The 275,020-nt window shown below is 43.9% G+C and overlaps 7 protein-coding genes across 11 annotated transcripts; 3 read left to right on the forward strand and 4 right to left on the reverse strand.

Annotated features, from left to right (window-relative positions):
• The first annotated feature begins 20,768 nt into the window (after positions 1 to 20,768).
• LOC149304219 (thiamine-triphosphatase-like) lies at positions 20,769 to 23,966 on the forward strand. The gene is made up of 3 exons (XM_089481269.1): positions 20,769 to 20,878; positions 22,460 to 23,116; positions 23,801 to 23,966. The coding sequence occupies exons 1-3, from the start codon at positions 20,821 to 20,823 to the stop codon at positions 23,941 to 23,943; spliced, it is 858 nt and encodes a 285-aa protein (XP_089337395.1). The 5' UTR covers positions 20,769 to 20,820; the 3' UTR covers positions 23,944 to 23,966.
• A 347-nt stretch (positions 23,967 to 24,313) lies between these two features.
• LOC149304220 (AP-1 complex subunit gamma-like 2) lies at positions 24,314 to 52,474 on the reverse strand. Of its 2 annotated transcripts, XM_089481267.1 has the most exons (22): positions 51,905 to 52,474; positions 51,098 to 51,302; positions 49,488 to 49,612; positions 47,844 to 47,985; positions 46,810 to 46,906; positions 45,187 to 45,263; positions 44,209 to 44,304; positions 42,056 to 42,136; positions 41,659 to 41,757; positions 40,225 to 40,280; positions 38,973 to 39,086; positions 37,911 to 38,051; positions 37,745 to 37,799; positions 36,636 to 36,758; positions 33,695 to 33,784; positions 33,450 to 33,580; positions 31,134 to 31,238; positions 29,868 to 30,021; positions 29,256 to 29,373; positions 28,170 to 28,336; positions 27,368 to 27,466; positions 24,314 to 25,728 (listed from the first exon to the last, which is right to left on the reverse strand). In XM_089481267.1, the coding sequence occupies exons 1-22, from the start codon at positions 51,940 to 51,942 to the stop codon at positions 25,624 to 25,626; spliced, it is 2,418 nt and encodes an 805-aa protein (XP_089337393.1). In that variant the 5' UTR covers positions 51,943 to 52,474; the 3' UTR covers positions 24,314 to 25,623. The 2 variants fall into 2 exon arrangements, with proteins under 2 accessions (XP_089337393.1, XP_089337394.1); XM_089481268.1 differs by lacking the exon at positions 27,368 to 27,466.
• Positions 52,475 to 69,932: 17,458 nt separating this feature from the next.
• Positions 69,933 to 93,961, reverse strand: JPH4 (junctophilin 4). The gene is made up of 6 exons (XM_089481015.1): positions 93,225 to 93,961; positions 90,472 to 92,279; positions 88,443 to 89,232; positions 80,813 to 80,931; positions 78,936 to 79,558; positions 69,933 to 72,795 (listed from the first exon to the last, which is right to left on the reverse strand). The coding sequence occupies exons 2-6, from the start codon at positions 90,848 to 90,850 to the stop codon at positions 72,715 to 72,717; spliced, it is 1,992 nt and encodes a 663-aa protein (XP_089337141.1). The 5' UTR covers positions 90,851 to 92,279; positions 93,225 to 93,961; the 3' UTR covers positions 69,933 to 72,714.
• A 576-nt stretch (positions 93,962 to 94,537) lies between these two features.
• Positions 94,538 to 108,748, reverse strand: LOC149304222 (dehydrogenase/reductase SDR family member 4-like). Of its 2 annotated transcripts, XM_089481017.1 has the most exons (9): positions 108,671 to 108,748; positions 107,129 to 107,310; positions 105,360 to 105,537; positions 103,625 to 103,726; positions 103,188 to 103,258; positions 102,529 to 102,580; positions 100,194 to 100,328; positions 99,463 to 99,518; positions 94,538 to 95,735 (listed from the first exon to the last, which is right to left on the reverse strand). In XM_089481017.1, exons 2-9 carry the CDS (start codon positions 107,263 to 107,265, stop codon positions 95,621 to 95,623), a joined length of 846 nt encoding a protein of 281 aa, XP_089337143.1. In that variant the 5' UTR covers positions 107,266 to 107,310; positions 108,671 to 108,748; the 3' UTR covers positions 94,538 to 95,620. The 2 variants fall into 2 exon arrangements, with proteins under 2 accessions (XP_089337143.1, XP_089337142.1); XM_089481016.1 differs by lacking the exon at positions 103,625 to 103,726 and having other exon boundaries at positions 108,671 to 108,724.
• An 11,508-nt stretch (positions 108,749 to 120,256) lies between these two features.
• On the forward strand, positions 120,257 to 188,560 carry CARMIL3 (capping protein regulator and myosin 1 linker 3). 3 transcript variants are annotated; one of them, XM_089479903.1, is made up of 41 exons: positions 120,257 to 120,315; positions 144,217 to 144,311; positions 149,728 to 149,778; positions 150,789 to 150,848; positions 151,170 to 151,291; positions 153,340 to 153,437; positions 154,294 to 154,364; positions 155,610 to 155,683; positions 156,746 to 156,821; positions 158,298 to 158,386; positions 159,610 to 159,704; positions 159,821 to 159,907; positions 160,321 to 160,430; positions 162,059 to 162,136; positions 162,309 to 162,385; positions 163,195 to 163,299; positions 165,421 to 165,490; positions 167,047 to 167,128; positions 167,835 to 167,931; positions 168,374 to 168,428; positions 169,599 to 169,771; positions 170,774 to 170,842; positions 171,135 to 171,228; positions 172,171 to 172,269; positions 172,513 to 172,641; positions 173,884 to 173,997; positions 174,585 to 174,760; positions 175,315 to 175,402; positions 175,843 to 175,971; positions 176,065 to 176,128; positions 177,082 to 177,296; positions 177,584 to 177,696; positions 178,156 to 178,483; positions 179,435 to 179,569; positions 179,682 to 179,748; positions 180,303 to 180,392; positions 182,102 to 182,247; positions 183,644 to 183,842; positions 186,453 to 186,563; positions 187,656 to 187,772; positions 187,892 to 188,007. In XM_089479903.1, the coding sequence occupies exons 1-41, from the start codon at positions 120,276 to 120,278 to the stop codon at positions 187,915 to 187,917; spliced, it is 4,314 nt and encodes a 1,437-aa protein (XP_089336029.1). In that variant the 5' UTR covers positions 120,257 to 120,275; the 3' UTR covers positions 187,918 to 188,007. The 3 variants fall into 3 exon arrangements, with proteins under 3 accessions (XP_089336029.1, XP_089336031.1, XP_089336030.1); XM_089479905.1 differs by having other exon boundaries at positions 183,644 to 183,785; XM_089479904.1 differs by lacking the exon at positions 187,656 to 187,772 and having other exon boundaries at positions 187,876 to 188,560.
• A 9,804-nt stretch (positions 188,561 to 198,364) lies between these two features.
• Positions 198,365 to 228,335, forward strand: CPNE6 (copine 6). The gene is made up of 17 exons (XM_089479870.1): positions 198,365 to 198,557; positions 207,499 to 207,659; positions 209,066 to 209,254; positions 213,702 to 213,776; positions 217,640 to 217,714; positions 219,432 to 219,515; positions 221,425 to 221,514; positions 222,236 to 222,334; positions 222,956 to 223,042; positions 223,840 to 223,899; positions 224,228 to 224,361; positions 224,511 to 224,565; positions 224,678 to 224,729; positions 225,269 to 225,402; positions 225,515 to 225,748; positions 227,408 to 227,579; positions 228,045 to 228,335. The coding sequence occupies exons 2-16, from the start codon at positions 207,507 to 207,509 to the stop codon at positions 227,528 to 227,530; spliced, it is 1,644 nt and encodes a 547-aa protein (XP_089335996.1). The 5' UTR covers positions 198,365 to 198,557; positions 207,499 to 207,506; the 3' UTR covers positions 227,531 to 227,579; positions 228,045 to 228,335.
• A 23,981-nt stretch (positions 228,336 to 252,316) lies between these two features.
• LOC149304225 (transcription factor MafA-like) lies at positions 252,317 to 257,357 on the reverse strand. Its single transcript, XM_089481039.1, has 3 exons — positions 257,338 to 257,357; positions 254,543 to 254,936; positions 252,317 to 252,700 (listed from the first exon to the last, which is right to left on the reverse strand). Exons 1-3 carry the CDS (start codon positions 257,355 to 257,357, stop codon positions 252,317 to 252,319), a joined length of 798 nt encoding a protein of 265 aa, XP_089337165.1.
• Positions 257,358 to 275,020: the final 17,663 nt, after the last annotated feature.

Raw genomic sequence — 275,020 nt, forward strand, 5'->3', positions numbered from 1 at the left:
CCTCAGCCTTTTCATTTAAAAATAACAATAAAAATAGAAAAATGGCACGCCATCAAGTCAGGAGAGACTCAATGCTACACCAATTTTGGGGGAGTGACATTTTGCCCACTCAAGTATACCTGTTCCTTAGTAATGCTGGCTTTCCTTGGCCTATCTCTCTGTCAATAAACACCTGCTCCTTCTCCTCTTCAGAAAAAATGCAACCTATCTATCAAGTCTGACAAAAATCCTTTCTGTTTCCTTGTAATGTGTCTCCCAACCATCCCATCCCTAGTAATACAGAAATGCATCTGTGCAATAGTTCTTCCTGCACAAAAGAAGGAAGAGGAATAGGAAAAGAAACAATTTACATTTTATTTATATGCCAAGGGGCCATCCAGGGGAGAGGCTAGCTTTACAGATCCTGATCCAACATTCTCCAAGAACGTCAAGAGAAGAATGTTCCTGAGGTGAGCAAAACTCAAGTTTAGCATCATCACCCTTTCCTGACCCTGACTGACCCACTGGGCAACCCTGGGCAAGTCCCATGCTCTCAGCCGGAGGGGAAGCCCATGGCAAACTTCCTCTGAACAAACCTTGGCAAGAAAACCCCATGATAGGTTTACCTTTGGGGGCTCGGTAAGTCAGAAATGACCTGAAGGCACACAATAACAACAAACTCTGACTGAATCCTTTCCGGTGAACCTTTAAGATATCCACCTGAATGATGCAGAGGAAGTGGGTTGTCACAGGGGTCCACCATCATGGCTCCTTCCCCCAGAGAATGCTGGGAACCGAAGATAGCGAGAGGCACCCCAACCTTCTTCGAACAACCAATGCTCATGGCGTAAATCAGCTTACAAAGCATATGTTTTTGTTGGTATTTCAGGCTATGTTGCCATGTTCTGGAAGAGTTTATTCTTGAAGTTTTGCCAGCATCTGTGTCTGGCATCTTCAGAGAATGCTGGCATGGAAGTGAGCGGGGCGAGCGATCACTCCTTCTTGCCCAAGGGGCGCACCGTATATATACACCCCACTCACTTCCATGCCGGCATTCTCTGAAGATGCCAGCCATAGATGCTGGCAAAATGTCAGGAACAAACTCTTCCAGAATACGGCCACATGACCCGAAAAACCTGCAAAAAACGACGGACGCTGGCTGGGCTCACAACAAACTCCAACTGCCAGAATTCCATAGCCTTGAGCCAGAATGCTGAAAAGTGATGCCGAACTTGGTTATTTCTCCAGTGTGGATGCAGCCCCAGAATCTCCAACCCTTTCTCCCCGCCATCCCCCCCTGCCCTTTTCAGCCCTTGAACATGATTATCTTTGTGTCCCAAGAGTCAAGACACCCTGTTAACATTTAATATTTTGTGTTCATTCCTCCACTCGGCCGAGGGAGAAGAAATGGCATGTATGCGTGTGTGTGTTGGGGGGGTTGCGCTGTGCTTCCTTTTGCCTTTGCTGCCCCCTCCCCCTTTCGGAGGGTGGTTAGTCAATGCAAATTGTCTCATTAAGGAGAAAAGGAGGCGGGAGACATAATTAGGCGGCTGCTGCATATTTATTATGAGGAAGCTGGAGACACAAAGGCATGGGGGGGAATGGGGGCAGAGAGAGAGAAAGAGAGAATGGATGGAAGGAAAGAAAGAAAGAAAGCAAGCAAGCAAGGAAGGAAGGAAGGAAGGAATAAATAAAGGGGAAAAAGGAAACATGAAAGCAAACAAGGAGGGAGACATGATGTAGGAAGTTTTCAAAAAGGGCTACAGGAGAGGGAGAAGGGATGGATGAAGGGAAAATGGAGCAGACACAATTGAAAGAGCAAAAGAGAAAGGGATGCATCTCAACCCTAGATATCTCTATGGGGAGGGGGCAAGGCATGGCTGCATCAGGCCCCATTTTCTCACCTGGAGAGATGGCAGGAAAAGCAGTAGCAGGGAGGGATAGAGAGAAAGAAAGAGAGAAGGGGGCAAAAACTAGACATGATGGAATAAAGGGAATGCAAAGGACAAAAGCATGACAGATGAGGGGGAGAAAGAGAGAGAGAGAGAAAGAAAGAAAGAAAGAAAGAAAGAAAGAAAGAAAGAGATGGTGGAGGAGATGAAAAGGGCCAACAGGGACCCTGAAAGAGAGAGAGAAGAGGGTGATAGAAAACGAGGGAAGGAAAGAGAGAAAGGAACAGGGGAAAGGAAGTAGAGACCCAAGAGGAGGGAAGGAAGCAAAGGCCCAGGAAGAGGAAGGGTACGCATGGAAAGAAGGATGGATGGAAGGAAGGAAGGAAGGAAGGAAGGAAGGAAGGAAGGAAGGAAGAAAGAAAGAAGGAAGGAAGGAAGAGGGGAGGGAGGGAGGGAGGCAGGGAGGCAGGGAGGTATGAATGGAAAGACTGAAGGAAAGAAGTGTGAAAGGAGGAATGGAAGAATGGAGGGAGGGAAGGAAGGATGAATGGAAGGAAGGAAGGAAGGAAGGAAGGAAGGAAGGAAGGAAGGAAGGACCAATGGAAGGATTGAAGAGAGGAAGGGAAGGAAGTTAGGAACAATGGACGGATTGAAGGAAAGAAGGAAGGAGAGAGAGGGAGGAGGGAGGGATGAATGGAAGGATTGAAGGAAGGAAGAAGAGAAGAAAGGAAGGAGAGACGGAAGGAGAAAACAAAAGAGGGAAACTAAGAAGGAGCATAATGAAAAGGGAAAGGGGGGAGGAACTGCAGAGAGAGGCAGAAGGTAGGGGAGATGGATGGAGAAAAATGGAAGGCAGGCAGGCAGGCAAGGTGGGGGGAAAGGCAAGCCATGGCCTGAAAAAGAAAGGAAGGCAAGAGAAAGGCAGGCAGGGAGGGAGGGAGGGAGGGAGGGAGGGGGTGCTGGAGGCGCCGGGGGAGGGTCTCTTGCCGGGCGATTAACGGGGAGATTAATGTCGCGGGGTGACAGCGAGGCAGCGAGAGTCAATAAAAGGAGAAGCACAGTGACAGTCGGCGCTTTAAATTACCCTGCGCAGAGGGGGGGGGGAGGGGGGCTGGCTCGGATCTCTCCCCCTCCCCCCCAGGCAGCCCCACACTTTCCCTGATGCCCTTCAATGCCTCCCCTTTGCAACCACCGCCCCCATAGAGCCGTGCCCCAGTTTCTTGCCATCTTAGCGGTGGGCGTCTCACACACCAATGAGGATGGCAGAGCCCCCCTTCTCTGCTCTGCTCTGCTCTGCTCTTCCCTCCCCACGAGGGCCAACATCAGCCAATATTTGCTTAAAATGCTTGATCAGAGAAATATTAACAATATTTAATTTAATGGAGGGGGCTGGATAAAAGTTGTTTCTAAAAACAAGCCCCCCCCCCCAAAAAAAAATGTGCATCTGGGGAAGAAATGGGCTGGAAGGAGAGTGAAAGAGAGAATTTGCATATATCTATAGATATTCTGAATCCAAATATGAATCTGAATATATATATATATATATATTCTGAATCCCAATTATGCAATTATACATCTATATATCTATATCTATCTTTGCTATATCAACAGATTTTAGAGGGTCTAGGAAAGGCCCTGACATGGACTCTGCCCCCCTCTCAGGGCCATTTTTTTTGGGGGGGCACCTTGCAAAGAGAAGCCCCAGCAGGATTTGGCTGCTCAGAAGACCCAGCCCCCCCCTACCTCCTCGCTTTTGTTTAATCCTGCAATGCATTTAGGATTTCATTTGTATGTGATTTGCATACAATATCTGGTCCAGGCGCTCTGGGCCTCTGCAGTCTGGAGGGAAAGGCACCGGCTGGGGGCACATAATACAGAGGCCTCCCCAACAGGGACCATGCAAATACACTTTCTGACATCCAGAGCCTGGTGTGGAGGGGCCTGGAAGTGACTTTCAGAGAGCCAGGGTCAAAGAGGTTGGCTGGCATGCCATTCCTGAAGCATCTATGGCTGCATCCACACTGGAGAAATAACCTGGTTTGGCACAGCTTTAACTGCCCTGGCTCAAGGCTATGGAATTCTGGGAATAGACTCCCAGAATTCCATAGCCTTGAGCCAGGGCAGTTAAAGCCGCACCAAACCGGGTTATTTCTCCAGTGTGGATGCAGTCCAACTGACCTAAAGGGGGTTCAAATTGGCACCATTCTGGGAGAACCACGTCTGCCAACAAGCTCCACGCATGCCCTTGTTTTCCCAAGACACAGAATTAAACGGATTCTGCTTTGAAATAGGGTTCCCATCCCACTCCAGGCTTTTTACCAGTTACCGATATATTAGGCAGAAGTGGAGGACAGGAGGACTTAAAGGTGCCCAAATTCATTTCATGAGCTCAGCTTTAAGGACGGCTGTCTTCAGACTTCACCCGAGTTGCTTTTTTGAAACACCGCAGGTGAATTTCAAAACCGAAAATCCAAACTGTTTGTTCATTTCGTCTCTGAATCTGGACTGTGCAATTTCCACCAAGTCCAGAATTTCCATACATTTTTATTTCCCATTCATGCACATGAAGGGGTGTGAAACGACAGAGAAATGTGTTACAGTCTCAAGCATGTGTGCAGCCTTCTAATATGACACCCGCGTCCTCTCCAAGGGCATTTGCGAATTAAATGACAATTGCACAACACCCCGAGGCAGCTCTCTCCGATTCTGGTGCCCTCCAGATGTGTTGGAATCTCAAAGCCCATCATCCCAAGTCACATCAATCACTGGCTAGGGATGGTGGGAACATCATCATCATCATCATCATCATCATCATCATCATCATCTCCTCCTATCCCACCGTTTTCCCAGATTGGGACTCAAAGCATTTTACAGCAATTAAAACCATTGCTAAAATTCACAAAATACAAAAGTTCAAACCCAATTAAACCATGAAAGAAATGTAAGCTCCTTGTAGGCCTTAATTTTTATTGGGAAATCTAACCTGAGTAAGTAGAAGAGTAGCTGCCAATCCCGGCCAGGGAAATCACATTGAATCAATTCTCCATTTACAGCACTTATGCAAATCCCATGGATTCGTGGGCTTGACATATTAAGGAGTAACAGGCCTATGTCTAGCACATCTGAGAAGCACCACATTGGACAGCGATACTACAAGAAAATGGAAATGCCAAGCTAGGATGCTATCATAGGCTGGAATGTTAATCCCAGTTTTACAAGGCAGGATATAAATCCTGCAAACAGACGAATAAATACAGCAGTGGAAAAGACATGGAGAGAATATGGAAGAGGGAGCTAACCTGACTTCCTTGCTACCCCTTTGGAAAAATCCAAGGCAAAGCATGTTAAGACATTTACACCATCATGCCAAGAAAAGCCCATGATAGGTTCTCCTTAGGGTTGCCATAAGACAGAAACAACTGGAAGGCATACAACAGCAGACAACAACATTTTAGATTGTAGGTCCCTTGGTGCAAGGAACTCTCTATTTCCTTTGCTTCTTTTGCCACCTGGGCACAGAAAGAGCTCTACCAACAATGAACTGCAGAAATAGAACAGTTATGTGAAGGCAGTTAAATAAAGAACACAAGAAGTCATAACTCTGCTGGATTAGACCAAGAACTATGCAGCATTGTTAGTTTTTTGTGGATTTTTTAGGCTATATGGCCATCTTCTAGAAGCGGCATGTTCTCTGAAAATACCAGCCATGCCACAGATGCAGGCGAAACATCAGGAATAAACTCTTCTAGAATATGGCCACATAGCCCGAAAACCCCATAAAAAACTATGGGTGCCGGCCATGAAAGCCTTCGACTTCACATGCAGCATTGTGTTAGCACAGTGGTCAACCAGGTGGCCCAAGGGAAAGGCTGCAAGCAGGGCACCATCCCAGCTGTGCTCTCCAACAATTGGCATGGGCACTGGTGGCACAGTGGCTCCAATTTAGAAAGGAGCTCATCCAGTCACAGACCCAGAAGAGACCACTTGATTGATGCAGGACTCCACAGCTCAGGCATCCCTGAGAGGTGGCCATGTTATTGCCATTCAAGTTGACTTTTGACTTATGGCGACCCTATGAATGAGAGACCTCCAAGTTATCACCAGCCATGCTCAGGCTTTGCAAACTCAAAGCCATGGCCTCCTTGACTGAGTCTATCCACCGGTCTATCAGCCTCTTTTCCTACTGCCTTCTACCTTACCAAACATTATTGTCTTTTTTAATGAGTCCTTGTCTTCTCATGATGTATTTGAAGTATGTCAGTCTCACTTTAGTCATCTTGACTTCTAGGGAGAATTCAGGCTTGATTTGCTCCAAGACCCATTTCTTTGTCCTTTTTGCAGTCCACAGATCTCTTCTCCAACACCACATTTCAAATGAGGAGTTAATTCCCTCCCTGTCCATTTTCCTCACTGGCCAGCTTTTACAACCATCCATAGAAATTGGAAATACGATGGTATGGACAATCCTGATTTTGGTATTCAGTTATATAGCTTTACATTTGAGGATCTTGCCTAGGTCCTTCATAGCTACTCTTCCAAGTCCTAGCCTTCTTCATATAAACTTAATAACAGTTGTTGTTGTTGTTGTTGCTGTGTGTCTTCAAGTTGTTATGGGGTTTTCTTGACAAGATTTGTTCAGAGAAGGTTTGCCGTTGCCTTCCCCTGAAGCTGAGAACATGTGCCTTGCCCAAGGTCACCCAGTGGGTTTAATGGCTGAGCTGGGAATTGAACCCTGATCTCCAGAGTCGTAGCCCAACACCCAAACCACTACTTCATGTTGGCTCTCTGGCTTAATAATCATAGAACCTCAAAAATATTGTGGTGGGCCTTCAAGTTGTTTCTGACTTACAGCAGCCCTAAGTGAACCTATCAAAGGGTTTCCTTGGCAAGATTTGTTCAGAGTGGCTTTGCCTTCCTCTGAGGCTGAGAGAGTGTCACTTGCCCAAGTGGGTTTCCATGGCCAAGCAGGGATTCAAACCTAGGTCTCCAAAGTCCTAGTCCAACGATCAAACCACTGCACCATGCTGGTTCATACAACTTTTGAAAATCACATACTGAATTTGACAATTGATTTCCATAGCCTGGTATTGTCAATACTGACAAGAAAGATACTTTCCAGGGTTTTTATTTCTTCTCCTCCCTCCCTTGAGAAGATGGGAATTGAACCTGGGACCTTCACCTGCCAAACAGGTACTAGCCATTTTAACTAGCAGTTGTTGATTTAGCTTATCGGTCCATACATTTTGGTCCGAATGGGCCACCCACCCCTCTTCTAGACTCTTTGAACTCCATAAAAGTGGCTTTAGATTTTGCATATGGCACAGACGACAGGTGTAAAGGTCCATGGTTCCACACCTGTCCGGGAAGAACGGGTGTAAACAGAACCAATTTGACCACACAGGTGCAATTTGAGAAATCCCTGTGCCTAAGAGAAACACCTGAGATTCTAGACTTCCAGCTGCTTCCGCAATTAATGGTCAAGGTCCCTGCAAATATATATATATATCTGCCACAATCCTTTTGTTATGCTACAGGCAGCTTCTACAGCACACTTCTTGCTTGTGCTGAGACACCATTCACTTACATTCCTGCAGAGCTTGGAAAAGGGATTCTGGGAGTTGCAACCTCCCAAAGTCCCTTTCCCAGCTTTCGCAACTGTCCAAAACAGGAAAATTAACCAATCCAAAGGAAAAAACTTTGAACCAGGGCCAGTATCAGGCAGCTTATGTTTTTCTATCCATTTTCCACCCAGCAGCCCAGAAAGATGAAGGGACTCCTTTTAATCACTTTAAAAGGGGCAAAGCAGAGTCAAGCAGCAGGCAGCCGGAGCCTGAGAACAACAGACCTAAATTCTGCCCCAAAAGGAGACAATTCGAAGTCGTGTATAAATCATAACGTCACTGAATATTTTCACAGAACCTAGCTCTTTATGTGCCAATGAGGAAGGCAGCCAAGGAGTGAAACTAGCCAAAAACTAGGAAGCCTTTTCAGGCATTCCCTTCTAACATCTGCAGCATTTTATTTAGCAGCGCCCACACTATTGCAAATTTTCCTTTGCATTCATAGGAACTTGGGTTTTTATCGGTAGTGTGTTTGGGAAGTGGACCACACTGCACCAAAACCTTTATGTGCATTGAACTTGTTAGAAGATTGTTTTGGCCCAAGAAGTGGAAGTTATCTTAGGATGCCAGTCGAGGATTTAAATACCGTACTGGGGTTTTCTGTCTAGAAGTAGCAAGTGTTGTGTTGTAACAGATCACACAATCCTTCTGTGCACGGTCTATTTAGGGGCACCTTTCAGATTGCATGATAAATATGGGTTAAGAAGAGGAATCATCTCACAAGTGAAACTCTGCCACAATCTAAGGCATTATTGGCAGTGTGAATCAATTCTCTGAAATTGTGTAATTGTGTGTGTTCATGGACATGGTGTGTGGAGTCATAATGGTGGTTCCTAGCTTTCCAAGGGAAAGTTGGACATACAACTCTCTCTCTCTCTCTCTCTCTGTTGCTGTAGTGGTGCTGTGTGGCCTTCCCTAACATACTACAACTTCCACCACACAGAGTTGGCTGTGAATGGTGAGATGGTGAGATATGTAGTCTGGTGCCTCTGGAGGGTACCCACTTAGAAAAGGCTAGTACCACAAAAGTTTGGTGTTGTTGTACAAAAGAGTCAGGGTATATGTTATTTGTTCTCTCTTTGCGTATGTGTGAACTTTGGTTTGTGTCTATCTGCTCAGAAAATGTCCCTCTCACCTAACAATGCTGAAGCACAACACAGAGAAATAAGACCAAAACTGAGCTCCAGGAAGATCTTTTTCTTTTGACTACAACTCCCAGAATCCCCCCAAGGCCATGTAGTCCACAAAAGGGACTTTTCTGAAGCTCTGGATCAGTGTTCCATCTAGGTGAGGGATCGAGACTTCAACTCCCATCACTCCTCAGCCACAATCTGGGGATAGGAGAAGTTGTAGTCCAAAAAAATCCAGAGGGATCTGGATACTTGGCTGGTATCACTTACAGTACCAGTCAGCCAAATAACACCTGGGCATCGCAAGCAGTGACATCCTTCGCCAATATCTGGAATCCAAGTATAGAATGCCCCTGCATAGGAAGGTTCGATTCAGCTGCCATGGCTCTTAGCTATCGATGAACCTCTCCTCCTTCCTGACTTTTGTCTAATCCCCTTTTTAAAGCCATTCAAAAGTCCGTGACTCAGGGATCTTGAGCTATTGGATTCCATAAGTTAATCATGTGCTGTGTGTGGGGAAAAAGTCCAACCATGGTGCTAGTACAGCGTCTGTTTGTAGATTGTGCCTCATTGATTTATTGACTAGCGTGGGATTTTTCTACACTTCCTTGGGCTTTGTTTATAAAGTCTGCCTCAGAACAAATGCTCTCTTCCAGGGGAGAACTCTGGAGTATGTCTTAAGACAAAAGAGGGCCCCTGACCATATACAGAGTGCCCTGTCTAGTGTGTTTAGAAGATTTCTAGGCCATGCCACAGTTAAGTCGGCAGGGGGACAGATGAGAAAATAAGAAAATCAATATTAATGTTCTACAGATAGCCACAGCTAAATTTTCATAGGATGCAGGTTGTTCATGAAAGCCAGTGCGGTGTAGTGGTTTGAGTGTTGGTCTATGACCCTGGAGACCAAGGTTCAAAGTCCCCGCTCAGTCATGGAAGCCCACTGGGTGGCTTTGGGCAAGTCACACTCTCTTAGTCACAGAGGATGGCAATGGCAAACCCACTCTGAAGAAACATGCCAAGAAAACCCCATGAAAGGGGATGAGAAACATCTCAAAGATACACAACAACAAGGTTGTTGGGAGGCAGGAGTAATGATCCTGCAGTCAAAGTGGGAGAAGGACTGAGGCCAAAAACTTGTCAGTTTGTTTGTTTGTTTTGGACATTTCAAGATCTTAGCAAAATTACTCAGCTTCCAGTCCCCTGTATATAAAATAGGATCAAAAAATCAGCCGCACAGGCTTGTTATAAAAAAAACAACCTCATTTAAAATAGACAAAGGTCAGCTGTAAGGCACCTTACAAAGGAAAAGTGTGTTATTATTGATAAATAGCAGCATGTTGGTGCCAACCAACCATTTCTGACTTGGGACACATGTCAGTCCCACTGGGGACAAATGAGGTGCCATTTCCAATGTGCCCATGTCCTCCCTGCAAAGTTGGTGCCCGATCAGCCTTTGTACTGAAGCAACGGTCCATGTTGTCGTTGTGCAATTGTGGGAGAGGACGACACTGTCTCCTTGGTTACACCTTTGTTTGGGCTGGGTAGGAAGTGTTGGTGTCTCCCAATTTATCCATTCATTCCCCCCCCCCCGTGCCAATTTTCGCAAGTGAGCTCCTCTCTGGCCTTTCTACCAGCTTCTCACTCCTTCCTACAGTTATATCTGCGAACTAAAGCAAATCCAGGCTATTGCCCCTTTTAAAGAAAATTCAGAAGGGTCATATCTTTACACAACACCAAAAGACGCTGTCATGGGTTGTCACATTTCAAACACAACCTGCAACTCAAGAGTCAAGAGCGACCTTGAAGCTAAAATGAGGCAGACTACTATGGCAGGTTTAAGGGCCAATTGTCTGTCCTGGAGTCCTCTGGGGAACACAAAGACTGTCCCAAACACAAAATTGGAAATGCCAGGTGGAAATGATTTTGAAACACAGGTATTTCTTTGATATTAAACAGAGTGAATGAGTGTAAATGTGGCTTCGAGTTTCCTGTCGACTTATGGTGACTCCATGAATTTCACAAGGTTTCCTGAGACAAGGACTTCTCAGAGGTGGTTTTGCCAGTTCCGTCACATAGTGTCGTGGTTGGAGTGCTGGAGACCAGGGTTCAAAATCCAACTCAGTCATGCAAACCCACCGGGTGACCCTGGGCAAGTCACACTCTCTCAACCTCAGAGGATGGCAATGGGAAACCTCCTCTGAACATAAAACCCCATGATAGCTTTGCCTTAGGGTCACCATAAGTCGGAAACAACTTGAAGGCACACAATGTAACATCTTCTGAAATATAGCCTTCAGCACCTGGTATTCATTGGCGGTTTCCAGTAAGTACTAACCAGGGCTGGCCCTGCTTAGCTTCCAAGATCAGATGGGATCTGGTGCCTTTAGGGTATTTAGGCAAAGCTGATGTTAAATAATACTACCTATTCAAAAGGCGAGGTGTCGCCAGAAGTATGGGATACAGTTCTCATCATCCTTAGCCAAGATGGCCTCACTGGCTGGGGACAGTGGGAGTTGTAGTCCTACTTAATTTAAGGACAGGCATAGGAGGAGAGTGTTGAGTTATACAGTCACCAATCCTGCTTCTTCTCCCAACACATTTTCATGCCTACCTTTGGCAAAATGCAGTTAAAATTCCTTAAACCATTTCCAGAAATAGCAAAACATTCAGACTCAAAGCCCAGAGATGGGAGAGAGGCATGGATCAAGAATGGAAATGAAATTTCTCACCCATTTGAGCAAAGCTGGCTCAAGTCTTAGACACTTTTTGAAACCCACATATGTTTGGATATGGACATTCTGAAAAATACTTGTTGACGGATTTATCTTCTGCCTCAGCTTGACAAACCCAGCACTTTTTCTTTAGCCTCCCGCCTCTCCCACGAGCTACAAAATTTTACTAACAAATCCAGCCTGAGAGAATCTCTCTCTCACACACAAACATTTGTTTCGGACGAACTTTGACTTCAGAGAGTAAATACAAGCCCTATCTCTGCGTCATCCCGTTGCCCTGAGCAAATGCCCTCACAGTGTCTCCCGTCCAGCCTCAGTCTTCCCAACGACAAGATGAGAATAACTAGAACCCATCTCACAGAAAGTCACCAAACCAAACTCCATCTCAGAATCAATAGTAGCACTTCTACCTGTTATCTTTTCCCCAAATAAAACAAAACAGGTCACAAAAACAGAGATGGAAATCCAACTGAAAACATTGATCCCAGGACCAGGACACATGTACAAAGAAGACTAAAAGAAAAGACCACAGAGCTCCTGAGCATGTAAGAAGGACATTTTGCTCACCAACAATGCACCCATAATTTCTTGGAGGGAGAGGAGAGGCCATACAGACCACAGGATTCTGCTTTCACCCTGGTATGAAATCTTGAGCCAAAATATACTGTATATACTCATGTATAAGTCTAGAAATTTTAATCAACAAATTGACCCCAAAACCCTAACTTCTAATGTAGTATTGTACTTTAACCCTTATAAAAGGAACCATCCTCAGGTAAAAGCCAAGAGTGCAATCCATCTTGGAAGCACTGACCCCCTTCTATTCTCTCATCCATCAAGCCTTTAAAATGAGCATAAACAGGTTTGCCAACTGGAATTGTGTATGTTCTTTGGCATCGTTTTCCTTTGTTTCATCCTTTAGATCCTTTGTTATATGCCCCTATGTTTACCCTCGATTTATCCAAGGGTCATATCAAAATTCATAATTTGGGCCCCAAAACCTGCCCTCAGTTTATACATGAAATCGACTTATAGTAGAGTATATATCGTATACAAAATAAAAGCATACATGACAATATTCCTGGACTCTTTCCTTTTCCTTTTGTCCATCAGAACATCTGGAGAACCTAAGAGACCACCTTTCCTACAATTTTTGCTAAGTCTCCCCCTTGTGCCCCCAAACCCACTTCTGGATCCCCCAGGTTTACACCAGCTTGATTCAATATTTTACTTTTTAGCTAATATTCTGTTCCAGCCTTCTTTTTCCACCATCAAGCTGACTCTAAAGCCAGCAGATGAAGGTAGAGAGGTAAGCAAGCCAGACAGAGTGAGGAAAGGCGGGTGAGCAAAGGCAGGAGGGAGGGAGGGAGGGAAGAAAGATTGTAAAATCAATTAAATGAGTTGCTAACGGAGCGTCGTGTCGACAATCTGTCGCTGAGTGGAAAATATGAGCTGCCCAAATACACTCCTGCCTTCCACACCTCCGAGAGGCGGCCTTCCCAGGGCCCTTCCATCATGCGTCTGCCGCCTGTCACAGGTCTGAAGGAAGGCAAGAGGGGAGATCCAGGCCAAGGGGGTCAGGAGGAGGAAGGGATGGAGATGAGGGGGAGGAAAAGAAGGAAGGAAGGAAGGAAGGAGAGAGAGAGAGAGAGAAGACAGAGAGGTGTCTTGAGGTGGCCTAGACTGAGATGGAGAGGGATGAGGGAGTCAGGGGACTGAAGGATGGAGAGAAAGGATGGCTGGAGAGAGAGGAATAATATGACAATAGAGAAGTGTGAAAGGAAAAGGGAAAAAAGAATGAGCAAAAAGGAAAAAAGAAAGACAAGGCAGCAATGAGGGATGGATACAAGGCTGGGAGGAAAGGGATGGAAGGGGAGGCTGAGAAAAGCCAGGGGGGTCTTGAAGGAAGGAGAACCAGCCCCAGAAATGGACGGAAACAGTGTGGGAGACCCCTCCATCCTTTACTCCATCCTTCCTATTCTTTACACCCCTTTCCTTCCCTCTATGATGCCCCCAAAGAAGGGAGGAAAAGAAAGAAAGGAGTGTAAAGAATAGGAAGGACGGAGTAAGGATTGCCTGCCCCCCAACACCTTCCCCTTGACTTCTCTCTCTTGTAAGTCCCCCTTCTCTTCAAAAATGCACTTTTAGGGTGCCCCTGTCCCCCCTTTTTTGGATTTAGCATGACAGGGATGAAGCAGGGAGAGTTAGTTAGATTTGACCCTGGACAAGAGGGGGACAGTTTTTTGGGGGGCAAGAGGGATTTAGAAGGGTAGGGGCACCCCTCATCCCTTTCTCCCCCCCATGCTGCCCCCACTTCCGCCTTACTCTGCCGTCACCCCTCCACACACACTATGACCCCAGCCAGCTGCCCCCTCACCAAAGGCCCTGGCACTTCCTTCTTCTGGCCTGTCATCTACCCCTCCATCACTCCCTCCATCACTTTCCCTATGGACCCCCCTCAGAAACTCTTCCTCTGCCTTTCTGACCCCTGGCCTTCCCTCCCCCCCCGCCCCCCATCCTCTTCTGATACTAGATGAGGGACATCCCTCCACTACGTACCCTGGCTCCCCCCTTCAATGCCAACCTGACATTGTTCCTCCTTCCTTCTTTCCTTCCCTCCTTCCCCAGTTCCTTCCATCAGCCCCCCCCCCCACTCTCTGCCTGCCTTCCTCTTTCTTTCTCTCTTTCTTTCCCCTGCATCCATTCATCCCTTCCTTGATGCTTGCTTTTCCTCCATCCCTCTCTGCCTCTCCTCTGCCAGGCTAGAAATGCCCCTCGGTTGCCCCTTGTTCTCCCTTCCTCTCCTCCTTCTCCATCCAGCTCCTTCCATCTCTCTTTTATTTGCTTTCTTTTTCTCGTCTCCCCACATCCCTTCACCCCTTCCTCCCCTCTTACCTGCCTTTCCCCCATTCCTCTGCCCCTTCCTGAAATGCCCCTGGGCCACCCCCTTTCCCTTCTTCCCTCCATCTCGCTTTCTTCCGCGTTCCCTCTCTCCGCCAGCCGGCTTAGGGAGGGAGGGAAGGAGGGAGGAAGATAAGAGAAGAGCAAGGGGCTGGCTGGTGGGATGGAGGGAGCGGAGAAGGGAGGAGAAGGAGGAGAAAGGGAAGAAGGAAGAGGGGAGTCCAGGGATGGAGGGATAGGAGAAAGAAGGAAGGAAGAGAAGCGCAGTGGGCTGGCTGGTGGGATGGAGGGAATAAGAAAAGGGAGGAAAAGAAAGGGACGAAGGAAAAGAGGAGCCCAGGGATGGAGAGATCGGAGAAGAGAGGAAGAAAGAGAGGCGGCTTGGGCTGGCTGCTGGGATGGAGGGAGCGGTGAAGGGAGGAGAAAGAATGCAGGAAGAGAGAAGCGCTGGGATGGAGGGATGGGAGAAGGGAGGAGAAAGAAGGGGGCAAGAGAAGCTGGGTGGAGGGATGGAGGGAGTGGGGAAAGGAGGAGAAGAAAGGCGAGAAGAGAGGAGCGCTGGGATGGAGAGAGCGAGGAAAATAGGACAAGGAAGGAGGCAAGGAAAGAAGACAGGAAAGCTGGGATAGTGGGATCGGAGAAGAGGGGAAGGGAGAAGGAGAAGGGAGGGAGGAAGGCAGGTGGAGAGAAGCCGAATGGCCAGCCAGCCCAGCCCTACTCTCCTGCTGCCTTCCTCCCTTCTCCTTCTTCTCCTTCTCCTCCCTTTCTCCGATCCCTCCATCCCAGCGCTCCTGCCTTCCTTTCTTCCTTGCCTGCCTGCCTGCCTTCCCTCCCCCCCGGGCTCCTTCCTTCCTTCCTTCCTTCTCTCCTTCTGCTGGGGCTGCCTGCCTTGGTGCCTCTCTTCCTCGTTCCTCTGCCCTCCTGCGGGGCCTTTCCTCTGCTGCGCTGGGAGCCCAGCCGAAGAGGAAGAGGAGGAGGAGGAGGAGGAGGAGGAGGAGGAGGAGGAGGAAATCGATGCCACTTACGCCTCCTCCTCCTCCTCCTCCTCCTCGGCGGGAAGAGGGCCCCAGCGAGGGACCTGCGGGGCCGAGGCCAGGAGGGAGGGCAGGCAGGCAGGCAGGCAGGGAGGGAGGCTCAGTGGTCAGCGCTCCTCCTCCTGCTGCTGCTGCTGCTGCTGCTGCTGCTTCCCTGCTTCCTTGGCTGGGGAAAATCGATGGGGCTTGCCTCTGCTGCCGCCGCTGCTGCTGCTGCTGCCTGTGCCGCTGCCGCTGCCTCCTCCTCCTCCTCCTGCTCCTCCGCGCCGGGGCTTCCCCATTGATTGCCTGCCTGCCTGCCGCCTCCTGCCTGCCTTCCTTCGCTGGCGCCGCGGAGCTGGCGGCTGCCTTCCAACACAATGGAATAATCAATGCAGCCCTCCTCCGCCTCCTCCCTCCCCTCCCCTCCCTCCCCCTCCCACACCCACCAGGGGGAGGAGCCAGGAGGCAGGGGCAGCAGCAAGGCACCCTGGGAAATGGAGTCCTCCAAGGCAGAGGCCAGGCGCAAGGGGAGGGCCGCCAAAGGGGGGGGGAGACCCCTGCTCCCCAGACATTGGCAATTCATACAATCCTAGAGTTGGAAGAGAGCCCCCCCCACAAGGGATATCCAGTCCAAGCCCCTTCGGCCATGCAGGAACTCACAGTCAAAGCACCCCCTGTGACCAATGGCCATCCAGCCTCTGTTTAAAGGTCCATATCACTGGTTCAAGGGAATGGTGCTGGAAGCTTTAGAGCCCATGATCATCACCAAGAAGAAGAAGAAAGCTAAGTTGTTATCACTGCATAGCTATCAAGGTGTTCTAAGCCTAAGAGCACCATGATCTTCCAGCAATCATATGGATAAAATCATCATTATCTAAAGCTTAGGTGGGACTCCAGCCAAAGAAAGGAGCCCTGGCTCCCATTTCAGGGATCCCCTCCAGGTAGGATTAAGATGGGTTTCTTGTGGGTTTTTCAGGCTATGTGGCCATGTTCTAGAAGAGTTTATTTCTGAGGTTTCTCCAGCATCTGTGGCTGGCATCTTCAGAGATTGCACAAAAAACTATGGATGTCAGCCATGAAAGCCTTTGACTTGACATTATTAGTCTAGTCTACATTTCCCCCCATTCTAGGAAACAGCACACGAAACGTTAAAACGAATGCAGATGAAAAGCATACAAAAATGTCAGTAAAAACTAGACAGAGAGAGAGAGAGAGAGAGAGAGAGAGAGGTTATTTTAAACTGCAATTCAATAATCCACGGAATTAAAAGCATTTTAAAAGTCATTAAAAGCTGGCATATAAATATCAACAAAACAGCACACCATTAAAAAACACCACTTCAGTCAGTTCTTAAAATCCCAAGGGAGCAGAAAAGTCCCACTCATGGTTAGCTGAGGTGGTTTCAGGAGCTGTCCAAGGTCCTAGGCCTACTTTGGGGTTAGGATTTGACCCCTCAGGTAGCACCTTCAGCGTTTGGAATAGAACCCAGAGCAGGGTCAATGAGAGCCAGGCACATGGTGTTTTGGCTTGATAGTTGCACAAAGGAGTCCAGGAGTCCAGGGTTCGAATCCCCCGCTCAGACATGGAAAGATGCTGGGTGACCTTGTCTGATCCTGCTGGACTGACTCTCTTCCTAGGCCAGGGATGGGCATTTTCCAGGCTGTCCAGATGCAGTTGGACTGCAACTCCCAACATTCTTCACTCTTGCTTACGCCAGCTAAAGCTGCTGAGATTGCAATCCCTAGTAAACTCTGGAGGGCCATGCAATTCATTCATACCCAACTCTCTTCTATGCTTTTAATGGCAGTCTTTGATCCATAAAATCTGTACAGGGTTAACATGATGTAATGTAGTGGTTTGAGCTTTGGACTCTGGAAATCAAGGTTCGAATTCTTGCTCAGCCATGGGAACCACAGTCTCTCAGCTTCAGATTAAGGCAAAGGCCAACTCCCTGAGGACAAATCTTGCAAGAACACCCAGTGACAGGGCCGCCGTGCGTCGGAAATAACTCAAAGGCACACAACAGCAATAACATCAAAAGTCATGCCAAGGGCCCTGAATCAGAAGAGTTGCTCCGAATTCTGAAAAGCTTGGCAGCAGCATTAATACATTTGGAAATTCAAATCTGGTTGATGGCAGAGGAAGGAGGAAAAGCAGAGAGCCTGGGAAAACCCATATAGATTATGACCTGCCAGGCAGCAGCCCAAATGTTACCGTGGGTCAGAATCAGAACTCAAAACTGTTAGTTCTTTTGGACTATGATTCTGGGGAAAGAACCCCAACGCTTCCAAAGCCTGGGCCAAAATTTACAAGGCTGTATTAGGGATGTATTAGGCCAGATGTCCTAACCAAAAAGGAGGACAAGGCACTGCAAAATGTTGGACATTCAAGAAAAATGAAGGACATTACAAAAAGAAAGCTAAAAACACCCATTCATATGAATACACATTCATGCTTCTTAGTCATGCTCAAAGTGGAGGAACATTTTGGAATTCCTCCTGGACAGAAGGTTAACATGTAGGATGTGTCCTGGGAAGAAAGGATGTCTGATCACTGCTCACAAGGCACCGCACTGTCTGTCTGTCTGTCTGTCTGTGGCATTTGGAAGAAGCTGCATTGCATAGGTGCAGCCACACTGCAGAAATAATCCAGGTTGACATCATTTTAACTGCCAGGGCTCAGTGCCACAGAATGTCTGGGAATTGTAGTTTGGTGAGACATTTAGCCTTCTTTGTCAGAGAGCTCTTGTGCCACAAAAAACTATGGAGTTTATCACACAGGAGGAATTTCTCTTAATTTCGAATGAAAAGAAAGTGGGGCAAGAATGCATTCATGTGAATTTGCTAGTTCAGCGAATTTACATGAATTCGAATTGCATTCGAACTGACTTCCCATTGCCCGAAAATAGCTTGCCATTGCCTGAAATTGTGTGTGATCACCTCTCACGCCATAACGTGAAAACCCATGATTGCGTTCAGACTGTCAATGGATTATGCTTCCAATTTCTCTTGTCTAATAACGTCTTACAATTCCTGGAATTCCATAGCACTGAACCCTGGCAATTAAAATGGTGTCAAACTGGATTATTTCTGCAGTGTGCAGATGCAATCTTGGGTTGGATAGAGCACACGCCAAGCCATAAAACCCTGAGATACCCTGCATCAGTGATTCCCAAACTTTGATCCTCCAAATGTTGGGGACTTCAGCTCCTGGAAGCCCAGCTAGCTTGGTCAATAGTCAGGAATTCTGGGAGCTGAAGACCAACTGTATAAGATCCTGCTGTTGTTAGTTTTATCTTCCTCCAAACATCAACATAATTAGTATCATCACCACCATTAGTTTAGGGCTGCAACCCAATTAAAAGCCACTTTTTAATGGATTAACCAGAGGAGTTTTAGTCAATGTGTGAAATAATGTATTGATTAGATTAGCATGAGTTTGCTCAGAGGTAAAGCACTGGGTTGGATCCAGGCCGGGTCAAAGATACAGTTAGCTATGTTGCGATCAATGGGATTAAGTCAAGCCCCACGGCTGGATTTCAGTGGGTCTCCCTTGAGTATGTCTAATTCTGGATCCGGCCCAGCTGCTCATTATTTTCAGATGATCCATGGGCCCGTGTGTCGTAGCGGCATCTTCATAGGCGAAGCGTTCCTTCCAAGCTGGAAGAAAACAAGGGTCGGGAAGGCCGGGCCTCTCTTCAAGCAAACCGTACTAACTGCAGGGGTTTTGGAAGCACACATATTAAAAAACGATGTGTATGTATGTATGTGTGTTTTAAAAACCAATAGCCTCTTTAACTAGGGTTCCTATTAAAAGTATTAGATTTTAATCAATTGATCTCACCGATTAATGGTCTAAATATCAGAGCCACACTACTACTGCCACCTCTTATTTGAAAGAGACTTTGAATATTTTATTTTGGCGGGGGGACTAGCACACCCACCACTAATGAATTATTCAACGAGACTTATCAAATCTGAAACCGGAACCACAATAAAACCTAATGCTATCTATTGTGCATCTATCTTTCTATCTATAATGCTACATATATGTCTGTGTGTATAACTGCATATGATAATATTGCATTGCAATTATATTAATACAGTGGGCCCTTAGTATCCGCTGGGGTTTGGTTTCAGGGCCCCCGTGGATACCAAAATCCGTCAATACTCAAGTTGCGTTATATGCAATGGCATAGTAAAATGGTAAAATCTTATGTAAAATGGCAAAATCAAGGTTCCCTTTTGGGCGTTTTTAAAAAATATTTTCAACCATGGATGCTTCCTGGATAAAAACATCCAGGAATATGGAGGGTGGGCTGTATATATACTCTGTGTGTGTGTACATAGGTTCACACACACACACACACACACACATACACATTATATATCTATAATGCCATATATGTATGTGTAGATAGACAGATATTTGCATGTTATTGCAGCTACAAAGGCACACATGTATCTTCACTGCATTATGATATAATGCAATAATACATATACTAAAAGAGTGTGCAACAGTGAAAGGAAACAGAAATCATCCTGTTCCTCAGAGGGACCTGATTTCAATGTTGGTATTTCAAGCTGCAGATGCTTGAATGCATGGATAAAGAATCTACAGATATGGAGGGCTGGCTGTATATTTTCTGTGTGTGTGTGTGTGTGTGTGTGTGTGTGTATACACACACACAAATTATATATCTATAATGCCGTGTGTGTGTACACACGCAATTATATATCTATGCCACATATAGGTATGTGTATATATACACATACACACATTATATATCTATAATGCCATATGTGTGTGTGTGTATATACACACACACAATATACACACATACACACGTTATCTATCTATAATGCCATATGTATGTGTGTAGATAGCTAGATATGATTGCATACACAAAGGCACGCCTCTGTCTTCGCTGCCTTATGATATAAGGCCACAATATCCTAGTATGAAGCAACAATGAAAGGAAAGAGACACCTCTGTAGTCCTCAGAGGGACCTCATTTGCCAGCCCTTTAAAACAATGCCGAAAGAGAGAGAGAGCAGAGACCCCCCCCCTCTCTCTCTCTCCCCTTCAGTTGGGGGGGTCCCATCTTGGAAGGGGTTAACCCCCCCTCAGCCTCTCCCCTGCTGTTCTTAATTGCAGCTTTCCCGTTGCCTTAGCAACCGTGACCGAGGGAGCGAGACAGAGGCTGAGGGAGAGGAATAAAAAAGAGAACGGGGAGGGAAGAGGGGGAGGAGCTGCCAAGGCACCTGCGGGGAGGAAAGGGGAGGGGCCTAGACTACAACTCCCAGGAGTCTTTGCGCGCCCTATTTCCCCTCATGGCTGTGTGGGAAGGGGGACATTATACGAACAAAAAGCGGGAGAGGGTTAAAGGAGAAGGTTAATCAGACATTAGTCATCCTTGTTACTCATTATTATTATTAATCGTTAGTATTAATAAGTTGATCAGGAGCATCTCCCCCCTCTTTCTCTTTCTCTTTCTGGTTCCGCCCTGCTGCCGCAAAGGCTCCTGGGAGTCGTAGTTCTTCTAGGCAATGGACGGCCTCAACATGGAACCTGACTCCACTTCCGGATCCCCGGCGGCAGGGAAGGGTTAGTCCACTCGTCCCTCCGCATCGGCGAGGGTTAGGGGCGCAGGGACCGCCCCCTGAATGTGGGAGAACCGCAGATGACAAAAACCATTGTGTTTTGACCTGAGGGAGCGCCTCTCTAGGAATTTCGAGGTCCTCCAAGGAAACTGTGGTCAACACTTGCTAGACATTGACCATAGAGTTGCGCTGGAGGAGTTACCAATGCCTAGTGGAGTGTCTCTCTAGGCCCTTAAGTGCAACTCTGTGGTCAATATCGGCTAGACACTGACCATAGAGTTGCACTGGAGGAGCTATAAAGGCCTAGTGGAATCTTCTCTCTAGGAACCTCTAGGTCCTCCAGGCCAACTCTATGGTCAACACCCAGACATTTACCATAGAGTTGCACTGGAGGAACTACAAAGGCCTAGCGGAGTGTTCTCTCTAGGAACCTCTAGGTCCTTCAGTGCCACTTTTGGTTAAAGTTGACTATAGAGTTGCGCTGGAGGACCTTGATATTCCTAGAGAGAATGTATTAATAAAACTAGTGAATAATCAAATCTGCAAAAGTCAAAGTTGCCAAGGGACGAATGTAGTGCACAGTGGCAGTGGGCGACCCATTGCAATTCTGTGGCGTGTCTCCGTGTCTAGCCTCAGAGGATGGCACTGCAAAACTCCTCTGAAGAAACTTGCCAAGAAAACCCCATGATACGTTTGCCTTAGGGTTGCCATAAACTGGAAACTACTTGAAGGCATATAACAACAATCTATAGCTATAGCTATATATAATCAACATGGCCTGATAGTAAGTTCCAAGTACATTTTCCTGAAACACCAGACATCTGGAATGAGGGATGAATTGTGAATTCAGATAATGAATTTTAAATACAGATTGTTTCAAAATGTGTATGTCTTGTCTTTTTAAACTGTTGCATGTTTTGATTAACGTGTTTTAATTGATGTGCCTTGTTGATATGTTTTTGTTCCCCACCTCGATCCATGAGGGGAGGCAGGTAAGAAATAAATAATAATAGTAATAACAGGGTGCAGAAATAACTCTGAGACTTGAACAGAACTGGGAAGAATGCTGTCTTTGGAGTGTACCTCCCAGAATCCCCCAGCCAGCATGGTCCCTGGGAGTTGGAGTCCAAACATGGAGATTTTTTCCCAAGCTCTGGCCTTGAGTCTGGCCTTTTATTCCAGGAATAAAAATACTGTTGAAAACCAGAAAGAAATGGGATATTGGGCAGGGAACTACCTATGACATGGATGGAAATATACACCTCTGTGTTGTATCATGGTAATTCCCAGTGCTAGTAAAAAAAATTCATTTTTTTATTCCCAGTAGATTGTGAGAGAATTCAAAGATATAGCCGTGTTAGTCTGTAGAATCAGTATGTAGAGAGATCTTGTAGCACCTTTGAGACTAGCTAAAAAAAAATTGGCAGCGTGAGCTTTTGTAGACTTCAAATCTACTTCCTCACTGAAGTCTATGAAAGCTCATGCTGCCAGCTTCTTTCTTTCAGTTAGTTTCAGAAGTGCTACAGGATCTCTCTACAGTACATTGTGGTGTGTCACAATTTATTTCTCCTGTTCCCTCTCATAGGTTCAGGACTCATAGAGGTGGAACAGAAGTTCCTTTTCAGTGCAGGTACCGCAGAGAAATTGGCAACACTGGGTGGAACTCTGCAAAGTGACTACTCCTTCCGCGACCAGTATTATGATGTGATGGACCTACGGCTCACCCTAGCTGACCACTGGCTCCGGCATCGCCAGGGGGCTGGCTGGGAGCTGAAATGCCCCCCACAGCCACTAAAGGGTGCCAGAGATCCAGGCTGTGCCATAGAGAGTCCAGCCATAGAGAGCCTCAGGCCCCAGGGCAGACATCAAGCACCAACTGGAGGCCATGCAGACACTGGGGACCAGTTGCAGCCACTGGAAAGTCTGGGCCAGACCCATGCTGCAGTGCAATACCTTGAGGTGACCTGCCCACGAGATATTGTGAATCGCATCTGTGGACTGCTGGGCGTGGAGCCAGCTACAGTTTGGCATGAAAATGTGGCCAGAGCAGTAGAGGACCTTGGCCTGCAGGAGTTTGCCAGCTTTGTCACCCGGCGGTGCCAATATCGTTTGGGTGACCTGAATGTGGATCTGGATGAGGCAGATTTTGGTTACGCTGTGGGAGAGGTAGAAGCCATGGTCAAGCGGCAGGAAGAAATACCAGCGGCTCTGGAGAGCATCCGGAAGCTGGGTATTCAGCTGGGTGAGGAGATGCACAATAATCTTGTTTCCCTCTCCCAACAGTAATGGAATTCATGTGTTTAAAATGTTTAAGATTATTCTAAATGACTCCCCCAATCCTTAAAAGTGTCCCTAGAAAAAACCAAAATAAAAAATAAACAGTCAAAAAAGGAGATAATGAATAGAATTTGGATTATAAAGAAATTTGGTTGCAAGGAAAAGGACAAGAGTAGAATTTTTGTAAAGGCTGAATGTCAGAATTTGTGTACTGTAATATCTCTTTGTAAGATAATATGTTTTAGTATGTTGTGTTTATAGATGTTTATGTTTGTATTGTGTATGTATTTTTTGTGTTTTTGTTATGTGCTTTTGTACAAAACTTAATTTTTTTAAAAAGGAATATTGATGATTCAGAATTTTGGATTAGCACAACTTGGAAATGTATTAATTTGTTCCAAGTTCTAGCAATGTTATAGCACCTTTGAGACTAACTGCGAAAAAGAAATTTCTAGCACAAGTTATAGTGGATTTCACAAACGCATCTGATAAAGCGGACTGGAGTCCATCTAAGATCGTGCTAGAAATCTCATTCTCAAAAGCGCTACTGGATTTCTTTTTATGCTGAAACAGAGTGACATAGCTATGTCTTTGCATATCACATGATTACAACATTAAAATTCCCCCTCTTTTTCTGTTTCCCTGGCAGGCTTTGATGAGAGAACCCGGAATCCTGGCAAGATGTCTGCCTATCTGTATAAATTCAGACCGGCACATTATGAAGCTCTGGTACGAGTTGGAAGACTCAGGAAAATGGGAGATGGAACACATGGGCAAGAAGGAAAGGACTGATTTGGTGGTGGTGGGGGGGGGGGGGGGTTTGCTGAGGAAAGGACCCTTCCCTCTAGGCTAGCTGCATCCTATACAGTGCAATTCTCAGATGGAGAGAGGAGAAATTAATGTGAACAAAACAGCACAGAAAAAAAATATTGTGAGGATTCACACACACCCCTTTCTCAAATTTGCCCAACTGAATTTCTAAATCCATCCAGTCAGCTGTGAAGATTTAGCATGCTATAGCTGACTCCTTTCCATAGTGAGAACCCTTGTACACATTTTGTAACATCACAGCAAGTCATCCAAAAGCTGCAAGTGGGGAAGAGTTCCCTGTCAACAGACTGGGTTTTGCCCTATGACATAAGAAGAGAAGATGAACCTGGAAAGTGTTTATTCACACTTATATATCAAACCAATCCAATAGAAATGACTGTAAAAAATGTAAAGAGTCAGGAAATAGAGGAGTGGGGAACGGCCCAAAGGAAGCACAACTACTTCATGTAAAACTGGTTTGGATCCATGGAACCTCTTGCCACAGTATGCTGCAATTGTAACTATTACTCCCTTTTAAAACTAGATTGTAGGGAAAGAAAGAAATGGCCACTAGTAGAGTCCAAAAGTAACCTTCCCAATTCTAGTGATAACCAAGAGCACAGCAGTGGTTAGTGATTATGAAAAGGCAGCTATTGGGCCTGAACAGACAAGCCAAAATAAAGCTGCTTCAGGTCACTTTGGAGGTATGCTGTTTAAATGCTGCATGCATCCTAAGAGGCTGGGAGCCATGCCAAAGCCACGCTCCAGTCCTAAGGACTGGATTGCAGCTTTGGCACAGCTTCTGGCCTCTTTTAAGATGTGTATGTCATTTAAACAATATACCTCCAAAGTGACCTGAAGCAACTTTATTTTGATCTGTCTGTTTGGGCCCATTATCTCCAGGCCTTCTGTGGTCCTGTCCAGAGAGAAAGAAACAAGACCCTCTCTCTGGCTCCATATAGTGAGTCTTAACACTTTTACTGGAGATGGAGTGCAAGCAAGGACACTGGCAGCCCTGTTTTATGCAGCAGGAACTGAGGCTTGGGCATCTCTGCATTGGCATGAGATTCTCAGGGCACTGAAACCGAATCCACCAATGAAGAGGGACTGGTAATGTTGTGATGGCTTTTATTGGCGGGTTCTCCTTCCCTCCCCCCTACTCTTTATCTTCATTGATTTCCATTTAGTCTCGCTCAGTTGTTGTGGATTTCCCTGTCTAGCTGATCAATTGAATTGATTTCCCAGCAGCTGGGAGTGAAGAGGGAGAGAAAAAAGAGAGTTGGCGAAGATGGGGATTTCCTACTTCTCTCTTCCCTTTTCCCTCCCACCCCAATGTCTCGTCCTGCCTTGGCTGTCATGCCTGATTTTACTGTTATCTGTCTGTTGAAGGACCTTTGCATCCCTGTCTCTCCCAGAACTTTACTAACTCAGAGATCCAGCCCCCCTTTTCCATAACCCACCCACTGGGACACCTAGCCTTCCCTAATTTGAAAGTGTGTGTATATTAATGGGGCACCCAGGTGGAGCAGCAATGATGCCCTCTGAATGGAGGGTGTGTGTGAATATAACTGCAATACTTTTTTTTCTCTTGAATTTGGAGAGCCTCTTGTGGGGGAGCCCATCTTAGAGGCAGAGAGCACAGTACCATAGGTTAGCTGCTGTTCATTTCCAAGCAGTTTCTGGGAATGAGTTGATTTCCTCAATCTGTTGTACCACAGCCCCAGAGGGAAGGGTGTAGGCAAGCCGTAGCCTCATCCGGAGTGGTAGCTGCAGCAAAGGGGTAAAAGGATAAAAACATGTAAGTCCGCATGTTCTTTGGACATGGAAATTGGAGCAGTTGCATTGGACAAAACAGCAAGATTTACTTTTGGGTACAATATTTGTTGTTAAAAAAATCCCAACTTTCATTTTGATGTAAGCCAAGTTCTTAGTTCTCAACCTTCTTAGAATGAAAGTGACACATGTCTATTTGGATCATCAAAAATTGGGATAGGTTTGAGTTTGCCAGCAGCCACTACTAAGTCTGCTGAAGGAACAGCATTGAAGTAGATAGCTGCTAAAGAAACAGGAAATTGTGTTATGGTGCTTATTCCATCAGGAACATAGGTGGGGAAATGTGACCACCCAGATGATTTTGGCCTCCCATTCCCATTATTAGGGTTGCCATTTGTCCTGGAAAATCCCAGATTGAAGGGGACTAAAAAATGTCCCAGCTGACTGGACCAGTTGAAGCAGTAAATCGCAGACTTATCCTCTGACACAGGCTGATGAGTAGGTTAAAATGTGGCAGTGGGGATGAAGCAGGAAACTGCAAGAAGACTGGCATTGGCAGGAGCCTCATCCTGCACTGCAGGCTCTGGTTGCTACTGCACAGGAGTAGAGTTGCCAACTTATTTTTCCACTCCCTCTCCACTTTCCCCAACAGCCCCAGAAGGTGGAAAAGGAAAGGAGTCAAGCAGAGATGGCCTTGTGTTGTGTGGTGATTGTATTGGGGCCTTGAGCCTAGGGCTAGGCAGCACGGTGGAACTTCACTTCCAAACAGCCTCAAGAGAGTAAAAAATGTCATTTTACTCTCTGGGGCTGCTTGGAAGCCTCCCTTTCTTCAACCCAGCTATGAAGAAAAAGAAGGAAAGGCTCTTAGCTTGGTACTGGTACTGAGTTGAAACATAATGGTAGAAAAAAGTGCAATGATTAATGTGTTGAATTTGGTAATCAGAATGAAAATTAATAATATGAATAAATAAAATGTACAAATTAGATGCCTGGATATGTCAGACTGGAATATGGGAACTCTACCCATCATGCCTTATACTTGGCCATGCTGGAGAACCACACATTCCTCACTCATGGTAAAGATGAAATCAGTCTGCAAGATCAGTGGCCCAATTTCTATCTCCATGAGGCTTTGGGGAGGCATCCCTGGGAGACTGCCAGTAAAACAAAACGTCAAAGTGATGGTGTCTCCATTACATCTCCGAGACTGTTCTATAGGAATGCACAGAGGAAGTGATGTCACTAGTGCCTTGTTGCTTAAACATTATGAATGAAATGGTGACTGTCCTTAGAGAGCCTTCCCTAACTGGGTGCCCCTCTAAATGTGTAGGACAGCAAGCTCACCATCTCAACCAGGGTATCAATTTGAGAAAGGCTGCATTAGAAATAGATTACAGGAAGCTGCTTTGCACTGGGTCAGACCATTGGTGCATCCAGCCAGTATTACCAACTCTGTTCGGCAGCTGTGACTTTCCAAGTTTTGGGGTTGGATGATTCTCTAGGCCTACCCTGGTGCCTGGTGGTTTCTCATCCAAGTATTAACTGACCCTATTTTCACACCCGAGATCTGAATGACCCCAGTGTTGATTTCACAGATTCATACCACACACTGTTTTTATGCTGTAGTTCTTACCTTCTTTGGGTTCAACACTCGAATGACCTGCGTGAGAGGGGGTCTGCCCTGGCCAGGGACTGTAGAACCACTGGGGGGCAAGAGCTCCACCTGGAAGGACTGTGGCACAAAGACAAGGCAACAGAAGTCTTCAGGCAACATGCATTTTGTTGTTGTGTGCCTTCAAGTCAACTTCAGCCTATAGACATCCAATCCTAGGTTTTACTTAGCAAAAATGTCTCCCCAGACAAATGTTTGCCTTGGCCTTCCTCTAGGGCTGAGAGAGTGGGACTTTCCCAAGGTCACCCGCTGGGTTGCTGAAGCAGAATGGCAAGTCAAACCCTAATCTCCCAGAGTCCTAGTCCAAAACTCAGACCATGACACCGCACTGGCTCTCTAATAAATGTTTGTTTGGAATAAGCTTTTAAAAAGGGCTGCAATTCACAAAAGTTTATGCCAAATAAAACTGTCTAATCTTTAAGGTACCACCAGACTGTTTGTTGCTTTTGCTGCAGTTAGTAGCCACTCATTGGCCCTGTTTGCGCAGATTTGCTCCTTTAAAACTGGTTGACTGCTGTCACTACATAGTGTAGTAAATCCCTCACATTTTTCACTGCATGGGAGGTGAATAAATTCTTCACCTTTCATCTGTCCTATGTCACCCCATCCAGCCACTCTAGATGAACCTGTAGATGAACTCCAGGGGAGGAGAAAGGGGCAACTGGGTGGCTACTTGATGGGGGAAAGGGAAGCATTGCTGATTGTCTGATGGTCCATCTTGGGGAAATGTTTGAAGCACTGCCAGGGACAAACCAAGTCTCACCTTGGGGACAGCAACTTGAAGAGTGAAGCTGGAGATGTCATCTAGTGTTTGGTTGGATACCGTGGCCGTGATGAGCAACAAGGTGGGTTCCAGCATGGGACGCTCCATCAAGAATTCAATCAGCAGTCCGTCTTGTTCATACACCGTCATGCGGGGGAGTGTGGGAACTGTGGAAGAGGAGGCAAATGAACCAGTGAGTGAGTGGGTGTCCATCAACTATTAGAAGAGGCATACATGTTTTCAAGATCCAAATATAGATACAATCTGAGTTCAGCCCAGGACAATTATCAAGTTTCTTGAATGACAGTTCCCATAAATTGTTATCCAATAATCCTAACTTTTACAAGTTCTGCCCAGGAATTTCTTTCAAACACCAGGACATGACTATGGGCAATTGATGCCATCCTAGGATGACCAAAGAACCCTGCCCTACCTGGTGTGTAATCCTAAATAGACCTTATACAGATGGGACTGTGTGGACTTCAAGGTCAGAAGCTGTGACTTGGATCAATGTTTAAGGAAAGTTTAAAAGAGAGAAACTTAGTAGCAGGATGTTTGATTCTATATCATCATTTGTGGGCTGCACAGCTAAGAAGGACCAGCACTGGGCAAAACAGTTGACTTCCCAGTTCAGAAACAGGGTACATAATGAGCATAAAGGATAGTGGATTATTCATCTATTTGGGAAATAACATTAATAAAATTAGTAAAGGTTTAATAAAATGGGGCAGTTTCCATGTGGTTGTATGTGTACCTTTCTAGTCCTCATGGTAAAAATAAAGCTAAAAAGCACCCCAAAATGGTGGAAATGGCAGCCATTTTGCCAAGATAGGGCCCAGGAATGAAGGTGGGCAAACCATGACTCTCTAGATGTTGCTGAACTCCCATGTCTCTCATCCCTGCCAGGTTGGCTGATGGGAATTAGAGTCCAGTGACTGGCAGCTTGAAGGTTGCCCTCTCCTTTGCCAGAAAAGATAAAATTATAATACGACAATTGTGAGGTTGAAGAAGTCCAAAGAAAATACCCTCCTGGCCTTTTCTTATTTGGTCATTCCTGTCCACATCCCTTGTGCCAACATACAGTACCTGTGGGGTTTAGATCCCCAAGGAAGTCAAGGAAGGAGCTTGCTGATGGTGCGATTGTACTAGTTTGGTTTAGAGAGGCATCTACAGGTCCTCCAAGGAGATCCAGTAGATCAGAGACCTAGAGGAAAACAAAACAAAACAGCACTGAAGAGGACAAGGTGTGGGATCCCACTGCCAAAATGTGGAAAACATAAAGAGAAGACTGGCATAGCTTATAGCAAGGCCAACCCAAGATGTTTTGCTGCCAGAGGTGAAGAAAAGATGTTGTGTAAGGACTTTGAACTCAATCTGTAGAAGTTGAGGTAAATTGAAAACAAAGGGGGAAAGTGGAGGAGGATAGAGAAATTAAGACATTTTAAAAGCAGCTGAACAAGTGGGATATTCAGAGGATTAATTGAGATAGTCCCTGCCAAATCAGGACAGTTGGAGGTTATGAGAATGTGGAATACATTCTTCCAACATTGCTATTTTCCTATTCTTCCCACTGTTGCTTTCTGTTCAGCAAAGAATTTCTATGTTATAAGCTTCAATTTTGCTTTGCAATAAGTGTCAGTTTTGCCTTGGTTCTGTGTTGTTCCCCTAACGCTAACCACAGAGAGATGCATCTCCTACCTGGTCAGATTTGTCTTGCTGGCTGGCACTGGTGGATGGTGCCACCTCCAGGATGCCAGGCGTAACATCCCCACTTCCATTCTGTCCTTTTTTACTTTCTCCCTCATTGTAGCCAGATTTGTCTGCTATGGGCATCTTTTCTAGTACAGATGCTCTAAGAGAGTAAGGAAGAATGAAGGCATATTAGCATTGGGGTGATTTCCTTTTTACAGACATACAGGTTGAGTTTCTCTTATCCAGAATGTTTGTGCTCAGAAGTGTTTTGGATTTTGGAACACCTGTATTTGCATATATGTCTATATGCATATGTATATGAGATATCTTGGAGATGGGCCCAAATCTAAACACAAAATTGCAACTAAGAAAGTAGGCTCAAGTCTATGAAAGCTCGCGCTACCATTTTCTTTCAGTTAGTGTTAGGGGCTCATTAGACAGCCCCTAAGAGGGCTCCGTGCCACCCCCTTTTCTCATTGGATCAGGGCCGTGGCAACTACATGCCACGGCCCCAATCTGGCCTTTCCACATTGCAAAAAGAAGCTGCAAAAAGCGGCTCCTTTTTGTGCTGTGGAAGGGGTTCCCTAGCCACCACCGCTGCCACAGCTTCTTGACACTTCTTCAGCGCAGTACATGTAAGTGCCGCCTGCACTGAAGATGTGGCGTGACGTGGGAGTGGAGTTGGGATGGTTGGTGTGCACATGCCATGCCCCCACTCTGCCCCGAGGCCAGCATATAACCCCGGTCTGTATAGCCTGTTAGTCTCAAAGGTGCTACAAGATCCCTTAGCTTACAAAATTCATATACACCTTATACACATAACCTGAAAGTAATTTTATACAGTATCTTTAATTATTTTGTGCATTAAACTAAGTTTGTATACACTGAAGCATCAGAAAGCAAAGGTGTCACTATCTCAGTTACACATTTAAAAAGTTTTGGGTTTTGGAATATTTAAGATTTCAAAATTCCAGATGGCCCCAAAAAGGTATCACTGTTTTGCAGATTTTAGATGTTATTGTATTTACCAAACTAAAGTTAGACTATCTAGCAAAATTCAAAGATACAGCCATGTAGAATCAGTTATGTAGCGAGATCTTGTAGCTGTAGCACCTTTGAGACTGACTGAAAGAAAGAAGGTGGCGGAACGAACTTTAAGTCTACTTCCTCAGATGCTTTTGGCATCTAGCAAAGTTCACTTTGCACAAATTAATCTTTTCTATGCTACTCAACAACTGTTATCATTCAGCCATGATGCTAACAAGGAAGTACCTGAGGTGGTCATACTTTCGGAAGAGAGCATTATATTCCACCGCTCGCTGCTGTAGTTCAATGTCATGGCAGCTACAATAAATGGAAACCAAACTCCGGATCCGGCTTTTTGATAGGAGGGGGAGATGAGGAGGGGAAACAAAGAATAGTAGGAGCGTAATTATCATCAATTCATCATAAACTATCTATTGTGGATAGTTGACAAATTAAAAAAAATAAGATTAAGGGAAATAAAGACACCATCATAAAACCTGAACACAAGAAAAATGGGAGAGAAAGCTGAGAAAAATTATTTTTGACCACAACTCCCAGAATGCTCCACCATCATGGCCATAAAACTACAAATGCCAGAATTCCATAGGCTGGAGCTACAGTACTTAAAGTGGTGTCAAACTGCATTATTTCTACAGTGTAGATGCATCCTTAGTCCAGCATCCAAACCACTACACCATTCTTTACTATGTTTTCAGCCTGGTTAAATCACTCACATTCTTTTACATTATTCTAAACTCTTTCAGTTGATTTTATTCTATGCTACCCCAGGATCCTACATAAAAGATGGGATTTAAACATTTTAATTAAACTTTAATTCAGAAACATTGCTTTTAAATGCCACTCAGCACTAATGGAACCGTCTCCTCTGGTCATCCATCTCTCTACAGCGCCATCTTCTGGCAACGACCAGCAGGGACACAGTCCTCAATTAGCAGGAGGAATATTGCAGAAGATTTTTGTGGGTTTTTCAGGGGGCTCTGTGGCCATGTTCTAGAAGCGTGTCTTCCTGACGTTTTGCCAGCATCTGGGGCTGGCATCTTCAGAGAATGATTGCCTGGAAAGGAGCTGGGTATATATATTGTGTGACCTGGAAAGGCAGGAGTGATTTGCATGTGGATTGTTCTGTTGCTACACATGCAAATCACTCCTGCCTTCCCAGGGTCACACAGTATATATATACCCGAAACACAGTATATATATACCCAAAGGAGTCATAGACAGAATAGGCAAAGTGGTGAGGAAACACAACCTTCAAATGGTTTACAAACCAATGAAGAAAATCCAGCAAATGCTTCGCCCAGCCAAGGACCAGAGAGACCCTCTCACAGCCGCAGGAAGAGTTTAGCGCATGCCATGCAGCTGCGGACAAGTTTACATAGGGACCACCAAACGCAGTGTGCAAACAAGAATCAAGGAACATGAGAGACACTGTAGACTGGGCCATCCAGAAAAATCAGCAGTAGCAGAACATGCCACAAACCATCCTGGGCATAAAATACTGTTTGAAAACACTGTTCTGGACCATGCCAACCACTACCATGTCAGGATGCACAGGGAAGCCATTGAAATCCACAAACACCTGGACAATTTCAACAGGAATGAGGAAACCCTTAAAGTAAACAAGGTTTGGCTACCAGTCCTGAAAGACAGCAAGAGGAAGACTCAACAAATGCAAATGGAAATCTCCAAGCAGACAATGAGCACGAATCAAGCAGACATTAATCCTCTTTTGCAGACCCTCCCACCCTGAGGCCTGCCATTAGCAACAGAACAAGACACATGCAAATCTCTCCTGCCTTCCCAGGTCACACAGTATATACATACCCAACTCCTTTCCAGGGAAGCATTCTTTGAAGATGCCAGCCACAGATGCTGGCGAAATGTCAGGAAGAAACTCTGCTAGAACATGGCCACAGAGCCCCCAAAAAACCCACAAAAAACTATAGATGTCAGCCATGAAAGCCTTCAACTCCACATTTCAGACAGCCAGTGTGGCATAGTGGTTTGAGTGTTTAACTATAATTCTGGAGACCTACATTCAGTTCCCCAGTCAGCCATGAAATCAACTGGGTGACACTGGGCAAGTCACACTCTCTCAGCCTCAGGGGAAGGCAATGGCAAACCTCCTCTGAACAAATCTTATCAAGAAAACTCCATGAGAGTGCCATAAATCAGAAACAGGCTATATAAATAAAGCTTAATAATAATAATAATAATAATAATAATAGAAATGACACAAAGAAACACAACAACAACAACAAATCTGGGGCTTGGGCTTTGTAAGTCCTACAGTGAGGTCTCTGAGGGCACTTTTAAACTGGTTTCAAAAACCAGTTTCAATCAGCAGAATTCCTGAAGTAAGAATTCTGATAATGACACACCATGAAAACAGCCTGGGCTCACACAAAAGTCAGTTCCCAAGGGTTTGTGTGGGGAGAGAGAGAAGGGACCATTGCAGCTAAACCCAATTTAAATTTCTGGTGCAGACAGTCTTGTTGTTTAATCATCCGTAAACTGTCAGGTTGAGAGACTTGAGCTCACTTGACATCATTGCCTTGGAGATGGGTCCCAAGCTTCATGAGGGCAGTGAGGGCATAGGCTCTGGTGGCCGGCAGGGACAGGTGTGACTGGAGCACCCGTTCCAAAAGGGACAGCATCTCCTCCGGATTAACCTGTGGGGGGGGGGGCAGTGGAGAGGAAGAACAAGTTTTATATGAGGGGGTAAGTGAGCAAACCTCCCCTCCTCCATGTATACCTCCACCTGCACAACCTGAACGTCTCCTCACTTGCTTGGGCTCCACCTCTTCACAGCTGCCTTCCAGAAGGAAGTTGCCATATTCACCAATGCACCAGGTGGCCACTTGGACTAAGGGTTGCTGAGAGAGAGACAAAAGAAGATCATAGACTCAAAGAAGATTATCATATGGGGGGAAATCGAGGAAGAAAAAGGCAGAGACACAGCAAAGTCGCGCAATTGTGATGAAGATTTTCAAATGACATGGTGCTTATCCAGGACTTAACCCATGAAAATCCAGAAATGCTCGAGCAACATGGAAATTCCCCGTGAATGGTTTGTTGCTGGAGCATTCCTGGATCTTCATGAGTTAAGTCTTGGATAAGTGCGATGTGTCTGAAAATCTTCAGCATCATCGTGCGACTTTGCCAGGAGTATACCTTTTACTTCCGGCTCCCCCCCCACATCTGATAATCTCCATAGAGCTGGAAAAGACCTCATTTCTTAAAATTGTTTTTATTACAATTACCAAAAAAAAAAAAAAAAAAAAAAAAAAAACCCACATTAAAACTCAAACAATATATATAAATCTTTTCAACACCAGTACAAAGTGCACTCTACCCCCAAGATGATATATATATATACCATTTAATTGATCAGTTTTCCAAAATTGCAATGATTCTCGTGGAGGCATACACCCCTTTTTTCTTATAAAAACATACTCTATAAACTTATTCCATACCTCTCCAAAATCATTCCTCTTCCATAATCCTTTTTTAACTTTAAGCCTACCTGATAATTTACCATTAATAGCAATCTCCCAAACTTCTTTATACCATTCCTCTATTTGGTAACTACCTTGAATTTTCCATTTTCTTGGTATTATTAATCTAGCTGCTGTCAATAAATTTGTAAACAAATCTTTAATCGCTTGAGTACATTTAACCTTATCAAAAATTGATAATAAAGTGATATCTGGGGTTATTTCAAGATTTTTTTCTGATTATCTTTCTTATCTCTTCAAATACCATTTGCCAGAATTTCTGTACATATTTACAACTCCACATGTGGATATAGGTGCCAGTTTCCTGGCAACCCCTCCAACATAACACTGCGCATTTCGTATCTATTTGACTTCATCATACTGGAGTCAGGTACCATCTCCAAACCAATTTATAATAATTCTCTTTTAGTCTTACAGACATATTTTTCAATATATGCAAATCCCATATTTTTCTCCAACTCTGTTCACTTATTCATTGGAAGAGACCTCAAGGGCCAACCCTATTAGTCCATGCAGGAAGACACAATCAAAGCACTCCCAACAGATGACCATCCAGCCTCTGTTTTTTTGGAGAAGGGAGACTCCATCACCATCCAAAGGAGTGTGTTCTATTGTCAAAGAGCTCTTGCCATCAACAAATTCTTCCTAATGTTTAGGTGGAATCTCTTTTCCTATTGTGTGAATCCATTGCTCCATGTCCTAATCTCTGGAGCAACAGGAACAAGCTTATGCCATCCTCAATATGACAATATCCCTTCAAATATTTCAACAGGGCTATCATATCACCTCTTAATCTTCTCTTCTCCAGGAAACATACCTAGCTCCCTAAGTCTCTCCTCATAGGGCATGTTTCCAGACCTTTCACCATTTTGGTTGCCCTCTTCTGGACATGCTCCAGCTTGTCTACATCTTTCTAGAATTGTTGTGCCCAGAATTGGACGTAGTATTCAAGGTGAGGTCTGAATAAAGTGGCACTATTACTTCCCTCGATCTAGGCGCTTTACTTCTTTGGATGCAGCCTAGAATCACATTGGCTTTTCTTGCTGCCACATCACACTGCTGACTCATGTTCAGCTTGTGGTCCATAAAGACTCCTAGATCCTTTTTACATGCACTGCTATCAAGCCAGGTGCCATCAATATTATATCTGGGCACTTTGTAGGTAGAGAAGAGCTCAAATGACACCTTACAATATCATTATTTTAAATCAAAATCCTGTAGTCTTATTTCATTTTATTTCCAAGGAGTCCATGGTGGTATATACCCTGTCTTCTCCTCTCAACAATCTTCTGGGGTAGTTTATAGACTGAAAGTAGGATTGCCAGCCTGAAAACTGGAAAAGCTCCTGAACCATTAATGATTATATATAAGAGGGAATTTCAGCAGGTGTGGCTTGTTACCTGGTTGCGTGACAAGCAACACCTGCTGAAATTCTCTCTTCTACACAACCATTCAAGTTCAGGAGCCCTCTGATGTGGTATGTTTGTTTTGCAACTCACACAAGCTAAAAAGAGCATGGAGTTGGAAGAAGGCAAGTAGATGCAGCTCAGGTAAGATTAGAAATATACTACAAGTGCAGGTAGTAACTTCTGCAACTTCTAATTGCACATTCGTCCCATGACACAGTATGGCCTATAGTTTCCCAACAGGCCCAAATAAAGCTTTCAGTTCTGACCTTGAACATCATCTTGTGGTTTATCTACATAGTGCTATCACAACAGCAAGATACCTCTTCATCTCCCATGGGTCCATTCTATAGAATATGGTATCTGTGGTTTGATGAGGTACTTAGAATACTTATAACTCTCTAGCATTTCTCTAAACTGGAGAACTGGAACTCTCCAGCATACAATTCTAAACATTTCATGCATACAACTATAAGTCCCAGGATTTTCTAGATGGAGCCTTTACAACAGAAGTGGTATCAAAGCGCTATAGTGTAAGAAGTGGTGTCAAAGCACTGTAATTTTGCAGTGTGGGTACAACCTTAGAGTGAATACCAAGCTGTTTTGGAGAAAGGTGTCGGCTCTTTTCTGCTTCCAGATGACCATTGGTACAGCCTGATCGTAGCTATGTCTTTTCACTGTGTTTAGTGGGTCTTGTTCCCAAGGAAATGTGTGCAAGTTTGCATCCCCACTCTTCCCTTTCTGACTCTCCAAAAGTCAGCACCTTTGCTCTCAGAATCTCCCCAAATCAACAAGAAGCACACCTGAGAGATATCCTGGGCCAGTGCGCTGTATAACTGCTGCACAGCGTAACTGTGAAGTTCCTTGGCGCCTCCAATTAGACAGATGAGGTTGGGCACTGAGTCGTCACGCACATAGGAGCCAGCCTAGAAAGGGAAAGAGAAGATGGAGTTTTCAGCCTTTTCAGAGAGGTTTCTCTGCTTGGCCCTTCCTTTTCTTTAGGAATTTTAAAAGACCGCCCCTCTTCTTCCACTGATCCCAAAGTGTCAAGGATTTGACCCTTCTTTTGTGGAGCCAGGGTGGGGTACCAACACATGCCCTCTAGGTTTCCTCAGATCCTTCCCCATTATACCACTTGTAGGTGGTTTTCTATTTTTTGTATATGTTTTCTAACAGTTCTAAATGCATAAAGGACCTTTCCTAATGCTTACCAATTGGCATTAAGAGCTTTCAAACTAAAATAATATTATCTTTTGAGTCCCACTCTTTTGCCTTTGACAGTAGGAGCTGAGGCTATCCAGCTATCCAGGTTGTTATTGATGCCCACCACCAATACGTTCAGAACCTTGGATAGTTCCCTTTAAGCCATCCCAAATCTCTAGGCTACACTCCAAGCCCTGTATTGGCAGGATCAATAATCGTGGTTTGCCAGCATCTGAGGAAAAAGAGTCTCTCTAAGCAACTGGAGGCCCTCCAGCGTGATTCTATGGTTGACCATAGAGTCGCACTGGAAGACCATTCCGAAGGTGACCTTAGAACAGAGAAGGAGAAAGAAATGCTAATGCACCAATGAAAAATAAGTGAAGAGAGACTTTAATATCAGGCTGCACTGTGAAAAGTCAATTCCTCCAGGAAAAAAGTATACTTTTTGGGAAATATGGGGGGGGGGGGAGTAAAAGAACCCACTAAGACACTGGTTCTCAGCCTTTGGTCCTGCAGATGCTTTGGACTTCAGTTGCCTGAATTCCTGAGCATTGGCCATACTGGCTGTTTCTCCTGGAAGCTGAAGTGCAAAACGTCTGGAGGTTCAAAGGTTGAGAACCACTGCACTAAGAAAAGGGTCTTTGAGGAGCTGCAGTACTCTGTTCCTTATGCATCCTACCACCACAACAGCTGCCTGTGTCCACCTTACCATGGTCAGAACCTGGAGGATGGTGTCTATGTGCCAACGCTTGTTGGGTGCAAACCTGAAGCAAGAGAGAAAGGAGAAGAGGCAGGGAATATCTCAGACCCATTTCATAAAAGCAGAAGGTTCTCTTCAGCTGGACCCATGCAGCTAAGACTCAGAGCAGACTCACTTCTCAGCAGCCAAGAATATTCCAGAAGCGCAGTCTGATTTCAGGTCTGGGGCACAGGTGTCGAGGAAGGATAGAAGTTCTTTCACACTGGTCCTCACATTGCTGTTGTTCACCAAGGCCAGGCTAAGTTGCAGGGCTCGCCTGAGGAGGACAGAAGAGTTTTTCTTCTTTCTATCATTCTTCTCTAGCCTGATACAAAATGCCTTCATCTACAACAGTCATCATATGCTGCCAGAATTGTTGTTGGTCACACTAACTGCAGATGACAGGGATAGGGGTCAAACACATCTGGAAGATGCTAGAAGCTTTTTTTTTTTTTTTTTTTTACTGTGGATTTATCCAGCATCTTCCTTTCTGGAACCTCTTCTTGGTTTCCCATCCATTCCTCTCACTTTGGTAGAGTTAGCAACCTTTGCATGGCTATATTCACAAATTGCTAGTGTGTATGTTAATCTAGTGAGGTTTAGACACAGCAAATATTTATGATGGCTTCCTGTTTGTTAGTTTCTACCATGGTTCTTCTTTTCCTGCATTACTGTAGCCTACAGCCATTTCTCCCTGCCCTCTACTTAGGACTTTATCACACCAGCTTGCTGACCTGCCACAATCACATTAGTTTAAGAATGGAAGCATACTGGCTTGACATAATTTCTTATCAAAGCTAGATTTAGCCATTTCAGCTAGCCCTCCATATCCATGGATTCTTTATCCATGGATTCAAGCATTTGTGGCTTGAAAATATTGAAAAAAAGTATAAATTCCTAACAGTAAACTTTGATTTTGCCATTTTATATACGGGGGACCACTTTATTATACCATTGTATTCAACAGGACTTGAGTATCCACAGATTTTGGTATCCATGGGGGGTCCTGGAAGCAAACCTCAGTGGATAACCAGGACCCATTGTATACAAAGAAGTATACTAAGCTTTTCTCCTACTCTGCTAAACCCTGCGTGTGTCAGTGGATGGGCACGGGACTGGTGCTTGTTCAGGTTCTGCCTTGCCAATTGATTATTCTGTTTCAGAGAGTCAATATTATCTCTCACATTTCCCAACATACCTCTTCACAGTTGGGTCAGGATCGGTCAGGCATGCCAGGACTGTGTCTCGGTGCCTCTGGACGGCACTGTTCTCAGCTTGCAGCAATTTCTGAAGAGATGTTAGAGCCACGTATCTATAGAGAATGGGAGTAATAATAATAATAAATAAAATATTTATTTGTATCCTGCTTCTCCCTGTTGTAGGATCGAGGCGGGTAACAGCAGACCAAAAAACAACAATTAGATACAATAACAAACATACAAAAGGCATTCCCTTATTCACTATCACCCTCCAAACAATCCTCCCTCCCTAAAAGGACAATAAAATCATAAAATTCCCATAAAATTCCCAACAGCAATGCAGTACATTACAACAAGGTTAAGCCGGAGTGTGGGGGAGAGAAAACAACTCTCTATCTCTAGATAAATAAACATACATAGAGTATGGGTAGAGAAACAAGGAGAAGGGTAGACAAACTGAGACTGAATACAAGACCACCCACAGTGTATCCTTCAGGAGTTTCTAAGCATTTTTCCTATGTTCCTTTTCCCACCAGGAGGAGAGAAAATGCAACAGGTAATGGTGGGGGGAGATGAGCTAGTAGGAATAGGGCTGAAAGATGCTCCATGTGGAGCTCAGATTAATTCCATGTTGTCCTTGATGTCATTTAGCTTTCTGCATGTTTCAGGTCCACTGTTGCTAATTAAAATGCCCCTCCGGGAATCACTTCTTCCACCTCATACATACCTTCTAATGCTGAACTGCTGAAAACTGGGATGCATATGGCCAAGCAACACCAGCGTATGGTCAAGATGACAAAGGTTATTAATGCACACACATTAGGAGAATCTGCAGCAGTTTGCTTTTGCCTGGGAAGCGTGAGATTCCCTTCTCTTCTCCTCTCCCTCCTGATGAGCTAACTGAATGCAAGCTATTTTTGCACTTTGAACTCTGTTTGCAGAAATTAAGCAAGCAGGGGGAAAGGGAGAGAAAAACTAGGACATTTGAAAACCTAGAAAAGTGGGATGGTGGAGGATTAATCAGGACTGTCCCTGTCAAACTGGGACAATTGGAGGGTATGCTAGATAATGGATGAAGGAAAACAATGTTTGAAGTAAACCAGGCTACAGTGTTTATCAGCCAATGTCACCCATTTATGCCCCCTCTTCAAATATTTGCAAAGTAGCAGGAAATTTTAGGGAATTAGAAAGTTGGGATGTATCCAGCCCAACTTGGGTCAAATTCCTGCTCATTTTTGTTTGGCTTTTTACCTGATATTTCGATCCTTGTTGAGGAGAAACCGCCCAAGGATATTTACAGCAAGAACCTGTATACAGAAAAAAGAAGTATCCTGACTTCACAAAATGTACCAGGTAGAAGAGAGGAAAAGCAACGGATAACTACGGAAGGAACAGACCAAGCAATGCTGGATTTAGGCACAAGCTGAGAAAGCTGCACTTTATCATAGGGGTGGTCCTTGGCCACATGTGGCCCACAATGGCTTGTGGCCCTGAACCCATCTATACTGCCCAGATTGTCCTTTTTCTAGGCACAAAAAAGGATGAATTGCTTCTCCTGAAAGCCTCTAGGGCTGATGATTCCCCTTTTGAACAGGCACTTGCCACAACTCTTTTAGCATTAAAAATCCATTTTAAAAATAGAAGTGAATTTACAGCCACTTCTAGGGTTTTTTTGATTAAAAAAAACATTTTTGGTGTTTTTTTCTGCCATCCAGTGAATCTCAAGGGAAGAAACTTGAATCCCAGACCCACCAAAGTTGTCTACTACTGGTTTTGATTATGAAACACCTTTAAATAAAGGCGGGGGGGGGGGGGGGGGGAGAATACAGTTTTACATAATTGTTTGAATTACACATATTTTTGCTAAGGCTATAGACCTTCTTAACTTTACGTGGATTTAAGGCCAAATTGTGTCTTAATCCATAAGACTAAGGGTGCATCTACACTGTAGAAATAATGCAGTTTGACACCACTGTAACTGCTATGGCTCCATTCTACATAATCCTGGGATTTGTAGTTTGGTGACACACCAGCACTCTTTGAGAGAGAAAACTAAAGATCTTGTAAAACTATAAATCCTAGGATTCCATAGGATGGAGCTGTAGCACTTAAAGTAGTATCAAACTGCTTTTTTTCTACAGTGCAGAGATACACAAAGTTAAGAGTAGCAGATGGAACCCGCAAATTTGACTGTAGTTTGACACAAAATTGGGTTTCAGTAACCAGTGTTAGACCGGATACCAGACAGAGTTGTGAAGTCAATCTGTTAACTAGGGGAGAAGCACTAAAACTGGGCACCCCCTTAACCCTGTGTTGAGTTACTATGCCTGGGGGGACCAGAGGTGAAGGGATACCACTTCTGATTTTGATTTTGGCCTATTTTAATTTGTGGAAGAAAAATTTCCCTATTTGTTGGTGATTTTGTGTGGTTTGGTCTATATGGGGACAGAAAATGCATCACACTTGTACCCAATTTTAAGGCCTGAGGGCCTCAAAAATGAGTTTCAAGGGCACATGTGGCCCATTGACCACACTTTCTTCTCTCCTGCTGCAACTGTTTCCCAAAATTTTGAATTGAACCTAACAAAACAAGTTGCCCCAAAACAAGGCTTTATAAGGTGATGCTAAGTGTCAATTTAGCCAAGGCCAAGCTCAGTATGCTTGCGCCCAGACATTTTTCCATACCCGCAGTCCACTGGTTGACTGCACACCCATGATTGTAAGAACTGTCTCATACAAGATGGCATTGCCCACATTTCGTGTTGTCTCTGTGTTGGTGGCCACCTGGGGAAAAATCAGACAAATTGCAGATGAGCTGCAAGTCGTTCCCTTCTGCTCCCACCCGATACCCATTTTGCCCTCATCCTATCCTCCTTTGATTCCAAGAATAAACCAGAAAATAGTACATCCCCCTCATCCCACATTAAAGAGCATTCAAGTTATGAAGTCTAGACTAGGCCTACCAAGGTTTAATCAGAAAATGGAGAACAATTTGCCCTCTGTTTTGTTCAGATGGAAGTGAATGCTGTTCTCAAAAGCTTGCTAAATGTTCTCATGGCAGTCTTTCCAACACTGTCTTCACCTGAGCCAAGGTATCATTCATAGCCTCGCTGGTGTCTTCATTGTCTTGCCCCAGGATCCTTAGTAGTCTCAGGATCTGTACCTGTGAAGGAGGGGATTGTGAGGAGATGTGGGGAGCAGGGATGGCTCAGGGAGGTGGCAATGGCACAGCAGGAAGAATGAGGAGAAAGAGGAGAGGAAACCATGACTCCAGGAGGTGTAAAAAAGAGAAAAACCTTAGCACACTTGTTTAATCGAACAGACAACTCATCCCTCCTCAGACATCTATTGCAGCTGATTGCATGAATCCTGGCCATTTTATGAACCTGAACTCAACTGTTGGTCTGTCCTGTCCAGTATCATCTACGGCAGTTTGCTGGGTCTCTCCAAAGTCCTAGGCAAACTGGACTTTTCTAGTTCCGTTAACTTGAGCAATTTCTAACTGGAGGCTGTTCCTGCACCTTTATGCACACAGAGCATGCTTGTTACCACACATCTGTAACATATTCCACACCATATGCCTTTGTTCACTAACGACCCTCGTTAAAACTGGACTTCCATACCCAAAGAATTTTGAATTTGATTATATGTCTATCTTTGGTTTCCACTAAATGCATCTGAGTAGGTAGACTACGAAATGCATCTGAGGAAGTCTACGAAAGCTCATGCTGCCAACTTCTTTCTTATAGTTAGTCTCAAAGGTGCTACACAATTTCTCTACATACTGATTCTACAGACTAACATGGCTATATCTTTGAATATTCCACCATGTACTGCAAGGGTGGGGAACGTTTTGTCTGTGAGCTGCCTTGGGTCCCTCTGGGGAGAAAGGAGGCATATAAATACAACACAATACAATACCTAAGGCTTAGTTATTAGAAGCAAGACCTTTAAGTTAAAAGATGTGGGCATTATGGGGCCCACACATTTGCCATGACCATTGCTGATATGTGGTCCCCGGTAACTGCCCCAAAAGTGATTTTAGCCTTTGAGGTGAAAGAGGTACCCTTCAGTTTGTTGTATTTCATGTGGCATTATACCACTCACATACCTTCCAACATTTCACAGGTGAAAACCAGGATACAAGTGGCCAAGCAACATCAGAATATGGCCAAGATGGCAAGAGTTTTTAATGAGGAAGAACAGACAAGCCAGGAGAGGCTGCAGCAGTTTGCTTTGGCCAGACCCTGCTGCGAAGGGCAAGTCTCCACCCCTTCTTCTCCTTTCCTCCCTGTCGAGTTAAGTGAGTGAGAAGTACTTTTGCTCTTTGAACTCAAGTTTGCAGCAAGTGAGAGAAGCAGAGGACAAAGAGGGAAAGTGGAAGGAGGAGAGAAAACCTAGGACATTTTAAAAGCAGCTGGAAAAGTGGGATGACAGTGGATTAACTGTGACTGTCCCAGCCAAATCAGGACAACTGGGGGATAGGTACTCAGTATGGTGATATAGAGAAGCAGCATGGTGTAGTGTTGGATTAGGACTCTGGGTTTAAGTGAGGATTTGAGACCAAGTTTCGAATCCTCACTTGACCACGGAAATCCATTGGATTGCCTTGGGAAGTCTCTCAGAGCAAGGAAAGGGCAAATCTGCTCTGAACAAATTCTGCCAACAAAACCCCATGGCATTTCATGTTAGGGTTGTCATAAGTCGGAAATTACTTAAAGACACAACAACATGATGATATATTATTTCCAGTATCCGAACTGTGGCCCTTCGATCACTCCCCTGGGGAACATGGCCAAGAGGCTGTAAATAATCCCATATCTTCATGTGTTTTGGTTTTTAAAAAAACCTTCCCAGAAGGTATTAGGTTTGCCACCATTCCGGAGCCACAGAATGCTGGAGCAAATAGGCTTTGGGTCTGATTGCAACATGACACTTTTTATTCTCTTTCCAGACTCCCCTGCCACGGTTGCCATGGGGAAGACGAGACAGAGATGTCAGGTTATTTTTAATTCTTTGGGATTTTTCCTTAAAAGTTCATTTACTGAATCATTATTTATTTGGTTTTGTAATCCAGGGTTTCACCTTAAGAGGATTTTACCTTTGAAGGAGGTCTTAAAACAATATTAAAATAGATAGCTAATTTTAATTTAATCTCCCTCGAATTGTGGAAGGAGAAAGAGAGAGAATACAAGAATTTGTGGGGCAGATGACATGGAGAAGAGGATGTTTTACCTGTAGAAAAGGATTGCTGATTCCTGAAATACTGTGATCTGGAGAGTATCCAGCCACCACCAGGTTACGCAGGACCCCCACCACCTGCGGCACATGCTGGAGGAAAGAAAGGGGGGGGGAATATTATCACAGTGTTTTATTTATTTATTTATTTATTTGTATTGCACCCTTTCCCCAAAACGGGGACTCAGAGTGGCTTACAATATTAAAAGGCAGTACAATTAAAACACACAGAAGTGATACATTAAAAAAATAATGAAATACACTGGACCCTTGTTATACGCTGGGGTTTGGTTCCAAGATCCCCTGTGGATAACAAAAACCATGGATGCTTAAGTCCCATTAAATATAATGACATAGCAAAATGATGTGCCTTATAAAAAATGGAAAATCAAGGTTTTATACTTGAAATTTATACTGTTTTGGAACATTTTCAAACCATGGATGCTTGAATCTGTGTATAAAAAACCCATGTATAAGAAGGGCCGACTATAAAATAGCATGGCAGAGCCTAGAAATTTTATTTTTGGATACAGCTCCCAGAATCCCCCGGCCTTTTGCAGCATTCCCCAAGAATGTCATAAAGCCATACTAGTTCTTGAAATATGTATGGTAGTTTTACAAGGTCTTCAGCCTTCCCTACTAAAGAGTCCTGGACTCTCTGGAAGTCCCATAGCACCATCTCTGGCATTTTCTGTATTTAGAATCTAAGCACTTAGAAGTCCATATAATTCTTAGGATTCATCTACACTGATAGAAATAATGCAGTCTGACATTACTATAAGTGCTGTAGCTCCATCTTATAGAATCCTGGGATTTGTAGTTTTACCAGGTTTTCAGCCTTCCCTACCAAAGAGTGCTGTTGCCTCACAAAACTACAAAGCCCGGGACTGTGTACGGTTCAGCCATGGCTACTAGGCATAAAGGTACTGGATGAACAGCAGAGGAAGCTGGTAAGTCATATTCATGGCTGCTCACCTTGCAGAAGTGTTCAAGGGCTTGTGGGCTTTGTTCACACATCTCTGCAACTAACATGATGGTCCCATGCAAAATGCCTGAGAAGAGACAAACATCTATTCATCATCCTCAAGTTCCCGAGTGTGGAAAATTTTACTTTTAAAAAGCATTTAGTTCCAGTAACAGTTCCAAGACCCAATATTTTAATTAAAGTTACCATGTTTTTGAAAGCAGCTCTTGACTTTTCCATTTGTCAGAAACTGCTAAAAGAGAGATTTTTAAACGTCCATACACCTCTGAATGTTATAACTCACTGGGTTATGATACAAAATACACTCACATCCTCACATACACCTTATGATTGACTCAGTACCTACAATAGAGCAATAGAGGCAAAAGCATAAGTCAGCACTTGAACTGAATAGTATTCCTCCTCTGCTACTGAATGATGCCAACACCTCCATAATTAAAATTTACAGTTAAACACCAGGAAAGAAGTAAAGTTATCCCTCACTGAGATACAACTCATGATGTGTTGAATGAGGGAAGGACCTTTCCCACAATGGTTTTCCTCTGACCTTCCTTCCTTCATTACATTTTTGGTTACCAGACTGAATGTTTATTTCCCCCCCCCCTTTTAAAATATATATACGTGTGTGTGTGTGTGTGTGTGTGTGTGTGTGTGTATGCGCTAAATCGGTACAATGAGTATAGTTATAAAGCTAAATTGAATTCATGGAAGAGACGATGGGGAAGGAAGGAAACCCCAACTACATCACCGTTAACCACATATCAAGCTGGAAAAAAGAAGGGATGAAACTCCAATATATTTAGGGCAGGAATGGATGGAGCTAGAACAACCATTAAAAGCCATGAAATCCAGACACAGAATAGCCTGATCTTCACCAGAACCATTGGCCCATCTGGAGAAACATGAAAAAGAATTACAAACAGCTACTGTATATACTTGACTATAAGTCAACCTCACATATAAGTCGAGGGCAGGTTTTGGGGCCAAAATTATGCATTTTGATATGACCCGTGGATAAGTCGAGGGTAAAACTTAGGGGCATGCAATGAAAGGACGGATGTAAAGGACGGAGCAAAGGAAAACAATGCCAAAGAACTTACAAAATTACAGCAGGCATAACTATTTGTACTCATACTAAAGGCTGGATGGAGGGGAGAGTAGAAGGGGGTAAATGCTTCCAGGGCAGATTAAACTCTTGCCTTTCACCAGTGGATGATGGATAGATGGAGATATATATATATGAGAGTTAAAGTATAGTACTTACATTGACCCGTGGATAAGTCGATTTAGGTTTTTTGGGTCAATTTTTTAACCTAAATTTCTACACTTATACATGAATATATACAGCAATCATTTGTAACTAGTTTCTCCTGAAGTTTGTCAAGTTCCTTCATGCTGCCTTGGCCTGACATTAGTGTGACTCACTGGATCCTCTCCCATGCCTCTCCTTCACTTCTATATATCTAGAATAGTCCCGCCTGGAACTATTCTGGATCCATGTTCTCTTTAAAGATGTTCCCTAACTTTTCTTCTGCTTCCCTTTTTGTTAAACTAAACATCTCAAACAGCCAGTCTCAGCATTCACGAGAAACTGAAAGGAAGAAGGCATTTACCATATGTCTGTTCGGTCAAGAGCTGCTCGCCAAGTGAGATGAACACATCTGTGAGATCGGGGACCTTCCTGATAATGTGTACAGCGCAAACCACAGCCTGGTTGATGGAGAAAACAGAGAGGTTTGGAAAGAGGAGAGGATTTGGAGGCTGTGTGTACCATAGGGTTGCCTTCCAGGCATGCAGTTTGATAGAATATTCAGATTTAGAAACTGCTTCTAAGCATGAGCAGAGTATTGCTCTTTCCAGGTGAGTGGTTACAGCCGATTTATTGACCCCTCTAGAATAGGACACCTTCCTGACAATGTACAGCCAGCCTTCAAATGATTAAATTAAGGAGCACTTCTGTGAATGGGTAAAATACTTCTTCTCCGACACTCTCCCATCTGGGAGGTTGAGGAATATAGCTATTAAATAGCTCCTTCCTGTTCATTAACAAAATAATAATAACCTACAGATGTCTCTTCTACCACCCATGGCTTAAAAATATCCCCCACCACCACCACCGCCAAACAAAATCCCAAAAGCAAACCTTGGTTTTGCCATTTTTTAAAATGAGAGACACCATTGTATATAATGGAACTGGAGCATCCATGGATTTTGGTATTCCAAAGGGGTCCTGGAAGCAAACGCCAGAAGATACCAAGAGCCTACTGTAGTTACACTTAAAAAACAAACAAACGGCTCAGCCATGAAACCTACTCTCTCTGTCTCTCTGCATGTGTGTGTTTGAACCACAGTCTGTGAACAACTGTGGTTGGTACTTAATGCAGAACATTTAAGGGCATCACTAGGGGCTGTCCCTTGGTCTCAGGTTTGGGGCCAGAAACCTCAGGCCCTGGGACAACCCTGAACTCGCAACCCAGCTGCTGCATCTTCAATTGTTGTGTAGTTAGAAGAGGGCATTTCAGCAGGTGCTGCTTCTTACCTGGTTCCATGACACACAACACCTGCTGTAACCGAAGCCGTTAAAGGGACAGCTCTGCCTCTAATTCCACCTGGCAACCTTGTTTTGGGTGCATTTGTAGCGTCTCACCTTCCTCCGCACGGAGAGTTGCCCCATTTTGGCCAGCTGTTCCACTTCCCCAGCCAAGTCCCGGAGCATGGCTGCTGAGCCCAGGGAGCCAAGGGTGCTGAGAGCCAAGCCTTGAACCCAGGTGCTGGAGTGGAGAAGGTCGCTAGTAGGACATGGGGAGAGAAAGGGGAATTTGGGATGAGAAGGGAGGCTGAAAGGACCCTCTCAAAAGCTCAATACCCTGCCCAGGGTTTGGAAAAATTACTTTTTAGAAATACACTTGTACCTTCACAATTGGGCACAGGACCCTCGTGAATGTGGAAAAACCACAAATAACAAAAACACTACATTTTTACTGGCAAGGACACCTCTCTAGGAATCTCTAGGTCCTCCAGTGCAACTCTGTGGTCAACATCTGCCAGAAATTGACCATAAAACTGCACTGGAGGAGCTACAAGTGCCTAGTGGAGTGTTCTCTAGGTGTTTATCACACTATACTCTTATAGTGCTACTATTCCACTTTAACTGCTCTAGCTGCCTCCTGTTGCATTCTGGGATTTGCAGTTTTAAGGAGGGGTATTTAGAATTCTCAGGCAGAGAATTCTGCCTGAGAATTCTAAATACCCCTCCTTAAAACTGCAAATCCCAGAATGCAACAGGAGGCAGCTAGAGCAGTTAAAGTGGAATAGTAGCACTATAAGAGTATAGTGTGATAAACACCTAGGAATCTCTTCTAGGTCCTTCAGTGCAACATTTCGTTAAAGTTGACCATAGAGTTGTGCTGGAGGACCTAGATATTCCTAGAGAGAACCTATTAATCAAATCCGTGAATAATCAAATCCGCAAATGTGGAGGGACGAGTGTACTTCATTCCCATTAACCATTACCGTGTTTGGAAAGTGAGCTATTGGAAAAGTAACTTGCAACATTGCTTGTTACAATCCTTCTCTATTACCTTATTTTTAGAGGAAAGTCACTTAGGATTATTATTATTATTATTATTATTATTATTAATTTCATTTTTATGCTGCCGTTCTCACAGAAAGGGACCCAAAGTGGTTCACAAATAAAACACTGTAAAAACCCATTACAATAAACACAATTTAAAACATCACATAAAATCAATATAAAATTACAATACATGAATAAAATAACAAGTCAAATTATATATATATATATATATAGACAGAGAGAGAGAGAGAGAGAGAGGTATGTATGTACAAAGGTGGTATTTTATATATATATATATATATATATATATATATATATATATGCTTGTGTGTGTATATAATTTTTCCCCAAACATTATTTCTTTATTTCTATATATGCACCCTGAGATACGAAACTCACTGGATGAGTTTAAACCAGTGACGTTCTCTCAAACTGGCCTTCCTCACAGGGTTGTTGTGAGGGAAAAGGAATGAGTAGGAGAGCCATATGCCACCATTTTGAACTTGTTGGAGGAAAGGTAGGACATAAGTCCAACTACTAAATAAATGTCCTACACACATAGGCATATACAGCAAGTGCTGTGGCAACACATCTGCCCACTCTTCACTCTCAAATTCTTTATCATTGTCTTTGGTCCATCCCTAACTCTAAATATCTGTTTTTCTAAATGGAGTCCCATCCATGTGCCCGCCCTCCGAATTTCTCCTCCCTCACTTCTTGATGCTATTGGTCAGGAGCAGGTGAGTGTCTTGCTTCTCGTCCAATAGGAGGGCGGCGCCAAGGTAGCCGATTCGTTTTTCGTGGAAGCGGTGGGAGGCAATGAGCTTGAGGCACTCCATCTGTGTGGCGGAAGGGATGGAAGGAAACCATGTTTTAAAAACCTCCACAAAACGTAAATTATGGCAGGAACACAACCGTTCATTGATTAAACTGACTAGAGACACATTCCCTCATTCATCAGCCTGTGTTAATAAGTTAATATTTTGAGGAAGTAGACTGAAGTCTAGGAAAGATCATGCTGCCAACTTGTTTATTTCAGTTAGTCCCAAAGGTGCCACAAGATCTCTCTACATATTAAATATAGGTAGTTATGTAAGGAGCGCCAACATGGACTCTGACTATGACTCTGGAGACCAGGATTCGAGTCCAAGCTCGGCCATGAAACCCACTGGGAGACCTTGGGCAAGTCACACTCTCTCAGCCTCAGGGAAAAAAACTGCAGATAGAAGGCACCATCTTGCTTTTCCCCTTTCAAGCCTGGATTCAAGAGTTTTTGGGAGCCTGAAATTCAGCCTCCAACTGGGACACCAGTTTGGCCGAGACAGTCCCGACTTATCCTCTTGTCGTTTTCCAGCTGCTTTTAAAATGTCCTGGTTTCTTTCTTCTCCTCCTAATTTCCCCCTTTATCCTCTGCATACATCAACCGCTGCAAACTAAGCTCAAAGTGCAAAGGTAGTTTCACAGATGGCTGAGATAGTGACCTCTTTGGTTTCTGATGGTTCAGTCTACACATGAACTTGGATTCATGCACAAAACTATTTAGAATATTGTATAAAATTACCTTCAAGCTATGTGTATAAGATGTATATGAAACATATTATGGCCCTATACAGACAGGCCAAAATAAAGCTGCTTCAGGTCACTTGGGACATATGGTGTTTCAATGATGCATGTGTCCTAAGAGTCTGGAAGCTGCGTGGCTTTGGTGCGGCTACTGGACTCTTAGGATGCATGTATCATTTAAACAGCACACCTCCAAAGTGACTCAAAGCAGCTTTATTTTGGCCTGTCTGTATCAGGCCATAATTAATTTTGCATTCAGGCTCGGGTCCCATGCCCAGGATAGCTCATTATATACATATATGCAAATACAAGTGTATGCAAAATCCCCCTAAAATCTAAAATTCATACCACTTCTGGTCCCAAGCATTTGAGATAGGGGAGACCTAACCAATATTAGGACTCAGCTAACATTATAGTCCCTATACCTGTTTTTCAAGGCCAGAACTCTGTGAGACATGCCTGGCATATCAAATCTGCAGAATCTTTTCATTGAAAAATTAGACATTTTGGAAGCTAAAAAGTGTTGCTGATCATTGATGGCTTTTGCAGGGCAGGTGAAATAGCTCCATAGAGGGCCTGTGTGGTTAGATCTGGGTTCAAATTCAGCCCTGAAGCTCCATTGGGTCAGTCTTCATCTCGCTGTCTAAACCTACCCCACAGGATTGTTGTGATGGAAACATGAGGGTAAAGGAGACCTTTTTATACCAACTGGGGAGAGGAAGGAGATGCTAAATGTAGTAGAAATATATCTCTACGTATACCTGTCCAAAATGGGCAGGATAGCCCAGCATATGGATATAGAGCAACTTGGCTAAATTGGTGGCCCGGGTGTCGGATTCATCCCCTCGAAAGGCTCCCCGGATCTTGGCGCTTTCTCGGTGGACCAGATCCCGCTCCTCCGCTTGGGTCCGTGCGCTCCGTATCGTCCGGATCAGGACCGGTAAGGTGAGTGGTGCTTCCGGCATGCTGGAAAGGGAAAATGCAATGAAACAGGGGATTGGATCCTGTGGACGTTTTCCAGTTTCATTCCCTTCCCTAAATTGTATGTTTGGGAGAAGTGGCTCTCATTTGAGTTTTGTTGTTGTTGTTGTTGTGTGCCTTCAAGCCGTTTCAGACTTATGGAAACTCGAAGGTGACCTTAGGGTGAAACGACTCACAAAAACTACACATTCCAGAATTCCACAGCAGTGAGTGATGGCTGTTAAAGCAGTTTTAATCTGCATTAATTTTGCAGTGCAGATGCAGTTCCACATTCCATGGAAGTCTGAGATTCACAGTTTTTGGAGAAACAATTACAATTTTCAGCCAGAGAGCTCTAGTGCCTCATCCAACTACAAAGTCCAGCATTCCACTGCATGAAGCCAGGCTGATTTATTAAAACCCTTTGAGCCTGTGCTCATGGTCAGGATGACCAGAAATCCTCCTTTTCCATGACATGTTTATATTTCAACCATCTGTCCAAGAGGAATTTCAAAATGCCTGCCATTTTAAGCCTGGCTAAGAAGCATGAATTTACATTTCTGGAAATGTTGTTTGGTCATGTCCAACATTTTTCTCGAATGTCTTACATTTTGCCATGACTTGTCCTCCTTTGCAGTGAGGACATCTGGTCGCCTGCTCATGGTCAAACCGATTCAACAGTGGAAGGGCAGTTTTTCTTTGCATTTATGGATAATGTGGGCATCAGGATGGGCTCTGTGACAGTCAGACTGAGGCAGCCGCCTCAGGCGGCGGATTTTAGATCCCAAAAGGCGATCCAATGGAATAAGGAGGAGGAAATAACAAGAAATGCTTGTGAGTTTTTCTTTCAATTGCCCAAATAATTCAGTCCTATGGGTGTGGGCCTGGATGGGTTTGTTGTGCCTTCGGCTGTGAAATTGGTTGAGCCAAAGGCAAGGACCCTGACAAACCCAAGGAGAACAACCGATTTAAAACTCTTGCAGACCTGGCACGAGAAATTTAAAACTTTGTGAAGGCAAAGACATATGCACAAACACCTCCCAACTCCAGGGCTCTAACTACAGCCCTGCAAAATAAAAGTGTTTCCCTTAAATAAGAATTTTGCCCACTCAAGTGATGTTTGCCTTTGGACCCCAAATTTCCACCATTTTAGTCATTTAAAACTTCCTATGGAGCATTTAGAAATACAATTTAGGTAGATAAAGAAAAGCAAAATCAGCAAAGAGACCAAGGCAATGCAAAACAATTAAATTTTTGGTGCAAATTATATTTTCAGCATTGCGCTCTCTGCAATACTAAAAATAGAAGGATTAAAAGAAAAATTCATTTTCGAGGGCATCATTCTTATTTGGGAGGCAATGCCTTCATTCCAACCAACTTCCCTTGTATTATTATTATTATTATCATTATCATTATCATTATCATTATCATATTTATTTATATCCCACCCTTTTCCTATAACTGGGACTCAGGGTGGCTCACAACATTTAAAAAACAACAACAGTATGGTTAAAAGCATACAAAAATGGTATATTAATACTGTATACAATTAAATTATTAAAATATTAAAACAGATTGCATGTTAAATGAATAAAATACAGTACAGTTAAAAAAGATAAAAATGTTAAAAATACAGTCAGGCCTCCGTATCCACAGATTCCTTAACCACAGATTCTAGCATCCAAGACTTGAAAATATTCATATATATATATATATATATATATATTCTGAAAAGCAAACTGTGATTTTGCAATTTTATACAAGGGACACACCATTTTACTATCCATTATATTTAAGGGGTCCTGAATATCCATGGATTTTGAGATCCACGGGGGGTCCTCTAACCAAACCCCAGCGGATACCAGGGCCCACTATACTTTAAAATATACCTTGTAGCTACAATCCCTGTCCAACCCCCTTCTTTCTGCACCCTAAAGTTTCAAGCAAAGACATCTTAGCACCCCTCAGACCCAAATTACAGTCTCTTAAACCAGCACCCCTTTTGGGGAGGACACTTCTTCCCTATGGCCTGCAAACAGAGGCATATATGCACACCTGATCCAGGTATCTTAACCTAGCTCTCTGTCCCCACTTCCTTCTTCTTTGGGACTCACTCTTGCCCTCACCTGTCCGGAAGTCCACTTCGTACTCTTTCTTTTGTCACACCTTCCCAGATTTTTATTATTATTATTATTATTATTATTATTATTATTATCAAACTGAGGTGGAGACAGTGGCAGCCCCCATCTTCTGCTCAGTCAACCTCTTGCATTTCCGGCCATGCTCTCCTCCAGCCAGGTAAACTCACCTGAGCTTCTGCAAGTTCTTGGGCTCAAGGCAGCCCTCTTGTGGACAGAATTTGAAAACACAATCTCATATCCCAGTAACAACAACAACAACGAACAGTGATACCTGTATTGTACTAACTAAAATGCACAATATACATGCTGCGAGCTTTCAAAGCTACACTGGCTTCTTCATCCTAATCCAGTAAGAGAAGTGCAGGTGGCTCTCTATATTTGCGGCTTTGAGTTCTGCGGATTTGATTACTGTATATATTCATGTATAAGTCTAGAAATTTAGGTTTAAAAAATGACCCAAAAAAACTGAGTCGACTTATCCACGGGTCAGTGTAAGTACTGTATTTTAATGCATATATATGTGTGTGTGTGTGTGTGTGTGTGTATATGTATGTGTGTGTGTGTGTGTGTGTGTGTATATATATATATATATATGGTGAAAAGCAAGAGTTTAATCTGCCCTGGAAGCACTGACCCCCTTCTACTCTCTCAGCCATCCAGCCTTTAGTATGTACACAAATAGTTACGCCTGCTGGAATTTTGTAAGTTCTTTTCCTTTACTTCGTCCTTTACACCTTTCATTACAAGTCAAGTTTTACACTCGACTTATCAATGGGTCATATCAAAATCCATCATTTTGGCCCCAAAACTTGCCCTCGGTTTATATATGAAGTCGACAAGTATACTATACAGTATAGTCAAATATACGTATTCATGGATTTGATCAATATGTTATCTCTAGGAATCTCTAGGTCCTCCAGCCTGACTCTATTGTCAACTTCTGCCAAAATTCACACTGGAAGACCTAGAGATTCCTAGAGAGAACATTTCTCTAGGCATTTGTAGGTCCTCCATGGCAATTTCATGCTCAGCCTCTGGCAGATCTTGACCACAGAATTGCCCTTGGAGGACCTAGATTCCTATTCTTTTAATAGCTATCTATTTTAACATTGTAATAATTCAATCCCTTTTTAATACACCTCTTTTCTATGTTTTAAATTGTATTGTTCTTTTAATATTGTGAAGGCGCTCTGAATCTCAGTTCTGGGAAAGGAGGGTGATACAAATATAATAATAATAATAATAATAATAATAATACAGTTGGCCCTTCTTATCCACAGATTTTTTTTATCCATGGATTCAAGTATCCATGGCTTGAAAATATTCAAAAGAAGTATAAATTCCAAATAGCAAACCTTGAGTTTCCGTTCTGTAGAAGTGACACCAATTTACTATGCCATTATATTTAATGGGACTTGAGCATCCGTGGATTTTGTTATCCACGGGGGTTCCTGGAACCAAACTCCAGCAGATAACAAGGTCCCACTGTAGCAATAATAATAATAATAATAATAATAATAATAATAATAATAATAATAAAAAATAGAGATGTGTTCTCTCATCAGATTTTTAAAAAGTAGTGTTTTTTAAATTTGATTTCCCCCTACTTTTACAGGGGTCCTGTGCCCCTAACGCCAGTGAATGTGGAGGGTCCACTGTACTGGGATACCAACACTTCTTATCCATCCTAAGGTTCCCCTCCAAAAACTAAATGAAATTAACTAGTAATTGAACTGGCTACTTTTTAGAAACTAGTAGTTACAACAAGTTACTTTCAAAAAATTAATAGCTTCATTAAATCCTCTATCAGAGCTCTATATCAAGTCATAGAAAACTTACAAAAGAATCCAGTGTTATATACACTGGGACTTTGGCATTTGCTGGGGTTTGGTTCCAGGAGCCCTGTGGACACCAGAATCCGTGGATGTTCAGATCCTATTAAATACAGTAAAATGGTGTCCTTGATAGAAAATGGCAAAAATCTAGGTTTGGTTTTTTGGAATTTACATTTATTCTGAATATTTTCAACCTGTAGATGGTTGAATAAGGAACCCATGGCTATGGAAGGCCAATTGTATTTACAAGAGGAATTATCTGGGATGGCACCCTTTTCCCTTGGTATCTAAAAATATTTGCAGTGCAGTCCTGAATATATCTATGCATAAATGGGACACATATGGAAGACGTTCCTTGGAACACACTTTTGCCCAGATGATGCACATAAGGTGCTATAGTCTTAGAGAGCAGAATCGACAGAAAATATAGGGGTGCAGCTGGAAGGGGCAAAATGGGGGGGAATTCCCCCAAGGAGACAATATATTTTCTTGAAGGCACAAGCCCCCATCTAATCTTGGAAGCTAAGGAGGCTCAGTCATGGTTAGTACTTGGATAGGAGACCCTAAGTCGGCAGGTGACTTGAAGGCACACACACGATATAGGATTGCAGTACACATGTCTCTCCACATCTGCTAGGGTTAGGGGCACAGGAAAATCTGCAAATAATATAGAACGCATTCACGTGAATTCACTAGTTCAGAGAATTTACATGAATTCGAATTGCGTTCGAACTGACTTCCCATTGCCCAAAAATAGCTTGCAATTGCCCGAATTTGTGTGTGGCGGTCTATCACGCAATAACATTGAGCCCCATGATTGCGTTCGGATTGTCATTGGATTATACTTCCAATTTCCCTTGTCTGATAAACTCTGAAGACAAAGGGAAAAAGTAAGAGGAGAGAGAAACTGGGGTATTTTAAAAGCAGCTGGGTGGAATGGGACAACAGAGGATTATTTGGGACTCCCCTGCTAAACCAGGACAGTTGTAGGCCATAGTGTGCTGTGAAAGGCTCCATGGTTTTGGAGAAGAGTTGGTATATCTGAGCAATGACACCACTTTAACTGCCATGGCTCAATCCTACAGCATCCTGAGATCGGCCATTTTGCAAGGCACCAGCATTTTTTGGCAAAGAAAGCTAAAGACCTTGTAAAACTACAAATCCCAGGATTCAATAGGATGGAGCTACAGCACTTAAAGGTTATATATTTGCCTTATTTCTAAGTGTGACATTCAGAGGTAGCTGTGTTGGCCATTTAACAAATGCGAACAAACATCCATCAGTGATACCCTTTATTGGCCAACAGAAATGCATGATATACTTGTTGCAAGCTTTACGCAGCTCCATGGGCTTCTTCTTCATCAGGCAAGATGTTACAAACCAAACAGGAGGGGACAAAACAATTGGAGATGCCTGCATGTTGTTTCAGCCTTTAGTAAAGATAGTATACTGGCCGGCACAAAATATATCCTCCTCAGTAAACCATCTTTACTAAGGGCTGAAGCAGCACGCAGGCATCTGACTAACATCTCCAGTTGTGTTTTTCTTCTTCTCCTGTTTGTTTGTAACATCTTGCCTGATGAAGAAGAAGCCCATGGAGTTTCGAAAGCTTGCAACAAGTATATTATGCATTTCAGTTGGCCAATAAAGGCATCACTGATGGATTAGTGAGGAAAGATAACATCTATAAATGAAAGCGCCTTTTCATACCGCACAATTATTGTGCTATAATTGTGCTTTAACTTCTATGGCAACATCCTATGGAATCCTGGGATTTGCAGTTTAGGAAGGGGTACTTAGAATTCTCAACCAGACAGTGAAAACTACCAACCCCAGAATTCCAGAGGCTGCAGCCATGGCTGTTAAAAATGGAAGCATGATGCTATAAATTGCGCAGAAGGGTCCGATAATAATAACCACAGCAACAATACTCCTAGCCATTCACCAGACGATCACTTTTAGGATAAACAATGTGTGGGATCAGTATCTCCTACTGCTTTGATTCAGGGCTGGCCATCAGGCCTCCTTACTTTCCTTTTGTGATGCCTAGGGTTTGGGTTTGGAAAAGGTAGCTATTCTAATGGTAAAACTGAGGAGGAGAGGATTTGCAGACTTCCAGGGAATGCAGGCAGGGAGACTCATAGAGGCAAAAACAGGAATAGCCACAAGGGGGCGCTGAAGCCTTAGGAGAGCAGCTATGAGCAAAGGGCTAGAGCGTCCCAATAGGAGCCATATTCTGAGACTAGGCCACGCCCCTTTCCACAGGCTCATAGATCTAGAAATGCTTAGACTGCTCCAAAGCGCTCTACCAAAAAGGCCTTAAACCACCCAAAGAGAAATCAGACATAGTTTTCTTTTGAAAATGTACAATATGTACATATCCTTTTCTGGGTCAAAAGAGCCCAGCTTGGGTTCAGAGAGCAAGTGAAAACAAACCTAGCCAGCCAATTTTAAGCCATGACTTTTCAATTTGTATGTGTTCATTCCTCCCTCCATGTTTGCTGGGGCCAGGGGCACAGGACCCCCATGAATGTGGAAAAAAGGAAATAACAAAAACACTATATTTTTACCTGAGGGGACACCTCTCTAGGAATCTCTAGGTCCTCCTGTGGAACTCTGTGGTCATCATCTGCCAGACATCGACCATAGAAATTGCGCCGGAAGGGAGAAGTGTTCTTTCTAGAAACCTCTAGGTCTTTCCGTATGACTTTTGGTTAAAGTTGACCATAGAGTTGCGCTGGAAAACCCGGATATTCCTAGAGAGAACATATTAATCAAATATGTGAATAATCAAAGCCGCAAAAGTCAAAGCCACAAATGTGGAGGCCTGAGTCTACTCTTATGAGTTTTAACGCAGGAGATTATCTGACAGGAGACAGGACATTCTTTCCCCATCCTTATAGGGCGACCGCGAAAAGATTTTCATATGACGTCACGCTTATCCTGTCAGTGTCCCAACTTTAAACTGCAATTGGCTGTGACTGCGTGAAAGACTTTCACACGACATTACGCTTATCCTATCATTGTCCCATCATTGAAGTGGAATTGTCCGGTCCTTGCCCTTCATTTTGTATTAACAGAAGAACGTGTTACTGCAACTCCACTTCACTGGCAGTTTAGTGACAGGATCAGTGCAAATGTGTGCATGTTTTTCGTGTGATCGCATTCATGGACGGGTTAAGGACGAGATTCGCTCCCTTCCTCTGTCTGATAATACCCAAAGAGTCTGCATGGCTGTCTGTCGGGGTGCTTTGATCATGTATTCCTGCATGGCAGAAGGGGGTTGGAATTGATGGCCTTTGGGGTCTCTTCCAATTCTATGGATTTATCACACAGACAAAAAAAAGATGAGAGCATAGTGGGATGCTCCTGTCAATATTGTGCAATAGAGCAAAAATTTTCACACAATATTGTGTGATATCATGAATAAAGAGGAATTCACAGCAAAGTCTGTGAATAAAAAGTGGCACTAGAATTCCTCTTTATTCATGCAATAATCGCAATATCACACAATGTTGTATGAAAACTTTCACGCTATTGAGCGAAATTGGCGAGAGCATCCAGCTATGCTCCCATCTTTTTTGTCCAAGTGATAAAGTCCTCTGATCCTGAGATCCTGGGTCACCTGGTGTAGTCCATATTCCCCACATTCCCCGATTGATGTCCCTGGGAGGAGTATGATATAATGTTGTCACTATTTGCTGTCAAGTGGACTCCAGTTTTGCTCAGGTGCCATAACCATCTACAGTTCCCAGAATTCCATACCACAGAGTCATGGCAGTTAAAGTGGTGCCAAACTAGACTATTTCGGTGGTGCGGTGGCACCCTAAGAGGCTCAATTGTAGTTTTCTTTCTCTTGTTTCTGACAGTCTAAACCAGTTATTCCCAACCTTTGGCCCTCCAGATGTTTTGGACTTCAGCTTCCAGCATTCCTGACTGTTGGCCAAGCTGGCTAAAGCTTCTGGGAGTTGAAGTCCAAAGCATTTGGAGGACCAAACTTTGTGACTCACTGGTATAAACCATAAATAAATTAACCTGTAGACTAGCCCCATCTCTGAGTAATCATAGAGAACATATTTAACTTGGTGTATCACCTTAGTCTCAATAATAATAATAATAATAATAATAATAATAATAATTTGTTTTATTTATATACCGCTATTCCAAAGATCATAGCGGTGAACAGCAAGTAAGCTAATTAGCAAGTAAGCTAATAAAGGCTAGAAGGGCACCATAATGTATTTTGGTCTTCTTCTCCTTGTCTAAACCAGAGGGGATAGGTTGGAAAATTTTCTCCCCCCCCCCCCCAACATTACTCCTAGAATCCTGGGATGTAGTAGCTTCCACTGACTTGGAACCTGGTGCAAATCAGCAGAGGGTTTTTGTGTCATTGGGTATGCCTGCATACCAATTCATCATTTTAAAATATGTTTGTAGCATGAAAGGTTTGACTGTACTGTATATGCCCTTCCAAAATAGCAGAATCAGCAGCCTGTGCTTTAGAAAACCTCAGCACTCAGGAGTTACTCCACTAAAAACTGGTTGTGTCGCATTGTGGTTTGCAAACTTTGCTGGGCTGTGTTGTGTTTAGAATTTTTCAGAGTAACAATGCAGCCTCCTTGGATCCTTAAAAGTTGCCAGCTTTCCAGCGCCAAACCTGTTCCAGCCTTCCCAGATCCATAATTGAAAATCTGGAAAACCAGGGACTTCCGGTGGCATGGCCGATCGCGGTGGCCGTTGTTGAGAGAGGCTCTCCCTCGGAACGGCAGTCGCTGGCCCTTAGACCCTGTTAGTGACATCAAAGGCAGGGTTGAAGTACCCCCTCGATAAGGGGGACCAGAGGCGCCCACTTTGGCATCCCCGAGAGCACTCTGCACCGAGCCCAGAAACCAAAAGAAGCAAGCAAGAAGGAGGAGGTAAGAAGGGACTTCGGGACGCAGAGAAGCCCGGGGAAAGCGCGGGCGCTCGGAGCCAGCTATCAGCTTCGGCGGCAAGAGCAAGCCTGCCATTCAAACTTTCAAGCAGCAAGAATAAAAAAAAAGGGAGAGAAAGCACACTCCTCTTGGATTAAAATCTCTGTGCTAATCTCCATTGCGGCTTGTATATTTGCAGTTAATCAAGAGTGTGCAATAAAGCTGGGACAAACAAGCACAACGAAAGAGGAAAGGACATTGTTGTTTTTGTGCATGGTAGCTCCGGAAAAGATATCTAGGAGTGAGTGAAGTAGCTATTTAAAAGAGTAACAAGATCGGGAAAGACACCCCTTTCTAAACATTCCAATTTAAAAAGAAACAAACAAACTTTATAGCTCAACTGGACTCTGTTTCTCTTCTTCCTGTTTCCTGCTCTTTAATTTGGAATTACAAATCAGAGCGCTGGAGTTTTGACATTGGAATCATTTTGTTTTGGGACACCAGTAGCAAAAATTATTGTTTTGGAAATAATATTTGGGAAAATATATTTAGAAGGTGGGTTAATAAATTAATAAATTCCCCTTGGAGTTTATAAGTGAAGACTGGAATTATAAAAACACAATCAAGGAGATAAACCAACTTTTGAACATTGAACATTGAATATTGAATATTGAACTTTGAATATTGGAAATTGTTAGGAGTACTGCAAGGAAACAGCAATTGAAACTTGTGGAAGGAATTATTGGAACATTTGGTAAAACTTAACTGTCTAAGAGAGTTTATATTCATTGTATTTACTGTATTCATTGTATCCACTGTATCCATTGCAACATACTGAAACAATAGGCACTTGAGTCTGATTTATATAACAACAGCAATAGTATAACAGTATTAATTTGTAAAAGCAGTTCAGAGGAAATAGTATATTGAAGAGGGGTAGTATATATATATATATATATATATATATATATATATATACTTTCTCTCACTGTGACACTGTTGTACATTATTGTGAGAATTTTTAGTCTTTGCTAGTTGATTATCTCATTGTTTGGCTAGAGCCTTGCAACTGACCTTGAAAGCACCTGCAAAATAAGGGATTGCTCAGTATAAAGTTTGACTCCCTAAGGAAAAAAAAAAGAGAGAGAGAGAGACCACAAGAAGTCTTGATAATTATTAAAGAGGCTGGTTTGCAAGATGTGTAACTAGAGAAGGGTAACACCTGTGTTATCAAAGATAAAGGTGAGGGAAAGTAAAACAAAAGGAAAGCTGAAAAATTGGTGAATTGTAATAATTGGTATTGGCAATTAAACAGGTGCTTTCAAACATATTTGTGGGCTCTTAGATACATATAAAAGAAAAGGACTTTTTGAAAGCAGAAGAGATCAAAAGACTGGGCTTGACAATTGGGATAATAAGGGATTGGAGCTAAGATTGTGAGTAGTTGTATGTTTGGTTGTGTACCAATAGAAATACTATTTGACTGGTTGAATTATATAGAAGGAATGTCTGCAAACAGGAAAACAACAGCTCAATTTACATCCCAACCACCAAAAAGACCATCCCTAGAGACAGTGCTCAAACCTACAGAATATAATGAGTTGTCAATGCTGGATGAAATAAGAAGGATGAAGGAGGAGCTGAAAGAGGACAATGCAAAATTGAGATCAGATTTGAAACTGGAAATTAGGACTGAGATACAAAAAGAAATGGGAGAAATAAAAGGCTCCTTGGAAAAAATAAACAAAGATTTGGAGAAAATAACTATCAAAGTGGAAAATCTTGAAAGTAATTTAACGCTACTGGAGAATAGTGTCACACAAACGGAAATAAAAGTTACTAAAATTGAAGAGAAGAATGAGGATAGACGTACAATAATAAGGCTTGAGACGAAATTGAGACAAAACTGTATTAAGCTACGTGGTGTACCAGAACAAGATCAAGAAAATCTTTATAAATTTTTGATTCCTATTTTGGCTGATTTTGTGGAGGAACCAGCAGAGCAATTCCCCTGGGAGATTGACACCTTATACCGCATAAGCTCTAAAGTCGCAAGACAAAAGAAGGTACCCAGGGATATTGTGGTGAATTGTGTACGAAAGCAAACGAGAGATTTGATAATACAACAAAGTTATAAAAAAGAATTAATCATTGATGGACGTACAATTCAAATTTTTAAGGACATTCCCAAAATTGTATTAAAATCGAGAAAAGATTATAATTTTCTTTCAGACCAATTAAAAGTACATGGGATTCCATTTAGATGGGATGAAGTTGAAGGGTTATCTTTAACCTGGAAACAAAAAAAATACAGAATCGACACAGTAGAGAAAGCAGCGGACTTTTGGAAAAGAAACAGAAAAGATATTGAAAGATCAAAAGAGCAAGATCAAACGGGATCCAAAGAAGGTGTGAAGACGAGACAAATGATAGCGAGAGAAACAGAACAAAGCAAAAAGGAAGAAGGAAAAAGATCAGAAGAAAGGGATAGGTCAGAAGGAGAAGAAGAGGAAGGGAAGAGCTAGTGAAGTTGTGAGATTAATGTGATTGGGTTGTAGACATAGATATATTTGTATATTTGTGATTTTTCTTTTTTTCTTTCTCTTTTTTATTTTTTTATTGTCCTTTGTATTCTGAATATATATTTTTTGGTTTTGGGTGGTATATTGATAAGAGAAATGATTCCTCATGTGTTTGAAAATCTAACCAAATAAAGTTTGTTTTGTGATAAAAAATATTTACATAAATACATATATATATATATATATAGAGAGAGAGTGATATAATAATTGAACCTAAACAATGAAAATATTAAGCTGGAATGTGAACGGAATGAACTCACCACATAAGAGAAGGACAATATTCCATTTTTTACAAAAACAAAAGTGTGAAATAATCTGCTTACAAGAATCGCACATTAAACAAGGGGAAGAAAAATTTATTGAGAACGGGAAATTAGGGAAAAATTATATATCAACAAATAAGAAAAGGAAAAAAGGAATTGTAATATACGTAAAGGAACAAATAGAATCAAAGGAAATTTACAATGATAAAAAAGGCTATGTACTAGGAATTGAAATCAAAATAAATAACAAAAAGATTCTCCTAATAGGAATTTATACACCACAGGAAAAAAAAGCTAAGTTCTTTGAAGAATTACAAAATATTATACTAGAACAAAAATATGAAGATATAATTGTGCTAGGAGATTATAATGGGGTAATTAATCCAGAATGGGATAGGAACTCTAAAAACCCTATAAAAGATAAACAGGGCAAACTGCCAAAATCCTTCTTTAGACTAATGGAAAATGTGTGTTTGGTGGATACGTGGAGATACCTATACAGTGGTGCCTCGGGTTACGAAATTAATTCGTTCCGCTGTCAATTTCGTAACCCGAAAGGCTTTCGCAAGCCGAATCCCCATAGGCGCTAATGGGGAAAAGCCGCGATTTGGTGTAAAATCGCGCCGAAAAGCACCAAAAGTTTTTTCGTAACCCGAAAAAACTTTCTTAACCCGAAACAGTTTTTTTAAATTAATTTTTTTCGTATCCTGAAAATTTCGTAACGTGGGTAATTCGTATCCCGAGGTACCACTGTATGGGAAATTGAAAGAATATACACATAGGTCAGAAAGACATAAATCGATGGCTAGAATTGATTTAATATTAGTTACTCAAACCCTATCAAAAATATTGAAAGAAATGGTAATATTACCAAGATCAATATCAGATCATAACCCCCAAATAGTAAAATTGGAAGACACTAAAAGTGAGAAATCCTTTTATAGATGGAGACTTAATATTGATCTTTTAAGAAGTGAGGAAACAATCAAAAAAATAAAAACGGTAATACAAAATTATTTTAAAGAAAATGCAGATAAGGGAATTGGAATCGAGATTGTTTGGGACGCGGCAAAAGCGGTAATTAGGGGGTTTTTAATACAACAAAATGCGATAGTAAGAAAAAAGAAAAATCAAGAATTAGATCAATTAAATAAAAAACTTAAGGACAAAGAAAACTTATTAAACAAAAAACCTAAGGATGAAAAACTAATTAAGGAATGTAAATTATTAAGAGATAAAATATCACTGGAACTGACAGAAGAAGTAGGAAGGGAAATGAAAAAGGCGAATCAACAATATTTTGAAAATGCCAAGAAACCCGGAAAATGGCTAGCATACAAGTTAAAGAAAAAAAGGGAGAAAAAACTGATAACAAGAATAAGGAAAGATAATAAAATAATTACTGAACAAAAGGACATTATAGAACACTTTAGAGATTTTTACACCAAATTATATACGAGACAGCAAAAGGAGGAGATAAGATTAAAAGATTTTATGAAAGAAGGAGAACTATTTAAGATAAATGAGATCCAAAAGGGAAAATTAGAAGCAGAAATTACACAAGAAGTAGTAGAAAAAGCGATAGAGAAAAATAAAAATGGCAAATCGCCTGGACCAGATGGATTCCCTATAGAATTTTATAAGATCTTTAAGGATGAAATAAAAGAACCATTACGAACATTTATGAATAACATCTTAAAAGGGAAGATACCAGAAACGTGGAAAGAATCAGAGATAGTACTGTTACAAAAAGAAGGTAAGGATATATTAGATGTAGCAAATTATAGACCAATTTCATTACTCAATATTGATTATAAAATTTTTGCAACAATTATGGCCCAAAGACTTAAACAATGTATAGAAGATAGGGTAGATGAGGATCAATGCGGATTTTTGCCAAAAAGATATATGAAAAATAATATGAGATATATATTAAATATTCTGGAGTATTACGAAAGACATAATGATAAAAAATTAAGCATGATGTTTGTTGATATGGAAAAAGCATTCGATTCAGTGGATTGGGAAGCGTTATTAGAAATTATAGAAGATATAAATGTCGGACCAAATTTTAGAAAATGGATTTCTCAGATTTATAGGGAACAAAAGACAAAAATTAATATTAATGGAGATCTATCAAAATTGGTTACTATTGAAAAAGGGACAAGGCAGGGTTGCCCTCTATCTCCACTGCTCTTTCTACTAATTATGGAAGTTCTGATGAGTAGAATAAAGAGTGACAAAAGGATACAAGGGGTGAAAATAAAACAATATGAGTATAAAATACGGGCCTTTGCCGATGATGTAGTAATAAATTTGGAAGACCCACAAAACAATGTTGAGATACTGATGAATATAATTGACGAATTTGGGAGGTATACGGGATGTAAAATTAACAGGAATAAATCGGCAATCATAACTAAAAATATGAAGAAAGAAGAGGAAGATGAGATAAAGAGAAAAACTGGAATAGAAGTAAGTAAAAAAGTTAAATATTTGGGTGTATGGATAACAAAAAAGACGAATGAAATATTTGAGAATAATTATAAAAAGTTATGGGCAGAGATAAAAAAAGACCTAACAAATTGGAGTAAATTTAATTTATCATTATTAGGAAGAATAGCGACGATAAAAATGGCGATATTGCCGAAAATTCTTTTTCTATTTCAAATGATCCCTATTATTAACTCAAATAAACCAATAAAAATTTGGGAAAGAGACATATCACGTTTTATTTGGCAAAATAAAAGACCTAGGATTAGATTAAAGTTGTTACAGGATGCTCAGGAGAGAGGAGGTATGTCCTTACCAAATTTACAATTATATTATGAGGCCAGTAGTTTAATGTGGATAAAGGATTGGATGAAATTGGAAGAAAAAAGAATGCTTGAATTAGAAGGTGAGGGATTAAGTTTTGTATTCCATGCTTACCTAGCTTATGATAAGGAAAAAAGTAACCAACTTATTAATAATCACTGTGTAAGAAAGAATATAATGAGGATTTGGAACAAATACAAAAGAAATATTATTCATTCATTACCATTATGGTTATCGCCACACGAGGCTATTTATAGGAAGGAAATGATCAGAAGGGAAAAGTGGTTTACTTATAGAGAATTGTTAAAAATTGAATCAAATAAATTTGTAATAAAAACCCAGGAAGAATTGGAACAAATTGGATTTGATGCTGGTTGTTATGCATATAGGAGAATTTATGAGAGAATGAAGAAAGATTTAAAAGAGTTTGGAGAAGAGGAAAACAAAACAGATTTGGAAACACTACTAATCAGTGAACAGGAGAAATTGATTGGGAAAACTTATAAAAAATTATTACAATTAAACACGGAAGATGAAATAGTTAAAGAGACAATGATAAAATGGGCTAGAGACTTTGGTTATAACATACCACTGGAAAAATGGGAATATATTTGGAAAAAGGGGTTGAAATGTACAGCATCCCAAAACTTAAAAGAAAATTGGTATAAAATGTTTTACCGCTGGTATTTGACACTGGAAAGATTAGCAAAAATTTATAAAAATAAAAACAATAAATGTTGGAAATGTGAAGAAATAACAGGATCGTTCTTACATTGTTGGTGGAACTGCAAAAAAGTTAAGAAATTTTGGAAGCAAATCAGAGAGCTGATTAATGAAATACTACATATCAAATTAGAAATGAAACCTGAAATATTTTTATTGGGAATATTTGATAAGGAAATAAATTTGAAATATGGGAAACAATTATTTTATATGGTAACAATAGCTAGAATGTTGTTGGCACAAAAATGGAAAAATAAAGATATACCAAAAAAAGAGAAATGGATAAATTAACACAAATAATAAGAGATAAATCTATAAAGAACATTACAGGAAAAATGAAAAAGGAATGGGATTTGGTATTGGAATACATGAGGAAACAATTCGAAGATTATGACATCTAATTTGTAAGTGTAACACATCTGATTTAAGAATAATATTAGGTGAATAAGGATGATATTCGTAGTGGAGAAGATAATTATATTTAGTAAAGGAAGGTAAATAATATAGGAAAAAATATAAGGTGTATATAAGAGATACTGGTAGAATGTTATAATGTATAAAGAGGAAGGAAGTCTTTTTAGAATGAATGTTGGAATGGTGATGGGAAGGGTGGAGGGATAAATGTTTTGTTTTGTTTTGTTTTTCTTTTCTTTTGGATTTTTGTTGTTGTTGTTATTGTTGTTGTTTCTTTCTTTTTTTCTTTGAAGTAAGAATTATTATATATAGATATGTGTTTATTTGTTTGTTTGTTTTTGATCAAATTTAATAAAATTTAAAAAAAAATCTGGAAAACCTAAACTTTTGTTGTTGTTGTGCCATCAAGTCATTTCTGACTTATGGCTTATCATGGGTTTTTCTTGGCAAAATTTTGTTCCGAGGAGGTTTGCCATTGACTTCTCTTGACGCTGGGACAGGGCAACCAGATGCCCTTCTTTTCCAGGACCTATCCAACATTTCAACTTGTCCTTCTATGCAGGAGGAATTTCAAAACGTTGTCCATTTTGAACATGGCCGAGAGGCATGAATTTATATTTAAAATCTTTTTAGCTTCTATTTGGCAACGTCCTACATTTTTCTTGAATGTTCTACATTTTGCAGTGCCTTGTCCATCTTTGCGGTTAGGACATCTGGTCAGCCTAGGTTAAGAGCATGTGACATGCCCATGGATTTTCAAAGGCAAAATCAAACCCCCGTCTCCAGAGTCGTAGTCCAACACACAAACCACTATACTTGCACATGCACATTTTAACAAACCTGGATCCAGGAATGGATCTGGCACAAACATCACAGGCTGGCAGCAATGGAGGAAAGTGTAGGAGAAATACTGTATGAATAAATATATTGCACAGGTACACAAAGAAAAATACTTTGCCAGATGCCACCTAGGAGTTTATCACATGAAGGAGATTGGCAGTTTATTCCGTGAATAATCCGGAAATATCATGTAATTACGCGAAACAATTTCACACGACATCGCACAAAACCCGCCATTAAAGTGGTCACAAAGAAACATTAATAAACATCTTTTTACCTTCAGGATTTTAGCAACAATGCATTTCCAATATCACTTTATTCACACAATTGCGTGTGATAATCATTTGTGCAATTACTTGACATTTTCACTTTATTTGCGGGGTGCTTTAAATGTGCTTTAATCTCTCTTTAATGCTGGAATCAGCCCCAATGTGATAAACTCCCTAGTGATCTTTTGCACATACACACACAAAAAAAAAAGGGGGGGGGTTAAATCTGTGCCTTCTCCCAGAAGCAGCCATTTGAAACTTCTTTGCAAGAGCTAGCAATAAGGAATAAAGAGTTCCATTGGACCTTGCCGCCTATGCATTTCCCCCACACATCACAACAGGCCAGTGGTTCCCAAACTTTGGTCCTCCAGATGTTTTGGACTTTAGCTCCCTGAATTCCTGACTGCTGGTCAGACTGGTTAGGGCTTCTGGGAGCTGAGGCCCAAAATACCTGGAGGATGAAAGTTTGGGAATCGCAGCAACAGGAATTCTGGGTTTTGACAAGTTATTAATGAGGGGCAGTTCATATTTGTTGGTGGTATCACAGCTGAGAAATTCCTTGTTGTGCAAAATCTAATTAACCTCTTCCATGAATAGGTTTGAGCAATGGCTTATGACTCTGGAGACTAGGGTTTAATTCCCTGCTTGGCCATTGAAAGCCACTGGGTAACCTTGGGTGAGTCACACACTCTTAGTCCCAGAAAACCCCATGCTAGGTTTACTTTACTTTAGACATAGGAGTTTATCACACAAAGGAGATCGAGAGTTTATCCCATGAATATTCTGGAAAAATCACGTAAGTACGCAAAACCATTTCACACGATGTGTCACAAAACCTGCCATTAAAGTGGTAAAGAGAAGCATTAACACACACCATTTTACTTTCGGGATTTCACCGACAATGCATTTCTGATGTCACTTTATTTGCACCATTGCGTGTGATAATCATCCGTGCAATTACTTGCCATTTTGCTTTATTTGCGGGATGCTTTAAATGCGCTTCAATTTTTCTTTAATGCTGAAATTAGCCCCAGTGTGATAAACTAATGCATCACCATACGTCAGAACGACTCGAAGACACACAATAACAACAATATAGGAGTATGTTTAGAGTAAACCAGATGCTCCTTTGCCCAATGTACTTTTGATTGAGACCCAGCGACTCATTTCAGTTCTCCGCGGCCAGTTTCTAGTTTGATTGATTCAACGGTTTTGCTACCCTTGGTTTTAATATTTTTTACCTCACCTGCCAAGTCCTGGGACAAGAAAACCCTGGTTCTAACTATTAAAATATATAAATAAATAAATGGGAGCAAGTGTTAAACTGCAAATATATTTTTAGATGATTTTTTCACAAGATTAACTGATCAGAGCTGAGAGTAAAGATCTAAATTTGAGTTTTTGTGTCTTACATCATCTAACATGTGCCACACGGCCCTTGGATCTGTAAGTTAGGAAGTGATTTGTTAGATAGGAGAGAATGACACTCTGCACATGCTCATGATCATGTCTCCTCTCCTTAGTATCACACATAATCCAAGTCTAACTCTTAACACCAGTTGAGCCTTTCGTCTGGCAAATGGGAGTGGACAGGATTGTTTCCCGCAAATAAAACACTCGTTTTCAAACGTTTTTATTAATATATTTTTATTAAATTATTTTTTTTCCTGCAAGACTTATTTAATGGTTTGTTTTTTTCAATCCCAAAGACACGAAATAAGAAATATCCAATCAAAAAGGCAAACCAGGAAGAAGAGGGGGACAGGAGGGGAATTCTTCGGATCAAGGCCGGAGCAAAGCACTGGAAAGGAGCAGGCGGTATAAAACCGTAGGGAAGGGTTGTTATTTTTTTTTGTTCTCCTGTTTTTGTCAGCTATACAGACATTCTCAGTATACACAGCACACAGCAAAGGATCAGTCACTTCCTCATGCAGGATCCAGGGAGGGGCTGAGCGGGAGATTCCTTGTGGAGGACACCCCAGCATATATTAGAGGACCTCCACCGTCATCCTGTCTCTTTATCAGTTCTCCTCTCTGGTTCCCAGTCACCCACAAAAATGAAAGGATAGATCAGGGGCCACAAAGCCCTGTTCCTTTAAAGCCCTCTTTTTAGCTTCTTTTGCCCTTAAAATGCCTCTCCTTGCCATCTGGAAGGTAGGACTTCCTGTATTGCACTCTGAGTACCCTGAAAAAGGTGGGATTTCCACTTGTTGCCCCCCTATTTCAAGATCTCTCCTATTGCACTTTTCCTTTCCAAAGGCACAACTTCTCTTGGTTTTTTTCCCCCATAGGGGTCAACTCTTTTACCCTCTAGAAGGCAAGTTATCTCCTTTATTTGTTTCCACTGACAGGTACATCCTTCTTCAAACCTTCTTAGAAGTGGGACACCCTCTGTCCCCTTTTCTCTCCTAATGCTGGAATTTCCACTTTTCCAGCATTAAGGTGCTTAATTCAATACTTTGGGATCCTTCTCTAGCTTGATGGTTTTGGTGGGCATCCCAAGAAAGTGCCATATATCCCTAGCCATATACAGATATAGCAGGGCATCCTACCTTTGGCCCGGACACAATTCTGCCGCCTGAAGAGGCATTTCCCAGTTTGGTCCTGTAGCAAACACCCCATTTTTTTCTGCATCTGGACTTCCTATTTTGGGGAATTCCACAGTCCTCTTTGTGAAATCCCCCCTTCTCCCAAGCAAAAGGAATCTCCCTTTCACCCTCTCGTTTAGTTTATAGTGTATTTTTATTATTCAAACGCTGCGAGAAAAATGTTTATAAAAGCGTAAATAAAAAGTTAACTCTTTTTTTTCTTTCTTCTTTTGTTTGTTTGTTTGTTTTTTGTTTGAAAAGAAGGTTCCGGTTCCCTCGGGAAAAGGAGGAGGCAGAGAGAGAGAGAGAGAGAGAGAGAGAGAGAGAGAGAGAGAGAAACATGAATATGGAAAGGAAAGAAAGAAAGAACAGAGAGAAAGAACAAGACAGAACCATTCCCTTGAATGCTCCCCAAATTTTGCAAATTTGCTCAGCTGCTCTTCTGCTCAAACCTTTTCTCTACATTTCAGAAGTTCAGGAGAGCATCTTGGAAGGAGACTGGTAGACAAATGCATGTTTGTGTGTACAGTTGGCCCTCCACATTTGCAGCTTTGACTTTTACAGATTTGATTAATATGCTCTCTAGGAATCTCTAGGTCCTCCAGCACAACTCTTCCAGAAGTTGACCATAGAGTTGTGCTGAAAAACCTAGTACAGTGTGCCCACGTCATATGCGGGCGCATTATATGCTGCTTCTTCCGGCGCTGTGCGCTGGAAGAAACAATGGCATGTGTGCCCATGGCGTGCACACGCCACTGGCGCCACACACCACCGTGAGCACAAGCCCCATTACTTGCATATGCGGTTTTTGTTTTATGTGGGGGGGGGGAATCCAGAACGGATCCTCCACATAAACCAAGGGCGCACTGTAGTTCCTAGAGAAATCACTTCTCTAGGCATTTGTAGGTCCTTCAGCAGGATTCTATGATCAACCTCTGGTAGATGTTGACCATAGAGTTGCACTGGAGGACCTGGGGATTCCTAGGCCCTTATTACACGAGCAAAATTTGAAGTTATCCCAAGGTCAATGTGAAGGCAATGCAGGAGCAATCATGGGGTTTCAATCAGGAGCCATCTTAAACACAATTGGGGGTCATTCCAGGGTCATTCCAAGGTTAGGTAAATCCTCTTTTCCCCCGAATTTACCTATCCCTGGAATGACCCTGGAATGACTCCTGGTTGTGTTTAAGATGGCTCCTGATTGTGTTTGGTGTTGTGTGATAAACAATCTTGAAACCCCATGATTGCCCCTGCCTTCACATTGACCCTGGGATAACTTCAAATTTTGTGCGTGTGATAAGGGCCCTAGAGAGGTGTTCTCCCAGGTAAAAAGAACAGTGTTCTCTATTTGCAGTTTCTCCACATTCACGAGGGTCCTTCACCCCTAAACCACAGAAAATGTGGAGGGGCCACTGTACAGGAATGGAGGAGAGCTTGGATGATTTCTTTCTCCTCAACCCAATAAACCTCCTAAGGTTGAAACACAGAGGGGAAAAGACTAAGAAACAAGGATAGACTGATGTGGAAATTCATGGTAGGCAGGCGGATCAGGACTCCGTAGCAGTCAATGCCCCCTGTCAACACTTTAACACCTGTTGAGGCTCTAACACATCCCTACTAGAGCTCAGTCTAAGTCGTATGATGATTCTCTCCCAAAAGTATAAGACAGACAGATTTTGTAAAAATTGCCCCAGTTGCAAAATGTGGGTTAAGAAAGATGGATGGGGCTGGATGAAAAGACGGGGAAAAGGCGAGACAGGTGGAGGAGGATGTGGTCATAGTTTTGGAGAGACAGCAAGAAAAAACAGAAAAATCTCCAGTAGAAAGAGAGCCCTTCGTATGTAAACAATCTAGAAAGGGTCAAAGGGGTTAGGAGGCAGCAAGGGAGGCGGGTGGGTAAAAGATATGTGAAAAAGAGAAAGGAGGGCAGGTCGAAAGGCAGGAGGATGGAGAAGAGTCTGTTACCAAACCGTCGCCGTCGTCGAGGGGAGGGAAGGAGAGAGGGTCCAAAGTGCCCCCTGCCCCCACCCATCTCAAGTGAGGAGAAGCGAGAACAGGTAGGCCAGACTCACATCAACCAACAAGACAGCAGCAACGACCAAAGGATGGGCTCCCTGCAAAAAGAAAGAGAGAAAGAAACACGTAAGAATGTATGAGTCAGGACACAGAGAGTAGGTGCAGTACATACAGGCCAAAAGGACCGTGTTTCCCCTGCCTTGCACCGTCCTGTAAAGACCATGCAGGCTAATAGCTCCAGGATGGGACTGGGTAAACTGGATGCTGATCCAGCTGTCCCAGTCCGATCCCAGCCCATAGGGGCCTTAGCATGGCAAGAGAGGGCACACCACATCGCCCTGCGCATCGCTTACCAGCTGCAGCCATTGTGTCTTCTTGGAAGGCCCCCACTGTGGCCTCTGATTTCAAAAAGGAGCACCTAGCCATGTGGATATAGCCAGGCGCCCTGTTTTCACTCTTAAAAGCTGCGGTGGGGGACTTCTCAATCACAGAATAATAGAGTTGGCAGAGACCATCCAGCCTCTGTTTAAAAACCTCCAAAGGAGGAGAGTCTACCGCACCCATTTGTGTGCTTACAAGACAAAGCATGAGAGGGAGGAAGAAACTGGAATCTTGGCATCATTTGGGAGAAGGTTTTCCATTCACCTGCTTAGAAGGATGAACGTGATGTGGATGAAGAAAGTGGAATCTTGGAATTTTTTTGGTGTGGCTGGATAAGGTTTCTTCTCCTTGCTTAGAATAATTGAATCATAGAGTTGGAAGAAACCACAAGGGCCATCCAGTCCAACCCCTGCCATGCAGGAACTCTCAATCAACGCATCCCTGACAGATGGCCATCCAGCCTCTGTTTAAAGACCTCCACCACCCCTCCGCATCTTGCTGAATCCTCCATCCGGACTGGCTGCCAATGGCTGTGCTGGCTGGGGATGATGGATGAGGTAGCACAACACAACCACAGGCCCATTTTGAAGAAGGCAGCATTAGGTGAACCCTGGGCCAGTCCAGCTAGAAGGGTCTTTGGCTGCTGCCACAGTGCAGAAATAATGCAGTCTGATACCACTCAAACTGTCATGGCTCCTTCCTATGGAATCCTGGGGCTGGTAGTTTGTCATGGTACCAGCCAAATATCTCACAAAACTACAGCTCCCGGGGTTGTAGTGCACTGTCCCTTGGAAGTTCAAATGGGTTCAACCTGTATTAATTCTGCAGCATAGATGCATTTTTTGGCTATGTTATGAACCCTCTTTACTCATGTTTGCCTTCCTCTGCATTAAGCTGGAAGACAGGAGGAGTTAAATTGATCCTTTTTGCAGAAAACCTCCAGGAAAATGCTTTTGTCCCTCTGCCTCCTTGCCCTGCTCCTGGAGCATGTGTACTGTTCTTCTTCAAAAGCCTATCATTTGCACTGCTGGTTACTTACGGGTAAGCAATGCCACTCTGCCACTGAACAGAAAGCAGGGTGGAGTCCCAGTAATGCATGGCGCATGTCAAGATAACCCCAATCCCCATAGGGATGGTGCTGCATCTCCAAATCAGTGTTTTGCCAAGAGCATGGCTTTTGCCAGCTAGCACTCAGGGGTTAAGATCCAAGACATTTGATTCCCCCAGATGCCCGACATGCACTCTCCTACTCAGCCCTCTGAAAAAGGGAGACAGCCCAGGAGACGTGGCTCTCAGACTGCCACTTGGCTGTTCCAACCAGGACCTTTGGATTATTTATGACCTGCAGTCCTGGCTGACAGTGACTCCCATCATCCCCCACTGCGGTGCTGGGGAAAGGCGGGGCCTGCGAGATGCTGCAGTAGGGAAGGAGGGACCACAAGGAGGAGGAGGCTGTTGCTGAGCGAGGGATGCTGGTTGCTATGAGACGGGAGGAAGGATGCCAGCCAATCCCCATCGGAGCCTGGTTGCTAGGCTCCCCCCTCTGGGCCCTCCTACCTCTCTTTTGCAGCGTAGCTTCTAGGTTTGGAGAAATGGAAAGAGGAGGAGTACTACTCAATATGCAGCTCAGTGAATAGAAAAAGCAAATGGAGGGGGGGGGTCAGTACTGGCAGCCCACAGCTTAGTTCTCTAGGGCAGTGGGGCTTTAAAGGTGATGCCAACATTTAAAGAAGGGAACTAAGATCCTGTGGGTCAGAGATGGGGCAGGACTTTGGTTTTCAGACCAGAAAATGGATTCTGCCTTCCCCCAGTTTTCAGGAGAGGTGGAGATGTCCGGTAGGGTTGGACTACAACTCTGCTCATCCCCATTCATTGTGTGCCACAGGGATAATGGGTGCCGTAGCACCAGCGTTTAGGAAAATGGGGCTGGTCTAATGGGATACAGTGGAACAGGATGCCTAGACCATATCCCTTATCCTGGTTGGAAGGGGCACCATACTAGACTGGAGCTGGAGGTGTTTGAATAGAGCCAATTTGGGGGTTCTCTCCCCATCCCATTATTTCGAGGGGAGCTTGGTCCCCGAACTAGGAGCTGTGCTCTCGGGAACAGGATATTGTGTTATTCATTTAGATGAACAGGGATATTGTGATATTCATTTGGATGATCATTTGAGGCCACAGGTCCCACTACACTGTCATGTTTAAAAACTGACAAGGCTGGAAAATTCTCCTTGGGTCTCCATAGAACAGTGGGACTTTTGGGGCACCTTCTCTCAAGAGATGCAAGGAGCTGAGCAGTCAAGTTCCACTGCCCCAGTTTATTCCTCTCTGGACAGGTCTCCCATTTGGGGATGCTTTCTGCACTGAAATTTGAGAATCCCTGCATTTAGTTGTTGTTGGGTTTTTTGGGGGGTGGGATGGGGTGGGGTGGTGTCTGAACAGCAATATATATATAGGCTGGGGTTGTTTTCCAGGCTTTCCAGCAGCACAAGATGGAGTCGAACTGAGAGGGACTGGAATCTGGATGGAGGGGGGCGAAATATTGATAGGGTGGTGGCAGCAACCTGTTTTAGGTGAACTGCAGAGCTAGAAATAGGTGTATATATGTGAGTGTGAGTGTATATTTGGAAAAAAAATCCAAACTCTGAAATACAGTGGGCCCTTGGTGCTTGCTGAGGTTTGGTTCCAGGACCATTCATGGATATCAAAATCCGTGGATGCTCAGGTCCCATTAAATGCAATGGCATAGTAAAATGGTGTCCCTTATATAAAATGGCAAAATCAAGGTTTGCTTTTTTGGAATTTATACATTTTGGAATATTTACAATCCATGAACACTTGAATCCATGGATAAAAAAATCAGTGAATATGGAGGGCCAACTTTACACATTGGTGATTCCTTTATTAAGCCAACCAGAAGGTGCATTAAAAAAAAAGAATTGCTAGCTTTTGGAAAACACTGACTTCTTCATCAGGGAATGGTACAGAGTTTATGGTTGTTGTTGTTGTGTGCCTTCAAGTCATTTCCAATTTATGGCAACCCTAATGCAACCCTATTACAGGTTTTTCTTGGCAAGATGTGTTCAATGGGAGTTTGCTTTGCCTCTGGGGCTGAGAGAGTGTGACTTGCCCAAGGTCACCTAATGGGTTTTCACGGATGAGCAGGGCTTCGAACCCTGGTTTCCAGAGTCATATATATAGCACCTTCTCTTTGGCGTAACAAAGCTATCACCAATGGGGATCTTGAATTTTGGATTTTGCTTAATGGTCATTGCCAATCCCCTTGCATTTATTTGGAACGGCAATTCCCAGAATCCCTTAACTAGTCTAAGAAAAATAATTTTTCAAAGCACTGGAAGTCTTAACACACTTTCTACTATGGGGCTTATTGTCCTTTGGCTTTCCAGAGCCAAAGAGCTACTATTCAGATCTGCCACACACAACATGGCTCTTGATCATGGATTGTGGAAGTTGTAGTCCAAAACATCTGGAGAGCCAAAGATTATCTATCCCTTTGTTTTACTGCAGACTCCTCAAACTGTCCTGTCACCTTTGAACAGTGATTTTAAGAGGTGTGTGAAAGGCAGAAAATCCAGTTAGCTAGATTTTTTGCACACCATACATTTCTAGGGCAAAGCAGTACCCATTGACAGCTCTCTGTTTGCCAGCAGCTTTTGCAATTACTGAAAAGTGAAAACCCTCTCTGGAAACCCCAGGAACAGTGCATGGGTAATTTGTGTATATTTACAATAATACAGAACAGAAGCATTACTTCTGAGACCCAAACAATGCTCTCCATGGGCTCATCCCCCTGAGAAGAGAACCCAGGAGTCATGGGCTCCTACCAGCTTCTACTGTAAACATATTACAGCCCATAAGCAAAGCTGGGGAAAGATCCTGTTTTGGATTACGACATCAGTGCTGGTTGGGGGAGTCTGGGAGTTAAAGTCCAAAAGACAATTTTTCTCCCAGCTCTGATTCTAATTTAATTTCTTCCCTGTTGTGCAGAAGGGAGAAAGAAAGTCGTTGTATACAAGGACCGATATTTGTCTCACCCAGTTTCTTCTACTAGGGAACTATGTGCAATGGGTTAGGAACAGGGATGGGGATCCTTTGGTTCTTCAAATGTTTTAGACTCAAACCAGAGCTTGAAAATTATTTTTTTTAAAAGTAACTAGTTCCCATTATTCACTATAGTGTTTTATTTTGTAAAGTTGGCCCTCCGTATCCACAGATCCTGCATCCACGGATTCTACTATCCACAGCTTGAAAAAATATTTTTAATCAAAAAAGCAAACCTTGATTTTGCCATTTTATATAAGGGACACCATTTTACTATGCTACTGTCTAGAATGGGACTTGAGCATCCATGGATTTTTGTATCTATACATTAAATTACTAGTTACTTTCACTTAGTTCTTGGAGGGGACCTTAGGATGGACAAGAGAAAGGCAATAACATCCAATGCTTCTTCAAAATGCTTCTAATAATGCTATTTAAAATTAGCTTGAAATAATTAGAAAAGGCTGCTCTGAATCAGAGATAGGAATCAAGCATCCTTCCAGATGTTGCAGGATTGCAGTTCTCAGCAGCTCCAGACAGCCTTGCCAAAGGTGAGGAATGCTGGGAGTTGCAGTCCAAGACCATCTGGAGGGTGTGTGTGATTCCCACTCTGCTCTACAGCAACAAACTGGTACACCAGTCAATAAACTGTGTGCCCCACTCATTAAAATACTTTTGAACTGTGACTTCCTTATACAGTGGTACCCCGGGATACGAATTCACCGCGTTACGAAATTTCCGGGGTACGAAAAAGTTAGATTTAAAAAAACTGTTCCGGGTTACGAATTATTTTTCGGGTTACGAAAATCTTTTCGGCGCGTTTCGGCGCGAAATTCAAACCGCGGCTAGCGGCTAGCGGCTTTCCAGCGGCTTTTTCGGGTTGCGAAATGTATCGGGTTACGAATGGCGCCGCAGAACGAATTAAATTCGTAACCCGAGGTAGCACTGTACCCTCTTTACCTGAAAAAGTAACTTGCTACAGATAATTGCATTATTTGTAACATATTACTTCCAAGTTCTGAATACAGTCTCTACAACTCCTGTACCATGGTGGGTAGCATCCATGGGAATTATAGACCAAAACCTCTGGAGGGGTACATGATCTCCACCCCAGCTTTGAAAAAAATGGGGCTGCCAGGCAAGAATCTTGACCGATGTTCAAACCCCTATACAGTCTAGAACAGGTCTGGATAGCCTCAGAAGGTCCAAGGACCACCTCATCCAATTTTCCACCAGCCCAACGAAACACCTTTAGCCACTTCCCCAACAAAAAATGGCAAGTGAGCAGATGATTACCGCTGCTTTTCTACAAGGGATGATCTTTCTTAGGGAGGGGAATAGCCTGAATTTGAAGAATTATGCCCTTCAGGGTGTATCTGTGCAATTTGACATTTTGGGGCAAAATATTGCAAGAGGAGACTTAGTGGGCTGTAGGCCACATGACATTTGTAGGCCACATCTGGCCCAAGGACACTGGCCCTGGCCGACAGGCAGTGGCATCACTAAGGGGGCATGATGGTGTGGCCCGTGCCGGGTGACACCTCAGAAGGAGGGGTGACACCCAATTGGGCCCTCCCCTCTGAGCTCCCACCACATGTTCCCTATGCTCCTCCGCGTGCCATGTCGCCCTTTTCCCCATCAGGAAAAGGATGGGGGAGCACAGGGGGAAAGGGAGCATGTACCACCCCTGGAAGACCCATCCCGAAAGCCCCGCTGCCACCCTGGGTGACACTCAATGCAGGGACACCACTGCCAAGAGGCACCATCTTCCTTTATGTGCCCCCAGCCCGCTTACCTGTCTCTCCCTTCTCCGCACATCCCCAAAGGCCTCCTCTTTCTCTGCTACCGAGGGCCCTGCACTCCCAGGCAGTTCCTGCGTCTCCAATTCAGGGGCCCCAGGAACTCCCGCCGTTGCTGGTTCCACCTGGGTCTCCCCAGGGAAAGGTCCAGAAACCGCCCCTTCTTCCTCTTCCTCCTCCTCTTCTTCCTCCTCCTCTCGGAGGCTGCCGGAGCTGCCGCTGGCGGGACTGCCCAGATTCTGGGGGTGCCGGGGGACCCTCCCATAGTCTTCTTCTTCCACACCATAGCTGGCCAGCTGCTCCTGCTCCTCCTCCCTCTCCCACAACCCCTCGGGGGCAAACCCGGGTGTTCGAGAAGGGAAGCTGCCCCGGCAGCCCCACTCGTCTTCGGGATCGGAGGCCTCCGGGAGGAGCTGGCGGGGACCCCCATTCTCTAAGGGGGGCCAAGTCCGTTGAGGGTCCCCTCGCCAGGGCTGTAGTGGCGTAGGAGGGTAACTGGGCGGAAGGCTCGGGTCTGGGGTAACGTCTGAAGGGGTGATGCCATTCTCGTAGACCCGGGGGCTGTCGTACTCCTGGTAGTCAGTGTCCGTGCCTTCAGAATCCAACTGGCCACGTGGCTCTGCAAAAGGAGAGCAGTTCAGTGGTTAGAGGGAAAGAGGCTGGGTGTGGAATGCCCTGGGTTCAAGGAAGATGTCAAGCACAAAGAAACATATGCAGAGAACAAATGTGGAATTAATGAAAGCATTGAAGAAGCTTCCCCCAACCTGCTATTTTCCAAACAGACTGAATTACAGCACCCATAGGCCCAGCCACCATAGTTGTGGCAGCTAGGGGATTGTGGGAATGGAGGTCCAAAAGCCACTTGAGGGCAAAAGGGCCTGGCTAGGGGATTATGAAATTTTCATTTGAAAAATAATTTGAGAGCAAGAAGTGTTTGTTCTCCTTGTCAGGGTTTCTTAACCCTTGGGAAACATTTTTGTTAAGGAACCCTGACAAGGAGAATCCTGGACTGATGAGATTTTTTGTAGGTCAGGGCTTAATTCTATGCAAAATTTTCACATTTTTCTTTTGCACAGAAAACTGCATTGGGTGTGTGTGTTGTTTTCTGTGCAAAAATGCCATCTTTGAATTTTGTGCAGAATAAGTCCTGAACTGTGAACAGTCTTTGAAAATTTCACCGTTTCGAAGACTGTCTCATAGCAGGGAGAAAACTGAAAAATTACTTCTTGTTTCCTTTGAGAATAAAATTAGGAAATACTTGAATCCTTAGCTAGGAGATTTTGGGGGGTGAAGTTTTAAAACAATCAAAGGCAGAAGGTTGGAAAAGATTGCACTGAATTAAAAAAAATAACTGGAGCTTATGCTCCTTGATCAATTGGCATGCCTCCTTTCTAAAGCAGTAGAGATTCAATGTATCTGTGTGTGTTTGTATGTGTGTGTTGTAGCGGTTTCTCTAAATTATTTAAATATTGTATCAAGCAATTCTACCTAACTGATAGACTGTGTTATTGCTGGGAGGAGGTTGGTTACAAAGAGGGAATCTGTAAAAAGGTCAGAGCTTAGAAAAATTACTTTTTGGACTTCAGCTCCCATCTTGGCTGGGGGATGCTGGGAAGTCTCCAAAAAGAGTCACTTTTCCAAGCTCTGAGAAAGACATTGGGGTGGAGTGTCAGTAAAGAAACAACCTACAGTTTGTCTCAAGCTGCAGAATAAAAAGGGATCCCACACAGAAATGCATCCCACGTGAAACAAGCACTGCCTTGGGAAGTGGATGTGGGCCATTAAGTTTAAACCTCAAAGCACCCACTACCCCACAAATTTCCTAGAGATGCAAGTATTTCCTGAGGTATCCCAGCCACCTGAAGCTTCTCACCTGGTTCGGCTAGGATGGGCTGCAGTTCTTGGGCCAAAATTTTGGCCAGGCGGCCGGCTTCCAGGGCCTTCTCAGCTGCACCAAGCGCCGCGGCGGCCTTCAGACGAGCATCTGCAGCCCTGTAAGGGAAAGGAGACGTTAGGAGAGCCAGAAGAAAGTCCATTTCATGACGTTCAGGAAAGGAGGACGAAGCAAGGCGTTTCTCACGATTAGATTGAAATTATTACTGAACAACAGAAAAAGTCAGCTTCGGTGTTGTCTCTCCATATTGGATAACTTTCAGGTTATCGAAAAGGATCCATGTGGGCCTGACCATAATTTGAAATTTTCAATGGAGGCCTTATGGCACATCCTGCCACAATGGAGGCTAGGGGTGCATCTACACTGTAGAAGTAACGCAGTTTGACACCACTTTAAGTGCCGTGGCTCCGTCCTACAGAATTCTGGGCTGTTTAGTTTTATGAGGCACTGGCACACTTTGGCAGAGAAGGCTAAAGAACTGGTAAAATTACAAATTTCAAGATTCCATAGGATGGAGCTACAGCACTTAAAGTGGTGTCAAACTGCATTATTTCCACAGTGTGTACACCAGGCAGGGATTTTTCTGCAATGGAACTCCCTCTGAAGGGAAGTCAGGCTGGATCCATCCCTCTTAATCTTCTATCAATCAGCGAAGACTGTGTTATTTCATATAACCCTTAGTCTTTATAACCAGGGTAATCTTTTCTGGCTGTTTTAGGTATGCATGTCTTTAAATATCTTTTTTTAAAGTCTGTTTTTACATTACACCTCTGTAAAATCTTTTACAGATCTAAATGCACCAGATCCTGTCGGATCTTGGAAGGTAAGCAGGGTGAGCCCTGGTTAGGACTTGGTTGGGAGACCTGGCAAAAGCACCTCTAAGGATTCCTCGCCTAAGAAAGACCTACAAAGCTCATAGGATTGCCATACATTGACCGATAAACTGAAGCCACACACAGACCTGTTATTATTTACTGTACATTACCTGGTGGGCCGAGAGGTGAGGAATAAAGAAATAAATATTGGGAGGAAGGATGAAAAACCAGGTAAAATATTATGTAGCAGCATGAAAACACTTGAGAGCACCTTCCTTCCTTCCTTCCTTCCTTCCTTCCTTCCTTCCTTCCTTCCTTCCTTCACCTTACACTGTACAGTCAAACCAAGTTTTAAACTTCTTCTATTGTCACAGTCCTAACCAAACAACCTAGGGAAATGTAGATCTACTTTTTATTTATTATGATCAAATGAACTTTTAAAGTTTGTCAGTGAAATACTGGCTCGAGTTGGATACAAAGGCAGTAGGATCTTCAAAAACACCAAATTTCCACCATCTGCATAAAGTTGCAATTCTCACAGGGGAACATTTAACCAAGAACAAACTGGTTTAAATTTGTACTGTACTGTGATATTAATAACACCCAGGTGTTACCCTTGCACAGCTTTTCAGTTTTACCATGTGTTCCTATAAAGACACTTTTTTATTAACTGATTGGTTTCCATTAATTGATTTTGTTAACCATAATAAAGAGATATATTAATGCCTCCACAGTCTCATAATGGACTTTAGAATGGTGTTCTGTCATAGATTTAGTTTTAGGTAACTCTTTCCACATCCTTTAAGTTGAATGTCGGGTTAGTGGTTTTCTTAGTTTTGTATTTGATCTCACATCTTACATGTGTATGTTGTGTTTTTTTCTTATAACAAAACCAATTAAAATGGTTACCATGTGTTTCTCTTTATTTTCACATATACTGCAAAGGCATGTGTATGTGTGACAGAAAGGTCATTTATACTTGCTGCCTTCACTCCAAACATCACAATGTACACACGCACATGTCTACTCTAACTAGAACTTGCACACACACATACACAATATACTGTATACACAAAAATGGCCTCTGTAGAGAAAGCCACAAAACACAGGGTCCCAAAGCACACAAACACATTTGTATGTACACACACTTTGCAAGTCAAGATTAGGAGCAAGCCTGGTGGGGACAATCCATCAAACACACCTATCTATCCAATGTGTGAAAAAGGCATTTGGTCAACAACAAAACAACCTAGAACAATCTAGAACCTAGAATATCTAGAATAAGATCTTCAAAAACTATGTTCTCTGATATCTTTTCCATATAAACTGTCCTGGCTGGGAATTACGGTATTTTGAAAAGGAGAACAGATATTTTTAATAATAAAAATAAACCAGTATGACAATGTCTACTTGCCTGCATCTCAAGATTGACTCAAGCCACTATATTTTCCACCACTTTGTCACAATTCAAGGTTTTTAACAGCCAGTGTGAAATTCAGGACCTGTTTGTTGGTGGTACCAAATCTGGGGGTGAAGCCTTTCCTGGCGAGAGCCATCAGTGTCCCTTCTCTCCTCAACTTTAGCTGGGCTCAGAAACGCATTTGTTTAAACACTAATATTAAACAATTTGCCACCTTTAAGAACATATTAGCTCTAATAATGCTCCTGTGCTGTTCTGTTACCCCATGGGAGACTGTGGCACTGGTTTTCATACTTTTTTTTGGCTGTTGTTCTTAACTGCTGTCTGCGTTTTCCTTGATAGAGATTTGCTACAAATTTATTTGATAGAGATGTCAAGGTGCCGAACTTATGCCGAATCCAGTTTGCCAACTTTAAAAAAACTATCTGTTCTGTCACTTCTTTTTGGGCAGCTGTGCAGGCCTAATCTGAGAGGTAAATTCCCATGGCATACAACATAGCAACCATGCACATTTATTGTAGTGTGTGTTACCTGTGGTACAAGCCGTTCTGTAGAGGCAATTATATCAATACAGAAAATACAGCCCTATATATATATTGGGTCTACTTACTTCTGGGTGGTATTATCTGCCTTGTAAGCTATTTGGAGAGAGCCCCATAACCATGTGCTCCCACTGTCTCAGATTAGATGGGAGAATGTCCTGTCCCAGCTAAGTACAGTACCACTGGAAGAACCTAAATTCTTTAATACCCTGCCCCTCAAAAGCAAAACTTAGAAAGGTTCCAGCTCCCAGAATCCCCAGCCATGGATTCTGGGAGGTTAATCCAAGTTCTGTAATTTGGTTCTGACTCAGGATAGTTTGCTATCTTTCATCTTTTTATTTTAAAAAACCCAATAATTGAATTCCTTTTTTGTACTCATCCCCTGGTTTATTGTAAAAAATACATAGATATCTGGTTGCCCAGTTTTTACAGCTAATGTCATTGGCTAGGTTTTGTCATTTTATCCTCTTTTACTTCATTTATGTACTTATTGATCTGATTTATATCCCACCTTTCTACCAATGACACACTTACATTAATAAATATTTTAAATGCCACTTTTTGGGGCAAGAAAGCAGGCCTTTGTGGAAGAAGAATGTTTTCAAATGTATTATTTCATTACTGTCATAAAGTGTGACACACCTCCTCCTCCTCCTCAGGATCTTGTCCATCAGTTCACATATCTATATTTATAGTGGGCTTTCTCAGATACACTTTGTATTAAGTTGTTTTATTCTTTCATTTGTTTTTATTAACCGGTGTGTATTGCAATGGTCGATGGCTTTCAAGAAAAATAGTATTTCACTCATATTAAATTCCACACATATTAAATATTGCACTCACATTAAATATCTGAAGCTACAAGAATGGGGCAGGTACACTTTAGCCCCTGACACTTCCTGAGAGACTCTGGCCTTTGTAACCCTTGAAAATGAAATTTAATTGGCATCAGTGGACTTTATTTCCCATGAAGGCCTTCAGGTGTTGGCATTGTACACCTGCGACTTTAACAAAATTTACTTATATTTTATTTTTTAACAGAACCACACATCCCTGGTACATTTCCCAGGCTGTTTTATTGAGACATTCAAAACAAACATGAATTTTGCTGTCATATTTTAATGTGGCCGCAACTGGCAGTTCCCATCCTGGGGGCGCTTTGCTGCCTGCATCCTCCCACACAGCGCCCTCCTCTCTGTGCAGCCCATCCTCACACCACCTTGTGCTTCTCAGCACCCACGCAGCAACCTCCAGTCCACCTACACCTTGGTCTGTTTATGTGCAACATAACAATTCAACATGCCCCCCTCCTGCTTGGCAGTCTAGTCCCTTCTGTTTCCAGACCTCTAAGCTAATTCCCTCACCAACCCACGTCGGCTTCCCTAAGAGCCCCCTTCCCTCGGACAGCATCCCTTACATTGTCCCCCCATGGGCAAATATGGGCTACACCTCCATGGTCATCCCTGCCCAACTCCCTCCAGACCCCATCTCATCCCATCTCAGTTTTGGTCCATGCCTAAAGGATGCTGCTGCTCGGCTGTTGCCATAGCAGCCACTAGCCAATCACCTTGCCATTGCCCAGTTGCCTAGGAGACCAGGCAGCCTACAAACAGGGACTTGGCCTTGGTGGGACCAACTTCCCTGCTCTCCCTTGCAACACAAAAAGGTACACAGACACACAAACACACCCCTACCTGTTCCTGAGTGCTCTCTCTCGTGTACAAATGTATAGTAAACAACACACACAATAAAGGATATTCCTCAGGGCCCTCCCTTCCTTTTTCATCCCCTTTCAACACACACACACACACACACACACACACACAGAGCCCAGAGATTGTGAAAGTTACTTTCTTTGCATTACAACTTTCCAAAGGCTCCACCCATCAATGCCAATTAGTTCATTTCACTGTCCTCCTAGTCTCTCTATTCAAATACAGATGTGTATATAAATTATGCAAATGTTGCATCCGCACTGCCAGAAATAATCCAGTTTGACATCACTTTAATTGCTCCATGCTATGGAATTCTGGGAATTGTAGTTTGGTGAGACATTTAGCCTTCTGCATAAGGGAGCTCTGGTGTCACAACAATAACAATAGTATTTACATTTCTACACCACTTAATAGTGAACTCCAGACTCTCTAAGCGGTTTACAATCTGTAAGCCAGCAAGTTGCAGTTCCCAGAATTCCACAGCATTGAGTATAGGCAGTTAAAGTGGTGTCAGTCTGAGTCATTTCTGCAGTGCGGATGCAGCCAGAGATACAATGAAGGTGGAGTGGAAGCTTGACTGGTGATTCTGGGAGCTGTAATTTAAAATAATAATAATAATAATTCCCTCGCTCTTTCACTTTTCTTCCATCTCTCTGCACCATGGGTGCATCTCTGTGATAGAAATAATGCAATTTGATACCACTTTAAGTGCTGTAGCTCCATCCTATGGAACTGCGGGATTTGTAGTTTTACAAGGCCTGTAGCCTTCTCTGCCAAGGAGTACAAATCCCAGGACTGTGTAAGATGGGGCCACAGCAGTAATAGTGGTGTAAAATAGCATTATTTCCACAGTGTGGATGCACCCCATGTCTGATAAACAAATGGACGGCAAAAAGTGAAGGTGAGGAAGAGAAGATGTGAGAGAGAAAAGTGTGAGATGGAAAAGAAGGCTGAGAAAAGGAGAGAAAATTCAGAAGACACAACAGAAAAGTGGAGAGGGAAGGAGAGTGAAAGCAGAAGGAGGGGAAGAGGAAACAAATGGGAAGGATATAAATGGGCAAATAAAATAATAAATAAATAAATATGAAGTGATCAACAGCCAGGAAAAGAAGCCAGCCCAAGCCAAGCACATCTACAAGAAGATCCGCCACGTCTCTGTCTTCATGGCTGGAGCCAATGTCTGGTTTTTGATCTATGTGGGCCTGGCACTCTTAATCCAATTCCAGTCCCAAATAAAAATGGGGGGAAATCCAAGAGACTCTGCACACACAGGAGACGGCTTGTCTTCATAGTGAATTTTCCATTTGGGAGGCTCAGTGAGATGAGTTTTAAAAGGTCTGTTTGGGATGGTGATCACGTTAAGGATCACCCCAATCCATTTCAAAATGGATGCCTGTGTCTGATAAGGGGAAAGATTATTATCATGAGCAAAACATCATTCATAACACACAGCTTCTCGTATAGACCATACAGTTACAATTTTTTACCCCAAACAGGATGGAAATACTCCTGTTAAGTCAGGAAGTGGAAAGGGCTTTAATGTGAAGACAGGTTTAATTAAATCCAAATCTAGGGAGTGGAAAGGTCTACACTTTCAGAAGAAAACCACAGACATGGCAGCATCTGGAGCTGTTTATTGCAAAATAGCAAATGCAAGGCTCCAAAATGAATCTGGAAGAACAAATCAAATCCCAGGCAAATCTTAATTTAATAGTGGTCCTAGTTCAAACACACAAACCTTGTGTTGTTATCCTAGGTATGCATTGGCATGATCATAATCAACCCTCCCCCATCCCTCAATATATTGATTCATCTTTCTCCAATGTTACCTCTGCCCAAAGTTCAACACCAACGCCAAGCAATGAACCATAATAAAATTTGCATGCTCTTGCATATATTAATGTGCTCTAATAACCTCCCTTCTCTGCTTTCTCACAAACTTTCACGTTCCCATGGCTGGATACTGTCCAACCTTTCTAGAACTTGAACCCATCGTAAGTTATCCTTCTCACATTGTATCTCTTGAGATCAACGTCTCTTTCTCACGATACAATTTATACTCCTTTGATACCACTTGAACTGCCATTGTTCCAGCCTATGGAATACTGGGATCTGTGGTTCCTTGGGATATCTAGCATTTCCCTACCAGAGAGCTCTAGTGGTTGACCAAACTACAAATCCCAGACATCTGTAGCATGCAGCCATGGCAGTTAAAGTGATATCAAAGTGCTGTAATTGTATTGATGTCTGCAATTTCATATTGGTATTCGGACTGACATTTACCGTAAGCCTTTATAGTACTTTGAAATAGGGATGGTTGAGTCTTCCTTATCTGGAATGGCAAAATCCAAAATATTCCAAAATCCAAAATCTTCCATATGGGTGGCTGAGATAGTGACACCTTTGCTTTCTGATGGTTCAAGGTCCACAAACTTTGTTTCATGCACATAATTATTAAAAATATTCTGTACAAAATAACCTACCGGCTATGTGTATAAGGTATGCACTAAACATAAATGAAAATCACGTTTAGACTCCGGGGTCCCATCCCCATGTTATCTCATTGTTTATGCAAATTTCCCAAAATCTGAAAACTATGATATCCAAAACACTCTTGGTCTCATCCTTTTTGGATAAGAGAGACCCAACCTCTACCGCATTATCACTATGTGTTTTCTTTTTAATTACTTGGAGGACTTATTTTTTAAAACAAATTTGTTAAACTATTGTAATCATGTCGTGTGAAAGAGACCCAGGAATGACTTTTCTGGTTGGACTTCTGCATTGCTTGTTTCCAAACCCCAACCAGAGCCAGCATGGTGCAGTGGTTTGAATGTTGGACTATGACTCTGGAGACCAGGGTTCAATTCCAAGCTTGGCCATGAAACCCATTGGGTGACCTTGGGCAAGTCACACTCTCTCAGCCTCAGGAGTATCCAAATCTTGCCAAGAAAACCCCATGTCAGGGTCACCATAAGTCAGAAATTACTTGAAGTCACACAACACACATACACACCCCAACCCTTTGCTCCACCTCTCTCCAAAACTAAACAGCCCCCTACATATGCATATCTGTAACAACTTTTGCCCTGTCCTTTTAATGCCCAAGAGCCTCACCTGGTGATAGCCAACTCCTGCTTCTGTCGGGCCATGCTGACCGCTCTCCTGGCCACTTCCACGGCCCGGTCGACTTTCTCCTTGACCTTGCTCCGGCGAAGGGGAATCAAGTTCTTCACTTTCCCGCTCACCAACCGGTTGAGCTTGTACTTCCCCTCTTCTTTGGAGCCATCGGGGTAGGTGGTCCGCCCGTAGCCGTGCCGCCGATTACCCAGCCACTCGCCCTCGTACCTCAGGCCATTGGAGCGGCGACTCACGCCGTAGCCGCTGCGTCGGTCAGCCCGCCATTCTCCAGCGTAGACCTCGGTGGATGAGCCCTCAATGGTCAATGTTGAAGGCAGCTCAGGGGGCTCTGTTTCAGCATAGCTGAGCGTGGTGGCCTCGCTTCCAGCTGAACTTACCCCTGCCTCGCTCTTGAGGGACCCTCGCTTGCTCCCCAGGGAGGCCTTGGATTCAGCCCTCCGCACCCTCAGTCCACTGAGCAGGAGGGAACGGCGAAAGAAGCCCCCGGTTTTCTTCTTAGCTCCCTTGGGGAAGTCTGGGTCACCAGGAAAGGCCAAAACAAAACCACCCCTGGATCCCGAAGCTGGGCTGTCCCCAGGGAGTGGTGGAGGGGCCATGGGGGGAGGAGGCAGGGGCAGAGAAGGGCCATTTGGGTCAATCTCACTGGGGAGCGATTCCAGAGAGGTCCGGCGTGGGGAACGCACCAGGGCAGCTTGACGGTAAGGGACGCTTTGGCGGACGCCGTAGCCGTGGCGCTTTCCAGACTGCCATTGGCCCTGGTAGGTACCTGCAAAGCAGAGGGGGAAACCGAACCAGTTAACCAAGATAAATAGGGAAGGATATGGGAGACACTGGAACAGAAACTGAAAGGGGGGGGGGTGACCCAAAAAGGGAGGTGAAAAGTAGGTCCAGAAGAATAGTTTCTCAGGCCTACTAGGTGCAAAGAACTTCCGATTTCCAATAGGACCAGTTTTTGGTTGGGAAAAAAGTCAGAGGAGGGGCTGGGATAGCAAAACTGCTGAATTAGCAGGTTGTTTTCTTTCTTTTGAGTCTGTTTAGGGGAACAAAATCATCCTCAAGTGAGCCTGGAAACAAAATTACTGTAATATGGGTGGAAGCTTTGGGGAACTGTCAGGGGTCACAAAATGGAGGAGTTGCATGCAGCCTGTTTTCCCCACCTGTTTTAGGTGCATTAAAAGGGGGTCACAGATCCATTGCAGCAATGCACATGTAGTTTCCTATGTAGTGTCTCCACTTTTTATTTTCTTTAAGATTTTATTTTATATGCTGTCTTTCTACCGACATAGGACCCCCTCCTGCTTTAGAGGAAGAGAAAGCTGAAAAAACAAATCAAAACAAAACTCTGAAGATCAATGTCATGAATTTTTCAATTGAATACTTCGTAATGAGCTTATGAGGTTAGCTGATTTTATTCTCATGTAAAACAGTAGGCTTTGTTGAGAGCAGGCAAGCCATATGTTCAAAACCTGCCAGCCTTAGTTCATGGATGAGCAAAGTGCAGCCTTCCAGATTTTGTTGGACTACAGTTCCCAAGAGCCCTAGCCAATCTAGCATTTGGTGAAGGCTGCTGGAAGTTGTAGTCCAATGACACCTGGAGAGCAACACTTTGGACCCTTCTAGCCTAGATAAAATCAAGCTAATTATTTACTATACTATCAAATCTCAAACTTTCATCCTCCAGATGTTGGGTGTCTGCAATTCCCCAAATTCCTGATCATTAGCCATGTTGGCTATGACATCTGGGAACTAAGGATGGAAGGTTGAGAACTACATTGCACAACCCTACTTCTCAGCACTGGAAGACAGACAGATGGGAAGAAAATGTGATAGAGAGATGTGGGAAAGTTCAGAAGCAAGCAGTCAGCCATGTGAGCAACATACCAAACTAAGAAACTGATGGAAGGATGGTTAATGGAGAATGGGACTTAGTGGTATACCTGGTGACAGGAAAAGTTAGATGGCAGGAACAGAACCTGCTCCTTCATGCCCTGAACAGGCTTCTCACCTCCGTCAGCGTATGTCTCCATGCCATATCCATCCTGCAGGCCATCACGCCACATGCCTTCATAGATGACTCCGGAATGGCTTTCCCAGACACCCGAACGCCCCTTCAGCCCGTGGCTCCACTCCCCCTTGTAGCTCCACTTGCTCTTGCGTTCCACTCCCAGTCCGCTGCGCTTGCCTTGATTCCAGTGGCCTTGGTAGGTGTTCCCGCTGGGCCAGGTGTAGACGCCCAGGGACTCAAAGCCACGGCTCCAGCGCCCACTGTATTCCCCCTGGGCTCCGGGGCCTGTGCAGACACCGTAGCCGTGTGCCCGGCCCTCCTCCCAGTCACCCACATAGCAGCCGCCATCGTCAAACTCGAACCTGCCTCCGTTGGACATTCATGTAACGTTGCTCCCCGGTCAATCGGGCTCCAGTTACCCACGAGTCCCTGCGTGCATCTCCGCTCCCCCTTCTGGGGCGCCTCTACATGGCGCTGCTCCCCGGACCAAATTCAGCCCCTCAAATCTCTTTCCTCAGAGCCAGACATCTGGCAATGTTCCTCTTTCCTTGGTCCTGAGGTCTCCACCCACAGCTCTAACACTACGGCTAGACCAAGGTCTGGGTTTTCTTGGTTGCACACACGTAAGGACCTGCAAACAAACCGAAGCGTCTCTAGATGTCTTGAACGTCTCTGGATTCACTGCACTTCTGTTTGCCGAAACAGAAATTTGAGATACGCTCCAGGGCCAACACCTAATGTTTCTGGATATGTAATAGAGCTATACCTAAGCTTAAATGCACACTCCTCATGTTACAGATGTTGGAAAATCTCAGAAACCTCTGATTGTCTCTGAACAATCCCTTGTGTCATTGGTAGTTCCAGGAGAGCAGAGGCTTTGAAGTTTCTGCCTACAGGGACAATTCAGTACAATGGTTGGGGCTTTCTGGCTACCAGCATAATACTAGTATCTCAAGAGATCTCCAGGTGTAGGTATGCACAAGACTAGCAAGTACATAAGGACTAGCTAGCTTTTTCTAGCTAGTAGTCTGCAATCCTTTGGGAGCTGGCTGGCTACAGGTTATCCAGAAAGGCCTGAATTTCTGTGTACAGGTGTGTGTTGAAGCTAATAGCATTTCAGGTTGTTCTTTGACGGCAGTCTTTTAAGGGCTCTAAACCAAGAGGAAAGCTAGGATTTCCCTGGCCAGCACCAAACATTCCAGAGTTCCTAGAGGTCCCTTGTTATCAGAGGACAGCGTTCCTAGAGGTAAGCAGTCAGTTGGCTGCTTTTGGAGATTCAGACAGCATTCCACAGTTGATGTCGCTGGTTAGACAGAGGACTGTAAATTACTCTTTGTGGTTACGGGCATAAGAAGGCCCAGAGGCCTTTGGTTTACAGGCATATGGTGGTCTTGAATTGCAGACTGGTCAGAGGACAACTCCTTAGCGTCTTATTTACACAGATCATCCTGGGCACTCATAGGCAGTGGTGTGGTGTTCCCCTAGTTGCAGCATTCCAGAAAGGGGCAGTGGTTGGTTGGTTATTGTCCAGAGGCCCTCTGCTTTGTTCTTTCCAGCTGGTCTCAGTGGTGTCAGGCCACAAGTGAATGGAGGGTCTGTAATGTTCTGGCTTCAGGCATTGGTAGTAACAGTCAACCTTCTGGCTTCTGGTCTTTTTCCTACTAATGCCCACATGGGCTCACCAGGAGCGGGGGCAGTTCAGAGGATAGCTGGGTGTTCGCAAAAACTGGGCAGCTTCTTCAAAGGGTGGAGGAGAGGCAGCAGAGCTGCTGAAGAAGACCTCATGGTACAAAGAAGTAGGGAATAACCTGCACCAAGAGACACATGGATTAGGCGAATGCAACTGAACTTTTAAAGAAGGGACAGAGTCTGAGAGGCAGGCAATCTTAAGAAGGCGTCTTTCAGAATGCAGACATCAATACACTGAATTGGTTCAGTGCTTGGTATTGAAACCTAATACAGGAAAGGCTAGAGAATCACAAATGGCTTCTCTCACACAAGTAAATGCAGGCATGCACCATGGACCCCCCACACACACACACACGTACACACAATCAATCAGTCAATCATATACAAGGTATGAATATTTTTGTAAACAAGGATCAGAAAGCCCACCCAAAGCTGCAAAGAACATATTCCCTGCAGAAGCAGAATGGCAGCAATACAGAAATAGATGCATGCAACGCATCCACACAGACACACAAAGAATGGACACACAGATGCTCAAACAGAGCTTGAAGGGGGTCAGAAAGTGGGGCGCCGAAATCTATAATGCAATACACACAAGGAAGCAATAAGGCATGCTAAGTCAGCAAAGCACGCACAAGCACACACACCAACGGGAACGGTGTGCCACACGCACCCCTGCACTCCTTATTAGCTGACCACTTTCGCCCAGAACCATTTAATAACCTGCAGAGACAAACACACACATGCACCACTCTCTTGATTCCCATCAACAGAAAAGGGGTCTACAAAATAGGGTAAGAAAAACAGACCCTCCCCTTGAAATATACAAATGCACAATTATCAACCCCCGACTATAAAACGTCTACAAAAATGCAAAAGGAAAATAGGAAAAAGAACATCTTGAGGAGGTTTGGGGGATAAACACAGCACTCTGAACATGATGTGGAAGGCAAAGAATGGGTCTCATTTATTTCATGACAGCTGCATGCAGACATTAAAAGCGGTATACCGTAGATATGCAGAGACAATATATAGCACAGCCAAGAATGATTCTCCACACTTACCATGTGTTCTATTCTTGAACCAGCAGAGGAAAATAAAAACGAGGCACACGCTTCTAGAAAAGCAGGGTAAGATAACAGACACACCCAAGCCTCGAGCGAGCGCATAAACGGGGAGAAATCTCAGTTGGGAATTCCACTGGTTGTGCTGGGGAGGAAAAACACAACCCAGGGTAGGAAGCTTGAGATGGGTTTGTGTAGTACTGTAGTAGCAAAAAAACAAATAGCCACTGGGAACAGAATGAGAAGGAGGATGGAGAGCAAAGAGGAAAGGCTGAAATGTGTCAGCATGAGGGGTGGGGTGAAGAAAAAGAAGGTACTGGTGGGGTGGGGTGAGGGAATGCCTAGCCAAAGGCAAGGGAAGAGAGGAAGATTTCAAATGGGGAAATCAGGTGGGAATTGCATGAAACCTAGATGTGCATGGGGAGAGAAGGAGGAAGGAGTCCAAGTGGAAATCCAGGAGCTAAGAGGACTGAACAGTGTCAGCTGGAAGATGAAATGCAATATGAGAAAGAAAAGGTGGTGATGGTGGGGAAGAAATCAGAAATAATGGAAATGGTAGGATACAAGAGACCTCAGGTGGCGATACAATTGAGCATGGATCAGCAGGAAAATATCACAGAAGGAGCACATCCAAAGCCAGAGATCTGCGTGGGTGGGTGGGGGAAAACCCTTACCGAAAAAAGAAGGAAGGCTGTGGACCTCCCTCCCCACAAAATGGAGGAATAATTAAATATTGCAAGATTTAGAGAAATAAATAATACATATTTATATATATATATATAATAAAGCTACTTGCCAGGGATGGAGTGGAAGGGGGTGAAATGAGACTGGAAAAAGACACAGATCTGATTATGTTCACCCCCCCCCCCCACCTCCCAAAGAGGAGATAAACTGTTAGATGAGAAGAGAAAAATCAACTATGCTCAAGTGGAAAGCAAGAAGGGAATGGGGAGAAGGAAGAAAATAAAGATCCAGATGGAGCTAGCCTTGGAAGCGAGTGTGTGCAGAGGAAGACCCTGAAGAAATATGGAGGGGGGGGGGGGAATAGGGAATCTGTGGGAGGGTTGGAGGGGGTTACCATGTTATTAAAGGGGGAGTCCCTGCATTTAGAAGCTGTCTCCCCCTACCCCTCCCCAATACGGATGGACGTGAGTGGAAGCGACGCAGCGTCAATAGTGGGGGAGGGGGGAAGAAGAAATTGTACTCTCAAGTCAGGCCCCACCCTTGCTGAACCCATTTATGAGAATAGTGGGGTTCCCTTCACTCCTACCCCCCCCCCCCATGCCTCAAAGGAAGAGACAGCCACCTAGGACTCAATCAAAGAGACAGCTTTATTTTGGCTAGGAAGAAAAAGAAGTGGAAGGCACAGAGAAATGATACAGAATTATTTCTATTCCTTAAAAGTGGCACATAGCATCCATAGCCCCCTTCCCCCAAAAAGCTTTCACCACTCCAACCCTTTTGTGATCTGACGAATGCGTTCCTAACCAACTAATACTCCTCTAAAAGGGTCCACCAGGAACCCCTCTCCAACTAGCCATACATGACCCTGCTAAACATCTGGGTGTTTTTGATGGGGGAGCAAAGGGTGGTCCTGGGCCCCATGTGGCCCCCAAGGCTCTTTCTGCAGTCCTCTGCCCTTCCAGATTCCCTGCACTACCCATTTTCTGGCCTTAAAAAAAGAAGAGGGCTAACTGATCCTCCCCAAAGTCTCTAGCAGCTGCTTATTTCTTAAATAGATCCCTGGTTCAATTTAACAGCTTGTAAAATATGCCTGAATATAAGCTAGATGCTCTTTGCAGATACTAGATGCTGTCTGATAACCTGTGTTCACTATGATCACAGCAACAGTGCTTACTACCTGCACTGTTTCCCATCAAGAATATGTTTTTTAAAAAAACAGATTTATTTTTTTTTTTTACAAAATTTGCTATCTTGTTTTTCAGCCTTTGGGGCAGTCCATGTGCTCCAGGAGTGTCTCGGGAGTAGAAAACTGGACCCTGGACCCAACACAGCTACCATCCCATTTTAGGCTATCTTCATTTCAAAGAGGAGCTCCACCCAGGGCCTTTAAAAGGATTTTGAATTTATATTCTCTCTTGTGTGCAAAAGAATCCTTCAGCTTGGCATACAGCTTTCAACATCCTCTTATATCTCTACACACAGAATCTGAAATGAAATACTATGCTTCTTCCATTTATAGCTTCTGATGGAGTTTCAAGACAAGATAGCTTGCATCCCCATAACCAAGAATCCTCTCAAATCTACATACAAATCTGTCATCCAATATAATCCCCCCCCCATATCTAATTTCTGAAGTTGAGGGAGGGCTCTGTGAAATCATCTGCCTGAGTGTCCATCTATGTCAGTGGGAAGAAAAAGGGCCAAAAGTCCCATCAGAGACGGGATGGTGAGCCTCCTGCCACCACCACTGTCTCTCCCGTAATATAGTCAGCATCCGGTGAACAAAGGAAGGACACTATGCCGGAACAGTCCGCTGGTTCTCCAATTCTGAGTGAGGAAAAGAAAAGAAAAGGTCTGGTTAGAGGACACAGTAAACGAGATAGCACTAAGGGGACTCACAAACTGGGTTAACATGGAGGAGTAAACCAGGATTCTAGGAGAATCCTGGCTTACTATGCTCTAGCTATCTGCTGGACTACCCAGTTCATTCACTTCCATTCCACTCTTACAATGATAGGAACACACTGTTTTGCATGCCGCCTGAACCCAGGATCCTGACTTATTGGTCATCTTCCCATGCAAGGGTTGCCAAACAGCATTTGTTCTTTATGAATCCTGGTTTACTTGCAGCAACATGTTATGATGCCAGATTTGGATAACAAACAAACCCTGAATCCCTGAATTGTTTAGCTTGTGCCAGAAAGAGATCTAGCACACAGAGTGTTCACAGTAAATCAGCTATCCCCAGAATCTTGTCTGTCATGCTAAGAAAGCCCAAAGTGAGAGTGGATTAGAGAAAGGAAGAAGAACGGGAAGCTTAAAAGTTACAGAGATCCCAGAGAGGGATAAACAGACCTTGAAAATGTTATATCTAGACTGTAACTCAGAATCCTCCAGAAGCAAGATCAGCCTAAACTGGCAGAGGCATTCTGGGCACTATAGTCCAAAATCACGGTTAGTACTCTGTATTCACAGATTCCGTACCCACAGAGCCCACTGTCCACTGGCTTGAGATATATAATATCCAAAAAGCATACTTTGATTTTGCCTTTTTATATAAGGGACACCATTTTACTATGCCATTGTATTTAATGGGACTTGAGTATCCATGGATTTTGGCATCCATGGGAGGTTTTGGAACCAAATCCCAGCAGATACTAAGTGCCCAATGTAATAATATTCACAAATTCTGACCATGAATTGGATCATGAGAACAGACAGGGTGAACGAGGACAGGGAAAAAAGCAAAAGGAAGAAAAGATGAATCTGAATAATTGAGAAAGAATGTATGGGTCCTATACATTCAGTGAGACTATCAGAAATTAAACTCCAGGCCTAGAGAACGTGTTGTTCTACCCAGGCAGACCGGGGTCAGTTAGTAAAGGTGACAGCTCTCTAGGCAAGGCCAGGGATGAGCAGGTGACCCATGTGTCATTTTTTTTCTTGTCCTGGGGAATGGTCTGGCTATTCCCATCCCTCTGACCCTGCACCTCACCTTCTGTGTGTCTTCCAAGACCTGGGGTTAGTTAATTTGAGAACTAGCACGTGAGCGATATGCAATTTCATTGCCTTCCGCAGGACACCAACATGCATGCAGTTCATTAAAGCACACAAAAGAAACATAACTGCAATCACACAGTTGTGCCAGGATTTGTGCACTGTGCAATTTAATCAGTTTACACAACCTTTTGATGATATAGCAGTAGAGATAGGGAATTCCCAATCCAATTGCGCAATTCCTTTTTAATTTTTTTCCAAAACGGTGTGCTTGTCTATATTGGGAACTTATTTTATGGGGGAAGGGCAGCATGAATCAAAAGATTGAGGCAAAAAGTGTGAACAGAGTCCAGAAACAGATGAACAAGGGATTACTAATTCATGTGTACAGCTCTACAAACCAGGTAACTCACTGAACCCCACAATCGCAGGTGAAATCTCAGTGGGAACAGTTCTGTAAGCTATTTCTGACTAGTTTCAAGGCCTGTGAGGTTGCCCAACATAAACCCTGGGGTCTGTGACAATGAAACGCAGAGGAAAAGGGCAAGGGAAGCAAGGAACCAGCCAAGATAGTGTAGAAATCCTTTGGCACAATGTTGTGTACACTAACTGACAGCATGTCGAACTCAAAGATTAGCTCATTTAAATGATCACCACCCTCCATATGACTCTGCCCAGATATTAAGGCCAGCAGTGGAGGCCCTGCTCCTGTGCCCACTGTTAAGACTGTTTAGCTCAATGGGCATAAAGAAACAGGGCTTTCTTAGTGTTGGCCAAACGAGTTCAGCTTGGTTTTCAGTTTGCTTGAGTTCAACTGGTTCTATTCAAATTGTTCTCTTTTTTTAAAAAAAAATCTGTTTGAGGTTGATTTTCAGTAATGTATTTTACACTCTGTGAATAACCCATGCTTCCCAGACCTTGGAAAAGTCACAATTTTGGGTCACAGCTCCCAGAATCCTCCAGACATGTGACCCAACCTCCCCCACCTTTTCTAAGCTCAGTCATTTCCTGTATTAAAATCCAATGTCTTTGTTTAGGCCTATGATGCCAACTTGCTGTGCATTAATAATTTATACTAATGTGATCAATTCAAATTGCTTTATCTGTGTATCTTCTCTGCTATGTACACTGCTTTGCAAGCTTGCAGCCCCAGAAAGCACTCTAGAAATACTTTCAAGGAATACATACAGAAAGAAGATTTACTTCCAAGGGAACATGCTTATCACAGTTCCAGCAACATTCCTAAATTTCAGTAGCCAGTCACTGGCTCTCTCTAACTCAGGGAACTATAAAATACAGTCAGACCTTGGGATCTATGGGGGATCTGTTCTGGACACCCCCATACACCCCTGTGGATACAAAAAAAACCCCACAGAATGTCAAGTCCCATTGTCCCTAATGGCAATGCACCGTTATTGGGGACAATGGGGTTTGCCATCTGCACATGCTTAAATCTGTGAATGGCAAGCCCATGGATAATAAGGCTCCACTGTAATAAGACAGCCTTTGCCTAATGACAACAGCATCTATCAGGCCTGACCCATTTTGTGACCCCCCCCCCTTGCTTATTGGCTCTTGTTCCCCAACTGCCATTACACTGATGTCCTGTTTGAAAGCAGAGGTGGCAGGGAGTGGAGGTTCAGACACAGTTATCATCCTGAGTAGACAGGTCTATCTTGAGTCCCAGTCTTGGCAAAAGGTAGGGAACAAACGAAGTGACTGACTGACTGATTGGGTAGATACTTCAGGATTCAGATGTAGTGTTATAGCAGGCTCTGGACTCGCAGGATGCTTTTGAACCTTTCAATAAGCAGGCATAATCAAGTCATCTCTCTCAGGCTTCCTTGTTCCCTTTGAGCCTAGCTGCACTACCCACAGTAACCTGGGATGTTGTTATCTTTTTCTAAAAGGTAAAGGTAAAGATAAAGGTTTCCCCTTTGACATGATTGTCTAGTAGTGTCTGACTGTAGGAGATGGTGCTCATCTCTGTTACTAAGCTGAGGGATGCCAGCGTTGTCAAAGACGACTCAGTGATCATGTAGCCAGCATGACGGCCGTTACCTTTCCATTGAAGTAGTACCTATTTTTCTTTTTCTAGCAACCAGTATATTATTGCAAGCGATCCCACTCATAATGCATAGTTATTTTGCAAAGGCTTGGCCTTGAATGGGATTAAGATTCATTAGCCTGACACAAAATGTGCTCCAGGGCGAGGTGAAAAGTTTGTTGATATCGATCAAGACAGCTGCGTTTAAGGGCACTTGTTGTAGGGACTAAATGCCTGGACTTCAGAATGTACTACTGTACAGACTTAGCAAGAACTGCCTAAACATACGAAGTCAGATTATTGGTCCATCTATCCCAGCACTGACCCACAGTAGCTTTCCAGGGCCTCATCCTTTAACTGAATTCAGCAGCGCATCTTTTTGCAAGCAAAACTTGTGCCCTAGGCCTCTATCAGCCACCATCCCTTCCAGCCTCCCTCTGCTAAAACAGCATGGGAGAAATTCCACAAAGGCAGCACATGGGAGACTGAGTGGCATGGAGACAAAGTTACCTTGAGATCTGCATTTTCTCCATCACTTTCTCCAGCACGGCTTCATCTTGCCTGAGCTGAAACAGTAACATGCTTGTCAGTTCGTTTGCTCTCTTTTCTCTTTATCAGTAACAGAATTACTAACCCATGCTTCTCGTTGCAGCAAAACTCTGAGACAGATCACAATCAATTATACATAAATACTGAAATAAATACATTAAAAGGCATCAACTTTTAAAGCAAAGCAGAGGCTAAAGAGCTACAAAGTCCTTTCTAGCCCTATGACACTCTGGAGCTAAGTCAAATTTATATAGTTGTTTCTCTGATAATATTATAAACCACCTGGAGTCTCTTCTTTTTCAAAAAGTAAAGGTATCATAAAAATGTTTCAAAATTAAAAAATAAATAAAAGGCAGCTTTAGAAACAAAATGAAAAAAACCAAGTCTAGGAAGGCAGATAAAACAATCCATGGAAAGGCACAAAGGAGCAATGATGCCAGTCATTTGGAACAGCTGACAATTTTTTAAAAAAAGTGACAAAGGAGAGAACAAACAGAAGGAGGCAAAATTAATATCTTGTGCCGGGGAGTTTGACAAGCTGGGCATCACTACAGAGACCAGCCATCCTTTATCTTAGATAAAGGATGGGACATTGAAAAGATTCTCCCCACATTAGTCTCCAAGGAAGTCCAGAATCCGACAAGAGAGAACTTTTCATTCTCTGCCCTCTTTCCCTACAGCTTTTCACTCACAGCTGTGCTGAACTTGGTGCGGATCAAGCCGGGAGCAAGGCAGTTGATACGAATATTTCTGGGGGTCAATTCCTCAACATAGTTGCGCATAAGGCCCAGAAGAGCTGTCTTGCTGACGTTGTAGGGGCCCAAACTCTGGTTAAGGAGGAAGAGAAGATTAGTTACTTTCCACTTTCCCCTCCTTGAGATCCTGCAGACATCTGAGACTACAACTCCCATCTTCCCCTTCGCTTTGAGTCCCAGTTCTGGATATAGATAAACAAAATAATAAAACAATTATTATAGTCCCCAGCAAGCTGCAAACACTGGTCATTCTAGGACCTGTAGTCCAAAAAGTAACTCTGCATTTAGTCCTCAGGGTTAAGGGCCATTATTAAATAGATATCTGGAAGACTGGGGGGTCGTTCCCACTGGCGTATACCCCGGTGTACGAATCGAATCCAGGATATAGCATTCCCATTTGAAACCGATTTAACTCTAGAACTGTTCTAGAGTACCCCGCATGCGTTCCCATTTGAAATCGATTCGTAACTCGTTTCTTTTTATAAACCGCGTTAAATGCCTATGACACGGGTTAAAAAAATAGAAGGGTCGACCCTACTACTTTCCCTTGATCCGGGATAGGAATCGAAATATATCTAATGGGGACGATTTTCCTTGAATCGGGTTTACCTGTATGGGAGGAGCTGAGCGCGAGGGGCAATTGCAGAGTTTCTTTTGAAGTCACCTCAGCTGGTAGCCATGTTATCACCCCATCTTGTGCCAATGAAGTTCCACAAAAAAATACGGTAATTTATCCATCATGTGAAGGAGAACTTAGTTATCTCCAGGATCAACTACTACTACTACTATTACTGTCTACTGGATATACCTGGATCTAGGGAGGAAATGCATTATTCTAGCTGCATCCACACTACAGAAATAATCCATCTTGACACCACTTTAACTGCCACGGCTCAGTGCTACAGAATCTTATGATCTGCAGTTTGTTGTAGCACCAGAGCCCTCTGACAGAGAAACTACAATTCTTTGAATTCCATAGCATTGTGCCATGGCAGTTAAAGTGGTATAAAACTGGATTATTTCTGTGGTGCAGATGCAGCCTCTGTCCCTGTGGATGCATTTTGTTTTTAGGGGTATTAGATTAAAATCCCCATCAGACCCTCTGATTATGTCCAATGGGAAAGGATTGTGGGAGTTTTTTAGTTTGAAAAAAATCTGAAGGACCCAAGGTTCCCTACCCAATCCATTTTCTCTAAACCAGACATCATTTAATCAGTGCATTTTTAAAGCAGAGTGGAGGTAAGTGGACACATACAATTTAATCAGTGAAATGTGTGATTCCCATCCCTGTTTCAATGCCTTCTGCAAGTTACTGCAAACCAAAAATCCAAATAATCCCCAATATATATATATATATATATATATATATATATATATCTCATATTTGTTCACCCTTTTTTCTAAGCTTTGATAAGAGTTCCAGGGATTTTTATTCTTTTTAATATAAGTATTTTTCTGCTGGTGAGCATGGTAATAAAATTGCTAGGATACTGATGTCTGTACATGTATTTTCTTTATGTAATGACCTTCTCCTCTCTTCTTTTTTAAAATCACTTTCAACACAATCTGAATGTCAGGTTAGTGTGTAGCAGAGAGGCTTCTACTTATGAACTGACTGAATGGGGGAATGGACACTCAGTAACAATTTATTTTAAAATGCCCGGCAAGTTCATGGTGTTCTCTTTCAGCAACATTGTCTTCTGGAAAACATATCCAAGGGCAGCCATGTTGGCCTTACAGCAAAGTACAATAATGTCCAAAATCTACAAAACAGTGATATTTTTATTGGCTGACCAAAATGCACCAAATACATGATGCAAGCTGTCGAAGCTCCATTGGCTTCTTCATCAGGCAAAGGTGTTAAAAATCAAACAGGAGACAGACAAAAAATGAGGATGATGGAGTCATAGGCCTACATTTTGCCAAGATGTTGTTATATTTGTTCTCAATTAAGATAGTACAGAGAACAAATATACAACCTCTTGACAAATGTAGGCCTATGACTCCAACCTTGTCATTTTTGTGTCTTTCTCCTGTTTGAGTTTTAGCACTTTTGCCTGATGAAGAAGCCAGTGGAGCTTCGAAAGCTTGCATTATATATTTTGTGCATTTTGGTCAGCCAATAAAGGTATTCCTGTTTTGTGGATTTTGGATGTTATTGTACTGAATTCTGGAGCTCCTTTTCAGAAACTACAGGAGGGGGCTCAGCCATTTCTAGCCCCCCAAAAGGAGACATGGGATCACTGAATGAGGAAGGATGCAACAGACTCACCGAGAAAGGGGAATATGCAGCAATGGACGAGACCAGTACAATGGAACCACCTCTGTAAGGGAAGGAAGGGAGAAAAGAGACAGAATATAGTACGGTTGCTCCCCATTTTCATTCTGTTTCACCCCTTTCCTCTATGCCACCCACCCCTGCCTACATTAGAGTGGGCCTTTGGTATCTGCTGGGGTTTGGTTCCAGGACCCCTCGTGGATACCAAAATCAGTGGAGACTCAAGTCCCATTAAATACAATGACATAGTAACATGGTTTCCCTTATATAAAATGACAAAATCAAGGTTTGCTTTTTGGAATATATATATATATATATATATATTCAAGCTATGGGTGGTTGAATCCACAGATAAAAAAATCCATGGATACTTAGGGCTGACTGTGTTTGATGCATGACATGTACTCAGGAAAAAGGCTACTGTTAAAACAGAGTATGGAGAAAGAGAATGGTTCCCAATTGGAAAGAGGATCAAGCAAGGGTATATTCCGTCACCCTATTTGTTCAACCTGTATGCAGAAAATATCATATGCAGAGCAGGTTTAGACTCAGAGGAAGAGACATCAACAGCCTAACTTGTTGTCTGGACAAGTTTTAGTGAAGTTTCAAAAATCAGCTGCCATTTCCAGGGGAAGCCATCCTTTGTCACTCACCCTCTCTTCTCCATGTGAGGCACCACCAGTTGAACCAGCATGGCAGCAGCCTTTACATTGATATCCAAAATCTATAAATAAGTAAAAAGAAAAGCTGCTTGAAAAACTGGGGGTTTACAGCCCATTCTCTCCTTGTCTAGCTCCCACTTTGTGCTACTCTGGTCTCTTTTATATTATACAGTCATAGCACTTTGAGCACAGTTTAACTGTCATGGCTCCAAACTCTCATGTGATTTGTAGTTTGGTGATAGACTTAGTATTCTCTGCCAAAAGGTACAAGTGCCTTACCAAACTACAGCCTCCCTGGCTGACTTCTGCTTCCCATTAAGCTCCTGTTAAAAGCACAGGAGCCAGCCAGAATGGTTTTTTTTGCCATTGGTAAGTTGGCAACTTTCCACCAACAGTCTACCACAACACCCTCCCTTTCCCAGTGTTACCTTGTCCCAGACATCTTCTGAAGCACCAAGGATACTGCCGAAATAAGGGTTCACGGCCGCATTAGACACCAAAATATCAATTCCTCCATGGCGCTCAAGGGCCTAAAGCAAGAGGCCAGAAAGGAAACAACAAAAGCAACATTAATTATACTTGCTTATTGCATATAACCTTTACTACTGTTTTGATTTCATGGGATGAGACTTTAAGGCATAGCTGAATTTTCAACCCCTGGGAGTAAGCACTGGCAGAAATGGAAAAACAGGTCTGGCGAAAACTATGCAGATAAGGCAATTAGAAGGGAGGAAAATGGGTTCTTCCTTACAGTCCAGCCTTACACAACCTGGTCTACCCTCTAAATCAGGGGTGGGTTGGGGGCCTCCAAGCCACAGAAGAGGCTGTGAGGCCAGATAGATCATAAAGGTAGATATCCTTCATGGGGATATTTCTAGGAAGGTATGGGGGTGCGGACCACACAAGGTGACATCTCAGAGGATGGTGTTTGCTTTCTGATGTGGAGTGTATCCCTGCATCTCTCCACAGATAGACTGGAGCTCCCAGAGACAGAAGGTCCTGGGAAGGACCTAGTCTTCCCATCTGCAGCAAGCAGGCTGGCTAGGATGCTGTTGGCACACTATAGGCAACTCCTGGAGGTCTCCCCCACTGCCGAATGGTCCCCTTTAGGACCAGGCAGGTAGACAAGAACACCCCGGGACATGGACAGTCCTATTGGGTGCCCCAGTTCACCAGCCATTGGCTTAAGTAGACTGAGTAGACAGGAGCCCTCGTGGTTCGGTGGTTAAAGGCCAGTACTGCAGCCCCTCACTCACAAAACCACAAGGCTGTGAGTTCGATCCCACCTAGAGGCTCAGGGTCGACACAGCCTTGCATCCTTCTGAGGTTGCTAAAATGAGCACCCAGCTTGTTGGGGGCAATCAGCTTACAACTGTAAACTGCTCAGAGACTGCTTAGTGTGGTATGAAGTGGTATATAAATGAAGCTGCTATTGCTATTGCTCTTCCATAGCAGCTTGGTCTACTCCTGAGGGACTCTTGGCCTGGTGGCTCCGAACCTGGGGATGTCAGCATGAGCTACCACGCTGGTGTGACACCAACCTTAGTGACGCCACTGTTCCTTCAGTAAACATTGTCCACCATTACTGACCTTCTCAACAGAGAACATCTTACAAGTGCCTAAAAAACCCCAGGGGTGCATCTGAAAACCCACCTTCTCACACCCACTTTAGGCAGAGCAAAATAACTGCGACTCACCTCATGTCAACATAGGTCTCTTTCGCACTACATAGTTGTAGCACTTTGATACCATATAGCAATAGCAAGTACATTTCTATACTACTTATCAGTGCACTTAAGCACTCCCTAAGCAGTTTACAATGTATAATCTAATTGCCCTCAACAAGCTGGGTACTCATTTTAGTGACTTCAGAAGGATGCCAGGCTGAGTCAAGCTTGAGCCCTTGGCTGGTATTAAACTTCACAACCTTGTGGTTTGTGAGTGAGTGGTTGCAAAACAGACATTTAACCACTGCACCACCAGGGCTCCATCCTATGGAATTCCGGGATTTGTAGTTTGGTGAAGTATTTAGACTTTTTCTGCTAGAGAGTTCTAATGCCTCACCAAACTACAAACCCCCAAATTCTGCAGAAAGTGCTATCAAACTGCTGTAATTGTGCAGGTTGGGGGGGAAAAGTAGAACCAAAGAACCCCAACTCTCACCGCATTGATAAGACGCTGCCTGTCTTCAGCTTTCCCCACGTGGCACACCAAACCCGACACGCTGAGGTTCTCTGTTTGCAACTTGGCCACAGCCTGGTCCACGTTGGCTTGTTTTCGGCTGCTCACAACCACATGGGCACCATCTTGAGCCAGGCGGCGAGCAATTGCCAAGCCAATTCTAGAAAGAAACAGTATGTAGGCATGTGAGGAATTTTATAGGGAAAGGATAGGGAGAAATCAAACTGCTTACAATAGGGGTGAGGAACGCATGTCCCTCCAAATTTTGCGGGACTACAACTCCCATCAGGTGATGAGAAGAGTTATAGTCCTACAACAAACATATGGAGGTACACAGGTTCCCTATGCCTGATGCATTAGTTCTATTACAGAGGATTACAGAGTGTTAGCTCTGAGAATGGAGAGCTGAACACCTCTGTTTTTTAAAATGTTGTGTAAATTGTTGTTAATATTATTTTGTTTTGTTTGTACATCCAAGGGTAGCCATGTTGGTCGTATAGCAAAGTGCAATAACATCCAAAATTGATAAAACAGTGATACCTTTATACGAACAACCAAAATGCACAATACATGATGCAAGCTTTCAAAGCTCCACTGGCTTCTTCATCAGGCAAAGGTGCTAAAAATGTTAAGAATGAAACCAACAGTTCTGATCAAGGAGTAGAGAAGAACTCAGGTACTTATCCACGGTGTGTTACTATTTTTTAAAACTTACATGAGTGACATATGGGGTTAATCACACAATCCTGTATCTATTTAAAATCTACATTTCAAGTGTCCTGGCTTTTGGTTTGGCTGTTGGACTCTGGAGACGTTCAATTCCCAGCTCAGCCACAAAACCCACTGGGTGACCCTGGGCAAGTCACACACTCTCAGCCTCCAGGGAAGGGAATGGCAAACCTCCTCGGAACAAAACCCTGTGATAGGGTTGTCATAAGTCGGAAGGTACACAACAACAACAACAACAAAATCAGCCATGAGCGGGGGGAGTGTCTTATGGGACATATTTCAGATTCCTGTCTGAAATATGGATCCCAAGTGGCCATCTTTGGAGGGCTGTTGTAAGAATCCCAAGATAAAGTGTGCGTGAAGCACTCTGAGCATTAAGAATAATTGATTTTTTAAAAAAGCCCTCGCTAAATCTGCTTACCTGCCAAAATACAAGGGAGAGCCGGATCAACCTTTTGAAGAATACGCTAAGACTTTTAATCTGATCCTTCGGAGGCTTTTAAAATCCGAATTCTTTGGTGAAAAACTCAGGGGCTCTAATTTAGGAACAAAAAAAAAATGACTCAAGAATTAAAAGCTCCGATTATCTGGAGGGTTTAAGAGGAGCTGGAGATTACCCCCAACCCCTCTTTTATTCCTCTCCCAGCGCAACCGTCGCATAGTGGTTTCAGTGTTGGAATATGACTCTGGAGGCCAGGGTTCGATTTCTCACTCAGTAATTGAAACCCACTGGGTGGCCTTGGGAAAGTCACACTCTCTCAGCCTCAGAGGATGACAATGGCAAATCTCTGAACAAATCTTGCCAGGAAAACCCTGTGATAGGGTTGCCCTAAGTCGGAAACGACTTGAAGGCACACAGCAACAGTGCCAGCACTCCATTTCATGATCCTGCAGAAGCCACAGTACAAGCAAGAGTGCCCCTGGGGGAGTGCAGAGTGCTCGCAATGATACTTACAACAGCTGCTTCTGAACTCAAGAGGGTGGCCAAGGGACTTGGATGAGCAAACTAGAGAGGCACTCACCCTTCGGTGGAGGCAGTCACCAGGGCTACTTTGTCGGCAAGGATGCCACGGCTTGTGGCGCTGGTGCGATTCATCCTGACAACACGACTCACAGCTTGCCTGGAGTGTGGGAAGGCAGCAAAGGCTCGATGAAACATCCCACTCTCTCGTCCAGTCCCACAGTTCCTCCTCTGGACTCTGCCCTGAAGGACAAGGAGCAACTGTAATTTATCAACCAAAGATTAGAACAAGGGTCTTGCAAAATCATCTCCCCTTTTGCAACCTCACCGCCCTCCTCCTCTAGCAACATTGCAAAAGTGCATTGCCTTGCCCAATTTGGTTTTGGGAGTACAGCTCCCAAAATCCCCCATCTGGCAATATCCCACTTTCCCCAAAAAAATTGGGACTCAAAGCAGCTTACACTTTAAAAGCCCAGGACAAGTTTAAAATGCATTAATGCAACGCCAGAACTGTCAAAAAATATTTTCTAAACCTTTTATTGGATTTCAAAAATATGATTACAAAGAAAAAGGCACAAAGGGAAAAAAGGAGACAAGAAGAAGCATGCAGGATATGGAGATTGCAACACCAAAGCTTGAAATGTTTGCACTGCAATTCCCATTCCTTCCATTCAGCGTGACTTTTAGCCACACAGTTCCACAGCCATGCCACGCCATACGTTTAAAAAGTTACTTTTTTGGTACTACAAACTCCTTGCATCCCAGAATGGCTTTTAGGTACAAAACACACTACAGAAATTTATCTTTAAATTAAATTTAAATCTTTAACTGCCCTGGCTGATTGCTAGGGAATCCTGGGAACTGTAGTTTTGTGATCCATTTTAGCCTTCTCTATCAAGATACCTCTAGTGCCACAATAAACTACAATTTCCAGGATTTCCTAACACTGAGCCAAGGCAGTTAAAGCAGTCTCAAGCTGGATTATTTCCAGTGTGTTTGGGACCTCAACTTCCCAGTGCAAAGAATCTGCAGTGTAATGCAACAGCTCGGGAAAGATACTACAACTCCCACAATCCCCATTGAGCATAGCTTTTAACTATGCAATGCAGGGGAAAAGTAATGCAATGCCAAAATAGAGGTGTGTGTGTGTGTGTGTGTATCTATGTGTGCATATACATACATACATATATATATTTATGTGTGTGTGTGTGTGCTATATATATATACACACACACAGTATATATCTGGACTACAGTTCCCCAAATCCTCCCACAAGCATGGCCTTTGCAAGTTGCAATGTCATACCAGAGCTCAGGGAAAAGTTATTTTCTTGGACTACAGTATCCGGAATCCCCCAACCAGCAAGCCCTTTAATGCAAACAGACTCTTTTTAAACCACAACTTCCAAAAATCTTGCAACACAGCCCACCCTGGCAGCTGGGGATTCTGGGCACTGCAATGCAAAAGTGTCTTTTCACAAGTTTGGGCATTGCATTGTTCTTTCCTCCTCATTTGCAGTGATTAATCTGTCCCCTTCCTTTCTCCTGGATTTTTGTCTCAGCAGCTAGGGACCCTTCTGGGCTGCACCCCAAAAACGCCTTACCTTGTGGGGAGACTCTGCTCCAGCAAGCAATCCCCTGGGAAGAAAACAGGAAGAAGAAGGCAAGGAGCGCCTGGAGTCCAGTGGGTGAGCGGCTGCCCTCTGGTGGACAACGCCGAGAATGCACTGGGGGAGAGAGAATGATAAGAGAGCTTCCAGGACTCACTTCTGTTCTGCCTGAATTTTGCAATGAAGGGCCTGGGTTCGAATGCAGAGCTTGGAAACTGAATCCCTGAATGAGTCCCTACTCGACTATGGCTGCATTCCCACTTACCAATAAATCGCTTTGCAAACCGAATCGGTGGATCGGTTCGGCAGCAGAGCGTGGTTCACGCTACATTTGCCCTGATCACATTTCTTGCTGCAAAATAAAATAAAATAACCCACATTCACGAATGAATCGATTCAAAATGGACCCGCTACAGCTGGTCAAAGGGCACATTTGAATCGATTCCGATCCACATCTGGGTCACATTTGCGCAGAATTGATTTATCCAAAACACCAGTGTCAAAAATACGCAGGTTGAATGGATCTAGCGCGTGGCCCTCCCTCTCTGAATCACTTCAGCAATTCAGTTCAAGTGCAAACTAGGGTCATTTAAACTGGTTCAAACCGATTTGCGATCCGGTTTAAAAGGTAGTGGGAATGAGGCCTATATTTCCAAACCTCAAAAGGATCACTTCTACACACACACACCACTTGCATCTCATAGAGTCATAGGGTGCATCTTCACTTTAGAAATAATACAGTTTGATACCATATTACACAATCCTGGGATTTGTAGATTGTTGGCGCCAGCATGGTGCAGTGGTTTGAACATTTGACTACGACTCTGGAAGCCATGGTTTGAATCCCAGTTCGCCCATCTAAACCCACTGAGTGGCCTTGGGCAAGTCACACTCTCTCAGCCTCAGAGGATGACAATGACAAAGGCTCTGAAGAAACTTGCCAAGAAAACTCTTAGGGTCTCCATAAATTGGAGATGAAGGTTCAGCCGTGGGAATGCACTGAGTGAACTTGGGCAAATCACATTCTCTTGCCCTCAGAGGATGGCAATGGCAACCCCTCTTCTGAAGAAACTTGCCAAGAAAACCCTTAGGGTCACCATAAGTCGGAAACGACTTGAAGGTAGACACAGCAACAACAACAACAACGAGGCACCAGCATGCTTTGGCAGAGAAGGGTGAAGACCTTGTAAAACTAGGGATGCCATAACCCAGCGGCCCCCGTGACAAACCCACTTTTGGAGGCCCCCTCCCGGTCCCGGTCCGGTTTGGCCCCCGGTTCGGGGCCCGCACGGCGCCAACCCACCTTCCCCTGCCTCCCTGCGTGGCCGCACCACCCACCTCCTCCTCCGTTCCAGGCCTTGTGGAGGAAGCAAAGGAGGAGGCGAAGGAGGAGGCGGTGTGCGGGGGGAGGCAGGGGAGGGGGGCAGGGAGGTGGGGAGGGGGGTGCGGGCACGTGCAGGAGGCACACCTCCTCCTCCTCCTCCTCCTCCTCCTCCATTGCAGGCCGCACCAAGCGGAGGAGGAGGCAGAGGTGCTGCCTGGCTTGGTGCTCCTTGCGCGCGCCAGCACAGCAGGCACTGGCAGGCAACCACCCACCACCTCCTCTGTTTGGTGTGCCTCTGTGCTGGGCACTTTCTTGGGCCCGGGAGGCGGAGGCAGAGGAGGAGGCTGAGGCGGAGGTGGGTGGCTGCCTGCTTACTGCCTTGACACTGTCTCCCAGGCCCCAGGGAAGGCTTGGAAACGGCCTCCTCCAAGCCTTCCCTGGGGCTTGGGGGACACTGTCTCCCAGGCCCCAGGGAGGCCTTGGACAAGGTTTTAAAATGTAGGACCTTTTTTTTTAATTTCCTGGCAAGGATTTTTTTTTTTTTAAAGGTCCTACATTTTAAAACCATGTCCTACATTTTTCCCGGTTTGGAGGCCCTCAGGGATGGCAACCCTATGTAAAACTACACATCCCAGGATTCCATAGTGCTTAAAGTGGTGTCTTTAAGCTGAAGTATTTCTATAGTGTTGTTGTTGTTGTTGTGTGTCTTCAATTCACTTCCAACTTATGACGACTCTAAGGCAAACCCATTATGTGGGTTTTCTTGGCAAGCTTTGCTCAGAGGAGGTTTGCCATTGCCTTCTCTTGAGGCTGAGAGAGTGTGACTTTGCCCAAGGTCACCCAGTGGGTTTCATGGCTGAGCTGAGACTCAAACTCTGGACTCCGGAGTCACAGTCCAACAACAAACCACTATGCCACCCATATAATCCTTGGAGTTTATGACAATGGGGATTACTTTGGCATTAAAGAGAGATTAAAGCGCATTGAAAGCATCCCACAAACAAAGTGAAAATGGCAAGTAATTGCATGAATGATTATCACATGCAATGGCGCAAATAAAGTAAAACGATGTGCTTTAATGCTTTTTTGTGACCACTTTAATGGTAGGTTTTGTGTGACATTGTGTGAAATCCTTTCACGTAATTATGCAAATTTTCCAGGATACTGATGGGATAATCTCCTGATCTCTTTCATGTGATAAGCTCCCTAGAGGTGGAAGGGGCCTTATGGGCCACCTATTCCAACCCCAGACAGAGCATCCCAGCGGGGAAAGTCCAGGGCCTCATTCCCATTTACAAATAAATCAGTTTGCAATCTGAATCAATGAATCAGTTTGACAAGGGAGCGCAGTTCACACTACATTTGCCCTGATCGCATTTTCTTGTTGTAAATAACCCACTTGCTGTTCACATTGACTGATGAATCGATTCAAAACTGACCCTCTTCAGAGGGTCACTGGTCGCTGATCACGTCATAGAAAATCAATTCGGATTTGTATCTCGTTCACACTTGTGCTGAACTGATTTATTACAAAAGACACAGGGAAAAAAACAAGCATCAAAAAGATGCGTGTTAAATGGGTCTAGCTTCAGCGATTCGGCTCGAGTGCGAACAAGAGTCATTTAAACAGAACTGGTTAGCAAACCGGTTTATAACGTAGTGGCAATGAGGCCCAGGTTTTAGAAGTTACCTTTTTTGGTACTTTTGTTCCCAAACACGCCGGAGAAATAATCCAGTTTGAGATTGCTTTAACTACCCTGGCTCAATGCAATTCAGGGTACTGTACTTTTGGGAGACATTTTGCCTTCTCTGTCAGAGAGCCCTAATGCCCCAATAAACTACATTTCTCCGGATTCCCTAGCATGAGCCAGGGCAGTTAAAGCGGTCTCAAACTGGATTATTTCTGCAATATGTTCTGGACCACCATCTCCTTGAAATCCCTATTCATAGTGGCTTTTTCGGAACATCTTTCTGAAGATGTCTAGAGTAAGAGACTCTGCCACTTCTCTAGGCAAATGGCTTCCCCTGCCGATCCGCTCTCACTGTCAAGATGCTCTTCTAATGTGAAGTCGAAGGCTTTCATGGCCGGCATCCATAGTTTTTTGTGGGGGTTTTTTTTGGCTATGTGGCCATGTTCTAGAAGAGTTTATTCCTGACGTTTCGCTAGCATCTGTGGCTGGCATCTTCAGATCCAGCATCTGTGGCTGAATCTTCTCTGAAGATGCCAGCCACAGACGCTGGCAAAACCTGCATAGGTCACATTACAAGTACAAAGGCAGCGCTGAGGGGGGTGGATGGTGGATCTCATAGAATCATAGAATCATAGAGTTGGAAGAGACCACAAGGGCCATCCAGTCCAACCCCTGCCATGCAGGAAATCACAATCAAAGCATCCCCGACAGATGGCCATCCAGCCTCTGCTTGAAGACCTCCAAGGAAGGAGACTCCACTACACTCCGAGGGAGTTTGTTCCACTGTCGAACAGCCCTTACTGTCAGGAAGTTCCTCCTAATGTTGAAGTGGAATCTCTTTTCCTGTAGCTTGCATCCATTGCTTTGGGTCCTAGTCTCTGGAGCAGCAGAAAACAAGCTTGCTCCCTTCAAATATTTAAACAGGGCTATCATATCACCTCTTAACCTTCTCTTCTCCAGGCTAAACATCCCCAGCTCCCTGAGTCATTCCTCATAAGGCAAGGTTTCCAGACCGTTCACCATTTTAGTAGCCCTCCTTTGGACACGCTCGAGTTTCTCAATGTCCTTTTTGAATTATGGTGCCCAGAACTGAACACAATATTCCAGGTGGGGCCTGACCAGAGCAGAATATAGTGGCACTATGACTTCCCTTGATCTAGACACTATACTTCTATTGATGCAGCCTAAAATTGCATTGGCCTTGTTAGCTGCCGCATCGCACTGTTGACTCATGTTCAACTTATGGTCTACTTGGACTCCTAGATCCCTTTCACATGTAGTTTCATTCAGCCAGGTGTCCCCCATCCTATATCTGTGCTTTTCGTTTTTCCGCCCTAAGTGCAGTACCTTACATTTCTCCGTGTTGAATTTCATTTTGTTAGCTATGGCCCAGTTTTCTAGTCTGTTCAGGTCATTTTGAATCTTGATCCTGTCCTCTGGAGTATTAGCTACTCCCCCTAATTTGGTGTCATCTGCAAATTTGATAAGTATGCTCCCAATGTTGTCCTCCAAGTCATTGATAAAGATGTTGAATAGCACTGGGCCCAGGACAGAGCCCTGTGGGACCCCACTGGTCACTTCTCTCCAGGATGAAAAGGAGCCATTGTTGAGCACCCTTTGGCTTCGGTCAGTCAACCAATTACAAATCCATGTAACAGTTGCCTTGTCTAGCCCACATTTTACAAGCTTGTTTGCAAGAATATCATGGGGAACTTTGTCAAAGGCCTTACTGAAATCAAAATATACTATATCCACAGCATTCCCTTCATCTAACAAGTTGGTAATTTTATCAAAAAAAGAGATCAAGTTTGTCTGGCATGACTTCTTTCTCTGAAACCCATGTTGACTTTTTGTGATTATGGCATTGCTTTCTAGATGTTCACAGACTCTTTGTTTAATTATCTGCTCTAGAATCTTTCCTGGTATCGATGTCAGACTAACTGGACGATAATTGTTGGGATCCTCTCTTTTCCCTTTTTTGAAGATGGGGACAACGTTTGCCCTCCTCCAGTCGGCTGGCACTTCTCCTGTTCTCCAGGACTTCTCAAAGATTATTGCCAATGGCTCCGATATTACATTTGCCAGTTAGGGATGGTAAACATCCCTCTGCCATTAACCCCCCCCCCCAAAAAAAAATGATGCAATTCAGATTTGTCATTCCCACTTGTTGAACATGCTTCAGAATCAATTCTTTTCAAAAGAACCGCTAGGAAACTAGTGTCTGCAAAAACTGGGGTTTATTGCATTTATCGCAACAGAAATCAATCAAAGTAGGACTGGATGGGAACGACGGTCATATAACCTGATCAATGAGTTAAATCATAGTGGGAATGCGCCCACAGTTTCTTAACCTGATGTGAACAACCCACAAAACAGTAGGAGAAACAACCACTAGGGGGCACTGTAAGACTCTCTCTTTTTGGTAGAATGATGGGTGCCTCTTTCTCAGTCATTTTGAAGCATAGCCCAATTGCAAACCTCTTCAAGCTTTTTAAGTGTCTCTTTCCTTCATTCGAACAGGAAACACAAGAACACCCCATTTAGTAGTGAAGACCGAAGAAGACACTTATATTTTATTGTCCACTTGAAATGTGAGCATAGGAACATATTCTGTGAACACAGCTTGGAAAGAAAACTTATTTGCAGTGATGTATTCAGCACCTTTGTTCCAAGTCTTCAAGTCAAGTCTCTACCTTCACGTCTCAAGTCGAGTCTCAAGTCCTTGCAAGGTACTTTCGCATCAAATCTCAAGTTGAGTCCCAAGTCTGGGAGCCAATTTTAATAGTTCTTGAGACAGGAATTGAGGTCTGCTCAGCAGCCTGTCCCTGCTGCACATCGGAGGAGCCTTCTAAAGCTAAGAGGAGGAAAGACTTGCCTCCAGAGGGTAGGACATGTTTCTCAGAAGGGAACGAACAGCAAATGTGTAAGGTAATGGCCTTGAGGTGGAAGGATCCTAAAGTTTCTCAAAAGCTTTGGAAGGCTCCTCCAATGTGCAGCGGGGACAGGCTGCTGAGCAAAGCTCAAGCCCAGGGGTAGGCAACCATTTTGAGCCGGGGGCCGGGTTGCTGTCCCTCAGACAACTGGGGGGCTGAAGCCAAAAAATAAATAATTAAATAATTTTTTTAAAATTTAAATAAATAAATAAACTGGGACAAATGTAGGACAACATTTTCAAATGGAGGACACTTTTTTAAAAAACAGTGGAGAACACGCAAAAAAAATTGCTGGTTTTTTAAAAAAATGTTAATATAAATGCATGTTTCTGAGGTGTCTATAGACAATTGCCCCCCTTGCCCCTGCGTGCGAGAGGCCAAAGGCCCCGGTGGCAATCGGCGGCAGGACCGGGCTGGGGCCAGTCCCAAGGCCTTGCCAGGCCGCATCCGGCCCGCGGGCCGCAGGTTGCCTACCCCTGCTCAAGCCCATTGCCTAACATGTTTGCTGTTTTTGGATGGAGTTAGGTCAGCAAATCGGCTGCTAAAAATATACAAATTGGAGGTCGAGTCAAGCCAGTGCATCATTTATTACAGAGTTGAGTCCAATCTTCTTATTGCATTAGAAAAGAATGGCCCGTTACAAACGGGCATAAAGTACGGACTGGGTCCGTATTAGGATTAGAAAGGGGCGTCACTTCCGGACACCCCTAACCCTAATACAGACCCAGCCTGTACAAAATGGTGGCGCTCGTTCCACACGGGGGCCGCCATGTTTATGTAGCAGACGCGTTGTGTCCACACATCGCGCAGCACATATGATGCTGCGAGTGCGCCATTGGTGCCTCGCGGCATCTTATCCGCACCGCAAAGAGAAGCGCCATTTTGGCACTTCTTATTTGCAGTGCGGAGGAGCCTCGCGGTTTGGACGCTGGGGCTCCTCCGCACTGCAAATAAAGGCGGCGGCAGACCACCCCTTCTGGGCGGTCTGTAACGCACCAAAGACAAAACAGTGGGAGAGTATCGGCATTCTCTGTGCCTCTCCATATGACGTTGTAGCACTTCCGTTCTTTACCCAAGGGAAATGGTCATAAAAACGTGCCTTTTGTCATGCTGGAAAAGTCCATTTGACAAAAGGCATGCTTTTACCACCGTCTCCCTCTGGAAGGGCAATGGCTTGCTCCACCAAGGGCATGAAGCACAGAGAAAGCTGTTTCTCTCTTGCTCTGTTTCATCTTTCCTTTCTAATGTAATAAAGCGGCTAGTCAAGTCATTGAAACAACTTGAGTCTAAGTCGATTGACTCAAGTCTATTTACATCACTGGTTATTTGTGGCAAGAAGTGAGCTTAGAAACTGTGAAACAAAAGCTATCAGAGTAGTACGTAGAGAGATATCGTAGCATCTTTGAGACTAACTGAAAAAAAGAAGTTGGCAGCATGAGCTTTCGTAGACTTCAGTCTACTTCCTCAGATGCATTAGAAGTACTCAAGTCTACGAAAGCTCATGCTGCCAACTTCTTTCTTTCAATTAGTCTCAATTAATCTTTCAATTAGTCTGATTCTACAGACTAACATGGCTATATCTTTGAATGCTATCAGAGGCAAGAGTCAGAACTGAAGATTAAAGTTAGGGTGTACACATTGCAGAATTAAAGAGTTTGACACCACTTTAACTGCCATGACTCTATCCTATAGAATCTGGGATTTGTAGTTTGGTGGAGCACCAGAGCTGACATACCAGGCTGGATACCTATCAAACTACAGTGGGTCCTTGGTATCTGCTGGGGTTTGGGTATCAAAATCTGTGGATGCTGAAGTCCCATTACATACAATGGCACAGTGAAATGGTGTCCCTTATACAAAATGGCAAAAATCAAGATTTGCTTTTTGGAATTTATATATTTTTGGAATATTTTCAAACCGTGGATGGTTGAATCTGTGGATAAAGAATCTGTCGCTATGGAGGGCTGACTGTACGAATAACAGAATTCTGTAGAACTGTATAGAGTCATGCCAGTTGAAGCGGTGTCAAACTGCTTTAATTTTGCAGAAAAGAGCTAAAGCGGTGCCAAATCAGGTTATTTCTCCAGTGTGGGTGCAGCCCCAATGTTCCTCCTGATAAGCTGCCACTGTGCCATTGTGGTCCACAGGACATGAGGGAGGGTCAGACCTGGCCCCTCTCTGCACCATGCGCTTGCTCACACTGAGTTCGATAGACTAATGCAGGAATTGAGGGTGGTTATTTTTTAAAAAGCTGGTTGCATGTTTCTGAGATGCAAAGAATATTTAGTCCAGCTGCTTTCCCCAGTAAAAGCCTTATTTGTGGCTACCATTTCACAGGCTCCGTATGTCTTCTTCAAATGAACTGTTTTCTCCTTCTGTTACTCCTTTTCCAAAGCCAGTCAGCCCACTTTGGATAAGAAGCGGAGAGAATGCATAAAAATAATGTTATGCGGCGTGTGCACCCTTCTCTGTGTCTTGCAGCCGGTGGGATTGTTGCACGTCCGCCACTTCTTAATTTCCCCGCCTAAGCCTTGTGGTTACATCGATCTGTGCCTGAGGCTGCTTTTTCGATCCGGAGCAGCATTTACAGTATACTAGGAAGCAACTTTGCAAGGAGCGTGGTGGTGACGCATAGAAGGAAGCCAGACAGAAAGAAACAAAGCAGAGTAGAAAAGAGGAAAAAACAAAACACCTCGGAGAGGAACAGTGACAGAAATCAAAAGCAACCTACCTTCCTCTGGCACCTGATGTAAGTGTGTTAGATTGCAGCTCCCATAATCCCCAGGATCATAGCTGCAGATATAGCTGATCTGAGACTTTCACCCCATCCTCCACAGTTTCCAACTCAAGAGGAAGCATTAGAAAGTGACCACAAGGCCTACAATGTTGAAGAAACCAGTTTGCTTAAATGTTACCAGATTCTAGCTATTTTAATTTAAGCGAAATATGTACAAAATGTCCTGAGCCATGCTCCAAAACATCTTGATATCTTCTGCTATGAAATATCAGAAGGCTAGCATGAGATTAAAACAAAACAAAAACCATAGGATGCATCCACACTGGAAAAATAATCCAGTTTGATACTGCTTTAACCACCTTGGCTCAATGCTATTGAATACTCGGAATTGTAGTTTGCTGTGGCACCAGAGCTCCCTGACAGAGAAGGCCAAATGTCTCACAAAACTACAATTCCCAGAATTCCATAGCATTGAGCCATGGCGGTTAAAGTGGCGTCAAAGTGGATTATTTCTGCAGTGCGGATGCAAGCACAGTTTGGAAACTGAAAAATAGAAGAAACTAGAGGAAACTTGACAGCTTCTTCCAAAATGCATTTTGGGATGACCTTTCCTTCCATTGTGCCCTCGTCCAACACTCAAACCAACAAACCATGAACCATTCAGGTTGGCAGGCATCACTGCATCTTGTGGCAGAGTTTCACAGTTTAACTAGAAGTGGTGTGAAGCAGGCCTTCCTTTTCTCTGCCCTGAACCTTCCAGCATTCGCTTTCAGTAGATGACCCTTTGGGGTCCTAGTATTATATGAGTGAGGGAGAAAGGCTTCTCTCTAACCACTTTCCTCACGCCATGCATAATTTAATACACCTCTATCTTCCATCCATTGCTTTTCCTCTTAGCTAAGCAGGCCCATATACTTACAGCTTGTTGTTCAATGCCATTGGTATTGAATCAGGGCATGTGTTCCTGCATCCTTTACAATGAGGTATAGCTGGAAGAAGAATATTGCACCAAGACCTGGGAGATCTGGGTTCAAGTCCCTGCAGAGCCATGCAACTTACCCGTTTCATTCTTTTTTTCTTGGGAGGAGGAAGAGGGCAGGAGGAGAACCATGTCCTGAAAGAAAGGGGAGAGATAAAGTTCAAATAAATGCTTTTGCCACATCCTAAGTTGGGGTGCTTCAATAATACAAAGGGCCATGTCATATCAATTGTTGTTGTGTGCCTTCAAGTGATTTCAAACCCAAAGGCAACCCTATCATGGGGTTTTCCTGGCAAGATTTGTTCAGAGGAGGTTTGCCATTGCCTTCCCCTGAGGCTGAGAGAGTGTGACTTGCTCAAGGCACCCAGTGGGCCTCCATGACTGAGTGGGGAACTGAACCCTGGATCTCTAGAGGAGATGTGATGCTGGAGAAGAGAGCTGAGGATGCGGTGGACAGCCCAGAAGGCAAACAAATGGGTTCTTGAACAGATCAGACCAGGTCTCTCCTTGGAAGCTAAGAGGACCAAGTTGAGACTGTAGTGCTTTGGCCACATCATGAGAAGGCATGGATCACTGGAAAAACCAATATGCTAGGAAAGGGAGAAGGGAGAAGAAAGAGAGGAAGACCACAAACCAGGTGGATAGACTCAACCAGGGGGTTATTATGGGCAGGGGCTTATTGCAGGATCTGGGCAAGGTGGCAGTGAAGGATGGGGAGTCTTGGAGGTGTGTCCTCCACAGGGTCACCCTGAGTCGGAAATGACTTGAGGGCAGCTAACAACGGCCGCATCCACACTGGAGAAATAACCTGGTTTGGCTCTGCTTTAACTGCCCTGGCTCAAGGCTATGGAATTCTGGGAATTTGTTGTGGGGCCCAGGGTGGTTTTTAACACCTTGCCTGATGAAGAAGCCAGCGGAGCTTTGAAAGCTTGCAACAGGTAACTGTGCCTTTGGGTTGGCCTGATGAAGGCCCCATTGTTTGGTGGATTTTTGGATGTGTTTTTAGAGTGTAGCATGGACAGCCAAGAGGTCCAACCAAGGGGTCCTGGAGCAGATCAAGCCAGAAATCTCCCTGGAAGCCAAGATGGGCAAACTGAGTCTGTCGTCCTTTGGCCACATCAGGAGAAGGCACAAACCACTGGAAAAAACAGGTAAGGGGAAGCAGAAAGCGAGGAAGGCCACAGGCCAGATGGAGGGACTCTATCAAGGAGGAGACAGGAATGACTTTGCAGGACCTGAGCAGAGCAGTGGGCATAAAGAGTCTGGGAGATGTCTCCTCCACAGGGTCGCCATGGGTTGAGATGGACTCGAGAGTGGATAACAACAAAGAACAAAAGCTGCTTTGGGTCACAGTCTTGGGAGAAAAGCGGGATACAAAGAACTGTGATGATGATGATGATGATGATGATGATGATGATGATGATGATGATGATGATATGGCGGCAGTGGTGACTGATACTAGGAAAGGTAGGAGGCAGTGGAAAGAGAGGAAAGCCACATGCTGGATGGATGGACTCCACCAGAGAGGCTCTGCTATAGTTGGCAAGACCTGAGCAAAGCAATGGAGGAGGAGAGGGGGGTCTGGGGGGGGCAAGAGGGGCACAGCAGGGGACAACAAGTGGGGGGGGGGGTCAGAATATGGCCCAGCAAAGCAGGGATGCTCAGTTCATGGCTTGCCTCCTCCTGGGACTAGGGAGGGAGGCAGGGATCCAGGAGGAGGGAGGCTGCCTCCATCCTCTGAACTGGTTCCCCAAGGGAAGGGAGGGAGGGAGGGTGGCAGAGGAAAAGGAAGCCAGGAGGAGGAGGAGGAGGCAGGGAAGGAGGGAAGGAGCCAGGAGGAGGCTGCGCAGCCTCGGTTGGTGCCACCGCCGCCCAGCCGGGCATGTGCCGGTATCTCCTGCCGCAGCCGCGAAGAAGAAGAGGAGGAGGAGGAGGATGGCCCAGGCCGGAGGGGAGGTGGCCCGGGAGCTGCAAGGTAGGCACCTGCCCCATCATCCCCCCCTTGGTCCCCAGAGGAACCTCCTTCCCTCCTGGACCACCAGCCTCCCTTCTGCCCAGCCACAGCCCTCTCTCTCGGCCTCCTCTTCCTTCTACAAAACCACCGACCCTCCCCCCTCTAAACCGGACTGGCTCCCTTGCCAGGCTGCCCGGCTGCCAAGGAAAAGGGGGAGCCCTTCCTGCCCTCTTCCCAAAGACCCCTCTTGGCCCCAGGGGCTCCATCCCTGGCCAGGCTCTGCCCCCCTCCATTCCTGCACTCCTGCCCTGGGTTCAAAGGGCCTCTCTCCTAAGACACCCCCTTTTGTCTTACAGAGCCCCAAAGACTCTCCAGAGCCCCCCAGTTCTTGGCTCTTTCCTCCATCCCCTGGAAACAGGTGGATGGGGCCCCTGCCCAAGGGACCTCCCCTGCCCTATTCCTTATAGATCCCAGGCTGATGGGGAAGGGCTTCTGCCAAAGACCTCCCCCCATCTTGCTTCCCCCCCCCCTTGCCATATCAGGAGGGGCCTCTTCCTCCTTCTTTTTTCCCCATTGCCAGACTATTAGCCACAGAGTTGCCCCCTTCCTCAGGCTCCTAGCCCCAGTGGCCCCTTCCTCCTTGGGAAGCCCCCACCTCTTCCCCCCCAGACCTCCATCTCCCCCAATGCTCTCTCCCTGCAAGCCAGCCTAGGACCAATCCCTTGTATGGCCCCCATATTTCCTGATACAAGAGAACTCTTTTTTCTCCCCCTCCCAATCTGGACCTCCAAAGTATGGGGCCTTCCACCCCACACATATCCCCTTAGCTTGCCCACCCAGCCACAGCCTCCATGTGCCACTAATACCTAGCTGTTTAGCCCCCTCCCCTCCATCTCCCTGCAATCCCAGTCCTTAGCCACCTGAATCCTAAGAGAAGGGGGCTCTCTGGTCTCCAAGATGCCTCCTGTCAGCCCCATCGCCCTCTTCTGCCCCACACCTTTCCCCCATCAAACCCTCACCCCTTCTGCCTTTCTCTCCCTGCTACCTCTGAGCCTGGATCTCAGCCTCTACAATCCCTGTAGGCTCTGTGTGCCTCTTTTAGGACCAGTGTCCATCCAAGATGCTTTCCTCCATCCCTGTCCATGGTACTTAAACCCTCTCAACCCCCCCTTTCCCTATCCCCCCTCACCCCCCCTTCCATCTGCCTTCATGGCTCTCCAGGAGATGGCAGGATCCCCTGGGGATGGAGGAGGAGAGGGAAGGGAGGAAGGTCATGGTGTCTGGGAGATGATGGAGTGGGTTACTTCAGCCGAATGGCAGGGTGGGGAGAAGACTGTTGAGGGGCTTGCCTACATGGAAAGGCGCAGGTTGGGGGGCAGGTGGGAGGTCTAGTGCACTGGAGATGGAGCCAAGGCTGCTGGGTTTCCAACCTGCGGCTGCAGGGGATAGGAAGCTGTTTATCTCTCTGCTGAAACTCCACCTTGGGCTTGCTGCTGGGTGGATTATCTCTGGGAGCTGCTGGTGGGCAAATGGCTTGTCTCCTGAGGCTCTGGATGGTGTCTATACATGTGTATGTATGTGTGTGTGTGTGTGTGTGTGTGAGAGAGAGAGAGAGAGAGAGAGAGAGCTGCCGACTCCAGTGTGTGTCTCCCATGCACATTTTCTGCTGCCTCTCTTTGGAGTCTCCTTTTAAAATCCAGCTCTAGGGGAGTGCCTGTTTTTATAGAGGAAGCAAAGGTGTTGAGACAGCAGTGGGCTTGTGTGCAGGGCACGCATTTTGCAATATCCTTTTGCAGCAGAACACACACACGGAATCTCCCAAGGAGACAGAGACACACACTCATGTGAGCGTATGCAAACGTGGACATAAATCGTGAGCACACAGATGTTTTCTGACACAGAAGCTCGGCAGGCGACTCACACACAACCGCACAGGAAAAATAACAAAACAGAGAAGAAGAAAAATCAACCAAAATTTGACACACCCAAGGTTCAAGTCAGCTTTTCGCCAGCCTGGCGCTCTCTGGATGTGTTGGACTACAGCTCCCACCATCCCCTGGCAGCCTGGCACTCTGAAAGTCAGGATGTTGAGGAAAGCTGGTTTAATTCATTCTGTCTGCAATGTGTTTTTGGATCCTTCTGTCTGTACCTGTTTATTTTTGCTTTAAGCTGTCTGTCACAGTGAGAGGAGAATATTTGTTCAACTAGTGCTAAATTGACTGGTCGGCAACAGAAAGTCTTCAGGGTCTCAGACAGAAAAGGGGGACTATTTCCATCGTTCTTCCTCTGATCACTGCATCCAGGGATTCTGGAAACTGAACTAAGGACTATTAACATACAATGCAGGTGGTTTTATTCTGAGCTGTGAACTAGTGGCCATATTGGCTGGGTATCCCAGGAGTTGTAGTCCAAAAAGAGTAACTTTTCCAAGCACTGATAGATTCACCTCATTCATACACACACACACACACACACACACACACACACTACACATAGGGACGTGAGAGTTGTCTGGAATTTGCTCCACTGCATTAACTCACAGTTCAAATCCTGTTGCTTCTCTCCTCATTTTGCTGTAAAGAAACCCAAAGGATGATTCCTGATTTTTGGTATCAGAATCAGGAATAACACGGAAAGAACAGGGATAGGTTCCTACTCCAGAAAAAAGATGAGCCATTCAACATGTTTCAGTACACTTCATATTCAAAACAAAACAATATGCACATGTGAAATGAAGCAATAATGTCACGTAAGCCATGCACAGACAGCTAGCATGGTATAGTGGTTTGAACATTGGGCTATGACTCTGGAGATCAGAGTTCGATTCCCCACTCAGCTATGGAAACCCAGTGGGTGACCTTAGGTGAGTCACATACTCTCAGCCCCAGAATACCCCATGTTAGCTTTGCCTTAGGGTCACTATAAGTCGGAAATTATTTGAAGGCACACAACAACAACAAAGCCTTGCATAAGTTCAGTTGGCCCTTGGTATCCACTGGGATTTGGTTCCAGGAACCCCGGTGAATACAAAAATCTGTGTGTGCTCAAGTCCCATTAAATATAATGGCACAGTAAAATGGTGTCCTTTATAAAAATTGTTAAAATCAACATTTGCTATTTGGCATAACAAGAATGGAGCCAAAATCTCTATGTACATCTCAGATAAAGATAACACAAACACAAACACCACATTGCTAAGAAAAGCAAATAGTTATATACAAACAACACATGCCAACAGTGGGGTGGGCATGTTTAGTGCATCTTGGGCCCATTTTTCTGCCCCTGTGACCCTCTGGGACTACACAGCCAGCCCAAGAATGTTTGAGGTTTTTGAAGTACATGTTTTTCTAAACCACTTCTGGGCTGGTTTTGAAATTTTATACAGGTCAGAGAGTCCTGCGACCTATTTACAATTACTGTTCCTGGAGGTTTCCAGAAGATGCAGTTCACTCACTGGGCTTTTCTCTACAGAAAGATGGCAGTCTAGAGACTTTGGAGGGGTTCAGGGCCTTGAAAAAAAAGCCCTGAACTGCATTTTGCCCATATCTGCCCCATGGTGCAAGAGGTTCTGGCTCTTGCAATGAAAAGAGTGCTCTGGACATGTTCAGAAGTACCCTCTCTACACTGCAGGAGGATGCGCTGGATAAACCACATGCTCCAATGCATTGGTGCATTCATAAAACAGGAAGGAATGCTACTATACACACTAGGTTTCACTTGCCGCACATATTACGGAAGGTGCAAAGATGATGTCTCACCTCCTCCCTCAGACTGTGTCTCCCTGTCTCTCTCATACATGCTCATACACAGCCAGGTAGTAAATAAATAAAAAGGATGGAGGCTGCTAAGTTAAGGAGCCAGCGTGGTGTAGTGGTTTCAGCACTGAACTATGACTCTGGAGACCTGGGTTCGAATCCCAGCTCAGCCATGTAAACCTACTGGGTGACCTTGGGCAAGTCATACACTCTCAGACTCAGAGGATGACAATGGCAAACCTCCTCTGCAGAAACTTGCCAAGAAAAACCCATGATAGGTTTACCATAGGGTTTCCATAAGTTGAAAATGACTTGAAGGTGCACAACAACAACTGTTAAGTTAAAAGTATGTGAAGAGATCTTGTAACACCTTTGAGATTAACTGAAAGAAACAAAGTTGGAAGCATGAGCTTTCATAGATTACTTCCTCAGATGCATTTGGTTGCTTTATGTTGCCAACCAGTCAATATGGCACTAGTTGACTCCAAATGCATCTGTGGAAATAGGCTTTAGTCTACGAAAGCTCATGCTGCCAACCTCTTTCAGTTAGTCTCAGAGGTACCATAAGATCTCTCTACAACTGATTCTACAGTCTAACACAGCTATAGCTTTGGATGTTAAGTTAAAAGATACCCATGTGCTAGTGAACAACTGTGGCTAGTGGGGAAGCTGCTGTGGTTGTCCTATTTCACTCCTAGCCCACACAGGCTTCAAGTGAGATGGTGGAAGCCAGAGATGATATAAATCGAGTAGTACCACTTCAGTTCCAGGTAAGAGAAATGCCATTTTGTACCATTCTTTCTGTACAAGTTGATCTCTTCTGCTGTACTAGTTTTCTTTAATAGAATCATAGAGTTGGAAGAAAACCCAAAGGCCATCCAGTTCAATCCCATTCTGCCATGCAGGAATACACAGTAAAAGCACTCCCAATGGATGACTGTCCAGCCTCTGTTCAAAAACCTCCCAAAAAGGAGACTCCACTACTTTCCAAGGCAGCATAACTGTCAAACAGTTTTTGAATTGTCTGAATTCTTGAATGTTTAAGGATATGTTTTATTATTTTGCTTTGAATGGAAGCAAGCAGTCACAAATATGACTTGGAAGAAGTGGTACAAGCCATTTGAGCATCTCTGGACGCTATCTTCCTAATCTCACGCCTGTCTAAAGCTGGAGTCAGAGATTGCTACATACACCACCAGTTAAAAAGATTGAGAGAGCAGGAACATATTTTCTGGGAGGTAGATTCAGGGGTTTAAAGACAGAAGAAAAAGCAAAAAAGGGTGGAACACAGCAGAGAGACTGGGCAGAAATTTTATCTCTTCAGACAGCCACCAGTGCAAATTAGCAGAAAACGCATTGCAAAATATGGAAGTGTTTTATCATAGCTTATGGAACTGACCACCACAAGATGTCATGATGGTTGACAAATTGGAAGACGAGTGTTTCACAAGGACTGGAGAAATTCTGGAAGAATATGGAAGGCAGTAGGAAAAGAGAGAGACTGCAATACAGGTGGATTGATTCAATCAATGGAGCCCTGATTTGCAAGAGCTGAAGAAGGCACTTGATGATCTTGGAAATTTTTCATTAATTCTTGTTGCTGTGTACCTTTAAGTTGTTTCCATCTTATGGTGGCCCTATGGCAAAACTATCATGAGGTTTTCTTGGCAAGATTTGTTCGGGGGGGGGGGTTGCCTTTGCTTTACTCTGAAGCCGAGAGAGTGTGGCTTACCCAAAGTCACCCAGTGGGTCTCCATGGCAGAGCTGGGATTTGAATCCTGGTCTCCAGGGCCATAGTCCAATGCTCAAACCACTGCACCACCCTAGCTTTCATTCATAGCATTGCCAAAAATCAAACTTACAGCAAATAAAGACAACAAATGTGATGGCTAAGAAAGAACCTTCTGGGATGATCAGATACTGTGAATAAATAAGAGGGGATGGATGGTACATATATTGTGCTCTGTTGGAGATTTCCTAAAGCACTGAGTGCTGGATTGACTTTTGTTCCATCTCTCCCTCATCTGTTTGCTTTGAAGTGTGTTGGACTACAGCTCCCATCTTCCCCAGCCAGCATGGCCATGCATTGCTTATCTAACATATCTGGACATGCTGGAAAAGGCCAGGTTGGATAAAGCCACAAGGCTATCACTGATAGTATTACAGTGTTTTTAAAAATTCAGCTTATACTGGCATATCATGTATATTGCAGGGATATACAAAGGCTTTAGAGGAGAGATCAGATTTTGCCTATTAAGGAAAGCAAAGCAAAGCAGGGGAATCTGCCCTTTCCATTCTGGTCCTTTCCTCCATTTTCCTTTCTGTTGAGTTAATTATCTCCAAACTATTTTTTGCAGCCATTGGAAAAAGGATAAGGACTGAGGAGGAGAGAGAAACTGGGACATTTTAAAAGCTGCTGAGAAAGTGGCACAATAGAGGAATAACCAGCACTGTCCCTGCCAAATCTGAACAGTTCGAGGGCATGTAAATGTTTTGAGGTTAATACTGAACAATGTGATAGCCAGGTTTGTAGGTGATGCTGTTTTATTCAGTGTTATAAAAATAAAAAGTGGATTACAAACAATTCCATTTGGATCTCTCTATACTGAATGAATGAGCAAAAATAAAATAAAATAAAATTTGGCAAAAAATATATGCAGTTAAGTGTGACTCCTAATGCCCTGTGCATGAGGAGGTTTGAGCTGCTGCTGGTGGACCAGGAAAAACCATGGTGGATGGTTAAAATGCAAATGTCCACCCAGTGTGTGGCAGCTGTGAGAAAAGGCTCATCCCATCCTAGCAGTGCTTAAAATTAAAACTCCCAACATTATATAATGTTGTTGCTGTATGCTTTCAAGTCATTTCTGACTTATGGCAGCCCTAAGATGAACTGATCGCAGGGCTTTCTTGGCAGAATTTCTTCAGGAGGAGGTTGCCCTTGCCTTGCTCTGAGGCTGAGAGAGTGTGACTGACTCAAGGTTATCCATGGCCAAATGGGGATTTGAACCCTGGTTCCCAACGTCCAACACTCAAACCATGACACCCCACTGGCTCTCCCTGTTTTAAACAGGGTTGTTTATTGAACTGTCTTTAAACTTTTATGTTATGCATTGATTTCGTTTTGACTGTTACGTTGTGAGCTGCTAAAATGATCAGACTGTTGGAGTAACCACTGTACAAATGCAAATTACAACGAGGAACTGCTGGACCTCATCCCCTTCCCCACCACTACTCCCTTCTCCTTTTGTGTGGTGTCTTTTTAGATTGTAAGCCTGAGGGCAGGGAACCGTCTAATTAAAAAGACTGTATGTACAGTGCTGTGTAAATTTACAGTGCTTTATAAATAAAGGTTAATAATAACAATAACAACAACAACAACAACAACAATAATAATAGGGAACAGTGACTAAGAAGAACTTAGCACAGGTTTATCAAAATGCATGTTTTCCTCCACTCTAATAATTTTAGAACTCAGCGCCAACCATTGATATCAATTTCTAGTCTATTTAGGATAATCATAGAATAATAGAAACATAGAAATGTAGTTCTAGAAGGCATCCTAAGGGTCATCTAACCCATCCTCGGCCTGTGCAATTAAAACAAAGCACTTTTTTTTCACATAACACATAATTTATGGCATGTTCTGCCCCAAGCTGTGCAATGGCCACTGGCTTGGATGGTTTTAAAGGGGGATTAGAGAAATACATTGAGGTATTCCTGCAGCTCTATGGGTTCCGCAAATTCAGAGGCAAATATTTCTTCAAACCCCAGCATTAGAAAACATTTTTGGAAAGCATTGACAGGTATGGGCTACTGTCTTTATGGGTTGGCCAGTATGTTAAATAGCTTAGTGGACAAGATAGACTTTGGCCAGCTTGCAGGTATCATAGACTTTCTACCCAAAGAAGAACTCTATGACATCCTAATACTTACATGCTCCTTTGTTGCTGTGCTAACAAAATGAATTTCAACACGGAGAAATGTAAGGTACTGCACTTAGGGTGGAAAAATGAAATGCACAGATATAGGATGGGTGACACCTGGCTGAACGAGAATTATACGTGTGAAAGGGATCTGGGAGTCCAAGTAGACCATAAGTTGAACATGAGTCAACAGGGCAATGCAGCAGCTAACAAGGCCAATGTGATTTTAGGCTGCATCAATAGAAGTATAGTGTCTAGATCAAGGGAAGTAATAGTGTCACTGTATTCTGCTTTGGTCAGGAACCACCTGGAATACTGTGTCCAGTTCTGGGCACCACAATTTAAAAGGACATTGAGAAACCTGAGTGTGTCCAAAGGATGGCGACTAAAATGGTGAAGGGTCTGGAAACCATGCCCTATGAGGAATGCCTTAGGGAGCTGGGTATGTTTAGCCTGGAGAAGAGACGGTTAAGAGGTGATATGATAGCCCTGTTTAAATATTTGAAGGGATGTCATATTGAGGAGGGAGCAAGCTTGTTTTCTGCTGCTCCAGAGACTAGGACCCAAAGCAATGGATGCAAGCTACAGGAAAAGAGATTCCACCTCAACATTAGGAGGAACTTCCTGACAGTAAGGGCTGTTTGACAGTGGAACACACTCCATCCTGAGAGTGTAGTGGAGTCTCCCTCCTTGGAAGTCTTTAAGCAGAGGCTGGATGGCCATCTGTCAGAGATGCTTTGATTTAGATTTCCTGCATGGAAGAAGGGGGTTGGACTGGATCAGGGCCCTTGCTGTCTCTTCCAACTCTATGATTCTATGATTCTAAGTACTAACTAACAATAACCTGCCTGTCACTCCTGTTTCTCCAGTAGTTGCAGGCAAAAGCAAGCTGCTATAACCTTTCCTAGCTTGTGCATTCTCCTTATCAATAACGTTACTAATGCCAACCACACTTTGGTGCCGCTTGTCCACACATGTCCCTGTTGTCATCTATGAAATGTTGGAGGGTATGTATTTATGAAGAAGTTTTAAAGTTTCAATACTATAAGGGCGGGCATTTTTATTTCTTATTTTCATCCATTGTGAGACTGATCTGTTTTTTAATTAGTCTCTGCGCCTGGTTCTTCAGCCATTTATCGTAGTCTCTGAGCAAGATTTGTCCTTCTATTGGCTTGATAATTTAAAGTGTTTTCCACCAATTTTACCAATAAAAATGCCAACTGGCCTGTATTTCCCTGAAGGCTCCTGGCTCCTTTAAAGATCAGTATTGCATTGGTGAGTTTCCAACCTTCTGATATGGAGATTGATTTTCAAGACATTTTCAGAACATGTTTCATATTCTTGTTAGAAACGCTATTTGGATTGAGCCGCTTGCTAATTTCAATTTGATGAGAAGCTTTAGTGCTTCACCTCTTGTTATCTGTATTTTGGCTCAAGATTCTCACCCTGAAAAGGGATTTGAAGCACTGATCTCTACATCTTCTCCAGATGAGATAGAAATCCATTTATCTTCCTGTAATTTTACTGTCTCCGTTTAGCACACAGTTAACTCCCTCCTGGTCTTACAACACGAGCCATCTCTGCTATATTTAATTTTTAAAAATGGTTGGTTTTAATACCTTAATGCCGCAATTACTCATATTCACCTTTTCCTTTTCTCCCATGTTTTGCTTCCTCTAGCTTGATTGTCAACTTTAATTTGTCTTTCTAGAGATTGTGCTTGTCAGCGTTTTCCACATCTGGACAGGGCTTCCATTTTCTGATGGAAGCCTTGTTTTTCTTTATATCTTCATGGTGTTTTTCACCCCCGGGCAAGGCTTTTCCAGGCAAGGCTTGCCTCATTCAGAGAATTTTGCAAGGAGTATAGATGATGATGTCTTCCATTTGTAATTCTCCTGTGTTTTCCTAGAGATGTTCCTATCTTTTTTTTTTAACCACAGAAAACCTCTTAAGGAAAGGAAGATGGAATAGTTCCGGAGACTCTTGTTTGGTAGGGCTAGGAGGAGCGATCCACCTCTTGACACTGCTCCTTAACCATGCTGGCATCTTCATGTACTTCATGTGCCTTTCCTAATGCGGAAGTACATTGTTACTATACAGGCATAGCTCGGGTAACAAAGCCTCTGTCAAAGAAGCTCCTTTGTACAAAGTCTTTTCATGCCAGCCCACTTTTTTTGGTGGTGGTGGGGATTGACCGTACGTTGCACTTAGGGTTGCCATAACCCGGCTGCAACCGGGTTTTTCCCGGTTTTGGCGGCACCTGCCTGGTCCCAGCACAGGTGCTGTCAAAAACCGGGAAAAGGCCGGTTGCAGCGGGGTTGCTAGGCAACCCTCGGGGCCTCGCTGCCCTCCTCCTCCTCCACCGCGCATGGCTGCGCGGAGGAAGAGGAGGGCAGCGAGGCCTGGGGCGGAGGAGGCTGCAGGGAGGTGACGCCTCTTGGGCGCAGCTGCGCCAACCTCCCCGCCTCCCTGCAGCTTCCTCGCCTCCTTCCTGGTCCCTGCAGGGGCCAAGAAGGAGGCGAAGCCCCGGCAATCGCTGGCGGTCTCCTCGCCTCCTTCCTGGTCCCTGTGGGGGCCAAGAAGGAGGCGAAGCCCCGGCGATGGCCGGCGGTCTCCTCGCCTCCTTCCTGGTCCCTGCGGGGGCCAGGAAGGAGGTGAGGCCCCGATCCTGGCCTCCAATCGCGGCGAGGCCCGGGGCCCAGGCGGGGAGGGAAAGCCTCCTTAAGTGGAGGCTTTCCCTCGCCGCTTGGCCTCCACTCCCCGCCGCGCTTGCAAGGGAAAATGTAGGACAAAAATGTGTCCTACATTTGAAAATTTTGTCCTACATTTTCCCGGTTTGGAGGTCCGGCAGTAAGGCCACCCTAGTTGCACTGGAGGACCTAGAGATTCATAGGCCTCATTCCCACTTACAAAAAAAAGTGGTTTGCGATCCAAATCGATGGATCCATTCGACAGCTGAGTGTGGTTCCCACTACATTTGCCCCAATAGCATATTTTCCCTGGTTCACATTCATGAATGAGTCGGATCAAAATGGACCCGCTCCAGCTGGCTGAAGGGCAAATTTAAATCAATTCCGATTCGCATCTGGTTCACACTTGCGCGGAATCGATTTATCCAAAAAGACATTGAAAACATCAGTGTCAAAAAGACGAGGGTTAAATGGGTCTAATGCATGCTCCCCTCTCTGAATTGCTTCAGCAAACTGATTCAAGTGGGAACCAGGGTAATTTGAATTGGTTCAAACCAATTTGCAATCTGGTTTAAAAGGTAGTGGGAATCAGGCCCTAGAGAGGTCTTCTCTCAACTTATTTCTGGTTTGTCCGCTTTCACAGGGGTCCTGTGCTTCTAACCCCAGTGAATATGGAGGGCCTACTGTATTTTAATGCTTATTAAGAGAGATATACCCCAGTTCTAGTGCTAAATGGGCCAGAGGTTGTCCAGTCTGTTTCCATTAGAACCAGGGTTTGGGCTATGGACAAGGAAAGGCCCTTTTATTTGGCCCATACAGACCTGGCCTTGAAAGGGCAGCTATGAAAGAACTAGACAAGATCCTTGTGTATAAATATATACCAATGGATACTAAAGCTGGGATTGCCCATGCCATTGTATTTCCAATCTTTACATATAGTTGTGAAAGCTGGACAATGAAGAAACCTGGTGGAAAGATAATAATGTATTTGAAAAGTGGTGCTGGAGGAGATTCCTATGGATACCATCGATTACCAGAAAGACAAATAAATGGGTCCTTGAGCAAATCAAAAATGCCATTGTGGCTTAGTGCCCATGATGTTTTGCTGCCTGAGGCAAAGGACAAGGTGACACCCCCAACCTCTGTTCCACATTTACCTCCTCTGAACAAACCTTGCCAAGAAAACCCCATGCCTTAGGGTCGCCATAAGACCTGAAGGCACACAACAACAACAGAAATTGAAAATCAAGCCTGAACTCTCCCTAGAAGCCAAGATAAATAAACTGAGACTGTCATATTTTGGGTTGTTAGCTGCCCTTGAGTCAACCTCGACTCATGGCAATCCTTTGGATGAGACATCTCCAAGGCCCCTGGCCCTGTCCTCCACTGCTCTGCTCAGGTCTTGCAAATTCAGTCCCTCCCATGACCTCCCTGATCGAGTCTATCCATCTGGCATGCAGTCTTCCTCTTTTTCTGCTGCCTTCCACCTTTCCTAGCATCATTGTTTTTTCAAATTACTCATTTTTCCTCATCGTGTGGCCAAAATACGAAAGCCTCAATTTAGTCATCTTGGCTGAATCTGTTCTAGAACTCATTTGTTTGTCTTCTTGGCTGCCCATAGTATTCTCAGTACTCTTCTCCAGCGCCACATTTCAAATGAATTCATTTTCTTCCTATGGACTTTTTGTACTACCAAGCTCTCACATCCGTACATGGCAATGAGAAATACAGTCAGCCCTTTGTATCTACAGGTTTTTTTATTGATGGACTCAAGCGTCCACAGCTTGAAAATATTTTTAAAAATGTATAAATTTCAAAAAGCAAACCTTGATTTTGCTATTTTATATACAGTAAGGGACCTCATTTTACTATGCCACTGTATTTAATAGGACTTGAGCACAGATTTTGTTACCCACGGAGGTTTCTAGAACCAAACCCCAGCAGATACCAAGGGCCCACTGTACAATGGCTTGGATGATCCTCACTTTAGTATTCAGAGTTTCCTTACATTTTATGATCATGTCCAGTTCTTTAATAGCAGCCTTTCCCAATCCTAGTCTTCTTCTGATTTCTTGACTGCAGCCTCTGTTCTGATCAATATTTGATCCAAGGTATGGGAACTCTTTGATGATGAGACATTTGAGAAGGCATTGCTCACTAGGAAAGGCAAGGTAGCAGTAGGGAAAGAGGAAGATCGCATTACAGATGGATTGAGTGAATCAAGAAAGTGACAGCTGCCTTGAATCTGCAGCACTGTTGGAGCAGGACTATTGACAAAAGGGAAACTTGGAGGCCTCTCATTCATAGCATCGCCATAAATCAAAGTTGACTTGATGTCAATTAACAACAAATGCTAAACTTTGATTGTGGCAACTCATGGAGGGAGGAGGAAGAAAGGAAGGAGGCCTACCCCATGTTTCCACTTCAAGCTATATTTTGGAGTACAGAGAATATTACCTCAAAACTCAACCACTTGCAGTATAATCAAAAGAGACCAGGCTCTTACATTTACACTGCTCCCATTTAAAAACTGAGACCTGCAAAACATCTTAGCCCTTTCACTCCTACGCTCCTCCTTGGTGCGTCAATCTGCGAACGAATAATTTATAAAGAGCAATCAAGAATCCAAAACACGGACCTCTACAGAGACCCGCACCGGCAGTGTTCGGAAAATGCAGATGTGCAAACTAGAAATCAATCTAATATTTTCTCTCTCCCATGCCCAGAGAGGGAGAGCATTAATGTTGCTTTTAACCAAGGCACACTAGCTTTAAGCACTCATTTAAATCTCCTAATCCGGCTCACGACGAATTTGCAAAGGTGACCCTACCGAAACAGTAAAGAATACACTGGGTATTTAAAATATATCATAATAATTGAAGGCTGAGGCTGCAGGCTGCTGTCAATCCTTTCTGTGTGAGGCAAGGTTCCCTGGTGCTTCAAGCTCTGCGTTGTTGTGTGCTGGCAAAACTTCCTCCCATCTTGAGGTTTTGTTGCCCAACAGCTATTTTGCATCTCTGTGTGAGACTGGGTTTTTCTTTTTTTGGTGCACAGCGAGCAGACAGGAAAAGGCGGCACATCAGGGTCTAAAAATGACTTGGTTTCCCCTTTTCCCCAGAGCGCAACTGAGAGAAAACCCACCACAACGCCCTAATCCTGCATGCCTCCAAAAGCTCTGATCCCTTAAGTTATTACTGTTGTTATCAGTAGAGATTTACACTGCCTTTTTGCTAAACAATGTTGTCTTAAAGAGTGTGTGAATCTTTGGACATGGTGCTCTCAAAAGCAGACCCTAACCTAAGGTGTATCCCCAATGCACAATTATAGCAGTTTGGGACCAGTTTTTAATGGCCATGGTTCCATCCTTAGGAATTTAGAGATATGTAGTTTGGTTGAGATACCATACTTAGTATTTTCTAGTCCATTCCCTTGAACTTGTTCCCCGAGCGCTACAGTTAGTAAAAAACCTGAGAGTAACTATTTAATGTAAAGTCGAAGGCTTCCATGGCCGGCATCCATAGTTTTTGTGGGTTTTTGGGCTGTTTTTCAGGCTGTTTCGGAGTAACTATTTATTCCATGTATATTTGGGGGTGGTGGTGGTGGTACTTCACGCACATTGTTATTGTTGTTGTCGTATTCCTTCGAGTCACTCTTGACTTATGGCGACCCTAAGGTGAGTCTATCATAGGAGTTTATCACACTGGGGCTGATTTTAATAATAATAATAATAATTTGTTTTATTTATATACCGCTACTTCAAAGATCATAGTGGTGAACAGCAAGTAAGCTAATTAGCAAGTAAGCTAATTTGCCCCCAACAGTCTGGGTACTCATTTTAGCGACCTCAGAAGGATGCAAGCCTGAGTCGAGCTTGGGCCCTTTGCTGGTCTTGAACTCGCAACCTTGTGGTTTTGAGTGAATGGCTGCAGTACAGGCATTTAACCACTGCACCACCAGGGCTCCTGGGCTCTTTTTGACATTAAAGAGAGACTAAAGCACATTTAAAGCATCCCGCAAGTGAAGTGGAAATGGCGAGCAATTGCACGAATGATTATTACATTCAATTGTGCAAATAAAGCAGTATTGGAAATGCATTGTTGCTGAAATCCCAAAATCCCTATCGGGGAGCACTATTGGGAAGCTTTTCCAGACTTCACTTTGGAGATTATCACACCGGCAAAAGAGACAGGAGCATAGCAGTATGTTCCCATCAATATCGTGCGATAACGCAAAGATTATCACACAACGTTACACCACATCGCGATTATCCCATGAATAAAGAGGAATTCTTGTGCCCCTTTTTATTCACGGGGATTTTCTGTGAATAAAAGCTGGCGCTAGAATTCGTCTTTATTCACTGGATAATTGTGACATGACGGAACATTGTGTGATAATATTTGCATTATCATGTGATATTGATGGGAGCATGCCACTATGCTCCCGTATTTTCCCCCAGTGTGATAATCTATTTTGTCGCACGCAATTCGCTCTCATTGCCATTCAAAGTAGATTTCTGCCTTATTTTGAGGTATAGGTCTTTTATTTGAACTGGATATATATCATGTGGTTAAATATAAAAATTTTACTTTATTCTGTTTGGGACGAACAATATTTTTCAGACATGTGCAGTAGCGCGATAATGATGCATGGGCAAAACATCCAATCATGCTATACTAATGATACAACAACGCAATTGGCTTTTGTATGCAGAACATGACTGCATTTTCATTTGGCTTTTATTTTGTTGCGCAATTGTGCAACTATGCAGAACTATAGATAGCTATAGCGCTATGCTTCTGTTATCTTCCAATAGCATATTGTTATGGAATTACCCCTTCTTACATCCTTCCCACTTCAGTCCCTCATCCATCTCACGCCGGCAATTGTGGCCATATTGGTTTCTTTTCCCCACCTTCCCTCTTGCTGACAGAGCGCATAAGATGGGGAAACTGGCCAAAAGAAAACAGGTTTGAAATAGCTGAGGCACAAGAAACTGGCTCAGGTAACATCAGATTAACCACAGTGGCTTGGACTTTTCCCCAAAAGAACACGCTGAAGACTCAGACCAAAACTATAGTAACGATAATACAGCAGTTAATATCCAACCAGCGCTAGCTGTGTGTCATTAAGCAGAGCGAAGCCATCGCTTCAAAGTAGCCCACACTGGGGGCAGAGACAACAGACCCCTTCCTCAATTCCCAGCAATTCCACTCTCTCGGAAGAGAGCGCTTTGTCGGCCCCACAGATCATGCGGCACCCACAAAGCTAACCTGTTTGGTAGGGGACTAGCCACACTGCAGAATTAATGTAGTTTGATACTGCTTTAACTGTCATGGCTTCATGCTGTGGCATCTTGGGATTTGCAGTTTGTTGTGGCACCAGAGCTCTCTGACAGAGAAGGCTCAATAGCTCACAAAAGTACAGATCCCAGCATTCCATAGCATTGAGCAACAGCAATTAATGCGGTATCAAACTACATTAATTCTCTGAAGATGACAGCCACAGATGCTGGCGAAACGTCAGGAATAAATTCTACTAGAACCTGGCCACATAGCCTGAAAAACCGACAAAAAACTATGGATGCCGGCCATGAAAGCTTTCGACTTCACATTGCATTAATTCTACTGTGTATATGTAGCCTTGTTATTTGTGTTGGTTTGCCTTCAAGTCTTTTCTGACTTATGGCAACCCTAAGGGTTCGTTTCCCAGCTCGGCCATGAAACCCATTGGGTGACTTTGGGTAAGTCACACTCTCTCAGCCTCAGGGGAAGGCAATGGCAAAACACCTCTTAAAAAATCTCACCAAGAAAACCCTATGATAGAGTTCCATAAATCACAAGAAGAGAGCTGTATTCCAGGAAACTATATGCCCTGGGCTAGTTTGCCACCTTTGCGTGAGGCAGAGAAAATGGTGCTCCATCACCAATGTTGAAGCAAGACTTGGCTGCCATTCTGGCTGGCTTTGGTACATGAACCTGGAAGGGACACTATTTTGTTCTTTACATCAGTCAACACAATGTCTTGCTTTGAATTGCTTTGTGAGGAAAAGAACTGCTAGGTAATGTTGCTGGTATTGTATACAGGAGTGTGCAAAGTGTAACTTGTGGGCCACATGTGGCCCAAGGGAAATTTTGTGGCCCACCTTGGATTCTCCCACTTCCATGATGCTAAATCAAGATTACCCTCTCAGGATTCTTCCCATTTTGCAATTCTTGACTCTTATCATTTCTCTAAGTAGAGAGAAATGGCCCTGAGGTAATATTCCTGAATATTAAGGCTGTTGCTAGCCTATAATATTCAGGTGATGGGTCTCTGTGGGAAGCTGAGATGGCCAAAGATGGCATCAAGGTGATGGGCAGGGATGACTCATAAAGGGTTTCTTTTTCCTTGACAAGGGAGTTGAGTCAGGTCTGCGTAGAAAGAAGGAGACAAAGGAGAAAGCCAGGTTTTACAGTCTGAAAGACACACTGAAGATTGAGTTGTTTGCTGCAGGGATCTTGGACTGTTGCTGGTGATTCTCCCAGAAGTCTGCCATGAGAAAGCCAAGGTTTAAAATATCCAGGAGTAGACATGTCAACGATACAGCAAAACAACATCACAAATCCATAAGCCAGTGATACTTTTATGGGGCCAGCCAAAATGCACAAAAATGCAAGCTTTCAAATTTTGTAGATTAACAACATTGCCTGACAAAGACGCCAGTGGAGTTTATGCATTTTGATGCCCCCATAAAAGCACCTTTGGGATGTTATTTTATTTATTTATTTTATATATATAAATATTTATTGAATTTAAAACATACATGTTAAAACTAAAAACATATACAAACACAAAATGCAAATAAATCAAACATACAGTAATCAAATATACCTCAAAAATACATTTTCGTATTAATATCTCTTTTGGTTCTACTTCTTTTGTCTTTTATAACCTTCCTCATTCTTTCAAATCTTCCTTTTTTGTCCATCTACTTATTCTATCTCTTCTCATCCTTTCCCTTTCCTTCAGTTCCTCCTCTTTCTCCTTTTGATCTCCTTCCTCTTTTCCTACTTTCTAAAAATCCCTCTAACCTCTTCTATATCTACCACTTTTCACCGTATCCCTCTTCCTCTCATTCTCTTTACTCTCCCAATCTCATCCCTTCATTCACATATTCTAGCCATGGGATGTTATTTTATATGGCTTTGAAAGCTTGCAATGTGCATAATGTGCATTTTGGTTGCTCCAATAAAGGTATCACTGTTTTGTGGATTTGGGAGGATGCTATAGTTTGTTATACGACCAATTGGGCTACCTCTAGATAAGTTTTATGGTCTAACAAGTGAGCCTCAATTTATGCTCAGCCTGTATATATGGCAAGTAAACTATGGCCCGATTCAGACAGGCCAAAATAAAGCTGCTTCGGGTCACTTTGGAGGTATGCTGTTTAAATGATGCATGCATACTAAGAGTCTGGAAGCTGCACCAGTTTTCAGGACTGGATCATGGCTTTGGCATCACTTCCGGACTCTTAGGACGCATGCATCATTTAAACAGCATACCTCCAAAGTGACCCGAAGCAGCTTTATTTTGGCCTGTCTGTATGGGGCATATGACTGCACCTGCACTGTAGAAATAATCCAGGTTCATGCCACTAACTGCCATGGCTCAATGCTATGGAATTCTGGGAATTTTAGTTTTATGAGATATTTCATCTTCTCTATGTATGAGAGAGTTCTGCTGCCACAGCAAACTACAAATCCCAGGATTCCATAGGATGGAGCCATAACAGTTAAAGAAGCATCATAGAATAACAGAATCATAGAATCGTAGAGTTGGAAGAGACCACAAGGGCCATCCAGCCCAACCTCTTTCTGCCATGCAGGAAATCTCAATCAAATTATCCCCGACAGATGGCCATCCAACCTCTGTTTAAAGACCTCTACTGCAATCAAACTGCATTGATTCTACAGTGTGGCAGCAGCCTACTTTACAAGGTCTCCCTCTATACTGTTTTTTTTTTTAATCTCCCCTAATATTTGAAGTGGATTTCCAACCCCTTCCAGTTTTGTATCCTGATATTTTGGATCCCAGATAGTCCCGGGGAGGAGAATTATCCCGTAGACCAGCTGCAATCGCCCACCCCTTAGCAGATCAATTGGTTATGCTTTTGATGGGCTGAAACATGATTTTCTTTCAAATCCTGGAACTGTAAATTATTCAGACTACAAAAAGCCCTGGATAGAAGCTGCCCTCTTCCCAGGATAGAGCTTCGATGCATCATCAAAGGAAAATTGCTTTTTATTTTTAGAAGTATAATTTTACTCATATGCAAATCCATGCTTGCTTTTAGCACCATCCTGTGGGTGTCTTTGCAAAGAAGTAAGCCCTGTTGCATTCAGTGAAGCTTACTCTGGAGTAAATCAACATAGGATTCTTGTCTTGATCGATAAATGAAGTCATGGCCTGATTAAACACATACAACTGAACAACAAACATTGCATTAAGCAGGCAATAGAACCATTACTAATTAATTTGTCAATCAAATTAATGTGGTTGCTATTTTACTCACCTCTTCCAAAACTGAACATTGATGCTTGGAAAACAATATAAATTAAGCCCTGTTTTTTCCATCATGGAAAGGACAGAAATGGGGCGAGTTTCACCAGTTGGGTTCCTGCCTGCTATGCAAGAATTTGAGCTAGCATGGTGTAGTGGTTGGACTATGACTCTGGGAGACCAGGGTTCGAATCCTGGTTTGGCCATGGAAACTCATTGGGCAAGTCAAACTTTCTCAACCTCAGAGGATGGCAATGGCAAACCTCCTCTGAAGAAACATGCCAAGAAACCCCCATGATAGGTTCACCTTAGGATTGTGAATGACTTGAAGACACACAACAACAAATGCAACAGTTTGCACAGAGGTGGTCTCATCGAGAGTCAAAGTGAGGTAGTATTTTTACCCAAGAGAACACCCTTCTAGGAATCTCTAGGTCCTCCAGTGCAACTCTATGGCTAACATCTGACAGAAATTGATATCATAGCATCATGCTAAAGCATGTACAAACGTCTAGATAAGTCTTTTCTCTAAGAACGCCTAGGTTCTCCAGCACAACTCTATGGTCAGTTTCTGGCAGAGTTGTGCTGGAAGACCCAGAGATTCTTAGGAGCTTATCACACTGGGGCTAGTTTCAGCATAAAAGAGAGATTAAAGTGCATTTAAAGCATCCCACAAATGAAGCTGAAATGGTGAGTAATTGCACAAATAATTATCACACGCAATTGCACAAATAAAGTGATATCAGAACTGCACTGTCACTGAAATCCCAAAAGTGAAAAGATGCGTGTTAATGCTTCTTTGTGACCACTTTAACAGCGGGCTTTGTGGGACATCGTGTGAAATTGTTTTGCATGATTATGCTATTTTTCCGGGCTATTCACTGGATAAACTCCCGATCTCCTTCGTGTGATAAAGTCCTTAGAAAGTACATGTTAATCAAAACCACAAATAATCCAATCTGCAAAAGTCAAAGCCACAAATGTGGACGGCCAATTGTACAACTTCACTGGGTACAGGCATCTATATTCTTCCATAGGGACCCTCTGGAAGCTGCACAGACTGCCAACTCAAAGGGCCAAAATTGGTAATGGCTTTAAAAAGTCAGTATATATATTTCATTGTTCCTATGTGCCTTCAAGTCATTTCCAACTTATGGCAATTCTAAGGCGAACCTATCATGGAATTTTCTTAGCAAGATTTGTTCAGAGGAGGTTTGCCATTGCCTTCCCCTGAGGCTGAGAGTATGGGAATCACACACACACACACACACACACACACACACACACACACACACACACATATATATATATATATTAGTGCAGGGGTCTCTCCCCCCCCCCCCCCCGACTTACTGAATTGTCACTCTTGGAGATTCCAGGAGACAAATTCACCCCCATTTTGTTAAGGAATCTGGAGGGAAGATTTGGAGGTCAGAAAAAAACATCTCAGGGGCCACCTTATTCCCATCTCTGGGCTGGAAGAAAAATTAAAAATTAAAAAGTGAAGGCTTTGAATTAATCATCAGAGTCTTGGTCCTGGAGGAAATCTCCACATAACTCAAAATGACTCATTTTGCTCTTCCTTTTGCACACAGTCTATACATAGCCTGGCTGGATTGCATGAGCAATCTTTTGAAAGTTGCTTTTCTTTGGGAGGGAAGGGACATGCCTCAGAGCTAGTCTACACAATCAGAATACTTTTCATTCCATTTGAATAGAATGCAATCCAGCAACGCACGATTCAAAGGAGTTTGGACTTTTTGCGGGTTAGTTGTTGTGTGCCTTCAAGTACTTTCTGACTTACTGCAACCCAAAGGCAAGCTTATCATGAGGTTTTTTTGGCAAGATTTGTTCAGAGAGGACTTGCCACTGCCTTCCCCTGAGGCTGAGAGAGTGTGACTTACCCAAGGTGGACAAATGGGTTTCATGGCCAAATCGAACCCTGAACTCCAGAATTGTAGGCCAACACTCAAACCACTACACCACTCCTTAAACCAGTGGTCCTCAACCTTCCTAATGCCACAACCCTTTCATACAATTCCTCATGTTGTGGTGACCCCCCAACCATACAATTATTTTCATTGCTACCATCGGAAATATACGTTTTCCAACGGTCTTAGGCGACCCCTGTGAAAGGGTTGTTCAACTCCCAAAGGGGTCCCGACCCACAGGTTGGGAATCACTGCCTTAAACTCTGCAGAAGATCATCTTCAGTTTCAGATCTTCCACAAAAGGATGTGGACAAACTGGAGCATATCCAAAGGGGAGTGATCAAAATGGTGATGGGTCTGGAAACCATGCTTTATGAGGAAAGTCTTAGGGCGCTAGATACATGTTTATCCTGGAGAAGAGAAGGTTGAGGTGATATGATAGCCCCGTTTAAATACTTGAAAGGATGTCATGTTGAGGATGGAGCAGGCTTGTTTTCTGCAGCCCCAGATATTAGGACACGGAACAATGGATGCAAGCTATAGGAAAGGAGATTCCACTTCAACATTAGGAAGAAATTCCTGATGGTAAGAGCTGTTTAACTGTTGAACACACTCCCTTGGAGTGTGATGGAGTCTCTTTTGGATGGCCATCTGTCCAAGGTGCTTTGATTGTGAGTTCCTGCATGGCAGGGGGTTGGCCTGGATGGCCCTTGTGGTCTCTTCCAACTCTAGGATTCTAGATGTTTGGCATGGCCAGCCATCCCTTGGACATCTCAGAACCAGAGAAGGGCATATGGGGATGTCAACCTTGGGGAAGGTTTGAAGCAACTTTTCCTTCTCCTAAGGAAGCCAGTCCACCAGCCTGCCTCGGCTGTCAGGGCTGATCCATCTCCTCATCCGTTCCTGTCACCTCCGATACTTCACTCCAGTTCCTTGTGCACCCGACTGGGGACATCCATCATCCTCCTTCTCTCTCAGCTCACACCAGGCAGAGGAGACCTACGGCCTCAGTTTACCCTTAGGCATCATGCGGGAAAACAAACCAAGCAGCAATTTCTTCTTAATCTTCACGCTCTTGCTTGGCTAAAGCCAAGAAGTTACACAGATCCAGAAAAATAATTGATTAGTTTGCTTCTCTGTGTGGTGGGTTTGCACTGGGGAGCCCCTACAAGCTGCCTTTGGGTTCAGTTGCCAGCATTTAGGGCCCTTCCGCTCTACAGTTATAGCGCTATGATTCCATCTGAACTGCTGTTGCACCATTCAAATAAGTTTATCACACTGGGGCTGATTTTGGCGTTAAAGAGAGCTTAATGCGCATTTAAAGCATCTCGTAAATGTTGAGTTATTGTGCAAGTGATTATCACACGCAGTTGCCCAAATAAAGTGATACTGGGAATGCATTGTCGCTGAAATCTTGAAAGTAAAAAAATGCACATTAACGCTTCTTTGTGACTACTTTCATGGCAGGTTTTGTGCGATGTGTGAAATTGTTTCGTGTAATTCCTCAATTTTTCTGGGATATTCATGGGATAAACTCCCACTCTCAATCTCCTTCGTGTGACAAACTCCTATGAAATCATGGCATTTGCCATTTAAGTGGGAGCATTTTAATGGCCATGGCTATGTCCTCTAGAATCCTAGGGTTTGTAGATTGGTATATTGGTGTATACTTAGAATTGCCTAATGCACTCCTCACAACCACAGTATTCTAATTCAAGCAGAAAAGTCTAAGTGTCTTACCAAACTGTAAATCCCAGGATCCCATAGGCGGAAGCTGTAGCAGTTAAGCGGGTACCAAACTGTTATAATTGTGCAGTGTGTCTTGATAGCTCCTTGCTAGTCCACACAGACCAGGCTGGCATTGCAGTAGTGGTTCCTAGTCAAGAAAAAGGGCTCAGAATCAGGGACTGCTATGATTGCATCCTATGGAACTCTGGGATTTGCAGTTTAGGTAGGTATTTAGAATTCTCAGCCAAAGGGTTCTAGTGCCTCTCCAAACTACACATCCCAGGGTTCCATTGCAAGCAGCCATGGCAGTTAAAATGGAATCATAGCACTATAATTTTTTAATGTGAACGGTCCTGGAGCCATGCAAAGAAAACAGTTATCTTGAACATGTGCAAAATGCTTTTCTTCTCCACTCTGGCTTCTTTTTGCATTGGAGATACAAGAAGAAAGAACGTAACTTCCATTAACACCTTGAACCCTAGTCTCCTTTATTGGGAACAAAATTATCTGCTTGTTGATCAGATGTGAAATATAGCTCCCCAAGGCCTCAGTCCAGAAGAACTTTTTATTCTTGTTCTTGACAGAATGTGAATGAGTGAAATCCTAAACCCCAGTCTGGAGTAATATGTCTATTTTGCAACACCATGGTTTAAGAAGAGTGACACTGATGGTGACAAGCTTTGAAATGTTACTTTTTTGGACCACAATCCACAGTTCTCAGAGTTCCCCTGTTGTCACTGGCCATGCTGACTAGAGCATTCTGGGAGTTGGAGTGCAAAGTGATAATTTTTCTGAACTACAGATCAAGTCCTTTAAGGAAAAAAAATAAAGAGTGGATATGTTTAACATACAGAACTGAAAAAAGTGGCGTTATGCATTGAAAAATCTGGCAAAAAGCTTTGGAATTTGACTTTGGTTTTTTGATGTTTTTCCTATTTTGCTGTAGATAGTTCTTTTTAAGGAGCATCTTTAAAAAGTTTAAATGTGTGGCCATAAGAGTAAGTAATATTGTTACACGGTTTATTTAAATTGTCATGAAATCTGACACGCTCCATAGTTGGTTTTATTCTATTTTATTTGTCTGTTTTGTTAGTAAGACCATATGCCAGAAAGTTTTCTATTTCAGCTGTACTGATTGTTTTAGTGAGGAAGAGGAGACACTCTGTGCATGCTCAGTGGCACCTTGTATTTCTTCCTTATATGTTTGTTTCACAAATTTCAGACTAAGATTAAGACAAACTTTCAGACCTGGTTTTTCCTGGAAACTAATCCAAAGCATACAGTGTGTTGGGTGATCATAATCGTTCAACAATGATCCATTTTCTCACTATCCTTACCTTATAACCCTTTTTCACAGACAGCATCCGGAAGATCCTGAACCGACCTCCAATCCACCTCCTGGTGAGAGTGAAACTAGAAACCAAACCGAAGAAAAATGAAGACCGGGTGCTGGTGAGAAGACTGTTGGGGTATGGGAATGGGTGGGATGGCATACCCTCCAGATGTATGGCTAAACCACATCAAAATGTTGTCAACATAGCAAAAGTAGGTTTACTGAGAAGGACAAGATTTTAAGCCTCCTCTCTTCTCATCCCTGCTGAGTTAACCCAGGGGCAGGGCAAACTACTTTTGATCCTTGGATTCAGTTTACAGCAATTGAAGTAAACCAAGAATGAAAGGGGGAAGTGGAATGGAAGAGCAAAAACTAAAAGCAGCTGAAGGGAATGAATGAAGAGATAAAGTGGGAGGAGAGAAAGAAACTGAGATATTTGAAAAACAGCTGAAAAAGGGGGATGGCAGAGGATTAATTGGACATGTCCAGTGATGTATTCTGTCTTTTAGTCCAAGTCTCAAGTCAAGTCTCAAGTCCTTGCAAGATACTTTCAGGTCAAGTCTTCTGTCGAGTCTTAAGTCTGGGAGCCAGCTTTTAACAGATAAAAAAGAGATGGGGTGCATTTCTCAGGAGTTTATCACACGAAGGAGATAGGGAGTTTATACCATGAATATCCTGAAAAAATCACGTAATTACACAAAACGATGTCATAGGTCGTCACACAAAACCTGCCATTAAAGTGGTCAGAAAGAAGCATTAATGCACATCTTTTTACTTTTGGGACTACAGCAACAATGTATTTCCAATATCACTTTCTTTGCTCAATTACATGTGACAATCATTCGTGTAATTACTCATCATTTCCACTTTATTTGCAGGATGCTTTAAATGCCCTTTAAACTCTCTTTAATGCCAAAATTAGCCCCAGTGTGATAAACTCCTCAGAGAGAACAGCAAGTGTGTTAGGGAATGGGCTTGAGGTGGAGGATGACATTTGCTTGGCAGCCTGTCCCAACTGTACATCAGAGGAGCCTTTTAAAGCTTTCCAGAAACTTCAGAAGGATCCTTCCAACTCAGGAGCCCTGGTAGCGCAGTGGTTAAATGCCTGTACTGCAGCCATTCACTCAAAACCACAAGGTTGCGAGTTCAAGACGAGCAAAAGGGCCCAAGCTCGACTCAGGCTTGCATCCTTCCGAGGAGGGAGCTAAAATGAGTACCCAGACTGTTGGGGGCAAATTAGCTTACTTGCTAATTAGCTTACTTGCTGTTCACCGCTATGATCTTTGGAATAGCGGTCTATAAATAAAACAAATTATTATTATTATTATTATTATTATTAGTCCCATTGCCTAACGCATTTACGGTTCCTTTCCAATAAATGCACCCCACACTTTGCAGGCAGGTTTTGCCTGCTGCTCCAAGCGAATGGCACCAGCAAATCAGGCACTAAAAATATACATGTCGTAAGTCAAGTTGAGTCAGTGTGTCATTTCTGCCAAGCCAAGTCCAAGTCAAGTCATTGAAGTGACTTGAGTCTGAGTTAAGTCTGAGTTAATTGACTTGAGTCTACATCGCTGGATGTAGTGTCCTTGCCAAATCAGGACAGTTGGATGATATACAATGGTAATTCTGCTGGCACTGATGGAGAGCATGGATGTTTTACTTTGGGGGGGAACTCTGTTTCTCAGAATTACCCAGTCAGTCTCCAGACAGCCAGTTTGGCTTAAGGGCTATGGGAATTGTAGTCCAGAATGGAAAATTGCCAAACTCTGCCAAAGAGCTTGCCCACTACTTCATAAACCCACATCACTCTGAAACGGAAGCCCACAAGTCCAGCAGTAACAGCTCAGACTTCTCATCAGTCTCTCTGCATCAGAGGTAGGCAAACACAGTGGGCCCAAAGACTGATGAAGTGGGTCCAAGGGTCACTCCACACGCTGCACAGGTTGAAATCAACAACAATAAATAGCACACTGTGGCCCCTTTTAGCAGGTGAATTGCTACTCTTGCAGCAGGTTTCCAAGTGAGACAATTCTTCCTGGTTTTGGCTAAGAAAGAAGGGGGGTGAGTGGGTCTGGAAGGGTCAGTGGCTGTAAAAAAAACAGCCTTAGTAGCCGTAGGTCTGCACTTTGTCCATTCCTGGTCTAACCACTACATTGCTCTGCCTGATCATAGAGTCTGCTGCTCAGATTGTTGGCTGTTAAGTGGAGGGGAATCCTGAAATGCAGGGGGACATATCTTCCCCTGTCCTTATAACTGCATACTTGGGAGCAATATTCCTTTTCACTCACAGCGCCAGCTCTCAGATCCTCTTCTGCTAAATTAGGTCAGAGTCTGCAAATTTGCTATTGGCAGCAGAATTGTAGGTCGTGGGCAGGAGCAGGCAAGGGAAAGGTTGAGCTGGGGAGAGGGCATAGATATTTCACAGATCAAAATCAAGACACACGTGGCCAAGCAACATCTGTGTGGTTAAAATGGCAAAAATCATTCAGGAGGAAGAACACACAAGTGGCTGCAGTGGCTTGCCTTGGCCTGAGTCTGCAAGGAAGGTCCTCTGTCCTCTCCTTTCCCCCTTACTGTGTTAATTGAATGCAAAGTACTTTTGCACTTTGAGCTCAGTTTGCGGCAATTAAAGTTTGCTGAGAAGAAAGGGGGAAAGTGGGAGGAAGAGAAAGAAACTGGGACACTTAAAAACCAGCTGAAGAATCAGGATGATATGTGGGACTCTCCCTGCCAAATTAGGATAACTGGGGGAAAGTCATGCCAGGTGAAACAGAAGGACCCAAGAAGGATTTGGAAATGGCTGGGAATAGAATGGAAGTAAATTGAGATGGAGTTATTTGAGGAGGGGGTTGAAAGGGTAGGGTGCACCAGGTTGGGCTAGTTTGAGAAAAGAGGGATTGGGATGATTCACTTCACAGTTTCATAACAGGAGTTGCAGGCAGGAGAGTGGTTTAATAGGAAAGTAGAATATAGTCAGAGAGATAGAAATAGGTGTGGGTGGAAGGCAAGGTTTTGGAAACTGGGACAAGCTGGAAGCAGATCAGATTTGATTCCAAGGCGGGGAATCAAAATTAGGAAAATGGACTGGGAATGAGAAGCCATTTCGTAGGGCTTCTCTGGGTTGATTTAAACTATTGGCTATGAAAGGTGTGGCATTTCCCAACAGATGATTCCTAAAATGAAAAGTTTCTGTAGGTGGACGTCCAGGGAGCTTGGAAAGGCCTTTCCCTCCTTTTTGTTTGGACTATAACTACTAAAGGATACTGGGAACTGTAGTCCCTAAAAGTCACTTTCTCAAAGTTTTTTTGAGCCTTTTTTGAGCTATGGCGCTGTGTTATAGAAGAGTTTATTCCTGACGTCTTGCCAGCAGCTGTGGCTGGCATCCTCAGGGAATGCTGGCATGCCCCACTCTCTTCCATGCCAGCTTTCTCTGAAGATGCCAGCTACAGATGCTGGTGAAACATCAGGAATAAATTCTTCTAGAACACAGCCTCATAGCCTAAAAAACCCACAAAAAATTATGGATGCCAGCCATGAAATCCTTCGACTTCACTTTTCGAAGTTTTCTTCAAACTGCTTCCCTTCCTAATGTCAAGCATGATGGGCGATGATGTGAATTGGGCATTCAGGCTGTTGAGCCAACAGATATGGGGAGAGATGCTTTAACTATTGAATTATCATCTTTTATGTTGCCATTGGCAAAGGTTTAGAAGCCCCCATTGTGGCCTTCCTAGTAAGGCTTTCCCACACTTTCCCACACCATGTCCCCACACCCATTGCCACACAATGACGCCTTTCCTTATCTCTCTCTCTCGAGTCCTCAGTGTGATCTTGGCATGATTCTAGAGAAGAAGCAAAAGAGAGAGATAAAGAGATAGATAGTTTGATATCAATAATTCATTGTTCTTCACAGCAGCCTCTCCAACTAGATCATTTATCATTCCTCCCATTTTCCTATGTAAAGGGAGGAGGGTGAATTGCATCCCATGGTCTAGGTACAAACTAACACTGTTTTGTGGCTCCTCAAGTCCTTCAAGCTCATGCATCCTTTAATAATAATAATAATAATAATAATAATAATAATAATAATAATAATAATAATAGAACATTTGCACCCCAAGCCAGATCCCAGGTTTTTCTTGCATCTTCTGCATTTGTCCACCACTGCTCTTATGTCTCACATAATTCATAGCCTTCTCTCCCAGTTAAAGATATAAAATTTCCACATATTTTGAAACAATGGGAGGAAAAACTGAATTTTCCCTTTCCTCTTCTTTCCAGAAGGAAACCAGAAATTTTCAGGAAAATTGAAAAATGCCAATAGTAACACCATTTAAAGATTGACAACCATTTGGTTACTTTAGGAACATAAAATGCATTATATATAACTTGGTTTGACATGACATTATTGTTTTGCTATGTTTGGAAAATAATTACAAATTGAATTTCCATTTATTTATTTATTTACAAATTGAGTTAAAAGGTCCTGAATCATAAGGAACCCCTGAACTATTAGTAACTTTTTTGGTTGCCAGTTTGTGAGAAGCAGACAAAAGCTACCCAATAAAAACAGCAGTAAGCATCAAAGTTAGTACAACAGAACATTATTTTTTCTCATGCGCAGACGTTCTCCCTACTGTCTAACAGACATAAGGCACCCATTCTCATGAAAAGGAAAGCAAAATCAGGAACTATAAGCACCTGATACTGTACAAAAAGGCTTACAAAAAAATAATAATAAATCTTCCACTTACATCATTTTCAGAAACAAATTTTGGGCAGTATATACCAATTAACCAACAGTCATACTTCTTAAAGAAAATATTTTGCAATCCATTTTTTGACAGAGTTGTCAAAATCAATAACTCAGTTGCTTTGTTTATCCATCCATTTATTTAGTTTAGTCTTAAATATTTTTTTAAACACTTAATTTTTAAGCGACTTGCAGGGCAAATTGGCCTAAGATTCTCTTTAATCTGTTTCATCCTTACAACACTCCTGTGAGGTAGGTTAGGCTGTGAAAAAGTAACTGAATTGAGGTCACAAAATGTATTTCATGATGACTGGAGATAGGACTTTATCACATGGGGAAAATCGGGGGTTTAAACAGCTGATTATGCTGGGCAAAACGCAATATCGCAATTAAGATTTTCAGACACATCACTATTAAAGAGGCAATAAAGAAGCAATAAACAGCAACAAACCATATTTGGGATTTATTGCCTCTTTAATAGCAACGTCGTGTGAAAATCTTAAATGTGATATCATGTTTTGCACGGGATAATCAGCTATTTAAACCCAGATTTTGCCCTTTTTCTCCCATGTGGTAAAGTCCATAGGAAACAAAGCCAATAGGATTCATCACCTTGGGTAGCTCTTTTCAAACTAAAACCCAGAACAGATTTCCCGCTCGATTGCCGTTAGCTACCCGCATCCACAGCTCTTGACTAGGAGAAACAAACAGTCCCATCTTTTTCCTTCTGTTCACTTCACCTCATTAATATATTTGATGTTTTCCCTATTTTCCAACAGGTTCTCACCACTTGGAGGATCTATCTCTTTGCGCTTAAGGTGCCAGCCAAGGTGAGTGGAAGAAAGGAGAAGTGAGGTGTTTGGAAGGGCATGGGGTTCAGTTCCTTTGCCAACCTTCGGTGGGCAGCTCACCAAGTAAGGCTGCCAGAGTGAAAGCTGGAGAGGGCTCCTGTACCTTTAATGGTTGTGTAGAGGAGACACTTTCAGCAAGTGGTGCTTGTTACCTGCATGCATGACAAACCACACCTGCTGAAATTTTATCTTCTGCACAAACCTTAAGGGCACGGGAGCCCCCTCCAGTTTTCAGTCTAGCAACCCTGTCACTAAGAGATCTAATAACATCTGAAACACACAAAACAGCAGTAGCTTTATTGGGCCAAACAAAATGCACAACATGCATGATGCAAGCTTTTGAAGCTCTAATGGCTTCATCATCAAACAAAGGTGTTAAAAATAATATAGGAGAGAGGGGGGAAATGGCAATGGATGCATCCGCACTGCAGAAATAATCCAGTTTGACACCACTTTAACTGCCATGGGTCAGTGCTATGGGATTCGGGGAACTGTAGTTTGTTGTGGCATCAGAGCTCTTTGACAGACAAGGCTAAATATCTCACAAAGCTACAAATCTCAGGATTCCATAGCACTGAAAAATGGCAGTTAAACTGGTGTCAAACTTGATTATTTCTGCAGTGTGGATGCAGCCAATGTCAGTCACAGGCGTACATTGTCGTTGTTCTCTGTTAAGATGGTATGGAGGGATATGGAGGGACAAAGAGTCTGAAAGTCCAGGAAATAAAATAAAAGGTATTGCCTTTGAGATCCGTGTTGCCTTGAACTTTGCAAGACTACCCACCTCTTTACAAGTCAGAGAACATTGAATTTCTCAAGAAGTCTCTGCTGTTGCATTTGAAAACGTGTAGGTGCTGCTTAAGTAAAACATGTCAAATGCAGTCCCTGAAAAGTTTTATTTCATTGGAGGTAGAAACCTCAAAGAGATAGGTCCCATTACCTTGAAATCTAGTTTGACTGCTTTCTCTCCTCTCCCTCTTACTACACAGGTTGAATGCTCTTTCAACGTCCTGGAGATCCGAGCATTAAATGCACTAAATCACAACCAGGTGAGAGGCTAGGTCTCTGGCAAAGGGCCCACCTACTATATCCAAAATGCTGCCCACTTGTTGTGTTTATATTCTGCCTTTCCTCCAATGAACACAAGGTGGTGGGCATGGCTTTCACGCTCCTTACTGTGTCTTCACAACAACTCTGTGAGGTTGGCCAGAAAGAGCGAGAATGTCCCAAGGTTAGCCAACAGTTGTCAGAGCTCAGTGGGATGCTCAGAACTTGCTCACCATAATTGTGGATGAAGAATAGTTTATGCATTCAAAATAATAAGCTAATAAATAAATATTGTGTTAATGTAAGATGAATCTTTGTTACAGATCCTGGTAGAAACAGAGAAAGCAAACTACAGCTTCAAATTCCCCAACCCAGAAAGTGCCGACCAGGTCACGAGACACGTCAACACTGCCTTAGCCAAAATCTTTCCGAGCCCAGCTTCTGTGTGAGTATACACATGGTAGCAGCATTGGGAGGACTGGATGCATGTGGTGGGACTGCTGATATTTCAGATGTCTACCACAGCTATGGCCTTAACAACAACCTTACTGTTCAAAATTACAAATCCCAGAATTCCCATAGCATTAAACTATGACAGGTAAAGTCAAACTGGCGTCGAACTGCATTAACTCTGCAGTGTAGATACAGCCTGGGAAAGACAAATTCCCTTCGGTGATAGCAGCAGACTAAGTATGTACACAATGTGAATGTCTGTGTATCTACTATGGACGGATGGATGGATGGACAGACAGACAGACAGATACGACTACACATTAAAACAATAAAATAGGCACCACTCCTGCAGCAGCTACTCAAATGAAGGCCCATCCCATCCCAACATGTCAAACTGCATTATTTTTGTAGTGCAAATACAGTCTATGTCAGTGTTTATCAGCATGTTGGATACCTCACTTTAAGAAGGATATAGACAAGTCATTGTACAAGTAATTGTACTGTTTTGTTTTTTGTTTTAATATTGTAAGCTGCTCTTGAGTCCCAGTTTTGGAAAAAGAACAGGATACAAAAATATTATTATTATTATTATTGTGATGATGATGATGATGATGATGATGATGATGATGATGATGTCAGAACAGGTTTGGAGAAGAGGAACAAGGATGATAAGAGGTATGGAGAACAAAATGTGTGAGGAAAGATTGACGGAGCTGGGATGTTCAGCTTGATGAAGAGAAGACTGAGTAGTCATTCAGACACTGGTTTTTTTAGTGCGACAGTATGAATCATCTCACTCACACATTCTGGATTTGTTATTCACACTATGGAACTGCATCAGTGTGCATCTCTGCAAGTTCAGTTGCTCATACGTGCAAGCATTTGAATAAAGATGGAGTCAATCATGCAAATGCATTCAGAACATGTTCAAGGCATGCAGCGTTTTATCCCTGGTTTATTCAGGTCTATTTGCATACCGACAATGTGGATCTTTTAAAAAAACTTGGGGGGAACCCAATATCGATTTCTTGGATTAAGTGGGGTTTTTGGCAGCCCTCCCCCAAAAAAACTTAATCGGGTGCATTCGGGATGCGTGTGAACAACAGAGATTTAACCCAGATACATCCTGGATTATTTTTGCAGTGTGAATAACCCATGAGAGATTACATGATTGCACTGTCTAAATACTTGTGACAGAGAGGAGGGGGCAAGTCTGTTCTCTGGTGCCTCAGAGCATAGGACCAGGTCTAATGGTTTGAAGTTACAGGAGAGTAGGTTTCAGTTGCATATTAGAAGGAACGTCTTGACAGTAAGAGCAGTTCAACAACCAATTCTCTAGAGAGGTGGTGGGGTCTCCTCTGGACATCTTCAAATAGATGCTGGACAGTTACTTGCTGGGGATGTTTTAGCTGGAAATCCTCCACTGAGTCATGAGTTCAACCCACCTTCCAACTCTTGGGTTCCATTCCTGATTTCTGGACATACATCTCTTAAAGGTGGAAGAGTAGGCTGAGTCATTGTCTGGTCAGTTGGCAATTTTAGCAGCACATGAGAGCCATGAGATTGTGGAAACTGGGCAGCTTTACTGTGGGTGGTGTGGGTGACTGTTCTGATGGATGTAATTATTATAGAGACAGAAAAAGGCTGGAGTCAAAAATCACCATGGTTCTTCTTGGTAGTTCTGGTCTTAGACTGGGCTAAATTCCAAAAGCAAAATGCAATAGGGTTTTTACAATTGAGATACCAGGGCATGAGAAAGTTGCTTTTTGCACAGCAAGCTCCAGAGGTAGACCATGCAGTCTGGGGGATTCTAGGAATGGTAGAGGACACTGGGAGTTGTAATCCAACAATATTTGCAGAGTCACAAGCTTCCCATCTCTGTTACATTTAACTACAACTCTCAGAATCCCTCAGCTCAGGGTCAGGGTGGATTCTGGAAGTTATAGTTGGTACTTAATATTACTTTTTCCAAGCTTTGAAAGAACCTGAAAGCTCCACCCTTAATGGCAACTTCTTCTTTCTCCCCCGTCTCCCATGCAGCTGTCTGATCCGCCATGGGACTGTGGAGACCCCCGAGACCCCGCGGGATATGTCCCCCAACTCCGAAAGCTCCAACTCCACCACCCACAGCATTTGCGGTGAGAAAGGAAGGGGGACTGGGAGCCATGATTAACAGAAGAGTAGAAAGAGCAGAAAGTGATGCCTTTCACATCCATCGAGGTCTCCAGTTTTTCAGATGGTTTTGTGTTGGTCGTGTTCCAGATAGTCAGCCAGCGTAGTCTTCATTCATAGGAGATTGTATGAAATTTTAATTACAGCTACTGCATTATCCACTTAACCCACTGACCTGAATCCCGGAAGAGTTCTCAGAAGGCTATACAAATTGCTTTCCTGGATCAAGACTGAAGGTCCATTTAACCCTATGTTCTGTCTCCAGTGCCAGCAGTCAAATGGCCTTAAAGGCTCACAAACTGGGCTTGGCAGGGATAGTTGTTTTTTGGGGGGAGCGGGGGGGTGGTACACAATGGTAAACTACTTCTAGACCAGAACTTTGACCAACTCGAGTGGGGGGACAATTACTGTAGTTTTGCCTCCAGGATCTACCACCGGTCATAACAGGTCCAAGCATGCATTATTAAAAATGAAGCCACCATCAGAGGTCCATTCCAAATTTTATTTCATTTTCATTTTGGGGAGAATGCAGGGGTTGCATCACTTTGTTGTGACACAAAACCACCATATCTGGAGGCCTCTAGGAGTAGAAAAATAATTTTTTTTTAGGAGATGGGTTCTAATCTAAGCGTTTCCCCTTAACGTGGTAGTTCTCTAAATGCTTTGCATATGAAAGCTTGCATTTGTGTGAGGATAGCTGTGCTGAAATGGATACAGTCCAGGTTGTCTACCTCACCTTACCTTTGTGAGCAAGATACCTATCAGAGGCTTCCCTCTGAAGGCAGGCTCAACCATAGCAGAACTCTGTTTGCTTCCCTTCAGGTGGGTTTTCTGAAACGTATGCAGCCCTTTGCGACTATAATGGGCACTCGTGCCGTGAAGAGGTACAGTGGGTAAGTTCACAGGGTGAGAAGCATGAAAGGTGATTTGCACAAGCTGGCTTTGTGAGGTAGGGAAGCGTTGGGCCCTTTCACACTGCATAAATAGCAGTAGAGGGCCAGCTTAATGTAGTGATTTGAGTGTTGGACCACAATTCTAGAAACCAGGGTTCAGTTCCCTACTCAGCCATGAAAACCCACTAGGGCCCTGTCTGCAGGGACCAAACAAACTGGCCTTTTCCTTTTCCTTGTCATCTTAGCAAGGAATCCAGACAATGCAGGGCCCAATCCTTGAGTCCGATGCAAACAATCCGGCTGATGTTTGACCCATTCTGCACCAAACCTGGGGCATACCCCTCTGAAAGCAGGCTTCAAAAACTCTATTTGCTCCAGATCTTCCCAGAATATCCTGAGACCTCCGTTCCAATGCCAGGCAGCTGTTTAAAATGCATCCTGTTTAGCTGCCCAGTGCCATTGGTGCCACTGCAAGTCACTCACTCTGAAATCAGATATGCAGCTCTGACCTCAGGAATGAACAACTCATCAGGTGACAGAATGATGTGGCCATAAGAATAGCTGTCTGGCATCACAACAGAGGACCCCAGATAATGGGGGAGGTTTGGAAAGTTTCAGGGCTAGGATGCTCCAAGCTGCCTTTGGAATATCCTGGCCCATGCAGACATTACCATGAATGAATCACACACTCTCAGCCCCAGAACATCCCATGACTTAGGGTTGGGATATGTGTTGAAGGCATGCAACAAAAACAAATAGTACTACGATTCCACTTTACCAGCATGGCAGTATCCTATGGGATTCTGGGTTTGTAGTCTGGTAGGGCACTACAGCTCCCTGGCTTCAAATTCTAAGTATACCTCCATAAAATGTGAAGCCCAGGGCTACATAGGATGTTTGCTATGGCAGTTAAAATATAGTGTGAAAGGGTCCCTGTTCTTTGAAACCCATCGTCATCATGGCCATTTGGGGAGGATTCTGGGGATTCATATTTTTTTAAAAAAAAATCACTTTTCCAAGCTTTAGTTTTCTGGCAAACATTTTCTTGTCCCATCCGTCAAAGTGATCTTGTATTAGTCGTTACCTGTCAGTCCAGTCTACCTCACAGGGTTGTAGTGCCGCGGGGAAAGATTAGGGAGAAGACTGTAAATGCTGTCCTAAGTCTCTGGGAGTGGAATGTATTACATTTGAAACTACAACAAACCAATCAATTCAAGCTTTCTTTTGTGCTTTCTCTTACTTCAGGATGTTGACACAATTTATCATTCAGAAGACAACCGGGAATTTAACCTGTTGGATTTCTGTCACTTGGAAAGCCGGTGAGAAGACGCTATCTGAACTTAGTTCAGTTCTACCCCATAAATCAAAAGACTTCTAGTTAAATAATCAATCAACCTTCAGACTGCTATAAGCTCACTAGATACTTAGGGTGCATCTGTATTGTAGAAATAATGCAATTTGACACCACTTTAACTTCCATAGCTCCACACTACAGAATCCTGTGGTCTGTAGTTTTGCCACTGAGAAAAGGCTAAAGACCTTGTAAAACTACAAATTCCAGGATTCCTTAGAATGGAGCTACAGTACTTAAGATGATGGTGCCAAACTGCATTATTTCTACACTGTAGATGCACCCTTGTAGGCATGCTTTTCCCCATCAGCCCTTGTTTGGAATTTCAGCCTAATAATTCTAACTGTGGCAAGGCTGATGCCAATACATGTGAGAAATTTTAAGGCCCAAGAATTTGCAAAGTATTATTATTCTCTGGGTCCGTTTGTAGCCCGTTGTGGACAAAAATAAAATAAAACCCCATACTTCCATATTTCTTTATAGGAGCTCTACCCCAGCACCTCCCAGATGTATTGTACTGCTGCTCCCATTGGCCCTACTAACTGGAGTGATAGGAGTTGAAGTCTAACACATAGGGAGAGGGTGCAGGTTGGGAAAGGCCTTACCCTCTGCCCCATGTTTCTCTTCCCTGCCCCTTCCTAATTTCATATTTGCCCCATCTTCTTTCCAGCTACCTCCTCTTTCTAAGGCCTAATCTGCACTGAAGAAATAATGCAGTTGGACACAGTTTTAACTGTCATGGCTCAATGCTATGGAATCCTGGGATTTGTAGTTTGTTGTGGCACCAGAGCTCTCAGATAGGGAAGGCTGAATAGCTCACAGAACTACAGATGCCAGAATCCAATAGCATTGAGCCATGGCAATTAAAGTGGTATCAGACTGTATTATTTCTGCAGTGCAGATTAGACCTTGGACCCCAGGGCATGTGGTTAAAGACGGGGAGAACATTGCTGAAACAGACTGTTGTAGTCAGAAAATCCTCCAGTTTCTAATCCTCCTTCCTTCTTTCTTTTTTCCTCCTCCTCTTTAGGGACCTAGCACTGATTGTGGCTGCTTTGGCTTATAACCAGTGGTTCACCAAACTTTATTGCAAGGACTTGCGGCTGGTATGTCTCCCCCATTTGTTCATGCAGTCTGAGACCTTGGCTAGATGTCCCCTTCGTCTAGCCAAGGCACCCAATCTAGCCTCTACCCCAGAAAAGCTCATGTTAATATAGATATACCTCAGATGATTGATTGATTTGATGTATTACGGCACAAAGCCAGCATAGAAAAGGGAATAAATAAATTGAATTTACAAAAATTAATAAAAATTATAAAAAGAGGAAATACATATATTATAGGACAACTGGGCTAAAGTAAAATACACAACAACTGGGAACAAACAGCTTCACACGCACCATATTAATAAACTGTAACTTGTACTGTAATTTATACCATACTGATAGCCTATAATCTGTTAAATCACTTCCATTCAAAGCAGGTGTATTCCTGGGCATTACTTTGACAGAAAATTTGGTACATCAGGCAGAAATAACATGGAAAGAACAGGGATAGATTCTCACAGCCAGGGTGACCAGATGTCCTCCTTTTCCAGGACAGTGATGCCATTCATGGTGATGTCATTAGTCATTCATTACAGTTGCACAAAGTATGTTATTTTCTGGGAAGAACTGGAGTAAAAGGTAATTTTTTAAAAAAATCAGTGTTAAGGGTGGTATAGTTGGCTTTCCATATCCATAGATTTTTTTTTATCCACAGATTCTAGCATCCATGGCTTGAAAATAAGTTTAAAATATATAAATGCCAAAAAGCAGGCCTTGATTTTGCTATTTTATAGAAAGGACACCATTTTACAGTACCATTGTATTCAATGGAATTTGAGCATCCATGGAGTCTGGTGTCCATGGGGAGTCCTGGAACCAAACATAGACACAGGACAGACCGTCCAAAAAGGATGGTCTCCCGGTGCCTTGCTTTGCTCCATGGGGAAGTTGCAGCCTCCTGACCGCAGGACTTCCCCGCAGAGCAAAAAGAACCCACAAAAAGTGGGTTCCTCTTGCAGCGTGATTGTGATGCTGCAGTGCGCCTATGGCACACTCACAGCATCATAATGGCGCCACAACATGTGGACGCTAAGCGTCCATCACATCAAAATGGTGACGCCCATCTGTACGGGGTGCCGCCATTTTTACGCTCTCATCACGTGTGAGGGGTGAAGGGCGTCTGGAAGCGCTGTCCCTCGCACATGACGAGGGTGCATTATAGTGCCCATCTGTTTGGCGCCTAAGATACTAAGAGTCCATTGTATAATGTGGGTTTGGTGCTGAACTAGCCATAAATCTTCAGGACAGTTTGCACTAGAGCCGGGGAATGGGACCTGCAACATCTGGACTGGTTACCATGAGGACATTGGGAGGATATGTTATTTGGCCCTTGGGCACACAGCTACAGAGAGGCGGAGGAGGCCTCCCTAAGTGTTGCAGCACCTGGTCACAGCCCTGGTTGAAGCTCCTTTATGTCCCTGATCACCTGGGTCTTTTCCTCACACCTCTCTCTGCTTGTGTTTCTTCTCTCCTTAGGGGTCTGAAGTAGCGGAGCAGGTTCTGCATACGGTGAGCAAGTCTCATCACCTGGAGGAGCTGGTGCTGGACAATGCAGGGTTAAAAACGTGAGGCTTGCCGAGACTTTGAAATTCCCATTTTTCTTTGCGTTCTCTCTCAGGCGCACTTGCCTCAGATTTCCCTCCAAGCTGTGCCACGAATCTCAAGAGAAGCCCATGCAAACATGTTTGTGTTTTGTACCCCCTTTTTAAGTTTTAAATTCTCCAGATAGCCACTTAAGTCATCTTGTGAGACCTTTCAAACAATCCTAAAGATTTGTGGGAAGAAGAAAGAGGGTCTTTTGATGATGGTGTCCACATTGTGCAACAATAAACTCAGAAAAATGACTTCTCATTAGTCTCACCATAATCCACTGTTAAAGGCACACCAAAATGGGCAATGTTTAAAGTTATAGCCTTCAGGTTAGATTGGTTAGTTTATTGCTCCTGTGTATTTTCACACTGCTCCCTTTATCAGCTCTTTTACGGTATTTTACTTCACACTTTTTGGGTATTGTGACTGTGTTCACAATAAACTGTATTTATTAAAATGGTTATTCAGTAGGTGTATGACGGAGAAACCAAAACAAGCTTGTGACAAAGATATAACTGCAATGTGTTTTAGGAATATTATTTAAATATTCTGAATATGAAATGCCTGTCTGCCTTGCTCTAAGGGAGTAGTTCAGTGAAATAAATTCAAGAAGAATGCTTTCTATCAGAGTATTTATTTATTTATTTACAAATATTTGTTTTGGAAGAATAATGCAGAATAATATAATCTAATGTACAATGTGAAAATACAATATTTACATTGTCCACAAAATAAATAGTAGGTTGGAGTATACAGAGGACCCTTCCTTCATTGGTATATTTTCTACATTGTCTAATTCTAAAAATTGTTGGAGTGTATTAAATTTCAGAGGGAAGGGTATTGCACATAATGGAAATCTGTAACCTGACACACAGTGGTTAATCCCATTTGTAGGTTGTCTGACATATAATCCCAACTAGGGTTTTATTTGAGAAAACGAATTACGAAATTGGCTTGTTGCAACTAAGATCTCTTTGGATAACAAGTCAAACTTTTCAGAGGCATTATCTCATAGGGCTGCAAATCCCAGGATTTCACAGGATTTCACAGGAGTTAAAGTATTATCAAACACCTTGTAATTATGTAGTGTATATATACTCTTAGCTTTCCTGGAAAATGGGTTCTCAAAGCAGACTTTCTTTCTACTGACACTGTCTTGTTTTTCTCTGTCTCTTTTTTCTTTTCTCCTTTTGTGCAGAGAGTTTGCCCTGAAACTTGCCTGTGTTTTGTCTGAGAACCTGAACACAGCTCTCCATGCCCTCACGCTCTCCCACAATCCACTGGAGGACAAAGGTGAGGTCTGGCATCTTGGCCCAGATAATCCTACATCAGGTGTGATGGCGGTTGTAGGAAAGGAATGCTTAGTTGCTTGCTCTTGAATCAATTTTCCCTCTTTGCCCCCTGCACAGGTCTCATTGCCTTGAGCCAGCAGCTTTTGTGTTTTCCTAAAGGCCTCAGCAAACTCTGCCTTTCCAAGACCAGCATCACTCCTAAAGGTATATCTAGTTCTCTCTCTCTAGGACTCTCCACATTGGTCTAATGAACAGTTCCCATTCTCTAATAAAGTTCTCATTATTTAATTCCTTGGGTTTTGCTGCTCCTTGTCACCTACATAACCTTTTGTTCCATTCTTTTGGGAGCTGTCCATATTTATTTCTTGCTTCTGCAAACTGGGCTTGCTGACCCTGCTTAGCTTCCAAGGTCAGATTGCATCTGGAAATCAATGCTTAAATCCAATTGCTCATCCCAGCTAGAGTAAACCCATTGAATTAATTGAACTTACCTAAATGTTGATTTTACAAAGTTCCCATTGATTCCGTTAGTCTTCTTTAGATTGGATTTAGACCAAAATGTTTTAAAGGATCACTGAAAGGACTTTTGGTGAAAGGTTTATCTTCCTTTTCCCCAGGACTTGCTGTTCTGTGCCAGACATTTGGTGCCAACCCAGCGTTCACCAGCTCCCTCCGCCATCTTGACTTAAGCAAGAATCCAGGTCTGCTGGGAACGGATGAAGCAAATGTGAGTGAACCCGCTGCCCTGCAAAGAGGCTGCCATTATGAAGTTGTGGTGGCTTTCTTAGCTTGCAAAAGTCTTGTGAGAGCAGTTCACCCCATTGTTTAAAAAAGCCCAAGAGACCCTGCTAGCCAGGAAAGAAAAGAGGGCAACCATGGACAAGAACATTAAATGTTAGAATTTGGATTCATGTGTAGCCTTTCTTGCTACACAGGGAGATGAGCAGAAGCTTTACCCAGGCATTTTTAATTTCATTTTATTAAATGACCAGGGTTCAGATCCCCACTCAGTCATGAAACCCACTGAGTGACCTTGGGCAAGTCACACTCTCTCAGCCTCAGGGGAAGGCAAATAACAGATTGTCTCTAAACAAATCTTGTCAAGAAAACCTCATGATAGGATCATGATAGAAATCCACCTTGCGGTCAAACCAGAAACAACTTGAAGGTGCACAACAACAAGAAGCAGTGCTACATTACTAGTGAATATGGTTGTTAGGTCAGGACTATTCCAGGCCTTAGGATTTTGGGGTCAGAACCAGAGACCTGGAGAGGACCTTGTGAGATATCAACAATGGTTTACAAAATAAACCATTAAATTAAAAAAATACATAGGAAAGTCTAAGTAATGAAGGGGGAAAATGCTCACTTTATAAGGCTGTGTTCTTATCCTGAGATTCCTAACCCTTCCCCTGAGGACCAGAGAAAAGGATCTAGGGAACTGAGAACTGGGAATCCTACAAGTCAGGAGTCGAAATGCTTCACTGTTCCTTCTGTAGCAATATAAAAGTGAGATGCCAACCACTAGTAACTAACCTTAAATAGTTTTACTCAAAGATTATTAATTGTACAGTACACCCTGACATCTTGTATAATTATTATTTTATAATTTCCCGATTCTCACTGTCAAGCAATTATAACAGCATTTTATTGGCAGGGACCTAAATTAAGTGCAAGTAGCCACAAATGTTTGTGGGATCAATTTTTGCCTCACAGGTGTGGTGGGATGCATTTTTTCACCTTTAAGGTTTTTTATGGGGTATTTTTGCCCTTTTTTTTCCTTTTTGGGGAGGATTGGGGGGTTCTTTTAAGGTAAAGCACTGTTCTTGGCAGCCTGTTGGAATGACAGTTTACCATTTTGGGGGTATTTCTCCCATTGGTTTGTTATAGCAAAGACTTAGTAGTGAGGGTCTAAACAGGCAAGCTGGGTGCCCATGAAAAGCCCTTTAGGGCCACATTATTCCTCCCTTGGCCTAAATTCAACCCCTAGCCCTGATCAGAGCAATCCTTTTTGTTCAGTGTGGTTTACATGAGTCTTGATTGACGATATAGCATTTAATTCAATGTCTGTGCTTGGGGTGAGAGGTAGCAGTCATCAGACAAACTTTTGTCTTTCTCCTCCTCCCACTATTACAATCTGGTGGGGTTTTTTAACTTCAGAGGAGAACTTGTTTACAATTTCAAAGCATGCAGATCATTAACAGTATGTTACTTAATGGCTGTAAGATCAAAGGCCTTCTGGAAAGAAGATTTTGTACCAGAATGACCTTCTCTCTCCTGGCTGGGTGCCATCACCATTTTTTCTATGGCCTGCTCTATCTGTTCATCCCTTCCTTTCTCCTTTCTCTCCTGCAGGGTTTCTATTCATTCCTGGCCCAGCCAAATGCACTGGTTCACCTGGACTTATCTTCCACCGACTGTGCAGTGGATGCAGTAAGGTTTTCAGAGGGCCAGACTCTTGGGATGGGTGGGATGAGATGGGCTTTGAAAGCAGAAGATTACATTCTGGGGGACCAGTGCAGGAAAGCTGTACCAGGTTTGGCAACTGGGAGAAACATTCACTTTTGGGCCTGGGCCTGTCTGTCTTTCTGTCTTGTCCCTATAGCTGTTCGGGGCACTGCTGCATGGCTGTTGCCCACGGCTTAGCTACCTCAACCTCGCACGAAACACCTTCTCCCATCGGTAAGGAACTGGATTCTTTGGTATCTCATCCTCTCTTTCCCAGAGGCCCTGCATCTGGGCCCACTTTTCAACACTCAGGACAAGGAGGAGGCGGGAGATTTTATAGTCAGCCCTCCACATTTGCAGCTTTGACTTGTGTATATTTGATTATTTATGGATTTGAGTACAATCAGCCTTTGGTATCCACAGACTTGTCATCCGTGGATTTGGGCATCCTCGGATGGCAACCCCCCGTTTTCCATAGTGGTGGTGCATGCATGCATGCACCACCAGTAGGGACAATGGGGCTGTCTCTAATGGCTGCGTGACCACATGCACGCGTCGCCATTGAAGTCCCATTGTCCCTAATGGTGACGTGGCCGCATGCACATGCCACCATTGGGGACAACAGAACTTGAACATCTGCATATTTTAGTATCTACAAGGGAGTCTGGAATGGATCCCTCATGGATACCGAGGGCAGACTGTAATATGTTCTCTCTAGGAATTTCTAGGTTCTCCAGCATGAGGTTGAAAATAGAGTTACGAAGGAAGATCTAGAGATTCTTAGAGCAAACACTACTATAGGCATTTATAGGTCCTCCAACATGAATCTGTGGTCAACCTCTAGTGAATATTGACCACAGAGTTGCACTGGAGGACCTAGAGATTGCTAGAAAGGTGTTCACTCAAGTAAAAAAAACAAAAACCAGTGGGTTTTTTATTTGTGGTTTTTCCACTTTCACCAGAATCCTGTGCCCTAACCCCAGTGAATGTGGAGGGCCCACTGTACAGTATTTGTTTTGCTACTGTGCTTTCTTTTTCTGCAGGAAAGGAAAGGGGCTACAACCTTCCCTCAAGCAGTTTTTCTGCAGCGCCTATTCCCTCAGCTATGTAAACCTGTCAGGCATCAAAATGCCCGTGGAAGCGTTAAGGTGAGCATGTGTGCTATGTTTCATCACCTTCCTGAAGGGATCCTGAAAAGTCTGTCTATGTGTCTACCAACCCTTGGTTGTTGACAAAAACTACCCTTTCTCAGTACCCTTGAAAAATTACTTTTCTGCAACATTTTCAGGGGAACGCAACTGGTCGAAAATTGGTTCAATTTGTAGGAGTTTATCAGATAAGGGAAATTGGAAGTATAATCCAATGGCAATCTGAACGCAATCATGGGGTTTAACGTTATTGCATGATAATCCACTACACACAAATTCGGGCAATGGGAAGTCTGTCCGAACGCAATCATGGGGTTTCACGTTATTGCATGATAGACTGTCATACCCAAATTCGGGCAATGGCATGCTATGTTTGGGCAATGGGAAGCCAGTTCAAATGCAATACGCATTCACATAATTGCACTAAACTAGCGACTTTAAGTGAATGCGTTCTGACCCCACTTTCTTTTCTTTCGAATTTAAGATAAATTCTTCCTGTTTGATAAACTCCGTAGTTTTCTGTTTGTGGACTCTATTGCCCTCTGTTGGTCTATTGCCCAACAAGTTGTGGTATTGGTATATAAGCCAAAATACAATATATGTCCTGGTTTTGTGTGTAGGAATCTCCCTTATTCCAAATTCTTGGAACAACAAATGTTTTGGATTTTGGAATAGGGGGTAGATTTTGGCATACCTATATTTGCATAAACATACATAATGCGATGAGAGAGCTCAATGGCAGGCTTACTGCTGAACATAAAGAAAACAAAAGTAATGACCAAGGAGGATCTACATAAATTCAACCTAGATGATGTGGAAATCGAAATAATAAAAGATCTCCCATGCCTTGAATCAAGTATTGATCAGGTCAGAGACTGCAGTCCAGAAATCAGAAGACTAGAAATAGAAAGAACATGACACGATCCTAAAATGTAAAGACATACAACTGAGCATTAAAGTTTGAATCATCCAAGCCATCATATTCCCCATCACCGTGTATGGATGCGAGAGATGGACAGTGAAGAGAGCAGACAGGAAGAAAATCAATTCATTTGAGATGTGCTGCTGGGGAACAGCACTGAGCATACTGTGGGTGGTTAAAAAGACAGACAAATGGGTACTTGAGCAGACCAAGCCTGAACTCTATCTGGAAACAAGATGACTACATTGAGGATGTTGCACTTCAGCCACATCATGAAAAGGTACAATTCATTAGAAAAGACAATGATGTTGAGGAAGGTAGAGGGAAGTAGAAAGAGAGGAAGACCACATGCCAGATGGATAGACTCAATCAGAGCGGTCACAGGTGTGGATTGCAGGAACTAAGCAAAGCAGTGGAGAATAGAGGGTCTTGGAGATGTCTAATCCACAGGGTCGCCATGAGTCGGTGTTGACTTGAGAGCAGTTAACAACAAGTATTTGCATATACAGGCATCCCTCCCAATTTGCGGGGTATCTGTTCTGGACCCCCTCCCACGAATCTGGAAAAGCACAAATATTCAAGTTGCCATTGGTTATAATGGCCGCACACGTCTCAGGCACACACACCATTTTATCCCTCTCCGCTTGCCGTCTACCGAGATCAGGGACTCCAAGTCTATGGATCGGGAGGGATGAGTGTACATATATTATGATATATCTTGGAGGTAAGCCCCTGAGTCTAAATACAAAATTCATGTATGTTTTATACACACATCCTGGAAGTAATTGTATACATAATATTTTATATAATTTTGTGCATGAAACAAAGTTTTTGTACATTGAACCATCAGAAAGCAAAGGCATCACTATCTCAGTCATCCGTGAAAAAAGTTTTGGCTTTTGGAATATTTTGGAATTCCAGATAAGCTAAACTCAACCTGCATGTATATATTAGGACTGTGTGTATAATGGGAACTATTTCAGAATAGGAACAAGTGGCTTTGCTGTAGCTGTAACACTTTGAGAAGATTAAATGTTGGAATAATTTATTGGGAAAACTTATTTACCCAATGTCTTTTGATTTGGTATTATTTGTTTTTAATGTTTAGAAGTTTCACTGTAACGTACCTTTCTGAGAGGCTTATAGGAGAACATCAGATGAGTTTAAATCAACACTATTTTTTCATGTTCCTCTCTCAGGTCTCTTTTCCAAGGTCTGTCAGCAAACACCCATCTCAGTGAACTCCATTTGGATCTGAGTGGATGTGAGGTAATGGGATGTTGGAATGGGCAGTTCTTTTGTGTAAATGGCTTTTTCTGTCTGTCAAGCCATCCATCCATCCACACAGTGATCTAGTAATATCTTCTGCAATGTAAGACACTCATTATGGCATTCCCATATCTTTACACACGCATACACACACACATCACAAGGAGTACAAAAATTAATGCAGCTCTATTGATCTATCTTGGATTATCCAGGGGGGCATAGATCTTACCACTAATTGTTTGTAAGATTCTGGATTTTGTACTGTCAGCTAAAGACATAATTGCAATTGATTTTCCACACTTTGACAGATAGAATGGTGTGTTTGTGTGCCATTATGTTCTGTTTAAAACTTGTTAGTGTAACAGCCAAAAGCACAAGAGAGTAAAAATGCACCAAAGCATGCCATTTTAGCAGTGTTTTAAAACTGATCTCAAGGGCTATATAGACAATATTTTAATACTTGTGGGGATGAGGTGGGCAAAAGGTTATTTTGGAGCAGATTTTTAAAAGAATTTTGTTAAAAAGAATGCTGCCAAGGTGAGGTTGATTATAAAATTAATCATGTAGATGTGCCAAAGTGAGGAGGCTTGACAGTGGGAGTCAGATACCCTAAACTTCACTATACATGTCAAAATATCCCCCCTGAAACTCACCTTCTTTCATATTTAGGTTTAGGAGCTGAGCTACTTTTCCTGGTGATTTCCGTCAGAGCTTTGTGGAATTGGCTTAATATACTAAAAGGCAACCTGCCATCCTTTCATGTATTTCTTCTATTCCTATCTATCTATTCCTGCTCTGAGTCAGCCATTTGAATAAGGAATGAGAAAACATTCTCTGGTGACCAGCTTTCTCTCCATGGAACCCTCTAAGGGAGCCACACACTACCAACAATATCCCCACCCCAAAAAACACACACACATAACAACTTTTCTAATGGTTGAATAATACAATGTAAGGAAAGCCTGGAACATGTTTAAAAGGTAAACTGGCTTTTCTGGAGACTTCCAGGAGAGGAATTCACCTCTTTTTGGCCAGAAAAAAGGCAGTGCAAGAAGGCCAGAAAGCAGGTTTGTGGGGTGGCCTATGAGCCCAGAGCTGCCCTTTGCCACTTGTGATTTCCTGTGTATATACTCATGTACAAGTCTAGATATTTTAGTCAAAAATTGACCCAAAAAACCTGAGTTGACTTATCCATGGGTCAATGCCAGTGCTGTTACCTTAACTCTTCCTAAAAAGGAACCATCCCCTGCTGAAATTTAAGAGTGTAATCTATCCTGGAAGCACTGACCCCACTCTAATCTCTCATCCATCCAGCCTTTAGAGTGAGCACAAACAGTTATGCCGCTGGAATTAAGTTCTTCGGCATTGTTTTTACTTTGCTTCATCCTTTAGATCCTTTGTAACATGCCTCAATTTATCCTTTGTAAACCTCAATTTATCCATGGATCATATCAAACTCCATAATTTTGGCCCCAAACCTGCTCTTGACTTATACATGAGGTTTACTTATGGTTGAGTATATATGGTAAATCTTCCTTGTCTTTCCTTTCAATTAGTTGCGCTCTCCAGGGGCTCAGGTGCTTCAAGAACAGTTGCCTGGCATCAGCGCCTTGAGCAGTCTAGATCTCTCTGACAATGGTAAGTTTCTGTGTTCTCCAGCTGCCTCCTCTCTGCCCTTGGTCCTTGAATGTCTCTATAGCGTGTTTTGCATATTCTGATGGAGTGGCCAAAAAAGCCAGTTCAGTTCTGACTTCAATGGGTATATAATGTCCAGAAGGAGCGAAATAGTAGTGCCATTCTATTCTGCTTTGGTCAGACTTTGCCTGGAATCTTGTTTCCCGTTCTGAGCAGCCCAATTAAAGAAAGATATTGACAAACTAGAATGTGTCCAGAGGAGAGGAACCAAGATGATCAGAAGTCTGAAAACCAAGCCTTATGAGAAACGACTTAGGGAATTGGGTAAGTTTAGCTCAGAGAATAAAAGACTGAGAGGTTACAGGATAGCTCTCTCTAAACATCTGAAAGGAAGTCATGTAGAAGATGGGCAAGCTTGTTTTCTGCTGCTCCAGATGCTAGAAACATGAACTAAGGGATTCAAATTACAAGAAGAGAGATTTCACCTAAACATTAGGAAAAACTTTTTTACCATAAAAACTGTTCAGCATGGAATGGACTGCCTCAGAGGATGAGGTCTTTAAACAGAAGTTGGAAGACCATCTCTCAGAAATGCTTTAGTTTGTGCATTCCTGCATGCCAAGGGGTTGGAACAGATGGCTCTTGTGGTCCCTTAGAACTCTATGATTCTATGATTTCTACCCTTTGCCACCATTCCTTTTTGCTTCAGGCTTTGATGCGGATCTGCTGACCCTCGTCCCAGCACTTGCCAAGAACAAGGCCCTGAAACATCTCTGGTTGGGCAAGAACTTCAATGTCAAATCCCGGTGAGTTGGCCCCTCCCTTCACGGAGTGGTCTTGGAACAGTGGTTTCTAACTTGTGAGGCTGTTGAACTACAAATCCCAGAATGCCTTATCATCAGACATATTGGCTAGAGGTTCTGGGAGATGTAGTCCAGCAACATCTGGGAAGCCAAGGCTGGGAACCAACCAGTGCTAAGATTGTGTAGATTAGCCTTTCTTAACTTTTTTTTTAATTTAGAGGAACCCATGAAATTATTTTCAGGTCTCAAGAAACCCCAACATAAAAATATTATATCTATATTTTAAAAAATGTGTATGGTTAGAGTCAGTCAGTCACTCTGTGACTCATATCCCCAATACAAGAACTTGGGAAATGGCTTATTTATTGATTTATGTTTCCAACTGACCATTCCCCTGCTGCCCATGCTCCTCAATGTGAGCCATCCTGTCCTATCTCTTTCCCAGAACGTTGGAGGAAATCCTTCAGAAACTTGTGCAGCTAATCCAGGAGGAAGACTGTGTAAGTCCTTTTGTTCTGTGAAGTGCAAATGTGTGAGAGGATATAGGACAACTTTCTTCAGTCTGCACCTTCCAGATATGTGGGTCTACATCTTGTAGCTGAGTTGGGGGGGGGGGGTGATTTGAGTTGTAGTCCAGCATAGCTGGAAGATACTAGCTTGGAGGAAGATGGTACAGGCATGGGATGGGACTGTCCAGGTGATTTGAAATGGAGAGAGAGGTTGTGGGAACAGGTACCATCTTACAACACTTTATTCTTTACTTCCAAGCAGCTGGGGTGCATGCATAGAGTTTTAAACAGGAAAGCAATGCACAGGGAAGGGCTGACTTAACTATGGCTTGACTATCCTTATTTGTTGCTTCACTTCCCTACATTGCCCCATACATGGAGTAACCCTTTGCCCCTTTGGAGAACCAATTGATGGAAGAAGAAATTGTATAGTGTTACATTATTGCCCCAATTGGGGAGCAAGAAGTTAAATCCGTTTGTTAGTCTCCAGCAAGAGGTAGACTCACGAACCTGTGGCACTTGCATAAGCGTTGACTGACCATATTCTAGTTGATTCAGTGGGTTTAATCTAGGTGGAACTATCTAGATTTAGGCCAGAAATGTATGGGTGCCATGTGCCAGATTGCCCCCAGGCTTCATGTACATAGCAAAACCAAATAGCTCCACTTTCCTCTACAGTCCCTTTCCAAATAGCAACAGGAACTGATGGGACTTCACTTTCTGCTGCCATTTTGAGAGGAAAACAGGCATTTAGGGGTAGTATAGGATTTTGGGGTACTTGTTCAGGTAGAGTGGGGTATTTTCATGTGTTGTCATATGTCTGGAGGGTTTTCTGTGTGATTTCGTGGCTACCAAAGTATCCACCATTCTCCAAGGTAATCTGTTCCACTGCTGAACTACTCTTACAGCCAAGAAGGTATTTGTGTTGTTCTGCAGGTGAGGGTGGGCAGAAGGAGCATTGAAAGAAGTGTGAAGCCAATAGCAGACCTGATCTTAAGATATAGGACTAAATTAGACATGACACCATTTTGTGTCATGATGTCATTTACAAGTATAACACTTCCTCCAACTAGAACTAAACAGATTGAACAGATAGTGATCACTTTTGTCAAGGATTTAAATTCTCTCCTCAGTGCCTTTCCTCCTCTTCCTTATCCAAAGTCCCTGCAGACTTTCTCAGTTGCTGATTCCCGGCTGAAAACCCGCACCAGCATCTTAATCAATGCACTGGGCAGCAACACTTGCTTGACCAAAGTAGACTTGAGTGGAAACTGTATGGAAGACATTGGGGCCAAGATGCTGTCCAAAGCCTTGCAAATCAACAGCACACTGAGGTGAGAAAGCTCAAGCTTGGGCAGCTGGTTTGAAAAAGGTATTCATTGCAAAGGTGCATGCACATAACATTAAAATCAATGTTCCTAATGCTAGTTTTTAAAAAAAAATTATTATTATTTTATTCATTGCTTTTCGGCTACTGATTAATTCCTTTATTTATTTATTTTTAAAAGAATCTATCTAAAATGGAGTTAGATTTTTAAAAAATGGCCTAAAGCTTGAAAAAAAAGATCCTCAGAATGCTCATCCAAAATATTTTAGATCCCAAAAGTAATGAGGGAAACTAATGAGTAAATACTGCTTATTAAATGGGGAGGGGGGAATTAATGGTGTTACCAGTCATTACTGTACTTTTATTTGCAGAATATCTTTAGACCATCACTACATCTCCAAAATCACTCATTAATTGAAAATTCTAAAGCAGGGATGGAAACTTTCACCCCACCCCACCCCCCCCAGCAACCTTGGAATGCCCACTCCATTTCCCCTCCACAAACAAGCCTGAGCTTTTTTAATTATTATTTTTTTATTCAGGGCAGAGTAAAAAAAAATTGCCATTTTTAAAACTTATTTTTGTAAAAAAAAGCTCTCTTGGACCTGAAATAGCCGCAGGGAGCCAAACACGTGGTGAAAATGTTTCACATTTGTGGGCATTTGGTGGGGGAAATGGCCCTGGGGGTTTGTATGCTTCTCATGGGCCATGTTTTGCCCACTCTACTTAAAATGTGTGTGTGTGTGTGTATACACACATGTGTGCATGCATACACTCCTTCTCTTGTTACTTTAGCACATGGAATTCAGAAATGCACATGGGTCTGAAGATGGAGGTTCAGATGGATATGACCTCCTGGAAATATTTGCCATATAATGGAAAATTCTGCTATCTGATATTCCTGTCCTGCCATTGTCCAATACAGCAAAGGAGAGAGTTTGTACTGGTAAGGATTTCATAGGTATATTGTCAGAAGGGGTGACCATCCCTGCCTCTTTCTGCTTTTCAGGAGTATCTCCTGGGACAGGAACAATACCACTGCTCAAGGATTCCAAGATATTGCTCGGGCCTTGGAGAAGTGAGTGACCCGAGGAACCAGAAGCTCCCACTGGAATGCATGCACCTCAGCAAAGTTTCTTAGGCAATTTGTGAGATGAAAGAGAATAATTTTCTGCTTTGGGTTGTTTTTAAATCCAGAAATGGCAAACTGTGACCCTTGGCTGAATTTCATGTGGCTCTTGGTATCCCTCGTTCAGAGGGGCTTCAGTGCTAGTGATGTGTGTCTTTGCACACAAGGTGTAGTTTATGCTGCTAGTTTCAGCCGTAGCTGCGTGGGACCTGTCTCTTATTTCCCGCATCCTATTCTGCAGCAACTACACCCTCAAGTTCATGTCCTTCCCCATGAGCGACATCACCACAGCCTACCGCAGTGCTCCTGACAGGACGGATGAGGTGTGGCAGAAGGTGAGCCCCATTTCATGCCTGTGACTGATCCCCTCGCCTGACCGGCCCCACAGGTCCAAATCCTTGGGCTCCTATTGCTCACCTTGCCCCTCTTTCCCCTCAAGATCCCTCCCTGGACCAGGTACTTGGCCTTTTCCCTATGTCTATGCCATCTTTCTCCTATATCTCTGCAATCTTTTCCCTGTATCGATGCCATCTTTCCGCTATCACTCTACAATCCTTTCTGTGGAGTTTATCACATGGGGGAAATCCCATGCAGAAACGGGGGTTTAAATCGGGAAAACCCCGCAAAAGCGGGTTGATTTTCACACAACGTTTTTATTAAAGTGGTGTTAGCCCAAACAGAAAATAGATGGAAAGTAGACAAAAGCTGCTGCTTTTTACTTTTGGAAAATCCTGAAAGTAAAAAGGAGTGGCTTTTGTTTATTTCCTGTTTGGGTGAACACCATTTTAACAACAACGTGTCTGAAAATTAACCCACTTTTGCGAGGGGGTTCCAGCTTTTATATCCTGTTTTTGCATGAGATTTCCCCTGTGTGATAAACTCCTCTATCTCTGTGCCATCTGTCCCCTATCTCTTTGTGCCATCCTTTTCCTATCTGCCTTCTGTTGAAGACAAGCCCCAGTTTTCTATCCTTACTCCCCCATAGGCATTCCTTAAACCGCTTTGGGGGTCAAACTACCCTTTCACAGTGGTTGCTTAAGACCATCGGAAAACACATATCAACACAGCATGAGGAACTGTATTAAAAGGCCGCGGCCTTAGGAAGGTTGAGAACCACTGCTTTAAACTGTGATTAGCTGGCATCAATCAGGCTTGCCCTGCTCCTTCATTCACAGTACCTTTCCCACTTCTTCCTAATGGCACACGGGGGCATTGCAAACCCCAACTTTGCTGTTACTTCCCTCTGTCTCTTTCCCATCCCTCCTTCTCCTCTTCAGATCCAGTGGTGTCTCCTTAGGAACAATCACTCACAGAAGTTCTCCCAGGATCAAGCCTTCCGCCTCCACCAAGGAATTGTCACCAATAGCGCCGAGCAAGTAAACGTTCCCATCTCCCTGTATGGTCCTCTCCCATCCACCCTTCTTGAGACTGTGCTTCTCAACCCAGGCCTCCTCTTCCAAACATGGAAAAGGGGATGCAGAACAACTTAAAAGTCTGGGCAGAAGGAGCCATGTTCAAGCGCCGGTGATATTGATTGTCTGGCCTGGCCCAAAGGAGTCTGGGAGAAGGCATCCCAGGATAAGTGAGAGTTAATGGCTCTATCGTCTACCCTTCCCTAGATGATGAGCCGCCTCTGCGTGAGGGTTCAAGAAGAAGTGCGGGTGCTGAGAACCTGCTCAGCGGATACTGTCCAGGAAGAGGTGCTGTATGCCAGGGAACTCATGAAGGAAGCCAAGAATTCAAGGGCGGTAAGAGACAAGGCTTTCTTCTTGCACACCTAGCCATAAAGTCTCCCTGAAAGAGCATCCTTCTGAATGTTGCTATTGTTATGACTTATAGCAACCCTATCCAAGGGTTTTCTTGCCAAGATTTATTGAGAAGAGCTTTGCCATTGCTTTCCTCTTAGGCTGAGAGAGTGTGATTTGCCCAAGGTCTCCCAGTAAATGTCCAGGGTGAGTGGGGATTCAAGCCTTGGTCTCTCAGAGTCCTTGTCCAACTATCAAACTGCTACACCGTGCAGGCTCTGCATAAATTTCAATGACATTGGGGCCTGATTCCCACTTTTTAAACTGGATCACAAATTGGTTTGAACCAGTTCAAATGACCCTGGTTCCCACTTGAATCGATTTGCTGAAGCGATTCAGAGAGGGGGGCCATGTGCTAAACCCATTTAACCTGCGTCTTTTTGATACTGATTTTTTCCGTGTCTTTTTGATAAATCGATTCTGCGTAAGTGTGAACCAGATGCGGGTCGGAATCGATTTAAATTTGCCCTTTGGCTGGCTGGAGCAGGTCCATTTTGAATCAATTTATTTGTCAATGTGAACCATAAGTGGGTTGTTGGTTTTTTTAATTTTATTTTGCAGCAAGAAAATGCAGTTGGGGCAAATGTAGTGTAAACCACACTCCGATGTCAAATTGATCCATCAATTTGGATTGCACACTGATTTATTTACAAGTGGAAATGAGACCTATGAGAGATTGGAGGACATGCATTTGACCCATGTTGTAGTGTCACAGGATGCATCTGCACTGCAGAAATAAAACAGTTTGACACCACTAACTTCCATGACACAATGCTTTGGAATTCTAGAATTTGTAATTTTGTGGGATATTTAGCCTTCTCTGTCAAAGAGCTCTGTTGCCACAACAAACTACAAATTCCTTAGCATTGAGCCATGGTGTTAAAGCAATGTCAAACTGCATTAATTTTGCAGTGCAGGTGCAGCCAAAGATGCCATCATTTTGAGGGTGCCACACTTTTGAATGGCATTCACAAGATTGTGATACCTTGATCCCTTAAACGTGGGCTGAAGCTATTCCCACAGATCTGTCACAACAACTTTTTAATTTCCCCTCCAAAACATTCCCAGTCCTTGAATATTTGGATCCAGTGCCAAGCCAAGGAAAGTTCTTTGCAGACCATTTTATGTTTGTAAATTGTTTTAACCATTCCAATTAAAATCTTTTTCCTGGTTTCTGTCCCTCAGCTGTTCCCCAGCCTGTATGAACTTGGGCACATACTGGCCAGCGATGGACCAGTCCGACACAAGCTGGAGTCTGTGGCCAATGAGGTGTCAAAAGCTGTAGACAAAGAACTTCAGGTAATGCAAAAGGATGTGCCCCGTCACTTATCTATTCAGAACCAGTAAGCTTATTTTGCTGGTGTGCAGGGATGTTTTTCTTATGCTAAGAAAATAATCGGGGAATGTTTTGAAAGATGGGAGAATTTTTTACCAAGGAAAATAAAGATGCTTGGCAGATTTTATTTTAAGAGGCTGCAGGGTCCTGTCTTCCTCTGGTTGCCATGGCAGCCATGTCAGTTTTGGAGAAGGCCTCTTGCCTGTATAATAGCAGCACTGTAAAGGAATGGAGTTGTGTTTTGCATTCCTGGCAATAACACACTCAGGCTGCATCTATGCTGCATAAGTAATGCAGTTTGACATCACTTTAACCTCCATGGCTCAATGCTATGGAGCTTTGGTGCCACAACAAACTACAAATCCCATAACTCTATAGGATGGAGTCATGGCAGTCAAAGTGGTGTTGCACTTCATCATTTCTGCACAATGGCAGCAGCCTTAGACTCCTGGGGGAAAATACTTTGCTTGCATTTGTGGTGGCACTAAGGGATCCTGTGAGCCCTATGATGATAATCTTGGACATGACCTGTTGCTTTTATTCTTGCCAGATGATTCTGGAGTCAATGGTCACTCTGACGCAGGAGCTGTGCCCCCACGCCGTCCAGGCAGCTGAGGAGCATAACAAGATGCTGGCCACTGTTTCAGAGCGTGTCACAGTACCCCGCAACTTCATCCGGGGAGCTCTATTGGAACAGGCTGGCCAGGACATTCAGAACAAGCTCAAGTGAGGAATGGCTTGACAGGTCTGGGTCGGGGACTGAGGGAGAAGGACAGGGAGAAAAGCCCCTCATTGACTGAAAGACAAAACTGCTGTCTGAAAATGCCAAGACAGTCATGCAAGCATACCCTCCTACTGTCCCAATTTGGCAGGGACAATCCTGATTAATCCTCTTTCATCCCACTTTTTAGTTGTCATAAAAATGTCCAAGTTTCCCTCTCCTCCTTCCACTTTCTCTCTTAGTCCTCAAGTTCAAGGTGCAAAAGTAGTTTGCATTCAGTAAACTCAGCAAGGAAACAAGGCAGGAGGTGGAATCTTAGCCTTCCCTGTAGGTGCAGGCAAAAGCAAACTGCTGCAATCTTTTGAGTGTTCTTCTTCATTAATAACTTTGCCATCCTTACCACACTCTAATGTTGTTTGGCCATACTTTTCCCAGTTTTTATCTGTGAATCATTGGAGGGTACATGATTATAGGTTTTGAAGAGAGGATAGGAACCTTAGTCTCCAAAGACAGTATGTCTGATTATCTTCTGACCCTCCTGACCTCTATCTCTCCCCAGTGAAGTGAAGCTGTCTGTGGTAACATATCTCACCAACACTATTGTGGAAGAACTACTTCAGGAGCTGTATCATGCCCACAAGAATCTGGTGAGGAACCCCTTTTCACTCCACCACTATCATCCTAAAACCTATACTTTTAGGAATTAATTTAATCCTGGGCCTAGCCTGGGCATTTATGTTTACGCTATGCTTGAGCCCTGGGGACATGAAGTTTTCCCAGTTTCCATTTTGCAGCCTGCAGCCCTGTCTGGAGAAGACCAGAGAGAGTCCCCCAGCCCTTGTACAGTGAGATTTTCCATCATGTAAATATAAAGACCCCCTGTGTATCTGAGTTTAGCAAGGAGACACAGCTTCTTTGCATGGCAGGAGCAAGCAGAATGTCTTTTTTCCTTTTTGACAATGAACTGAAACTAGACTACAACAAAATCAGGGTAGGATCTAAACTGCCAGCCCCTCACCTTCCTCATGGCCAACCAATCCTTTTTCCTTTCCCCATAAGTAACGCCTCCTCTTCTCTGCAATGGCAGGCCCAGAACATTGTCCACCTCCGCCGTCTTTCTGAGGGGCAGGACAATGCTGCCTTCCCAGAGCATCTAGGGAAACCCCGGCTCCATGATCGCGAGGAGACTACGGATGATGAGCTCTGCTCCAATATTGTAAGTGTTCGTGGGTAGGTTCTGGAGGTGGGCTGCCCCACCTCTGACCCTCATGTCTCTCTCATGGCTCTCTCCTGAACTGTCTGCCCACAGGACACCATGGCCATCAAGCGGCAGAAGAACTGTCGGAGAATCCGACCTGCTTCTGCTTTCATCAGTGAGTATGCTTGCTGTCTGTCTTTATGAGCATCCTTTCACCTTCCTCAGCTGCCTCCTGTCATCCTCAGCTCTTGGCAACTGTGATACAGCTGCTTGGCATTAGCACAAAAATATTTTCACTCACACCTCACTCATCCATATTTATTACTCTTCCTATTTGTCGTAGGTAGAGAAAGTGAAGCCTGTGCACTACATTTGGCCCCAAACCCTTTTTAGAGCCCTACAAGTACTGTACCTGATATGCCCCACTCCACTTGGGAGAAGAACAACATCACCTCTAAACTGCTAACCATCACTCTTCATTTTGTGACTCCAGATCCATCCTGAGTTTTCATCACTATACCATAGAGGTTTCATGGCAAGATTTCTTCAGAGGTGGCTCGCCATTGCCTTCTGCTTAGACTGAGTGTGATATGCCCAAGGTCACCCAGTGGGTTTGCAGGGCCAAGTGGGGATTTGAACCTTGGTCTCCTGGAGGTCAGGTCCAACATTCAAAACACACCACCACACTGTCTTCACTACTCTTGAAGTGGTGATTTCACTTGAACACCAATCTCCATTCAAAAAACACCTCCAAATGCTTGTAAGTGATAGCTGGAAGTGGACTTCCAATCACTTTCAGGTGCAGTTTTCCCTAAAACTCAGGCAAATCCAGTGGGGGAGGCAAAAACTGGCCCCTCTACCTGCCACACTTGCCAACATGTTAGATCATGTTCCTAAGCTGGGGTTCTCCCATGAGTGCCACTGCTGCTCCCACCATCCCAGTCTCTGTCTGACAGTGATGGAAGTGGTAGTACAATATAACTGGAAGGCATCAGCATGGGAAAGTGTCAGCTAGTTCAGCTCTAGTAAGGCCCTTTCACATTGACATCTTCTCTACCCTAGCACCATTTATCTCTATAAGCACTCAGTAGTGAGCTGCCCATCCTCACTCCTCACTCCCTCATGCAGGTGGCTCCGAACAGGAAGGTGACCTGATGGTACCCCGCATGGGCTCCCCGCTGGGCTGGATATCCTTGGCCAGCAGCAGCCAGTACTCACATTCCCGCAGCACATCCTTCGAGGGCCTCTCAGACTTGCCAACTGAGGGTGTCCGGCTAGAGCACTGCACCCGCGGGCGACCCCGGCCGCCTCGCACTGCTCCTCATGGTGGCTTCCGTTCCCACGTAAGTGTGCCGCACACAGCGTCCTGTGGTTCGGTTTTCTTCTCCCTTTTCCTTTCTTGTTCACTCACTCCTCCCCTCATTTAGCCTTTCTTGTTCCTTGAATGTCCTTTTATGTCCAGAATCTTCTTTTGGAACATTTTCTCCTTGGACTCTTGAGTGCTAAGCTGTACCTCTGAGTTAGGACATCCTTTTCATCTTGTGGAGTATAAAGAATGAGGAGACACCTGTATAATATGTGGTAAAATTAATGAGACAGTCTCTTTCACTTTATTTTTCTTTCTCTTCAGAACCGAATCCTGGGTTCTATTGAGTCCAGAGAGCAGGAGAATGGGTCGGTGCCACGAATAGATGAGGGCCTAGATGAATTTTTTAACAGGAAGGTGCTTGCTGACAACACCAGGTGAGCCCCCATCCCACATTGTCTTGGCTCTCGTGCAGAATTCAAAGCATTCTCCTATCATCATAGCATAGTGGTGGGTATAGTCCCTCTCAAAATAGTGATAGGAAGTAATGTAGAATAATTTCCTGTTACAATTTTGAGAAGGATTGCAGGGGGAAAACAGGTATTTTGAAGTAGTATGGAGTTCTGGAGTGCATATATGTGTGTGTAAAGGGGGGGGGGGTATTTTGCACGTTTTCATGCATTTGGGGACAAAATTTGCTTGAAAAACATGGTGATGTATTTAAGAATTGAGGGGTTAGAGGGACTGGTGGGGGACCTCAGAGGTCACAAAAGTGGGGTTCAAGGATCCCATAGCCCACACTTTGTTCACCCCATCATAACATCATAATAAGTCATCATAATAAGTCACAGCAAGCTTTCGTAACTTATTTTCTCCCCTTTCCTCCCTCCTCACAGCTACCCTCGAACCCCAAAGGGTTGTGGGGTGAGACCAGGACCCTCTGACTCCCTCCCACCCCTTCAGAAGAAGAGGAGAAGGGGACTCTTCCATTTTCGAAAGTATCGTAGCATCAAGGGGGAGCGGGATCCTGAGGACCTGCCCCCAAGTCCTCCCCCGCCACCGATGGGTGGGGAAGAACCAAAGCCCCCACTGCGCACGGCTGCCAGCCAAGAGGAGGAGAGGAAGTTGGGGCAGGACATGACAGGGTTGGGCATACTCCTTCCAGGAATGGGAGCCATACCTGCGGGAAGTGGAGTGAAAGGTCTGCCAAGTAGGACAAAACAGGTGAGGAAGGATTTGCCTGTCTTAGAAAATACAGTGGGCCCTTGGTATCTGCTGGAGTCTGGTTCCAGGACCTCCCATGGATACCAAAATGCATGGATGCTCATCCCATTATATTCAGTGGTGTAGTAAAATGGTGTCCCTTATATAAAATGGCAAAATCACGGTTTGCTTCTTGGAATTATTGGGTGTGTGTGTGTGTTAATATTTTCAAGCTGCAAATGGTTGAATCTGTGGATGCAAAATCCGTGGCTATGGAAGGCCACTTGTATTCCAAAGTAATAGACTACGCATACATGATACAGTTTTTGAAAAATTATAATATCTGTATCCTGCCCTTTCCATGAGACTTCAGAGTGGCATACAAATTAAATCAATTTAAGTGGTTTAAAACAGTATAGAAATTGGTAAAAAATAATAATTTAAACAGATTAGAAACACATGAAACAATTTAATGAGTTACAAAAAAGTTTAAAACAATGTATAAAGTGGGCCATCCACATTTGCTACGGTTTGGGGCACAGGGTTCCCATGAAAGTGGAAAAAAGGCAAATAAAAAAACTCTTTTTTAACCTCTCTAGGAATTTCTAGGTCCTCCAGTGCAGTTCTATGGTCCACATCTGCCAGAGCTTGACCATAGACTCATGCAAATGTCTAGAAAAGTGTTTTCTTTAGGAATCTCTAGGTCTTCAGGTGTTATTCTATGGGCAACTTCCAGCAGAGTGACTCTAGAGGACTTAGAGATTACTAGAGATATCCTATTTGACAAATCCGTGAATAATCAAGGAATAATTTACAGTGCTATATAAATAAAGCTTAATATTAATAATAATAATAATAATAATAATAATAATAATAATAATAATAATATCCGCAAAAGTCAAAGCCGCAAATGTGGAGGGTCGACTGTATATGCATTTAGCAAGGATCCTTTCCCTTTCTGCTCGTTGAAAGGGTTCCCATCCTGACATTGAGAGGATGGAGCCAGACTCGAAAGGGGTGGAGCTCCTGCAGCCATCGCGAGTCCAAGGTGTGCCCTTGCCTGGAATGGGATGCGCAAAGGGATGGAGCCTGGATGCCAAGTTGGAGGTAATTAGTGGCTAACCGGAAAGGAGGCTCTGGGAGGCCAAGAGGGCAGGTGCCATTAAACATTAAACACTTTCCTTTTGTGGACTTCCTATGCTTTGTTGTCCTGTTCTAGAGTGTGGACCTGGAGCGAGGAGGGAGCATGCGGGACCGGCAGAGAAGACGTTCCTCAGATGACTCAGGTGTATCACTCCATCATAGAATCATAGAGTTGGAAGAGGCCCCCAAGGGCCTTGATCCAGTCCAGCCCCATCTTGCCATGCAGGAAATCACAATCAAAGCATCCCCGACAGACGGCCATCCAACCTCTGCTTAAAAACCTCCAAGGAGGGAGACTCCACCACTCTCTGAGAAAGGAGTGTGTTGCACTGTTGAACAGCCATTACTGTCAGGAAGTTCCTCCTAATGTTGAGGTGGAATCTCTTTTCCTGGAGCTTGTATCCATTGTTCCATGTCCTAATATCTGGACATTGTCAGGAGAAATTCCAACAATGATGTCCCAACACCCATGGGCTTTTTCCTTTTTATTTATTTTAATTGAAAGTAATATAACTTTACAGAATTACTGAAAAATATCTCTTTCACATCTGTAAAATAGATATAATATCAAATGGTAGGGCCAATGCAAGGGGTTGGATGTTGTTGTTGTTGTTGTTGCTGCTGTTTTGCTGTTATTTTTGCTGTCTTCTTCGTGGACTTTGTGACTCATGCAAATTTTTGTTTTTAAACTGGACAGGGCAAGGAGGGAGAAAACCCCATCCTCCGCTGCAGAGTACAAAGCCAAGCTTTGCCACCATTCGGCGAGCAGAAGCCAGCTGGGACATAGGTTAGTAGTGTCGGCAAGATCTACAGACCCTAGTCTTTCATTGCTTTTAATGTCTTTGTTTTTAAGCTAAAGACATTTGTGTAGAAAGACCATTCTATTAAGTCAAAGGCTTTCATGGCCGGCATCCATAGTTTTTTGTGGGTTTTTTGAGCTATGTGGCCAAGAAACTTTTCTGGAACATGGCCATATAGCCCAAAAAACCCACAAAAAACCATTCTATTAACATTTGCTAGCTATGATTGAAGATGTTACTGAGGTTTATATTCTGAGTTTGGAAGGTCTGTAGGGAGATTTCAAGAATATACTTTTAGCCAAGGCTGCTGTCATACAAACCCAGTTTGGAGACTGTCAAGTGCTTTTCACCCGATCTTGGGAAAACTTACTTAATTGAGCATTGCCTCCCAGAATCCCGCAGTCAGTTTGGCAAGTTGAGTTCTGAGAGCTAAAGTCCGAAGAAATAACTTTTCCCCAGCTCCAGTCTTTGGATGATCAGAGCCTTTGGCATTCCCATTTAGGTGCATGATGAGGTCTGGATACTAAATTGAGCAGTTTCCTATCTCATAGCAGGGGAGTGGCGGAAGGGATGGTGCATGATTTAATTTGAGCCAGATAGATTCATGCTCAAAGGAGCTCACCTGTCACTGACTGTGATAGCTAGATAGAATCACCATGTCCAGTGGCAGTGTATGTCTTTGGCAGATGCTAGAGACAATCAAAGATGAATACCTTCACTATATTCAGCTTGTAGATTACTTAATGCCCTTGACTAGCTGGCACTGGAACAGGGGCATCACAAGGGAGGTGCAGACTACACCCATGACACTACTGCTCCCCAAACATCTGCCTTTGGGCAGAAACAGTCTGTGGTGTTTGTCAGCATTCCTTTAAAATGTTGGAACTCAGCGGAAGAGATAGTGTTGAGTGGGGCAAGGCCCAGTGAGAGGAAAAAGGAGAGCCCTCAGGGCTTTTAAATAAAAATTAAAACTTTATTTGAAAAAAAATCATATCTTACCAAATGTTCACTTTAACTACATGAAACTATGTATGTGTAAATTTTCATTAGATATATGATATTGTAATTTAAAAGTATAATTTAAATTTTGCTAGTTGTTGAAGTCACAGCTTTTGCCGTTACATTCAGTGATATATGAGAATTACAGTTGGCCCTCCGTTTTTGCGGGGGATCCATTCCAGACTCCTCTTCCCCCGTGAAAAGGAGGCTCACACTTATTCAAATCCCATAGGCTTGAATGGAGTGCGCCCCTGTGTGCACAGCAAGGGTGTGTGCGCCAGGTGCATGCACCATTACAAATAGTAGAGGTCACCTCTCCATGTATATTCAAGGGTGCATATCTCAGATCCACGCATTATGAGGGGCAACTGTATGATATATGAGTAACATGAGTACAAAAAACATTACTAAGGATTCTATATGGGAGGAGGTCAATGGGGGGGTGACACCATGAGTTCTCACATCAGGTGATGCCAACCCTAGTGACACCACTGCACTGGAAACAAGATACTGAGATAATGCACCCTTAGTCTGAGCCAGCAAAGTTGTTTGGCCCATTCCTTTGTTAACTCTCTTGACCAATAACCTAACATGGGACATCAAAACAGATTGGTAATGGCCAACTTATCTGAAGTCAAGAACTTTTTAAAGGGGTTGCTGTACTGTTTCTCTTCTTCTTACTCTTCAACACACGCAGCTGAAGAAAGTTCCCCACGGGAGACCAGGGACAGAGAACCTACCCAAGATAACCCCCCAGAAGAAAATGCTGCTGGGACAGATGAGAAAGGTGTCATTGTCTTCACACCAAACTCTGAGAAGGACCAACCGAAGGCACCTGCCAAGGCAGGCAAATGGGGCTTGTGAGATTTGAAAGGTGGAGGTGGGGGGAATTAGAGAGGAGCTGGTGGCTATCTTCAGTCTTGTGCACTTTGGAATCAAAGAAGCTTCCCAGTTCAGTCGCTGATGGGTGGGTTGGGGTGTTAACTGGAACAACTTCAGTGAAGAGAAGAAAAGGCAAAAGTGAATAACAGGATCCAGCCAAGGGATGAAACTGCTCTCCCCAAAGGTTTGACCTAATCATTAGTGAAGGGCAGTGGGTGAAATACAAAGGGATTAGAAACTGATAATCTTAGCAGTGATCACTGAACATTAGTTAAGAGACAGATAAGGGTATTTTGCCATTCATAAGCAGATTAACTTCCATAAGGTGAGGAAAGAGCGTTGTCCAATCCAAATAGCATTTAACATCTAAGTGAACTTTATTTTGTGATGGACTGAAATAGGATGAGCCAGCATAGCATAGTGGTTTGAGGGTTGGATTAGGACTCTGTGACACTGTGGTTCAGATCTTCACTCAGTGATAAAAACATGCTGGGTGGCCCTTGGGCAATTCTCTCCACCTCAGAGGAAGGCAATCACCAACCTCCTCTGAATAAATCTGGCCAAGGAGAGGGTCACCCGAAGTCAGAGGCATCTTGAAGGCCCATAAAAACAACAACAGAAATAGAAAGGCCAGAAAGAATAGAAATGCAAAAACCACAGGTAGCGGAAATGATTTAAAGAGTGGTAAAAATGCAAAACACACAGTTGGAAGGTAATCCTGCTAAACCTAGACAGATGGACAATTATTATGCAGTATTTTGTGAAAATCAAAGCTCTTCTCTCTATTCAAGCCACAGGAGATAAAGAGCTGAACATTTTGCTAAGACTGAATTCTTTCTTTGCTGTTTCCCATTGCAATCTGTTTTTCCCACCCTCAGAAAGCAATTTTCCCCGTAGAGGTAATTGTGAAGGCCTGCAAACTGGGAAGCTTTTCTTTTAGAAGGAGCGTGCAAGCTTTTGTCTTCCACAGAATCTTCCATCAGAGAGAGAAGGAGGACGGGGGCATAATGTTGTGGTGGTGAAATTCTGCAGCCCTCTCTTTATCTCCAGAGGGCTTTAAAACATACTCTGTGGCCTGTTACAGACAGCCAAAATAAAGCTGCTTCAAGTCACAGTGGAGGTATGCTGTTTCAATGATGCATGCGTCCTAAGAGTCCAGAAGTCGCACCCAAAGCCACGCTCCATCCCTAAGGACTGGAGCGTGGCTGTGGTGCGGCTTCTGGACTCTTAGGACGCATGAATCATTGAAACACCATACCTCCACTGTGACTCAAAGCAGCTTTATTTTGGCTGTCTGTAACAGGCCTGTGTTTCTAGCTCTTACAAATCTGTCCCTGCCTTTTCCTCCATGTTGCAGCAATTCAGGGAGCCCCCATCCATCCCTCGTCCTCCCAAGCCAGTCGCCCTCCCACGGGGCCGAAAACCCCCCAGCCAGCCGGAGAGGAGCCGTAGTAACGAGGAGCCAGGAGTAGCGGGAGGGTCCGTCCTGGAAGATACACGTACGTGTCCCCCAATAGCCCAACCCCGGCGCAGACCCAAGGAGCAAGAGAATGAAGGTGACGTGAGACTAGGCTGGGTGGCGGGAGAGAGTCTGTCTTCATTCCATTCATATCTGGGGCTCATCAGCATGGGACAAAATAGGAGGGGTAATTTCCCTTTTCTGGAAGCACTGGTTTCCAGATCGTCTGAGGTTATTTCCCTCTCCACTTCTAGGTTTATTTAAAGAAGGGTCTTGGCAAACGTCAGGGCTCTGGGATGCTGGAGGTTGCAGTCCAAATAAGTCACTTTCTCCAGCTGTGCTCTGCAAAGTGGTATTCACACACTCATTTATATCACATGCTTGATGTAAATTGGGGCTACTGACCAATGGATAGCTCCTAGTTTGCACTAACAGTGCAAACACATGGCATATTTTTTTCCATATTTTCTTCAAGCAATTTATTTTCTTTGAGGAAGGGGACGAAATGAAATAAACAGTGTGCTGGTTAGGAATGGAAGGGTTACAAGTGGAAGGTGATCTTTCCCCTGAAGAAAACAATTCCATGAATGGTTCATGGCAATGGAGTGATAAAAAGCCTTACCTGGGGAGCATCCTTGACTCTCCTAGCCCAGTTTTGTCTAGTAACAGATTTCCCAAGTCCCCTGCCCCCTACACCTCGGCTTTGAGATTCTTTGTTTTAAGATGGAGATGCCATGGAGAACATATAGGTCTCCAGATGTTGTTAAGTACATATAAAGTTGCCCTTCAGCTGAGACAAACCATTAATCAGTCTAGCTCAATACTGTGAAGTTTGACCAGAGGTTATGACTTTCTGAGGTTTCAGGAAGGATTCTTTTCTAACCCTTTCTGGAAACCTTTGATATTTCCTCCTGGTGGTCTCCCATCCAAGGACTAAGCAGGCCCAAAACTGCTTAGCTTCCAAAATCAGGTAAGATTGAGTATGTTTAGGGTGCTATAATGACTGTTGGATTGCAGTGCTCACCATTGGTTCTGTGGGCCAAGCTGATAGGAGTCCAGCTACCTTTCCCCTTTGTAGCCCATAAGATCATGTGCCTTCAGCCCAGGAACTGTGGATCCTGACCTAATTAACCAAGTGCTAGATTAGACCAATTTAATCAGCTGTTGAACATTAGGTCTGCACTGATGTAAAATCCCCTTTTGCCAGTGGATCAACTCTAGTTAGAAGAAGCAATTTGCTTCTAGTCCAGCTCTATGACGATGTGTGGCAAATTCCAATCATTAGAAACATTCTGCTTCTTTGGTAATAAATAATAATAATAATAAATTTTATTTCTACCCCGCCCTTCCAAGAAATGATCAGGGCGGCTTACAAAGTTATAAAAAACATTACAATACAGGTAAAATTCAATCAACAGTTAAAAACCATTATTACAAAAGCCGGAACAGGAAGACGATAAGTAAAAGATACATCTACCAGGGGCAATAGAAAAATGCAAAAACAATCATCAATCCAGGGTCAGAGGAAAAAAAGGGGCAGGAGAAATAGACAAACAATTTAAGGTGGGAAGGCCAGCCGAAATAGATATGTTTTCAGCTGTTTTTTAAAAACATCTAACGAGGCGGCGGAGCGAAGCTCTGCAGGGAGCTTATTCCAAAGTACAGGGGCAGCGGTGGTAAAAGCCCTCTGTGAGGTTCGGGTCAGATTGGACCTGGGAACCTCCAACAAGTTGGTCCCAGAGGTTCTGAGTGTGCGGGGTGGATTGTGTGGGGAGAGGCGGTCCTCCAAGTACCCTGGGCCCAAGCCATTTAGGGCTTTATAGGTCAAAACCAACACCTTGTATTGAGCCCGGAAGCGAATAGGCAGCCAGTGAAGATCTTTTAAAACAGGTGTTATATGGTCCGACCTGGAACTACCAGCGACCAATCTGGCTGCCATATTCTGCACTAATTGCAGCTTCCGAGTTTGGTACAAGGGTTGCCCCATGTAGAGCGCGTTGCAGAAATCCAGACGAGAGGTTACCAAAGCATGTACAACAGATTCTAGGTCCTTTCGGTCCAGGTAGGGACGCAGCTGGCGTATCAGCCGAAGCTGATAACAGGCACTCCTGACCGTCGCATCCACCTGAGAAGTCAGCTGGAGCGACGAATCAAGGAGTACTCCCAAGCTGCGCACCGAGTCCTTCAGGGGGAGCGTGACCCCGTTCAGGGCCGGGTGACTCCCAGAATTAAAAAGACCGTGCTGGTGGGGGAGTTCTGGGAATTACAGTCCCAGAAGTAATTTTTCCAAGTTCTGGAAAGTCTGCTCAGTTGAATAAAAAAAAAGGCCAAGCAGTATGTTTATATGCTCTCTGTTTGTCCACTTGGATATGAGGCCAGAAAGGTTTTGGGGTTTGGGGACTGAATTGCCACCTGAGCTCCCAAGGTCTTTATGTAACTCTCCTGTACCATGATAAGGGTGTTTCTTAAGAGGAGTTGAGGCATCTAGCAGCCAGTGCTATAACAACAGATCGAAGAACCACCTTCTGCTATGGACCCCACAACAAACTCCAACTCCCAGAATTCCATAGCTTTGAGCCAGAGCTGTTAAAGCGGTGCCAAACCGGGTTATTTCTCCAGTGTGGATGCAGCCTGACTCTCTCTGTTTAATGGTAAGGGGGAAATTAGACCCAGACAGGGCTCTCTAACTCTCTTGTTTTCCTTCCAGGGGACCCTGAGGTGGGAAGGAAGGCAGCCCCTCTCAAACCAAAGAGGACGCGACGAGCGCAGTCATGCGACAAGCTGGATTCGGATCGGTGCCGGAATCTGGGCTCTGGAGGTGAAACACAGGACCTTCTCCCACATGCACAGACAGCATGACAGGGGCTGGGGAAAATAATAGGGAGAAGGAGGCACTCTGTTTCTCTGTGTATGTTCAGAGGCATCCTTTTCTTTATTGAGGGTGTATGCCTTGTTCCTGGACTGGATCAGATTCTGGAGCTAAACCCCCGCTCAGGTGGCACTGTCCGCAAACTGCTTTGGGAGTTTTTAGGCCAGGGAAGAGTAAACACACACACACACACCACCCATTTTTGCAGCTCCTAGACCACCCTCCCCAGAAAGTAGCAGTAAATATTTTACTTTAAAACCCATCTCAGCCAGGAACACACATGCCTTAGGCCTGCAAGGAAATGTTGCACGCAAAACTTGGATGCCAGCAATGATGGGAATTGTGTGGGAGAGTTTATGGTAAAGCAAAGGAGGGGGAACTTCTTTTTTTGGAGAATTCTCCAGATTCCAGGAAGAAACAAAGGGCTTGGATGAGGGCAGTTTATAGGGGTATTTTAATTTGTGGGTTACTGTATATACTCATGTAAAAGTCCAGAAATTTTAGTCAAAAAATTGACCCCCAAAACCCGAGTCAACTTATCCACAGGTCAATGTAAGTACTGTACTTTAACTCTTATTTAAAAAGGACCCATGCCCTGGTGAAAATCAAGAGCATAATCTGTCCTGGAAGCATTGACACCCCCCACCCTCTATTCTCTCATCTCATCCTTTAGGATGAGCACAAACACTTGTGCCTGCTGGAATTTTGTAAGTTTTCCTTTACTTCATCCTTTAGATCCTTTGTCACATGCCCCTGAGTTTTACCCTTGACTTATACACAGGTCAAATCAAAATCCATAATTTTGGCCCTAAAACTTACCCTCGAGTCATACATGAGGTCAACCTATAGTCGAGTATATATGGTAAGTCATTGGGGAACATGATGATGATGATGATGATTTCTCCTTGGCTTGCTCAAATCCTCCCTTCAGAACACTTTAATTTATTTTAAAGTGTTGCAATGAGCTTTCCTTCCAAGCTGTTTCCCATGGCTAACCTCTCATATTTCCCTTTCTCTCCTCTCCGCACATTGACCCCCCAGGTGCCAGCGACACCCCCCTGCCTGACCCCCCTCCTCCCCCTCCTGACTACCACCCCCCCACCTGGAAATCTCGCCCTGCTGTTTCCCAGCCTCTCCTTCCGGCAGATTGGACAATGGGTAGGTATAGATGGCCTCACGGGCCCCATTACTGGACAATGAAAGAGTCACACCAGTGCTTTCTCCCCTCTCTGCCATCTCCCTTCTCTCCCCCGTTTTATAGTTCCTTCTTTCTTTAGGAACTCCCGAATCTGGGACAGAATGATGGACAGACGCTCCCTTGACATTGTTGCTGCCACTGGAAGCTGCAAGGCCTTTTCATCTCCTGGCAGGAAGAGCGAGGGAACATGAAAGCTACAAGAGAGAAGAAGGGAGAGAAGCACAGGAGACACATCCTCTGCCAGCTTCCCCCCCTTTTGACAGAGAGGGGCTGACCTCCTACCCTATAGAAACCATATGCCTGGGACCACCTCGGTCTCCAGTCCAGTGCTGCTGACCCCTCGTTCTTTTCCTCCGTTTGTGCCTGTCTTCTTCCCTCGCTTTTGGGTCGGACCCACCCACCCCAATATCCTGGAGGGACCTGCTACTCCTCCCTCCTTTTTTAAAAGCCAGGGTGGTAGGGAAAAAGCCACATTAAATTCCATATTCCCATTGCTGAAAATATTTGGGGGCATTCAGAACTGAACGAAACACTCCCAGCCCCCGGAAGAGAGGCAATACGGCCTTGTTTTGCTTGCCTTCCATTTTCTTTGTCATCTTCCAGTTCCTTCCCCGCCACCCTCTTCCTTGCTTCTGGTCCTGCATTTCACACCCCACCTCTCCACCCCTCCCCAAAGAAAACACCCTCACTGTTCTCGCCATTCTATTTTCAGCTTGTATAAAAGAAAAGAGAATCATAATAAATTATATATGGAAATTAATGAAATGCCTTTGGGGTCTTCATGGAGGTGGTGAGAAGCATTTTCTTCCAGGATGTCAGGCACAGAGGGACATATCCCTTGGTCACCATGGTCACCTCTGGCTTGGTCACTGGAGAGTTTAATCCTTCTTATGTATAGGGAGATTCAACAGCCAGCAGAGATTCAAAGCATGATCTGGCCTTCATGATCTGATACTGGCAAAGCCAGCACTATCATTAGGCAGGGTGAGTTGGAACACTTTTTTGTTACATAATATAGGTTGGGAATTTTTTCTGTCTGTTACTCATTCGCTAACATGAGTACCCAGGGGGCAATTATTGGGGCCAATTAGCTTAACTATTGTAAACCGCTTAAAGAGTGCTTAAGTGCACTGATAAATGGTATAGAAATGTACATACAGTAAACCCTTGTTATACTCTGGGGATTGGTTCCAAGATCCCCTGTGTATAACAAAATCTGTGTATGCTCAAGTCTCATTAAATATAATGACATAGCAAAATGGTGTCCCGTATACAAAATGGAAAATCAAAGTTTGATATTTGACATTTATACTTTTTTGAAACATTTTCAAACCGTGTATGCTTGAATCCGTGTATAAAAAAATCTGTGTATAAGAAGGGACGACTGTATTTGCTATTGCTATTGCTATTTCTTGGTGAAGGGGTGCAATCCCAGTGTAGGCAAGAGGAGAAAAAGAAGGAAGGATCATATGGGTGGCTGCCTTGTGCTACAATCAAGAAGGATTGTTTTGCAATGTCGTTTGCACTTTCCCCAGAATTTCCAAGGTGCAATATCTGAATTGGCCACTTGGGGGACCAGAGAGCATTTTCCTGTATTTTTCAATGGTATAGTAGTAACAGTCATATAACAGTAGTAGTAACAGAAGTAACAGTCATGATGGTAGAATTCAAAGAGTCATCTTAGTCAGAAAAATCAGTATGTAAAGGGATCTTGTAGCACCTTTGAGACTAAGTGAAAGAAAGAAACCAGTAGTGTGAGCATTTGTAGACTCAGAGGAAATCAACTCAGGTCCACTACCAGTTTTTTTTCTTTCAGTTTGTCTCCAATGTGCTACAATATCCCTTCACATATTTATAGTCATTAATAACTCAGCAAGTACCCTTTCAGTAAGAGTAACAAGGAATGACCTGCTGGGTGATCAGAATAATTAGTAGAGTACTGGTGAATAAAGTAAGTCTTACAAATAACATTTCAAGCTGTCATCTCCATCTAGTTATATCCTGAAGGATAGTCATATGAGATAAGGCTATCTGGACAGTGTAGTGTAGCAGTTGGAGCACGGACTACAACTGGAGATCAGGGTTCGATTTTCTGCTGGACCATGGAAACCTACTGGATGACCCTCGGCGAGCCACATACTCTCAGCTCCAGAAAACCCAAGGTTTGCCTTAGAGTTGCCGTATGTTGGAAATGACACAACAACATGAATATTTGATTGGTGAGTAGTCATATGGATAGACAACTTTGCTGCATGGTGTGCAGCTTAGCTCTCCTCTTAGAGTTATAGGAAGTTTACTCTCTCAAGACTTTTCCACTGGGGCTCTACTTTTGACAGTCTTTCAATACAGAAGGATTGTATTGAGCTGGTCTCTGCAAGTGAAATTTTTTGTGTGAAGGTTGCATTATTTAGAGAATGATGCAACTCCTTTAAAAAGTGAGTAAAAGCTTACCTTTCATTAACAGCACAGCATAGCAACTGGATGAGGAGCAAGCACAGTAAAGCTCTCCAGATGTGGGTGCACTGCAACACCCAACATTACTTACCAATGGCTGTGCTGTCTAGGAATGCTAGGAGTCACAACCCAACCTTATTTGCTCTCTCCTGGTCAGGCCACATATCTACTGTGTCCAGACATATTCCCAGTTCTAAGTACAACAGGTCTACTTCTGAGACCCTCCAGGAAATGGCCCTCCAGAATGAAAAGCGAAGCCAGAAGTGGCTATAATTCCTCGGTGCATTTGGTTTCGCCAGTTCTCTTGCAACCCCTTCTCTTTTTTTTTATGGAATCAGTGTAGTGTAATGGACTGAACATAATATTTGGGTCTCAGGAGCCAGGCATTTCTGTTTCTTAGCCGTGCCTCCCTCGCAAGGTTGTGGCCGTCAAAGCACCACGAATGTTATTGTTTAAAAGGTAAATTGTTGCATAACTCATTGCCAGTACAGCTACTCATCTGCAACATGTTTCCCTCACAAACATTTCGGTAACTGTTGCATTGCCTGTTGTGTTTTTCCCTGGGAGTTGTTGTCCCCAGAATTAACTTTTCCAAGCTCTGCTTGGAATAATGATGCACCTGTTTCATCATAAACTAAGGATGTGGGAGGCAGGATTGCATATTCCATTCAGATAACAAAAAGTTTAAAAGGTGTGAGCATTGTGCGTGGTTAACTGAGTGGCACATTTGCCATCATCTTGGTGTGCTCACCCCATTTATCCCACTCCCTGGCACAATTGCCTTCCTCTAAATAAATCTAGCCACTTGACCATGAAAACCCACTGGGTGACCTTGGGTGAATCCCACTCTCTCAGCCTCGGAGGATGGCAATGACAAACCTCCTCTACAGGAATGTGCCAAGAAAACCCTGTAACAGATTTACCTTAGGGTCACCATGAATTGGAAATGATTTGAAGGCACTCAACACACATATAAGCACATAAATCTAACACTGCTGTAGCACGACAGTGTTGTGTAATGTTTGAATCTTGGACTAGGGCTCCAAAAGACCAGGGTTCAAATCCTCACTCGGATATGGAAACTGGGGGATCTTGAGCAAGTCACTCTCTCAAGGCACTGGAAAACCTCCTCTAAGCAAATCCTGCCAAGATAACCCCATCATAGGTTTGCCTTAGGGTTGCCATAATTCGGAAACGAAGACACACAACCCACACATAAATCTAGCACTGCTGTAAACACTACAGTGTTGTGCCACGGTTTGAGTCTTGGACTAGGACTCTGAAAGACCAAGGTTCAAATTGTTGCTGGGGCTTGGAAACTGGGTGATCTTAGGTTTCCTTAGGGTCACCATAAGTCTATTAACCATAAGTTTAAAAGTTAAAACACACATAAGTTTTAACTGATGTGAGTTTAAGTGAAGTGTATTAACTGATGTTGTTAGTTGTCGTTGTCCCCCACCTTGATCCATGGGGAGGGGCAGGTAAGAAATATTAATAGTAGTGGTAGTAGTAGTAGTCAGAAACTGCTTGGAAGCACACAATAAAGTGACCATCAGATGGCAGCATAGATGCTGTCAAAGAAGAAGACCTAGAGATGCACCAGAGAAGGTGAATTATTTATCTGTGCATTTCTTGGTTCTCTTCCCAGTCTGCTTACTTTCACTGGAAATGCTGCATGTAGCACTTCAGATGCCAGTGGCAGCCTCTGGGGTTGAAACTTTAAACATGATGCACTTATAGGGAGGGGTCAGTTCAGCACCTTGGACAGCTCTTTTAGAGTTTGGACTAAAATGCAGAGCGGATTTGCCAAACCACGACAAGGAAGCAACCAGCTATCACTGCCAGAGGCTACTTCTCTATCTTTCCCAATATTACAGGTGTTGGCTCCTAGGGCCGGCCTTTACATTAGGCAGAGGGAGTCAAACATCTCAGGCAGCACTCTTGCTGGAGGTGGCAGAAGTCACAATACCTGGTATTCCTCCTGATATTCTCCCTGGGCATTCCCTTCTCTTAAAAACAAAAGTTGTATGTGTGTTGCATGGTTGCCTTGAATACCTAAAACTAGCCTACTATCCTCTTGAATTTAGCACCCAATCCAATTGGCGTCTGTGCATGGAATAGGTAAAAGTTTACCATTTAGTTTTTGCCTTAGGTAGCAAAATGTTTTGAGACAGCCATGGCCAGTAACAGATTTGTTCAGGGGATTTGTTCAGATTTGTTCAGAGGAGGTTTGCCTTTGCCTTTCCCCAAAGCTAAGAGTATAGGACTTGCCTAAGATCACCTGGTGGGTTTCCATGGCTGAGTGCAGATTTGAACTCTGAATTGTAGTCCAACATCCAGACCACTACACCATGCTGCCTCCTTCATTTCCCCCCCCCCCCCAGAAGGTTCAGGCAAAAGCCAACTGCTGCAGCCTGTCATAGCAAGTCTCTTCTTCCCCATTTATTTTTGCCAATTTGACCACACTCTGGTTTTGTTCTGCCGCATGTGTCCCCGTTTTCACCTGTGAAATGTTGGAATTTACTATTTTCTTCCTGCCCTTGGTTCATATCAGGCTGCAGAATGTCTGGGGTTTTTTCATCCCATGCAGAAATTCATTAAATAATTGCAACATGTTTTTCCTCAATTGCATAGTTTACTGACTCGTGTCCCATTTTTCATCTATTAAATGCTGGAGGGTGTGCCGTCACCAGCCAGGGATTGCCAAGGGAATTCTGAGAGATATAGTCCAAAAAGTAATTTTCCCAAGCCCTAAAAACTTATTAACTCTACCGTAACTTTCACACACACACAAATGCAAACACAAAATTATCAGCAGTCATAAAACAAAGAGTAATTTGATTCTTACACTAAAACAGAGACACAAAAAATCATGGTTAGTTCTCTTGATATTATTATTATTATTATTATTATTATTATTATTATTATTATTTTCTTACCTAACTCTCCCCATGGATCAAGGTGGGCGACAACAATTAACAAACAACATCAGTTAAAACACATCAGATAAAACACACATCAGTTGAAAAGGATAAATAAAATGTACATATATTAAAATGATCCACATCTAAAATTCATCATTTTAATTTAATTTTTGTTGTTGTTGTTGTTGTTGCTTTAGGGCAGGGGTTCCCAACCCTTAGGGCTCCGCATGCATTTGCCAGTCACTCCAGGAAAATGAAAGAAATAAAAATGGAATTAAATGAAGGAACAGGAATATATTCTTATACAGACTCCTAAACACCATTAACACCAAGACATAGGGTAGGCCTCTTAGGGGTTCTGCCATAGAAATAAGGGCTGCACAAGTCAAAAAGGTTGGGAACCCCTGCTTCTGCATCCTTCTTTCGGTTGAATGATAAATCCAAAAAGGAGAGGGAGAAAATGCTGAGTACGACACTGAAAGACCAAATTCCTCGATTTTGGGGTTGTTTGCAGTCTTAAAAGAAACAGAAGAGATGCTTTGCTGCCTGAATTAGATTAGCCTCTGACTGCAAGTGGATTTGGGGTTGCACCATGGCCTGCCAGAATGAAGTGGATTTGTCACAAGTGTGGCCTCTTTATTTTTTTATATTGGAAAAGACAAAATCCAGCAGTCCCTTGGGGTCTATCTCTTGGAGACAGCCAGCAAGCCTGTCCCCTGTTAAGCTAGAAGCAGAAGCTGAGAGAAGCCTATCTTTATACTAGCAGAGCTGGAGATTTATTGGAGGTGGTGAGCTAGAGTGGAGAAAAGCCAAATGGGACCATATTTTGTAGTGATGCCTCCATCTAACTTGGGGTGCATCTACACTGTAGAAATAATGCAGTTTGATGCCACTTTAAGTGCTATACCTCCATCCTATGGAAAGCTAGGATTTGTACCGTAGTTTAGGCATTAACCTATTCCTCTCTGCCACAACTATCAACAGTTCACACATTTAACCAGGGTCCAAAACAGACTGCAGAAATAATCCAGTTTAGGGAATCCTGGGAATTGTAGTTTATTATAGCACCAGAGCTCTCATACAGAGAAGGCTAAATGTCTCACCAAACTACAGTTCCCAGAATTCCCTAGCATGGGGCGGGGAAATTAAAGTGGACTCAAATGGGATTATTTCTCCAGTGTGTTTTGGACCCTTGTCTATATTCTTTATCAGGACCTAAGCTATTGTTTTAGAGGCACCTGTGGTTCTTATGGAGGTATCCTTCAGTTATTCAATGGTGTTTTTCTTTAAAGCTTTCTGCACATGTTCAGAGTCATTCAGTTATGACTGAACCCTGCCATTGAGAATAAAGTTCCTCCACTTAAACCTTAGCATAGCCTTCCCCAAAGGCTGGTGTGTTTCCAGATGCGGTGTTGGACTACATACTCCATCCATAGTTGGTGAAGCTGTCTGGGGATGATGGGATTGTCAATGCACACATCTGAAGAGCACCAGATTGCAGGGGTGAAGGGAGGCTTCCATGACTGTTTGATGAACGAGTATGGAGGGAGAAACATATCTGGGAGTGCATCTCCCAGAATCTCCAGTTTAGTACTGCCATTGACCATGTTGGATGGAGGATTCTGGGAACAACCATCCAAAATTAACTTTCTCCAGCTCTGAAACTTTAAACAGCTCCCTCTAACATTTTGCAGAATGAGATAAAAGGGGTGTGAAGCCTCAGAACCATCCCAACTGCAGCTGCTGTTTGAATCTTCCTCAAAGACTATGGTCCATGGATGAATACTTTCCTCTGCTTTCCATGCGCTGTGTTCATTTATTGTGTGTTCGCCTTTCTTCTGACAGTTTTAAAAGTCATGGGGAGATGGCTTTTGTTCTTTCGGATAAAGATACACCAGGAAAACCATAATTTGTTCTGCGAGAGGTTATCAGCCATCCCTGATATATACCTCACCAGCTGCAAGGCGTGGAAAGGCAAGCTGTGTGCGCCGCATGGTGCTTTCATGCTCATGTGTTAGCGCTTGTTGATGCTAAAGAAAGGATGCAACTGCTGTCTTCACAATGAGATTTGATATCTGGAGATTATTGAGTATGACTCTGGAGACCAGGGTTCGATTCCTGGTTCAGCCACAAAACCCACTGGGTGACCTTGGGCAAGTCACATGCTCTCAGCCTCAGGGGAAAGCAATGGCAAATTTGTCTGAACCAATCTCGACAAGAAAACATCACAACAGGGTTGCCTTTGTTGTAATTGTTCTTGTTGTATGCCTTCAAGTCACTTCTGATTTATGGCAACCCAAAGACAAACCAATCATGGAGTTTTCTTGGCAGCTTTCTTCAGAGGAGGTTTGCCATTGCCATCCTCTGAAGCTGAGAGAGTGTGACCTGTTCAGGGTCACCCTCCCAGTGGGTTTTGTGGCTGAGTGGGGATTTGAACCCTGTTCTCCTAGTCCAATGCTCAAACCACTACACCACGCTTAGGGTGGAAATGACTTGAAGATACACAATAACAACAACAAACAAAGAGTAGGAATTCTAGTGCACAGTGGGCCCTTGATAAATGCTGAGGTTTGGTTCCAGGACTCCCTGTGGATACCAAAATATGTGGATGCTCAAGTCCCATTAAATGCAATGACATAGTAAAATAGTGTCCCTTATATAAAAGGGCAAAATCAAGGTTTGCTTTTGGGGATTTATGTATATTTTAAAATATTTTCAAGCCGTGGATGGTTGAATCAGTGGATAAGGAATCCGTGGATAGGGAGGACTGACTGTATCAGGCTTTCTTCCAAAACTGGGCAGGCTCTCTCCTGACACTCCAGTTTGTGATCATATTTCTAGCATGGCAGAGGGTTGGGACAGATGGCCTTTGGGTTCCCACTGTAGGATTCCATGCTTACTTACATTGCCCTGGGTTTTCCTTTTGTCTCAGGCAAAGCTGCAAAACACCTGCATCCTTCCCTGTGTTGTCTTGAATCTAAAGACAAAAACAAGAAGGCACATGCTGAGTCGGACCAACAATCCTGACCTGTCTCATCCATCATCCAGTTTCTCCCCATGAGTGGCCGCTTGCTGCTGAGAAGAACCCAACTGGGAGATGAGAAAGGCAATGGAAACTCCTTTTCTTATTGTTTTCCTTCAAAAACCATACTGAAGGTAGCAGCTTTACAGCCATCCCCCAAAAGGATGCTCTGCAGATGGACCACAGCACCCCTCATCCCCAGCCAACACTCCTTTTAAAACAATGCACACCTGCAGACAGATGCATACATACACATATGCACATGGGATTCTTTTTAAAAGCAGCAAAGAAACCTTCAAAACAGTCTGCTCTGGTTCCCAAAAGGACGCAGTTAATTACTCAAAACTCACAAAAGAGAAATATACAAATTCAGTAAAATGCATTTTGCCTCCCTGCTTCTTTGGCTGCTGTGAATCATTTATGGGTTGCCGTTCTGGAAGACATTACCAAGGATGTTGATCATACCCTACCTTTCCCCCCAAAATGGGACACAAGACATATTCTATGTGTGTGTGTGTGTGTGTTATAAAAATGTGCATGCCTGTGTATGTGTGTAGACTTTATAGTTACAGCATACATGTGTGTATATATATTGTTGTTGTTTGCCTTCAAGTTGTTTCCGACTTATGGTAACCCTAAAACGCACCTATCATGGGGGTTTCTTGGCAAGATTTGTTCGGAGGAGGTTTGCCATTGCCTCCCTCTCAGGCTGAGAGAGTGTGACCTGCCCAAGGTCATCCAGTCAGTTTTCATGGCTAAGCAAGGAATCGAACTCTGATCTCCAGAGTTGTAGTTCAGCACTCAAACCACTACACCACGCTGCCCTACATCACTCTCTCAAGCCATATTCTCGCTACATTGTAGTCATTCACACATTACAGTCATTGTCAAACTATTTTCCCTAGGCCATAGAGTTATAGTCTGCATGAGTATGGTTATGGAACAATAAAACAAATGGTTATAGAATATATATACTATATATAATAGAGCTGGAGTGGTGTATTGGGTTTGAATGTTGGACTGTGGCTCTGGAGACCAGGGTTTGATGCCCCGCTCAGCCATAAAACCCACTGGGTGGACCTTTGGCAGGTCACATTCTCTCAGCCTCAGGGGAAGGCAATGGCAAACCTCCTCTGAACCAATCTTGCCAAGGAAACTCCAGGATAAGCTCACTTTAGGGTTGCCGCAAGTGAGAAAGAACTTGGAGGCACATAACAACAAATATAGCAGGATATATGTTTGTCTCTGCATGTATAATGCAGAATACAGAGCTTGATAAAGAGAATGTACACAGACACTATTATTATTATTAAGCTTTATTAATAGAGCACTGTACATACAATCAGTTAAAAATAGAATAAAACATACTTATTCTAGGGCAAAATATCTTTTGATTCAGAACCACTAAAGAAGGTGGAAGCCAGAATAGAGGGCTAAAGCATTCATTTTGTTGTGTAAGGCACTATTATATCTCTGTCTATCCCTGTTTTCAAAGAGATAGCCAGAGTGGCATAGTGGTTTGCATGTTGGATTATGTCTCTGAAGACCAGGGTTCGAATCCCAATTCAGCCATGGAAACCCACTGTGTGACCTTGGGCAGGTCACACTCTCTCAGCCTCAGAGGATGGCAGTGGCAAGCCCCCTCTGAAGAAACTTTCCAAGAAAATCTCATGGGTGTTATACGTCGGAAACAACTTGAAAGCACACGCCGACGATAACAAACAAAAGCAAGCCTATCATGGGGTTTTCTTGGCAAGTAGAATACCACCACCAACACTGTAGAAATAATGCAGTTTGACACCACTTTGAATTGCCAGGGCTCCATCCTAGAGAATCCAAGGACCTATAGTTTTGCAAGGTCTTTAGCTGCCTCTGCTGAAGAGGGCTGGTGCCTCCCCAAACTGCAAATCCCAGCACCCTGTAGGAGGGCAGTTCAAGTGGCATCAAGCTGCATTAATTCTACAGTGTAGATGCACCCCTGGAGAAGGATAGATGATGGGGAAAAGGGTCCTCACCGAGATGAACAAAAGGTAGGTGTGAGTGTTGTGTATGTGTGTATGTGAATGAGTGTGCATAGCCTTTTCCCCCTCCCTTGTACTGCAGAATCTAGGATGAGGAGGAGCCAAAAAAGACAGGGGATGGAAGGAAACGTGACAGCAGCAGAAAAAGAGAGAGAGCCTATAGGGGACAGGAGGAGGAAGGGAGGAGGAAGCCAAAAAAGAAAGAGAGAAAGAGAGACTCAAGGACTTCCAGCTTGGAGGGGAAGGAGTCACCCAGGAGGAAAGAAGGGAAGAAGGAGAAAGAGAGAGAAAGAGAGATTGGATCCCTTGCACTCTTCCATCCAGGTAACTGTTCCCTTCTTCCTCCCTCCTCCAGCCCTGCAGTGATGTTAAGGGAAGGTTGTCCCTGCCGAGCATCTCCTGCTTTAACCAAGGAGGAGTGATGCTCACTTGGACTTATGTGCCATGTAAGCACTGCAATGCACAGGGGGAAAATGTTTTCTGGACCTTGAGGCTGCATCTGCACTGCAGAAGTATTCCAGTTTGACACCACTTGAACTGCCATAGCTGAAGGCTATAGAATTCTGGCCATGGTAGTTTGTTGGCAGACCTTTGGTGGCCCAACAAACGACCATGACCAGATTTCCATAGCCTTGACCCATGGAAGTTAAAGTGGTGTCAAACTGGATTAGTTCTGCAGCGCAGATGCAGCCTGGATCCCCTTTATAGGGCCAAGTGTCTCTCCTGCCTGCAGCTTGACACAGGACACTGGGTGTGTTCCACCATCAGCTGGGTTGCCTCTGTGTTGTTGTAGCTGGGTGTTTGCACACCTCTGTGAAGCATCCATGGGTTGTCCCTGTGGTGTGTCTCTCTGGTGCACCCCTGCTTGTGCGTGTGCGGACCGGCCTTCCTTCGGCACATCCTTGTGGATGGTTCTCCGGCCCAGTGTTGGCATGCTTTGTACCCCACTCAACCTCACACCTTGGTTGTGGCATGCCACTCTGCTGTGGTGTCTTGTGCATGGCACACACAACCAGGTCTTGCATCTCTTCTTGGAAGTGGGAGTACCTGGCCTGGATGTCACCCTTTGGCATGTGCATGTTTTGTGCATCGCTGCTTTGTGGTCCTTTCCCTTTGAGGTTGTGTGTGTGTGTGTGTGTGTGTGTGCTCTTGTGGGCTGTATCCCTTTCCTGGTTATCAGTCTCTATAACCAAAGTGGCACATCAATGTGTGCCATGATATGCCAGCCATGGATCCACCTTTGGGATCCCTCTATGGTGCTTTTCACATGTGATGGTTTCCTTCTGGTGAGTGTGAGGTTTGGTGTGTTGCAGTGTGAGATCTGAGTGTTGCTTGTGTTGTTGTGGCTGTGTGAGTCTCCTTTTATGCTCTGGACCTTTGCCCACTCTAGCTGACTGCAAGGCTGTGGATGCTTTACCTTTTTCTCCATGTCCTGGCCCTCTGTTTGGCACTGCATAGAGCTGTACATAATTTGGGGGGAACTGATCGGGGAAGAATCACAGTGTGAGCTCCCACAACACATATATTGCTTTGGAAAATTGCAATGGCCCTGAACTTGAAACAGCTTCTTCTGCTTTTTTTTTAAAGAGTTCAACTAATTCATGGTGCATCTTTTAGTCTTTGGCAGTGATTTAACAAACTCAAGAGCAAAATATAGCCTCTCTATTTGGGGCAGTATATCTGTAAATACCTGACACCGGATTATTGATAATGCCATCTGCATGATCAGGTAGAAATTTTGTCAGATTTCTGAACTTGAGCAAGTTACTTTTCTGGACTACAGTTCCTAGATACCCCCCCCCCCCCCCACACACACACACACAGAGCCAACCTGGCTATGAAGTGCGGGAGCATTGCAGAAGAGGAGTTTTGTGCATTAGGTCTCAATTTTGTGTAATTTGGAAGGTTCTGTGGCTTGTTCTTCTGTGTTTGTTATGGTGTCTTCCATTTACGTCTGTCTGCCACACATGGTTCAGGGCTTCCCTTGATGTGTTTGTCAGAACTTGGAAACGTTGTGTTCTTTGGCCTACATCTTCCAGAATCCCCAGCCACCATGGTCACTGGAGAATTCTGGAAGATGTAGTCCAACAAAAAAGCAACTTTTCCAAAGTCTTGGCTATTTTATTACATTTGTGTCACACTCCCATCAGTGAATGTCTTTCCCACCCACGGCCATAGTAGGTTCTCTCTAATTCTTTAAGGTAGAGTGCCTCTGGATATGGAGCAGGAATGGACAATATTTGTGGATTTAGGAGCCATGTTTCTGCTGTGTATCCCTTAGGGACAGAGTGTCATAACCACAAAGGAAGACAAGGCACCACAAAATGTAGGACATTTGAGAAAATGTCAGATATTACCAAAAAAAAAAAAAAGAAGAAGAAGAAGAAGAAGCTAAAAACATGAATATAAATATAAATTCATGCTTCTTAGTCATGCTCAAAATAGAGGATATTTTTTGAAATTCCTCTTGGACAGAAGGTTGAAATGTAGGACATGTCTTGGTGAAGGAGGACACCTGGTCACCCTGCTCAGGGACCACTCAGACTTTTGTTCTGATAAAAAGAACAAAAGTGGTCATATTTCCATTTCTAGTTTTGAAACACAGATTTTAGAAGGAAAGCCCTGCGACCTTTTTAAAAGTGAATTGCTACTCCTCAGAGGAGACTGCTCCCTTCCCTTTTGGCCCCCCCACAAAAGAGGCAGTCTGAGGAGTCTGGGGTGGCCAAAGACCCCTTTAATCTCCTTGTCTGTGTGCCCAGTGCCTTCCTCAGAATGACCTCAAAGCAGATTAAGCTGAGAAAAAGTGCCTTTGAAGCAGCATAAACCTAGTGCAAGTTTTGGCTCCGGTGGATTTGAATCTCTCTGCTCTCGGCCCAGTCCATGATTTCTGAGACCAAATTCTAGCATCCTATCATACAGATTTATGGAATATACACACAACTCTGTATTTGTATGGAATATACATATGGAATATATGTATGTATTTGTATTTGTACTGTTGCTTCCAATGGATATTTCCTATTGTTGGTTCCCCATATCCATGGATTCTTTATCCATGGATTCAGCCACCCATGGCTTGAAAACATTGCAATAAGCAAACCTTGATTTTACTGTTTTATATAAGGAATGCCATTTTGCTACCCCATTGTATTTAACGGGGCTTGAGTATCCCCAGATTTTCATATCCCAGCGGATAGCCACTGTTTGTATATAATGCATGCAATATATTTTTGTGAGGATGGGGTTGAATGGCTTGAGAACAGTCATAATTCTTCAGCTTCCAATGTCAATGCCTCCATTCCTTATTTATATTCCATTTATTATATTTATTGTCTTATACCTAAGCTTCTAGTCCACTGTAGATCTCTGTACAGATGCCCATGTTTTTGCTTTGATTTGGGTATGTCAGCCAGTATTTTATACATCACTCGGTGTTACATACCATGGTCAATCCCCAACAGCACTCTCAGGATATTGGACATAATCACAACATTGTGGCCATTGTGAAATGCACCCTATGTTGTGAGACCTCTGTGGCTGACACCTTACAAGGCTGTGCTTCTTCTTTTTGGATGTGTGATGGTTATACACATCTGCAGCCCATAGGGGTTTGCTGGTTTCTGAAGTTGGTGATATAGTAAAATGATACTTCAATTGAATCATCTTAGGTTTTGTGTGCAGGCTTTTGGGTTCCACAGGGCCCTTTGCCAAGGAGAATCTGGCAAGGGGGAAAGGAAGCATTTTCCTGCAATACAAAATTGACTGGTTTGATGGATTGCCGCAAGACATTGTGATGGCCCTTGTCATCCCTGAGGGTCGATCCATCAGTGACAATTAGCCAGAAGAGTTAGGAAAGCTTTAAGAAACAGCATCATGTATTTTGTGCATTTTGGCTGGCTGCATAAAAGTATCATTTTTTGTGGATTTTGGATGTTATTGTGCTTTAAGAAAGGTGTACCCCTGGTTGCTGAGAAGGATCAACAAGGGTCAGCCCTTTCTCTCTCTCTTTCTCTCTTTTGTGCCTTGCTGGTGAGTAGGCGAGAGCCAGCATGGCTTAGTAGTTTGAGTGTTGGACTAGGATTTTGGAGATCATGGTTCAAATCCCCACTCAGTCATGAATCCCATTGGGTACCTTGGGGAAGTCATACTCTCTCAGCCTTTGGGGAAGGCAGTGGCAGACTCCCTCTGAACCAGTCTTGCCAAGAAAACCCCATGATAGGGTCACCTTAGGGTTGCCATAAGTCAGAAATGACTTGAAGGTACACAACAACAACAAAGTGAGTAGGCATCTAGTTGGCAAAGTGCTGGGGTGACCTGGCAAGTTGTTTCCTTTCTAAAGAAGTCTGCCTGATGAAGCATTCTGTGGTCCTCCAAAGCTTGCATGCCTTAAAATGGCTGAAATGGGCCCAGCTGAGCCAATTCCTTGCTTCTATGGTCCGCACTGTCTCTCAGGGATGGCATTTTATGCATGATCACTTGGGATCTCCTGTGTACTTATTCTGCGACTACAGTGGCCCCTTAGTATCTGCTGGGGGTTGGTTCCAGGATAACAAAATCTGTGGATGCTCAAGTCCCATTAAATACAATGGCGTAATAAAATAGTGTTCCTTACATAAACAGCAAAATCCAGCTTTGCTTTTTGGAATTTATATTTTTAAAATATTAGCAAGCTGTGGATGCTTGAATTGGTAGATTAAAAAAAAATCTGTGAATAAGGAGGGCTGACTGTACCACTTTGTCCATGCCTTTTCTCTTTATGGTTCCTTTCCTGCTCTGCTTTCAAAATTTCTTGATGGCGTTCGTTTAGTTCAAGAGGGAAAGCCTTAAACAGGGCCATCCCTACTGCTAGGCAGAATCAATGAGGACATCAATGGCAACCTTGGTCTATTCATTCCTCCATCCTGCATCTCCAAGGCTATTCTCTTCTGCTGGAGGATAGAGTTGGTTTCAGTGGCCATAGGGCACTTATTTTTCATACCAGGATGGGCAGAATTTTCTCAAAAAGCATGCATCTAAGTGGGTGAAGCTCCCCATATATTTCTCAAATGCAAAGCTTTCTATTCCGTGTTCATTGGATCTGAGAAACATCATTCTGGACACGTTAAGCAATACTGTGGACAGAGAGTCAGTATGGCATAGCAGTTTGAGTATTGGACTAAGATTCTGGATACTGGGGTTCGATTCCCTGCTCAGCCATGAAATCCATTGGGTGACCTTGGGCAAGTCACACGCTCTCAGCCTCAGGGAAAGGCAATGGCAAACCTCCTCTGAACAAATCTTGTCAAGAAAACCCCATGATAGGTCTGCCTTCAGGTCGCCATAAGTTGGACCTGAAGGCACACAACAACTACAAGATTGTGGACAAGAGCATGGAAAAGTTATTCTGTTTGCACCCAAGCTTCTACAATCCTCCCCCAAACAGTATGGCCATTGGTTATAATGGTTTGATGGATTGTGGGATATGTAGTTCACAAGAGTTGTTTCCTCCAAACTCTGCTCTGATCAGTGATCTTATTAGGAGCATCTTTAGATGGTGATGTGTGTCATTTCAGTGGCTTCAAAATGTAAGATCTCAGTTGGTTCCATTTTAAGTTTCTCCTCACCCATTCTGCTAAGGGTGTGTCGACACTGTAGAAATAATGCAGTTTGATACCACTTGCGAGTACTGTAGCTGCATTCTAGAAAATTGTGGAAGTTGTAGTATTTTTCACAGTCTTTAGCCTTCTCTGCCAAAGAGTGCTGGTGTCTCACCAAACTCCATCCAAGGATGGAGCTCTGGCAGTTGATGTGGTGTCAAGCTGCATTATTTCTACAGTGTAGATGCACCCTAAGTGGGAACCATGGATTCCTATCCCAAAGTTCTGCCCTGATGGCATCACTCTATGGACAAGCAACAGAGTAATAGATGCAAAGAGGCTGCGGTTGCATTTTTGTATGAGAAACTGTACAGATTTAGGTCCTGTCCAGTTAAAGATCGCCTGGCAAGAAGGCAGCCTTACTGGGGATGTCTAGTTGGCTTATTCAGAGGCTGGGAAGAGTCTTCTCCCTTCAGAAAACTCATGCAGAACATAATAGGGATGCTCTTCCAGGAGCAGAATCTTTGTTGTTGTTCGTTGTGTGCTACAAAGTCATTTTTTTATTTATGGTGATCCTAAGGCGAACCTATAGTAGAGTTTTCTTGGCATGTTTCTCCAGACGAGGTTTGCCATTGCCTTCCCCCGAGGCTGAGAGAGTGTACCTTGACATTTTCCCCCTTGCCCTGTCAGATTTGTTGGACTGCAGACCCACCAGATTATTCCTCAGCCAACAGGGCCACCTCAGAAAGCATGAGGTGCTCAAGGCTCTCATATGACAGCCTACATTTCCCCCAATCTTTGGTCTTTCCACATTTGCTAGACTGCAGTTCCCATCCTCCCCAGTCACTATGATCAGACTTGCAGTGTAATGCACCTGGAGGCCTCTGAGTTGGAGAAGAGTGTTTTATTTGAACATGCAATGATGCGTACTTGCAAAAGGCTATTTTTTATTACAACTCCCAGAATCCCCTAGCCAGCATGGTTCTGGGAGCTGTGGTCCAAACAAAGACTATTTTCTTTTTCCAAGTCCCGCTTCATGAAGAGATGCTTGATGTGGGCTAATGTGTGGTGAGTTTGCTGACGTCGCTTGCAGAGATGCAAATGAAGTAGAATCTAACATTAGGAAAAAGCTCTCCTGGACGAAACCCAACATGCATTTAGCCCAGCATCCTGTTTCCAGCACTGGACAGCGCAATGCTTCCAGGAAGCCCACATGAAAAGGAAGATTATAGGACACTTCTTTCTTCTTCAGCAGCATTTGGTGTTCTAAAATACAGTGCTTCAGAACATGGATGTTCCACTATATGTTTCATCAAAACATATAGTAAAAGGTTCACTTTTTGTGGACTACAACTCCCAGAAACCCCCAGCCAGTGTGCTGGCTGGGAGATTCTGAGAGTTGTAGTACAAAGAATATATTTAAATAATTTAAATAATCATGAATGTCAGTGTCCTCCGTGAGCCATCATATCTTGGAATTGTGGTCCAAAGAAGGACATTTTAACCAACATATCTAAATAGTTATGGATGTCCTTGTTTTTACCAACATATCTGAATACATTTAGCCCTCCACATCTTAAACTTCGACTTTTGCAGATTTGATTATTTGCAGATTTGATTAATATTATCTCTCTTGGAATTTCTAGGTCCTCCAGCAAGACTCTATGGCCAACGCTGGCCAGAGGTTGTGCTGGAGAACCTAGAGGTTCCTAGAAAGAACACTTCTTTGGGCATCTGTAGGTCTTCCAGTGCAATTTTATGGTCAGCTTCCAATGGATGTTGACCATAGCGTTGCGCTGAAGGACCTAGAGATTCCTAGAAAAGTATTCTTTTAGGATTGAAAGAAATAGTGGGGGGGGGGGGGGGTTGGTGGTTTTTCCACTTTCACAGAGGTCCAGTGTCCCCAAACCCAGCAAATGTGGAGGGCCCACTGAAGTCATGGATGTCAATGTCTTCCACAAGAGCTTTTTTTTAGTGAATACTTACCCATTGAAAATGGGTGTGTGTGTGTGTGTGTGTGTGTGTGTGTGTGTGTGTGTGTGTGTGATATAACTGATGCTGATAACAGGTAATACTCTGTATTGCACACACACCACACACTGCCCACCCTAAGTGCTCTTGTGTCTCCCTCCATCTTCAGAGTTGATTTTCTCCAGGCCTTTTTTCTTTTCCTTCCCTGGCTGAGCATCCCGGTTTATTTGACCTGACTCAGGTCCCTGGTGGGAGCCAAGCCATCCGTCCAGGATGCAGAATAATAAATCACAGGGAGGAACGGCTAGAGTACCCAGGGACAGTCTGACTGACTCAGCACCAACTGGTCCCAGAATGCCATTTTGGGTTGTGACAATAGTATCCATTTCCCAACCATCTTTCCTGGCCTTCTGCAACAGGATCTGAGAAGAAAGGTGGCTGGGAATGGCCGAGGGGGAGACATTTCTGTACCCTTGCAAATCTGGAAGCCTCTTTTTTTCACGCCATTCCCTAACCCAGATAGTGACTATATGCCTCGGAGAATGCACATGTTGTTGTCATTGTTTACCTTCAAGTCCCTTATAGAAAATGGCAAAATCAAGGTTTGCTTTTTGGGTTCTTTTTTTAAAGCAAGTTGTGGATGGTTGAAGGCACAATCCATGAAAGGACTGAGTGTACGTTTTTTTGGTTTCTTTTTGCTTTGTTTGGGTGTCTCTGTGTTCAGTTCCACTTCTCCCTGCCCCAGTTCTCTTCCAATTCTATGACCTACCTCAATGCATTTTGCTGCACAAGGCTTCAAAGAGGCAGCTCCTTCCATTCTTGAATTCCATGTACAGAAGCCAGCCTAATGGGCAATGCAACCTTGCTTCCGCACTTGTGATGGTATAGCTTCCTCCACTGCACCTAAGATGTTAAAGAGGTTATCTTTTCAGACTTCCACATTCACTGGGGTTAGGGGTGCAGGACCCCTGTGAAAGTGGGGAAACCACAAATAAAAAAACACATTTTTTAAACCTGAGAGAACACCTTGCTAGGAATCTCTAGGTCCTCCAGCACATGTCTGTGGTCAACATCCATTAGACGTTGACCACAGAATCATACTGGAGGACTTATAAATGCCTAGAGAAGTATTTTCTCTAGAAACCTCTAGGTCCTCCAGCGCAAGTCCATGATCAGAATCTCCTGGATGTTGACCATAGAATCACACTGTAGGACCAACAAATGCCTAGAGAGAGGTGTTCTCTCTAGCAATCTCTAGATCATCCAGCACAACATCTGGGGAATATTCGCCATAGAGTCATGCTGGAAGACCTAGACAGTAATAAGATCTGCAAAAGTCAAAGCCACAAATGCGGAGGGTCGCCTGTACAATTCCCAAAGACCTCCCCACAGCATGTCCCAGATATTCTGGGAGTTATAGTCCTAAAAGAGAAACTTCCAAACAGACTTTTTAAAGACAGGCAGCAGGCTAGCTTGGGAGAGGCAGAGAAGGCTCTGAATGCCACATGCCACCTATGTCCACCAATATGTGGTCACCATTTGCTGCCCTTAGCATCTGCCGCCTGCGGCACAACCTCACTCTATCTCATGAGAGGGACAACCCTTCTAATCTTCTTCTTGTTACCTTCCTCCTGCTCCTCTGTTTGTGTTTAATATGTCTCTTGACTAACCTGTTTTCCTGTTCCATTATATCCTCCTCATTCCTGACCCATGCTCAGGCGGTGCCATGTCCGAAGGGGTTGATTCTCAGCCGGTGGCCCTAGGAGCATCCCGCGTGGAGCTCCGGGTTTCCTGTTGGAGCCTCCCGGAGCGCGAAAGTGCTATCAGGCCGGACCCCTGCCTGGTGGTCCAGCTGCTCAGCGATGGACAGTGGAATGAGGTATGGGCATCCCCCCTCATTGCCCTCCTTTGGGCTGGATATTGTCATTGCTGTTATCGTTATGTTACCGCACTCTGTGTCTATGTGTGCCTTCAAATCGCCTGTCGACTTACGGTGACCCCATGAATTTCGTAGGGTTTTCTTTGACAAGGAATACACAGACATGGTTTTTCCACTCCCTTCCTCTGAAATATAGTCTGCCACCACCTAGTATTCATTGGTGGTCTCCCATCCAAGTACTAACCAGGATTGACCCTGCTTAGATTCCAAGATCAGATGGCATCTGGTGCCTTTTTAGAGCATTGTCTCTTGCACTGGAGGAAGGCTAGCTGGTTGAACACATACTGGTAAGGAGGGATGGGTTGAAAGGATACTCAAAAGACTAGTTGGGCATGGAGACACCGTTATCAGTAGGGTTGCCAGACTGAAGACTGGAGAAGGCTCTTGTTCCTTTAAAAAGTGTGTGTGTGTCTTCAGTTTTGCTGTTGACTTTCAGTGACCCCATGAATGACATAGGGTTTTCTTAGGCCAGGAATATTTAGAGGTGGTTTGGCCAGTTCCTTCCTCTGAAATATGGCCTACAGCCTCTGGTATCTGCTGGCAGTCTCCCATCTGATTACTAACCAGGGCTGACCCTGCTTAGCTTCCAAGTTCAGATGGGGTCTGATGCCTCTCTCACCCTCTGAGGAGGGCCATGCTAAACCTCCTCTCAACAAATTCTGCCAAGAAACCCCTGTGATAGGTTCTCCTTCTTCAACGTACACAACGTAAAGTGTGTGGGGAGGGAACCCACAATTTGCTGGTAGGAAAGTACTGGATGCATCATCCTTCAGTACTCCACTCATTAACATTGCAAAACTCCTTCAGTTGGTGCATCTGCCAGTCATTTAAGGTGGGTTTTGGTGGGGTTAGATTGGGAGAAGGATTGTAGCTATATCATTGTAGCTATGTCTCTCTTGCAGGATCTCAGCCATAGTAAATAAAAACAGCTCATCATCAAAAATCAGTGTGAAATAATGGTAGAATTGAATATTAAATATCCATTGAAATAAATATGTTTCTTGCCTAAAGGATGGCTTTAAAAAATCCTGTGCCCCCTCCTATGCGATCCATCATGGTGTAATGGTTTGAGTATCGCACCATGATTCTGCAGACCAGGGTTCGAATCACTGCTTGCTCATGGAAACGCACTGAGTGACTGTGGGCAAGTCATACTCTCTCAGCCTCAGAGGATGGCAACGGCCAACCTCTCTCTAAAAACACTTGGCATGAAAATCCCATGATTTTTGCCTTAGGGTTGCCATAAATCAGAAACTACTTGAAGGCACACAACAGCAAACCCTCTCCTTAAAGTCCTGACTGTCTCTACCCTCAACCCATCGCTCTGTCTCTCTCTTCCTTTCTAGGTTGGTCGCTCTGAAGTCCTCCGTGGATCCAAGAACCCCGTCTTTGCTCATGTCTTTGCCCTGGACTATTTCTTTGAAGAGATGCAGACCTTGCGATTTGAAGTTTTTGATGCTGACGGAGAGGATTCGGAGAACGTGGAATTTGACGATAGCAGCTGCGTCGGGGGAATTGAATGTAGTTTGGGTCAGGTAAGGCTGGTTATACAGTCGGCCCTCTGCATTTGCGGCTTTGACTTTTGAGGATCTGATTATTCTCAGATTTGATTAATATGTTCTCTCTAGGAATCTCTAGGTCCTCCAGCGCAACTCTCTAGATTCCTAGAGAAAATACTTCTCTGGGCATTTGTAGGTCCTCCGGCATCAAAATCAGTGAGAAATAATAGCAGAATTGCATATTAACAGCCCATAGAGATTCCTAGAGAGGTGTTCTTTTTATTATTTGTACAATTTTACATACATAAAATCACATATAAAACATAAACAAAAATTACTATCACACAATACATAACAGAACATATAAACACAAACAAACATCCATTCAACATACATTGACTTCCTGAACTCCATCCTGGTAAGATCTGTTACTGTTGTTACTGTTGATCACATTTTCCCACTTGTATATCATCTAAAACTTCCTCCACCTTCCCTCCTATGAGAAGTTGAATTATAATGTCTTTATATGACTACTAATAAGATTAATATTTCTTTTTTTAAAAAAATCCAAATTCATCTTGTAAAAAATTAATCAAAGGCTCTCAATCTTTTTCACATTTCTCCCATGATTCCCCTCTTGGAATAAAGTTTGTCAATTTTAACAAAATCTAACAGGTTTAGCAAGCATTCCTTAGCATCCTAGAGAAGTGTTCTGTCAGGTAAAATAAAAATAGTGGTTTTATTATTTGCAGTTTTTCCACTTTCACAGAGGTCTTGTGGCCCTAACCCCAGCGAATATGGGGCCCCCAGATTTCTCATATCTTCCCTTCTCCATCTATTGGGGTGGGCATCTGGTGCCCCTTAGGCAGCGGCATCACTGGGAGGTGCAGAGGGTATGCTAGTTGTTTGTGTCACACCAATTGCCTACTGGAACGTTTAGTGATAGATGGGAATTATGATATATGAGTAAATTTAGTTCCCAAAAAACTTACTAAGGATTCTGTATCGTGTGGTCTGGAAGGAGGCCAATGGATGGGGTGACACCATGAGTTAGTGCATTGGTTGACACCAGCCCTAGTGAAGCCACTGTCCATAGGCTGTATGTGTCCTTCAGCTTCATTTTAAGTGACCCATGGCACTATTTCAAAGGCTGTCGGCAAGCTGTCTCTTTCTGGGAAGCTGAAAGGTGGCAAGAAAGATGGTGATGGCAGAGAGAGGGTAGGAAAAGGCAGGGAATACTCCCTCCCACCTTAGGTTTTGCATGAGTCTCTGGCACATTTCCTCAAAGGGAATGTGGCCCTTGATAGAAAAAAGAAAGGATTCCTGGCCCCTGTAGCCTGACAAAAACAAACCAGGAGTTGCTACTGCAGGTGGAAGAATGTAACAAACGGTTCTGCTGGATTGGCACACAGGTGCGTTTAACCCAGTATCCTGTTTCCAAGAGGATTCAGCCTAGAAAGCTGGCAAGCAGAGCATGAAGCTAGTTGCTGTCTATCATCAGGTGTCTGGGGATACTGCTTGGTCATCTCAGGCTGCTGCTACACTGAAGAATTAATGCAGCTTGGCACCACTTTAAATGCCATGGCTCAATGCAATAGCATTCTGGGATTTGTAGTTTTAGTGAGATATTTAGACTTCTCTCTCAGAGATCTCTGGTGCCACAATGAACTACAAATGCCAAGACAGTTCAAGTGGTGTCAAACTGCATTAATTCTGCAATGTGGCAGCAACCCAATACAGGACAGGCGTGGTAACACATTTTGCCAGAAACTCAAACTGTGAGTTCCCTGCATACTCTCTATTGGAAAACCTTATTATTTGAAGTGGAAAAAACTTTCTACTTTAGGTTGCTTCATCTCCTTTCTTCATCCTTCCATGAGGACTAAAAACCTGGCTGATTTTCTCTAAGCTGAAAGTGAATATTTCCAGGGAGTAGGAATGCAAAGAATGTCAAATAATTTCTCATCCTCAGTGAAAAAGAGACAACATGACCCCACTGAGAAAATGATCAACTGACATCAGATTTTTCACATGGGGGGGAGGGGGAGTGTTTGCATGTACTTTTAGTGCAAAAGCGAGCTCTTTTTCTGTAGAAAGAATCCCCCCCTACATGAAAAGGTCATGAAATGCAAAAGAATATTTTAAAATATGCAAAACACTCATGCTTTCCCCCAGCGCAAAAACATTTTTGGAAATTATTCTTGCATGCATTTTTTTTCCTTTTTGGAAAACTTACCTCCCAACAAGTGGTCCAACAATTCAGTAGGTTTTAAATCTAAGACAATAATAATAATAATAATAATAATAATAATAATAATAATTTCTATACCGCCCTTCTTCAAATCAGGGCGGTGCACAACAAGATCATACAGTACAATACACAATATACAAAAACCATATCACAATAAAAAGCCTAGACATATTAAAAACATTACAAACTCATGCCAGTCTATTGTGCTGGCAGAGGAAGGGGGGGAGGTGAATTAACATTCTGGGGGGGGGGAATATTCAGGGGTAGGCCTGCTCAAATAAATAGGTTTTCAACCCCTTCTTGAATTGGGGTAGGGAGGTGGCTGCGCGGAGCTCTGTGGGCAGCGAGTTCCAGAGGCTGGGGGCCGAGATCGTAAAGGCCCTCCTAGAGGTAGAAGCTAGCCTAGCCACCGGAACTTTTAAAAGTTGCTGCCCAGATGATCTGAGAGTGCGGGGCGAATTATATGGGGAGAGGCGGTCCATCAGATACCCTGGGCCCAAGCCATTTAGGGCTTTATAGGTAACGACCAACACCTTGTATTGCGCCCGGAAGCGAATAGGCAGCCAGTGCAACTCTTTAAGCACTGGTGTTATGTGACTGGCCCTAGATGTATTAGTGACCAGTCAGGCTGCCATATTCTGCACTAATTGCAGCTTCCGGGTATGGTACAAGGGTTGCCCCATGTAGAGCGCATTGCAGAAATCCAAGCGAGAGGTTACCAGAGCGTGTACAACAGTTTCAAGGTCCCCCTGGCCCAGGTAGGGACGCAGCTGGCGTATTCGCCGAAGCTGATAACAGGTGTTCCTGACTGTCGCATCCACTTGAGATGTAAGGTGGAGCGACGAGTCAAGGAGCACCCCCAAGCTGCGTACAGAGTCCTTCACGGGGAGCGTGACCCCGTTCAGGACAGGTGGAATTACCGCCATCCCTGGACCAGGAGAACCTATCACAAGTACTTCCGTTTTCTCTGGATTCAGGCTGAGTCTGTTTTCCCTCATCCAGCCCATTACCGACTCCAGACAGGCCACGAGAGGAGAGATGCCATCCCTAGTCACTGCATCAGTCGGAGGCATAGAGAAAACTATTTGGGTGTCATCAGCGTACTGATAACCCTGCGCCCCATGACTCCGGATGATCTCTCCCAGCGGTTTCATGTAAATGTTAAAGAGCATAGGAGACAGAATGGCTCCTTGAGGGACCCCAGATGTTAGGGGTCTCCTGTCGGAGCACATGTCTCCCAGCTGCATCATCTGGAACCTCCCAGAGAGGTAGGACCGGAACCACTGGAGCGCAGTGCCCCCGATCCCCACCTCCACCAGGCGCTCCAGAAGGATACCATGGTCTATGGTATCGAAAGCCACTGAGATGTCCAAGAGCACTAACAGGGACACGCTACCCCTGTCAATGCCCAGACGGAGATCATCGACCAAGGCGACCATGGCCGTCTCAACCCCGTAACCCACCCGAAAGCCGGTTTGAAAGGGGTCTAGATAATCCGTTTCATCCAGGATTGATTGGAGTTGGAGAGCAACCGCCCTCTCGATCACCTTCCCCAAAAATGGCAATAGCGAGACTGGCCGATAATTGTTATGCAACAGGGGGTCAAGGGAGGGCTTTTTTAACAAAGGTTTTACTATGGCCAATTTCAGATTAGATGGAAATTGCCCATCCCTCAAAGATGTATTAATAATCCGGTGTAACAATGAGGTCACAACCGGCCCCCCCTGTGCCGCTAGCCATGAGGGACAGGGATCGAGGGAGCATGTTGTCTTCCTAACACTCCGAAGGATCCTGTCCACATCCTCGGTACTAACAGACACGAACTGATCCAGTAAAACTAAGTCCACAGAGGCTCTGGATACATCTGCTCTCGGTTCTGCTCTAATGCTGGCTTCAAGACCTTCGCTTATCCAAGAGGTTTTATCCGCGAAGAAGTTGTTGAATTGGTCACAGCCGGCCTTAGAAGGTTCAAGGATCTGGTTCGGGGCAGGAGGGAGCTGAGTTAGCTCCCTCACAACCCTGAACAACTCTGCTGGACGCGACTCCGCAGACGCAATACGAGCACCATAGAACGAATTCTTAGCTGCCCAATATCTTGTCCTACATGCCAAAATACAAAGCTTGTCATCTTTTCAAGCGGAGAAGTGAGAATAATCTTTCTTTTTCCCCCTTTTTTCTTTCTTTCTGGTGTGTGCTTAATTCTACCCATTCTCTCTCCTTATGACTCCGCAGATTGTCTCCCAGACCAAGGTCACCAAAAATCTGGTGCTGACAAATGAAGAGATTGCAGAGGACTCAACAATCACGGTAGGCTAATCCATGGCGAAGTTGAATGGGGTTGTCTCCCTCCTTATCTGGAATTCTGAAATATTCCGAAAACCAAAGCTTCTTTCATGGATGCCTAAGATAATGACACCTTTGCTTTCTGATGGTTCAGTGTACACAAACTTCATTTCATGCACAAAATTATTTAAAATATTGTATAAAATAAACTTCAGGCTATGTGTATAATAAGGTATATATGTGAAACAGAAATGAAGTTTGTGATTACACTTGGGTCCCTCACCAAGATATCTCATTTATATATATATATATATATATATATATATATATATCACATGCAAATACATGTATTCCAGAATTCAACAAAAAAATCTAAAATCTGAAACCATCCTCATTTTGGATGCGGGAGACTAAGGAGCTCAACAGACTGCTCCTTTTCACACCAGATCGGGGCTGTAGCAACCGCACGCCACAACCCCAATCTCTCTTTTCCATGGTGCAAAAAGGAGCTGCAAAAAGCATCTCTTTTTTGTGCCCTGGAAAAGCTGCCATAGCTGCCAGCACATGGCTTTATGGCACGCCTTTAGCACTGTGTCATGTAGATGCAACGTTAGAGGAGCTCCATGATGCTACACTCTGTATGGAGCACCGCGTGGCATCACGGTGTCATGGGGGCAGAGTCAGGGTGTGCATCATAATAATAATAATAATAATATGTTTTATTTATAGACCGCTATTCCGCAATGATCATAGCGGTGTACAGTAAAAATCTTAATGCAATACAAATACAAGGTGACAAAGGAGGGAGAAGTCTCGTCCTTCAGGCAGTCCCTGATGTTGCTGGGTCTGCCTGATGACTCCCTCTGAGGCCGAGATGACAGTTGAGGAGGGAGGGGCCTCTTCCTTCAGACAGTCCCTGATGTTACTGGGTCTGCCTGATCGCTCCCTCTGAGGCCGAGATGACAGTTGAGGAGGGAGGGGCCTCTTCCTTCAGGCAGTCCAAGATGTTGCTGGTCTGCCTGATGGCTCCCTCTGAGGCCGAGATGACAGTTGAGGAGGGAGGGGCCTCTTCCTTCAGGCAGTCCAAGATGTTGCTGGTCTGCCTGATGGCTCCCTCTGAGGCCGAGATGACAGTTGAGGAGGGAGGGGCCTCTTCCTTCAGGCAGTCCAAGATGTTGCTGGTCTGCCTGATGGCTCCCTCTGAGGCCGAGATGACAGTTGAGGAGGGAGGGGCCTCTTCCTTCAGGCAGTCCTCGATGTTGCTGGGTCTGCCTGATGGCTCCCTCTGAGGCCGAGATGACAGTTGAGGAGGGAGGGGCCTCTTCCTTCAGGCAGTCCAAGATGTTGCTGGGTCTGCCTGATGGCTCCCTCTGAGGCCGAGATGACAGTTGAGGAGGGAGGGGCCTCTTCCTTCAGGCAGTCCCTGATGTTGCTGGGTCTGCCTGATGACTCCCTCTGAGGCCGAGATGACAGTTGAGGAGGGAGGGGCCTCTTCCTTCAGGCAGTCCCTGATGTTGCTGGGTCTGCCTGATGACTCCCTCTGAGGCCGAGGTGACAGTTGAGGAGGGAGGGGCCTCTTCCTTCAGGCAGTCCAAGATGTTGCTGGTCTGCCTGATGGCTCCCTCTGAGGCCGAGATGACAGTTGAGGAGGGAGGGGCCTCTTCCTTCAGGCAGTCCAAGATGTTGCTGGTCTGCCTGATGGCTCCCTCTGAGGCCGAGATGACAGTTGAGGAGGGAGGGGCCTCTTCCTTCAGGCAGTCCCTGATGTTGCTGGGTCTGCCTGATGACTCCCTCTGAGGCCGAGGTGACAGTTGAGGAGGGAGGGGCCTCTTCCTTCAGGCAGTCCAAGATGTTGCTGGTCTGCCTGATGGCTCCCTCTGAGGCCGAGATGACAGTTGAGGAGGGAGGGGCCTCTTCCTTCAGGCAGTCCTCGATGTTGTGAATGATCATGTGAATGCCACGCTCCAATTCAGCCCCCAGGTTGGCCTTAATAGCTGGTCTGTCAACCCCCTCAGTCTATACTGAAAGTTGTAGTAAAACAAAAAGTAGTACTTTCGAGCTCTTTTCTGAAATTGAAAGCTGCCAGGTGTCAGTGTGAACACATTTTGAGCTTCCAAAATCATTTTTAGAGACTCCTGGCCAAAAGGATGCTTCAAGCATGTGCAGAGTGATATTGTGCTGCTGAGTTGCCATGTGACTGAGATTAAGGCATAGGGTTTTTATTTAAGGTATCATGCTTGCTATCCTACTGGCCTTCCTTGCAAGGTTTGTTATAAGGGCAGTGATTACGGCCCCATTCAGACTCACCTATTTGCGCTGGATGGCACTGGGCAGAATTGGGTCCCCCCTCCCAAATCCCTCCAGAAGCACGTACCCACTAATAATTTACCTCAATCAGGGTAATTAAACCCTGAATGCCCTTGCAGCTCTTGCGGAGAGTTCTCATTTGCGAAACCGGTTTAAAATGAAGGCGCCTTTGCTGTCAGTCAAATTCAGGTCCACTTTCATCAAGCTGACGTTTCCTACAGCAATTGGGCAATTGGAAATGTGCTTCCCCCTTCCTTTTAAAAAAAATAGGGGGCAGTATGCACATATTTTGTCAAATTTAAGAACCTCCAGGTGTGTGTGTGTGTGTGTGTGTGTGTTGTGTGTATTTGGGTCACTACAGATTATGGATATTCCCCTGCCTCCATTTTCAACCCCAAAATGTAATCCTATGCCATCTCTGCATCCTCCCTCCTTGCGACCCCAGAATGCCTCATACACATACAATAATAATAATAATAATAATAATAATAATAATAAATTGCTCACCCCAAATAGCATTTCTGCATCTTTTGCTTTCCCTCAGCCATTCTAGAATTCCTTACAGACACATACAGTAGCAAAAGCATTCTGTATCAATTTGCCAAATTGAAAGAGAAATATTTGTAACATTTGCATTGTAGCATTCACATATAAAAAATAATTTAGAAAAAAAGCCTTTTGCAAAGTGCTGGGATCAAGGAAATGAAAGGGAAAATAGCACAAGCAGACACACATTCTATCTATATATGTATCTACCTGTAGCAAAAAGCATGCGCATAGTCTGTCAAAAATTTTTAAAAATTAAAAGAGAGAGAAAGCTGCTTGCGAGAGCGGAGGCTTGCTCCGTTCCCTGCCCTAACTCTGACCTATCCAGAATTGACCCTTTCTCCGGCTCCTTCCTCCTCCTCCTCCTCCTCCTCCTTACCCCGATTCTGCCCTTGGCACTCCTGGCTCCATCCGTCACCCTGATTGCCCTTTCCATCCTTCCTCCGGCTCCTTCCTTCTCCTCCTCCTCCTCCGTCACCCAATGCTGCCCTCCATGACACCCTTCTTTCCCCCGGCTTCCTCCTCCTCCTCCTCCTCCTCCTCCAATGAAGGGGAGGAATGTTTGGTCCTCTGCCCTCCCTCTTACCTAAATCCCTCCCTTGAACTTGCCCTGATCATGATTGGGGACAAGTTCATATTCGCCGGACCCGGTTTTTTCCAAAAGATACAGCTTTTACTCCGCTTCCAAATGACCCGCACTAAGGTGCATTTGCCCTTGAATGGGTGTGAAAGCCTCAGATTTGCTTGTGGGAGATTCGGGGTGAATATGAACTTCCTGTTCTGATCCGGGGTAAAAGGTAGTCTGAATGGCCCCTTAGTATGCCAGGAGCTAATGGATGCTCAGAAAGTGTTGGAGGAATGCAATTCCTCTAGTGGCAAGAATTCGAGAGATTTATCTCATTTCAGAAATCCAAGAGGCTTTGCCACTAGCCCTCAAGAAGAGGAAACTTTTCCCATTAGGGTTGTGTGTGTGTGTGTGTGTGTGTGTGAATTTTGCGGTTGCATTTACTTATCTGAGTCCTTTCTTCTGGTAGATCGAGGCTGTGGAGGTGTCCAGAACAAACGAATTTGTCCAACTACAGTTCCATGGGGAAGAACTAGATGACAAGGTAGAGAAAAGCATTGGTCTGAGAGAAAGATCTGGTTATAGTGCTTAACAGAAATATTTTGTTTTGAGGAAGAGAGCTGTGGAAGCAGAAAGCTTGCAGTAGCTTGCGCTGTGATTGTATTTGATCCCAAAAAAAGCCATATTATCTCACTAATTAAAAGGCAGATAATTCAGACGGAGCTGGTAGCAGGATGTGGCTATGAAAGAAATCAGGGACTCAGCAAAAGACCCCAAACCTTTCTGTCTAAGGCATGGGATATGTCAGGTCGTCTCATGAGATATCCTGATCTATTATGCAGAATCTCCCTTCTGTTTGAAGTGATTTGAAGTTCAAACACCAAACATTTCATCAGGATTTTATATGTCCATTGTCTTGAGTGTTGTCTGCACTGGCTAAGTTATTTCAGGGGCAACCTGCAGTATCCTAGTCCCAGAACTGTGCCAATCACCACCCGTTACCCTGGTCCTTCCTTCTGACACTGGGCAACTGTTCGCATGTATGTATGTCCTGGTGTGCCACATTAAAAAGACTTACCAGAGCAAAATATGGTGATGACAGTCAACTCCATTCCCACACTGTCCCTGCAAGTTGCTCTGTAAGAGTGAGTTATTCTGAAGTTAGAGTGAAGTGACAGTGACAGTGCCAGCCGGCTTGCAGGGATGGCATGGGGTAGGAGCTGCCCATCGTTCACTGAAAATGGTACCAGAGGATTCATAAAATCATAGAATCATAGAGTTGGAAGAGACCGCAAGGGCCATCCAGTCCAATCCCCTGCCATGCAGGAAATCCAAATCAAAGCATCCCCAACAGATGGCCATCCAGCCTCCGTTTGAAGACCTCCAAGGAGGGAGACTCCACTACACTCCTAGGAAGTGTGTTCCACCGTCGGATTCAGGTGGAATTCAAGACCAGAATACTCCGGAGGCAGCCTGGAATACTGTGACAAATGTAGACAACCACTAATCTATCCTGAAGTTTTATGGCAGCATTTCTTCTGAGGGGTTTTGCTATTGTCTTCCCATTGGGCTGAGAGAATGTGACTTGCCCAAGGTCACCCAGTGAGTTTCCATTGCCAAACAGGGATTCAGAGCCTGGTCTCCTAGAGTCCTAGTCCAACACTCAAACCCCAAAACTCAACTTGAATTATGAGACATACAGAGAGTGTAAGAGCTTTACAGTGTGGTGTAGCGAGTTGAGTATTGGGCTGCGACTCTGGAGACTAGGATTCAAAACCTGACTCAGCCATGAAACCAACTGGGTTACCTTAGGCAAGTCACACACTCTCAGCCTCAGAGGATGTTATTGGCAACCTCTCTCTGACTAAACTTAGCAAGAAAAACCTATGATAGAGTCACCATAAACAGAAATGACTTGAAGGCACACTACAACAGCAATAACCCCATCCACACTGGGAGACCGTGGGCAAGTCACACACTCTCAGCCTCAGGGGAAGGCAATGGTGAGCCACCTCTGAGCAAATCTTGCCAAGAATTCCCCTTGATAGGTTTGTCTTTGGATTGGCATAAGTCAGAAACTTGAAGGCACATAACAGCAAGAGGGGAGGAAATGGTTATATCTTTGTTGCCAAAAGTCTTTCCTGGTTTTCAGGAAATCTGGATTAACTTTCCACTCTTATAGAAGCCCTTGGCAGTGTGCTTGCGTCTGTGCCGTACCGTATAATGTTCTGATACTTGAACTGGTTTCTTATTCCCTTTAGGATTTCTTCAGCAAATCTGACCCCTTCCTGGAAATATACAAGATCAATGCAAATGAGACAGGGCACCTGGTTTGGAGGACAGAGGTAAGAGCATTGTGAGCTGCACACTGTCAGTAGTGGAGGGCTGCAGGAGAAGAGGAGGGTGAAATTTTCAAAATGGAAGGAAGGATGATGTTGGTTCTCAGGACCAGAGGGAGATCAGCTGAAGACAAAGAGGGGCAATGGCACCAATGGCACCATGTTGAATGGAAGCTAGTGGGAAGTGGTTGCAAAATTACAAAAATGAAAATTCTACTCTGATCTTGAAGCTGGAAAAGTTTCTTTTTTTGTACTACAACTTCCAGACCCCACTTTCCGCCCACCAAAGCCAGTATAGGTGTCTCCTCCAATCTTTGTTCCACTCAAACTTTGGACTGTTTGTTTTGTGACGGACCAACGAATGGATTAATGGATTTTGCTTCAAAAATTGCACACGTTGCAAAACAACAGAAGCAACAACAACACAAAAAAGCTAAGCCATGAGGTTTTTTTCTACCTCTCATCTGGTCTGCTGTGTAGTAGCAAAGAAAGTCATCATATAGTATATTTACGTCTTTTGTTTCTTAAAAGAGACTGTATGTGACATCAACGCTGTAGAAATAACACAGTTTGACACCACTTTTCATTGTCATGCTCTATCCTACAGAATACTGAGATTTGTAATTTTGTGAGGCACTAGCATACTCTGGCTGTGAAGGCTAAGGCCCTTGTAAAATTACAAATGTCAGGATTCTGTAGGATGGAGATACAGCACTTAAAGTGGTGTCAAACTGCATTATTTCTTACAGCAGGGGTAGGCAACCTGCGGCCCGGCGAGGCCTTGGGACCGGCCCCAGCCCAGTCCTGCCGCCGATTGCCGCCGGGGCCTTTGGGGGGCAATTGTCTATAGAAGCCTCAGAAACATGCATTTATATTAACATTTTTTTAAAAAATCAGCAAATTTTTTCACGTGTTCTCCATTTTTTTAAAAAAAGTGTCTTCCATTTGAAAATTTTGTCCTACATTTGTCCTGGTTTATTTATATATTTAATTTTTTAAAAAAATTATTTAATTATTTATTTTTTGGCTTCAGCCCCCCAGTTGTCTGAGGGACAGCAACCCGGCCCCCGGCTCAAAAAGATTGCCTACCCCTGTCTTACAGTGTAGATGCACCCCATGTAATAAATGTGTTTTCGGAACTTTCCTACATATGGAAAAGGCAGGGGCCTGGTCTGTCTTGCTGCAGAGGGCATATTGCAGGTCCAGTGCCACTACCCAAAAGGTCCTGCTTCTTCTTGTTGTTAACTGCCCTCAAGTCTACCCCGACTCATGGCAATCCTATGAATGAGGCATCTCCAAGACCCCCTGTCCTCCACTGCTCTTCCCAGATCCTACAAATTCATACCTTTGACCTTCCTAAATGAGTCTATCCATCCAGCATGCAGCCTTCCTCTCTTTCTACTACCTTCTACCTATCCTAGCATTATTTTCTTTTCCAATCAGTTGTGCCTTCTCACAATGTGGCCAAAGTACAACATCCTCAATTTGATCATCTTAGCTTCCAAAGAAAGTTCAGTTCAAAGATCTTTTCAAGTATTTGTTTGTCTTTTTGGGTGTCCACGGTATCCACAGAATTCTTCTCCATTTCTATCCACTTTCTTCCTGTCCAACTTTCACATCAGTACATGGCGATGAGGAATACTATGGCTTGTATGATTCTGCCATGCTTATATATCTTTGCTCTTTAGGATCTTGTCTAATTCTTTCATGGATGCCCTTCTGATTTCCTGACTGCAGTCTCCATTCTGATCAATGTTTGCTCCAAGATCCCTATGCCTTACACTAAGCCAAACAGGGGTGTAAAGAGGGAGGAAGGCAGAGGGACCAGCGTGACATAATGCATTGGGTAAATTTCCTTTGGATTGAATGCCTACCATCTCCCTGTTTTGGTCTTTGCTTTCTCATCTTGCATCAGGTAGTGAAGAACAACCTGAGTCCCCAGTGGGAACCATTTCGTGTCTCCTTGCAGTCTTTGTGCAGCTGTGATCCTGACAAGACCATCAGGGTAAGCTTTTACTGGGGGAGAATGGGATGCTCAAGGGATAGGAAGGAAACTGGGACCAGAGCAGGGAAACGTTACTTTGTGGGATACAACACCAAGGATTCCTGAGCATGGCTGCTAAGCATGATGGTCTTGGAATTTTGCAAGCTGCAGCCCCCAAAGATAGCATTTATAAACTCTATAAACTCTGGCCACACACAATTTGGAGGACTTTGGGGGTTTTGCAGGTGTGTGTATGCGTGAACATTTCCACAATCACCGCAGAATCCAAAGTTTTTACCGGAGTATCTGTGAATATCCACAAGGATACACATTATCAAACATATGATTGTCCGTCTGCTTTGCATGGATTCAGATGGCTGCGCATTTTTGGCAGAGGAAGGGTGAATAGCTGCAAATAGACATGAATTTGCACATGAAAGTGAAGACAATTAAACGTCGATATGAATCCACAGCAATTTGCATAATACACTTAGGTGTAGACTAGTCCATTGGGTCACAGCAGTTAAAACAGCATCAAACTGCATAAAATCTGCAGTGTGGGTATAGCCTAGGTATGCCTACAATTGAACTGTGCTTTACATGTCAGAGCCTTGGTGGTAAGATTGGTCCATATTGCTAAGGAATTACAGATGGGCTCACTCCCTTGTGGTTTCAAACCCTGCCCTTAAGCCCTGGAGCATGTCTGACCCATATTTCCTGTATTGTCTTTCCCTTTTCCTAGTGTGTCATTTATGATCACGACTCGAGTGGAAAACATGACTACATTGGTGAGTTCAGCACCAACTTCCAGGAAATGCTGCAAGCCTCCACAGGAGATGAGGTAGTTTAAATGGCAATACGGGAAAGCATTGAGATGACATGGGGAGGGAAAGGAGACATGGAAAAGCAAGTAAGACCAAACATAGACTGCATCTGCACTGGCAAATTAATGCAGTTTGGCACTGTTTTAACTGCCATCAATCAGTGCTATGAAATTCTGGGATTTGTACTTTTGTGATATATTTAGCCTTCTCTGTCAGAGAGCTCTACACATCCCAGAATCGCATAGCATTGAGACATGCTACTTAAAGCAGTGTCAGACTGCATTGTTTCTGCAGTGCTTTCAGGACAGATTGTATTCTTGCCTTTTACCAAGGGATGGTTCCTTCTTTTAAATAAGAGTTAAGACACAGTTCTTACATTGATCCATGGATGAGTTGACCAGAGTTTTTGGGTCAATTTTTTGACCTAAATTTCTAGACTTATACATGAGTATATACAGTAGATTAGATGAAGCTGGTTGGGGATTCTTAGTCCAAAAAAGGTTTTTTAAAATGTTCAAAATTCTAACTAGATGGGCCTTTGGTCTGACCTATCAGGATTCTTTTTCCATTCTTTTGTGTTCTGGGGAGTGTCGTAACTTGTGGCATAGTCAACCTCATTCCATGTTTTTCCTCACTAGGTGAAATGGGAATGCATTAATCATAAATATCAAGAAAAAAAGAAGCACTACAAGAACTCCGGGTACATTGTTCTCACTCAGTGCAAGGTGAGCCACATGGAGTCAGCTGCTTAGAGGACATAATTATTGTATGCACAGTCCAGATAATCCCAAAAATAAATGAAAAAATATCATGTGATGTTCTTAAATTGGTAAATGGTTGCTTAATTTTGAGTGGTTAAACCCTTTGGTTATAGGACTCCTGGATTTGTAGCTGCCTGGTACCAAGCATGTCAGAAGATGCTTATTTTAAGCATCAAATTCCTTACAAGGTGCGCATAAGGATTTTGACAGTTTAGCTCATGGAGTAAAGATACTAAATGGAGCATTGGTACCTTTGATAGAGGAATATGCAGGGGTGAAGTGGTAAACTTGTATGTATGCTCTTTGTGCCAAGGAGAAAAGAAAGGTGTTGCATCTAGTAGGAATATTCTCTAGTCAGCATGCTTACTGTCCATATTGGCTAGGGGATTCTGGAAGGTGTAGTCCCCAAAAAGGAACTGTTCCAAGCTCTGGTTAAACCAGAGTTGGATAACTGCGGTCCTCCTGATATCTTGAACTCTAGTTCCTATAATGCCTCCCCATTGACATTGACTATGCTGGCTATGCCTATTGTGAGTTTTAGGCCAAAAACATTTGGATAGTCAACCATTTGTCTACTTTTGGATGAGATCAAACTGTCCACTGACATGTGGGAGAGGGAGGCAGATGGGAGAGTGAATTTGATATTTTTGGATATATGTTCAAAAATTAGAAAAGAAAAAAACCAAAGATGGGTGGCATTTGATTGATTGATTGATTGATTGATTATTGTCTGTTTTGTTTTTGTTTCACTTTGCCTGCAGATGGAGAAAGTTCACACATTCTTGGATTACATTATGGGCGGTTTACAAATCTCCTTTACGGTATGACAATTATATATATATATATTGGTGGAAACTACTTGAGAATGAGCAAGAGAAAACAGCTAAGAGAGCCAACCACTTTCCTGCCCCACTTTTCAAAGTGGTGTTCAAAACTCCTGTTATCTTACTATCTCAATGGAAGCCGTTTCTTCCTCCATTGTGAGATGGTAAAAGCTGAGAAAGACAGGGAGAACGAGAGAGGATTACCCTGAGGTTATCTAGTAAACTGTGTGGATGAATAGTAAATGCGAAGCCAGGCCTCTCTGCGTTTGAGCCTGGCACGCTAACCACTCTGCACCACATCCTTTTCTCATTCTTCCTTTCCCAGGTGGCCATTGACTTTACAGCCTCCAACGGAGACCCCCGGAGCGAACACTCCCTTCACTTCATCAACCCCAAGGAACCCAACGAATACCTGAAAGCATTGTCCTCGGTGGGAGAGATCTGCCAAGACTATGACAGGTACAGGAGACAGTTTGGGGCTTGACATCCTGAAGAAAGCTCACACAGCTTGGGGAAATTGCTGGGTTTTTGGACAAAAACTTTCAGAACCCCCAGCCAGCCACGGTGAAATGTTTTCTCTACCGTGACCTAGTTTTTCCTCCTTCCAGTGACAAGCGGTTCCCCGCCTTTGGCTTTGGAGCGCGGATCCCTCCAGACTTCGAGGTGAGCTCCCAGGTGGTTTTGGAGATCAGGTTAACCTGGACGGACAGGTGATGCGTCATTTCATTTTTCCTCTGCTGGAATGCAGTCTTTTTTCTCCTTCTGTCTTGGGCAGGTGTCACACGATTTCGCTGTCAATTTCGACCCTGAGAATCCAGAATGTGAAAGTAAGGGAACTCTTTGACATATGTATAAAAAGAAGCTTAGATAAATACACTCATTGACCTTTTCTCTGTTCATCTGTTTGGCTTTTGAGGCTGAAAACCAATGAGGGTGCATCTACACTGTAGAAATAATGCAGTGGCTCCTATCTATAGGATCCTGGGATGCTTAGTTTTGTGATGCACCAGCTGTCTTTGGCAATGAAGGTTACAGACCTTGTATGGTTTTCTCCCAGTATTCAAACATTCTGAAGAGTTCTGGAGGTATATTCTGCAGGAAGATATACATGTTTTTTTGTGTTTGTGTGTGCAAGAAAAAGTTTTCTGCATGGAAAAATGGCTTCCTGTGTGGAAAATCACTTTTTGCACCAAAAAAGTCCTCCACAGTACTTTGCGATGTTCAAATACCAGGAGAATACTTTGGAGAAATATTCATTTTCTCTCACAGTGGAGAGAAAACTACAGTAATGATTCATCCTTGCAAGTGAGGACCAAATGAGGATTTGCCTCCCAACAACAGTTCACTCAATTTTCTTCTTTCCTAGGGATTGCTGGAGTGATTGAGGCTTACAAGCGTTGCCTGCCCCAAATCCAGCTCTATGGTCCAACCAACGTTGCCCCCATCATTAACAAAGTGGCAGCCCCTGCAGCCGAGGAAGAAAAAACAGGGATGCCTACGGTACAGCGGGGCGTTCAAGGCGGGCAGAATATTTAGGGAGAAACTGCTCTGGACCTCAGAGTAGAGGCACTGTCTGCCTTAGTCCTAACCCTTAGTGTCTCCTGCCCCACAGAAATACCGCGTCCTGTTGATCCTCACGGATGGCGTGGTGAGCGACATGCCAGAGGCGTGCGATGCCGTGGTCCGGGCCTCCCGCCTGCCGCTCTCCATCATCATTGTGGGTATCGGGAATGCTGACTTTTCCGACATGCGGGAACTCAATGGGGACCGCGGGATGCTGGAGTCAGACGAAGGAAGGGCTGTTCGTGACATCGTCCAGTTTGTACCAGTCCGGGAATTCAAGAAGGTGAGATGTTTCATCTCCCCCCACCCACCCAGGATGGCTGCTTCCATCAGGCCATGCTGTTTTGAGTCCCATTTTGGACTATAAATCTTATAAATAAATAATAAATGAATGAAAATGTGCATTTTATAGCTAGCAGACAACAGCCATCCATACCTGTTAACTGCCTTCCCTCTTTATTACATCTCCTAGCCCTCACTACTCCACAGCCAGTACTAGAGGTGGGCAGCTTTGCAGAATCAATTTTTCATTTTTTAAAAAATAAAAGATTAACATTAAAACTGTAAAAATTAACTAAATAAATCAACATCAAAACTGGAAATGGCCGGAAGTCTACTTCTTGTTTCATTGGTGGGTTAGGATCTAGTTTTCTTGCAAAACTGCTCGTCCTGGAAGCTTTCAAAAGTGGGAAATTGCACTTTGGGCCATTTTTGAATTTTATTTCAGTAGAAATAGGTTCTGGGGAGAAAGCCAGCATGGCATAGTGGTTTGAGCATTGGACTATGACTCTAGAGACCAGGGTTTGATTTCCCGCTTGCCCATGAAACCCACATGGACAATTCACATGCTCTCAGCTTCAGAGAAAGGCAATGGCAAACCTTCCCTGAACAAATCTTGCTAAGGAAAGCCCATGATAGATTCGCTTAGGGTTGCCATAAGTCAGAAATGAATTGAAGGCATGCAACATCCACACACACAACCGGGTTCTAGGGAGGGAGCTATAAACAGCCCAATAGATCACAACCCTGGTCTGCACAGATATCTACCTTTCTGTTCTTCCCTGTCTCAGTCCTTTTAATTTTTTCCTTCCTTTCCTACTTGTAGCCTTAGATCTTGCTATGTTTTTAAAAACCCTCCCCACTTCTAATGCTGCTCTCCCTTCATATATATACTTTCATGCTCCTCGCTCTATCAAGCATTAGGAAGTTCTCAGGGCAATCTTGCATAAGACCATCTCCCTTGTGAATGCTGGAGATGCATGTTGTTTTCTTGATAATATTTGTTTGTTTACATATTTATAAGTTGAGCCGCTGGGACATTGGGAGGCTGGCAAAGCGTTGAGAGCAATAATGCTAGCCTTGAAAGCTGCATCAGTTCCCTGAAAATGACAGTGTGCTTTTGGACTAGAAAGCTGCAAAAATATAAATGACTGTCTCCCTCACTGTCTGCAGGACTATGGAATTACAGTGGGCCCTTCCCTTACTCAAGCGATCCATTCCAGATCCCGCAGCGTAAGGGGAAATCCACATTTGCTCGCACCCCATTGCAAACAATGGGGCACATGCTTGTGGCGTGGGGCAGCACATGCACCACACACTCACATACCATTACTTTAATTGTCACACAGTTTCAGCATAAGCTCAAAGTCATGTATAGTTCCTATAAATATTGTGGGTGCACTGTATTTCCTTCATTCCCTCTCACCATTTTCCCAGTTTGTCACTAGCTAGTAGCCATCAGCCATAGAAAGCAATTAAACAAAGCCCTTCCACATGCCTTGATAGAAAGTATTTTGCCGTTCTGACACCCAATCTATCCTTACACTAGTCTGGTCTCTTCTCATCCTTTCTTTTCCTCTTCTCACTGTCCCTTACCCAATCCTTCAGCCTTGCTGGCATTCAGATATGTTTTCAACATCTCTTTCCTCCATCTTTCTTGCAGGCTCCCCCCAATGCACTCGCCAAGTATGTTTTGGCTGAAGTCCCCAAACAGGTGGTGGAGTATTACGGGAGCAAAGGCATTGCCCCTGCGACGCAGAGGTCTTCCTCCCCCCAGCCCCAGTGAGACCCACATGCCCCTTCCCCCGTGGGCATGGTTTGTCCAGCACCTTAATGTAAGTTTCGGGATGGTTGTGGTGGCAATTGGCAAGATGTGGGAGGGGAGCGATGGCTATGTATGTACAGGTTGAGTCTCCCTTATTCGGAATTCTGAAATTCAAAATATTCCAACCTTTTTTCATGGGTGGCTGAGATAGTGATTCCATTGCTTTCTGATGTTTCGGTGTACACAAACTGTGTTTCACTCACAAAGTTATTGAAAATATTGTATAAAATTACTTTCGGGCTAGCTGTATAAAGGTGCGTACAAAACATATGTGAATTTTGTGTTTAGACTCGAGCCCCGTCACCAAGCTATTTTATTATGTATATGCAGATATTCCAGAATCTGAAAAGAAACTGAAAACCAAAGGATGACCTTGGGCAAGTCACACTCTCTCAGCCTCAGGGGAAGGCAATGGAAAACCTCCTCTGAGCAAACCTTTCTTTTCTTTCTCTTTGCCTGCTTCTGTCTCCTTCAGGTGCCTGTTTCTCTTTCCCCACACCTATGTCTTCCAGCCCTTAGTCCCTTAGGACCCGTCCTCTGCCTTTTCTGGTGGGGAAAAGAGAGAGAAAGGAGAGAGGAAAAACAAGAGAGCACTTCGTCTCTGGCCTCCAGGCCTTCACCCGCGACTCAGGACGGCAGCTGGAACTGCACTCCATCCAGATGTTCCCAGCTGTTCCCCATCTCCCCCTCCCGACCCTCACGGATCCTCACCCCAGATAAGCCTGCATTGATGGTGATGCCCATTTCCTTCAATAAACCATCTCTCTTGAACACAGCTCCCTCTGTTATTCTGGACTCTTCTTTCCCTCTGTCTGTCTGTTTCTGTCTCTGTATCGCACACCAGTGAATGTCAGTATTTGCCAAAGATATGGTTGACATTTGCCAATAATGATGGTGATAACTGGACAACCCTGAATTCTTATATTCACTCTGTATCATCTTTCTCCAAACTCTGCAGCACTTTAGAAACCTTGGTCATGTCCCTGTTTGATAATGATTATCCCAGGAATTTTGAAAATTCATGCAAGGGGAATCCTCTGGGTCTCAGTCCCACCTATGAATAACCAAAGTCCTGTCTCATCAGAGTTTGGAAAAGTCACTTTTTTGGACAACAGTTCCCCAAATATTCCACCTTACATTCTGGGAGATATCCAAGGGTAGCCGTGTTGGCCATATAACAAAGTACAATAACATCCAAAACCCACAGAATAGTTATCCCTTTACTGAGCTGTCCGAAAATGCACACAAATACATCTTGCAAGCTTTCAAAGCTTTGCTGGCTTCCTCATCAGGTAAAGGTGTTAGAAATTTTGAAAACTTGCAACATGTATTTTGTGCATTTTGGTTGATCCAATAAAGGTATCCCTGTTTTGTGGATTCTGGGAGATTTAATCAAACAATGTAACTTTTCTCAGCTGTGATCTGAACTCACTGCCCATCAGAAAAGCAGTTTACAGGTCTGGTTGGAACCTCAGCTTCAGCTACATCTGCCATTCATTCCCTCACCCATGGCTTTCCATGGCCTTGAGCAACTACAAAACAGGAAGCAATCCAACAGGAACAGCTGTTCAACTGCACTGGATGCCAGTAGTACGGGAGGCAACTAAGTAGGGCAATTCTCAAAGCCACATACCCTTTTAGAATTACTGGGGGATAACCAGCACTGCATTTTTGATGCCTCAGTTTCCTATCTGTCAAAAAGAATTTATGGCTGGTTTTTCATCTTTTCTCCCCTGGGATTGAAGATGGAGAATGCATTAAAAGACGCTAAAATCCCTGCTGAAGTGGGGCAAGGAAGAAGGAAAAGGGAAGGAACTGCATCTTCCTTTTCTTATGTTATTTCTCCCTCCCAACCCACAGTGAATAAGTGGCAACCCTTTGCAAAGGAAGGGACCAAGAGGTTCTCATTACTTATTTATGAAGAGTGCCTAATTGCGTATATAACTGCTGGAATTGGTTTTTCACTTGCAGGGCCCTCTCCGCAGTCACGCAATGTGGGTAGATGGGAAAGGCTAATGCCAAGGTGTGCAAGGATACGGTAATAATAATAATAATAATAATAATAATAATAGGTCATAATGCAGGGAGTGGGACAAACAATCACAATCAGGATTGCGGGGAATTCAGCCTTGAGCTACAATCTGAATCAGGCTTTAGATTTCTCCCCCCTTACCTGCTGCGTATACATGCACTACATTATTATTTCATTTCACTAACTTCCATGGCAAAAGCCAGTGTGGCCTAGTGGTTTAGGAGTTGGACTACAGCTCTGGAGACAAGGATTCGAATCCTTACTCGGTCATGAAAACCCACTGGGTGACCTTAGGCAAGACACATTCTCTCAACTTCAGAGGGTGGCAAATGCAAAAATCCCCTATAAACAAATTTTGCCAAGAAAATCCTGCGATAAGGTCACCATAAGTCGGAAACGACTTGAAAGCACACAGCAACAATAACAGCTTCCATGACATCAGTTTGTGGACTCCTGAGAACTGCAATTTTAAGCATTTAGGATGGCCTGCTGTAGTACAGCGTAGTGCACTAGAGCATGTTCTCCAATAGTTTGCAGTTGAAAACCAGGGCATATATGGCCAAGCAATATCGGTCTGTGGCCAAGGTGGCAAAAGTTATTAAATGTGGAAGAGCACACAAGTGAGGAGAAGCTGCAGGAGTTTGTTTTTGCCTGGGTCCACTGGGAAGGGCAAGATTCAACCTCCTCCTCTCCTCTCCCGCTGCTGAGTTAGTACAAATTACAGCCAGCCTTCCATATCCATGGATTATTTTATCCACAAATTCAAGCATCCACGCTTTGAAAATATTAATAGAATATATAAATTCCAAAAAGCAAGCCTTGATTTTGCTATTTTATATAAGGAACACCATGTTATTGTATTTAATGGAACTTGAGCATCCATGGATTTTGGTATACCTGGGGGCAACCTGGAACCAAATCCCAGTAGCTACCAAGAGCCCAATGTACTTTTGCACTTTGAACTCAGTTTGCAGCAACTGGAGTAAGCGGAGGACAAAGGGGGAAACTTGGAAGAGGAGGGAGAAACTGGGACATTTTAAAAGCAGCTGGAAAAAGAATGGGACAACAAAAGATTCACCATGACTGTTATTTCCAGTTGAAAAGTATGCTAGAGAATTCTGTGTATCACCCTAAACTACAAATCCCAGGATTCCATAGGACAGAACCATGACAGTTAAACTGATATAAAAATGCTAGATTTGTGCATTGTGGAAACAGCCCAAATTAAGGTTGTTCCAGGTTATTTTGCTGCTTGAAATAAAGGGCAAAATGGCACCCCCAGCTCAAAAACGTTGAGCCTTCTCACATTATTAAACAAACCCGGCAGACAAACGCAAAGACACATATTTTCTTTTCTACCTCTGCATGACTCTCATTCTCTTCAGGTTGAAAAAGTGTGGGAGAGCATTATAAAAGCATTGTTTTTGCCAAATGGATTATTTCAGCTTGGGAAGTGGGACACTTTTACAAGAACGACTTCATGCGTCTTTTCGATTACCTGACAGGTTTGTTTAATAATGCAATGAGGCTCTAGCTGGGCTCTTACCTGAATACTAGCAAAAGAAGAGGTTGTTGTTGTTGTTGTTGTTGTTGTTGTGTGCCTTCAAGTCAATTTTTACTTACAGCGACCCTAAGGTGAACATATCATGGGGTTTTCTTGGCAAGATTTGTTCAGAGGTGGTTTTGCCATTGCCTTCCACTGAGGCTGAGAGCATGTGAATTCCCAAGGCTACCCAGTGGGTTTCAATGGCTGAGCCAGGATTCAAACCCTGGTCTCCAGGGTCATAGTCCAGCGCTCAAACACTATGCCATGCTGGCGCCCAAATGAAGAGTACCATCCACCATACCTGAGAGTAGCAGGCAATGTGTGTCTAGCTCTGGCCTCCAATGCCCCAGTGGCTCAGAAGGAACAGCTAAAGGAAATCTCTGTCCTGCTGCCCAGTATCTGCTGCTTGAGGCCATTGCCTCACTCTCTCCAGTAATAGGGCTGGCCCTTTTGCCAGAACTTGGTATGTGCAACAGTTTCAACCAGTGTTTAAAGCAACAGTACTTCTGAACATGTGCAGAGTGAGAGTATCTCCCTTGCTTCTTAGGGAAATTCCCCTGGGACCAATTCTTCAAAAGGAAGGGCCACGCTTGCTCCATTTTTTCAGAGGCCCTCTCTCCAAGGCTAGGCCTGTGCTGAGCCTCCTGAAGTGGCTTCCTTCCATTGCGGCGTTCCCACATTTTTTATTTGTGGCGGCTTCTTAGAAGCGCTATTAATCTCTTGGCGCTAGGTGGTTGCTGCCTTGGCACTGAGAGCATTTTGGGACTAGGTATGAAAAATGCAAGGCGAGCCAGCATGATTTCAGTATTTGGACTATTTCTGAAGACCAGGGTTTGAATCCCGGCTTGGCTGGATAAACCCACTCAGTGGGTAAGTCACACTCTCTCACCTTCAGATGGCAAACCTCCTCTAAACAAATCTTGCCAAGAAAGCCTCATGGTAGAGTCCCCATAAGTTGGAAACAACTTGAAGGCATATGACGACAACGACGACGATGATGATGATGGTTCAGAGGTACTTTAAACTTTGTTTTACTATTCCAGAATCCAGCCTCTCTGGTGCTGAAATTTGCCAAGTCTGGACACAAATCACCCTCAATTTATTTTCCTCAGGGCAGCTGGAGCAATTTGCTCTACCAACATTTTCTTGCAATCGAGAGCACACGCGTAGAAACCAAGGCTGGCTTGGATTCACCATTCTGCTGAGCATGCCACAGAAGTGGCAGCCTCAGCTAAATCAACGTTAACCGTAATTGCCTAGGAGTTTTCCACAGTCACTGCATGAATTGTTTTCAAAATATCTTTGCAGTTTAAGACAGTGGTGTTTATCAAGCTGATGTTCTCTGAAAGAGAGCAAGAGGACGAGATCTTTTCAATTAGTGGTTTTTCAGAAGGTCTTTCCAGAAACCCTGGAGTGCCTCAGATGCATGGCAGGACTCTCCAGGCTTTGCATTTCCACTGCAGAAATAATCCAGTTTGACACTGCTTTAACTGCCATGACTCAGTGCTGTGGGATTTTGGGATGCTTAGTTTTGTGAGATATTTAGCCTTCCCTGTCAGAGAGCTCTGGTGCCATGACAAATTTTAACATGCCAGGTAAAGTGGTATCAAACTGCATTATTTCTGCAGTGCAGATGCAGGCAAGATGTTTCAAAAACCACGTTCCCCTGCAAACTACAATGCAATGCTCTGGTGTTTTGCCCCTTTCTATTCTCAGGATAAAGATGACCCTATAGGACAGTTGGTCTTAATATCAGTCCTGATTCTATCACTGGGTTTTCTTGGCAAGATCTATTTAGATGAGGTTTGCCACTGCCTTCCTCTGAGAGAGCGTGACTTGCCCATGGCAAGGGAGGATTCAAACCCTGGTCTCTTGGAATCCTAGACTAGCACTTAAACCACCATGCCACACAGGCTCTTGAAAATAGGATTTTCCTAGCAAGAATTATTTAGAAGTGGGTTTCCATCACCTTCCAACAAGGCTGAGAGTGTGATTTTCCCAAGTTCCCCCAGCTGACTTCCATGGCTGAGCAGAGATTTGAACCCTGCTCTCCTAGAGTCCTAGAGTTCATCTACCTGGTAGAAATAATGCAGTTGATGCCACTTGTGCTATCATTCCATCCTCTGGAAACCTGGGATTGATAGTTTTGCAAGGTCTGCTCTGCCAAAGAGTGCTGGCGCCTCACCAAACTATGAATCCCAGGGTTCTGTAGGATGGGCCCATGGCAATGACAGTAATGTCAAACTATATTACTTCTACAATGTAGATGCACCTCTAGTTCAAACTTTAAAGCACTATATAATATGCTAGTTCTCTGTGGGCCAGAGTGCTAAAAATAGGGACCTGCATGGCAGACTTAAACTAGACTGTTATGGTGGTGGTTGTGTGCCTGCAAGCCATTTCTGACTCATGGTAACCCAAAGAAACGGAGGTTTCTTTGCAAGTTTATTCACAAGGGGGTTGTCACTGCCATCCCCTGAGGCTAAGAGAGTGTGACTTGCCCAAAGTCACCCAGTGAGTTTCAGTGGCCAAGACAGGATTCGAACCCTGGTCTCCAAAGTCATCATCCATCACTCAGACCACTGCAGCACAAATTTAACAGGATTCTCATCACCCTAAAAAACCTATAGGATTGTTTCAGGGGCAGCCATGACAGGTAAACTGGTGCAACACCAACGTGTACATTTGGAGTGCAAATATTTTCTGCAAATATGGCTACGGTGCATCCCAGAATTCTTTGCAGCTTGTGTGGAAATTAATATAGCTCAATAGGAAGCAGCAAGAGGGCTCCGGTAACATAAAGCTGAGATCTTAAGCCTTTATATATCATTTCCAAACCCAAAGAACTCCAGAAGCAGGTTCCAAATTAAATAATTTTATTAATAAAAAGGGAATTGGCACACACACAAACACACTTTCTTACTCACACACACACACACCAGAACTAGCAATGCAAAGGCAGTAGAAAACAGTGAGTTGCAGATTTACAAAGAAGCAATACTGCACTACCGATCCTGAAGCATAGCTCCAATTGTGGGGTGACTGGAATGAGAATGTCTCAGTAAACACCTGCAATATGTGGGATGGCCAGCTACTGAGGTGTCCAGTCAAAATCAAACTGATGTCCATCCAGTTTCAAACTAGACCAAATTGCTATTGTCTAGATATGTGTATTTACAGCAAGAAATTGGTCCTGGGGCAACGTTTCAGGAGTTAAATGGCTTCTCCAGGAGTTATAAGGGCTTTCCCAGGGGAGAAGAATGGAATGAGATATGAAGAAATGACCAGACAATTGGCATGAATGTCCTCAAACAAAAAGAGTTTCATTCCCAGAAGGAAACTCCCTTAGTCTGTTGTATGCAAGCAACCATCAGGTCCAGTGTCCACCATTGCACTCCTTGGTGAAGGGATGATGCCAATTCCGACCTTGAGCAATCTCATCTCAGCTAAGAGCCTTTGGCTTCTCCCATGCTGAGCCATCTTCTCATATGCTATGGCTGCTTTTCCGTGCTGGGGTTTCCCCTTTGGGCTACCCTTAATATCAATTTGATATTAAAAATTATAGAGGGGGGGCTGGACCCTGGAGTAATGGGCTTTGGCAGCATGTCAGAGGAATTAATAGCAAAAGTGTTCCACGGCTATAGGAAGTTTTGGGGGCAGAACCCTGGATTATGGTGGCAAGGAATGCTTCTACTGCACTATCCTTAAATAGTGGAGGACTTCCTAGGATCAGTTTCCTTGGAGAGAATATGGCAGTACTGCAAAATCTCTGAGGTTTCATTCCCCACCCCTTGTTTCATGTGGGGAAGTCAATTTTCCCCACTATTACCCCAAACATTAAGATATTCAGCACGGATAGGTCTCTGCTTCTCTGAGGCATGGTTCCTATTTTGCTTTTGGTGATTCATAAATAGTATTGCTTTTTCTTCCTGTCCTCTTTAATGTTTCCATTTTGGAGGAAGAGCCAAAAGGAGCTGGGGTAGAGGTAGGAGCCCCTTTGTTAATATTGCTTCCCCAGCATTGTAACTTATAGGAAGATCTACATACAGGGAGGAAGGGGGATATTGCTGTGTCAGCCCCCAAACTAAGATGCAAAGATGGTACCTTTTCTGTTGTTTTGTATCATCACATATATTGCTTGCGTCTGCGTCTCCCAGATGGCATTATGAATTCTTGCAACCATGGAGTTTATAATTACGTTCCAACTCTGCTCATTAGCCGGCCTAATATTTGTTAACTCAGTGTCTGAGAAAGGAGAAGTCAAGGGGAACGGGGCTGAGGAGGACCCAGGATTGGTATTTTATTGTTGTTGTTGCTGCTGCTGCGTACCTTCAAGTTGTGTCTGATTTATGGGAACCCTAAAGACGAACCTATCATGGGGCTTTGGGCACCAGATTTGTTCAGAAGTTGTTTGCCATTATGTATGTATGTATGTATGTATGTATGTATGTATGTAGCACTGTAAATTTCATTCCTCTGAGGCCGAGAGAATGTGACTTGGACATATTTCAATATTTGCAAATATTTCCATATTAGGCAAGCTCTGAAAACCCATTTATTACATGGGGTGTGTGTACACTGTTGAAATAATGCAGTTTGACACCACTTCAAGTGCTGTAGCTCCCGCCTATGGAACCCTGGCATTTGTAGTTTTACCAGGATTTTAGCCTTCACTGCCAAAGAGTGCTGCTGCCCCACACAACTACAGATCCCACAGTTCTGTAGGAAGCAGCCATGGCTGCTAAAGTGATTTCGAACTGCATTATTTCAGCAGTGTAGGTAAAGATTAGGGTAGAAATATGAGAACCAGCATGGTGCAGTGGCTTCAGTGTTGGACTAGGACTCTGGACACCAGGGTTCAATTCCCCACATGGCCATGGAAACCCACTTGGTGACCTGGGCAGGTCACACTCTCTTGGCCTCAAAGGTTGGCAATGACAAACCTCCTCCGGACCAATCTTGCCAAGAAAACCCCATGATAGATTCGCCTTAGGGTCACCATGGATCGGAAACAACTCAAAGGCACACAACAAGAAGAAACTAAGCACAGTAGGATTGTCAGATTGAAATCTGAACCATTAAAAGAGGCCATTAAAAAGCTGGTGTTGCTGAAAAATGAAGGGTAGAATCAAATTTAAGAAGGGTCTTTTCCCCCATGTTGGTCTATGGCTGAAATTCAGGACCCTGGACAGGTAACCCAGGATCTGAATTGACCTCTGTCTTGAAAAGGCTTTGATTTGTAAACTCTCAGAACTAATGGAAATCAACAGAACAACTGTGATTCCATACTGCAAGCTGCTTCAACCCAGGCCTTCCTTGCTTAGTGCTTGTCTAGCAAAACCTTTCAAAAGACACTAATAGTGTGTTGATCTAGAGGCTGCTATGAGAAAGAATCCGCTGGTCTTAAATGTTGCAAAGGCCCCTCTGTTGGCTGCCTTCCTGGAAGCTAGACTTGCAGACCCTTCGTTGTTCCTGGAGTGCAGCATTTTTCACTTGCAGACCTGGAGTCTTTCTGCTGAGCAGAACATTGCTTGTATTTATGGGACTGCCAATAACATAAATTTTACGTTTGCTCCTGTGAAAAACTCCTGCTTTTGCTCCTGCAAGGCTGATTCCTATGAGATCCTGTGGACCTGAGGTTATAAAACCTTTGCTGTAATCCATAAAGTCATCCCTCTTGCAAAGGACAAGCATCCAGTGTATCCATGTTTCTAATGTGAAGTTGAAGGGTTTCATGGCTGGCATCCATAGTTTGTTGTAGGTTTGATGTCAGCCACAGATGCTGGCGAAACGTCAGGAATAAACTCTTCTAGAATATGGCCACATAGCCCAAAAAACCTACAACAAACTATCCATGTTTCACTTTGGTGAACCTCCCTTGATCAATGGGAGTATTTGGTTGTAAGTGCCTTCCTTGGTTGATTCAAGGTCCATCCTCAGTACCACTTTCTTGGGAACCCGGCAGAGTTCTGGCTATTCCAGAATTTGCCCAACTTTGTTTGTCTTGCAAACAGGGAAGAACACCAAATCCACAATAAACAACATCAGTTAAAATGCTTTCATTAAATCATACAACAGTTTAAAAGGACAAATAAGACATATACATTTTAAAAGAGTCCATATTTAAAATTAAGCATCTAAGTTCACAATTTAAAAATCATCAGGATAAGCCTGCTGGAAGAGACTGGTCTTCAATGCTGTTTTGAATTCAGATAGTGTATTCAGCTGCCAAATCTCTTCCAGCAGATCATTCCACAATCCAGGGGCGGCTGAAAAAAAGTCCTCTGGCTGACCATTGCCAACCTAGTCCTGGATGACTGGAGTAAATGTCCACCAGAGGGTCTGAGAGTATGGGGTGGATTATATGGGAGGAGGCAATCCTATAGGTAACCTGGACTCAAACCATATACAGCTTTAAAGGTAATAATCAACATTTTGTACCTTGGCTAGAAACTAACTGGCAGCCAGTGGAGTGAATTTAATATTGGTGTAATAGGATCACTCCTGGATGTCCCAGTAATCAATCTGGCTGCTGTGTTTTGAACTAACTGAAGTTTCCAAACTTGGAACAGAGATAACCCAACATACAGTGCATTGCAGAAGTCCAGCCTTGAGTTTATTAGGATATACTACAACCAGCTCCCACTTTCACTCTGGCAACCCTGAGCACAGAGTTCAAAACCACAACAAAACCCCAAAACACCAGGCCTAACAAATTTGGAAAATATTAGTACACTTATTTTTCAAGATGCTGCCCTCACCCTGAGATTCCCCCTCTTAGCCTTATAGACCAGAGAAAAAGGGTCTAGGCCCTGAGACTTGGCAAGCTCTGTGTGTGTGTGTCACAAACACAGGCTGTCATCCCTATTTAACCTGTCAGAAGAAAAACAACCAAGTGTCTTCTAGTGCCTCAAAGACTAGGGAGTTTATCAGACAAGGGGAATTGGACGTATAATCCGATGGCAATCTGAACGCAATCATGGGGTTTCACATTATTGCATGATAGACTGCCACACGCAAATTCGGGCAATGGCATGCTATGTTCGGGCAATGGGAAGCCAGTTCGAACGCAATGCACATTCACATAATTGCGCTAAACTAGCGACTTAAGTGAATGCGTTCTGGCCCCACTTCTTTTCATTCGAATTTAAGAGAAATTCCTCCCGTTTGATAAACTCCTAGGGCTTCATCCGCACTGCAGAAATAATCCGGTTTGACATCACTTTAACTACCATGGCTCAATGCTATGGAATTCTGGGATCTGTAGTTTAATAAAACATTTAGCCTTCTCTGTCAGAGAGCTCTGGCACCACAATAAACTACACTTCCCAGAAGTCCATAGCATTGAGCCATGGCAGTTAAAGTGGTGTCAAACTGGATTATTTCTGCAGTGCGGATGCAATTTAGGCCCCAATAATGTGGCTGATGCTCTTGAAAATTTATGCCGAATAAAATATCGCACCGTTTATGGTGCTAGCAGGCTCTTTGAAGTGTTTTCTCAGCCTAGATAACAGAGTCCTGGATCTACCACAAATCATGCAGAGATCGATAGTAGATCCCAATCTACCTTATAGCCAGTTTTTATCATCATTGTCATCATCATCCCCAGTCTGAAGCCAGTTTAGAAAAGTTATTTATTTATTTATTTATTTATTTATTTATTTATTTATTTATTTATTTATTTATTTCCTGCTTTTCCCCCAAAACTGGAACTCGGAGCAGCTTACAAGGTTAAATACAATGCAATTAAAAACATAGAAAAGTGTTACATTAAAACAGAATTAAATTATTACAATATTAAAACAGATTGCATATAAAAGAACAGAATGTAGTTAAAAATATAAAAGTGTTTGTTTAAAACACATTTAGAACCAATGCAGGCTTTTAAAAAAAAAATGTCATCATGAGAAAAGTTTAAAATGTAATTCAGCTATTCATAAAATTAAAAGCTGTTAAAAGCCTAACCCAGCTTGGCCCATGCACTGGCTGTGGCATATAATGGATGGATGCGCTCTTCCCTCAGCACCCTCCTGCGAGGTTGGCACAACCGGCCCCTTTGGACTGACACCATGGGAACAGCGTGGCTCAATGTCCTGGGAGTTGGAGGGGACTCAGTTGGCCAGAGTGTCTTGTTGTGATCTGTTCTACGGAAAATCATTGCGAAGGAAGTGGAAAGTGGCGCCGTGGCAGGATGCTCTGAATCTTTGCCCGGAGAGTGCCGCACTGCAGCGAGTTAACAATGAAAGAAACCTGAGGTTTAGATTGGCACATGAGTCAGTGGTTCCTGGGCACAATGCCCTTTTGGGTGGCCAGGGGCCAATTGTTGTCTCTGTTTAACCTACCTTGCAGGGTTGTTGTTAGGACAGAGTGAGGCAAAATGTTTGTTTAAATATTTCTGGTAGGTGATGTGCCTTCAAGTCGTTTCCAACTTATGGCAATCCTAAGGTGATCCTATCATGGGTTTTCTTGGCAAGGGTTGTTCAGAGGAGGGTTGCCCTTGCCTTCCCCTGAGGAGTGTGACTTGCCCAAGGTCTACCAGTGACTTGCAAGGTCTCCCAATGGCCTCCATGGCCAAGTGGGGAATCGAACCCTGGTCTCCGGAGTTGTAGTCCAACACTGAAACCACTATGCCACACTGGCTCTCATATTTCTATCTAACCCTTTATCGTGGAACTTCAGTGTAGTAAACAGGCTGACTCTCCTTTATCCGGAAATCCAAAATAGTCCAAAAATCCAAAATTGTCCACATGAGTGGCTGACATAAGGGCACCTTTGCTTTCTGATGGTTTAATGTACACAAACTTTCTTTCAACACAATACTAGTTTAAAATATTCCATATAAAATTACCTTCAGGCTAGATTCAATCTAGACAATGAAGAAATTTAAATAGTTAAAGAATTCCCATATCTAGGATCAAACCTTGACCAAAATGGAGACTGCAGCAAAGAAAGAAGAAGAAGAAGAAGAAGAAGAAGAGGGATGGGAAGGGCAGCTAGGAAAGAACTGGAAAAGATCCTGAAGAGCAAAGACATACAACTGAGCACTAAAGTCAGAATTGTTCAAGCCATTGTATTCCCCATCATCCCTATGTATGGATGTAGAGCTGGATAGTGAAGGAAGCAGACAGAAAGAAAACCAACTCCATTGAAATGTGATGCTGGAGAAGAGGACTTAGGATGAAACCATGGACAGCCCAGAAGACAAACAAATGGGTTCTTGAACAGACCAGACCAGGGCTTTCCTTGGAAGCAAAGATGACCAAGTTGAGACTATCGTACTTTGGCCACATCATGAGAAGGCACGGATCACTGGAAAAACCAATAATGCTAGGAAAGGTAGAGAGGGGAGAAGAAAGAGAGGAAGACCACAAACCAGGTGGATAGACTCAACCAGGGGGTTATTATGGGCAGGGGCTTATTGCAGGATCTGGGCAAGATGGCAGTGGAGGAGAGGAGTCTTGGAGATCTCTCAACCACAGGGTCCCCAGGAGTCAGAACCAACTCACGGGCAGCTAACAACAACAACAAATATGTATAATGTGTACACAAAACATAAATGCATTTCGTGTTTAGACTTGGGTCCCATCTCCATGATATCTCCTGATGTATATGCAAATATTCCAAAATCCAAAACACTCTGACATCCAAAACAGCAACCCCATCCTCCAACCTGCTTCCAGGTGGATGAAAGCCCTGCCCTGCGACCAAAGAACACAGGCCTTTATTGCCCTTTAATTTCCTTCCCTTTCTTTCTCCTTCTTCCCCTCCTCCTCATCCTAAACACCAGACTTGTTTTTATGTTTTAATTTCTGATGCAACGATCAACATGCCAGATCCCGAAATGTGATCCTTGCTTTCCCCCCTCCTTCCTCTTTCACCAACCCAGCTGGGAATCTTTGTATTTGGGACAACTGTCAGAAAGAATTTAAAAGAACAAAACAGAAGAATGAGAAAGCCATCCCTCCCTCTCTTTCAACAAGACCTTTCTTGAGGTGCATTGCAGTCATTTGATTTCCCCCTCCTTTGTGCCCTCAGAGCCTGAAAGACACAAGGCAGGAGGGAATGGAGGAGCAATGGTAATTACCAGGATGTTTGTCAAGAGGACGGAGGGCAAAGATGGGGATTACTGGCGACGTGGTGGCGATGGAGAGTGGCGCTCTTCCCCCCTTCCTGCCACTGCTCTCCTTTCCTCTGAGAAAACTGGGCAGAATGCCAGGCAAGAGCCTTGGGCCAATGCCAACTTTTCAAGCTGAAAATTCACAGTAGCAAATCTATAGGGTATTTCTTGCCAAAGTACTGGGCGGTGGGACAGAAATGGGAAGGGCACAGATGTACCGTGGCCTTGGTATCCACTGGGATTTTGCTCCAGGACACCCCATGGATATCAAAATCCATGGATGCTCAAGTCTTATTATATGCAAAGGTGTATACAAAATGGCAGAATCAAAGTATGCTTTTTGGAATTGACAGTCACCTCTCTGTATCCATGGATTTCTTATCCATGTATTCAACTATCCATGGCTTGAAAATATTTTACTCTACCATTCTATTTAATGGGATTTCAGCATCAACGTTTTTTATATCCACAGTGGGGCCTGGAACCAAACCCCAGTGGATATTAAGGGCCAACTGTATGTCTTTTTTGGAATCTTTTCAAGCCGTGAATGAAGAATCTGTGGCTATGTAGCGCCGACCGTATACATTTGAGGAGAACTAGAAAAACAGGGTGTGGGGCAGAGATAAAACTACAAAGAAGAGTGCTGAAGTTCATGAGGACTAGAAACATTGGAAGGAAGAAGAAAAACTGAGAGTTCCCCATTTTGGTCTGCACTTTTGTAGCCTGACTTCATTGTATCTCCCTTTCCTTTCCCAGAAATTGGTAATGAGAGATGTACAGACAATCCATTTAACAGTCACTCATTAACTTCTCCTTATGTGAATCCTTTTCTTTTTTAAAGGCCATCCGGCAATTAGAGGGAAATAATCCTAAATGGGATAATGGGCCGGGCACACAGAAAGTGAAGCCAGTCGTCTTCAGCTAATGGTGCTGGCGTATTTTGAGAAGATGGATGAATCCCCAAGGTCCTATGAGGAGGATGCGCTGGCCTTGAAAGAACTGGACAAGGATGGAAGCTGTGCTGGGAAGCTGTACTGATGTATGAGGCATAAAAGAGGTAACTCTGAACATGTGCAGACTGCCATTCCTCCTCACCAGCAGCAGCACCCTCTCATTGCAAACTGTTTGGAATCTTTATGGCCTGGGATTGTGGTTTCCAAGTGCAAAGCAAGAGTATACCATCACAATCATTTGATGTTGTTGCTGTGTGCCTTCAAGTCATTTCCAAGTTATGGTGACCCTAAGCTATCATAGGGTTTTCTTTGCAAGTTTCTTCATCACTGGGGGTTTGCCATTGCCATCTTCTAAGGCTGAGAAAGTGTGATCTGCTCAAAGCCACCTGGTGGGTTCCCATGGCCAAGCCAGGATTCGAACCCTGGTCTCCCAGTGTGCTAAACCAGTGCTCACACCATGTTGGCCCCATGATCTTTTGCAGAAGAAGTCATCATCTGTGTCAAGAGATCTGAAAGAAGCACTTATCCTTATGAACATTGACTTGCCAGTATAGATTGCAGCTCACAATGTTTTGCAAAAATCCCAACAACAAGCCAACCTTCAGTGGCCTGTCAAAAATTGATCAGATACCTTGCTCCACATATGAGATGGATTTGTGTGTCCCAGAGTTGTAGTAGAGCCAGGAGTCAGAGGGTCAAAGTATTGAAATAATGCCATTTATTGCACCACCTTCTTTGAGTTATACAACTCTCTCTGAGAGGAGCAGTAATCCTTGCCAGAAGCGCTCCAGTTATGAAAACAGAGGGAAGAGGGAAGGGAAAATTAATTCCCCAGCAACAATTGATGGTTCTGTACAAAGTATTTTACTATACCTGTATCTGGAAAGTATACAGTGGGCCCTTGGTACCTGCTGAGGTTTGGTTCCAGAACCCCTGTGGATACCAGAATCTGTGGATGCTCAAGTCCCACTAAATACAATAGCATGGTAAAATGGTGTCCCTTATATAAAATGGGAAAATCAAGGTTTGCTTTTGGAAATTTAATTTTTAAAAAATATTTTCAAACCATGGATGCCAAAATCTTTGGATAAAGAATCCATGGATACGCAGTGTCAGTTATATTAACATATAGATATGGAGTGTATATTACCATATACTGAAGAAGAAATGCCAAACATCCCATCTGGATTCAGAAAAGGAGGAGACACCAGAGATCACATTAAAATCATATGTTGGTTAATGGAGCCCACCCAAGAATTTCAGAAGAGAATCAGCCTATGCTTTACAGCAAAGTCGCTGCGTAGACCACAAAAAAAACCCCTATGGATTCCTCTAAAAGAAATGAGAATGCCACAACATTTTATCGTCCTAATGTGTAACCTATATTTTGGACAGGAGGCCATAACGAAAGGACATCTCAATAGCCACCAAGTGTCCCGATTTGGGAGAGACAGTCTTATTTGTCGTCCCACCTTTTCAGCTGTTTTAAAATTGCCCCAGTTTCTCATTCCATCTAGTGCCATGGCAAAACAAAAGAGAAAACAAAGAAAAAAGGAATATTGAGAGCTGGCCACTGATCTTCACCTCCCAAAGTCAAATGTATTGAAGGTTTGGGGTCAAATCACAAACCAAGATCCACATTCCTTGGAGTCTCTGCTTTTACTTTCGATCTTTGACAGCCCTAAAGAAAAAACAACAGATGAAACACTGATATCCTTGGCCCTGGATGTGGCTCTATGGGAAGATTTGAAAGACTAAAGTGTGAGAAGATGGAAATTAACAAACAAATTAGAAAGTGCACAAGGAGACAGAAAAGAGGACAAGCTCAGGGAGAGATGGTGCCCTTTCATTATACAAGCTTCCAAAGATCCAGAGATTTTGGAGACATTCATTCTAATTCTTTACAACCGAAGATCACCATTTTAAAAGAAACTCCTTAAATGAACCAATTTGAAATGACAGGGAGATTTTGGTTGAAGGGGATAATAAATCCCTTCTACCAAGAGACGGTTGCTGTTTTTCTTGTTGTTCAATGTGTTTATCTGTTTCTAGAAACCATACAAATGACACAGATCCTAAGGCTGAGAAAGGCTGGTACAGTTTTCAGGGATAGGCTGGGGATTTATTCCTATTTTATTGCCTGGCCTGGATATTTGAGGCAAAAAGAGAGCGAATCTTGGGAAGAAATCCCTCTGGGGTGCATGGAGGGTGGGGTGGAAAGGGTATAACTGGGAGGCGGAAGAGCCAACCGAGTTTCAAATGCCAGCCAAGGTTTGGGATGGCAGCCAGTTTTTGAAGCAGCCCTGGCACACGCGCGAGCTATGATCCATTGCATTGGGATTTAATTACTGAGTTCAGCTGCCAGGCAAAAGCTGGCACAGCAGTGAGTCCTGGGGGTGGGTTTCTTTTTTCTTCTTACCTCCCCAGGCGGGCATTTACACAGCAGGGGTGCTGTGCCAACACAGTATCACCCTATTGCTATGCACGCCTCTTGCACCCATCCACAACCTGACCTCCGTGCAGGTGTTCTGAAGGACAAAAAAGGCTCCCAAAACATTATCTTGCAGCAGAAGGGATTTTAATAAGAATGGGGAGAAGGTGGGTAGCTCTGCCCTGGCTGTGCCACAACTGGAATCCACCAAAAAAGGTGGATTTTGGTGAGACTAGATCTCCTGCTAGGCTTTTGGCTTTCCCTTTTAACCCTGACAAGTTGAAACACTCCTCTCCCAGTACAATAACTTTTGTACCCTGCTGCATGTTGCTGTTGTGTGTCTTCAAGTCATTTTTGATTTACGGAGACCCTAACGCAAACCTATCATAGGGTTTTCTTGGAAGATTTGTTCAGAGAAAGTTTGCCATTGCCTTCCCCTGAGGCTGAGAGAGTATGATGGGCCCAAGGTCACCCAGTGGGTTTCGTGCCCGAGCTGGAAATCGAACTCTGGTCTCCAAAGTTGTAGTCATAGTCCAGCACTCAAAGCACTATGCCACGCATGTTTTCATACTTGCAACATTTGTTCTTGTTATTGTTGTTGTGTGCCTTCAAGTAGTTTCCAACCCTAAAGTAAACCTGTCATGAGGTTTTCTTGGCAAGATTGCCATTGCCTTCCCCTGAGATTGAGATCCTGTGATTTGCCCAAGGATATTCAATGGGTTTCATGGCTATCCAGTGAATTGAACCTTGGTCTCCAGAGTCATAGTCATACGACAGCACTCAAACCACTATGCCACAATGGCTCTCCTACCTGCTGCATACCTTGCAAGATTTCACAGATGAAAAACAGGATATGGGTGGCCAAGCAAGACCAGCGTGTGGTCAAGATGGCCAATATGAGTGATTAAGAAGCAGATGCATGTTGGGAGAGGCTGTGGCAGTTTGCTTTTGCCAGAGCTGAGTGGGAAAGGCAACACTCCTCTGTTCTCCCTCCAACGCCAGTGGCTCTAGGGCTGAACTGAGCTTGCAGCAGCTGCTTTAAGCTGAGGACCAAGGAGGAGGGGGGAGAAACTGGGACAATACAAATATAACTGAAAATTAGAATGGCAGTGGAATAATCAGAACTACCCCTGCCAAAACCGCACAGTTAGAGGGTACACAGGGGTGGGCATAGTTGGAGGACATGCAGGGGTTCCTAGGAAGAACAAATACCTCCCCAGACCTGTCTGTGTCATAGTGTTTGAGTAGTGCACTATGATTCTGGAAACCAGGATTCAAATCCCTGCTTAGCCATAGAAACCCACTGGGTGCCCTTGGGCAAGTTACTCTCTCTCAGCCTCAGAGGAAGGCAATGGCAAACCTCCTCTGAACAAATTTTGCAGGCCTGATGGCTAAGTTTTGTATCCCGGGATTGTCAGGAAGGTCGCATGGACTACCAAAAATGCCAAACCAAATTTACTTCTGCTTTTGAGAAACTGTTGTTTCATATTAAATGGTGTGGAGGGGCCTCAACTTATTTAAATTGCCACTCCTGGGGACTTCTGGAGAAATACGTTATCCTTTTTCTGAACAGAAGAAGGGCCGTTTGGCAAATCTGAATGGGCTGAAGACCAAAAAACAACAGCTTTTGCAGTTGACATGCAGTCTCAGGACTCAGTGTGGCCAACTTTTTCTCTCTTCCAAGGTTCCTCTGCTTTTTAAGACACATGGGAATAAGAAATGCAGCTGATGAAGCTTACCCTCCTGGGACATATCACCATGATGGCCAAACAGACAAACAAACCATGGCCTACTATTCTCACATGTCCTTGTTTGCACTCTTTTTAAAAAGTGTTAAAGGCAGCGTGAAATCTAGAGAGGAGCAAGAACTAGAAAGGGTTTTTTTCCCCTCTGAGAATGAAGTGTGGCAGAACAAAAGAATGGGATGCATGGACTTATCCTGAGGCCACAGGGAGAATTCAGCTGAGGAAGATGACAACTTGGAACGGAGTGCCTCTGTGCATACCAAGAATGCCTTTTTGTAATCATGGCCAAAGCACTTGGATAGAGAGCAGAGGGGGAGAGGAGGCATGGTTTTTATAGTAAGAGATGAACCTTGGCACCTTAGATGTTTACTTTTTAAATAAATAAATAGCAAGGACACCCTACACTAAAGAGTTTTCCTTTAAACTGTTTTTCAAAACCAGAAGTGGATTTTGGACATTTGGGGGGGGGGGGCTGGGGAGAGGGTCTATGTGACCCTTAGAGGTCCCCAGAAATAGCAAATAACCTCCCAGACCTGTGTGTGGTGTAGTGTTTGAGTAGTGGACTATGACTGTGGAGATCAGGGTTCAAAGCCCTGCTCCACCATGGAGCACTGGGTGACACTCTCTCAGCCTCAGAGGAAGGCAATGGCAAACCTCCTCTGAACAAATCGTGCCAAGAACACCTCACGATAGGGTTGCCATAAGTCAGAAACGACTTGAAGGCATACAACAACAACAAACTGTAATAAATTGTGCATCCCTGTTATAAACCAAAGCAAAACAGAGAGAACCATCCCTTTGAGGGACCAGAGAGTCCCAAAAGTGATGGATTTGATTATCCTCTGGCGCCGCCTTGTGTTGATATTTGGCATCACTCTCTCTTGATTTTTCGGCACCTCCTCCAGGAGAGGAGCAAAATAGCAACATTGTGGTTCAAGTTCTCCTCCCAAAGAATAGTTGGTGGCGAGCTTGTTTGGTTTCAAGGAAGTCTGGGCTGGAAGAGCCACACAGCTTTGATGAGATGACTCTTTATTATATTGCTTTGAAAACTAACACACTTTGAAAAATAATAATGTCCATGGTGTTTTGCAGTTGTTATCTGCACAGCCGTCCCGTTGCGTAAACTCTTGGAGATAGGTCCTATCTGAAGCTGCTAGGAGGCAGCGCATAACCCTGTGGCCAGTCAGTGTGCCAACTGAGAAGTTATTCAGGTAGAATCCAGATTGAATCTTTGTTGTTCACATGTATTCGGATGCATCCGATTAAGTTTGGGTGGGGGGCTGCCAATAAGCCCAATTAACCTGGGATAATTGACCTCAGGCATTTTTCTGAATTTTTCTAATAGGTTTGCATCATAAGCAGTGTGAATAACCAATGCAAATAGACCCAGGATAAACCAGGATAAAACTGCATGCCTTGGGCGTGTTTCGAATACATCCGCATCGCTGACTCCATCTTTATTTGAGTGCTGGCATGTATGAGCAACCAAACTAGCAGAGATGCACAGAGGTGCGGGTACAATTTTAAAAATAGCATGAACAAAACCTGGACGTGTGAATGAGATTATTTGTATTGTTGCGCTAAAAATACAATGTCTGAATAGTCCCTGAATCTGGGAGTGGGGTTGAGCCCGGCGACTGTTGCACAACCTGGCAAAACTGTTGCTTACAGAGGAATTATATGCAATGTCAGAAAAAATGCTTACACTTGTGAAAGCCTCATTTACAGTAGCATAAGGCTCCAGGAGGATTGTGGCCTTCCTGTCCCATTTTACAGATAGGGAAAAAAGAGGCACGCAGGACTTAACCAGAGGTCACTTGGTACATCTAAGACTGGACGGACTTTGAAACTCTTCAAGTTTACCTTCCCTTGGGTTTTTCTTTTCTGTTGGACTGTATCCAGATCAGTTAGTCGGGGCAAAAGGGGAAAGTCTCTCTGTGATTCACTTGGCATAACTAGGGAATAAAGTACATAGTATTGGGGGGAGGTGGAGGAAGTGTGAGAGTTAGCGGAGTATTTCTTTTAACATACTTGCAAGACATACCGATGCACGGCAGTAAATCCGCTGGGCCATTCATCCATGTTGCCGCATAAACATTGACACAGTTTGGTCGCTTTTTCTTTTCATTTAAAGGATCCTTTTATTATTTTAAAAATGCATGCATAACAGAAGGTCTTCCCAGCCTGCTTTCCCCCCTCAAACTACTAGCTGAGACCTTTCGGTGGTTTCACCTCAACGCAGCCAGGGAGGGCAGGAAAGGAAGGGTATGCAAATAAATAGTAGAAAATATTCAAAAACTAAATGGAAAAGAAAAGGAAGCTGATTGGAAGGGAAGGGAAGAGAGTTGGAATTGAGAAGCGTCCTTTTTTCGACTGCAGCTCTCAAAAAAGTCTAGGGGACTCTGGGAGTTGCAGTCCAAAAAGGGACCTTTCCCAAGCTCCACACGCTAAACAGCCCACACATTTGTGAAACATGCTATATATTTCTTAAAAATTACACACATTCACACACTGCTCAGTACTCCTCCCGCCCAAAATACATGTCGCCCCAACCACACATGCAAGCAAACCACAAACCAGTTTTCTAGGCATCTTCTTTCTCACACACACAAATAGTACTTCATGCACACTAAGGAAATAATATTTCCCAGGCACCCTCTGCACATGCTTGCTGTTGCTGTTAGACCTGCACGACTGTTAGGCTTCCACAGGGTGTGTGTATCCAGTGTGTATCCAGTAACCCGGGCCATTGTGATCACACAAAGCAAAATTAAGCCTGTGCGGTGGTGCAATTGTGTTTGTGTGTCTCTTGCTATGGGAAGAATAGCTTCCACACCACTGGTTTGAGCTTCTGTGATTCTCTTTGTCTCATTGCGCATACATAAAAACCCCATGACATTGCCGGACATACGGTGACAAGCAGGGTTAACTCATAACCAAGTGCAGCAGTGTGATCTAGTGGTTTGAGTGTTGGACTACGACTCTGGATTCAATTCCCCGCTCAGCCATGAAACCCACTGGCTGACCTTAGGCAAGTCACACTCTCTCATCCTCAGGGGAAGGCAATTGCAAACCTTCTCTGAACAAATTTTGCCAAGGAAACCCCAGGATAGGTTTGCCTTAAGGTTGCCATGAATTGGAAATGACTTGAAGGTGCACAGCAACAAGTGCAGCAATGCACCATTACGATGGGCACCACTTCATACACAATCACACACTTGCAGTGCTGTCCCCACACACTATTTCCCCCTTCCCATGTTTACATGTGCACACACATACATACAAAATATGTTCCATTCTGAACATGCACACTTTTATGCACAACCAAACTGAAATTCCCACACACAAGCACACACTTCTATAATAATAGGACCTGCCTAGTGTTTCCTTTTTTGAAAATATAACTAATATAATTGTCCCTTTTGTGGCGGCGAGGAAAGCAGACTTCTGAGATTTCCCAGAGTTGCGTTCTGGAGGCTTTCCGTGGGTGCAGTCTTCTCCTTTCTCCACTCCGAACCCTCTTGATCTTTCGATCTTTGGACTCTTGAAATGAACAAGAGCACTGGGTAACTTTGGAAAGATTTTTCTCCCTTCCTCTCTCCATCTTACACAAACGTTCACAAAAGAGAATTTGGTTGTGGGGTTTTTGGTGAAGCCGCATAAGGGGAAGGGGAGTGGGAAAAATTTAATTTGTTGATCTTTTTCTTCTTATTTTTTATTGACACAATCACAAGATTGTGATGGCTCCTTTTGGAAACAAACACACAACAAGGATCCATGAGGTCCGTCTTTTCGGCACCTCTCCTCTCTTCACTTTCATCCACAAAATGGGCCAGATCCTCCCACACAGAAGCTCAAGGGAACATTGTCCCCATCACAAAAATCCACCGTACTCGGGTTCCACTAAGCTATTTTGTCCGGACACACAAAGGCCAGAGATGTGGGGAGGCCAGGAAGGAATGCTGTGCGACGGTTGCTTAGCAAACGCAATACGCGCTTTCTCTCACAGATATTTCCACAAATTTCTACCCGGGGATGTTACACCACTGTTCTCTCCCTTCCCTTTACATTGTTCCCTCTGACTTTAAAAAAAGACATATGCAACAACCATTGCATTGAAAGGGCGACACAGCTGTGGGTGACCCAGAAAAGAAAAGCCACTTCTGAGTGCAAGATCATTTTTCTTCACGCACCATCTCTTCCATGCAAGGCGACAGAGGGAGTTGCGGTAACATGCAACAAATGTACCCTAGCAAATTTGCTGCATTGCTTCTTTTCTGAACAGAATTGCATATCTGTGCAACAAATGCACACTAGCACATTGGCCATGTTAACTCGCTTCTCTTCTGAATAAAATTGCATATTTGTGAGCAGGAAATAGTAGGTGGAATTAAAGGGATGGTAGGGATTGAGGGCATGGATCCATAACATCAGGTGGATTCTCAAATATGCAGACCTAGTCCAATGGATCTCACTGGATCTGGCTGTGCTGCCATTGCCCAGTGGGCCATTGCTGGGGAGCAAATGGAAGCATCCCAATCTTGAAACACCTCGCCGCACATTACCGAAAAATCTGAGAGATTTGGGCACGTCTACACCACAAATTCAGGCTGCATCCATATTGCAGAAATACAGTGCGTCTTTGGTATCAGCTGAGGTTCAGTTCCAGGATCCCCCATGGATACTATAATCAGTGGATGCTCAAATCCCACTACATACAATGCCACTGAAAGATCATGTTCCATATGTAAAATATGCAAAATCAAGGTTTGCTTTTTGGAATTTATATATTTTTAAAATATTTTCAAACCATGGATGCTTGAATCCATGCAGTTTGACACCTTTTTAACCACCATGGTTCTGTGCTATTAAATTCTGGGACTTGTAGTTAGTTGTGGTCCCAGAGCAATCTGACAGAGAAGACTAAATATCTCACAAAAGTACAAACCTCAGAATTCCATAGCATTGGGTCATGACAGTTAAAGCAGTACCAAACTGCATTATTTCTGCAGTGCAGATGCAACCTATGTCAGGATTAAGAGTCATTCCTTTTCCTTGGAGAATTAAGGGTCATTCTTTTCCCTTGGTAGCTGTTCTGAGATGGGCCTGAGTAAACCCTTACACGAGAGTTGGCAACTTGCATCTCTCCTTTGCTGGACAACAACTCCTAGAATCCTTCTGATAGCATATGGTAGCCATTTTGAGTGAGCAATTATAGAAGTTGCAGCCCACCCTCCCCAAAAAACCCTAATTATTTCCCAGTTTTGCTCCAGGGCTCCTTTCAGAATGCACTATCATAACAGTTTGATACCATTTTAATTGTCATTGCTGCATCCTACATATCAATGCTGGAAAGTATAGTTTACTGAAGCACTAGAGTGCTCTTGGAGAGAAAATAAAAGTACCTTCTGAAACTACAAATCCCACCATTCCACAGGACAGAGAGATGAGTGGTATCAAAATGTTATAATTCTATAATCTGAAAGGACCTCAGGTCTTCTGGGACTGCAGCTCCCATAATCCCTCACCATTGGCCCTGCTGGATAGGATAGATGGAGGATGTGGTTCGGCAACATGTGGAGAGCCACAAATTGCCCACCACTTCTCTAAAACAATCCTCCCCTCTTCCACCTGATAATTCCCAGGATTCTTTGGGGGGAGGAGCCATGACAGCTGTAAAACCTGAGATATGTTTGTAGGCCGGGTATTGGCCTCACTTAAAGGGCAAGAGCTCTTTTGCGCCACCTGGTGGGAGAAAAAGGGAATGCCTTTCCAAAAGCCTGCGCTCATGTCGCCCTCTGGTGGACCGAAAAGGAGAAACGCCTCCATTATCCTTCGTCCGCTAAGTTGGAGAAAGGTAAAGGGACATACAAAGTTCTACTCCTGCAGCCCATGGGGCCAGGAAGGGGGCACCGAGGGCCGCTCATAGGAAAAACTGGGCTAGTGAGGTAGGCTGAGGAGTCGGGGGCGCTGTCCCCTCATCGCAGGGCCCTCCCGCAGCATCTCCCAGCAGCTTCTGACACCGGGCTTTGTAGATGTCTCGCTCGTGGGCCACCCGGGCCATCTCGACCCGCAGGGACTCCAGCTGCTGGGCCAGCTGGGACTTCTCAGCTTCTAGGACGTGGCGCTGCTGGACCCGCTTGAAGCGGCAGGACTGGGCATAGCCACGGTTCTTGAGGGTGCGCCGCTTCTGCTTGAGGCGCTGCACCTCGTCCTTGCCGAAGCCACGGAGCTGCCGGTTGAGGTCCCGCACAGACATGGAAACCAGCTGAGCATCGGAGAAGCGGTCAGTGAGCAGTGGAGGAAGCTGGGAAAGATCGAGAAAGGAGGACAAGGGAGATGAATAAATAAATGAAATAATGTATGTGAATAGGAAGTTGGATATAAAAGCACCACTAGATATTATCAGCAAGGGCCCTTTCACACTGCTCAGTTATAGCGCTATGGTTCCACTTTAAGTGCGTTGTCCACATCTTATGAGATCATGGAGTTTGTAGTTTGGGAAGGCATTAGAGAATTTTAAATGTTGGTGGTTATTGTTGTTCTTATGTGCCTTCAAGTCATTTGTAACTTATGGAAACCTTAAGGCGAACCTGTTGTGAGGTTTTCCTGGAAAGTTTGTTCAGAGGGGGATTTGCCATTGCCATCCTTTGAGGCTGAGAGACTGTGACTTGCCCAAGGTCAACCGGTGGGTGTCATGGCTGAGCTGAGATTCAAACCCTGGTCTCCAGAGTCATAGACCAATGCTCAGACGACTACACCACACTGGCGCTCTTTTTAAAAATTTTGAATTTTTGAAATTCTCTAAGATTGAGGAGGCATTAGAAATTTTTCACTACTTCCTCCCTAAACTACAAATCCGACCATAGAATGGAGCCATAGCAGTTAAAGTGAAAGCAAAAGCACTATAATTGTGTGGTGTGAAAGGGCCCCATTTGCTCTGAAGACAATTCCTGGATATCTTTCACACTGCACCAACAACTTAAATTGCCATTGTTCCAGTTTATGGAATCCTGGGATGTTTAGCTTCATGAAGTATTTAGAGTCCCCTGACAGAGATCTCTAGTGGGTTGCAATTAAATATACAAATACCAGGATTACACGTCTGAAGTGGGATCAAAGTGCTATTGTCGTATAGTGTGAAAAGAAGCCAAGGTTGTGTGCAAAACTTTTGAAGATAGCACTGGCAGGGGGCTTATGGGAGATGTAGTCCAAGAAAACTTCATAGTGTCAGCTACAAGTGACCATGACACAAGAAGGCCACAGAAGCAACACGTTGTAGGCATTGTTTGAGGCAATAAGCATCTGGGGCCTTTGCCACAGAAACCGCTATCCATACTAGCTGTTTACAGCACTTTGATAGTGCTTTAAATGTCATGACTCCATCCTAGGGAATCTTGAGATTTGCAGTTTGGTGAGGTACTCAGAAGCCCCTCAGAGAGCTCAAATGTTGTTGTTCAGAGAAATGGGGTAGGGCCCCCCATTAAGCTACAAATCCTAGTATTCCACAAAATGAAGCCACAACAGTTAAAGTGCCATCAAACCACTATATTTCTGCAATAGGGCTAAAGCCCGAGAACTCGGAAAAGTCTCTTTGGGGGTGGAAGCTCTCAAAATCCACCATTAACTTCCAGACTCAACTTTCTTTTGCTTCTAGAAACAGATTTTTATGATCTTTGCCATCTTATGCAGCCCTTGTGATTAAAAGTCTATTTTCATCCCTATCCAAGACTTCCTCTTGCTTTCTAAACAAGTAGCGATTGACCTGGCTCCAGTCCGTTTTGGGAATCCCAGATATAGGCAAATATACTCTGTACATGCTCAAAGAGTTTTCATTTTCATTGCTCACACAGCTCGCAACACTGCACATGGATCCCAACCTTGGGTTTAGCTCAGGTACACAACTTTGACCTCAAAAATCTATCCCCCTAATCCCAAAGATTTAAGGGCAGGTGGTTTATTTAGCCACAGGGCACTTTGCATGGGCTCAGAAAGATTCGGCATAAAGTCATGTGCTCTGAAATCAGGTCTTCAAAACATAGCTTCATTTTGGGATCACGACTCCCAGAATCCCCAGCCAGCCTGAAACCTCTTCCTCTCCGCCTCATACATGCAATACTTTCCCCGCAATCTTTGCTCTTCACCTTACCTGCTGCTGATCTCCACCAAGCCCTTCTGTTGCTCCTACGAACCCCTGGAGTTGGGGGGTGGCTCTGCCACGAAGGCCCCCTTCCATCATGGGGACCCCCAAGAGAGCTTCCACGGCCTCATCCAACCCAGGCATGAGCTGGCCCTCGGGGTTGCCCCCTGCCGCGGCCAACGTCTGGTGGAGCGTGGCCATCCAGTACAGCTCTTCCAGGGTGGACTTGGGGTCCCCTCCGGCTTTATCAAAGGTGGGCGAAGGTGGCACTGAGCTGCAGGGGGTGGAATTCAAGGAGGAACTGCCTCCTGGCCTGGAGACCTCCTGTTTCACCTCAAACTTCAGCAAGTCAAAGTCGTCCAGGTAGTCCAGGGCAAGAGGGCCGGGGGTCAGGGCACTCATCCTGTACAGAGCAAAGAGAAAGAGAAGATTAGAGAAACAAAGCTGAGCTCCCCCCCCCCCCCCGCCCTGACTTTGGAGGATTGGAGATCTGATTAATGGATTATGTTCATGGCACAAAGAAAACAGCATCCTCTTCGTTATTGGTCGGGGATAAGGTTTGGGTCCCTTGAGCCTTCCTGTTTTCCCCCTTCTGTACAACTCATCCATGAAAGTCACACTCTCTCAGCCTCAGGGGAAGGCAATGGCAAACCTCCTCTGAACAGACCTTGCCAAGAAAACCTGAAGATAGGTTTGCGTTTTTTTGTTGTTGTGTGCCTTCAAGTCATTTCTGACTTACAGCGACCTCATCGTCGGGTTTTCTTGGCAAGATTTTTCAGAGAGGGATTGCCATTACCCTCTTCTGAGGTTGAGAGAGTGTGACTTGTCCCAGGTCCCCCAGTGGGTTTCATGGCTGAGCTGGGTCGGAAACAGTTTGAAGACACAAAACAACAACAAAATCCAACCAACACAATGCCTTATGGTCCTGCACATGGCATTAATGTGCTATGCAAATGACACGCATTACATCCTACATGAAGCTTCTGATCAAAGCATGATGACTAGGCTCTGGCAAAGCAATCATTCCCAAACTCTGATAGAGAAAACTGAAGCTGGATTGTTCCAGCCCACATTTTGAATTGCACCCAGATTTGCACCCAGAAGTTTGCACCCACATTTTGAATTGCACCCAGATTTGCACCCAGAAGTTGGCCAGAGGAGTTCTAATGCATCAGATGTATGGACCGGCAACGCATCCAACACCTCTCTGACACTCACACACAGATTTCTAGAGGCAGGACACAGGATCCCACCTCCGATACGCACATTACCCTGTAAAATCCCACCCAGATTGGTGTAGCAATTGGCTGCTCTGGTGAGTAGGCATGTAAATTTGCCAATTTTTTCCTCCTCACGTGCAAGGACATACAATGACCACCGTTTATTGAATATTTCAAAGCATTCTGGATAATCATTCTGCACATAAATGCATGTGGTTTTTTTTTCCTGCACAAAAAACATTTTCTATACAAAAAAACATTTATTTTCATGTGCAGAAAAAACAGCCACATATTTTTTTCGATGCAGAATAATCCTCAAAAGACAAGGAGAATATTATTTCCTCATTTTACACACACACACACATACACACACACACCACAGTTTTTGGAGACTTACATTTTTGGACCTCACCTTCCCAAAACCTCTAGCCAACACAACCAAGATTCTGGACTTTTTGGGTACACAAAAATGCAGCTTTTCCAAACTCTGCCCCACTCCTAGAGATTGTGCCCAAAGAACTGTTTCCTCTTCCTTCCCATTCTGTAGCCAAGTAATCTCTCTCTCTCTCTCTTGCACATACACAAACACACACATACACGCACATACACACTAAACACACACATACACACACAGAGGCATCACTGGTGCTGTAGGAGATGGAGATTGTACTTGTGGGCAGCAATCTCCCCAATTTACACTTCATCACAAACCTTTTGCTTTGTGATTCAAAATCAGTGCTCAAAGTTCTTACAGTTTGTCTGAACTTCTACCAGGCTTTAAGACAAGTAAAGCAATTTTCACTCCACACATTTTATGGCCAAAGCTGTTCTTCCTCCACTATGTCCATCTATGATACATTGCCAAAGGAGCGTTCTCATGTGGGTGCAAAAAACTTGTGAGATAAGGGTATCAAAAGGCTAAAAATATATTGTGCGCTTGGTTTGATCATCCCAGTGAAAGGCTTCCTCTCTTTCATTCATTTTTCTTCAGATGCACACATACAGTATATGCACACACACACACACACTTATGTGCCAAGCAGCACATCAGCTCGCACACTTAAGTTTCCTGTCCATATACAGTCCCTTGGCCTACCATCCTACTCACTGTGTCTTCGTCTTCCATGGTCATATCCTTATTCAAAAAATAAATAAAGGATTACTGAAGGCTGCAGCCCTTACACTTTCAGTGGTGAACCCCCAGGGACTTACTCCTGAGGAGAACTATTTCTAAAGTCTCTGTAAAGTTTGCCAAGCTGCTGGTTTCAGGCACGCATACATCTGAGTGCATACATGTAGGACTTAGGAGATGCATACATGTGGGTCCATTCCCTGCCTGCAATGCCCATACAGTCAAACTTCTCCTGTATCTGTCCAGTTCTTGGAAAAGTTTTAGTTTTCAACAAAACCTCCAGAATCCATCAGCTGGCTGGTGGATTATAGGAGTAGCAGTTAAAACAACAACAACACCTTTCCTAAACTATGCCATTTTAATGCTGTGACGGAAAAAACCCATTACACATGATAACCAAGACCTTTGCCCTGGCAGGTATCTTGGGGCATAAAACCTCCTTCGGTACCCACCTGTTTGTTTGGGGCTCCATCTAAATCTTCTTTTAAAAAAAAAAACCAGTACTTGGGGGTCCTGTAGTTTTCTCAGGCTAGTGTGCCCCTGGTACCAGGGGAGGGTGGCTGGCAGCTGCCAATCCCGGAGACCAGAGTGAGGCCACTGGGGTCCCATATAAAGCCCCAGGGCAGCTGAGCTCATTGGAATACATTAACAGCTAACCAATGAGGACCTTGGACTTAATGAGCATTGCAGGAGGAAAGAGGCAGGGATCTCCCCCCCCCCCATCCATGCTCAGGCCTCCTCTTCCTCCCCCCATAAGTGTGGGATGAGTAAGCCAAGGGTGTCCTCCCTCTCAGCCTTTGAAGGAGTCATTTCCTTCTGCTCTCCACTTCCTCCAAAGCCGAGCAGAAAGTGGGCACGCTTTGGTTTCACGTTCTAGCAGCCCAAGCTGTCTCAAAATGTTCTGCTACCCGAGGCAAAGGAACCAGACAGTGTTGCCCATCCTCCCCGTTCCATTCCAGATCCAAATTTCAACATTGGCTGTGTGCCCCGGTCTAACATAAGGAGGCACAAGTCAACAGGCTGCCTGGCATGCACATCTCTCCCCTTTGATGCTTTGATGCCCATACCTGCCACCCCCTGGCCTCTGCCCCCAGAAGCAGGCAACTCTTTTTGCCAAATGGTACAGGCCAGTTCCAAAACCAGACTACAATAGACCCTTGTTGTCCATGGGGTTTGGTTCCAGGACATTCTGTGGATACCGATTTTATAATTTTATATTTTGTATTTTGTAATTGTATTTAGTATTCCGTTGATATGGTCAGCTGACTAATCATTAAACTTGTTGTTGTTGGATACTGAAATACATAGATGCTCAAGTCCCGTTAAATACAGTGGCATAGGAGTTTATCACACAGGACGAATCCCATGCAGAAACAAAATTTAAACTGAAAATTTGCGAGTTGTTTTTCAGACGACGGTTAACCCAAACAGAAAGTTGGGGGGGAAAAACTCATTGGCAGGATGTTTTTCAGATGTTTACGTGAAAGAGAAATAATGTGAAAATAACCCGAAAGCGAAGTCGTCAAAACCAGCTCCTTCTTACTTTCGCTAAATTCTGAAAGTACAAAGGAGCTTTCTGTTCGGATTATTTTTGCATTATTTCTCTTTCATGGCAATGCATCTGATAAACAACACCCAGATTTTAAAATCCCGTTTCTGCATGGGATTTTGCCACGTCACCCTCTGTGTGATAAACTCCATAGTGACATTGTGTCCCTTATATAAAATGGCAAAAACAAGGCTTGCTTTTGGGAATTTATATTATTTTTGAATATTTTCAAGCTGTGGATACCTGAATCCATGGATAAAAAAACCATGGATAAGGAGGGACGACTCTTTATTCCCCGTTTGACAACAGAGATGGGCAACTGAGCAGGTCCTGGGGCCACTGGATGCCATAAGATACTCAAGGGCCTCCTGGACTATAGGAAAATCATTTTTTAAGTGGCTGGAAGTCCATTTCTAGTTCTCAAAATTGGCAATTCTTTGAGGTTACACAGTAGAGGAAGGCCATGCAATATTCACTCCAACTCTCACAATTTGGCAATCCTCTACCATCCCACTTTTTCAGCTGCTTTTAAAATGTCCCAGTTTCTCTCTTCTTCTCCCACATTCCCCTTTATCATCAGCTTACATAAATTCCTGCAAATGGGGTTCAAAATGCAAAGTTTGCACTAAATGAACTCAGCAGAGGCGAGAGAGGAGGAGAGGACGGATGATATGTTGCCATTCTCAGTAGATTCAGGCAAAAGCAAACTGCTGCAGCCTCTCCTTGCTTTTGTGTTCTTCCTCATTCACAACTTTTGCCATCTTGACCACATTCTGATGTTTCTTGGCCACATGTCTCCTGGTTTTCACTTGTGAGATGTTGGAGGATATGTTGTAACCTATTTGAAAAGTAAACAGTAGCACCTGAAGTTTTCAAGGACCAGCAATTTGCCCATTTTTTGGCCCCCCAAAAAAGGTGGGTTTAGGGATTCTGGAGTTGTTGATGGCTGCTAAAGCATCCTTAGGGGCTGGATTTCACCCACCCCACTCCTCCTAACTAAGGAATGTCTTTTTGATTGACGTTTGTTTGTTAATTATTGTTCCCCGTCTTGATCCGTGATGAAGGGGTGTGTGTTAAGGATCAATGGTTTTTAAAAACACAAATTCAGAACAGCCAAAGACCCATTTCTAGGGCTGTGGTCATGTGCCTTCAAGTCATTTCTGATTCGAACCCTGGCCTCCAATCATAGTCCAGCACTCAAACCACTACACCATGACTGAAAACCGGAGGGATGGAAACCATCCCTTTCATGGTTGTAGAGGATCATAAAGTTGGAAGGGACTCCCAAGGGCCATCCAATCCAACCCCCTTTTGCCACTCAGGAAGACACCATCAAGCCCTCCTGACAAATGGCCATCTGGCTTGTGTAGTAGAGGGAATTTCAGCAGGCATTGCTTTTTCCCTGATTGTGTTACAACAACTGCTAAAAGGTTCTTCTCTACACAACCTTTAAAAGTACAGGACCATCTCTGGTTTTCAATCTGGCAAACGAAGGGAGGCCAAAATAGCTGCAGAGGGGGCTTATTCCGTATCCATTAAGCCAAGGAAAATGGATGACCGCTCGCTGGGGCACCGTAAAAGTCACAGCTCAGGCACCCAGGGGGTGCGGACAGGAGGTAGACGTTGTCCGAATTCAGCCCCGTGGCCCCGTTGCCATGACTTCTATCCTGGCCTACCCCTTTCCTAATACCTAGCAATGGCCAGGACAAAAGGACCAAGCGGCGTTGCTAACCTTTTGTGACAAGGGATTCTCGGCCTATTCAGGGTGACGTCAACCTGTCATGCCAGGACCGGCCACCCCTGGCGTGACCTTCCCAGCTGACTGAAAAGGACAGGGGGGCACCCAGGCTCTTGCCAGGGTATAGCAGCTCTCTTTCTTGCTACTTTTTCCAAAGCCCTTCTGTCATTCCCCTGCATAGCTTTGGCACATATATACTGGATCCCACTTTCTATCTCTACTTTTCTTTCCCCTTTTACATTAATTCCTGTGGGTTAAACCACCATGAGAAAGCTAGCATGGTGTAGCGGTTTGAGCCTTCAACTATATGACTCTGAAAGCCAGGTTCAAATCCCAGCTTGGCCACTGGGTGACTTCGGGCAAGTCACACACTCTCAGCCTCAAAGGCAATGGCAAACTCCCTCTGAAGAAGCTTGCCAAGAAAACCCCATGATAGGTTTGACATGGGGTCTCCATAAGTCGGGAATGACTTGAAGGTACACAACACACACACACACACACACATTACATCAGAGCAGAGAATCGCTAGGAAGCAGACAAAAATTCAACAAGACAATTGCTTTTGCTGTAACAAGGTGGGTTTTGCCCATCGCCCACATACAGAGGCTGGTATTTTTATTATTAAACTTTTTATGGTCAAAAACATAAGTGTTCTTAACCATCCATACAGCATCACTTGACATTACATTACACTGACACTTACACAGAACAAAATACACACACTATAGCAAAATCAACCATATACGCTTGCACTTTAACTTCTTATTAGTGTAAATTGGATTTTTATATACAAATTATGATTAGTTTGGGCATATAAAAATCCACATAAGGAGGCTCTGTATGTGTGTTTGAGTGCAGATTTCCGCATTTTGATTCTGCCCAAAATTTCAGTTTGGGAATGTAACACCTCTCAAGAACCACCACTAGGAAACACAGCCTTGTCACAGAAGGAATGGTGGATAGAAATCCATGTCCCTCACGTCATTCCTGGCTCGGTTTGGGTGATTATTGCCAGGGCATTGCAACCGCTTCAGAGAAAAGGGAATAGACATCACGTTGCCTGTTGGATTTCTGTCAGTCATACAAACAAAGTACAATAACATCCAAAATCCACAAAACAGTGATCCCTTTATTGGCCAACCCAAATGCATGTTACAAGCCTTTGAAGCTCCACTGGATTCTTCATCAGCCAAAGATATTAAAAATCATACAAGTAGTTAAATTTATAAAAGAGCCCAGCAGGAAGAGAGGCAAGCTGGTCAAAGAGCTTAAACTCCAGCAAAAAAGGCTTTGTAGTTTTTACCAGAGTAGCTGAAAGTATCTGCGAGGGTGTGCATTGTCAAACATGTGGCCATCCTTCTGCTTCTCATGGATTTGTATGGCTGCACATTTAGAGGGAGGGAGAAAAGATGCAAATAGATGCAAATATTCCCAGAAAAATGAATACAAAAATTGATGCAAGTATGCAAAAATCTGCATCAATTGGAAAAATACATTTATGTGTAGACTAGCCCCTAGTCCAGTGATGGCAAACCTATAGCACATGTGCCAGAGGTGACACTCAGAGCTCTCTCTGTGGGCACATATGCTGTTGCCCCAGCGCACAGTTTGCCAGAGTTTGTTTCAGAAAACCAGAGACACATGGCACTTTGCAATAAATAAGTGGGTTTTGGGTTACAGTTTGGGCACTCGGCCTCTAAAAGGTTCACCATCACTGCTCCAACACTCAAACCACTACACCATGCTGGCTCTCTTAACAGAATCCATGTACAATTGGCCCTCCACATTTGATTATTTGTGGTTTTGATTAATATGTCCTCGGAATGTCTAGGTCCTTCAGCGCAACTCTACCAGAAGTTGACCATAGAGTTGTGCTGGAGTACCTAGAAGTTCCTAGAGAAGACACTTCTCTAGGCATTTGTTGGTCCTCCAGCATGATTCTATGATAAACCTCTGGCAGATATTGACCATGGAGTTGCACTGGAGGACCTGGAGATTCCTAGAGAGGTCTTCTGTCAGGTAGGTGAAAATAGTGTTTTTTGTATTTGTGTTTTTTCCACATTCGTGGGGGTCCTTCATCCCTAATGCCAGCGAATGTGGTGGACCCCACTGTACTCACATTGGGAATGCAGCTAGGTCACTATAAACTGATAAAACCTCATGTGTTTATTAAGGTTCAGTTTTATCAACTTAAGCAATATATTGTATGACATGACAGATAAGGAACCAGATCACAGCCCTATTTGCCCCTCACATGTCTGTAAATAAAACTGAGCCCGCTTCAGGATCTATTCTCCATTGAATTGGCCAACCTTTCAGTTCCTCCCTCCTCCAAAATATTGTGTCTCCCCCCGAAATTGTCTCGACCTTGTTGACCCACATTTCTCCCCGCACTTAATCTGGATGTGGGTGACACCTTTAATGGGTGCTCAGTCCAGCCAAACGGATTGCTCCAACCCCGAACCCATCCCAATGAACCCCCTGCCGTCATCCCAGCAAACAAACACACAGATTAGCCGGGTGGGGAGACTTTTAATGGGATCAGGGAAGTGGGCCAGAAGGGGAGATTTCTCCTGCTGGATCAGCCAGGGGTTAAACTTTTAACCTCAACAAAATCCATGGGTCCCCATATCCCACCCACCCTCCTTTCGGTAAAGAAGACCGGATTATCTCCCCCAGGGCTCTGGGGGTTAAACGGTCGGGCAGGGTGCCAGAAGGTTTGCCCAAAAAGAGGTGAATCTAATGCCCCCCTACAAAGTATGGCTGCTGCCATCTTGTCTGTCAAGGAATTATCTTCTTCTTCTACTACTACTACTACTACATCATCATCATCATCATCATTCCACTGCTTCCCCAAAATTGGGCCTGAAGACAGTTGTACTTGTACACAAGTACAAGAGAGTTCAAAATAGAAAGTCGATAGAATTAAACAAATCACAATATTGTAAAACTTGAAAATATAATTCCTAAAAAGTGAGTAAGCAGTTTAAAACTTAGTACAACGCGGCTAAAGGCACACTAAAGTCAGCAGAATTCAATGAATCACAATATTGTAAAGCTCTGAAACATAACTCCTAAAAAGATAAAAAGTGGTTAAAAACTAAGTACAATGCAACTAAAAGTGGTCTGTTTTGGGACAAATGAAAGAAAAAGGCAACACTGGTGGATAGCCTGCAGTATTTGGTCTAAATATCCTTAAGGCACCAGATACGACCCGATCTTGGAAGCCTTCAACTATAAAAGGAACTAAAAGGTACAGGTATTCTACAAATGAAGTTATCCCTTATTAATCTTCAATGCTGCTTGGAGATGCTAAGATAGAAAGTGGAATGGAATAAATATACAATGAACAAAATAAAATAGATATTCTTTATTTTTAATTCACATATAAATAGATACATAAATAACATGGTAGCTTAATATGCTTAGAGAGGCAACAGGATGTAGTGTCTTGAGTGCTGGGCTGAGGCGGCTGCCATCCTATAGAATTAATGCAGTTGGCCTTCACTTTTAACCATCATGGCTCCATCCAATGGGGTCCTGGGATGTGTAGTTTTGCTGTAGCTAAATGTTTCGCCAAACTACAAATCCCAGAATTTCATAGCATTGATCCATGGCAGTTAAAGCAGTGTCAAACTGCATTAATTCTGCAGCGCAGATACAACCTTGAAGGGCCAGCTAGTTGTCAGTGAACCTGTTTGTGAGTCTGTACATGTGTGTGCATTATGTGTTGGATGGCCGACGCGGGGTCAAAGTTTCTCCTAGTAATTCTCCAGCCTCCTTCTCCGTCAATCAATCCATCAACCTCGACCAGAGGTTAAAATGTTTGAGAAGGGCTGAGATTAGGAGAAAGGGGAGTGTTTCCAGGAATTACCCGAGCGAGTTCCCTACTGCAACTGCTTCTAGCCAAAAGGGAAAGCTGAGAGAGTGAAACAGACCTGGAGGAATCCTGGCATAGAGACATAAACCATGAGACATAAAAGACCTAAGGACACACCTACACTGTAGAAATTTTGTTTTGTGAGATAGTTAGCCTTCTCTGTCAGAGAGCTCTGGTGCCACAACAAACTATAAACCCCAGGATCCCATAGTTTGGAGCCACAGCAGTTGAAGCGGTGTCAAACTGCATGAATTCTGCAGTGCAGATGCAGAATATAGTCATTTAAAAGAAAAGGGGCAGCACTTTCCTTCTTTCAATGTTTTCATTTTTCAGAGAGGAACTTATGGGGAAATGTGGGATATGAATAAAATAAATGAAAGAATAATAACTTTAGGGAGGAAGTAAAAATAAAAGTAAAAATAATGATTACAAAATATACTGACAATTCATATCCAGTAGCGACAGAACATGTTGCTCTTGTTGTTCTCTGCTCTCATGTCATTTCTGGCTTACAGTATGGCCGTTAGCAGACAAGGGAAATTGGAAGTATAATCCAATGGCAATCCAAGTGCAATGATGGGGTTTCATGTTATTGCCTGACAGACTGCCATGCGCAAATTCGGGCAATGGCATGCTATTTTTGGGCAACAAGAAGCCAGTTCGAACACAATTCACATTCACATGAATTCAGTGAACTAGCAAATTCACGTGAATGCGTTCTGGCCCCACTTTCTTTTCATTCGAAATTAAGAGAAATTCCTCACGTGTGATAAAGTCCAAGGACAACCCTGAAGTTTTTCTTTGCAGAATTTGTTGAGAGACAGGTTGCCATGGCCTTCCTCTGAGGCTGAGAGAGTATGACTTGCCCAAGGTCTCCCAATGGGTTTCCATGGCCCATTGGGGATCCGGACCCTGGTCTCCCAGTGTCCTAGTCCAACAGTCAAACCACTGCACCACAGAACATGTTACTTATAATTAATTTAAAAATTACAAAGACTGGGATTATTTTGAACTATGGCTCATTTATGGCTCCTAGTATTTGACCTTAAGAGTTACAATTCAGTTTGGGAATGATTTACTACTACACAGTAAAGACCAGTGCCTCAACCCATGGGTAAAAATGCCATCCTGTATCATACCCGTGTTGTAGATGTATAGGATCAAGGGGCTGCATCTGCACTGCAGAATTAATACAGTTTGACATCACTTGAACTGTCATGGCTCTCTGCTATAGGTTTCTGGGATTTGTAGTGTTGTGATCTATCTACCCTTCTCTGTCAGAGTCCTCTGGTGCCACAACAATCTACAACTCCCAGGATGCCATAGCATGGAGCCATGACAGTAAAAGCAGCATCAAACTGCATTATTTCAGCATTGCAGATGCAGCTTCAGTATTGTTTTTGCTGTCTGGCAGTGTCTTCTCTAGGGTTTCAGAGGTGACCGCTTTTCCTAGCTGTATCTGGAAATGCCCAGGACTAAAATGTGGCACCCTTTGCATGTCCAACAAGTGCTCTCACCTCTGAGCTACGGATCTGTTGCAATGGCTCCGCAACCCTACATCCCTTACAAATCCAAGTCCAAATCTGGCACCAGAGCCCTCTCTTTCCTTCCTACAGACATGGTTTCCCCCTTCTCTCCCCTTGTGGGGATTATAGGGGTTAAAAGTTTAACCCTGGGACCCTCTGGCTGCTGATCCAGCAGGAGAAACTGTCCCCCTTTGGGACAAACTCATCCCATTAAAAGTCTCCCCAGTGAGCTAATCCACCTGTTTGTTTTTGCAGGCGATCAGGGACTGTTGTGAGGGATTGGATTTGGAAGGGGGAGATCAGAGCTCATTAAAAGTGCCACCACTCGCTGGAAGGATTAGGCAAGAAGGATTTCTTATAACGGGAAGGCAGGACACTTGAGGGAGGGCAGTAAGGCCTAGTAGGCAGCAGGTTTGGGACCCTGATAGTCCAGGGACAGGAATTCCCAGTCCTGCAGCCTCTGGTCAGAGGAAGCCAGGTCAGAGATGCTGCAGCGGAGACGTTACGGGAGATGCTGTGAACCAGGCTACCTGGGCACCCCCTTCTTCTGAGGTTGTTACCACTGTCCTGCTTATCACTCCTTTCTGTCTTGATCCTTTTGCCCAGGTGACAGTGAAGGAGCAGGGCGATTATCGTTAATCGGCTCATAACAGGCTCTGTTATTTTTATGGCCTCTTATCAAGTGTCTCCACCTCGGCTAGAAGTAGGAACACAGAGGGGACGGGGACATGGAAGGGGATGGAGATGCGAGGTTCATAAACACAACCACTCTGTTGTGTGGTGTGTGTCTCTTGATATACTCAGCTGGTACTTTTTCTTCCAGCTTGATTCCTTAGCCTTTAAGAGCAGCATGCCAGGCAGGAATTAAGCAGGAGATGCTCTCCATGGCATGGTAACCAAGTGATTGGGGAAAGCTTTGTTTGTGATATTTTTGCCTATTAAGTTGCCACTGGAGTCACAGAAGCATCTCTCTCTCATCCCACAGGTTTATGTTGTTGTGTTAACTGCCTTCAAGTCAGTCTTGACTCATGGGTCGCATTCCCACTATGATTGAAAGCGAATCGCTGATCGGGTTATATGACTGTTGTTCCCATTTGAAACCAGTTCTGATCCTACTTTGATCAATGTCTGTTGTGATAAAGCAAGGCAAATGCAACCCCCCCCCCAAAAAAAAACCCATGTTTTTTCCAAACACTGGTTTCCTAGCGGTTCTTTTAAAAATAATCAATTTTGAAGCATGTACAACAAGTGGGAAGGACGGATCTGAATCGCATCATTCTGGAGGGGAGGGACTAATGGTAGAAGGTTGTTTACCATTCCTCCTCAGTTTTTGGTAGATCCACCATTCCCCTGCCCTTCAGCGCTGCCTTTGTGCTTGTGGGGTGACCTATGGGCACATGGTTTTTTTAAAAAATAAAAGAAAAATGGTAGATTCAATTCATTGATTTTGCAACTATTTGCTATCAGTGAGGCAAGCAGTTGCAAAACCAATGAAGCAAATCTATCAATTTAAAAAAATTGTTAGAAGATTCAATTCATTGGTTTTGCAGCTCATAGTGAGGCAAGTAGTTGCAAAACTACTGAATCGAATTTTCTATCAGTTTATTTAAAACACACACACACACAGTGCCTAAGCCGGACTTCCCGGGCTGCCACAGATGATTGGCATGCATTTTGAAGCAGCACAAACTTGTGGGGATGACAACTGTGCCAAAAAAGAAGCAATTACAAGGGGACAATGAAAAGATCCACTTTCATAGTGAGAATGACAGACCTTTTGGAATCGATTTACCAACACGAAGCAAAGATAAATCGGAAACCAGTTGAAATGAGCCCATGGTGGATCCTATAAATTAGACATTTCCAAGCCCGGTATCCTCACCGCTCTGCTCAGATCCTGCAGGCTCAGGTCCAATACATCCCAGGTTGAGTCTATCCATCTGGCATGTGGTCTTCCTCTGTTTCTACTGTCTTCTACCTTTCCTAATATTATTGTCTTTTCTTATGAGTCGTGCCCTTGCATGATGTGGCCAAAGTACGGCAGCCTCACAAATGTAGTGATCTTGGCTTCCAGAGAGGTTTCAGGCTTGATCTGTTCAAGGACCCATTTGTTTCTCTTTTTGGCTGTCCATAGTATCCTTAGCAATCTTCTCCAGCACCACATCTCAAATGAATTGATTTTCTTTTTATCTGTTTTCTTCACTGTCCACCTCTCACATCTGTAGATGGTGATGGGGAAATACAATGGCCTGTACGAGTCCAACTTTAGTGCTTTGTTTTATGTTTTACTCCTTAGAATCTTTTCTTGTTTTTATCGCTGCCCTTCCCATTCCTAGTCTTCTTCTGAATTTTTGACTGCAGTCTCCATTTTGATCAATGATTGATCCAAGGTATGGGAAATTTTTAACTATTTCCATTTTCTCATTATCTAGGTTGAATTTGTGTAAATCCTCTGTTTTCATTATGTTCAGCATATTTTTGTTTCCTTTATGTTCGGCCTTTGCACTTTCTTCTTTAATCTCCCTTAATCATTGTTCAAGTCGATGTTATTTTCTGCTAGCATTATGGTGTGGTCTACATATCTTATATTGTTGATGTTCCTTCCTCCTATCTTTAGTCCTTCTTCTTCCGAGTCTGAACTTGCTCTTTGTATGATATATTCTGCATACATGTTGAACAAATAGGATGCTAGAATGCAGCCACAGATAATGCCCTCTCACTAATCTGGGCAAGTAATCTCTCTCTTCTCTCTCTTTTCTTTCCCTCATGCTCTCTCACTCCCTGCTCCATAGACTCACTTTTAATATAAGTCTTTTGCATCCTTGCATAGGTATTGTATCAGGGAAATGTGGCAATTATTTAGATTCCAGAAAGAAAAAGATAGAAAATAAAAATACAGGTTTCTAGACCTCATGGTTACAAAACCAGGCTTGGAAGAATATGGAAAAGAAGTGAAATCCTAAAAGATAAGGGTGGGGAAGGTTTCCATAACAATTTAAATCTGGACAGTATGGGTGGATGTGGAGGGCGATTGCTGTGGTTTTGTAAAGCAAAAAAGATCTCATACCCTCCAACTTTCCTGATTTTTGGCAGGAAGAGTCCCACTTTTTCAGCTGCTTTTCGAATCTCGCAGTTTCTCTCTCCTCTTCCCCCTTTCCCCTTTCATCCTGTGCTTAATTCAGTTGCTGCAAAGTGCAAAAGTAGTTTGCATTCAATTTACTCAGCAATGCAGAGGGGAAAGGAAGAAAATGGAGTCTTGCCTTCGTAATAGGCTCAGGCAAAAGCAAACTGCTGCAGCTTCTCACACCTTGTGCCTTCTTAGGGACTTCCACCATGTTGACCAGACTATGATGTTGCGTGACCACTATGCTGCCGTCATACAGGATGGAGCTGCATTGGGAAAAGATGTGAAGCCAGGAAGGGCCTGTGAATGGCTCAGGTAAGTCAGTCAAATTGCAGACTTATTATTTGGTTGTACTGTGCCTCCACGTCATTCCCGACTTATGGCAGAACTATGTCGACCCCCTCCTGGGGTTTTCTTGGCAAGGTTTGTTCCGAGGAGGTTTGCTCATGCTTTCCTCTGAGGCTGAGAAAGTGTGTCTTGCCCAAGGGCACCCACTGGGTTTCCATGGCCAAGCAGGGATTCAAATCCTGGTCTTCCTGAGTCCAACACTCTGACTGCTAAACCATACTGGCTCGTCTAAATCCAACAGCAGAGGCTAAAAGTGCATAAAATTCAGATTGTGGACAGATCTGATCTACCTTCCTGATAGATTCAAAGGTTTTTTAAAATCACCAGAAAAAAGAGATCTCAAATCCCAGCTAACCTCGGCATGGGTTATCATGATCTGCTTACATGCCTTTGGGGACAGAAAGATTACAGGATGCCAACTCTGATTCTGGTCTGACTCTGAAAGGACAAAAATGCAACTTTTACACTCCCTTTCTCTGTGGTTTCTGTAATTTCTATTTTGGTGTCTGGGGAGGGATGCATGACACATGCCCCCCCCCCAAAGGCATGCGGGGGGAGAAAGAGGCTGAAGCCAAGAGAGGAACCAGTGGTGTGTGTTTTGTTTGTGTGCGCATATGTGGAAACAGGTTGTAGCTGGACAAAAAGTGACTCAGCGTCTTCAGCGATCCTGACTCGGCACAAAGTGCCCACTGCCTGAGTGCTGGAAGAGGAGAGTCTGTTCACACTTTGTCAATTTGATCACAATAAAAAGGGAAATTAAATGAGTATTTGAAGGCATGTGTTGCATGGTTTTAGGACTGCCAAGCACCCAGGCAGGGGGTAACCTACCCTGCTTTTGTGCTTTTAGCAACAGCCTAAAAGCACTATTGCAATCCCATCTTGGCCATGGAAACCCACCAGGTGACCTTGGTCAAGTCACACTCTCTCAGCCTCAAGGAAGGTATTGGCAAACCTTCTCTGAACAAAACTTGTCAAGAAAACCCCATGATAGGGTCATTATAAGTCAGAAATGACTGATGTTGCTGTTAAAGTAGGCTATGGGCATGAGCACTCTGGCAACAAGCATCTTCCAGGAACCCTCCTGAAATTTTTCTTCAGGGCAGGGCAAGGGAGCCTGTACCTCCCTAGATGTTGTTGCCTTTTTTTACTCCATTCCCCATCATCCCCCACCTTTGGTTGGATAGGGCTGATGGGAATTGGCATGCAACAACATCTTGGGACTAGCATGTACCTCCAGCCATTATCTGCCAGTGAGGTGACACTTTGGGTGCCATATTCTGTAAACCTCCAACTTTGAGTGCCCATTCAGAGTAGTACAGGGTACAGTGCTGAACCTGGACTCTCCTTCTGCTTCAGCCTCACCCCTGAACCTTTGCCTGGCAGACGGATTCCTGCTGGGTCTCCCACATGGGCTGGGACCCTAGTTGAGCTCTGACCATGAGATGGAGTGTCCCAGATCAAGCTTAGGGGGTCCTGGGAGTTGTAGTCCAAAAAGAAATGTCATTTTGTCAAACTGGTGATAGAAATATCTGGCCCAATTTTATTCTGCTGATAGAGGAAGACTTGGAAGCATCCACAATTGCCCAGCTTAGGTTAATGGAACTCTGGGCTTTCACCCTGAATCTCCCGTTTTCACATGTTATCTCCAGGCAAGGGTGCAAATTCACCCGTTTTGGTGGACTCTGTCCTAGACAAGAAGAAAGTCCTGTGTTCTAATCTACGGCTCAGCTGGGAGAGCAAAAACTTGCTACAATTTCCAAAGATTAATCCATTTGTTGCTTCAACTTGCAAAGACTCTTGGAAGATGTCTGCGTATTTACATACACAGTTAGTTAGTTAGCTTTCTCCTTCCTTTCCAGTCATTGTGGTGCCAGGGTTCACCTTCCACTCTGCTCTGCATCCACCTTTTGTTGGCTCCCCTCTGTGTACTGCAGGTGTGACAAAAACAAACAAGGCCCGAACAGAGGTGCCAGCGTTAAGCACTGTCTGAGGTGCTTGACCTCAAAAGTAGCTCACAAACAGCAGAGTGCAGAAACACAACCCAGTGTGCAGTATTTGGCAACCAGGTATTGACCAACCTGAGATAAGGCACAGACACGGTTGACTTCTTCCAAGGTCCTTGGAGGCTTTTATCATCCAGTTGCAATATGTACAACATATACTGTCTGTTATATTTACAATACACACTATCCAGGCTCACCAAACCAACACACCAACTCCTCTCTCGGTCCACTATCCTCAACCCATGCCTGCTCTGGGTTTCAGAGTCCTTATGTACATAACTAATTACAATGGATTGGCACAGTGCTTTCCCCCATTTACAGCCGTATAATTATTTTTATATTTCCTTAAAGGGACATTTAACCCAACACCTTTGACTAGAAGCAAATAAGCTAAACTGAACATGCCTTACCCCAGCTCTCCAAGCAGGTGACCAATTGCAGCTGGCACTTAATGAATAATGTCTGTTGACATCAGAAGGAACTGTCTTTAGATCTGCTGCCACACTGCAGAATTAGTGCAGTTTGATGCTGCTTTAACTGCCCTTGCTCCAGCCTATGGAATCCTGAGATTTGTGTTTTGCTGGGGCACCGGAGCTCTCTGACAGAGCAGGTGAAATATCTCACAGAACTACAAACCCCATGGTTCCATCGCACTGAGCCATGGCAGTTAAAGTGGTGCCAGACTATATTAATTCTGCAGTGCAGATGCAGTCTAGGCTTCAAGTTTTGGCTCTGAAAACTCAAATCCTGGGATGTTCCTGAACTGGCAATCCTGGCCCAGCTGCAGAACTTTCAAGAAAAGGGGCTTATCATCTGTTTCTAAAAAGGGAGTCATCTGGAGATGAAGATGGGAGTTTGGGGATATGTATTGGGGGGGGGGGAATCATGTTGTCCAGTCAGCTCAGCTGACCCACTCGTGATCTCTCCTCCAGGGACCAAAGTGACCTCAGCAGAGATGAGGTGAAACTACTTTCTTGCACAAGTCAGCAACCCCAAAATGAGGAACTTGCAGCAGAGAGAAAACACAGCAGATAGCAAAATAAAATGGAAAGGAAGCCACAAGCTGGGGGAGAGATGGATGTCAAGGCCTCTGAGCCAGAGAAGTGAAAAAACAATGCCTAAGTGCTTGCTAGGCTGGTCAGATTCTGTACCAAAGAGATGCCATCTCTTTCAGCATTGAACCCAAATCCTATCCGATTCTGTGCAGAGAGAAATGCAAAACATACCCTCAAACTGTCCCAGATTGGCAGAGACAGCCTCAAATAATCCTCTGCCATCCCACTTTTCCAGCTGATTTTAAAATGTCCCAGTTTCCCCTCTCCTCCTCCTGCCTTTCCCCTTTGTCTTCATCTTAATTCAGTTGCTTCAAACTGGGTTTGAAGTGCAAAAGTAGTTTGTTTCAGTAAACAGCAAGGAATGAGGACAGGAGTGGGCTAAATCTTGCTCAGGCAGTAGATTCAGGCAAAAGCAAACTGCTGCACTCTCTCTTTGCTTGTGTGTTCTTCTTCATTAATAACATTGGCCGTCTTGACTGCATTCTGATGACTTGGCCAGGCGTATCTCAGTTTGCATCTGTGAAATATTGGAAGGTTGGCAAATATTCCATTGGTAATTTAGCAATGAAAAAAACATACCAGGAAAGAAAAAGGCAGCATTTGCAAATGGCAGGAAGAAAGGCAGAAAATATATTAGGGAAACCAACTGTACATGTTTTAAATGACAAGAAAAGAGATTCTACCTAAAGCTCAGGAAGAATTTCTGTACTGTAGAATCATAGAATCATAGAGCTGGAAGAGATCACAAGGGCCATCCAGTCCAACCCCATTCTGCCATGCAGGAAATCTCAATCAAAGCATCCCCGACAGGTGGACATCCATCCTCTGTTTAAAGACCTCTAAGAGGGAAGGATACTCCACTACTCTCTGAGGGAGTGTGTTCCACTGTCAAACAAGCACTGCAAGAGTGCAATGGACAGTAATGGATGCTCCTTCTTTGAGGGTCTGTCTTTCTGGAATGCTTTAGTTGTGCGTTCTTACATGGCAGGGGTTGAACTAGATCATCCTTGAGATCCCTTACAATCGTATGACTCTATATTCAGGAACGTGCCTTTCTGTTGCACACTGGCTGAACTGCTGTGACCTCATGGAATCTGCACAAATATTTTAACTTCTCTGATATACCGGCACGAAAAGGGTAATTCTCTTATCATTACAGTTATTCCCATCCCTGATCAAATGAATTAATGGTTACATCTGTCTGATTTAGGGGTGTAGCTATGGGAAGAGGGAGCAAAATGAAGGCACAGGCCCTCTGAAATAAGAATTCATCCCACCCACAATGAAATTTCCCTTCAGACCCCAAATTCCTAATTTAAAACTTAATCTGAGCATTTAGAAATACAGGTTAGGCATCCAAAGAAAAGTGACCAGCAAAGTGACCAAGGGAATGCAAACACAGCAAATAGAAGCATTCAAGGGAGTTTATCACACTGGGGCTAATTTCAGCATTAAAGAGAGATTAAACCACATTTAAAGCATCCCACAAATAAAGCGGAAATGGCGAGTAATTGCACGAATGATTATAACATGCAATTGCACGAATAAAGTGATATCGGAAATGCATTGTTACTGAAATCCGGAAAGTAAAAGATGTGCGTTAATGCTTCTTTGTGATCACTTTAATGGCAGGTTTTGTGCGATGTCGTGTGAAATTGTTTTGCCGTGTAATTATGTGATTTTTCCAGGATATTCATGGGATAAACTCCCAATCTCCCGTGTGAGATAAACTCCAAAGACTGGATCGTTTTCAATGTCTCATCCTCTACAATACTAGAAAATTTGGGAGCTGAGGAAAAATTAAATGGGGGAGCAGGATCCTTATTTGGAGATAATGCCCTCATTTTATCCCTTTCTCTCAACATGCACCGCAAATTTGAGCTTACTCTTTAGGAGTTTTAGTTCATGAATCTATTGCATCTATCCGCATATGGACAATTTCAATAGGTAAAGCATTCATTCTTAGAGATTTCTTACATATTTGATAGTTGGCTCTTGGGACAGGCGTTTGGAAAAACTTATTTATTTGGACTACAGCTTCCAGAATCCTCCAACCACCAGGATCTCTTTTATGCAACACAGTTACATCACTTTTATAATTATCTGGCATGACTTCATTCTAGGGAATCCTGGTATTTGTAGTTCTGTGATGCACTCTAAAGTCTTTGCCAGGTTTCTAGTGCCTTCCAAAACTACAAACTCTAGGCTTCTCCAGGATGCAGTCATGGCAGTTGCAGGTATATCAAAATGCCATAGTTGTATAGCATGAAAGAGAACTTATTTGTCCAAAAGCACATTTATTCAAAATGCCTATTAGACATGCAAGAACCTGCCCTTGCACTAAATCCAGCCACTGGTTCCATCTAGCCTAGTATTCTCATGAGTTTACATTTTGGGTGCAAAGTTAAATCTATTGATTGATTGCAGTTATATTCCACTTTTCTCCCAAAATGAGATCCAAGGCAACTAAAGGGTTACCTAAAAAGTGACCATGTGCCAGAGATCCAGAAAGCAACCTAAATGAAGCCTAAATTTTAGCGATCATGCGTGTCCAAACTTATGAATGGAAATTGCATTTCCCTCTATCTTTGATTCTATTGTCCAGATCTTGTGAGATTTGCTGGAGCCAAATCGGAAGTGGTGCTTGGAACTTTCTGAACCGTATCCAGCTGTTCTATGGCCATTTTTTAGGATATTGAAACTATGCGTTGCCTTTGCAGTCAAACAATTACGAACTTAGTTTAAAGATGGTGGGTTTGGCGTTTTTGGGGGACTTTGGGGAGATTACCAGAAGAATTTTGGGCAAAAATGGCGTTCAGAGGCTCCATATGCCCCCTGGGCCACGTTTCCCCCACTCCTGGTTTAGATAGAGCAGGGCTTGGAAAACTTTTTGGGACTTTTCTAAGGTTTTC

The sequence above is a fragment of the Sceloporus occidentalis genome, unplaced genomic scaffold, assembly GCF_023333645.1.
Source record: "Sceloporus occidentalis isolate IW3139 unplaced genomic scaffold, rSceOcc1.0.p SCAF_14, whole genome shotgun sequence".
In the NCBI taxonomy this organism is placed as follows: domain Eukaryota; kingdom Metazoa; phylum Chordata; class Lepidosauria; order Squamata; family Phrynosomatidae; genus Sceloporus; species Sceloporus occidentalis.

Coding starts and splice junctions, on each gene's coding strand:
- LOC149304219 (XM_089481269.1), top strand. CDS start 20,821: ATGGACGGCCTCAACATGGAACCTGACTCCACTTCCGGATCCCCGGCG. Junction 20,879..22,459: donor ATCCCCGGCGGCAGGGAAGG/GTTAGTCCACTC, acceptor TCCCTCTCATAG/GTTCAGGACTCATAGAGGTG. Junction 23,117..23,800: donor GAAGCTGGGTATTCAGCTGG/GTGAGGAGATGC, acceptor TTTCCCTGGCAG/GCTTTGATGAGAGAACCCGG.
- LOC149304220 (XM_089481267.1), bottom strand. CDS start 51,942: ATGTCCTCACTGCAAAGGAGGACAAGTCATGGCAAAAT. Junction 33,785..36,635: donor TGGCCCAGGATATCTCTCAG/GTGTGCTTCTTG, acceptor TCTCTCTCTCAG/CAACCCTTAGTCCAAGTGGC. Junction 33,581..33,694: donor AAGAGGTGGAGCCCAAGCAA/GTGAGGAGACGT, acceptor CCCCCCCCACAG/GTTAATCCGGAGGAGATGCT.
- JPH4 (XM_089481015.1), bottom strand. CDS start 90,850: ATGTCCAACGGAGGCAGGTTCGAGTTTGACGATGGCGGCTGCTATGTG. Junction 89,233..90,471: donor GGAGACATACGCTGACGGAG/GTGAGAAGCCTG, acceptor TCTGCTTTGCAG/GTACCTACCAGGGCCAATGG. Junction 72,796..78,935: donor TGCGGAGAAGGGAGAGACAG/GTAAGCGGGCTG, acceptor TTCTTTTTGCAG/GGAGCCCATCCTTTGGTCGT.
- LOC149304222 (XM_089481017.1), bottom strand. CDS start 107,265: ATGTTTCATCGAGCCTTTGCTGCCTTCCCACACTCCAGGCAAGCTGTG. Junction 103,259..103,624: donor CAGAAGATGTCTGGGACAAG/GTAACACTGGGA, acceptor ACTTATTTATAG/ATTTTGGATATCAATGTAAA. Junction 99,519..100,193: donor GCACCAAGTTCAGCACAGCT/GTGAGTGAAAAG, acceptor TTACTGTTTCAG/CTCAGGCAAGATGAAGCCGT.
- CARMIL3 (XM_089479903.1), top strand. CDS start 120,276: ATGGCCCAGGCCGGAGGGGAGGTGGCCCGGGAGCTGCAAG. Junction 151,292..153,339: donor TTTCCGAGCCCAGCTTCTGT/GTGAGTATACAC, acceptor TCTCCCATGCAG/CTGTCTGATCCGCCATGGGA. Junction 156,822..158,297: donor ATTGCAAGGACTTGCGGCTG/GTATGTCTCCCC, acceptor TTCTCTCCTTAG/GGGTCTGAAGTAGCGGAGCA.
- CPNE6 (XM_089479870.1), top strand. CDS start 207,507: ATGTCCGAAGGGGTTGATTCTCAGCCGGTGGCCCTAGGAGCATCCCGC. Junction 221,515..222,235: donor ATCCTGACAAGACCATCAGG/GTAAGCTTTTAC, acceptor CCCTTTTCCTAG/TGTGTCATTTATGATCACGA. Junction 224,362..224,510: donor ATCTGCCAAGACTATGACAG/GTACAGGAGACA, acceptor TCCTCCTTCCAG/TGACAAGCGGTTCCCCGCCT.
- LOC149304225 (XM_089481039.1), bottom strand. CDS start 257,357: ATGGAGCCCCAAACAAACAG. Junction 254,937..257,337: donor ATGGAGCCCCAAACAAACAG/GTGGGTACCGAA, acceptor TGCTCTGTACAG/GATGAGTGCCCTGACCCCCG. Junction 252,701..254,542: donor TTGGTGGAGATCAGCAGCAG/GTAAGGTGAAGA, acceptor GATCTTTCCCAG/CTTCCTCCACTGCTCACTGA.